Genomic DNA, 241,555 nt, shown 5'->3' with positions numbered 1-241,555 from the left:
TATTCTCTTTTATCTCTGCAGTGTGAAAGTTCACTTTGAGCACGCAGCATGTGCTCCTGGAAGACATGTGTTATATTTTGTTCCTCTCTGGGAAGTGTCAGAAATGCCGTTTATGAACATGGTTAAAAATAGTCCAGTCAAAAGAATATAATGCTCTTTTAAACATTAGCAACAGGGGCGAACCACATGTAACTGCAACATCCCTTTAAGAGGATACATTTATTGGTGGAAAAAAAATACATACCGCCAGAGTGTATCAAAGTTCATATTCCAGTCATGCTTTTTTCATTGTTTGGACCATCTTCTCAGCAACATTTCCGAAATCAAGAAGGCTCAAGTCAAACATTTTTTTCACCAAACTGCAACCTGTCAAAGCACAGGCCCAGGCCCACACCCTACACACCCTACACACACACATTTTCTGAACCGCTTGTCCCATTCGGGGTCGCAGAGAACCAGAGCCTAACCTGGCAACATGGGGTGTAAGGCTGGAGGGGGAGGGGACACACCCAGGACAGGATGCCAGTCCATTGCAAGGCACCCCAAGCAGGACTTGAACCCCAGACCCACCAGAGAGCAGGACCCAACCAAACCCGGTGCGCCACTGCACCCCCACACCACACCATATTTTGTGAAATATAAAAAAAAAATGCAGAAATGTGTTTTATTTGGTGCAGAGTACTGATTCAAATAGCAAGTCTCATAGCGTGAGCAATACTTGGCGCAGTCGGTTTGTAACTTTCCTAATTAAATATTTAGGAAATAAATAAATGAAATACCTGACAGTGAATAAACACATCTTCAGCTCCTAAGCGCCCGATCTACCCGTCGAACTACAGAACCACAATATAATTAATGTAATATTAAATGATGGCGAAGGAATCTCGCCTTTTGCGGGAACGACACTGAACATCTGCATGTGCGACTATACAGATGTTTCTTTCACACGTGATCATATCAGGTGCGTCCGTCCGGCAGGAGGCGCTAAAGAGGACGGTTTGTCTCGGGATTGTCTTCACAGCTGGATTTTTCGGGTCGATGTCCATTCATTCATTCCTCATTCATTCATCATGTGGCTTCTACCTATTGTTTAAAAACACGCTGAACGTCACGAGCACAAATACGCAACGAAAACCTATAAATACACGTTTGTACTGCATAAAAACACAATTTTTTTTGCATCCAGTTTCTTTCATTCAAATTTTGACACGAGTTTCAAGCCAATTAAGTATTAATTTCTTGAGAAGCGGATTAAACAGATAAATATTTAAAATTTCCCCTCATACAACCTGTTCAAAATCTATAAATACGTGGGGATGACAAATCTTCCGTGGACGTTTGTTTGTGCGTGTCGAGTGAAATCAAACTGATTTTAAAGCAACTTTAAACTCATTTCATGTGGCTTTTACATAATTCTGAACAACTTCGAGTCCATAAAGACAAGAGCCGAATAGATACGAGCAGTACATTTATGTGCTTATTCTGCTGAAAGGTTTAGTGGAATACTGTGATTTTGTGTCAAAGTGAAAGCCCCCATGAGCTGTGTGTGACAGCGTGGGGACAATGAGTCGCTTCTCCTTCTGTTATGCTGGTGCTGTCTTCTCCATTTTACCACAATCTAACCACACCACGGCAGGTAAAAGAGAGGAAACACTGAAATTCGTTTGCTGAAGATGGACTCAAGAGTTTTGGAGGGAAGGGGCGCCTCCGCGCCGCACCTTCGGGATCACAGCAAAATATTGTCCTCATACTGTATATCAAACAATATAGCAACTCGAGTTGCTGCTGGGGAAGCGCTACAGCTGCTGTTGAATTCCCGCCTTTATTGGGAGCCAGAAACTTTCTGCTTTGGTGTCGATTGTCCGCTTCATGTCACGTAGAAATTGCGCAAATTGTGAGACAAGGAGATTTTTCCAAACGAACGGAACACGACACTCACACTGCATACGTGAATAACTGAGCCAAATTGATGATAATAATAAGAATAATATAATTATTACTGCTACTATCCCGAGAAAAATACCACAAAAAACTGGTCTATTCATAATCTGGCATTCTTATAGAATTTCTTTGTATTCGGCAGTTGCCGCCGCTGCTTTAATGCTCTTTGCGCTCATTCTCAATCACAGTTTTGCACTACTGAGTAATTCGGTGAGCTGTGCACCGAGTGCATCTTTTTGCTGTTGCAAAACATACATTCCCGGTTTCGGAAAAGAAAACGAAGGGCAAAAGGATCGATCATATAACAGTGTGTGTGTGGAGGTGCGGGAGCCGGAAAGTCTGCAAGAACTATAACAATGGAAGAGTCATTGCAGGTGGGATAGGACACGGGGGGGGGGGACCCTTCAAACCTGAGCTGCGCTGTGTGCGCGTGTTCACTTGGCCTGAAGCTGGAGCACGATCCGCAGCGCGCGCACACACACACACACACAGAGAGAGCAGTCAGCGCTTCGCGTGTGTTGCGCTGAACCGGCAGAGCGCAGTGTGAACAAACAGTTCCTCCATTTACACCGTTTTACCAAGACACGCGACACACACACGCGTGAACCTGCCAAGTCACTTTTTTTTATTGCGGAAAAAGGCCCCCGACCCCCAACCTCCGTTTCTGTAGCGGTTCACTACACCTCGGACCGCACAAAGTATTACAGGCATTAATTAAAAGTTTGTACGCGACCAAAATATGATCGTAAATGCGACACGGTATACTCAGCAGAAAGTTTAACATTTATATGAAAAATAGATGTAAAACGTCTGGAAAAAAAATCTATTACACTAAAAGCACACATTTAATTTATGCGTAATTGCCGTTTAAAGTATGTAACAATGTATAGCATTCACTGATTTAAAAAAAAAAAAAAGCAGCAGTTTAAACGCAAACGTTTTGAACGAAACAACCCAGCACCGAACATGGGATTTCTGTAAAAAGAAGCATTAGAAACAGGAGAAATTGCTGCACTAAAGGCCTCTCCATCAATACCTCTCCGGTGAACTTTTTCATCCCCTTAGAATAATCCAGGGACGGATTTGCAGCGAGTCGTTATCCGTGATCCACCTAATACATGGGATAATGCAACAGGATTTTTTAAAAAAATTTACACTACCTTTACTCATATTTGTATACTTTAAATTGGTACAAAACGCTTTTTTTTAAAGCCAATTTAAGGCTTTTTCTCTACTTGACAAACTTGTTTTGGTTTTAAGGTCCCGAAACCCAACGACACAAAGTTGTTTAAGAGCGTTTGGGAAATGTAGGAACACAAAGAGAAAGCACAGCCAGGCCATTTGATTGTTTTAACTTTATTTCGATAACAGGAAAACCGAAATAACATTTTAAACGGCAGTTTTTATTATTCTTTTTAAGTGCACTAAATTAAGCAGGAAAAAACACCAACCTTAGTCGTTAATCTAACTGTGTTAGGATCAGTAAGAAAAATCATATGCAAAATAATCTATACACACTAGAAAATTGTAAGGTTTTAATGGAAATTAATAATTAGATATATAAAATGAAGAATTTCAGTACATATAAACAAGAGCTTATGAACAGCAGGTAATACATACATGGATTGAGGAAAAGTACCAGAAAAGGTCAGTTTTAATATGAGCCTCAACAGTGAGATGAAAAAGCTTGAAAGCCAGAGAGTTCATGGATATGTACCTCTCATCGGGACTCAACCTCAAAAGCTGAAACATCAAATCCCAAGAAAACATCTCCACCTTGTTCGTCACGTAAAGCAAGTCGGTTTGATTTAGGAACCAGGGATATTTCTATAACGAGGACATGGAGGGCTGGGCCTCTAAACCTCCCACCAATATATATTTGTTAAGAGATTTCAGGTTATTGAAACTGTGCCAGTCATTAAAATGATGGCAGAAGTGCTGTTAGATTGCTAAGGACTGGTGAAAATTTGGCCTCAGTACCACATGTCGATGGGCCACAATATTATTCAGATCCCAAAATCAATAAAAATATTTTTTGCGAAAATTCTTCTCATTTTCAGAATTATGACAATCAGAATGTAAGCGTGAAACTTTACGACACTTCTGACCATCATAAAAACACATGAAATGTGTACTTCTGTTACTTAAATACTTTCTCATCCCCCCTAATACTTTTCACAAACAGAAGTGGCTCTAAGTTTAAATCAATACAAAATTCCTTTGGTTTTTCAAATGGCCGTCAGCTGCGTCTTTCCAAGAAAAATTCAATGAAGATATATGCAAATGTCACCAAAGCTTATTTATAAGCCCAACCTCTTGGAAGTCAAGCAAAAAAAAAAAAACATATTTCCATAGTTCATTAACTTTGTCTTTGCGCACGCTTACAATTTTGCAAACAGCTAAAATAGTAAGGTACATGCGATCCTAAAACCATTATTTGCACGGTATTTAGTCTGTGGATGAATATTTAATTTGGTCATTTTATGAAACACACACCCTACACGTACACATTTCAGTTCACTTAAATTTCACATAAAATTTCTGTACAGATTTAACAAAATTCGCTTCAAGTGTCAAATGTTTGCGCTATTTTCTAAATAAATATGATGGTAAGTTCTTACAAATGAAGAGGAGAAATGGGGGTGGGGGGAGAAAAAAAAACAACAAAAAAAAAAACAAAAAATCATCCTTTATCTTTAAAGAATCCTTTGTCTGTGCTGCTTTCTCTAATGGTCACAGTTAAAAAGTTAGTGGTCACATCTGTCACCACAACCTTCTCCACCTTGTTCGGACAAGGACTCCACGAGTCTTCCGGGCTCTCTCCGGAGTCCCCGGACATCGGCTCGCTGCCAACAAGAGACGGCGGTTCCCGTTGCGGAGGGCCATTCGCCTGATGCAAGTTATTTCGGGAGGAGTGCTTTAGTCTAGGGTGTTGACCGGAGATGTTACATGATAATTCCTTAGTCCTGCAGCTCTGCATTTCAAAGCCAGCTCTGTGGTAACAGGTGTCTGAGCCGTACTTGAGCACGCCTGCGCTGGACTGAGCCCGGAGCTGCGTCTGGGCGTAAGAGGGGTCTCCTTTGTGTTTCCGGGCCAACTGAATGACGCCCAGGTCCTGCTTCTCATCCTCGGCCAGACCGTGCTTTCCCATTTTGGCCGGGTGATACGTCATTTGCTCCTCCGGTCTGCTCCTCTTGGTGGGCACCAGGGGAGAGCTGCTGTTCGGACCGTCGATAAAACGCAACTTGGGCTTGCGTCCTCTTTTCTTCGGGCCGCTCACAAACCCCTCGGCCACAAGCGGTCTCAGAGGTCCAGAACTGTGGTGGCCCCGTTCCGGTTCCGGAGGCCTGATTCGCACGCTCTCCCCTCGATTGACGGTGCTGGGAGGGAAAAGCGTAGGCACCACGGTCCGTAATCCCTCGCGAGCTCGCGGGGTGACGACGGGTTCCGGAACAGGGAACGAGACCCGAATGCCTCGCGTCATATCGCTCCTGAACTCGTACGTTTTGGCCTTAGCTTTGGCCTGAGCCTACGAGAGATTACCAACAGAACCAAGAGTTTTATGCCCGTTAATTAAACCCTCCTTCACACTAGTTTACCATGCAAAGCAAGAACAGGGACACATTTCATGAGCTGCTGGTAAAACCCCTCTGCGCACTCATAGCCCGCGACCGACTGTGATGATAGGACAGTGACGCAGCACAGGTGACAGAAGCCATCAGAAGCCATCAGAAGCCATCCTTTCTTTCCCCTCTACCCATTCGCGACTGAACTTGAAGTACGCGAACACACGTGGTGAGAAAACAGCAGCGATCGCGAGCCACAGCTCCTCCCGGGCAGCACACGTGAGGACAGCTGTGACGCCCAGCGCGCGGGCTCGGACCCCCCTGCCCTGCCCTGCCCTGACCTGTCAGGCGGCTCACCTTCAGGAGGAACGTCTCCGGTTTCGGTCCCCTCTTCTTGGGTCCGAAGAGCTCCCTCTCGCGCTCCCTGCACATACACACACGAGCGTGGATCGTGACGCGCGCGAGGCGAATTAAATGCACACGCGTGTAGAGGCGTGGGTCGTCGAGCAGGCAGCGTGCACTCCCCCCCCCCCAGCCCCAGCCCCAGCCCCAGCCCCAGCCCCAGCCCCCCCTCCCCACCGAGGCCTGCTGCTGCCGCTGCGACGATCGTCACCGCGCTCATGATCCGCTCACCTCTCCTCGAAGGCTGCGAAGAGACGCGCGTCCAGGATGTTCTCCTCGGGCTCCCATGTGCTGTACCTGCACACAAAAGAGATGGCGAGGAGGAGAAAGAGGAAGGGGACACGCTCCGCTGAGCTCATTTACGATCATTTTATGATCCGTGGCGCCCTGCGTCATCATCGCACATGTTGTAATGTAACACAGCAGCAGCAGCAGCAGCAGCAGGTTCCTGCCTCCTGCCCGCCTGTGCTGCTGCTGCTGTGCTACTGCTGTGCTGCTGCTGCTGGCTACTACTACTAGTCTAGCGGTTACGTTCGCGACGCCGCGTAGCTACGCTGCTAAGCTCGCTAGCTAGTAGTTACTAGCGCTGCACTGGCGCAAAACGCTCGCTCGGCTCGCGCAGGCATGATCGCCGCGCACACGCCTCAGTCTCCGCACATGACACACCACGCAGGCAGGGACACGAAGGAAGAAGACGCGGCGTCGCTCTTACTCACTTCTGAGACCAGCCTTTCCATTTCACCAGGTATTCCATTCGCCCCTGCGATGAGGAAAGAAGCAAGACACTTTGAGAAGGAGCCCAGCTGCAAATAATGTCACGGAATCGAATCGGCGCGCAAACGAACGGCCCGCACACCCACTAAGGTGGGATTAAAGAATTCGCGGCACACGTACTCTCCTTATCCGTCGTTTGATGATGGATTCGGCCGCAAAAACCCGTTCCCCAACGGCCGACAGCTCCATGTTTACTTCAGCCTCCGCGATATTTTCTCTCCGCACGTTCAGACCTTAATTCCACACATCCCATAATACCCACAGCAGAGGAAACGTCATGACGTTTTTTTCGTGCGTTGCTGGGGAACCGCCGTCGGTGGAACGATTTCGAAGAAGCTCATTGGCTGCAGCGTCCGGGGTTTGTACGTGAGGGGAGGAGTTAAACTCGGGCGGCTTTTAGTCTTTGGCGAATGACGCCTTCGCTGAAAATATGCGATGGACGCAAGTAATAATAGACGGTAATTTGCGTGTTTAATTGTGGCTACGATCGCGATTCATGCGTTTTATTGCGCCTTTTCTTGAATGGAAAATTTGTGTATCGGAAAAAAAAAAGTTCTGTTGTAAGTTCACAGCTACATGGATTAAATTACTCTAAATCTGGACTAAGAACCTTACATAAATATAATGTAGTACAGTGAGTCACGGTGAAATGCTGCTGAACAATCGTCGATTCATCAATATCGGCCATGGTAAATAATGAATAAAAACCAAAGGAAACGTAAGAATTTAGCATAATATTTATTCAGACTTATGGAAGCCACGAAGTAAGTGTTTCATGGCCGAAAAGTGGTCCGAAATAGAAGAAGTTTGTTGTATAACAGCGGGCGCCTATTTTTGTCCGTCCGGCGGCACGTGTCTGTGGAGCGGAGATAAGAGCTTTTCTCGCGTTACATTCAGGCCTACTTGTGCTGGAGCTCCGCCAGCCTCTTCACTTTCTCCATCCATGTGGTGGTGGCGAACAAAATTCCAGATATCCAAGTAGAGCAAACGTGCCTGTTTTTCCAGTGTTTCGCGCAGCAGACATTTCCGACGTGGAAGCACAATATTTATCTTTTAAAACTTACTACAAACACGCATCCCAATTTGACTCGTGACGAATTGAGTGTTTATTCTGACACCGAAAGGGCTTAGGTTCTTCCGAATGAAAGAATCAATAAACCAGAATATAGCACTCACATCCACCATAGACAGTCTGATTTGTGATTCAAAAAAGTTACAAGAAATCGACAGACCATGGATAATTCACACACGTGTATTTCTGTTTGTACTCAAAGAGGAGACCAACCGATAAAGAGAGTCAATGAGTCGAGTACTTGCAAGAAGAAATATTTAAAATATAACTGCGGATCTTCAGCAGTGTCAAACCTTCTGCTGTATTTTATAATAAGTGAAATGCTGACATTATAGTAAATATATTCTACAGACACAAGAAGCGCCTTAAAAGCCTAGTTCTGGTTCTTAATTCTTAATTTCAGGTCATTTGAGGCTTATTAAAATATTTAAAAGGTGTACAACTTATGTAATTCATAGTATTCAGTTTAACAGCCGTTACTTTTTTCCTTAACCCTGTCTAACATGTATATTTAAGCATTACTTTTCCTTTATTACTTGTGCTGGACTGCACAATAATTGTTCATTTTAAAATGTTTTCAAATAATATTTGTAAGCACAAAAGGCGACCTTGCGTTAACCGATTCGTCATAACACGTGATTTATTGTTAAAGGTTATATTAAAAAGTAACTGAAGTACCACATACTGATTATGCATTCCTTGGGGAAGAAGACCCAGAAACAACATAAATTAGCACACGATTAATGTGACCATATTGTAACGAGATGTGGTTGTGCTTTTGAATTACAAATGTAATATTAAAATAATATAAATTAATACACATTAATTGGAAGAATACAGTAGTTGTTTTCTCGGTCTTCTACAGAGTGAATCGAATGAACCGACATATTTTAAATTCCTTATGCAAATCTTTATTTTTGTTTTCTGGCACCTGACAATGTGCAGTAGTGCATTCTCACTCAGCTCGGGTTTCATTTAGATTATTTCTGTACAATTCGGGTAAAAGAAGGCACCTAAGGCATATGACATTGAAAAAAACCGGGAGTGACACGATCAATGTAAAATAAAAGCGGAAAAATTATAAACAATAAGATAAATGAGAAGGCACCGATTTTTGTGCCTTAATTTAATTTCCACTCTAAGAGTACAGTTGTTTGTTTCTAAATTTCACCGCGGATTTCCTTTTAAAAGCCACAATTTTACCCAACACAGTTCGACATGCGCTCAGTTATTTATCTACTCACACTGAATTGTATTCAAAACACTAAGGCAGTTATTAGTGATCCATATAAGCGATGGATATACGCCCAAATGTATGGTTTTGCAAATAATGCCTGCGTGTGTGTGTGGTGTATTATTATCTACATTTAAATTTATTTATTTAGCAGACGCTTTTGTCCAGAGCGACTTCCAATGAACTCTATGTAGTGTTACTAGCCCACACACCTTATTCACCGCGGTGACTTACACTGCTAGATACACTACTTACACTTGGTCACTCATCCATACATCAGTGAAACACACTCGCTCTCTGTCACTCACACACTAGTATATTTATATATTATATACTTATCTGCTGTGATTAGTTTCTCACAGATTGTCGTACATAATGTTCTACTGTATAGGTATCATTAGAAAGCATTATACTTCCAGGGGTGCATAGCTGAGATAAAATAGATACATTTTAAATGAATGAAAAAAACCTACAATGTGCACAGTGCCCCAAAAATGCAGGACACACTCTTCAGTGGATTTCTGAGGGCACGGGCATGAATGGAAAGTTCTGAGTCAATCCGCGGGGGTTGGTGGTGAGCTTTTGTAGCTGTGATTAATTTTAATTATTGGTGAATGCATAACATTGGGCAAGCGATTTCCTCTCAACATCCCCCCCATTAGAAGTACTCAATATCACAGTTCAAAATAGACGATTAGACTTCCCACTTAAAACTGCTGAAAGAGTAGTGCGACCACAAGGCTTACATGTGTCACTAACACTTCATTGTGAGGGTTCCGCCCTGAAACAGACAGAATGTGACCAAATCTAAACGCCTGTATTTGACCGTGAACTGGAGGATATTGAGAGAGAGGAACAAATTAAGGATCGTTATGATTACGTAGCCAAGCGGAATATGATCCTGCGATATTGCGACATCAAAGATGGGCCGCTTGGCTAGACTTTTAGGCTAATAAAGTTGGATAAACGTGTGAGGAGTCGGCGGAAAATAAGCAGCGGTAAAGAAATAAAACGGTCATGAGACCTTATGAAGATGGACCCATATTACAGGGCACGATGCAGCAACACCATCACACAGGGGCATACATGCTGTCCGGCAACTTAATACGCGGCAAATTGGGGGGAGAAAGAAAAAAAAAAAAATCCAACCTTATAGTGCATTCTGAAAGAAAACCAAAAGCCACGACATGTCAGCCGAAAAGAGTTTTTTTTTTCCTTGTTATCTGAAGCGCAATAAGTGCACTCAGGGCTGCGAAAGTAGGCTGCGGGGCTCCTGTGCGGGCGCCCGCCGCGCTGCCCTCCTGTAACAGCCCTATATGGATATATAGCACAGTACCGTCGACTTGTTATTATATTATTGCTTCTCTCGTATCTGGGCAACAGCGTTTCCTTGCCAGCCCGAAAACTCTTCCTTTGACCGTGTCAAAAGGAAACGATACAAGACCATAGTGACAGCACTGCGTGAGGATGATGTGCAGGCTGTCAGGCGTATTTTTAAATGAAATTCCTTTTAATACTCAGTACTTCTCAATGCTTTAATCCGCGTGAACTCTTGAGGTGGGCGTCACTCTGCACCGAAATCTCGAAATGAGAACTACACAGTCTTCGAATTAGTGGACCGGGAGACTGTTATCTCACCGCAGGGCGTAGCACATGTGTCCTGCTGGGGGTTCGAGATCCTGCAACAGACCTCTTAAGAGTTTCAGACGATTCATTGCCGCTGCGGGTTAATCAAGGGTGCTCGTTTGCTCCGCAAATTGACACCTACGTTTGATCAAGCCCTTAAATGACATAATTATTAATTATTAGTTTCGGGATCAGGCAACAGTATCCTGGTCTAAAATTATTATTACCAATTACATCGTCAAGCAGACAAGACAGTCTAGTTTACTGGTAAATATTTATTAAAGATGACGTGAGTTATTTCAGGAAACAGTCCCAACTTTTACAAGATTTGCTATTATTTTCTGCGCAATTTGGGTGAAACCTGTTTTGCATGTTGCGCTTCCATGCAGAGTTACTAAAAACAGAAGGGATGTGGACTTTCAGAAAAGCCGTTCACACCGGGCTGTATTGACTCGTTCCGAACTTGTCATCGCTCAAAGTCTTCTTTGTAATTTTATAATCCTATTAAATTGTAACTGTTGCTTTGAATACCCAATTTAAGACCACAATTATTCATTTTACACTACACTTTAAAAAAGTTCGAAGTGAAATAAGAAAAATGACAGCAAGTTCTCTCAGAGAGATGCAAAAAAACCCCACAGGACTGCTGAAATAGACCACATGCGCTACTAATATCGTGAAATAACTTCGCACACATATTTGTAACATTAAAACTATGCGGTAGAGGCTATTCACAGCCCAAAAAACAGAATTCCCAAGTTGGCGGTGCGACTTATGTATTTAAAAAAAATGCAAGGTAAACTCTGGGGTCTGCTTCACCAGGTGTAGGAGCCCTCGACTTCCCCCGTTGGCGATAACTTCGCATAACGCTGGAAATAACATGACAGAAATCATACTACTGACGCAGTCACGCGGCAACGTATTTTAGATCGAATTTTAAAACTCCGTGATCTGTGAGAGTACTTTAAATACAGTCGTTTTCTTTTTTTTTTTGCACTTTCCGTTCCTGATACGGTCGGTACGGTTTCACCGCCGCGCCTGTTTCAACGCGTCAGTTCTTTCACTTCACAAATATCACGACGTGTGGGCCGTTCATTTTAATTTCACGAAATAACTGAAGTAGGAAAATGTGGCGAATATATATATTGGCGTGTTTTCCCAGTTCGGGTCCACACTTCACTTGGGCTCGTTTCCCGACCCACGGTGCCGCGACACGGCTCTCTCCCCACGAAGGCTCTGCCGCCCCTGGAGCCGCGCGGCCGGGGAGGGCCGCTGCCGAACGGCGCGGAGCTCAGATCGCACGCGGCCGCCGCGCCGCGCCGCGCTGCTCTGCAAGGGACAGCCATTTTCTCTCGTCGCGCACAAAACGCACTGAAAGCGGTTGTTTTCTAGGGGCTCCGCGGTGAAGGAAATGGTCGCTACGAAAAAAAAGCTGCGGTTGGGCAAGGTGTGATGAAAGTGTGCAGCTGTGTCACGCCGAAGAGGTCTGCAGGAGCGCCGTTCACTACGAGAGCGAATCGGTGGCATGACTGTTATACAGTAAAATCCGCCATTTTAGTTGACGATATTGTATTCGTGGAAGGCGGCTGCCATAAATTTGATTTAATCTCATTTCGGAAGCTGAGGAAATTGTTGTTACAGCACAACTGGAGACTGAACTACGCGATTCTGAAAGTTTACTGCCTATAAAAGACAATATTTTGCACCACATTCCGTACTCCCAGTAACACATTAACACAAAGAATTGGCATATTTTGAATGTGGTTTCATTATGATCCAGAATCAATTAATATGCTGTTTTAAATAAATGCAAAGAATACGTAGAAAGAATTTTTTTTTTCTGAACAGAAAAGCATCGCTTGCTTGTTAGGAGTCTGTGTTGAGCTATGGAGACTAGCAGAAGACTTGAGCAAATTGTGGAGATGCGTCAGTACGCGAGCAAACCGAGTTAATTTGCGTTCATTTGCAAACAAGAGATGTCAAACGATGTGGGGAAAAAAAGTCTTAGACTAATGGGATAGCGAATTACGAAATGTGAATCGATTTCCAGTTCCCTTCTCCAGGAAAACTCTGATCTGAAATTTGACAGAGCAATACCTATTTACCCAGTTTCTTGTGTGTGTGTGTGTGTGTATACATACATGACATATGTATATATAATCTTGAACCTCACACTAGCTTTTATCGTAAACGTATTTACTTGGACACATTTCTGAGTTGTCAGCACAAAAGCGATTCATGGGTTTATTCAATCGCCTCATTAAAGAACTGTTAATCCATTTACTCCGTTTGTTCAACAGGGCAATAATGGAGCAAGGTGTAAGGTCAAGTGTTTTTTTTTTTTTTTGTTTTTCTTGTTTTCGGTGAAAGTTCAACGGGAGGACAACTGTGCATTTTAAACTGTAGACTCGTGAGCCCAATTCACCTGCCGATGAGCATGTAGCGGAAACGCGACCGGTAGCTGCTGCGGGCACGTGAAGATGCCCGTGTCACACGTGCGGCCCGTGTGTGTGTGAGAGAGAGAGAGAGAGAGAGAGAGAGAGAGAGAGAGAGAGAGAGAGCGAGCGGGATCCCTGGACGGGCTAAAATTCAGTAAACCGAACAGAAGTGACCGGGAACCTGCCCATATCATCTTCTCCATTAATCCCGCCGCTGAGTGGACGTACGACACGCGCAACGTCGAATACGAGCCAAAAGCACGTGACACTTCGAGCGATCAGACCGACATGCTAGTGTACGTGGCCTCGGACCCGTAACACACGGAATACCTAAGATCTAAAAACACACGGGCTGTCAGGTCTGCAAAAAACAAAGAGAAAGGCGGTAGAAGAAAATATTAGGCCCAAAAATGTGTGTGACATTTGCAGAGACTCCTTCAGCTGGGCGGAGGCACAGTAACACCGCTTGAGCACTTTCTAATATTTCCCTGTTTTGTTTAAACAGTTTTTTCTCCTACGTAAAGTCTCACTTCATTTGAAGGACAGGGCCACACAAGAACTTCGGTTTCTTTCCTTTTTATTATAATTATTCTGTATTGCAAAACATGGTAGCGAACCCAGTCTCTGTAATGAATTTTTCACCTTTTATGAAGTTACATTGTTATACAGAAAGGTAAGAAAATGTTGTAACCATTTTGAACAACATGAAAAACAATTATTTTCTACATGATGTTAGTCTCGGGCCCGTAAGCAAAGGCAAAGAAGGAGGGATAACATAACCTCCCCATTGGTGTGACTCTGAAACAGAACATCCAGTTTAAAGACAAAATCCCCGCTTTGCAGAGGACCCACACATATGTAGAAATGGCAAAAAAAAAAAGGTCAGTGTCATCTAAAGTGTTTGAAGTTTACAAACAGCCTAAAGTAATATTTCTGTATTCTAAAGCAGCACTAACGGGACTTAAAAGTGCCTTTCCAGCTTTTCAAATAATATATTTTACAAAAAAATTTAAACAAAATCTTCGGTAATAAAGACTGTTCAGTCGGTATTTATACGGATAGACAACAGTTAGTGGTTAACGGACTGGACTTGCAACCATACTCAAGTCCTACAAGTCCTGCCTTTGTAACTCAGTTAAAAAATTAGCAAAGAACACTGTTTCATTCTTTCTGACTAAAACCACCTCCTAAGCATCTAAATATGATGAAGTAGAAAATTAATAATTTTATAATTTTTGCCAGAGCCTGGTAAACAAGATTTACTAGGAAGAACTATTCTCTTTTCAGAACAGCAGAGGAACAGTGACAATTATTACCCCATAACAAACCTTGTAAGAAAAATTTTTATAGAACAGTTCTTTATAAATAGTAACACTCCATTCTAACTCCATCCCTGCTTTCCTCCCCTAGGCAACAAAATCAATGAGTGCATCTCATTTAACAAAACATTACCAGACCGAGAGGCCCAATGATACCTTGAAATGAAGTATCCCCAGAGTGATTCTCCTCAACTGCCCCAAATGCCCCAGTGAATGAGGGCTACCCCCCTCTTATGTCAATCTTCTCCTCATTTTCATCATGTTATATAGCCCAGGACAGTACATTGTGGGTTAGAAAGCAACCATGGTCAGAGACCAATAAAAAGAAAATATGTCTACAGAAATTATATATGTACATGCTTTTTTAATCACGTCTAATACGCCCATCGGCCTTGTGCCATCATGCCTTGTACTAAGCCCTATCTAGCTATTGTAAAACAGTGTATTCTTCCACTTTATGAAGTACACTAAGATACGTGTACTCTACTGAACTCAAAACCACAAAAGCATTTATGTATCTAAAAACACTATAAACATCAGCAACTTTTTTGTGATAAATATTTTTTCTGTGTACAAATATTCATTTTCATATATACTATACAGTTTCACATTTTGTCTTTATACTTTTGATGCTCTGGCACAAATGGTTTTTACACAGAAATGTATTCCTTAAAGGTCACAGTCAGACAGTTTGTGGTCACATCTGTGATGATGATGTTTCCCAAGAAAGGCTTAAAGCTAAACACAGACTCCTTCGTCCATGTCGAGTCCTCTGCCGCAGGGGTCTTGGCCCTAGCAAACGAGTCTGACCCAGGCTTGGACCTCACACAGCTCAGGTCGATGGGCTCCTCTAGGCCCGAGTCCAGGAAGTCAGAATGGTAGCTAGTGAGCTGTGGATCTGTGGACATCTGCCAGCTTGGAGCCGGAGTGCTGATGCTCCTGGAGCCGACAAACACTTTGGATCTATCCCGGGTCTCCTCTGTCTCAGAGAGGCGCCGCTTGAGGATTCGGGCTGCCATCGGGACAGACTGCTCCCCATCCCGATCTGGCAAGAAGGAGATGGGCGCCTGGGGCTCATCTGGCTTGATGCTCACTTGTGAAGGCTGCTTCTCTGGGACTTTGCCCTGAGGCACAGCCAAACCCTTTTCATGCTGCTCTGGTCCACTGAGTTTGTCTTCAAGGGCATCTGCCCATTCCAAGGAAGACTGGTTCTTAGACTCTTTAGATATTTTGGGAGACATTACATCCCCATCATCTTTTGTGATACTAGGTTCCAGGACATGACACCCAGTCTTTGCAGTCCCATCTGTGAGTGGGTCCAGATTTCCGACTTCACACCCAATTTTGTGTAGTGGCTCGTCTACCCCAGACGAATCCCCGTTTTTGATTTTTGCATCCTGTGTACCGTTCTCCATGTACTTGCTCATGACAATGACAATGCGGCCATTCTTGTTTTTGTTCTTGATGATTTTCATCTTGCTGCTGATACTGCGAGGGAAAGTTGCCTCCCTACTGTCCCTAGCATCACCCCCTTTTACTTCCAGGGAGAGCTCTTTCATTTTACTCAGGCATCCTGAGGTTTTGTCACAGGCTAATTTCTTTTGAAGCTTCCACTCATGATTCATGAGCTCCTGATCTTTGAGCTCCTTGGACCTCTGATACTGCACATCGTACATTTTAGGGTCTGGCTGGTAATGGTGATGCTTTTTGCTGTTAAGCTGATAGAAATATTTCTTCTTTCCATTAACTTGTTGCTCTGTCTGACTTTCCTTGCCATTGGGCTGATATTGATGGTGTTTTCTACTGTTAAGCTGATACTGTTGTGGCTGGGAGTGGATCTTGACTGGGTCCAGCTGGGAATGGTGGTCCTCATGCAAGGATGACTCCTGAAACTCAGAGAAGAGACTCGATCTCCTGGCAAAGGAGGGAAGCTAAAATGAGAAGAACAAAATGGAGCACAAGTATCGTTATTTCTGTCATGGGAAAAACTACATGATTAGACAAAACATTAAATATTTAAAATTGCAGTAGCCAAGTAAAAAAGGCTTTACTTTGACCAAACAAAATTTTTAACAAACTTGGATCTAACAAACTCTCATTTTACTTCAATAGCTAGATAATGGGTTTAGCAATGTCTGATTTCTTTATATTTTTTAATCATTTTTATCATAAAATCCATGTTAAACTGGGACAGACCATTTTGTACCACTATACTGTCATCTTATTACACCTTTTGCTCTTTGTGTTGGTCACTGTGACCTAGCCTCACAGGAACATCCAGAAATGCCTCATACCTAGCACACACCTGACAGACAATCGCACACCCGTTCCTGAGATTCTGAACTGGCAGTTCAGGGCTTTAACTAGAACTACCAAGCAATTCCTGATATGCTTCCTTGACATAAATCTGATATTAACGACACCTCAATGTGGCTACCTTCGAAGTGCAAGTTGCTGGCAGGTCCCATGAGAACCCAGAAAATGGCGATGACTACAGTTCCTCATAAGATTTAAAAAAATGCACTCCAATATACAAAGGTACAACACACACTATGTGAACTCAGCACGACATGCATGCAAATGTACCCAAAACATCGGCTATAGATACAATATCGCATACTGTAGGGATATCTAGATTTTTATTCTTTCACGTTAAACAAATGGGATGACAATTACCTGCACAAAAAGATTTTTTGGTTTGGGTCCCCGTTTGCGATACCCCATCAACTGCTCCTGCTTCTCCCTGTTAAATTTGAAAAAAAAGCATTAACAGGCAATTCATTACACTTAAAGCGAATCTAATATGAAACTATTTACTCATCTGCTCCACCTTCTCTTAAAATTGTCCACCCTGGAAAAGTCATTTAACCTTTAAATGCATTCTTCCAGCTTTAGCTGAAGTTTCACAAATATGATATGTAAACACCACTCCGAATCCTTGCTGGGAAACACCCTTGGAAATGCCACTGGGAAACGTCACCATGGAATCAGCAAGGCATCTCTGGTAATCCAGCACCCTCCCTCATCCTCTCCAGAGAGTTACATATATTATACAAGGCTGAGATATAAATGTTAATTCTAGTGCACCTTATATACCTGATGACCAAACTCCTTCTACACTATAGCAATATAGTACTGTACCCTGGGAGGACAACCCCTCCCAGCAGGGAAAACAATCTGCAATATTGTATGCAGGGTGTGTCTCGGAGCAGGCATGAATCTTTTCACTGCCTACTACTGCAACAAGTGGACCCACTTGAAGTCCCAAATACACAGGCTTGCCATTTTAAAACCTGCTCATCAGGATTGCAGTAGAGCCTGTCCCCTGTGCTAATGCAACAGTCAAAAACACAAGAGGACGACAATACTACAGCATCCACGAGCACAGGAACTTGGTTATGGAAATCCGTCTCTCTGTAGGTCCACTCTTAATTTTTTTTGTCAGTAGAAGAATTGTAATAAGTATTAGATTTTTCCTCCCTTTTCTCTTATTTTGCTTCACAGTTTGGATTAATCAGTACATGTTTTTGCAGAACCTCAAGAGTCACATGCATAAATTTAGTCGCCAAAACATCTGTCAAATGCAGGGCAAAAACAACCACTCCTTTTATATCAATGTGTTTTCATTTTGCAGTAACTTTGATTTCTAACATTGGACTTAAGGCAGAATGCTTGTATTTTACATCATCCCAACACAGACAGCTTGTTAAATTCACAAAAAAGAGAATGGATGAATTAAACATTTGCCCAACACTGTCTTTTCCAAGAATTACTTATGTCACAGAGCAGGGGGAGCTTCTACTAGGATTAACACTTCAAAATGATAGGCAAGCAGACACTGAATGCAAGTAAAATACTGAAACCAGAGTAAGAGTCAGCGCAGACTGGGTGTTGACTTGTTTTGTCAGTACCAGCCTTTCACATTTTCAAAAAACCTGAAAGGTGGTGCATGCAGAATATTTACACCAAATGTGTGCTACAGAATTGTGTTCTTGATGGTATGCACCAAAACACTATAATTATAAGTATGTCGCCTCTGACTCTCCATTTCTAGCCACAGTTAAGACCTGAATTACAGTACAAGACTATATATTTCCCTCTGAAGAATGGCTTATACTTTATTCTATTACAGCAACATACAAGTAATAAAATAAACACACAAATATAAAGCAGCACTTTCAGGTTTACATTTAAATGTGCACATTGTCCACTAATTTTATTCAAAAGAAACTCAGCTCATAAAGAAAAAAAAACCTACATTGAGGCCCAATGTTATGACTATGAAATAACATTGCTTTTAGCTGTGTGATCAGTGGAAGCGCATTGTTTTGTTCAACAGTCACATTTATTCTCTGTATTGGGTGTAGGGTGGAAATAGTAAAAAGTCTAAAATCTCCCTCATCCCAGCAGATGGGTGGACTCCTCTGACTCACCTTCTGCAACAGGTTTTCCTTCAGTATTTGAGCACGTGCCATATACTTTAGCAATTAAGTCACTTCAACAGAACAAATTTGAGAAATGAACACAAATTACCCCCCCTTTTTTTTTTTTTAAATACCTCATCACGAAAGAGTAGTACAGTGTGAGAGGCACGCTGTGATTGTACTTAGAAAAAAAAAAACACTGGCAGTACTGTAGTAAGCGCTGATGTGTTAAATACACGTGAGTCACAGAGAACACGAGTGGGAGGAACGCGGTGCCGCGTATCCTTGGGGAAGCGAGGCCGAGGCCGAGGCCGCGGGGAATCGGAGCCCCGCCCCCCGCCCCGCGTTCCCCTCCCCCATTGGCTGTGAAGGGTCAGCGCGTGGAGTCAAGGCTGACAGCCGCCTCACCTGTTCTGGAAAGCAACGAGAAGCCGAGGGTCCAGGATGTTTTCTTCTGGTTCCCAAGTGTTGTACCTAGAAACGAAACGGTTAAAAGAGCGGGAAACAGATTAGTCTACTGAGCCCTCCTCCCAAACACTCACTGTTACCCGCGCATTCTCTGTAAAGGCTTTGAGGCAGATTACAGTAAAACTGTTACAACACATTGGCTGCTTCGGATTCTGTGATAACGTCATGTGCGCGCGTTAAACACTGATAGAAAAAAAAAAAAAACAAACATATTTCGCTAAATGCGGCCATGATGACGCGTATAATCCAATATCCAACATTTATGTGAGAAAACGCTTCAAAAAGTAACAGGTTAGGCATAAAAGGGGTGGATTCGTTTCCCCGGCTTCGCAATGAGAGCAGAAGAAGAGAAGAGTGACACGGCGCGCGACCTGCAAACCGCGCGCGCACACCCGTGACCGTGGACAACTTTTATTGACCTTTAGTAGAACAGAAACAGCGTGTGTGCGCGCCCGTTCATTTCGCAGATACTTTTTGTCCATTACACGCAGGTGGTGCATAAAATTAATTAAAGTAGAATTACACGGCCACGCATTCTCCCCTCCCCCGCATAAATTAGTGATGGCATCCGTGGCTGCAATAAGCCACATAACGCGCGGGCAGCCACATTCCAGATTTTACAGGGAAGAAAAAAAAGAAAAAAAAAAAAAGCTGCTGCCAACGAAAAATCCACAAGGAGGAAGAAACCGTGCGAGAAATGCACACTTACTTGGAGGACCACCCCCTCCACTTGACCAGATATTCTGTCCTTCCCTGTAAAACAAGATAATAAGTGGAGATATAATGACAGTGAGTGGAGGACGAGGCGATTTCAGGATTTGCACCAACATTCCGGGAGCAGCTGTTCGCCTCCAGCGACTGCACACGCTGCCGCTGCTGCTGCTGCGCGCCTTTACCTTCTTTAATCGCTTCTTTTCGATGCTCTCCACCGCGAAGACGTGCTCCCCCGCCGCAGGTAGATCCATCCTTTCGTCTCGGTCGTGAAGGAAACGTCAGCAGCGCGCGCACGCGGCCGCGCGACGCCTGTTCACGCTGGTAATTTTCCTCTGGTCTGAAGAGAAATTACGGTCTCGCTTCGCTCCCGCTTTCTCTCTCACTCTCTCTCTCTCTTTCTCCCTCGCGCTCTCTCGCGCTCAGTGCCAGCAGGCAGCAATGTGCACTGTTTAGAAGACAGCTCGTGCAATAACCAGGGCCATGACGTCAGAAGGAAGAGGCGGGGTGCCTGAGGTTAAAAAGGCTCTTACAAACTTGGATGGTTGAACCCAACGCCGGCGGTAACCGCAAAATCATATTTATTTAATTTGTCCGTATATATACAACGTGTGTACCACATAAGTATGTAAAATCATAATTATGGTTTACAGACGTAGCACACTTCTTGTAACTCACTAACTAACGCTGGAGGTACACAGATTGCATCTTCGTGAATCCTGTATAATAATGTAAATCTAGATCGAAATAAAGTTCTTAACAGTCGAGTCATTGCTATGAAATCAGTGCTTCTGGCATATTATTTATTTTTCTGCGACAAACTGGATGGGGCAGTTATTATAAGCGTGTTGAACCTCAGCCATGCCATGTTCCGGTCCAGTCCTGGGCAAAACCGAACGGAGCTCCATCGGTGTGTGAAGGGCATCCATCTCCACGAACGACTTACACTTCATGCGCGCAGTGCAGAAGGCGCAAGTTATGGCGCAAGCGAAACAATATTCACATTCATTCAGGTGGTCGCAGTAATTAAATCACCTTGATGGTATGAGATTAGGCGGGAATCACATCCACGCTCAAACATCGTATCTCAACCTGGTTTTCTCAAGCAGAAATGCGAACGGGCCAAACTGATGACGCAACACATTCCATGTATGAAATGTGAAAAAGCTACAACTTATATTTACTGTTAACGAAACAACGATGCTATTCAGAATGATCTATCAGCAATACTGCAGATACCTGGAAAAAATGGCAAATAACATAGCAGAATTTCCTACTAAAAGGACAATTTTAAGGAAGACCTGTCTGCTTTTCTGAAGATGAAACGTTACAGTTGATAAGTAAAACAGCTAAAAATTTATATATCAGTTAACGCCCCAGGACAGATCGGTCTTCTAAGGTTAACGAATTGACGAGGGTATTAATAATACATCATATTGATAAGCCCTTTTACTACTGCCTAGGGTACATTCCATTCCATATAAAAACGATGCGATTTCCTGATAACTGAAAAACTGAGCAATGCGAAGTGCGAACTCGATATTCATTCGTGCCTCGGTGCAGCTCATTCCAGAGTTAATTAAGATATGAGCGCGAGGATGAGAGGAATTTAATCATCTCTAATTGGTGATTTTGTAGTTGGGGGGGGACGACGACGACGACTGGGCTTTCCAGTGCGTGATGTGGATAAATCACATCACCGTGGGCGGATAGCCACTGACTGAACAGGAGATATGTAGGTCAGCAGCGATGGTCCGAGAACCCAGCGGCGGTTCCACCACCAGCCCCGTTATTAATGGCATGTGAACCCGGACATACACCACCAGTCCACTCCTTTAACACTTTACTACACTTCCTCTTCAGCAGCACACATGGTACACGTACATTTATGTAGAAACTATCGGATCCTGCTGATGTGAGAAAATACAAAAAAAAAAAAAAAAAAATCTCGACCACCCACACGTATGTGAGACGCACGTGCGACTGAACGCTTCATCATGTCTCAGTGGCTCAAGTGAAATAATAAGATTCCCTCCCTGTGAACAATGTCTTACATTTAGCTCACAGGGCACAGTTTTCTGCAGCAAATGTACACATCGCTTCTCCGAGGGACGCTCAAAATAATGTGATCGGCACGAGGGAGCCATGAATTTACCATGGCTTCGCTAAGAGAAATTCAGCAGCAGAAGGGTTAAGTGCAGCACTCTGAATCGGCGCTAACCGGGAGCCTATTGCACACTAGCACGATGCACAGCTCGCCTTCCATAAAAGGCAACGAGTAGTCAGGGCACATGAAATATCAAACGATTCATTCATTAATACCCGCGTGTGACCGTGAAACGCACAGTCCGTTGTGCTCGGACTGCCCCTCGGGCGCGTAATTAGCGCGAGAGGAATATAATTATAATTATGAGTGGCGCGAGGGTCACGTTTTACACACCGGCGGTGGAGAGAAACACGACGTACCCTCGTAGTATATTAGAATTTACTCAGTTTATTTCCCCTAAGAACATCATCACGCGTGAAAAGCGATGGGAAAATCGCGTTTTTATTTCACACTGCCAGAGAAAAAGGGCGTGTTTTTCAACAATTGTTCTACCTGCCCCTGGAATCCACCCGTAAACATATGACAAATGTCAAGACCACGGAACGCAATGGAAATTAATTAAGGACCAGAAATGGCTCTTCTCATACGCACGCAGCCACTCAGCGTGCATGACATCATGATTATTACATTCATTCATAACGGACACGTATCACGCGAGTAGACTGGCGGAGGAGCGGAAACGGCCCGGGCACGCAGCGCGGGCACACCATACCATAACCGTACCACGATCGTACCACGCCCCACTCCACCGTGGCCTTGGCCCGCGCACGATGACACTAATCCCACGAGCGCGCCGGGCGGCGTGGAATGCCGAGCACGTGCGCCCCTTATCGCGCCACAGTCAAATAAACGCGGCGCTCCCCTTGAATCGGCCACGCTGATTAACAACATGTACCAAGCGTATGGACCTTCAAAAACCGAGTCCTCGGTGCCGAAACGATGCAGCCTTGACGTACTAGACGTGAACGTTAGCGAAAACAACACCATTTGCATTATGATTCACGACGTGTCGACGAAAACGGGATCATACAAGAGCGTGAAATGCGGACACAAAGTGTCCCTTCCGCCGACGACGGGAACTGCGACCGGACCGGCATCGAAATATTATTAACACTGCGCGGTAACAATAATAATAAAACGTCCATCCTGGGAACGGATAGGGACGATGATCTCTTTCGAGTCACAGGCAGACGGTGACCCAACAACACGCTTTTATTTTCTTGCGTAGTGTTGATGTCCGCGGTCCTTACAATTACACTGAATTACATGGATGGACACGATAAAGTTTATAACTCGGTTACCTGACAGCTCCGTAAGTGTACGAGATAATAGCGTAAAGTCGCTGAAATAAATTCCATCTCAATAAATGTTTCTCCTTGGAATATATATATATATATATAGATTTTTTTAGGTTTATAAGAATTCTGCGTAACAATCAGTGACTGCTGCTTTATTCATTTAAAATGATGTACATCATCTTCGTGAAGCAGCTGCACAGCACTGATCACCTTTGCTTTGTGCGGATCCGCATCTCTCTGTTTACAGCAATTTGCTCCAGAAACATGTCTGTGGAATGAGGTCATGAAGTGAAAAGACGGGGAAAAAATGTTCCGCTTTGTGAGTAATGACGAAAACATTACTCCAATCACATCATGATTCATACTTACTTAATGCACAATTTCCTTAGAATAGTATTAGAGGAAGAGTGACCTCCATCTACCCTTTGCACAGAAACAGCTCCATGCAGTGCAACTGTCTGAGGAACATCATGGACTAGTAACATCATGAGCGCTCAGTTCAAGTGTAAGAGCAGCTGCTTCAGAGCAGCTTTGGACACAGCTGGACCAACTCTGACATTTCAAGTTAGTCTGACTGTCAAATTTTGGTCAGAATCTGTCCTGAGCTCAAGAGCAGCTTGGGCCATCTGTCCAAAGCGAGTCCAACTGACAATGTGTCGCAAAATGTGTCGTGTCTCTTGTTCGTCACGCTGTATCGCAAGCACCGTTAAAAATAGTGTTGGTTCAGATTAGAAACCCACAACATGAATACAAAAGAACATAAAGGGGAAAAAAAACAGGTACTAGAAGCTTTGAATCCACCTGATATCCCCCGACGACTCGTCTCAGGTATACGGACGTAAACGTTTGCTGCGCTGCCTCAGTCACGCAACCTAGTTTTCAACCTAGGTCCTCAGGTACAGTGAAAACTAGGTTGCATGACAAATTGTGCATCGAACAGGTAAATTCGAACAGTCAGGAAAGATTCAAAGATCCACTAAGGTGAGGAGTCCAAAAAAAAAAAATCTTATTTCCTTAATTCATACATTCTCCTCTTTTACAGTGACGCACACATTCTTGGCACAACAAATTAACCCCCGTCATTACTGATGTCAGAACTCAGATGTGGTTCAAGCCAATTGTCTGTCATTGATACAGTGCCCTGTGGTTACAATGCATCTTTCACAGATCAGAAATATATTGTGAAATACCAGCGATTAATGTTTGCCCATAGAAATATCAGCTATTGATACCTATCAAGGGGGGGCGCAGTTGCGCAGTGGGTTGGACCGGGTCCTGCTCTCCGGTGGGTCTGGGGTTCGAGTCCCGCTTGGGGTACCTTGCGACGGACTGGCCACCCGTCCTGGGTGTGTCCCCTCCCCTTCCAGCCTTACACCCTGTGTTGCTGTGTAGGCTCCGGTTCCCCGCGACCCCGTATGGGACAAGCGGTAAAATAGTTATAATTTATTAAATCATTGTTGTACTGTACGAGGGTAAAGAAATTCTCCCTTTTGAACAGTAACATCAGCCTAATTTAAACAGGTGGTTACAAGCGCCTGTCCAGATGATCTGTGTGGACTTCGAGTTCCACTCTAAGAAATCAGAAATCACTTTCATTTGATCAAGTAGAAGACTGTCGTGTTCCAAATTAAACATTTCAGAGGTGCGTTAATGCAGAGAACATGTCATCACGCTGCTAAAGTTCAAGGTCGACTCATTTTTTCCATAAGTTGCGGAAATGTGCGCTAGTACCTTGCGAAGGTAAGGGGAGGAAAAGCGTCAGTCTCCAGGTGCAGAAGTGGTGACCACAGTTTCAGATATTATCCACCATCAAACCCTTCCTCTAACTAAGGCCCAGGTCTACTGTCTGAGACAGGTGATGCAGCAAAAAGGGGCAGGAATCAGACAGACGTGGCTTACTTCACCGCTGAGGGGCACCACGTTGAGGAGACACTCCAAATGCTGAGAGGGTGACCTTTAACCAACTGGTTCCCATGGTATCGTTCATGACGGTGGACACATAACATTTTAAGTCCATTGTTGGGAGGAAAAAGTGAGTAACTAATCACTAGTAACATAAAGGCAACTTGCTAAGGCATCTGATATCCAATTCCCAAGAGGAACTGGGGGGGCTAAGCAGTTCTTGTACAAATGTTAAGAAAGGCCTGCAGCTATCCCAGCAGAGCTCTGCAGTGGCGATTAAGCTGTTCTGTCCACCAAGTCAACAGGGTTCAGCATCACATTGGTGGCGATAATTTGCAAACTTGGCGATCAGGGAAATTAGGCAGTTAAAGCAACAGCTAGGCTCAAAATGTGACGTGGAGGGTTTATTTTAAATGACTGCACTACCATTTATATGGATCAAACAAACAATTTCATGCTAAAATGCTCTCAGTACAATTCTCCTCTTCCTAATATTTATTGCAAAAAAGGGGATATAAACAGAAGAGGATAAATGTAATTTAGACCAGTTTCATTCTCATGAATATGTTGTCAGAGGGTACAATGTGGGATGGAGATGGTGGTGAGAAGGTACCAAAGGCCATCATTCATTTAGAGTGAAACAACAATTGACTCTTATACCATCTTGGCAATTAAGCAATTAAAATCATAACTGGACTTGTTAATGAGTGTTAACTTTGCCACACAAAGATGGGTAGTTCTGGCACTTTTCTCACTGAAAACAAAGCTATGAACAACTGCAAATTCTAAATATCCCAAATTAACATTCACGTGTGAAAACTCCATTAGTTTCAGCGACACTGTCAGGAATAAGTAAAAATATCACGTAAAAATTACACACGAAAGATAAAGATGAACGGCGGAGGGTGCGGTGGCGCTGCAGGTTTGGCCTATGCCAGCTCTCTGGTGGGTCCGGGGTTCGAGTCCCGCTTGGGGTGCCTTGCGACGAACTGGCGTCCTGTCTTGGGTGTGTCCCATCCCCCTCCAGCCCTACACCCTGTGCTGCCGGGTTAGGCTCCAGTGCACCGTGACCCCATTCGAGACAAGTGGTTTCAGACTGTGTGTGTATGTGTGTAAATGTTGGTATGTAATGAATCGATACTGCAAGGAATGGGGGTGGAAACGTTTCAAATGAAAGCAAATTGGAAGAAAGGTTATTGTGCCACATGTAAAGACAGTCAGGCTGAATGTTCCAGCCTATCTATATGGAAATGAAACACTGGGGGGAATCAGGCCTGATTTCCTTTAATACCTGAGCTTGTAATTGGCTGCAGAGGCACAACAGGAAGGACAATAGGTCTGAAAGAGCTGTGTGGCGAGAGGAAGAAAACAAAAAGCTCCAGAATAAGGTTTATGAGTAGTCTGCCTGAAAAAGAGGAAGCTGAAATGAACGCTTCAAGACTGGAAGATCATTTACATGAATCAACTTGCTTTTAAAAAGAGGGCAGCGTGCTACACCTTATCTGCTGTCACATACATACAGGAGAGAGAAAGAGCAAGGCAAACGGAGGAGAAAGGTTCAAACTGCTAGCTTATCATCATCATCATCATCATCATCATCATTTGTCCAGAATTTTTTTTTTTTTACAGAAATTTCCATTTGGTCGTTGATCCTGTGGAACAGATCTGTTTTAGCAGTGCAGCTGTTGCTGTAATTAATACTGTGCAACTCAAGGTCTCCAGAGGAGCACATAAAATGAAAGTCACTGACAGTAATGTGACTTTTGATAGACAATGATTAATAAATCAGCTCCAGGTATTTGAAGCTACCTCAGTTCCAGTATAGGTTCATAATCAGATTCTTGGAAGACCCAAGTAAATCAAGGTGTCTAGTAGTCTTGAAAAGACAGGCCATTATTCGCGTGATGTGTTCACTTGCGGGATGTAAGCTGTACAGTAAAGATGCTGGATGGAGATGAAGCAATAAGCAGATCATTGCTCTGAAATTATGTGGAGGAAACAAGGCTGCTGAATGAGCATGATATGCGAGGTATGATGCAACCCAACAGCAACACAGCCATTGTTCCTGTCCCTGCCTGCCAAGGCACCTGCCAGTAAAAGACCCCAAGATGCCCCATCCTCCTAACCCCCCCAAAAGACGTCAGATTTCCTGACGATGTCTGCGCGCCTCCTCTCATGATGAAAGCATGAGAATTAAATTGCCTTGGAGAAGACGTGTGTCCCTGTAAGCGCATCAAAGTAGTTGCGACTCTACCTTGGCCATTTGTAAGACCGCTTGCCGAATCAGAATCGGAATCCGACTGATTTGGCCAAACACGCACACACATACAAGGAATTTGTTTTCGGTTCCCAATGGCTCAGTGTAGAGTAAACAACAAGAAAAAAAAAAAAGAAAACACAACATACATACACATACACACGCACACATACATACAGGGATTCATTCTGGAGGGGATGGAATAAATTAGTGAAGGATCCAATAAATAATGAGGGAAGGAATAAGTAAGAGGGAGAAAGTATTGCACAGACTAACAACAATCGGCTGTTCGTAGACATAACAGCGTGGGGCAAGAAACTGTTTTCGTATCTGGTTGTTTTGGCGCACAGTGATCTGTAGCGCCTGCCGGATGGGAGAAGTTCAAAAAAGGTGCGGTCCAGGTGAGAGGGGTCTGTCACGATATTCCCCGCCCGCCTCCTGATTCTGGAGGAGTACAGGTCTTGGAGGCAGGGCAGTCTGGAACCAATGACCTTTTCTGCAGACCTGACTATATGGTGCAGCCCATTAATTTCTCGTTTGGTTGCTGATCCAAACCAGACTGCGATGGAGGAGCTGAGCACAGACTCGATGACTGCTGTGTAGAACTGGACCAGCAGCTCCTGTGGCAGGATGAGCTTCCTCAGCTGGTACAGCAAATGAGGAGCAAAGCAAAGAACTTGGTTTGTTAGTACTGTCACCCGGAACCACAGTTGACGGGGCTCCCATGGAGAGCCTGCGATGGGCTGCAACAACCTCACCAGCGAGCTGCACAGAAAATGCCCCCCGAAGAGCAAGAGTTCATATTTGTCTCTCTCCTGCTATCTCAGGCACATCTGACAGGCACACGCTGGCCCTATTATTTTTTGTTTGCTTGACAGAACTGCTTTTTATTGCTTCTCCCTGCCATTCCCGTGCCAGTTTATTTGTGTCTATTTTCTCGGCTTCAGCTGAGCTCTCTGCAACAACCAGCGCCACAGGCGGAGTGCCACGTTCAAGGGTACAACAAAAAGTGGTCTCCCGGGAGCTGAGCGTTCAACCTTCACATTTCACGTACAGTTCCTTTGCCACTATGTCACCGCCTTTCTGGTTGGCTGAATTGCCTTGCATCGCCTTGCCATTTGGCTGGAACCTCAGGCTCCAGCAGTGCTGGAGGCTCCAAAAATTGCCCCGGTCTCTGCTGCCCAGCTCTCTTCCACTTGTCACCGATATTTGTCTGCCATGGGGTCTGCAAGGGGCGATGGCAGCGCGACCCAGCACGGCTCAGCTCCTGGAGTCTACCTCGCTCACCCGTCTGGGCACGTCTTACTCCTGATCATCTGCGCAGCACGCTCTCCCGTCAAAAAGACACCACACCATCAAGGGGCCTTCGAGCGGAGCTTGCACCCTGGTCCACACGCCGCTATATAAAACACACGCAAACGTGTGCTGCAAGCACAAGGACAGAGACTTAAAGTGCCTCCGATTGGTTTTTTTCATCAACCTGCTTTTGAGCGCGATGAGGTATCCGCGCACCCGTTTTCGGAAATGCAAAAACCATCAAAGAGCACAGCCTTTACCTGTCCCAATATTCTGCTCATATAGTTAGAGAAGGATTAAGACTGGAACCTGTGAGACTGGAGTTGATCATTTTCTTCTTCCCACACGGTTCTAGGAGGACCCAACTAAGCTTTCGCCGCGACCCCCCCCCCCCCCCCCCCCCCCCCCCCCCTCACCGTTTCTCTGTGATTGTGTGGTTACTCCAGCCGTTCAATACAGCCAGCTCTGAGCCCGTCTCCTTTCTCCGGTCATTAATATTCATTGATGTTCCTCTGTCTGCCGGTCACCAAGGATCGTTATCATGTAGGCACAAACTCTCAGTGGAACGGCTCTCCACTGCTCCGTTAGCACTGTACGCCCACGCAGAGGTGGCTGTTTTACCTTGAGAGATCAGCTGGAGAAGCCGGGAAGGCTCTTATTTCAGCACCACAAAACGCAGAGAGATCACCGACGTGGATACTTAGATCCGTCCTACACAACGACCACACCGTTTCTTCCCACCCCTCATGTTTCCCGCGTCCCTTTGTGCCTTCGCTCCAAAAGTCATTTCCATTCCGCTCAACAGCAAAATATTTTCCTGTTTTCGCTCCTCCTCCTCCTCATACTGTCTCTCCTTGCGTACCATCCCCCCTCTCCCGCCGCCGTGAGGCAGCCGGGGCTGTTCATTAAACCTGGGAGCTGGGGGAGGCGAGGGCCAGCTGCTGCGGCCTGCATATGCAAACCCGACTTGGTGCCTCGCAGATGCGGCCCGCTTTGCACGGACCCTGCCTGCATGCTATCGGTGCCTCCTCCCAGTCCAAAGAATTCCTAAAATTCAGCAACACGGTGTGCTGACAGAGGGATCTGGCAGCACGTAGCCCTGTGAACACCTCATGGCCATCTCTAAGTGGAGCGTTTTGAGAAGTTCGGTAAGATTTGCAAGCGCAGCAGCGAGAAGCAGCGTGAAAGCGGATTGCACTTAAAGGACTGCTGTCACTGACTCCGGAAAAAGCAGGTGTTTACCTGTCATCCCCCATCTATTAAACATTAAGAGCATCAGGCAGTTAATCACTGTACTTCCATCAATGGTAATGTGTGCCAAGTGCCACCCCCACCCTGCAAAGAAGGCAACCAACAGGAGAAAACCAGACCCTGTTTTCACATGCAAATCATACTTTAATCTCGCCATCCTAATAGACCACCATGGCAACCCAGGCACATTGGTAATGAGGCAGAGGCTCTGGTTAGCAGGAGAGAAGGTCAGCAAGGCCTGCTCATTGACTCACCATTCCACACACACACACGTATACACGCAAACAAGCTACCGAGCTTGCATGATACCTCTGCACGAAAAGAAATCACGCAGGAACACTGGCGTATCAGCCCACGTCAGACGTCTCCACGACCGGCGGCGCGCGATCCAAAGGGTTCTGCCCGCGCGCCGTTTTCTGGCGACGCTTCTCCGACGGCACCGCCTCACCAGATATCGTTCAGAACGGTTACATCACGCCGAGAGAGATGGCGGGGTTTGTTTATTGTCGCCTTTGTTTTTAATAACCCGGCATTCCAAGACGCCCCCCTCCCAGAGCACAGCGCTCCACACAGCTTGGAAGCAACAGTATCTACCGCATCAATAATAATCGATAGTGCGATTCAGAGCTAATTTTTGCACAGACTTCCTGGCCTGATAAAATTAAACAAGAGGAAAAGAGCGCAGGCATCACGGGATGGATGCAGAGGAAATTTAAGGGCACCGAATGGGTTGGGGCGATTTGGTAGCAGGGGGTAGACTGCAGAAGCGGACAGTTAAGGATGACGGTGAAAAATGACAAAGCTGTTTAACTGTGATGGAGGAGAAATCGGCCACAGGAGTCATGGTCATCGTGCGACTCTCGCCTCCAAGATCGGTGCATCTGCCAGTTGTTTGAGTTCAGCTCGTCCGTCTTGAGCCGCGTCGTTAAACTTGACCTTTGACATCAAGTATCACATTCACCATTAACGCCTTCTGCGCATGTTTGTTTGTCACACAGCAGAGCACATGTCTGCTATCACTTGTACTAGCTGAAGAGATGCAGTTACCTCCACAGCACTGGCTGACCTTCGTGAGATGGGAGACCCCGGTGTGCCCCTGGTTCCTCGTGAACAGTTCTGAGGGAAAAGCTTCTGCTGATGGCTGTGATCATCTGCGAGGAAAGAGAAAGATAAGGCCACAAGCTGGAAGCGGCGATGGAGCAGCACCACGACGACTCCTTGTTAAATCACACATAAAGATCACTCCTTTCAGTATGTGGAACTCTCCTTCCGGTGTCACCACCAGTTATTAACATCCCACAAAGAAGATAACTGTTGCTTCCATTTAATGTGCCAACGCACATTACTGGACTGATTAAATCATCCCATCTGCTCAAGCAAGACAGGGTTTCAAAAGTCCTTACACGAACAACCTCTAACACACAAAAGAATCATTAAGCCTTTGCTCAGATTATAGGACTGAACAACCGCTTGCTACCCATACAAAGAAAATGTCAGCTCCTGGTCTGGTAACACTGACCATTTAGCCATTGCCGAGGACGTATTGATTAATTGACGCACTAAATGCTTTTAATCCAAGGGTAGTTCCACGTGGCCACGCGCCCTCGGTGCGTCCTCCTCACGTACGGTCGGCTCCTTCTCCCCAGGCGTATCTCACGGCTACAGGGCCGACTTCCAATGAACTCTATGCATTGTTAACGGCCCACGCACCTCATTCACCGCGGTGACTTACACTGCTAGATATCCTACTTACACTGGGTCACTCATCCATACATCAGTGGAACACATACACACTCTCTCTCACTCACGCACTATGGGGGAACCTGAACAGCATTTGTTTGGACTGTGGGAGGAAACCAGAGCGCCCAGAGGAAACCCACGCAAACAGGGGGAGAATATGCAAATATGCCAACTCCACACAGACTGGACGGGGATGGAACCCACGTCCCCTCACACCACCCAGGCGCTGCGTCACCGTGCCGCCCCAACCTCCGGGCAGAGCAGTTCTCCGGGTTGCGCCTCGTACATCCCGGCAGCGACGTTTTCCGAGGCGGCGCGGAGGCTGTTCTGACCCTCCGCCAAGCCAGGCGAGCGAAGACGCAGGCCTCACGCGCACCTTGCTGACCACCACCAACAGGCAGAGGCAGGAGCTCCGGCTCCGCTCGCACACCTCATATTCTCATTGTCATTCTGTTGTGCTGACGCACAGGAGGGATTTGCCTGGAGCAGCAGGTGACAGTCAGTCAGTCAGTCAGTTGTGTGAACAACTCAGTCTGTCTGTCTGTGTGTGTGCAGTGAGATAATAACAGTTATAACAGCAGTAAAACAAGAGAACTTTCTTCCCCACTTCGCATAAGCGGGTTAAGCGAAGCGCTTTTACCCACCTTGTACACAACGCAAGGCGAGCGACGGCGCCTGAGGCGAGGCGGTCAGCCGCGCGCGCGTTTTGTTTACCTCTGTGCGCGCGCTGCGGCCCCCGTGCTTGCGTCACGCCGTAATCCCCGGCGGCGCGCGCGGCTCCCGAGGGCGCGCGGCGTGCCGTCCCTTGGACGCAGCGCGGGCGGCTCCGTTTCAAAACAATTGCATCATCCGCCGCGTCTCCGCGCCCTTATTGCTGAGTAGCGCGTGGAGGAGACGCCAAGTGGGACGTTTTGGCGGAAAAAAGACACACGCGAGCGATTAGCTCCGGTATTAGCCGCGTGTTATCAAAAATGACCTGTTGGACGTCGCAAGTTTAATGTAATAATCAGGAGTTAATTCCGGTTCCCACTGTCGGCCTTAATCCCCGGACTTCAGCTTAGATTCCTCTGCAAATGGCACTAGCGCGATAGTCCGTTCATTTTGAAGGTGTTAAATAGTTTAAAGTTGTGCGATTTTTTTTTTCTTCCCCGCAGACCATTTCTCGTTTATTTTAAATAAGTTGTCTTATTTTCCATAGAGGCCTCTCATGCGATAAGTAAACGGCCTCTCTTAGAAATATGACAACACATCGAGTAAATAAATGGAATAAAAAATGTATGATCAATGCATGTTGGCATGATATTAAAGGTGTGTGAGCGCAGAATGAACAACTGGAGGCTTTCATTTCCAGCCCTGAAAAAAGACACCTGTTCCCAAAACCAGCGAAACACACCTGATCGCAACAACACACCAACAATTCATAGAAACAAAAGGGAAAATCGGACACAAATGTTGGCGTTTACACACAAAGGAGCCCTTGAACGGAAGTGTCTAAATGCTGACTCTGTGTGTGTGTGTTACTCCTGCGCAGAACAACCGGTTGATGAGGATGTTAGAAATGTACATACGTACAAACAAGGACGCTGAGTTTTCTCGTTTTGCGTAAACACACACGTAACGCCTCTGTACGGACGAAACAGCTGGCTTTTGGAATGCAACTTTTTTTCCCCTCCTTGGCACATCTACAAGGTCTCAACTTGAGCTTTTCACCCCTGTTTGTGATACGGCCCCTACAGTTAGACCACAGATGTTATCGGTGGGGATGGGGGTGGGGGCTATAATAACAGCTCTGAGATCATCCCTTCCCACCCACCACCCCCGAGCAGCGGTCCGCACATCGTGAGCCGCGAAGAGCACTTAGTGGAGCAACGACTGAGGAGCTGCCAGCCACCTTCCCTGTTTGTTTACTGTGCATTTTTGGACGAAAGGGATGAGCATCTGGAAAGCCGCATGCAAGCATCTGTCGGCTACCTGCAGAACCCCCCCCTCCCCAGCCCCGTACTCCTCCATCCCAGTGAAAAACAGCCCATTTGCCAGGGAAACAGAAAAACGAGGACTCGTTTGTTCTCGGACGAAACCCCTCCCTGATAAAAAGCAAACGTTTCCTAGTAGAAAAAAGGCTGTCGAGCTTTGCCTGGTTGCCGTGATTTCTTCCTCCTGTGGCCATTTAGTCGTCATTCTGGCCCCGACAAGAGACGGCTCTGAGGTGGGGAAATCAATCTGCCGCTAACAGGGGGTAATCGGAGTCACACAGGGGGCTGAAATTGTTGTTTCCCGAATAAAGACGACCTGCACGGCGCGAAACGGATCAAGGTTGTGTTTGTACAGAGCCTGAGGTGTCTCTGATGTCCAGCCTCTCACGACTGGCTTCACCCGGGTTCGATTTACGGGAAAGTGGCCTTGTTATGCATGAACACCCATCTGCCAGGGCCTGATACCATCACCGCCACTCTGCTGGGGGGGGGGAAACAGTTGGTTACACCAACAAGACGAGCAGTCTGCTGTGAAGAGCCCCCTCCATGGAAAAAGCTGAGGAAACAAACCCCTCGCAGCTTTTTTGAAGAAACTGTCTAATTGGTATGATTCCAACCATATTGCCAGGCGCATGCAGGCAGAACAGAAAACACCTGCATCGGCCCACGCAATCCGAAAGACTTCAGCGAGTGACACGCGCACCCCCCGCACCACACACACACACACACACAGAGAGAGAGAGCCTGCGATTTGACCAGCCTACAGTGATCATATGCTCAAAAGCATCCCATAGCTCCACTGAGCATCTGCCTAGAAGGTGTATTGGAAAAAAGAGCAACCTTTTACGAGCTGAAACTTCCCACAGTTTGTCGCTAGGTTCAAAATGCGTTTGAAGTCGTAAATGCGATCTTTCTCCTTATTCTAGACTGGTCACATACGAAAACAAAGGGGAAAAGTGACCCGCACATGTTCTCCATCTGCCTGATCACTGACCTCTCCCAGAAATGAACAAACGACTGTTATTTCAACTGCTCTGGAACCATAAGGTGTATCAGGTCATAGTCTCTGACTCATGGTCCAGATAAACCTTCATCTGGGTGATGTCACACCTCAGGGAAGAGCAAATGACCCGAAAACACACCACATCGGCCACTTACTTCTTCATCTCCAGCTTTGAGAGCAGAAAGCTGCAGATTGCCATCTCCCGCTGATGACTGACACATAGTCCCACGTGGATTATTGTTTCCAGTTGGTTTTCCAATAATACGTACACGCGCTGTAAAAACGCCGAACTACACGAATCCTCAGGGGCTCATGCAAATGTTGGAGAAACACATTGCTCTGCTGAAAAGCATCTGTACAATCACACATTTCTCCAGTAAGATCGCACTTCCATGAGGTTCAACAAACTGCAAAGATTACTTGATGCATTTCCCACCTGTCATTCTCGGTACGTAAAAATATCCTGAAGCAAAAGTGCATTCATACAAATATTGAATAACTTCACTGGAAGAGAAACACACACACATTTTCAGAACCGCTTGTCCCATACGGGGTCACGGGGAACCGGAGCCTACCCGGTAACACAGGGCGTAAGGCCGGAGGGGAAGGGGACACACCCAGGACGGGACGCCAGTCCATCGCAAGGCACCCCAAGCGGGACTCGAACCCCAGACCCACGGGAGAGCAGGACTGCGGCCCAACCCACTGCGCCACCGCACCCCGCTGGAAGAGAAACAATAATAGTTAATTAATAGGTATATATATGAAATGTTTCTCAGGTAACTTCTTGGTGGGGCTTTTGTTACCTTCACTGCCTCTGATCTCCAAGGTGTGCAGTTTACATCAATAGTATTTATTTTGGAAATCGGTTAGTTTGTTTCCTAAGGCGTGACAAGAATAACAGTGACTCCCAGGCTGATGGTCAGAAGACTGACCCTTACAATGGATCCCACCACCTACCAGTCTTTCTTCCCCCCAAAATAGAATGAGTGTCCATTTATGTTTGACGGATAAATAAATATTATATTAACATAATTAAAAATAAATATTCGATTGATGATGACAAAAATGGAGGGGGCACAGTGAGTAGCGCTGCTGTCTCACAGCGTCTGGGTGGTGCGAGAGGACGTGGGTTCGATCCCCACTCAGTCTGTGTAGAGTTTGCATCTCCTGCGTGCATTTCCTCTGGGTGCTCTGGTTTCCTCCCACAGTCCAAAGACATGCTCTTCAGGTTCACCCATAGTGTGTGAGTGACAGGGAGAGTGTGTTCCACTGATGTATGAGAGACCCTGTGTAAGTAGTGTATCTAGCAGTGTAAGTCACCTCGGTGAATAAGGTGTGTGGGCTCATAACATCACATTGGGTTCACTGGAAGTTCTTTTGGAGAAAAGCGTCTGCTAAATAAATGTAAGACCACAAGAGAGTCAGATAAACACAGGCATGTTCGGTAAGCAAGCTTTCCAAAGTCAATAAAGGAGGAGGACTGTGTTTACCTGGAGGAATGAGCTCTGCTTGTTTTCCAGAGGGCCTTGGGGAAAAAGGTCCTACCTGATGCAATTCAGTGCAACGGTTTAGTGTCTGTTAGTCCCATTGCCAGGGCTTGGCTGGTCCCCGGGGCTTCGGGGAACGGCTGCTGAACAGTTTCGCAGCCCATCACCCAAAAATAAAAACAATAAATATCCAGGGTCCGCTACTTATCCTCTATTGAAAGAAAAATTTTTGTACCCTCAAGTAAAGCAATCAATTAGAATCTAAAATAAATGGTATGAATTGTAGGTATGGAACAGACTGGTTATTATTAATGGCTTAGAAGCATGAGCTTGGGAGGACAGCATTTTCTGGGCATTCTGTAGGAGCACATATGCCCGCTTTTGGGAGCACAGAGAGGGAAAAATCAGTGAAATGATGCAATTCGCCTCTGCCGCACAAAGACATCAGAAAGAGGACAACGAGAGGCACCGCAGTACCCAGCTCGGAACTAGTCCTCCTTTCTGACCCTTTCTGTGGCCTTAAGATACTCGTGAGTCACTCTGCGATCCAGTCCGCACACCACTGCCACATGAACACTCCTTGTTGACACATGGCATGCAGCGACAATCATGAACGAAATCATGTTATTCAGGCAGCGGAGCATCATTTTAAGGACTCTCATTTGAAGTCGTGATTACAAATGTCATTTCCTTGTGCTCACTTTACTTTCACTGAATCCTGGACAGGGATGGGACATAGGAACAAGATTACAGGCACATATTTGCATGTGTGCACAGGCACGCGCACACACGGTTGATATGATGTGTTATTGTTTTTGTTTCCCAAAGGACTTATCATCACAGTCCAGCAGTTGGTCCCTGCACTATAGATATATAAAGAAGCAAAACCAGGCCTATAAGTAACAAATTACTACCATGAGCCATTAACAGCAAAAATGCATGAATAATGTGTAAAAATACATTTCTAAGAACCACTGTATTTCATTTTCTTGCATGCTTAAAAAAAAAACCTTTGCAGGTGTTTGTAAAAGAATAAAAGGCTCAGTAGTGAGCTCCACTGTATTTCTATTTGAACATTTGACATCAGACAGAATGTATCTGTGACCACGCTGAATCTGAAACTGTGCAGTAAAGCAGTGTTGGGACAGCAGCCGTCCTGTCTGGGCTGATCGTAGCTCAGGTCATATGGAGAGCTGCATGATGAAAGTGCAGGAAGGAACCCCAGTACCCCTGATCCCCACTGGACTTGTTATCGGCTCGGGAGCACGGAGAGCCAGTGCTGACCTGCACAATTACACCCCTGCAGCCATCCATCACAGTTATTCGATTGTTCACCGCGTGGCCTTTTATCTAAGGGATGTTCACTACAAATAATTCAGCTCACTGGAACGGCTGAATATGTTACTGATGGAAATTAGCGTAAGGACCACCTCAAGCGTACAGCAGCAGGACCTCTTCTGAACGCTAACTTCAGATTCCTAAGCTGTAAACATCTTTGTAGCCTGTGGAACAGTGGATATAGTTTCTCAATTTTTTTTTCACTTGTAGTGGAAGTTGGTCATGTGTCTTTTTTATGTCCCCTGTACCCATAACAATAAAAAAGATATGAATGAATGAATAAAAGAAAATAGACGCCCTTGATAAAGCCAAACAAGAATAAGAAGTATAAGGTAAATAACTCAGCAAAACAGCTATCATCAACAAAAAAAATCAAGAACACCTCAGGCTGCTTTTACTGCTATACACTTCTGTGAAAAATATTCATACATGAGCAGTACAGTGTTTACAGAATTATTGAATCCCTGTGTTATTTGACCCAGAAAATAAAATGAAATGTGCCATGGAATTCAGACTGTACAACTAGGAACCCTTTCTTAGACTTTGTTTCAATACGGTAAAAGAGAGGGTAACACCTAAGAAAACGTTTTGTTTTCATGGTGGATGGGAAAGAACTGACATTTGAAAAGACAGAAGTGACGGCTGACATTCACAAATCAGGTCATGGATTTCCAAAAAAAAAAACCCCAGAAAATTTTAAGATACCACTTAGCACAATTAGGGTAATTCTTAGGGAGTACAGAAGTACAAACCACAAAAACTGCGTGGTGAGAAAGACAAAAACCCCAAGTATTACAGTTGGAGAACTGCAGTGCCTTGTATAATCTAGGACTGACTACGTCTCCAAGTCAAGCACCAGAAGGTACCGTCATGCTAACAGGGTCTGGAAGGGTTGCCAGAACAAAGTGATTCCTGAAAACAAGGTACAAACCGAAGCAGCTGGAATTTCCCAAAAGCCATAAGAACTTTGAGTGAAATATTTTGGTCGGTCACACCACCAGTATGTTTTGTGTCAGGACGGGAACGGACACAAAGAAAGACACAGTATACCTACTGTAGAAATCAGAGGTGGATCATCAATATTGGGAGGCTCTTTTGCTGCCAGTGGCCCTGGGGCTCTTGCTAAGATCAATGGCCTGATGACCTCCACCAAGAATCAGCACACACTGGCTGAAAACCGGGTTGCCTGGAGTACCGGGGAGCTGCAAAACACTCGCAAGGTGCAGGTGAACCTTTCAGAACAAGAATGACCCCAAAAACAAAACAGGATCAGCAAAGAAATGTTTAGCTGAAAACAAAGGCGAGGTTTTAACGGCCATCACGGTCAGCACATTTAAACCCCATAGACACCTGTACTGCGAATTGAGGAGAGCACCCATAAGTTTACAACTACGGACATTGTGGATCTGGAAAAATCCTGCATGGAAAACTGGTCCAGATCACACCCAAAGTGCTCTCCAACATTATTAAGGCTTTGTGCTGCTATCTGTTCTGGAAGAGGCTCCACTCCGTCGTAGAGACGGGGAATCCAACAGCTGTTGCTCATGAATCAACATACATTTTGAAAGAAGTGTATTTCAATAAAAGCTTGAGGTTGTCCTAATTAATCTGGTGATGACAGACAGTTATATATATCATTTTACACTGCTTTTTTGTTCATCTTTAATCAAAGGTGTCAATTCTGGGAAGCCCCTGTACATAAAACAAGATTCAACAAAAGACAAAGTAGGATAACTGTTCACTGTATCCTCTTGTCGAGCAGCCAGGCAGGGAAGAGAAAATGCACAAGCAGCGATTGCCATGGCAACACGCAGTTTGTGCAGTGTCATATGTTTGGATAAATTGCTGCACAATTCCACCCCCACCCCCACCCCCATGCTCTTTCCCCACTTGTTCCCTCCACTTTGAGCTCCTCTCTGGCTCCTCCTTGTGGCCAAATGCAGACATGACCTTCTGACCATTGGAGCAGATGGTCCAAATGGCCACCTCCACCTGAAAGGGTCACAGGTCTGCAGGGAACAGAGGGGCTCCTATTTTATCAACTCAAGTGATGACAAAACATCACCTATTAATCACAGAGCTGGACTTAATTCGAATAAGACTCAACAAAACTAAAATGCCATATTTGGACAGCAGCTTTAGACTCAAGGCTTAAACTCTTAAATTCTTGATTTTTCTGTGCCACCGTCTCTTTGCAGCAGACTCACCAGCTTCCAGGAGGTATGTATCCAGCCACTCCACTTCTCCATGCTGTGGGGAGCAGAGGCGCTGCTGTGGCCCTCGCTGCAGCTCAAAACTACCACTGATGCTCAACCATGGACTTGCTGGTGACTCCAAGAAAGAACCACCCCAAACTCTACCTTTGTGCAGAGCAGTAGATAAGGACACCGACTTGTAACCTGAAGAATCTTAGTCGCAGCTCAAGTATGGACCTACTACAATGCAAGTGACTTATGTATCTAACTCTATGTGTGTGTGTGTATAGCTGTTAATATGGGTCAGTCACTTTGGATGTCTGTGTCCGCTATGCACCTAGGAAATGGAAAGGATGTATATATAAAAAGTAAGCATTTACACAGTCAGTGATCACACTTTATGAAAATATAAAAATATATTTCAATAAATATTACAAATTATCACATTTGAAATGTTTGTCCGGAGGCATATACAAAATTATTTCAGAATTTAACAGCTGCAGTCATATTTAATTGTAAGGAAACAGAAGTATCGTACTTTTTTCTTTTTTGTGAATATGAAGAGCAGATCAGAAAATATCGGGGAGGAATGAGACGAGCAGAACACGGAAATGTGGCGTGGCGTACGCTGAGCAGAAAAGTGAAAACGGAGTTTTAGTTACAATCCTGCCCAAAGTGGACATAATCCTTGCGATGAGTCCTGTCTCTCCTCTCCTCTCCATTCTCCTTCCATCTCCCTCCAGCGGAAACTAGGCCCAACTGGGACATCATGCTGAACTTTGATCTGTTGCAGAAACGATGCAGTGCCAGGATTCATCTGGGTCGTTTCAGAGGATCCACTGGATGATGAAAGGCTCTGCCATAGGAAGGTGCAGACCGGACACGGTCAGCATCTGCACAGACGAGAAATTGCACTGCGTTACAGTTCTTCTGAGTTCCATAAAAATACATACATCTGCCAACTGACTGATATGGTTACCTCTTCTGATTTGAACCCTGGGCCTTCATAGCCACAAGTTCAGTTCCTTTACCTTCAAGCTACCTGATTCTGCTGGTTTCTTACCCTTGGATGTGATGCTGGAAGCTACACGGAACAACATTTTCCTGCTGAAATTCAAGTTATGCTTTTTTGCTCAAGCCTGCTACAGTAGTTTTGTTCCTTAGACATTGCTTGGAAAGTTCTGATCCCAAAAGAATCTAGTTCCTCAAGCAAAACACCCTCTTCTGTACGGGTATACGACTACAGAGACCACACTCAGGGTACGCCAGACATGAAGACAAGACCCTGTAAGTGAGCTTACCTTGGTGTCAGAGTGGTACACGATGTCTTTCACCTGCTCCCCATTTGCCTGCACCTCCTGAGGTGCTGACAGCACCCCAAAAATGCGAACCCTTCCCAGCAGCAATCCATCCAGGGCTCTGTTCACCATGAGGGGCTCACTCACCACCTTATCCTAGGGAAGGAGGAGGGGTCAAAATCTCACACTGACCACATGAAGTCCTTATGTGATCCAATCCTACTGACACGAATATTCTGCCCCCCAGGACTCACCTGTCCTGCACTGAAGACTATAAAGGAGAAATCTTTCTTTTCATAAGTATCCAGACTGTCACCATCATCCCAGAACAGCTCACCCCACGCCCCGCCCTCAGCAGACAGAGCCACAGTCAAGAGAAAGGGGTTTGTACGCGAGGCACCGGTTGTCAGCGCCGGCTCCTGAACATACGAAGGTGGACGGCATGCTAATAATACAGGTAAAATGCAAGCCGCCATTATATTTGTACTAATGGCATTCATTCGGCAGATGTGTTAACCTATTATTTGCAGAGACTTAAAGGGAAACCATAAAAGGAATAATAGACCTGTTGCGGAATGATGTGACCAGCTCTTAGATGGACGTTGATGGTGTCCAGCGGTGCCGGGAGAAGAAGATACTGACCCTTGCTGTAGTACGGTTGTCCCTGGAGAACAGAGCAAGTTAAGACGTTTTTGGTTACAACTTCTGCAAAGCACGGCCTGGGCACAGAAGGGTGAACCGGCTCTTAGAGGAACGGGAAGTGTTCCTTACATTGTGCAGACTGTACCAGATCCCAGGGGGCAGGTAGGCCGCCAGTTCCGTCATTCCTTGCTCGAGGACCGGGCTTATCAGTAGTGAATCCCCCCACAGGAACTGCCTGTCAATTGTCTGGCAGTTAGGATCAGAGGGGAACCTGGTCAATTAACAGAGATGGAAACAAAGTATCTCATTTCCACCCTCATGTTGTGGCATTGTAACAATTACATTTATTCATCTCGCTGACGCTTTTCTCCAAAGCAACTTGCAATGTTAAGGTTACAATTATTTACCTATTTATATAGCTGGGTAATTTTATTGGAGCAATTTAGGGGAAGTATGCTGCTTAAGGGTACTACAGCTGAAGGGGGGATTGAACCTGGGACCTTTGGATCCAAAGGCAGCAGCTCTAAGCATTACACTACCCGCTATCCATAATTACATTTCAAAAGGATGTACTCTTACTACTAACATTGCTGCACTCAAAAACAATCTATGATGCTTACAAAGAATACAGCACAGCAGGTTAAGCACTTTGCTCAAAGTACAAGGACACCCCTGTGTCACTTAAATTTACCACATTTCAGTTAGTAGTTTCGCTGATCTCTGGCCAGTGAAACAACTTGCAGCATTAGATGGCCTTGAATTAGTCTGGGAAGTTGTGTGTCTACAGAACCAGTCAAAAGTTTGAGCACACTTGTTTGAAACTTGTCTTGTCCATGAGGACATTGGGTTAACAAGCGTGTTCAGGAGATCAGCCACCATGTCCTCCCAGCTCTTCAACAGCAACCCCCAGAGATATAGGACACTTCTGGGCTTTTTACTTTTTATCTAGTTGGTCCTCAAGTATTGTCCAGGTTGCCCATATCTACACAAACTGTTGACAGCTATCATAAGTTTTGATGTGGAAAAAAAAAAAAAAACACATCTTCAGGTAATTACAAGTAGGTGAAGCAGGGATTGACATGGTTTGGAGGTGCAACTTTACTCAAGGAAGAGAGGCCTGGCTACAGTGCTGGCGGAGACGTGAGCATGGTGGAACAGAGTGTAGAGCAGCGGAAGGAGGGAGTAGCGCAGCAAGATGGCTCTCCTCATGGCGTCCTGGGCCTGTGGACTGAACACAAAGGGCTCCTGGGACTGGACATGGTGGGAGAGGAAGCGAAAGCAGAGGCAATATGAGCACTTGCTGACCACTAACCAACACAAAAGTATGAATCCCACTGCTGTCGCCACTTAACAAACACACAATGAGATGAACAAAGATGCACAGAATCGCCACACATACACTGACAACAGCAGAAGTGTCTCACCGCGTTAGGCTTGTCATTGTGGTTTCTCATGAAGGGATAGAAAGCACCCAGCTGGGTCCAGCGCACACACAGCTCCTCGGTCGTGTCGCCCCCAAAACCGCATACATCTGCCCCCACCAGTGGGATCCCGTACAGGCCAAACAGCAACACCGCTAGGGGAGGAAACTTACAGTTCACATCTCACGCTTAAACATCTGCCGTGTCGGGGTGAGACACTTTTTTTCTCGGTTGTGAGAATGTTAATACGTTTAATTAGTTCTGCTGTCAGTTGATCCATTGTAATGAATTCTGATGAGTTTACAACTAGGAGACAGTGTGCACTTAACTAAAAGTTATGTACTTGTGCTCAAGATTAATGAGCAGGTGAAAAGTATCTTTGTATAGGATTTCACTCTAATTTACCAGGGACAGAGTAGCGTAGCTGGTCCCAGTCACTCTGCACGTCTCCTGTCCAGTGGCCCGAGAAGCGACCAAGACCCGGGTAGGAGGAACGGGACAGAACGAAGGGTCGTGACCTTCGAACCTTCACCAAGGCACTGTATAGAGAAAAGGCTTATTTCCATTTCCATTTATAAATCAGCTGATGATCATTGAGAAATAAATGACAAGTAACAGCTGCAGTCATGTGAAAAGGTCTTTGCATCATCAGGCCAGACCTGTGTGTGGCGCTGGCTTCCGTCAGCCCGTAGAGGTTGTGCACGTTGTAATGAGAGGAGAGATTCTGCTGAGCAGACATACACAGAGTCCCAGAATTCAGATGCCTGCCAATGATCCCTGTTTTGATGTAAAGAGAGAGAGAGAGAGAGAGAGAGAGAGAGAGAGAGAGAGAGAGAGACTCTGCTCACCTTTGTAATTTACACTTCCATTTATTCCTTTAAAATACACTTTTCTCCAAAGGCACTAAGAAATTAAAGCAAAGCACATTTCACAGCAGGTGATGAGCAAGACAAAGCCCTGAAAACTGTACTGTACAAAAACACCATGATGGCATTCTTGCTAAATGTGAAAAAGTATAGCAAGGCATACTAGGACATAACAGTGATAAAGACTATAATGCAGGGCGAGCGCGGGAGCCCTGCTGTAACTCGCTCACCCGGTACAAACGGGGGGTTCTCCAGGTCGGTGTCTGGACAGCCCTCGACGGAACCACTCACAAAACTCGCAGGCTCATTCATGTCCTGGGCATCCGCCAGAAAGATTTACGCAAATAAACAGAAAGCCATGATGAGACTTTATACTGACATTAAATAGCCCTAAGAGGCAGCTCATACAGTACAAAGCACAGCACTTTAAAAATAAACCGTCTTCGTCATAATATTGTTTTCCCTTTGGCATGCTCAGGGTTTGAGAATCCACAGAACAGAGCCATGAGGAAAACATGGTCATTTGTACACACTCGGCAACTCCAAACAGAGACTAAGAGCCCTGGTATTTACATTTACATTTGTTCATGTAGCTGACGTTTTTCTCCAAAGCGGCTTACAGTGTTAACGTTACAATTATTTAACCATTTCTACAGCTGGGTAAGAAGGAGCAACAGTCCCAACCCTAACCAGCACATGGCGCTATGTTTAATAAACCCACACATTGTCTGAAACCACTTGTCCCGAGCGGGGTCCCGGCGAACCAGAGCCTAACCCGGCAACACAGGGCGCAAGGCCAGAGGGGACACACCCAGGATGGGACGTCAGTCCATCGCAAGGCACCCCAAGCAGGACTCTGGTATGAAATAACTATTATTTACAATAACTACAACGTAAGAAAGCCATGGCGCACGTACAATCCACAGGCCGTCGAAGGGGACTCGGTCATGGAAGGCACGGATATTGTCCTCCCACCAGCTCCTGGTCTCCGGGTTCGTGAAATCAGGGAAAGCTGTCAGACCTGGCCACACCTGAGACAGAGATTTTAGAAACACAAGCTTACATTCAATACATTTTCACTGCCTCATTACTAGAAGGGGTGAAACACCAAGTTGCTGTGTTATTAAAATGTGGAATCCATACCTTCCCTATGAGTAGCTGCCCAGTCGAGTTTCTGATAAATACTCCTCTCTGCAGCCCTTCATCAAACGGGGGGTAGGATCCAGGTGGAGCTGTGCTGCTTATCCCTGGGTCCTGAAACATGGACAAGGAACACAGATTTAAGGCACTCCTGGTGCCTTACTTTACGCTAATTATACAATAACAGGGTACTCATTTACATTTATTCATTTAGCTGACATTTTTCTCCAAAGCAACTTATAACGCTGAGCTACTTAGAATCATTTACCCATTTAAACAGTTGGGTAATTTCAAGGGAGCAATTTAGGGTACGTACCTTGCTCAAGGGTACTATAGCAGTAAAACACATTTAAAGCAGCAACTGTCAGATCCAAAGGTAGCAGCTCTAACCACTACATTTTCAGCTATCCCAGTCTCCTTTACAATAATTTATCTATTTATTATATGGTAGTAACATGAGAAGTGTAGCATCTTGTGAATGAAGTCTGAGGTAGCCTATTGAGACGCTCACCAGTATGAGGACATATTTCAGGCCTTCTCGGTGGAACTCATTCACCATGGCAGGGAGGTCAGCAAAACGCTGAGGATCAAAGGTGAACACTTTCCGACCGTCTGCGTAGTCAATGTCATTCCACTGTGCGTCCTTAGGACGGAAGCAACAAGCAACACATATTATAGATCAGATGAGGAGCTCAGGCCAGCCAACACAGTAGCGTCCAGGTGCAGTGTTTGCCACCTCAGTACCAGGGGGAAGCCGGCACTGCGCATGCGATGAACCACATCTCGAGTGGCATTGGTGGTGGTGTAACCCCAGCGACAGAGGTGGAAGCCCAGAGCCCAGTAGGGTGGCATCATGGGAAACCCTAAAGATAGACCGGTAAAGAAATTGTGAAATGTGTCATGGGACACCCTCTGGCAAAATGACTGAGGCTGGGTGACTAATCTACTTCAAAGTCAATCCAATGAGACAAAGCCAAGGACTTACCAATCACCTCATGGTACTGTCGGACCACATCCTGTGGATCAGGACCCAGGAAAACATATAGATCCAGGACCCCCCCAGTGGAGATCCACGTGAGAGCTGGGGTGGGCTGCAACACTACCTCTACGCGCAGAGAGAGCAAAGCAAAGCTTAAACCTTTTTCTCTGGCCTTATATTTCAGTGCTCAGTTTTAACCACAGTAAGATTTAAGGCCAAGTGAAACAGTGTCTACCTTCACTTTTCCAGTTAATGACAAAAGCATAATGCGAAAAGCAGTTGCTCAGAGTTTGCATAGACAGTTTATATTGTTGTCCAATCTGCCTCACCCATGGCATTGCTGTTGAGCAAGAAGACCCCATGGGCCTTGCCATCATCTTCCTGCACCAGATAGAATGGGTGGGATCCATACAGGTTCAAATCACTCTGCAAGAGACAGTGAGGACACAGCAGACCTTTAGCCAAGGGAAATAAGTGAACGTAAGCTGCGCCTGCTAAAGCTGAGTGTGAAAATGAGCAACGAATAACCGCAACGAATAACTGTCAATGCACTCACGTGAGGTGCCACGTCATGGTTCCACAGAGTGATGGAGGTCCAGTTGAGGTCCAGACTGATAGGGGTGTAGTGCTCCCCCAGGCCTGAGATCAGGCCTGAGGGCAGTGAGGTGGACAGTTGCAGGTACTGGTCAGCAAAAAGCAGGGGCGCCACCGTGGTGTTCAAACTGGGACATTTATGAATACACACACAAACACACACACGAATATATACATATCTTACATGCACATACCTGTTAGTGGCACACTTCTCTATCAAAATCTAAATCAAGAGAAAGAATATCAAATATCGACCGCTGTGGAAGACAACAGACTCACAGAACACGACCGCTGGATCTGCGCTGTACTGTGAATCCAAAAGGGGAAGGGAGGAACTGTAAAATGTACAAGGGTTCCTGGCCCTCACTGCTGCTCCCAGGATGTGTTTCTGACAGCGGGACCTCATAGCGTGGAGAAGTAGGATCCTTCAGCTAAATGTGTGAGGAGACATAGTCCGTGAACATGCTCACACTGCTCTTACAGCAAAGTCTGCAGATGGAAGGTCGCTCCATCCAATACTTACGGTCAGATGCAGCCGGTTCTCCGTCTCCAACATGACTTCCAGTCGGAGTGTGGAGACTTCCCGGGGGAGGTATGAGGGCACAGAGCGTGTCAGTGTTGCTGCCTGTCCCCGGGAAGTGGGAGAGAGCGGTCCCATGCTGTACCCGGGGTAAGAAGGGGGGTAAAAGCACCAGGGTGGCCCACTGGAGATACTCTGGGTCAGGGGAGCATAGCAACACCCACGTTCTTCGCACTCCTCCCGGCTCAAGGCTCGGTCCCGTGCACAATCGAAGCGGCTTTCTGACGGGAGCGCACACTCATCACCCTTTGGTGGTCCACCGAGGCGAGACCCAGCGCTCCGCTGGAGGTCTACAGGGCTTCTTGAAAACTTCTGCACGCGTGGCACTTGATCCCATGCATTCAGCGCTCTGATGCCCATTTCGTGCGAGGCTGCCACCGCTGACTGTTTATACACACAGCGCATACACACACAGGCGGTGAACGAGAGCACCGCGAGGCCCAGCGAAAGGGACAGAAGGATGGATCGAGTGGGATTCGAACACACCGCCCACTGGTTCTTCTGGAAGGTCATCGTGACTCACAGCCAAACTAAACCATTGCTAGTACTTTATGTGAGTCCATAACGCTCATGAGTGGAGATAGTAGCAGTCCTGAGTCCAAACCCAGGCTGAAAGGGTTAAGGGTAAATCACACTTGTGAGAGATGGTCAACACCCTGTCAGTGTACACCAGCCTACTAACTACACGTCACTAACCCTGTCTGCAAAGTACGCGCCAAATCAGCCTGTTTCTACACACACAGTATCCCGAAATACCCATTCTCTCTCTCTGCTGGAGAAGTGTATATCGTGCTTTTTAACTCAAATGATGCATGATGATGATGATTTTCCCAACAGTTACAGTAATTCTAACTCTAAGTTAGCTTAAGTTAAGGACGCTAGCTGCAGCTACAGGTGGTCTCGCGAATCAAGTGAACCTCGGAGAGGACAACGTGTACGGAAAGATGAAAGACGGCGGAACACAAGATTACATTTAAATGTACAGAAGAAATACAGTTCGCTTTATGCCGTGTAAATATCCGTCACGAAACAGCAATAAAGGAGCTGACGTAAACTGAAAACGAAAAACAATGGGCGTAACACTGAGACCGCCACAAAGCAGAATGTACGGGGTCTCACCGCGGACACACAGGGCGGCGTGAAATTCTGTTCGAGTATCTATGTATCTATGTATGTATGTATGTATGTATGTATCTATCTATCTATCTATGAAGACTTGAGTCGAAAAAAGTGATGAAACACCACTTTACGGAGGGGTCCGACACATGCTTTTAGTTTCCATTGCAAATAGGGTTCCCTCGCGTAATGAGTGTTATTCATTCTTAAGTAATTCATTCTCATAACGCTTTAATATCATTTATTTAAATGAAAGAAAAGGTACTTAGTCAGAAAGAATTTACTATTTTTGCACTGAAATAAAAATTCCTGCTTTATCTTTGAAACACTGATAAAATATCACATAAAACAAGTCCAGAATATCAGAACTGTTCTGCACACCTCCCACCCCCCTTCAAAATCATCTTCAAAGTATTTACATGTCATTTTCATCCTCTTCTCCTCCTTTCCCTAATCATTCATCTTGCATTTTACAGTTATAAAAATGGATAGATTCTGACATTTTTTGTAAATTGTTTTAGCAGTGTAAGCCATGTCTCTTTCTTTATTGAAAAGTATTTTGAAAATCTGCTTTCACACATGCTATATAAAATATATATGATTATAACAATATCTAAAGACTAAGGTATTTTTATAGCAATAATGTCTAATCATTCATATAGCCTATGCCTAATAAAATCTCTCTTTTGAGTTATTTGTGAAGAATAATTTATGACAAAAGAAGAGTAAATAAAATCACAATTATTTGTAATAATATAGCCTTTCAAGGAATTCTATGTATCACTTGACATTTAGTTTTTTTTCTTTTTGTTGTTGTTTCTGCAATTATTTTTACATATCATAAATAGTCACAAGATTTCTCAGCTGGTTCCATGATCTGGCGCACAGATATAGTGCAACAGAGATACACGGGAGAAGCTTGCTTGATACAGCTTCCTTCAGGTGTTTGGTGTATTCATATTATTATGATAACTGAAAATCAATTCAGAAAATAAATGTGCAAAGAGAAAAAAAAATGTATGAAGAAATGAAAAGGTGGTACAAAAGATGCAATTGCATAATCAGAAATCAAATATCATGATTTAAATTTTATTTAGAAAATACGATCAATAGAACAATTAGTCAAAAAACAAAAGTGCTTACATTACACAAAAAATTAAATTGTAATTATTAAAATTTAGAATGGGTCAGAATACAAAACAAATACAAAATACATAAAATGTACATATCAATCTGGAAATTAAAAAACTGTAGTTCTGAATGCAACTTTCCCTGTGTGCCTTATAAAAATTGAGTTCAGTACATAAAATGCAAAGCTCATCTCACACCAGTGGTAATTTCTAATTAATGCATATTGTGCCATGGATATGCTTCAGACCAGTATCAGTAATTTCTGCGCTAAATATCAGACTTGACTATCAGAGTTCCATTTTTTTCCACTGTATTTTCTCAGAACTATCAGAATAAGTGCTTCTCCAGACTAAGACGAGTTCGCTCCTGGTGACTTTGAGTATTTTACTCACTACACTTGCAGCTGTCTGCCTCTCTTTTTTCTATTGCTTTACAGTGATGTTGTAGGCAACAGGCCCTCGAAACGTAAAGCCCAAGTAGAACGTGACATTTTCGTTGCCATAAGGTATGGAGGCTGAATTCAAAGCTGGGATCATAAACTTCTTTTTCTGAGGACCATCAAGGTAAACTGTGCCGTCTTCCGTCCAGCCCTGAACGGTCCTAAATTGTTTCGCAATCTCTGGCATCTTCCACACTTCCCCACGGAGCCACTTCATCCTCTTCTCTGACACAGAAAGCAGCTTTGTGATTGTTTCCACTTTGCTCTTATGGATAATCTTGTTCCATCCCCTGCCATTACCCAGGAAGAAATGAGTGAAAATCCTCCGTTTCCTCCTTGGAATGTCTTTCATTTTGTTTAAGTAACTTCCTTTAAGGTATTCAACAGCTGACATAACAATTCCATACTTGTTTTCTCTATCTTGCACGTTGTCTTCTTCTTCTGGCCAGAAAAGCAATGTTACAAGGAACAGAGCGCTGGACAGACATTTTGTTCTCTCACTTGGGAATTGCTGGCACAGATGCCTAAGGTCATGAAGAGATGCAAGCTTTGGAGACTGTGTCGAGAGGCAGCCTAAGGCAATCTGAGTTGCAATATAGTTCACAAGGTCAGTTTGGTTTAGCTTTGCCATCAGTGGGTTACTGGGATACAAAGATATGATATTCTCCAGCACTTTTATTTGGCCTTTATCTTTCTGGTCTGCCAGGAGGGCAAAGATTGTTGTTATATTTCCACCTCCAAGGTGGTAAATAGCCATGCGTTTCATGAACGGGGTTAAATTTCCTTGGTTCAAGTCCATCTGTGTAGCACTGCTCAGAGAAGTATTGGTAAAATATTTCCCATATACAGAGGACTTGTTGACCAGCCAGTTCTTTGGATTATTTATCTTCATTTCAGTGCTCTCAACTGTTTCCTCCTCCTCAACGTCAGTCTGAAAGTAACTCAGATCTTCAGAAATCCATTCCAGGGCTTCATGCATAGTCAACTGAAGACTCTTTAGTTGGTTGTGGAAGCGTTCCCAAGGCTTTTTCACTTCTTCGGGGATATATTCTGTGAGCAGATACTTCTGACACTCGGTTTTACTTGAAAAGACTCGCAGTGAGAAAATGAGTTTCAACAAGTTGCATCCAACTTCTACAGCCGCAAAAAATCCAGAATTGTTCATAGTTTCAAGATCCGATACTGCAGCTTTCTCACACATTTTGAAGCACTCCATGGCTTTGAGAGCAGTTTCAATTGCACCCGCTGTGTTTTCTGGAGTCTTGGTAACTTTTTCAAGAGTTTTGCATTTGGCCATAAACCATCGTCTATACACCTGACCTTTGGTGTCCAGGATGTAAGAGTTTTGGGGCATCTTTCTGACAGCTACCTCAGCCCATTGTTCTGCCTCTTCAAATTTTTCACAGGAGTAACTCAGCCTAGCAAGCTGCTGCGCAAAAAAGGCATCCTTGTTGAAACGTGAATATGCTGCTTCCAAGAGCTCGAGTGCTTTCTCAGGGCTCTCCTGGTCTTTCACATGCTCAATTAAAGGAGAGAAAAAACTGTCCGATTCATCACCTTTACTTATTCTGTAGCGCCTCATGAACAACGCTCGGAGAAACTTCACATATTCCTCTTTTCCAAACCTGTGCTCATAAAGTACATCTTCCTTAAGAAAATCCATGGCAATGCTACTTTGCTGCTTATCATTACCTAGAAGCTGCTGGAGAATTTCTTTCGCAACCAACGGATGAATTATTCTGATTGACTGAATGTATGTCTTTTCATCTCTGAGATGTATGAACACAAGTTTAGCCTGCTCATTTAATGATCTCTCAAAGGTGTGCTGCCGAAATCTGTCCATGTGTATGGTTAGCGACAGCAGGGCTTCGCAGTGGGACTGTGAGATGAATGAGTTCTGTACGTAGGAGTTCAGCAGAGCTACATACAGAATGAGTCGAGTAACAATAGATGTGTGATCAATGTCTTGCAGCAAATGTTCTACAAAATCTGTCACGTACTTCTGGTCAAATTCTTCAGTCATCAAGACAAATGTTAAGATGAACTCTGGCTGGTAGTGCTTTTCAAGCATCTTCCGTTTCCCTGAAAACTCTCTTTTCTCTTCAGCAGACAGCTTGTGAGTCACAGCAACATTTCGTAAAGGGGACTCCTTGCTCATTTTCTCTGGGTTGTGTGATCGTTTGCAGCTCAGCAAGATGAAACACAGTGTTCCTTGTGTAACCCTCTTGGTGTTGATGGCAACGTCCAGCTCATTCCTCAAATCATCCAGGAATTCATTATCACAGTCTTCTACCAGCAGAAGTACAGGAAGACATTTCTGTGGGTCTTTTTCTTCATACTCTCGTAACTGAACAGCATGCTCACTGACAACACTAGTTGAGTACGATGGTTTCACTACAGCACACCTCAGTTCTTTTCTGTTGTTCCAAAGCACCTGTCGAGCAACTGTACTCCCACCACTGCCTGGGTGATGGTATATATTGATTCTGCTTATAAATGTGCTTTCTACATTCCATCTAGGAATATCACACAGAAGCTTGGAAACCTCTCTGTAGGCATCTCTTTGAATAACCTCCCCAACATATTTCTTCTCTGCAAGCCAAAAGTTCAACCAGCTTACTTTTCCTCCCTGGTAAAAATAACTTTCAATTCTTTCTTTTTCTTCTTCAATGAATTCTTCAGTGGTCCCATCACACTGGTCAACACCAAGGATCTCCAGAGAATACATCCTCTCCTCTTCACGAGTTTCAAGCAGGCACTCTCCTTTAGTGAAGACAGCCAAATGCTTTGTTGTGCGGGTAGTAAGAGGCTGAATGCGCTGCAGCGTTGCATTCACATGGCTCATTTTCATTCCCACAACGCTGGAACTTCTTAAGGCATTTGTGTCGCAAGATGCCTCAGAAAAGCTTTCCCATTTTTGGTAGTTCTCTTCTGATTCTGATATGCAAATGATGTCCTCATGACCTTCCATCTCAGTGAAAAACTCATAGAAAGTGTGCAGAATTGGTTTTTCCACCGGAGATGTCAGGAGAAAAATCACTAAGAAAGAACCCTTAGGCAAAATCTGCTTACAGATCAAAGACACGGACTCCCTCAATAGTGTAATTTTTGTTTTTATCCACATCATTTCGTCACAGGGCACTTCATTTCCTCTGAAATCGCTACGTCCATTGCAGAATATCCAACTGGTTTGTTCAAATAAGTGCAGGTGACTTTCGAAATCCCTGATACTCATTCCACTTGGAATCTTGTAGTTCTGTAAGAAATGCAAGTTAGCAGCATGGTGCTCAAGATATTTGCTGCAGAATCCAGATCGTTTTGAATCAGTGTCAAAGTCAAATACACAGAAAATCTTCATGTTCAGCAAGAAGTCAATGTTACTCAGATCACTGTTTTGAAATTTGTTGGTGACCAGAATGTACCATTTCTCTTTTTCTATTACTTTTTTTCCACTGGTCACCAGGACTGTCAGTTTTCTCCCAAGGTCTTCAGAGATGTCTGGAGCAGTGAGAAAATTTGCCTGCTCAGCTTCCTCTCTCTGAACATCTCTGTCTTTTACACGCTGGTAAAATTCATTCTGATCACTGACTGGTTCAGTTTTAGAGCCAACTCTTCGATATATTGTGTCCTTTTCAAACTCAACTTTGTTAGACTTCTCTCTGAAGTTTGGTAGACGAACAGAGTAAACACGGTTCCTCACTATGCTTACTGCAGGAACAATGTCGACCTCCACAATGTAGCGTTTTTCGGTGCTATTAATGTCAACAACAGTGCTATTAATGTCAACAACTTCTATGAACACTGGTGGCCGTATACACCATCGCACATGCTCACTGTCAGAACTGGAGAAGCACCTTTCAGTGTAATCCAATGCATCAACATAGATATCTTTGTCTTTAACTTCCAAACCAATTATCTCACCATGCACAAAACCAGCATCCTCTCTACTGTCCATTACACCAAAGTGAATGGTGCCATTTGATCTGATATTCATGCAGCCAGTACCAAATTTAAGGACTTCTCTGGCAAACTTAGCTTGCAACCTTTGGCGATCTAATGTGGCAGCTGTAGAGAATGATTTATATTCATGACATGGTGAGATGAGGTCAATAATACCAGACTCAGGAAACAAAACATTGTGTTTTACATATGTGAAGTCAACGCCATTGTTTCCAAAAGGCCGTGGTTTGCAGTCTGTTTTGGCAGATGTGCCACCTAATGACTTTCTCTGCGAAGTCTTTGTCTTTGGTTCAGGAAGTGTTTGCGCCGCCCCAGCATCAGTGTCTAGGTGGCTCACTTCCTCTTTCACATCGTTACCTTCAGATTCTCTGGTAGGGCCACTCTGTTGCTTTTTCTGTACCTTTGGAGGTTTTTGCTCTTGCTGAGAATTGATAAGCTCATTCCTCTTCCTGATTATCAGGAGCGCTGGGCCTGATTTCATTCCAGTTTCTTTTCTCAGGTAGTCTTCAGTTAGCTCCAGAAGGATTTGCCCATTTACTTCTTCTTCATGTAGTTTCTGAATGTAATGCTCTTTCACTCCTATGGACTTCAGCCAGGAGCTGACATGAGATTCCGTCCATTTCTCAACCGGCAGATTTTCGTGTTCTTCAGTTATGCGGATGGGAAGGAAAATATGTAAGAAATATGGCAAGCACACAGACAATTATAGAGTCTTAAAAATGTTTAGGCGAAAAAGCATTAACAAAATTGCGCCGTGCACTGTGCTTCTGTTACGCACACTGTGTTTTACAGTAGCCACAAAGCACTACATTCATTATGAGTTCATGGCACCTGAACACGCATGTACCCTGTCTATGAAAACATGGGTTCATATTTTTTCATTTGCTGGTTTGAAATATGAAAAATGTAAAAGTTGTACTTTGAAACTGACTGGCTGGAGGCGGAGGAGGTCGTTTAGTGGGAACGTCAGAACTGCTTGTCCCACATGGGGTCACGGGGAACCGGAGCCAACCCGGTAACACAGGGCGTACGGCCGGAGGGGACAAACCCAGGACGGGACGCCAGTCCGCCGCAAGGCACCCCAAGCGGGACTTGAACCCCAGACCCACCGGAGAGCAGGACTGTGGTCCAACCCACTGCGCCACCGCACCCCCCGATATATATTGCATTCTTGAATATTTTTCTAAATGTGGTGTTCATTTTCTCTAGTTGTATACTGGTACCTTCTGTCAGTACGTTGTTGTATTTTTGTGCGAAAGCAAAAAGGATTTTTCACTTCTGACGACCCAAGGAATCTTTCACTTTCCGTACATCACCAAAGTAAATGTTACTCATACCGGCTCGTCTGCTTACCTGACGGATAGACGCAGGCCAGACAACTAGATGTTAAACACATTTTAAGTCATACTAATATATATGTATCAGAGTAGTTTGTCTGCGGTCGTCGCACCAGTAGTACAGATCGAGTTACTTACTGTACCGTATCTGGAGCTGAGGTAAAATTTAGCCCCGCCGCTTCGGTGTCACTTTTCCCTGTTGCGAACGGGTGCGGGGAGTATAGGGCAACGTAAAAAAGTGCATAAAAGTCTGAACAAAAGTTACTTACCTTGCTGGTCAAACATTGGGATGCGTTTTGCGCCGCCGACGCGCGGGATCCTGTTGCGATTCCCTCTCTCCCGCTCCCTCTCCCTCTCCCTCTCCCTCTCCCTCCCCCTCCCTCTCTCTCTCTCTCTCTGGCTCAGTTTCGATTTCAGGAAACCGAAACTTAAACAAGTATTAGTCAGTAGTGCATTTGAAGAAATGTGCAACTGTTTCATATTTATCATAACAGGTTTTGTTTTTATCCAGGTAAGAAGCACACAAAGACTTTAATATTTTAACAATCATGTATTGGAAAGTTTTATTCTTGGTACAAACTGGCAATGAAAAGGGGATGAAATCATGAATACATATACATGCAGTCTGAAGCGAGTAATTTTATTTCTGTCAACATTATTGTTGGTTGAATTTCAGACTCGTGGAGTTTGTTATCTTCACTCTCTGCGAAACGCATCAAATTGAATTCCTGCTCCTCTAGCGCCACCAGGTGATCGCTATAAAACTACATTTAACATAACTACCCCACGTTGTTTCAACGAATTCACTCACTGTAGTCTAATCAAAATTCTTTTTGTATAAAAACATCAATACGTTTGCATTTTTCTTTAAAAATCATTTGGATGACAGAGATATATGCCGAATAAAACACTTTGCGTAATTTCTCCAACGTACATTAAGCAATTAGCAAAGCTTGCGATAGACACTAAACTTAATTGGAAACGTGCATTAGATGCACTGCAATAAAAATAGGAGCGAGAACACATATAGTTAGTTTAAGATTTATTTAAAAATGTTAAATTAAAAGGTTCTGCAACAAAAACGTAGAAAGAACATACAGGAAATAGGTGACATGATCCGGAAGTTGCGTATTGCTGACGGAAGCGCCATAGGGAATAAATAGGGGAGCAGCGCGTTATCAAGTATTTATGCAAGGGAAGCGGAAGGACGTGTTGGAAGTCTCGGTGGTTGTTCAAAATTAGATTAGTTAACTATAATGATTTTGGAAGTATGACTTCTTTTAATAGTGTCTGTGTTTCTATGCATAGGGCTGTTAGCCGACTTGATTTAGGATTTGAAAAGAGTTGAGGGGAACCTAGCCACGTGTATGCAGTAATGAGGTGAGACTTGCTTTGTTTTGATGATAATAGTGTATTATCAATATATGATCTCCTTGTAAATGACTGAAATTCTTTACTCGTGTTCGGATTCTTTCAGGTGACTGTTTTCCACCGCTGCGCGTGCTGACTAATGGCGCGCGCGCGGCACGTGGCTGGAAGGGGCGCGTGGTGCAGCGTGGCGCGGTAAGACTCCTTAATTACTTATAATGCCTCCACCACACTGATCGTTGTGAATGATGTTCATCACGCGTTAGACTTCTGAATGAAATAATGAAGTCAATTTTTTTTACTGACATAACATCGTAGGAGTTCTCTCCTTTTGTGTGTTTTAAAGAACTCTCCAGCTGACATTTTTGCACATCTTTTGTCTTTTTTTTAAAGAACTGAGTCAGTGAGGACTCTCCTGCAAGGAGAAGAACCAGAGAATCTCCATGACAGTGGCACAAGATTGGACTCCAATCCTTTTCAGTGAAAATAAACTTGAGTACCACAATGACTGAGTGGTCTTTGACTGGACACCAGTTATCTGTGCACCTCCTTTGAACCCGTGGAGTCTGCCTGTGACCCCCGGGCAAGCTGTGGTGCGAGAGCAACAGCGGCTTGTTATAACTGGGGCTCCTTGGTAGTCTGCCCAAGCTGCCCTTTTAAAAACAAGTCACACCATACCACCTTACAGTAAAACATAACTTGGGTATATAACCATGAGATTAAGTTTTATGTTTTTAACATGAGTATGTTATAGCTGCATACGTTCACTCCCCCCTTAACAGCTTAGTTTCAGTTAAAGCTTTACTAGAAGTGAGGAGGGAAGAAACTACACTGATGCTGCAGCTGAGATTCCCCTTCCTTCTCAGAACATGTCAAAAAGTAACATGGAGAAATTACCTTACTGGCATAAATAGTTTTAAAGACACAAATAATTCTACAGAGTTTATACAATTGGCTGTGGTGAACAATGGCAAGACAGAAGTAGTAGTGGACAAACAAGGTGGCATCACCTGAAAAAGAGCCCCTCGTAAAACGGCTAGGGTTTGCAATAGGGGCTGCGTTCCACTTTTGGTAAAACTGAGAAGCCTCTGTGAAAAGTGCTTGATACAAATGATGCTCCTGCTCAAAGAAGACCTACTCATACTGGCTGTTATTTACTCTTTCCTGTCCTTCACTTAACCCTCATCTGCTTTTTATAAAAGTAAGCATGTGCATTAACTAACCTCTGTGATGCCTTCAAAGAGCCAACCATTAATGAGCATCTGCTGAAATACAGTATTCTGTGTGCAAAATGGTTTCATCAGACATCATATGGAAAAAAGCAAAAACAAGGCAAATTACAGTCCTCTTTAAATACATTCACTAGTGGTGCAATCTTTAATCTAGCATGATTAAATTATGGCAAAAACAAACTACCATTTTAGAACAACTTACTGATCTCTGACTGTTCCACAAAGGAACATTTACAAGTTGAAGGCATATCTGCCACCAACACAAAAAGAAATGTGGCAAAAAGAACAAAAAAAAAAAAATGCTTGTGAAATTTAAGTGCAACACATAACTAAAAAATATGCACATTGGTTTCAGATAAACAAATTTGTAATATGCAACACTGACAACCTTGAGATCTTCCAGAGAAATATTCCACACGGAAAGGACAGAACAAGTAGAGCATAGAAGTACGAGTTACATTTTCTGAGCACCGAGACAATGAGGCAGAGCTAGTGGAAATGCGCCTGGGAAAAGCATCCGCAGCCTTGCAAGCGGAAACCTCAGTCGTCTCCAAAGGTCGGAACGGCACATCCTGGCACTGGGGGACGGGGATATAGCAGCACTGTGCTGCAGCCCCTAGATTCTTGTAAAGTATTGTTTTCTAGAAAATGTTTGTCATTTTAAGAGTTGACAATATCACAGTTTGAAGATGTGTGTAAAAAGGTTAACATCTAATTAGGACATTTCACACCTCAGGAGGAGGATATTGCGGCAGTAGTGCATTGGAACAGGCTTTGTTGTATTACTGTAGCTGATTGCCATGTAAACATGGCAACAAAAACAACAGAAAAGTCAATCGCAACTCATCAGTATTAATGGTTCCTGCTAACAACAGATGTCTATATTGACTACTGCATTCACAAAAAAAAAAAAAAAAAAAAAAGTCAAATTGGCTTTGGAATAATTTTTACATTCATCTTTCTGCAGAGTAATGTAGTGCATCTTTACTTAAATATTACAAAGCATTGTTATACTTCAAGTCACACAACCTATATTTGTACAGGGTTAGGGGTAGGTACACATATAAAAGCTGATGGCCTCACTGGTGTGTAGTTCAGGTGTGTGGGGTTTTGGCTGGTTCAGCTGATAGACACAGTCACTTTCATCACATCTGCCTAGCGAGACGGCTCAGGTGGCCCTACGGTAACTGGGGTCAGGGCAATTTCACAGCGACCATATTCCTGATTCCTATACAAATTTTTATGCTAAAGTCTGTGTCGGTCACCCAGGGGCCCTCACATACCTAAGCAAATGTAAACTGTTTTTAGGAATGGCACAAAACCCACCTTTAATTATGGCAAATAATGCTTTTAAACTATTTCAGAATTTTAAGGACATGCAAAAAAGTAAATATAGTATCTACTCTTGCAGCTTCATTGGTAGGATGAAGGTACATTTGTGTGAACTTATTTTTGTTGCATTTCGGTACAATGCAGCTGGTTGTACCGGGGGTACGCGAGTCAAGCCTTGGTCGTCTCCTCCACTAATGGCATACGCATCGAAATAGCAATGCTGTCTTTCTGAGAGGGCAGAAAGAGCCCGAGGAGCCTTGTGTGCAGAGTGACCTGTTACCGTCCAGCGCTGTTAGGCGACAGGTGAATCGCATAATGAGATGCGTGGCCGATGCGTTTTCTTAACCGCCTCACCTCCACTTCGATTCTTTGTAGCGTTGTTTGGCCTTCACAGCCACATACATCTATATCCACACACTGATGCTTTTTAACGCTGTAAGCAAGGTAACAGTGCAGAGCGCTAAGCTATTCTGGTGACACCTCTTTCAGCCTCCTGCAAATGTGGCCCAAGTGGTTCAGGGAGACGTCCTATCTTGACGTTTCCCAGGGTACGACCTGTCCGTCACGTGTTGCTGGAGAACAGCTAATCGTCACACGATGTTGGTACCTCGACCTCCATAGAATCTGACTCTTTAGCGGCCTCCAGTGTCATGCTGAGCAAGCTGACATCAGAACGTGTGTCCATGGCAGAATGCATGATGGGAAGCCAAATGTCATCCATATTTGGCATCACAAATATTTTCTGTGGTGGAAAACGAAAAAAAAAAAAAAAGATTGGAACAGTTAAATGAATTTGTAGTTTAACACTTGGCTGGGACAAAGGTAAAAATATAAAAACAGCATATATTGCTATTACACACATTGTATTTCCTATGAGATGTACATCGCTCTGGAGAAAAGCATCTGCTAAATGAATAAAATTACTATATATATAAGTTTATATCCAATATAACCAACACTTATCAAAACACCTTTACTCACTGACCCTTGTCTTAGATAAAGCTGTGATACTTTTTCCTCAAATGGTCTACAGCAGTCAAGCCCCAGAACCATAATCTATAGTCTGCTAACGGCAGGGGCCCAACTCGCCCGACTCACATTGATGTGCCACTGTACCTGAAACTCCTGGTCTAACTTCTTCTCGATCCAGTCCGTGACGTGAACTAGAGTGACCTCCCTCTCCCCCAGTTTGGGACGTGCTTTCAGGGACAGGTGGGGTGGACTCCGAAAACCGTACCTATAGGTCAGACATCAGAGTCAGCGACTACACCTGGGGTGTGAAAGCTCTCTACCCAGGAGATCACGTTTACTTGAACACTCCAACTTACTGCTTCAATTGCCTTATTAGTGCCTTCATTCTGAATTACTGAAAGCATCCACACATTTTCTATTTTTACCTCTTCACTTCCTAGTTTAGCCATAGCCAATGACCCTAATTCTTAAGCTTACTCTTTTAAACCTAACTGATGCCCACACCAAGGCAGGAGGGCAGGACCGGCACACTCACTTTTTTCCACTAGGAGTTGCAGGTTTGAATGAAGCGTCTATTTCTGCAGGTACTCAGGTAACCAAAGGTGTCTCTGTGAATTTGGATCTTAGCCCGTCTACCCAAGGAAACATGAGCCAATTACTCTTCCCTGAGCCTCCATGCCACCAGTATCTAGTGTTGGTACAGTAGGAATTTAAACCCAATGCAAGCTATAGGGTACATGGCACTTCACTAAAACCGTACTCATATATATATATATATATATATATATACACACACACACACACACACACACTGTATGTGTGTATGTATGCGTATATATTTTACACTCAACTAAATATAGCAGAATGTACCCAACCTGTCAGTGACAAGATCTCTTAAGAGGGGAGGGGGGGAAAAAAAAAAAAAAAATTATGAATGAGCGTTAAGTAGTCTGCTGTTTGAACAAAACTTCTCAGTTTAAGATCCTAGATTCCTGAAATGTAAAAATCTTGTCCCGCTGCTGTTTATCACTGTGATTTGTGTGAGCAGAAACAGTACTGAAGAAACCGTGCAGTAGGACATACCATATCCTGTCAGTGGGGGGTGGGGGGATGTTAACAGCCAACGTTCCTCGGAGCTCCTGAACCTCAACAGTCAACAGCAGGGGAGTATTGGACACCTCCTCCATCTTCTTCTTGATAAACTCTGTTTCCGTGGCCTTCTGGAAGTACTTGGACTTGGCAATCTTGTCCACGAAACGCATTATTTTGCTTGGCCGGTGTCCTCCAACGTACCTGGGGGGGGTAATAATCCTGTGATTTTGGGGGACGTAGCGGCTTCAGAGAAGTGTCCAAAAATAATGCCTTTATCCCCTGTTCAGCCATATCGGCTTCAGCAAAGCATTTCACTGAACTACTGCTTGAACACAACCGTTATGCAGTTCATATGACTGGGATTATCCCGAAGGACAATGAATGCTGATAGAGATTAGGGTTCCAGGCCCTAAAGACATAAGCATGGCTTGGGCCAGCTCACCCTTCGGCCCCAGGCTGCAGGTTCTTGTCGGCAAGGATCTCCGCTGGATCCTCCTCATCAGACGACCCTGCGCTCGAGGACTCCTCATCGCTGTCAGCAAGGCAGTACGTTCTTGGCCTGGACCTGACACACAGACACACACACACACACACACATAGTCAGTCTGCTAAACAAACAACAATGTAGCGTTTAATATCCGTCACATATGACAATGGGAACAACACACTTCCATCCATTGCAGTGCTGATAACGGATTTCTGGGATCCCCCACAAGATCCTGCAACATTTTGCAATAGTTCTGCGTCTACATTTGCAAATGACCAGGAGGCAGTCTGTGCCATCCCTGGCCAGGCTGTTGCTATCTTTACACACTGGAGGGTCACACTGTGCCAACTGCAAGAGAGATACTGGAGAAACTGGTCATCTCTCAATGCTGGCTATGGCAGGACACCTGCAGTCACTATGCCTGACAGCCCTGTAGCTCATGTGTATAAAGTGGCAACCTGTGATACCTGTGTCACTGTACACCCTTCCTCCTGCATCATAAGCATGAAAACTATAAATATGTGGAAGGGTCCCAGCGGTTATGAGCTGTGCTATTCCGACTCACCAGTGACGGACAAAATCCACAGGTGCACGTACCCACAGAAAGAGGCAGAGAGAAAAGCACAAATTAACAGGGAACACGGGGCCCAGCGCAAGACCACACGTTCACTAGCATGCACAGGAGAAAAGCTGCCCTTCATGATCTTCAACAAACTCAGCTGAGCTTCTCCTTCCACCTCTGATCTGACATTGTCTCCTCCAAAAATAATATTTTAATTCAACAGTCTTGTGTCCAACTGAAGTAAGAAATTCAATTCTTTAACCTGGGTACATCTGGAAAAGAACATTATTATCCATAGAACCCCACTTGTGTTTTTAATGGAAAAATTCTTTGCAAAACTGCAACTTTTCCCACAACAGTGCAAATTTCCATATAACTTCACCTGTGTATCCTGTTTTAGCAACGCTGAGCAAGGCACTAACCCTGCACTCTCCTGTACAATATCACCAGTATAAATGGGCAAAATTAAGCTGCTGCTAATAGAAGTGTCAGCTAATACTACTAAATAATACATTTTGCATGGAACACAAGACCGTGAGTTCATTGGCTTTCGTACCCATCTTTGCCGGGCTCGCCCAGTCTCAGCCCCTCCCCTTCCTTCCCCAGTCGGGCCAGGTTCATCTTGGTCTCTAGGGTCATCAGGAAGGAGCCGTTGTAGGAGATCTCCAGATCAAACCACAGCCCTGCAGCAAAAGCACAGTTATCTTTTGTTTCCAAAACATTACCCGGTACTGCTTTATACAAGGGTAAGTAAAAAAAAAAAAAAAAACACACACAACACTATTGTAGATATGTAGTGCAAACTCCATTGAGGTTGGTTTCTCCAGATCCTTTGGAAATGTGTGTGTGTAAATAAAATCTCACTTTCATCAGATTTCTCCAGTGAAGCTTCTGATGCTAGAAATAAGTGGATTCCAGACAGTAAGATGATTGGAGGCCTACTGTGGTCAGTAGCACAGCAACCACACAAGCCATCTGAGATCAGACTCCAGCTGTGTCCCAGACCTACACCAGATGGAGGCCTAACCGCAGTCATCATACATCAACACGAAGGAGAGTGGTGCTGGAGACTGGCAAAGTATGCAGCGGACCACAAAAGCAACGATGACGTCAATGAGCAGGGCTTCCCCTTCCACTGGCTAAGAGCATCAATTAAATAATAAGTTTTTGGAAAATCACCACACATCTGTTTTTTTTCCTCAGTTATAACTATATTTCTTTCAGAAACCTGAAAATGTTGAAAGATGATTATTTGAGGGGGGAAAAAAAAAAAAGTCTGCCGCCTACCACAAAAAAATCCTGTAGTTTAGTACATCATATGTGCATCACCTCTGAATGACACAAGACTACAAAGTTCTTTTCTCACAACTTACCACAATACAACAAAACTTTGAGAAACCTTGCTAAAGTATAACTCTGAGTGATACATTTCATTCTTTGTTGCCTCTACTCATACTTTCACCAGCAAATTGTACTAAAGTCAAACATCATTGAGAAGTTTCCCTCAACTCAAAGTGTCCACCGTACAGTTAATCACCTTGATGGTCCACAGTGAGCTTCGATGCCTGTAAGATCTTTGGAATGGCGACGCCCATGTCCAACTCTGTCAGGGTCAGCTCATTCATGAAATATGGCAGCTGAAAAACAGACACAGTAAACATCCTTCAGGACACCATCTCCAACAATACAGGAGCACCGTTTGACCTGGTCATGGCTATATGCATCCTCCACACACTCAGCTTGTCCTTGCTAAAACAACAGGGAGGATTACTGCATGATTCCTGGTGAAACCATCTGGCAGCATGATTTGACAATGCATTTCGCAACCACCACCTGGCAGGTCTACTGGTCTATGTCAAGCTGTGGCTATATAATCAGGTACACCGATAGCTCAGGACTTCCCCGTAAATTAACCTGTCTTGGATATTGAACACAAGTACATATGTCAATTTTTAAGCTTTGAGTAATGCACAACCACTGCAAACCTGTGACTGAGCTTGAAAAGAAGAGATCTCACCCTGATTTTACTGAGCTTCATCTGGATCTTCTTTGACACCATGTCAGCCCAGTATTTCTCACCCAGGAAGTCCCAGAAGATGCGACCCAACAAGGCGTTGACCCAGGCCTCTGGTTCTACCTCTTCCTCTGGACTTCTTGGGAGCTGGCAAAGATAGTGATTCCCATGTGACGAGGAAGTGCACAGAGACAGCTACACTAATCAAACTATAAGAAGTACCAAAAAATAAAGCCATTTTTACAGTGCCTTTATGGAAAAAGCGTCTGGACGTGGGGGGGGAACCACTGATAATTGTTGCCAAAAGCAGTCAAACCTCACAACTAACACCCTTTTACAGGACATTTCATGAAACCTTCAACTGGAATTGATCTGCACATCTGAAATCTACTAATTCAGTAAGTATGAGGCCTCCATGATCTGGAGTTTGCATAACAATGTACTGCTTAGATTCATACTATATCTGTATTTATTCATATAGCAGACATTTTTCTCCAAAGCACATAAAAACGCAGCACAGTTCAAGTGCCTAACATAAGAGAAGAGTTTCACATACCCACACAGAAGTGTGAAGCCCAGTGAGTCTGATACAATCGTTTTTGCTCGTGCATTTTACAGTACCAGCTGCCTATAGAATTGAGTCAGACAGGAAATACAAAAATGACTGTGACATGAGGTGATAGCTTTTCAGAGATCATGAGAGAAGTGGGGCTGGAAGAGATGTGTTTTGAGGCTCTTCTTGTGTGCCGGAGGGATTCAGTAGGATGGAGGGAGAAGGAGCTCATTCCACCACATGAGAGCGAAAAGATCTACCTGATATGCAAGACTCAAAACAATATCCACAATACCAAGCTGTTCAAAAGAAGAAGGTAGGACCTGACGTTCAGCAATGTCAAATGCTGTAGAGAGGTCAAGGAAAATGGGTTTGAGCAGGTGGTGGCTCAGGTGTGAGAACAAAAGGTTAGGGATTCCACTTTCAGAAAGGGAATAAAATGCAGGGAATGAGCCTTTGTTCATTTCACTCCACAGATCCTTCAACACTCGAAGACCAGATTCACATCACTCAAACCAAATACACTATAAGGACGTAGCCACATACTGTTTGTCGCTGGAAAAGCACTTTGGTGCGGTTCTGCCAGCCATACCTTCCTACTGACTCCAGGGCTACCCTCGGGGCTCTGGGTGGGACTCTGGCTGGAACTCTCTTGCTGGGTACGAACATATTGGGCCATGTAGGTCGTGTAGTCAAGTAGTGCCTTTTGCCGCAAACCACCTGCGAGCTCCTTTTGACGGGGCTGAGAAGCCAGGATCTCATCCAAGCTGCCTCTGCTACTGCTCCGGCTGTGTGTCAGACCTCCCGACTGGCTGTTAGTGCAGCTTTGGGCAGGTAGAAAGGCTGAAGGGGCGGAGCACAGAGCAGATACGCCTGTCAAGAACTTTGGAATTTTTGTCAAAAAGCACTTGCTCCAGTATCATGAACCCAGGCTTTATAGCACACACTCACCTTGTCTCCATCAGAGAAGACACATCGTTTTAGTTAATATTATTTAGTATGATGAGCAAATAATTGTTAGCCAAATGACATTTACTTGCTCATTTATACAGCTGGGTCATTTTTAATGGAACAACTGAGTATAAGTACCTTGCTTAAGGGTATGACAGCAGGAGGTAGACTGTGAACCTGCATCCTTCAAGTGCAAGGCTAACCACTATGCTCCCTGCCATGTACTTTATACAATATTTTTTTGCTGAATTTTAGAAAATGTGAACTTCAAGTATCAATCCAGACTAGGGCAAAACACTGGAAAATGAGTAAATAGTTGCAAACAGCACCCAGAATCCACCTCCGAGGGTCAGGATGAAACGGTCACGTGACGGGGTCAAAAGTACACTCACATGCTGGAAGGCCTGAAAGCTTCTTGGACTCTGCTTTGAAACGGGATGCCACAGACATCCTCCGAAACCACTCTTCCTTCTCCCTGCCCGTCCTCCCAAAGAGGTACAGGGTCTTGTGATCCTTGGCATCCAGTGCACAGCCAGGTTCCTGGGATCCAAATGATGGACCCAGTGCCTCCTCGCCCCCACATGCATCCTTCACCCCGACACCTCCAGCCTCGCTCTGATCGGCTTGGGCCGTGGACATGAAATGCTCCTGCTTGGCCAGCTCCACACAGATAGGGTACTTCTTGTTCCACAGCCGCTTCCGGGCCAGGTTCTGCGGCATCAGGTACACCTGAAGGAGCAGAGTAATGACAGCACTATGTTACCTAACAAAATGATCTTTTGCGGCAGAAACGCAACAAACGTCCGTGACAGCGAACGTGGTCCATTCATCAAGCACCGCATCGAGCGGTTTCAGCAATCTTGACCTAGAAACAATAACAAGGGGAAGGGAGCAGGGCCTTTAAACACAATCTATGTCACGTGGTGTTGGACACACCTTGCTATCAGTCAAGTCATAAATCTTCTGGCTGACAAAAGTAACCTCAGGTTTGGGCTCGTTGAAGGTGGCTCTCCGGGCGATGCTGCGGCTGGGCTTGGAGAGGCGCAGCACGGACCCCTCCAGACGCACAAAGACGGAGTGGGTCAGGGTGGCGTGGTACATCTCCGGGTCATAGCTGTAGATCTCGTTCATCCAGCCCTGGAAAACAAGACAAGGAAGAGCAGGTCAGCATGACGCTGAAGTGCAGGAGGAGTCCAAGAGGCAGAGCGGCAGCTACCAAGGGGCATTCGTGACCACAGGTTAGCAGGTTGGTCCCTAGAGGTGCCCCTGCTATTACCCTCTGCGGTACTACTGGATTTACGATTTTAAGGTATGTTCATCATTTTGGATTAAAGCTGCCGGAGCCCCTGAAATCCATCCTGCACAGCGAATGAGGTTAAGAAACATCAGTGTCTGTATTCAAAGAGGTATGAGCAACAAAGCAGCGGAGAAAAACCTCTGAGATGAACCATCCTGTGACTCATAGGCGAATTTGCACCACATAGCATTTTGCTTTTATCGGTGTCATGGAAACCCAGCGCATAAAGATTATCCTTCCCTGTTCTGCTCTGCATGACAACAAACAGCACTGCCCAAAGAGTGAGGGCACGCGGGCACACAGCAACACTCAAACATAGGCACAGAGTGCAGAAGAAACGTACAGCCCCAAAATCATCTCCCCAGGCAAAGCCGTCTCTGCAGGGGAAGCACGGCTCCGCCTTCTGGCACCGTGGTTACGATCCATTCAATTGCATAAGCTGCCTGCTCTCCCTACTCAGTTCTTCAGGAAATATTTGCAGACAAAAACATCGAACTGACTGCCCTGCGTTCTCGATCAATTTCTCTCATGTATTCCGGCAAAACTCCTCAGACATCTAGCAACGTGAGGAGGGAAGACCATTCAATTAAACAGATCCGCCTTTCGCAGTTGGCTGTCCACGCTGGCAGGGATGATCTCTGAAGAAAACACCTATTTCACCATTTAAAGCACAATGGAAATTACTGCGTTGGCACTGTGTTGGTGAAGCCAGCATCACCCACCTTGAAGATGCCAGGTTCCTGGACAGCCAGATGGGAGACACTCCACAACTCAGCCCTGAACCTGCAGCAGCGGGGGCGCCTGGGTGCTGCGAGCCACAACATAAATGTGGCCAGCAGGAAGCCAGCAGCCACGCCCAACAACACGCCCCCGAGGTAAGCAGGCAAGGGCAGGACCAGGTAGCTGTAGACGAGAGCAGCCAAAGCGAGCAGGGACTTGTGGGGGATGCCAGGCACCATTTCACCTCTCCCCACTTCTTGTTCTGCCTCCTCCTCCTCCTCCTCCTCATCCTCTTCCTCCTCATCTTCCTGCTCACCATGACCAGGTTCACGGCTCCCACTGTCCACATCCTGAGCTTTTTCCTTGAGCAGCTCCGTGCAGGAGACCAACCCTCGGCGCTCGCTGTAGAGCTCGTAGAACTCCTCGTCCTGCTGCCGGACCAGCGCTGACATGGAGCAGCGGTCCAGCACCAGTGTGCGGGCCTCTCCGGCCCAGCTCGTCTCCTCCTCCTGGATGCTGTTGCTATTGCTGATGCTCTCCAAGTGGCCGTTCATACTGTCCAGACTGGTGAGATCCGACGTGCTGGAGGAAAGCGCTTTTGGCCTGCAGGGTGCGGCACCGCTGCTCCCACTGCTCTCGTCACCCATGATCTTGCTAAGCAGCTGCAAGGGCTCAGACATGGCCTCCGACAGGCGCCGGCGAGTGTCCTCGATGCGCGCTTCCACCTCCGGCACCTTGAAGAAAGGTCGCTCGTCTGGTGAGGACAGCGGCGATGAGGGTGCGGTCTTTGAATCTCCTGCAATCACGGGCTCGGACGGCCCAAAGGGTTTGAACAGGTGAAGGCTGAGGCGGCTGTCGGGGGGCCGATGGGCCGCGGGCTCCGCTTCGGGACGGGACGCGTCCGTGGACAGGGACTTCACCAGAGACTTCACCAGGTGGCAGTGGAGCTTGGGAGAGGGTGGCGCCGGCACCTCGCGGCCCTCTGCCTCCACAGAGAGGGACTTTACCAGGCTCAGGAAGGGTTTGGGGGTAGGGGCCACAGGCTTTGGGGGGGATGAGCCGACTAAAGTGGGTGCAGTGCCAGTGCTCTTCTGTCCTGACTGCCAGGACAAGTTGGACGTTGGAGGCATCACCGCACCAGAAGGCAGGGCTCTGGAAACAGCAGCGTCCTCCTCAGACAGAAGCTCCTCACTCGCCTCGACGGCCATTGCCACCTTGTAGCCCTCGCATTCCAGGCGCGGCAGGGGGGAGTCGGGCGGCGAGGTCGGCCCGTACAGCTCCTGTTCCTCCAGCTCGTCCTCCACGCCGAGGGCTGAGAAGTGGATGGTGATGGTCTCCCGCGAGCGTGAGCGCTGCACCTGCAGCATGGGAGCGCTGGGAGTGCGCGTGGGCGCCGCATGCCGACCTCCCGCTCTCTCCACGCGGCTGCCGCTCTGGCTTCGGCTGCTCATGGCAGAACCCCAAACCTGAGCTGAGATGAGCCTGCGGGTGGAAGGGAAAGAGACCAGCAGACAGTCAGTCAGGGTCGGTCAGCGTGACCACGCGGCCCTGTAAAGCTGCACCAGCTGCTGGCTCACCTGATCTTATCGATATCGGGACCGAGGCGTCAACCGCTGTAACCAGTCACCTTTGGGTCGTGACTCCAGCTCTGCGAGCACAGTAGTACCCGCTGCCCAGAATTGGACGCCTCATTGCAGACGCCCAGGCCAGCAGGAAACGACAGGCTCATCCAATCCAATTAGCCCCACCATCGGGCCAATTTCATCAGCGAAGCCCTGGGGGGTTAACAAAGAACTCTGAGACCCACACAGCAGGGAGCTGGACCTCCGCAAGGAGAGAGGAAGGCACACACACAGATACAGCACATGGAGGCAGGCACTAATACACATGCAAAGACATGCAAATGAAATGGCTGGCACACCCATATGCACTTTTTCACTATAATTTTCAAAAACACATGTATGTACTCTGGTAGGCAATACCCATCAATCTGGCAATGAAGTATTTAATGTGTAAATGAGGTAAAAGGGTCCCAGTGGCATTAAGGCTGCCACTTTTCAGAATCAAAAGGACTACATTTCCACAGCTCGGTTGGCCTCACATTTCCTTGAAGAAGACACACACCGGCCTCTGTATCCGCACACGTCGCGATACAAACATTTTCAACATCAGACAGACAATCTCCAGCACCGGTAAAGCAGAGTGATGTGAAACATCCTACTGCAGTTAGAGGACCCATGAGGCCAGCTGGTTGAGACACAGCAAGCGACAGCGTGTGGGAAGAGCACTTTGGATGGTCGCGTCAAGCCAGTTGTGCTCACTTCCTCTCTTGTCTGAGGATGACCCAAATGCATCAGGCTTTCACACCTTCTCAGGATACAGACATGCAGTTGCTATGCCAACAACAGACTTTCATCTCCCCCCCGAAACCCACACACACCCCGTTCCTGCCCAACGCGAACCTGCCAGTCACCATGGCAATAACGTTTGACGACGACTACTTCAGCGAGCAGGGAGCACAGGTGACCACGTCCCGTTGGAAAACGTCACCGTAGACAAGAGCGAGGTCTTCATCTGCTCCGTGCGGGGCGTCCCACGATCGACAGGAGAACCCAACAGAATGCCTCTTATTCCTCAAGGGGGTGAATTACTGCCCAAGTACCATAATCTACCATGTGCTGCTTGTCATAAGGTCACAAGTACAGCTGTGCACCACCTCGGCAGTTTAATACAGAGGTGAACAAGGCCAGGACAGCTCGGCCCATACTCTTTCTCAAAAAGTCAAATATGCGGGGTTCAAAACTCCAAAACTGGATGAGCGATCAAACAGTTCTGCAACAGAAACGCTGGTAATGCAAAGCAGAAATACGACATCTTAGAATCCTACGCAAAACGGTTTTCTAACAGCGAAAAGCAAACGCAATACATGAAATTTAAAAGCTATATTTCTATACAGAATGCACTACGTTTTAATAACGCTGCAAATAAAATGCAGGAAAGAGCTCCGCAGGTGTGACGCTGTAAACCGGACAAAAAGAAACGCAAACAAATGCGGCAAACGCAACGCAGGAGCGCCATAAATACGCTGAAAACAAACCACTGCCTGAAACAGAGACCATGCAGGACCGCACGGGACCGCGCAGGATGCTCCGTTACGGTGCCCTGCAAATCACAATGTCCTCGATTCTCCGCATCCTTCACCACGCTGCCTCGACGGCAGCCCAAAAATCGCAAGAACAAAAGGGCGATGAAAACAAATTACATTAATGGTCACCGTGCCAGGTGTGTGTTCGAAATAAACACGTCTGGGCCACAGCGCTCCAGACGGCAGGCGAAACGGTGCAGTGTGCAGGGATTAGCGTCCTGGGCCAAGGAGGGAGGAAGGAATGTTAGTAGTCAGCGGTGTGGGGCTTAGCGACCGCGCTGCCTTCGAGAGAGTCTGCGACCCGGCACCGCGGTAAAGGAGGCGGGAAGGCGAGAGCCCGGAGCGCAACGGGGGGGGTCGTCGGGCCGGGTTCGTGGCCCATTAACGACGCCCTCACGCACAGGAAGGGAGGAGGAAGAAAGCAGCGAAACGCGGTGAATGTCAACAGCGAGCCGAGAAAAACAACTTGCGGCACTTTTCTCAGCTTCCCCAGGGAGGGGCAGGAAAACACAGAGCGGAAAATTCATTTGGAGGCCGTCCAAGATGTGCCGCACCTTTCCAGCGCGTCGCTACGGCGGGATTTCGGCCCGTGAGCGGCCGTGGGTTCGAACCTGGCTCCGCCCGTGTGGAGATACCACGTGCTCTCTGCGTTCGCGTGGCTATTTTCCTGCGGTCCAAAGACACGTTTCAGCCGGACTGGTGACCAAAGAGCCTGTCGCGAGAGCACGTCGACAAGTGCGTGCGTCCCTTCCTCAGTCCCTCCGCTTCCAGGACAGGCTGTAGACCACCGGAACCACGGGCACGACAAGTGGTGGTGGTTGATGACGAATGGATGGGCGGATGGACGGACGAAGGCTGCCGAAATAATACGGGTTCACCACATTACTCGGGACCACAGCACCATGAGCCAATTTGCAAGGCCACCCACCTTGGCCCATCCTGGCCCTACCTCTACCCGTAACCCTAAGGCCCCTTAGGAAATAAAACACCAGGCATGGAATCTTACTGGTAACTTTCACAAGCGGATGCATCTATAAATCAGATGAAGACTGAAGACCTACTTAAACACCGCAGTCCTACAAAATTTGAAAGAGGGCAGCAGGTTCCACAGTAGTTAGTGCTACTGCCTGCGGACTCAGGTTTGTTACACGTTTGAATCCCACCTGCTGCTGTAGTTGTCTTGATAGAGTAGAAATTCCCCAGTGCCTGAGATGCGCGTTCTGGCTCGGGATGTGTGGAGCCCACACGTTTCCCCCGTGTTTGAAATCCGGACGAGGGCAACGGAAAACCACTCCTGTGGCCTCTCCTGCCATGGAAACAATGCAAGTGGTGGCCAGGGGCCAAGTTTGGCTGAACAGGACTTTTCTTACCCTATATTCACACACCCATGTTTGCACTTCTCTACTGAAATCTGCTGCAGAGACCAGAAACGTCTTTGCTGCAGAAAGGAAAAAGAAAAAAGAAAAAAGAAAAAAAAAAAGGTTTTATTTTTCTGTCTGCTCAGACATAAAAGGTGTCACTATGCATTTCTCTTTTTAGAGTAGGGACATTCAGGGACGTGCTGACTGGGGACTAAGGGCTACGTGCAGAACACTTTAATTGTACATGTTAAGGCGAGGGGCTATTTGGCGAACACGTCTTGACTGGGGCTAAACTCGGGATTATGGTTTCTCTCATGTGGCCTCCAGAAGATTATCAAAAGGTCCGTCGGTCCGCGTGGGGAGTGCAGGGGCGGTCGTTCTGTCGCAACCCCCTCCCTCGCGACACCGCGATGCTCTTCTTGAAGAGCAAATGAGTGATGGGAGATGAGAGTTCATTAATCCAATCTCCTCGTGCCCATGTAACGCCCATATAAACTTTAATGACTCAGAGACATGGCGGAAGATTATTATTGGAACAAACTGCATTATTATGCATTCTATCCGTAGTTTGCAGAGACGTGTTCCAGCAGTTGCTTGCAAAGCGTTGCTGTGGAACACTTAATCCTGCTCAAGTGCTCGGAAGAGTCTTCTCTTTTGCTGTTTATTTCACGTCACACCAGGCCGCTACCGTCCTCCCCGTTTTGGAGAACTGCTGCGTCACTGATCTCGCCGTCGCCGCAGCACCTCGTAGGGAAAAGCTTTGGCGAATGTTGTGCTTAGTAACTTTTTCCACGTTATCGTGGCTTTCGGTGAAGACGCTGGTCAAGCTAGAGGCGATGCTAATGAGCTGTTGACTCAGGATCCGAGATGTGAAAGGAGAGCCCCGGCAATGCAAGCGGGCGCAGCGCAGCTGTTTGTCAGGGTCGGGACGTCCAGCAGGCGAAGTTCAGTCGCAGTCGGCGAAACCGCGATCCCGAGATGCTCCGTAGACGCAAACCAGACCCCAAGCCCGGTCAGCGTGGAAGAACAATTTCGTGGGAGTTCACACACCTGGTTAATGTTTTGTCTACACTTTAAAAGAAAAATAACTTTTTACACTTTTAGCCATTTTTTAAATTAATTTAAATTTACATTTGCTGGCCAAATGGGACATGGCGCTAAAACGTCTTGTCCAGAATCATCAACCCGCTCACTTGGGCAGATCTCTGAGGTTTACCTTCTGCGTTGTACACTTTCCTGCAGCCGAGTCGTTTCGCACAACACATAATCCGACATTAAGAGGAGAAGTTCTGAGAAGCTGGGTCTGGGGTTCGAGTCCCGCTTGAGGTGCCTTGTGACAGACTGGCGTCCCGTCCTGGGTGTGTCCCCTTCCCCCTCCGGCCTTACGCCCTGTGTTGCCGGGTAGGCTCCGGTTCCCCGTGACCCCGTATGGGACAAGCGGTTCTGAAAATGTGTGTGTGTGTGTTCTGAGAAGCCCATCTGGACACGTTTCAACCTGGACGCCGCCGCACTTCCCCACGCACATTAGCTCCGGGCCTCTGGCAGCCGCCACATTCCCCCCTCAAACCTCACAGTCACTTTTCTAATTAACCAGACCCTTTTTTTTTTTTTTTTCCCCAGAAAATCCTGGCAGCATCGAAAGACTGAAAAGCCACACAAGATGCAGATTTACACTCATCTGGCCCAGACCCCGAATTTATTCCTCCTCTCGAGCCGCTTCGGTGCGGTAAGCGTCTCCCGAAGCAGAGCAGCAAGTTCCCAAAGCGTTCAAAGAGGCTTCAACCACACGCCCGGGCGAGAGGAGCCCGGCGGTAGCGCCTCCTGCAGGCCGGTGCCGCCCAGGGAGCGTCGACGCTGCACGGAGAGGCGGGGAAACTAAGGTCCGAGGCCTGGATGGAGAGCGGCTCAGAGTCCCGGCAACAAGGCTTACCTGGCGACGCGAGCGGCCTTCAGTCTCCCACGGCAACAGCATCAGCATCATCGTCTCGCTAGAGCACAGCATCACCCGACATGGTCCTCGCCGGCCTGCAAGTAACGAGGAGGGATGCGAGTGGGACCGAAGGAAGGCGAACGTGCGTGGGGGGAGGGGGACACATCAACATGCAGTCGAGTCGCTCCAGGACCCTTGACCGCACTTTGGCACTTTGACTTTAGCGCAGCCTTTAAGAGACAACGCGCCGCCCTCGGTCTCCAAGGCAACAAAACATACACGGCAACGTCACGTGTGTGTGTGTGTCGCCGGGTTCCAAGGGAGACGTGTGTTTGAAGTGCCTTACCGCGTTGCTTTGTGCGAAGGAGGGAAAATAAGTGGCGTTAACTTACTAAGCAAACATGGACAACTTCCAGCAGGAGGAGGCAGTCAGACTGGTTTGAGAGGGTCCGCTGCGACACACACACACACACACACACACACACACACACACACACACACCTTTCTCCGTGCAGCGTCGTCTCGTACTACAACGACGTGCTGCGCTTCAGCGCCGGAACGCCGAAAACAAGGCGACCTCCTCCTCAGCTCCTGGGCTCAACACACTTGCTGCGTTGCCGGTTGCGTCGACAACACGGACACCACCGCGAGTGTGTCCGTCTCGTCTGGCGTCTCTCTGTGTCCAGGTCCAGTCCAGCCTGGGGGTCACACTGGGCAGCGCGCTACCCTCAGTCAGGGTCCCTCTTACTCTCTCACACACACGGTCTGCTCCCTGAGCACAAGCGAAGCGCTGCCTCAGCCTGCGGCAGCGGACTGCTTAAACGATGAACGGCTCGCTCGCTCGCTCGCTCGCGCCCGTCGGCGGCTGACAATTAGTCTCGCGGTCTCTGCGCGATCGGTCTCAAGCGGCAGCGCTTCCTGATTGAATATGAGCGGCGAGCCCGCCCCCTCGAGCCCAGAGCAATAGATCCCCGATCGGCCGATTCAGCAATACATTGGAGACTGGGATCCGGGAGTGGTGATCGATTAATACACTGGCGAGCGGGACTCTTATTTATTGTCCCGTATTAAAAGCGTTCAAAGGAAACTTTAGTGAGTGCTGCTTTTTGTGGATTACCGATGAGCTGATTGTTACGACAGGGTACAAAATAAGCGACAACCTTCAAATTACAAGATTTAAGCCATTAACTAAGATACCTGGTGCGCTTCGCTGTACAACCATCCGTTACCAGCAATAACATAGAAACTGGGGTAACAATGATGGCGTGAAACACAAAATATTACTGAAATGCGCAGTTTGAAATAAAAGGCAGCATTTTTTAAACTAACGAACTAAGTGTACCTAAGAGTCACACATAATGCACAAACTATATTTTCTATGATGTACGTCGCTTTGCAGTAAAATGATCGTCTGCTAACTATGAATGAATAAATATAGTTATGCCAATTAAGAGACCTAGAATTTTAAAAAGGTCTTTTCATCAGTCACGGTGGCTGCCGACATTGTTCATATCACTACAACCGAATCGCTGTAGATGAAACTGGATCCTGTAACTTTTAATGCAGACGAGTACGCGACGCCCATTCGGACTCGTTGAAACGACCCGTTACCACTGCATGGCAATACTGTGGGAAAATGTCGTGCCACCTAGTGGCGACTCCTGGCCATTGCAGCTCAGTAAAATATCTGCACTGGTTGTGTTGACCGATAAAACCACTAGATGGCAGCAAAGTGAGCAGAATACATTTTATACCCTATTAGTGCTTGTGACACAACACGTGGCTACATCCCTTTTGAACAGCGGTGCGAAAAGTGGCCAATAATGGGCTTCGGCACAAAAGATCATTTAAAAACTGTAAGTATTTAATAAAACAGCTATATGAAAAATTGTCATCATCCAGAATTGACAGCATTTTTTAATTTGTTTCGTTAGTACATAGGTATGTAGATACATGTGTGTTGTGTGTGTGTGTGTGTGTTGTACATTGTATGTTGCTGCAACCAAAGTAAATTACCTTCTGGGATTAATAGAGTTTCATGATATTAAAGTCTCATTAACTGATTCATGCAGTCATTCATTCAAACACTCTGGGTCAAGGTAAAATGTCCCGTCTGTAAGAGGGAGAAAAAAATAGAAAGGAAAAATATGTCGATAATTTTCGTCGCCCGGGTCATAGTGCTGGTTCCGGAAGCCCCCGCTGTCTCAGCGAGACATTCAGCAGCAATCAGAGCAAGAGAAGGTGTAAATGTCAACCTCAAGGGTTAGACCAGCGATCCATACTTCCTACTATATTAATACCCTCTTTATGAAGTGAATGTAGCTCAGGCCGCATTCACGTGTTATGTTGACCCCCCCACAACACACACACGCACAGCCCTCACAGAGCAAGTCAATGAAACGATGACTACAGGTTATTGAGCAGCGTGGCGGAGGTGGTGCGAAGGGCCTCGTGGAGTTTGATGGGATGACGGCGGCATAGGGGCGGGGGGGGTGGCGTCCTCGGTCCCTTTTCATTCTCTCCTCTCCGTGATGCTGCTTCGCTCCCCGACGCTTTGTAACGAATGTGAGCGGCAATAACAAAGCGCCATTTACATATCATGATCCAAATCTGGGCTTTGTGCTCAGGTGCTGCAGCAGAATTGTTCCTCTTTTCCTTCTTCTCCTTCTTCTCCTTCTTCTCGCTCCCCACTCGGAGGAGGCGTTTGAAGCGCACGGCCGGAGCGCGAATGAAAGAAAGCGCGCCGGCGCTACACAAATTCTGATGTGCCGAAAGACAGAGGCCGAGCGCCGGCGCCCATCAGACAGGCGCTCCGCCGTCGCGAAACACGCGAAGAACGTCGCTGACGGCATCCCGTCCGGGTGTTTCGTCGCTCGCTCCTCGCAAACGCACACCTTCTCCATCCTGGCACCCCGGCGACAGGGCGCCGCTCGAACCTTGCGGACGTTTCGAAAGGGCGCGCGAGGAGCAATAAGAGGCGAGCGGAAGCCGAGTCGCGACCCAATGTCCTCCTGGATCCGTGGAGACAGAAACCGAGAGGATGGGACAACGGCGAGTGGCTCATCCGCTCGTGTGTCACGTGCGGTTTGGACATGGTGTCCTCACACGGTGTCCTTCCCTACCGACTCCGTTCGCACAGCGGACACAGTTCCGTCAGCGGGGACAACGCGGTCGTTTTACCCTGTTTGACCAGGATGTTCCCCTAGAGAGGGGAGGGGGTCTCTCCCAACGGGCTGGAGAAATCCAGTGCGACTCCTCACCTCCACACCGCCTTCGCTGTGCTTCCAAAGGGCCGTGGAGGTGAAGGTGCGGTTCGGGGATGGCGGTAACTGAGAGACACCTGGAGACGCGGTGGTCAAAGCCGCCGCCGCCGCCTTTGGGCTCCGAGGACCCGGGTTTTACCGGTGTCAATCACAGCTCCGCTCTTAACTTCCGGAGAGGGAGGAAACGCGAAGAGCGGCGCCGCCATTGCGTCGTGACGCCGCGACCCGCGGACGTCTCTCGGCGAAGAAGTTGTCACCCTACTTAGGCTGGAGAAAAAAAAAGTGCCCGAGATCTCGTCTCGCCGTGGAAGCCGCTCTTGTCGCGCACTTGCTGCCGCCGTTGCCTGAGCGACGGCTGACAGGTTATTGTCGTTTCCCTCTTGTTTTTTTTTTTTTTTTTTTGGTGGGGGGGCGTAAATATACAGAGACGCCAAGCGCTCTGCGAGATCCAAGAGACGCTCCTCGCACATTCGCCGAGCACTGAAAATGGATTAGGTGCACGTTAGGGCCCTTTCATGTGCCTCACGCTGCGTTCTTGCTTCACACACATGCGCCTCATTTTCAGCACGGCAGACACACACACACACACACAGACACACACACACACGCTCAGCAGCACCTGGTTGGGATTATAGCTGCTCCCCTTTAAGCAGGGGCCAGTAGGGGCCCCTCCGCCACCTCTCTCTTTCCCTCCTGCTCAGGGGCTCAGTGTGGTTCGAACCACCTGGTATCTGCATCCGAGTGTGTGTGTGTGTGTGTGTGTGTGCGCTCCCATGTGCAAGCACAGCAGAGGTAAAAAGAAGCTTTCGCACTGTTTGCAGCCACAGCATCATAATAACTTTTCGCCCCCCCCGCATCCCCGCAGCTCGCAGCTTTCATGGAGCAGCGCCGCGAATTCCGACCGACAGGTGATCAAAGCTGAGCAGCGGCCTTATTGCCGGCGACACCGGGGGTCCGCGTTCGCGTTCCCTGACGCGTTCCCTGACACGCCCCCGCCCCGCTCGCGCACGAGATGCACGCGCACCGCCAGGAGCGGTAGAGACGCGGGGCCGAGTGACAGGCGGGAAGCCAACGGCGCGGACGGCTGGGGTGGAGAGAGTCTCGAACGTCATCGGAACATTCAGGCGAAGGCAGACGAACGTCGCGACGCACAGATCAAACGCTGGAACTGGGTTTCGTTTAGCGTTACCGTGGTACCGCACCGTGGTAAGCATTAAAAGGCCCTTCACCTCCCTGGGACGGCGAACGAGGGGCCTGGAATGAGGAACTGCCCTCCTGTGTGAAACACACACCCTGAGGGGCTTGCTGTGAAATCGCTGGGCATTCTGGGTGTTCCCTGCCCCTGGCCCCGGGTTCTGCGCCGTTCCTCTATGCAAAGGAGGAGGGCAGACGGTCCGGCGCAAGGCGACCGCGTTCCAACGCGCGTCTCTCTCTCGGCGCATCTCTCGCCGGATCCTCATCCAGGACTTTAAACTCTGCTCGTTTCGCTCAGGTGTCCGGAGGCCGCCCTTTCCGTACGGGGCTCCGCCGGCGCACGCACGCCTGGTTCGTCCCCAGGAACGCGCCCTCGTTCCCGATGCGGACACGGGCGGGCAGCCCCCCGGAACCCCTGTCGAAAGCGGTGCTCTGCCCTCGAACCTCTTGGAGGAGCTGCCGTGCAGCGATGGGCTCCGCTTTCCGACAAAACGCTTCCATCTGTCACTCTCTGGGTTTCATTTTAAGCGTGATTAAAAAGTACGCAACGCGGACTCTGTCGGGATGAGTAATTGGCGGCGGGCAGCTCCGTCCTGCCTCTTGTTGTTTTTGTTTTCATTTTTGTTTTCGCTGTGCAGGAGGCGCAGGGGGTGCGGTGGCGCGGTGGGTTGGTCCGGGTCCTGCTCTCTAGTGGGTCTGGGGTTCGAGTCCCGCTTGGGGTGCCTTGCGACGGACTGGCGTCCCGTCCCGGGTGTGTCCTCTCCTCCGGCCCTACGCCCTGTGTTGCCGGGTAGGCTCCGGTTCCCCGCGACCCCGTGTGGGACAAGCGGTTCAGAAAATGTGCGTGTTTGGGACACGCAAAATGCCCAGATAATAAAACGTCCGCTTGCGGGAAAGAACTCAGTGGGCTTTAAAACATCCCCTTGCTCTTTAAGCGCTTTCTTGTCCCATGACTGGCAAAGACCACAATAGCAGTGGAAGCGCACGCTCACAAAGCACTGTAGACGGCCTTGCTTGGTGCACAAACGGGCGAAAGCCGTACTGCTTTTCCGACACACTCCGCATTTCCTCATCATTAATTCATCATTGACTCTCTGTGCCGTTTGTCCCGGTCTTTGTTTTGATCGCTGCCTCCCGAACGTGTGTGTGAGCGGTGGACGAACCCTGTGGAGGCGCAGCTACGAAAGGTCACGCAGCCGGTGGAGCGCGGTGACGATGGCGGAGGGGGACCGATCGGCCGGCCCCCCTACACGCGTACAGATAAAGGACGGCGGCTGGTGGCCGGCGCCCCCTGCTGAAGCTCTCCACTCCTCGAAGTGCGATGGGCCACATTTGCACTGCTAGCGAGGGGCTCTCTAGCGCCCCCTTGTGGCCTCGTGCTCCTTCCCTCCCCGCCACGGACGGCTGTCCCATCGACACCTGAGCATTTCTGCCAAATCAAACCGCTGCGCCATCCCTCTGCGTCCCTTTCCGTTGGCGAGCAGGTGGGCTCCGCTGCCGCAGAGCCCTCAGCGACGGCCCGATGACAATCCACACGCGGAGCGCTAAACGCACCCTGCGCCTGAGGGTGGAGAGCGGTTAAAGCACACAAAGAGGAGGACTCAAAGCGCTTGTCAGGTCCGGAGGCGCGGAGGAGGTCCGGTTTTGGCGAGACAGGTCGATCTGCCGAAGAACCCGTTCTCCTTGGAGGCCTTGGGAGCCGGACCGCTCTTGATCGTTTTTTTTCTCAAAGTGCATAATGGAAGAAGAACAAGCCTGGCCGACAGATTCGAACAACGTGGCCCATCGGAGCGGGCGCCTCGTTCCGGGGAAGCGGCTCCGCGGACGGAGTCGGCGTCGGACCTCGACTGTCGCGCGCGAGGTCTGCGAGGAGCACGCCCGCTGCGGCCCACGTGACGGGACGCCGCCAGATGAGCGCGAGGGACACAAACGCAACCGATGAGTAAACAAGGGAAAAATTAGCTCATCAAATAGGGAGACAGCATGTCGTTCCTGAAGGAATGACAGAATAAGATGCGTTCAAGAAGTGCTCGGAGGAGCGTGAGCCCGGATTCTTCCGCCTTTGAAGTGGCAGAGGCTGGAAAATTAAACTCTTACCAAAGTGCTTATAACGACAAAGACGCACTCCACGGAACTGGGGTTCGTAAATCCGCATCAACGGCCGTCCAACGATATTAGAACGGCATTAGCAGGAGGTTCCAGAATGCACCGGTGCCTTTGAACGGCTCCATGCCCCATTTGAGCGTACCACGGTACAAAGTACCGGGTTGCACTCACAGCACCCTTAAGGGTGAGCAGCGGTACGGAATTTACTGTGGTGTATCCTGCAGTGTAAGTCACCATGTGCCACCGTTAGGGGACGCCATCGATCACACCGCCTCGCATTGCTCTTCATCCAACTCTGCGTTCCCCTGGGTTTCCGTGTTCATGGTTAAGGGCGCCGTGAAGCACCGCATCGCTCTCCAGCTTTATACGTCAGAAGGAAGTCCGTTGATTGTCTATAGAGAAACGGCTCCAAATCCCGTCAAACGCTGGGGACCCACCGATAGACCAAGTGATGAAGTTCAGCCAGCGGTACGCGGATGTGCAGGTGACCAAACACCTTCTCGCGACCGGGTTCGGTCACTCGACGCGACGTTCCCTGCCGCCATCCGCTCCGGCAGCAGAGCCAAGCCGAATTTTCCGGTGTTTGTGGCGAATGTTTCACGGTTCGCGAGATCAAAGGCTTGCGTGTGCTCCCAGTTTGTTGACAGCAGCCTACGCCCAAGTCACGGAGAACCTGTGCTCGTTTTCCTTCTGTTTTTGTTTCCATGTTCCATGAGGCTCTCAGTCCTCTTCCCGTTTTTCACATGTTCTCCTGCTCTCCCGCTTCTTGGCTTACTGGTACCCGACTTCAGGAGAACGTTTGCGCATCGAAAGCCCGGCAGCCAAGAGCTGCTGAAGCGCTGGGCTTGCCGGGGAACTGGGCCGACCGCGGCGAGGAGTGGGCCGGAAGACGATTCCATCATCTCGAGATGAAGAGAAGGAGAACGAGGAGCTCACAAGGACAGACCTCTCACAAAACCAGCTGTCAAGTTCCACGAAAGGCAAGAACTGGTCCGGAAAAGACTACAGACAAGTAATAAAGAGCACGTTAACCTTTGTGCCACGTGGTGTCGGTCCACCTGACCTTGAGCGTTGGGTTCTTGGGCAAGAACCCAACGCTCAACAAAAAAGCCATCTACAGAGGAGTAAGTAAGGTGTAAGTAAACGTTGAGAATTTTCAAACCCAGGTTAAGGACCGGTCTCTTTCGGTAAGGTGATGCTCCCTTTCCTTTCTCGTTTCCTGCTGAAATTCCCCTCAAACGCTGGAGAGAACAGCCCCCCCAGCCCACCCCAAACAAGAACCACATGTTGGCCTTTATTACCCCCACCCCCCTTTCCTTTCCATGGGAAACATGGAAATCCAAGGACCCAGGAACACATGTGGTTAGTCATAAAACTTCTCTCCTCCCCCTCGCTCCGGTTCCCTGACCCCCTACCAAAGAAACATCCCCGCAAGAACCAAAGAGGGAAAAAACACAAATGAAAAGGCAAACGAAAACAATGATGTGGGAAATAAGAGCATCGGGTAACATTCTAAAGTGGCTGCATGTGAACGCAGTGTAGGAGACTGGCGACACTGGGTTTCGTTTAATTCCCGGTTCAGAGACTCCACAGTCTCCTCATGATGGATGTGTGGTTGTGGTCCTTGTGCCCCCACAGTGTGGCCCCTGGCGTAGAGGCAGCATGAAACTAACACGAGGGATGATGCTTCGCTGGATTTCTGGTACTAAAACACCTTCGCACTGACATCAGCCTTCGATTTTGTTCCAGGTGTAGTAAAACACAAGCTGTACTTTAACTGTACTGCACAGTGGTGCAGCAGGTCACTCTAGATACTCACAGCAGGACTATGGGTTTGGCCCTAGGGCTGAATTTTGCTCAGTCTCTGTGGAGTTTGCACGTTCCCCCGATATATACGCGCTTTTTGTTTTTAGGGTGCTCTGGTTTCCTCCCACAGTCCAAGGACAAGTGTTTCAGGTGAACTGGTGACTAAACTGCCATCAGTGTGAGTGTGTGGGTTACACTGCTGCAAAAAAGGGTGAATGACAGGGTAGTTTACTGGAGTGCATCTAGCATACTTTGTACAAAGGAATGTGCTAAATATGATATTAATATTAACCTCCACTGGGTATATTGGGGGGGCTTTGATTGGTACATTTTCACTTCAGTTTTACTAAGTTAGTTTTAAATGTAGCAATGTATTTTACACACCCCACTCTCTACCTCATTCTCGCTGCATCAGCAAAGAGAGTTGGGTCACATGGCAGGACACTTGGCCACGACTCCACGGCAGCGGCACTAGCGCTCCCCTCTTTGGGGGATCGTCTACACGGGCCTCAGCGACATCTTTTTGAGCGGTACCATGTCATAAGAACGGTGGAAGGCTCAGAATTATGAGGCGAGGCTCCTGTGTTTGCACCAGACAAAAGGTATGAGGCACACGTTCAGCAGGCACCGTAATCGCTCATCTCACAGGCTACGTTCTGGAAGGACGGACAGGTTATGTTCACGCTGGTTATGTTCTCCAGTGGGACACGCTGCCTTTCCCCACCACACACCCCTAATTTTGTGACAGTGGAGCAGGAAGTAACCATGGCCACGATAAGCTCTCCCTCACACTCACAAACAGCCACAGTGGGCTGGCGGAAACGTTGCCTGGGCTTAATGGCTTGAATTATGGTCTTGCTGGGGGCCTGCTTACAAAATTCCAACACATCGAGTTCTGTTCACACCCCGCTTCCTGTCTCAGATGGCCAGACACCCCATTGCACACACGCACTCGTTTCTCTCTCTCTCTCTCTCACACGAGCAAGAGCTTTCATTTGAAAAATATACATTTTAATAAAATGCTACATCTTTTAATAATAACAATAATTAAAGTAGCAAGTAATCTTTAAATGGAACAATATATAATTCATAATTAACAGTGTAGAACAGAAGCTTGGCCAAAAAATAAAAAATAGAAATCATAAAACCATTAACAAAAGTCATCAACATGAACATGATGATCACAAGATTTCGAATTCAAAAATCTCTTTGAAACATACGAGCCCTCTGAAAAGCAAGGGAATATCGCACCCTGAATCAGGGCAACACATGGCGGTCCACGTAGGCGTGAGCTCTGCCCTCTGAGCTCCGTCCTACACCAGCAGTGAACTCTTTGCTGCGCATCTCCAGAGCAAAAACCACAGCGTGTACAGGAGCAGTTGTCGTTTTTCCAGGCAACATTGTGAGAAACGCACCAAATGAGGCGTGAACGCGAACGGGATGGGGCTGGCAACACTTCCACTGGCGTGTGGTTTTAAGACCACGGAGCAAAGGGCAAGAAGCCTGCGGAGTCTGCCAGGATTCGGTTAACAAGCAGCCTCACCTGGTGTTCCAGGTGTTAACAGCCTCGCGATCCCAGCCCGGCCCGAGGCCGCAGGGGAACTGGACGCCCACCCCAGTCGTCTACATTCACCTCTTTAGGGAGGACTTTGCGTTGCTATAGATTGTTTTGGCGTGCTCGCCGTTGCCAATTCGTGTAAACACATTCTTCTCGTCTGTTGCACCATGTTGGCGGTCGCGGTTCGCCTGCCCCGTTCGAACTCCCACCACGCAGCGCCGAAATCTGCGCCCTGCGCAAAAAAGGCACTTGTCACAACAAGAACCACAGTGCAGCAACTGGCAGATACACCCATGGAAACAGATACAGAACGCACGTGCAGAGCAAGCAGCACTGGTCACTGGTTATGCTGGGGTGGTTTGGAGCGCAGAGGAACACCGGTCTGCGGTTCACCTCCACAGAGACCCCTGGCACAGCCTGACATGTCAAAGGGGCCTGAGTCTCTGTCCTTGCATTTTTAAAAACAGCGGAAGGATGTCGAGCATCCTCTCCCAAATATCAAAGCAGCTTGTCCATCTTGTGGACATTGGGTAAGAGACAGCAGTTTAATAAATATTCACTAAAAACTTCAGTTGCATCAGTATCTTCGCTGTACAGGAATATATACACCGGTGACACACACCTCTTGTGTGTGAGCACATGGAGAAAGGCCAGCAGAACAAGTCAAAAGCTGGGCTTGGTGTCAGTTCTCTGCGGGTCACCAGGCATCCATTTGCATGTGCACGGCAGACATTTCCATGACAACAGTTGCCTGTGTCTTTGAAAAGTGGTCTTAATCCTAGTGGTGATCCCATCGTTCAGTCCAGCTGCTCCTCATTCTCCATCCTTCTTGCCTTTCTAAGGCTACTTGGTTTTATAAAGGTTCTGAAAATGATCTTCACACTTGGAACGCTTCGTCCTTCCATGCCGTCTTGTGCATATCGTTTCCTGGATATTTAAAGTCTCTGTAGCTTAACACACAGAAAGACCGAGCTGCACTCCTCAGACAGCAAGTCTCTCGGGAGGCGGCCGTTGCTCCTAGTATTCGGGGCGAGGGTTTCAGTCCATCCTCTCCACTTTGCCCAAGATCTTGCCCTCGTACATGGGCAGCACAGCGCTGTCGTCCCACACCTCCTCGAAGACCGCCCCGCACTCGAACTCGTCGCTGGCCTTCTTGAAGTAGTACCTGCAATGCACAAAGAACAAACCACCTCAAACAAGTGCCGCCTACTGATTGACAGGTAGCTGCCCGCTCCGCTGCCATTCGTCCCCGTCGTCACACATCAACACTCAAACACAGTTAAAGTAAAGAACTCTTTAGCTTTTTTTTGTCCTCTAACGTCACCTACGGTAATTTACTCAAGTCAGCGCGGCGCCTTCTAAATGCACCGCAATCAAGAGCCAAAACAAAGCGGCACTGCTACCATTCAGTGGGGATCGAGGTCAATTGCAAACCTTCCCTTCCACCTTTTTATTTGGTGGAAAAAGCCTGTATGATCCTCCATGCATACATACAAAAAGAATACTAATTAAAATAACCGCCCCCACAAACCGCCTCTTTGTCCAGACTTCTGAGGAAGCATTCTGTCCAAAAAGGAGTCCTTCCAAATGAAAGGGGCTCCTGCTGCCCCCTCCCGCCACCGTGCGCCTCTGTCTGCCGGCTTCTAATTAGGCTGCTGTCAGATGAAGGGCTTCCCTTCACAAAGGCTCACTTTTAGGGTGCCGGAGAGTCTGTGCTCGTCCCTCCGTCCATGCGACGTGGGTACCGTCGGCGTTCTCCGTGTGACTTTCCGATTATTGGCGGAGTTTTGAAACGAGACTGGCTTTCTCTGCAGGAACGCCGTCATCACCGCCTCTTTCTGGCCCGGCCCCAGGCCTCGGGAGGCTGCAGCAATTCAAACTGTAGGGTTCGCAAGGTGGCCAGGTCAGGTAACTAAGGCCACATTTAGGTATAACCATGACTCTGCTGCTCTCCATTCTTTCTTCAAAGCAGGAGAAAGAAACCGTTTCTTTTCAGGCCGTCTCCGCTATTCCTCGGAATCCACATTTTTAAAAAGTCCGACGAGGGAAATCCAATCCGTACAACGCGTCACAATTAGCTCGGAAACCCTGCGTGTAACGAAAGGGCCGCTTAAACGGTATCAGTACATCTGAACAAAGAGTCACTTTCACTCACGACGCCATTGGTAATCACAGACTAGGTAAGCAGTACTTTTATTAAGACAAAATAAAAAACCCCGCAAACGCATCGCGTAACTATGACCTTATTGCTCGGGGGAAAGAAAAAGGAAATGGCAACCTTATTTGCTCAAAAAAGGCTTTCCACTGAAACATGTTTTGTGTGGCAAAACTCTCTCCGTGAAACATCTGGCACCAATAGAGTCTGGCAGCTCTGGCGGTACTCTTTTCTGAATTACTGCCATGCTGAAATTACTCAACTCCACCTACTTTGTGCTATTAAAGCCATCAGTTTCAAATCCATTTTTCTACCCAAGAACAGACAGCATGAGTACATAACTTCAGGTAATGAAGTACACACACACACAGGCACATGCAGACAACTGCATCCTCACGCTTTATTAGAGCCTTCTGAAGAGAACATGGTCGTGTTAAGTGAGACTAGCAGCGTTTCTCAACAATACAGAGTGAAAAATGGCTTATGTAAAATCGTATCTTCCGTGGAGTTTGACATCTGAAATGAAAACCTCTCCTTCCCGCAGAACGAGGCACAAAGGTCTACGTACGCTTACACGCTTTCGGATTTTCTTTAAAATTTGGCGACGCGATCGCCAAAGAGCCAGAGAGCCTAGCATTTGCCCGAGCCTTTCTGCGCAGAACGAAAGTCGAGCACTTCAAAGGCGTGCTTATTAAGTATGCCTCATGATAGAAATCAATACCAGATGTGGCCAAAGGTTAGCTAGACATGCTTTCTCTTTCTTCAGCAAAGATGCCTACCCCCTTTCTTGGCGTTCCAACAATAGGGTGAGATTCACTCTTGAAGTGCCCACACTTAGCTCGGAAGTGTCCAGAAAAGGCTTCCTTAAATTACACCTTAGGACTTTAATAAAACCTGGAGCTGGACGAGCACAAAAGAAAATATTCCATCTTCCCATAGTGTCTGTTGCTAGCCTCGAGATTGCAACAGAGAAATTATTTAGTTTCTTAACAGACTGCTTTACCTCAACTCAGCAGGACATACACACACACACACACACACACACAACCCCATAATTTATACAGTATGCTGTATATATAACCCATTTTTGGTCAACTACATATTTCAATGGTTCAATGGCAGGAGCCAATCTGCAAGCATTTTGGCCCAAGATCAACAATGATACTGTTAGACAGTTGCTGTCAAACCTGTACTCAAACCCAGTTCTGCAAAATGCTGCGTGACTGCAAGAGGCGGGGACAGCCGATTTACCTGTAGCTGCCCTTTTTGCGGAGCTGCTCTTTGAAATGCCCCAAAGTCAAGCTATGAGTCTTCATCATCCTCCGGTAAGGGATCTCCTCCCCACAGAAAAAGTAGGTGACAATGAGCTCTGAGCTCGGGTAGCCCTGGGGAGCTGCGGTCTTCCTTGGCTCTCTGGACCTGTGAATGTTCACCCAGTTAAGAGGGGTCAATACCAACATGTGACAAGCCCGGTCCAGAAGAATTACACAGCTTCTAAGTGACCGTATATCCAAAACATGGGGTGGCATGGTGGCACAGCGAGTAGCGCTGCTGTCTCACAACACCTGCGTGGTGCGAGAGGATGTGGGTCGACCCCCACTCAGTCTGTGTGGGGTTTGCATGTTCTCCCCGTGTCTGCGTGGGTGTGCTTCAGTTTCCTCCCGCAGTCCAAAGACATGCTGCTGAAGGTTCACCCAGAGTGTGTGTGTGTGTTCCACTGATGTGTGGATGAGTGACCCATCGTAAGTAGTGTATCTAGCAGTGTAAGTTACCTTGGTGAATAAGGTGTGTGGGCTGATAACACTACATAGGGTTCACTGGAAGTCGCTTTGGGTAAAAGTGTCGAAATAAGTAAATGTAAAAATTTCTTTGCTCAAACACATGCTAAATTAAAGGTTTCTGTCAGATACCCCTGTTGTCCCACATACACAGCTCAATTTGCTTTTGGAAATTTAAAAAAAAAAAAAACAAAAAAAAAAACAAAAAAGGAAATTGGATAAAGCCTTGCTTACTCTTCAGCTGCAGGCTGAGAACTGGACAGAGAAGTGCCATTCTGGATAGATGCAGGCTGACTCCGCTCTCGCGGGAAACCTGGTGTGGAATACCTGCAGGAAGCGGACAGTGTCAAGTTAGCAAAACAAAGCAGTATCGTGTCATCACTCTCACAAGCATTTTCCTACCAGTGACCTGGACAGTAACTTAAAACAACTCTTGGTGGCGTGCACGAAAACCTACCTTGTTTTAGGCAATTTAGACACCTCTTCGAGGCGCCGGCAAGCCTCTTCCAACTGGGCCAGCGTGTTTGGTGGGGGCAAAGGGGGCATGGCAGGGTCCTGGACAAAGGGCTGTGATGGCTGGACTGTGCGTGGGTGCCCACCACCCCCTCCCCAGCTGTGGGTGCGGAGGTGCAATGATTCCCCTGCATGTGGCTTCCTAGTTCCCTGAGTACTGGTGATTAAAAAAAAGTGTCAGCACATAATGGGGAAGAAGTGCCATCAGTACACAAGACATTGACTTAGTCAGCTAGCAACTGTCTGTGGTCGTTCACCTGAAGATTTTAAAATTTAGATGAACACTCCAAAGCAACTAAACAGAACCTACAATCCTTAACGCCCCCAGCCCATCACCAATATGGCACCCATACCCTCCATGCCATTGAACACGGCAACCTACAGACATACCCAGTGGGTTTAGGAAGAGTGCTCACCTTTGTGACCGATGCCTTGCCTGCTTCTCGCTTTCAAGAATCCATTGCAGCACACTCTGGGAGCGGTCCGCACCCTCGGTGGGAGGCTGCAGCGGTGCACCGCCTGCGCATCCTTCCCCTTCAATGTTTGCCTGGGTCAACCCTTCATCAGTCTTGTGTGGTCTTTTGGGTAGGGTGCTGTAACGCCTACACAATGCCATTTAAAATTACAGCAAGTTTGTATTAGTACGTTTTAACCTAAGTAAACGATACGCAAATCAAAAACACGCCTGAATGTTCAATAACTACAACGAATCATCACCACTCACAATGACAACAGTTATTGAAAAACACAAGTCTACCCACCCTCGTTGGCCTTCTGCAGGACTGCCAAGGCCACTGCCTCTGGGACAAGAACAGAGACCCAGCATGTGCCGGGCTGTCTCAGCCCCCTCTGCTGCCTGGTCCCTGGCCCTCAGCACATCCTGTTGCTGGGCGTGACGGTGTGGATGATGGTGGGCATGCCGTGGAGACTTGCCCATGGCGAAGCCTTGGCCACGGGAGCCCCACGGGTCTGGTGAGTGATGACGTACTGCGCCCGGGGACTGGCAACCAGGGGTCTTCAGCACCCGGGAGAGGTGCTCATCCAGGATGGCTTGTGGGTCCTCTTCACAGGCACTGGGGGGCAGTATGGAGTGAGAGCTACTTCCAGAAACCTCGCTCTCATCCCTCTCTTCCTCCTGGACATTTAAAAGACAGATTAAGTATGAGAACCTTGCGGTGCTTCTGGATATTCAGAATATACTTGGCACCCTCAGTGCCACCTGCCAGCAGACAGAACCTCACCTCCTGGATCTGTTGTAGGCGCTCCTCAAGCGAGCTGCGAGCCTCTTGCTCCCTCTGCAGGCTCTCCAGCCGCGCAATGAGCTCTGCGGCAAAGACTGCTGGCTCCACGGGTGCCACATCCCTGGGTGGTCGATGAGTCCTCTGATGGGTGGAAGAGATGGGAGGCAAATGTGAGCCAAAGGAGAGACCTAGCAACCTGCGGCACTCTGGAGCATTCCCTTGGACATGGTGTCATGAGCTAGTGCCATCAATAACCATTAACAATGCTAGTCAGTGTTGGCTTTGGCTCTTGATGCTACCCCCACCCATCTGCACTACCCCCACCCCCAGTTCCCCCTGGCCTGTTCACGTGGCAGGGCAAGCGAGTCATTGGCACAGACTGTGAAGTCAGGCACCTTCAGAAGCCCCTTCCCTTACACATCAAATGCAGCCGGGGCCAGCAAAGGCAAGGCCTCTACATACCCACAGAAGAAACGCAAGAGAAAATTAAAAAGAGCGAAAAAATAAGATTGAGAGATGTGCGCAGGCAAGAAGGAGGGGCCTGGGCCAAACAGTGCGAGATCAGAGAAGTAGCAGCAATTTATTTCCTGACTGCATGCTGGGCACCTTTGAGGTACAGTAGCAACTTCATCTTTTTCCTTCTGTGCGTGGGGTTTTTCTTATTATTTTGTGCTCCTGCTATCTTGATTTCTCTCTTTTTACTGTTCCTCTCATGTCTTTGTAGAAACGATGAAGGGAGAGAAGAAAGAACAGGGCCACTGGCAAATCCCACCAAGCTCCCGGTTCATCATGGGAGAAGAAGCCATCCCACAATTGGGGATGGGGGAAAACTAAAAACCAGAGGTAAAGACCAAACACAGGAGTTGGGAATGACTTGAGGAATAGAGTCTCTTTCCATCTAGCCTTCCATACAACAGAGAAGTTAAGATTTGCGAGAGGAGCAGATCGTGTTGGTTTTTTAGGGACTTCAACCACTAATTAAAACACCCTGACAACAACCTTATTCCAAGAGTGCTGTTCGACATGCTAAATTGTAAGCATTAAGCCTCACAAATGTCCAGTGTACATTTATTTGACCAGTTCAGGTATTTTTTTCCCTTAAGGCCTTGCTTTAGTGCAGAACAGGGCACTGTAAAGGTGTATATCCACTTTCAAGACACTCACAGGAAAATGAGGTAGAGACACTTGGCCGTTTATCTTCATGTTTCGATGCATCTCCCTCTGCAGTAGCTTCCTGGCACCCAGCTTGTAAGATGGGATGCCATCGCTATGGTAGACACACAAGGAGCAGAGTCAAAGCCGGCTCATCAGAACATAATGAACAAATATTTTGAAGACCTCTTGATCAAAAATCAAAGATTAACCATAAACTGCTAGAAATCAATTTTTTGACACCACAGTGACAAAGCAAATGCTGCTTTTCCTGAGTGAAGACTCTTGCTTGACCAGCATGAAATTAATTTCAGTCAAAGACAGCGTGTCACAAACAATACACAGATGATGTGAAATGGTGTTATTTGAAAGTTTCGAAATGGAAAGCAAAGCTGACAATGTAAGGGTGACGCGAAGGTGAAAAGGCACTCGATACATCAGCTTTAAGGGATCCATCAACGTAAGTTGCCTGCACCTATCATGCAGGGCTGCCTTTCGCAGCCACTTTAATACCCTGCTTCACAAGGTCATTTGTGGCACAAACTGCCTCACCTCACCTGCTCCAGTGCGGACTGTAGGGCAGACCCCAGTGACCGAGAGCAAAACTCAAGAGCGAGACAGAGCAGATCAATGCAGCTAAAATCATCACTACTCAATTCCAACGAGTTTGATGTAAGCATTAGTCGGGGAGGGGAGGCTACTTGAATGGCAGTTAGCTCATCTCCCATGCGTTTGCTTTCTTAAAATGCGCTCATTTTTGAATTTGAGAACGAACATCTAGTGAAAAGAAGAAATCGTCTTCCTTGAATCTTTCAACATCTACCAAGAAAACAAGAGCGGGGGGGAACATATTGCTGTTACACAATTGACATCTGAGCTCTAAATACTTGTAGAATGCTCCTGGATATTAAAGGCTGGTGCAGAGAATAGTTTAATTATAATACATAAGAAAGGTCGTTTTACTCTCAGTTCCATTACCCCCAACAAGTCGGCTGACGTTTAATCCGAGCCAATTTTCGCAGCCCCCATTTTTTTGAAACTTTGAAATGTGTGACCTAGCCCAAATGCAGTTTTTAACTGTGGCTTTGAAAGCGCGTGCTGGCGAGCACAAGCGCTCAGCCCAATCTTCGCCTGGCAGCTGCTCTGCATGCTGCCTCTGATCTCAGCCACATCAAACGGCTGCTTGGTAAGATAAGGTGACGTTTGAAGCTTGCGCAGCGATTCCCCCGTGTCCAAGTAAACCCAGAAATAAGACATTAAAAAAATTAAGAACAAAAATGTGGGTGTGTGAGAGACACTGTGTGGTTGGGGTGCATCTACAAATTACATTTATTATTGCAATAATGCTCTTAAGTCACTCACTGATAAAGGCTTGGTGAAGAGCTCCGTTACATAACACTGTACCAATAGATTTGGGTGTTCTTGTATTGACAGAAACAAACCAGTCTGACCAACTATCAAATGTACTCCACGAACAGGGGTCCCTCTCGTGTTTTCTTGTACACGCAGGATTCGCCCCTCTTCTCACTTCTGCTCCTAAGCAACAAGAGACCCTCCATCACTTCTATCTGTAAACATTTCTCCCCCCCCATCAGACACACCCTTTCTCCCCCGAAAACACACATGCCAACGAAGACCACCATTGCTGCGGCCCTAGACCGCAGGAGGAGCCCGAGTCCAACCCTGGTGGCTTCATCAGGCCAGCTAAGACAACCGTCATGGTGCACCAAGAAGGCAGGCTGCTGCCTCTTTGTAGCAGCTCCTTTGTTGACCCTACTTTTCACTGGGATCTCCCTAGTCACTACTGGAAATGCATTTCAAAGTGGCCAACCAACCCTTCTCACTCCCCCCGCAAACCCCCCATGATGGAACAATGGCCTGAAAGCGATTCAGTTAAGCCTTTCATCTAACCCCCAACCCAATCCATGCACTGGGCTATGCATCCATGGGGAGGGGGGGACCTTATCCCAACACTCAGCTGCAGGTGACTTCTTTCGGGAGCCCCAAAAATGAATAAAAATGGTGCAGAATCAAAGATGGTGTGACACTGAGTCAACGTAAGCAGCTATCTAGTTATCATTAGCTGCATTCTGCATGGTCCTGTACGGTGAAATTTGGCAAGTATAAGTTATCCCCAGTCAAGAAAGAAACAAGAATGATGAAGCAGTCACAGCTGAACTGCCGAGTTCCTTGTGAGAATCTGGTAGAGAACTGAGACGACCCAGCAAAATTAAAATTAAAATCAAGTGCAATTTAATTTAAGTTAAACATAACGTGCGTGTATCTAAATCAGTTAAATGCATAGTAAGGGTGAGGCTGATACTGGACAAACCCCAATCCACCTTTTGGCGACAGGCTAGAAAAGTTAGTTTGTTTGTAATTTACTATTTTAATTTTTTGATTTTAAAAAGGTCATTTGAAAAGATTCACTACCTTCATAACATTTCTAAAATAGAAGCCTATGTTTAGATGCCTACATGACAGGATGTCACTTCCTGTCACTCATGCTGCCTGTGTAAGTGCTGGTCAAAAACGAAGTGTAAATTTAACATTTCACACAGACGCAGGCTGAACAAACAATATTTCAGTCTATAATCTCGATCTCACTCCAATTTCAACTCAGACCCTGTAATATTTATGACTGATGGAATCCTCTCTCGTACATGTAACCGAACATGTGTCCTCCTCCCTTTGTCATTACTAGTTTGCTGTTACTCCACCAAGAAAACTTTTATTCAGTAACTACTGCATATATCAGCTTTATGCAGCAACATGGTCTCACATGTTTTAGAATGGGGAAAAATTATTTCAGTATATACCGAAACAACATTCAAAGTTAACTTTGTTCTCCCACAGCACACCTACTGTTCCAGAACTGAAAGGTGTGTGGTGGTTAGAGTAACATGAGTGAGAAACAAAGACAGAACGTTTGGTTGTCCTGATGACTATGAGTATGACTGCAGGGATGAAGGAACCAACAGAAGAAACACTCACACGCTGCCATCTGTCACAGACATAGAGTCGTCCGTCAAGGCATCGCTGGAGACCTCGCTGTCGTTAGCGCTGGATGCCGGGGCAAAGACGTGGCCTGTGTTGATGTGACATGACTTCATCTGGTCACCGCTGTGTCTGTACAACCTGAAAAGCCAACAAGAACGTCTTGAGAATTTAACTAGGAACCTCTGATTTAGATACATTACGCATACCCGCTCTCGACGTGTATCTGGAACAAGCGTCTTCATGTCTATACACATGCTCTTTCAAGCTTCAAAACGAGGATCTCTGGAATGCCACAAGCATTCCATAGCACTGAGGGGGTGTCCTGGGGGTTGGTGGAGTTAGAAGAGGCTTAGCTGTCCTCCCAGCAAGGTACCCTGAACAAGGTTGATGGGGGGAAAAATCTAGAAAGGTGTGCATCTGCGTGTGCACCACGCAACAAGTGCCACGTGACCCTCAGTTCCATCACGTAAGTCTTACCTTAATCCTATACTGACATTTATTCATTTAGCCGACACTTTCCCCGAAACTGACTTGCGATGTTCAGCTACCAAAGGGGTGCGGTGGCGCAGCGGGTCGGACCAGGTCCTGCTCTCAAGGGGGTCTGGGGTTCAAGTCCCGCTTGGTGTGCCTTGCGACGTACTGGCGTCCCATCCCGGGTGCGTCGCCTCCCCATCCAGCCTTACGCCCCGAGTTGCCGGGTTAGGCTCCGGTCCCCCGCGACCCCGTATGGGACAAGCGGTTCAGAAAGTGTGTGTGTGTGTGTGTGTGCGTTCAGCTACCTCTAATTATTTTCCCATTTACACACAAGGATCTTAATCGTAAACACGCTGGGTCCCCCCTTTCCTCCACCTTGCTCTTGTTGCCATACAGACCCTTATATGTGGAGTACAAGGGTGGGAAGTAACTTCTGAAGAAGACTGGGAGGTGGGGGCACGCATAGCATATCGAAAGCCTTAGGCCCCCTTTCAGGCACAGACTGTATCTTCCGAATGTGAGGCTGCCATTTACCGCGGTTCACCCCATGTTTTTCTCTGTCCGACCATCTCCGTCCCGCTTACCCTGTACTTCACGGAACCGCATCCCTCTCTGTTCATAAGAGACAAAAAGCCGAATTTCAAACAGTAAATAAAAACAAGAGCGCGGAGAGGATTACTGGAGATCCGGACGGGACCGGCAGCGCGTTCTCCGAGGGGGGCTCATTTCTCCATAAAAAGGGGGGATAAATGAGTTCCACATGTCTTGGATGGAAAGGGCTCTTCCACACAAGGGATGAGGGAGCCCATGTGGCCCAGTGCAGCAGTGCTACCCCAGTGGAAGGACACACACACACACACACACACACGTGCGTTTCAGGGCCTGAACTTAATCGGCCCCCAGGAGTCCTTTACATTCCCGAAGGAAGCAACACAGGACTGTTGACACACACGGTACCGTCCATACAAGACAAAAAAAGGGGAAGAAAAAAAAACTTTTTTTCCTCAAAGCTGGGAATTTAGTTTAAAAGTAAACCATTTACATGCGCGTTTCTCCACTGGAAAGTGGGAGCTGATCAGGAACCGCAAAAGACACAAGTCAAGAATAATTTTCAACCGTCGCGTCGGGCGCGAAATGTCAAATGAGGACGGAACACAACTGAACTTAAACTAGGCTGCAAAAACCGTCCATATCGCAACCAAATAGCTGAAAAATAATAAGTGATGCGAAATCATCAGAAGTCGCACCTTTCCTGACGAGGGCCTTTGGCCCAAACTAAGCGATTGCGAGCCGTTCAGCTCGCGGTCGTACCTACCTGCGCGCGCCGTCCTGCGCGTCCGCGGCTCTCGGCGCTCTCGCGGACAGCGCGGGAACTGAGGGCGCGAGCGCCTTGGCTTTGAAGTCGCCGCCGCCGCCGCCGCCGCTCCACTCCTCCTCCTCCATGAGCGTGGGCAGGTATCCGCACACAAGCCGGAGCCCCGCGAAGTCGGCGGGAGCTGCCGCGTGCACGGGGCTCTCGCAGCCCGCGCGCGCGTACTCCACGTATATGTCCGAGGCGAGGAAGGTGTGGTACGCGCTCTCCTCCATGGCCGCCTGCACCTCGGTCTGCGCCTGGTCGAACATGGACGAGTCGAGGTGCTGCCGTTTGATGCTGTCCCGAATGTAGGCTTTGGTGGCGGGCTTGAGCCGCTGCGCCACCACGCCGCTGCCCTCCACGTAGCGCTTGTAAATGGCTTTGGCGACCCGCGCCGTCTTCGCCTCCTTCAGGCTCATCTGCCTGAAGCCGTTGCAGGCGAACCAGAAGTCCACGGTGTCCACGCACTTCTCGCGCTCCAGGAAGGTGCGGAAGAGGTGCGCGCCGTCCTGGTCGCCCAGCAGGGACAGGAGCGACTTGGTCCAGCGGGCGAGCGGGGAGTCCGGGGAGGCGCTGCCTTCGGGCTCCCCGAGTCCGTCCTCGTTCCTGCGCGCCGCGGAACCCGGGGCGCCCGGCGTCGCCGCCACCGTCGTCGCCGCCGCCGCCGCCGCCGCCTTGTGGGGCGCACTCCGCGCTCTCGTCGTGGCCTCCGCCGGCTTGCCGGGGCTGCTGCGCGGCGTGTCCCCCTCCTCCCCCGGGACCGGCGGCCGAGGGGCATCTTCTCTGAAGCTGCTCACGAAATGGTCCGAAAGCGCGCGCTTCATGGCGGAGACGTCGACTCGGGCTGCTCGACGGCCACCACCACCGGGGGCTCCGCTGCGACGACTTCGCCTGTCAGCTCAGCGGGGGGCGTCCATCGGTGCGCCTTCTCCCTGCAACGGGACCGGAGCGATCAGCAGCGAAGCCGGTACCGACCCGAGCGAGGCCAACTAACTAATCAAAACGGACCCACGTTTCAGACTCTGTGCACTTTCACACACGTTCACAGACACACACCGTTCCGCGTTAGGACGGCGAGTAGCGCTTTTATTATAATATAATAGCGCCGAAGGACGTGTTGAGCACCGCAGGCCCGGACACGCCGCCGCTACTGAAAGTAAAACACGTACAAGCATTTTAATGAACATAACGCCAGTTCGCTGAACTGTGACCAGTCCGCCGAGGGACAAGGACGAAAACGCGACTTGCCGCTGAACTTCGCGGATTGCTATCGCGGGGGGGGGGGAGACACACACACACACAAGGGGAGAAGCTCGCGCCGGCACTCATGCGCAGAAGGAGCGCACTTAGCGGCCACGTTCCGGCGACCTGTCCTGACTCTAGAAGGACCAGGTCCGTCAGCGAGTACGCGCAAACAAGAGTTTGCTCCTGTGAGCCCCGACAGCGGGATAAAACATAAAGAGACTGCATAAAAGCAGCCTAATTATGGACTTCACCCAGCGAAAGTAAAAAAAAAGCGTGGAAAAACTACAATTATTAAATTAAAATGCGGCTTGCATACAGGTAAGTACACTGAGTCACTGGACAAACAACAGTTGCCATGGAATTCCGAAGGTTTTCTCACATGTGACATTCATATAGTAAGTAATTCGCACAGATTATAACAATTATATGAATGAGACAAAATCTTACGAAGAAGTCGCAGCATCTCCAGCGTTAACCAAACTTGGAACAAAATTATGAAATCGTAGCCATAAATACCCGCGCGGAAAGCGGTCTACTTCTTAAGACAATCTCCTTTTATTTGTTTGCAGGCTTCTCCGCCGGCACGAGCTGTACAGCGGCTCCAAAGCAGAGGTGATTCTCGATGCATGTGATACAGAGGTGTCCAGTCAGTGCAGAGGAGGTGGTCTGTCCCATGCCACAAGTGACCCCCTACACACACACACTTTTCCACTTCCCCCACTTTCCACAACTGTATCCTCCCAGTCCACCGAGGCTATCATAAGTTAAAATGAGGGGAAAGGAATGCGAGATTTTTATCTAGCTAATTAAACATCACGTTTTTACTTCGATGCGAGTCAAGGCGACAGTGAGTAAAGCACCAACTGGCTCCGATCACACACACATTCCATTAACTCACCATCGATCCGTGACGTTTTCGTGTTTTCCTTAAAAAAAAACAAACCCTCAGTTCCTTCCACAGAATAATAATAGTAACAGTAATAATAATAAAGTAATCCAGAACTTCCAGTCAGCGGCCGTTTTCCAGAGATCCGCTCAGGTCTGTATTCTTTGCCGTAAGCGGAATGAAAAGGACGGTTTTGCCCCAGAAAGATCAGTGTTTTCCCTCCCCTCTCTCTCTCTTTCTCGCTCTCTCTCTCTCTGTGTGTGTGTGTGTGTGTGTGAGAGTTGTTTCGAAGGCAGCTGGGCAGGGAGGCAGATCTCCTCCAGGCTATTCCACCACGAAATGGGCTCGGGGTTTAACTGCACACATCAAAGTAAGGACCCGACAGCCCGGTCCCGGAAGATACTTAAAAACAATAATTCCCTGTTCGCTCCTCGCTCGCGAAATGCGACGTTCCGAATCGCCACCTAATCCAGGTACGCGGCGGGGCGTCGAACGTCGAGTTCAGACTCACACATCCGCCGAGGCACGCGAAGGTGTTTTTTTATTATTCGATTTTGGGAAGGCGAAGTTGTTACCGAGTTGCGAGGACCTTATCAAAGGCGAGCGATCTCGAGCCAACTCCCCGAGGCTTCGGAACGTCAGAAGTAAATGATCCGCCGCCCCAGTAGAATTATCCTCGCAATCCTTCTGTTGCTACATAAACTTAAAAGACACAGGGCCTATTTTTTTTTTCTTTTTTCTTTTAAGGCTCAAATATTTTTGCGCGTTAACCCCTTCGTCGCTGCAGCGCACGCGGGATAACAGCTCTTTAGGGGTGAGCTCGTTGCGCGGCGTACATCGCCGAGAAGCGCGCTTTAAAAAGTGCATTTTCTTTAAGCGTGCTGTGGGACAAAGGCGGCACAAGACATAAGCGATAGCGCCCTGCCAAGAACTCAAAGAGCAACATTTCACACATGCAAGATTTTCAACAGGCATCACTTCATATGTTGCACATAAGATAAATGCATTGCATGAGGGCACGGAACTAAATAAACTCATCTTTGTGTAAACATAACACAATCTAGTTTACACTTAGAAGAGAAAGGAAGAGGGGAGTGTGTATGGGGGGGTGGGGGGTAGACCTTTTTGCGTTTTTCATGTGCGATAGCGCCTAATTGCGGAGATCTGAGAGGGGAGACGAGACGCCGGTCTCACCACATGACACATCAAAAGCACACTGCGCTTTGATGTTCAACAGTAACTTTGGGGCTCGAGACACAATGGAGTAAATGAACTCACGTGACAGGGACAGTTCAATGCCGCCAAAAAGCAAAAAGGGATGTTACATTGTTTTCAGAATAACCCAAAACAGCACGACCCCCTACCCCCCCCAGAACGGTCCGACTGGTTCTCCAGCTATAAATTAGCTTCTTTGGGTCACGCTCTCCTTTCTGTTCAAAATCACTCCTATAAAATCAGCATCAGATTATACCCAGACACTTAGTTTAAAACTATAGTGACACAACACAGTTTCTTGTAACACACACTCAGAGCAGAGCGCCTTCAGTGTTGTAGATACAACATGACAAACATAGCAGAGTCACGTTTTTAGGTATAAAACAAAATCTTAATTTGAGCATGGGTTCATCTAGTGCTAAAGCCTTCGAATCCAACTGATCGGTTGAACTAGCGGATAATTATGATGGCTAATTCCTTTTGGATCGTGTGTCACAGATGAATCTACGCAACAGTTTATGTCCACTAATGATAAGGCCTTTAGCTGGAAGTCTGTCTTTTGTGGAAGTCCTTACATAGCAGCTCTGATTGCATCTGTGCCCATTTTCTACTTTGATGGCTTCAGCTAATGGGTCCAGAAATCCGTAGCATCATAGTTTTTATTGACAGGGCTTGGGGAAAAAATCTTATTGCTTATGCACACTGCATAATGAGATAATAGTTTTTGAACAAGAGTCAGATTTCATTGCCACCCCTTTACTCAGCTGGCAAGAATATTTTTTTTTAAATGTCTAGATCACTAGCAAACTGTCCACAAAATACATCAAAGCAGTTCAAGGGCGAAAAAAATCAATTGCAGGATTAGTGGCAGTTGGCACTATTTCACATTAGGATGCAACGGTTGCCCCCAAAGGTCACTGACGAAACTGTGGCAGCAGCTGATCTTGTAGAAGGTGGGACTTGGGCCAACAGATGGTGTTTAAGGAACCAGGATAGTGAGTCCTCCAGAAGTTTCCACCCTCCAGTGATGTCTTTCTTGGTTTTCTCCACATCTGAAGTCTTATTTTTTGATTCTAGGTTATGTGACGACGTACTCGGATCTACCTGTAGACCAGTGTTGTTGAGGTGCAGAGTCATCGTCCACGTGTAACCTCATCCTGACCTCTTTGTGCCATTCAGATCAATTCACAAGCAGGCTTGAGACGTTAAAAAGTGCCAAACAGGATGGAAGTTATGGAGTGCTGGACTGGACAACCGCAGGTGTCTGTCTGTGATGATGCCATAAAAAGGGGTTAATGGTAGGCTAGCGGGGGTGGTGTCACTGTGGCAATGAGATTTCACCCCAAACTTTTGCCCTAACTGATGGTAAATTTCACTTTGCATTTGCAGGACTAATGCTGGGCCATGAAATTCTAAACAGCAACTGATGGTGGAAAGGTGGTCATTGGCTTGCGAAGGACATGGCAATACGGGGCAGCTTGTCCGCTTGTGCACCAACTTCTCCCCATTCCTCCCGTTCGTTACGGTTTATTGAGGACCCAAAGGCATAAATCACCTGAAGAGTGAAGAGCCCCAGTGTGTTCCACTTGCCGTGTTGGCTGCAGGATCGCCATAAACATCAATAAACAGTAAGCTCATGTGTAAGTGTGCCCGCACTTGTCTCTGAACGGGCCCTGTGATCAGTTACTGCCCTCAATTACCGCATTGTCCCCCTGGGTTTGCGGCTCAGGGCCGGCCTCTCAGCGGCCCCCTTTGAAGTCATTATCCCTTTATCTCAATCCAGACCAAAGAGCTCGCTGAGGACAATGGAGCATGAGATGGGGGAGTGGAAGGCGGGGCTTATGACAATTATCAATGAGGTCCTATGCGGAGAGCGAGCGCGAATGTCCATTTCAGGGCCAGAGAGAAATGGCGAGAGACGGAGCGCGCACCAAGGAACCCCTAATGCTGGAGCCGGTAGTGCAAAGAGGGGCCCGGCCACAGCCGTCGATGGACGGAGCTCCAGCTGTAATGAGGGGAGGGGGAGGGAGGCACGCGGAAGACGCTGGAGACGGGAAGCGTGCTTGTCGGAGGAGTCGGCCGGCGCGTGGGGAGAGAGGCGAGCGCACAACTGCAGCACAGAGCGAAGACGCGCTTTGAAGTCGGACATGCTCGATAACACCCTTAATGTTAGGGAAAGCTACACTTCATTAGCCTGTTACGGGCTGCGGAAGGGATTTAGGGTAAATTTGAGTAAATCTGAGTTTTTCGCTAAGTATATAGGAAGGGGAAAAAAATCATCCAGAATTTCTCAGGATGTATGGGAGTGGGCATAACACAGAGATGTTGATAATACAGTAAGCTGTAACGTCACAGTGTTATTTTTCCACACGCACAGGAAGAGATCCAGCATCTTTGAGGGACAAGGTCTGTCTTTTTCATCCTGTTATAACTTGTAGAGTTCAGTGTTTAACTATAGCTATGTACATATAATTATCTTTTTAAAAGCATAAAACCAGGCCCAAATTTGTGTTTTTCAGTAAAATAACCGTAAATGGGACTTCCAAGAAAGGGACCTGACAAGGTGTCTTTGATACCCTGGAAACCAGAGGTGCCGCTCAGAAGTTTTTCTTTCCCGCTCTCCTCGTTCCTTCACGAATTCTGCAAGTCCAAAGCTGAGAAAGAAAACTGAACCGACTCTTCACGTAGCACGGATTACACCCAGTTCCAGTTTTGGAATATTTTACATTATTTATTCACTTTGCGAAGTCTTTCAGTGAAAAGGACTCACTTGTCAAACCTGTACGCTTACACAGCTGTCCACTTTTGCAGCTGTTCAGCGGAAGCGAGTGAAACGGGACAGCACATACCATCTTGGGACCTCAGTAAGGTAAATTTAGTTTCTCGACCACTCCACTAAGACAAGGAAGGTCTGAAACGCATTATCACGCGCTTCAGGTACGTAGCTTGGAACACGCAGTACGCCCGTTGATGGGTAGAAACAGAGTCCAACGGGTAAAAGTGGTATAGCGGTAACAGGTCAAAGAGGGCAGAGTGGGACGCAGCCTGGGTGGGCTGCATGGTGGGAAAGCGCACAGCACGATGCTTGATATTCATCGATGAACACGCTCTGTGGTCTGTTTGGACAGAATTCCAGGGGATTTGGTTGAGGGTGGGCTACAAGGCAGTCCAGCGGAGGAACGCCAGCTTCCTTGCAATTTATCTTACAGGGATTCGGCTTTGGCCGCTGCAGCGGTGCAGGACCTCACCTTTGAAATTATTTAAAATTACAGTGGAACGAGAGGAACAAAAACGTGTGCATGTAGAAGGGGAAAAAAAAAAAACAACACAACAAAGGAGAAAACAATAGCCTGGAGATCTGCTTAATTCCATCTATGGAGCAGGCGCAGTGTGGAGGTTAGTATAACTCTAAAAGCCAGGATGTGTTTGTGATGTTACCCTTAACGATTGCCGCTGTTAACATGTTCTTCATTTCCAGAAGGAAATCCAGATGAATGGACACAGGAGATCTGAGATGCAGTGCTGAAACTGGGGTCAACAGGGTTGTAGGGCCCTCACTCTTTCACCCTGTCAGTGTGCAGCCATGTGGCTTGCAGGTCTGAGTCTGATGAGATGGAGAAGGAGGAAGCAGACCTTTGACCCTGACAGGGTCCCGCTAACTTCCACAGGGACACATAACCAAGCCACAAATATAAACATGAGCAAGCAGCCCCCCGCCACACCCCGCCGTAAGCCAGCCGCAGTTTTAAAATGTATATGAGCTGATGGCTCAGCAGCGATTACCCTCTGCAACCAACATGAAAGAGGAGGAAAGGATGGTGGGTAATTTCCTCCTCTGACCTCTCACCTGCTGCTTGTGTCTCATGCAAACAGAGATTTATGCACCTAGTGGCTTGCTGTTGCTGATGTAAGGAAGGGGGAGAGTTTCCTTTAAGGAATACGTCTCTGAGGAAACGGCGAAGCACTGGCGAAGCCTGGGTAACACTGCGCCATAACAGACACCCCTGAATATTAAAGGCTATTTCAAATAACTGTAGTAAATGAGCTGCTGTCTCTCCTGTGTGGAGTTTACATGTTCTCACTCTGTTTCCCTCTGGGTGCTCTGGTTTCCTCCCCTACTCCAGGTGAACTGGTGTCTAAATTGTCTCTAGCGTGTGTGTGGGTGAGCGAGAGTGTGTGGCTTGTCTGATGGACTGGCATCCTGTCCAGGGTATTGCCCCCCTTAGCCTTGCGCCCAATGCTTCCAGGCTAGGAGCAGGGAGCCATTAGGCACAAGACTAAGGGGGGGGCAGTACCCTGGAGGAAGTTATTTTATTTCCCAAGGAATAAGTTATTTTTCTTGTCTGTTCCTAAAGTAAATGGTGGGGTGGAATAGAATATGCAATGTGTATAGTAAACGGTGCAATTCCAAGTGAATCTGACTTTCATATGAAGATATCCAGACATCTTTTCCTATAATAAACTCAGGTCTGTTTGAGAGGAATTCACTAGATTTCCAAGATCGTATATTTAGCCCGTTTTCCTGTAAATTTGCAGCGTTAAGCTACTTACAACTGTTTATCCATTGATACAGCTGGGTAAATTTTTACAGAGGCAATTCAAGGTAAGTATCTTGCTCAAGGATACTACAGCCAGACGTGACATTAAAACCTGGGTCCTTCAAGTGAAAGGAGGCAGCTCCAACCACTGTGTTACCTGCTGCCCCTGCTTATTTTCTTTTTTATTTTTACTTGCGGGCTAATGTGCAATGAATATCCACAAGAATCCTCCTTTTCACCCTGCAGCCCGAAAAAAAATCATCCACAGGAAGAGGACCGTGCCACTACTGGGCGTACGACCTAAAGTGCACCTCCATGTACCCATGCAGATGTATCCCAGATACGTTCATTAGACTCAGCAGGGTAAAATAATCAGTGATTTAATTTGGTGATACACTACTTTCCTGCGTGTGTTTTTTTTTTTTTTTTACAACAGGCTTGAATGATTACTGACTGCATTGTTTGCTTCACATTGTTACATACAGAGAAAATAAAGTGTATGTATGTCTCAATATGAATGTGGTGGACAGTTAATTTATTTTACATCATGTTTAGATTTTAACTGGTTAAAAAAAAAAAAAAAAAAAGTGCAACAATTTAATAAGTGTTAGCGCATCCAGAACACTCGATTTCACAATTTTTTTAAAAATATTGCATGATAAAGTAGAATCAGTGAGCAAAGCCAAACATGGGCACAGTGAAATTAAGAAAAATTTTTATATAAAACATACAAAAATGTTCCGTATACGAATAAATATATAGAAAAGCAACACATTAAAATGGCAATAAAATCAGTGGCACAGTGTTGGGATGGACCAATGGACACTGCATTGACCCCTGTGACATGGATGATGAGTGAAGGTTGTGTACCCCGTAATCTTCACGTAGGTCCCAGGTGATCTGAATTAAGCCCATGGACTCGACAAGGTCACCTGAGAGCGAAGGAAAACAGACAGACATGGAATGAACTATAAAAATTTGCGACAACTGCAATAAAATAATTTGAAAGTAGAATCTAGCTCTGAATGGCACAGTGCTCTTGAGAAGGACGCCGAGCCCGAAATGCTGGAGTAAAAATCCCTGCTGTATAAATGGCTCAGAGCGAAAGCTATGTAAACCGCTCTGCAGGAAAACTGCGAAGCAGAACAAATAAATAGATACCAATTAGCGGTATGTGGTACATTTATTTTGTCTGCGGGCACAGGCTCACGGGACCGAGGGCTCAGCTGTGGCTCGTGTTGATACAAATGTTTTGTCAGTCTGCTGATAAAGTTGGTGTCAGGGACGGTAGGGAACACTTATGGGCGAGATCATTGTCTCCTTGGTTTGAACCCACACCTAAACTGGGGTGTAACAAGAGCCCTCAACAACAACACAGGAAAAAGTCAAGGTGCTGGGGATCCTTCAGTCATCTCCTCCCGATCCATCCCCTTCAGAGCTCAAAAACATTCAGATACTAAGCAAAAGAAACAAAAAAGGAAAGGAAGAATGGCGATTACAGAAAAAGGACGACGAGCGTATCAATCGAAAGCTGCTGAAACAAAGCGACCGTTTTCCTCCTGGGAAGCGTTCCCCCCCAAATAAAGTAGGTCCGACTCACACCAGGTGGGACTTCAACGGCCCACGGAAAGTAGTTGCGAAGAGCGAGGGTTGGATGGCACACAGTTTCCTGTGTGATGGAAGACCCCCACAAAACACCTCAAGTCCATGTGGGGTCTCCTTGAGTATGTGGATATATTGGAACCGAGTGAGTGCATCAGCGGTAGGAGAGGGTATTCCCTCTGAAGGTGTGTGTGTGTGCCAACAGATGCTCACCTCCGGCTGCGGTAGCTGTCCAGTTCCTCTTGCAGGACTGCCGCTCTCTTCTGAAGGAAGCCCACCTGCCGCCCACAAAGAGAGGTAACTATGCATCACTGCTGACAGACAGACAGACAGGCAGACAGACAGACACGAGTACAGGATAAGCAATGATCAGAGAGCTGGGCTGCCTTAGTAACGAACAGCAAGCTGTACGGAAGGGGAACCTATTTGACATGAAGCCATGCAAGGCTCTCCAGTGAACCCACTGAAGGGCGGGCGACTGTTCAGGTTCCCTGCAGCAGCCAGATGTGTACATTCTCCACAGCTGCATATTCGCATCCCCTGACTACACGCACAGAAGTACTACCGCGTTTTCGGATAATCTGCGATTCTGCCGCCCTCGTACCCCATGACGACTCCTTAGCTCTCCTAGGCTTGCACAGCCGCTCCGCTAACCGTAGGGAGGTGATCTGCAACCCGCTGCTTGGCGACATGGTTTGGTTTGCGACCGCAGAAAAATCCTCGACGTTTTGAGATCAGACAGGTTATAGTTTCCCGCAATCTTCCACTGAGCTGCAGTTTAACAAAACCGTTAAGTTTAACAACACATGATTCAGTGTGGTGTAAATACTGGTGAACGTAACAGTGTCAAGTGCGATGGAATGGTGTACTTGGTACCACTTACACAGCTGGCTAAGTTCTACTGGAGCAATTGAGGGTGAGTTCCTTGCTCAAGGGTACTACGGTGGACATAGGGATTCAAACCTGTACCTTGGGAATCTTGGGCGGGAGCTCTGGGCTCCGCAGTTCCACCTGTGTGTGTCCCAGTGTGACCAGTTCTTTCAGACAACCCACAAAGTGTCTATGAAAGCAACACCAAGACCCGCACCCTTGTTGGGGGTCATTTCCAACCGTGGGCCATTATTCACATTACATGACCTGTGTGAACGTCTGCAAAGTCTTCCAGCTTGTTTACAGTAGACACACCGTAGACACCCCTCTCAGCAGTCGGTGTTAGACGGCTGTATGATATAAACTGGTTTTACGAAAGGAGCACTTTTTCTCCCCCCCATGTGGAAGGAATGTTCATTGTTTTGACACTATTGTGCTGGAGTTGACAGATATTCTTCAGGAAACCTCAGCAAAGGTCTACAGTTTCAGTTACTGGGAACCTAAGTACTACTTTGGGGGAACATGCAAAACTGAACTGCGGCTGAACGTCTGAAATAACTGCTGGCTCGGTTTAAAAAAAGGAAAAAAAAAGATCCCGATACGTAAACCTCAGACTTGCTGTGTAAAACGCGACGCTGCCATGTTTACGAATCGCAGCGGATGAACGGCTCGGGCGGCAGCATGGGGGATTACTTGCAGACACCCCACTTCTGGCTACATAAAGACCTGCACTGGGCCTTTGAGAAGTGCTCCTGAAATATTTTTCACAAGGCCAACGACACCGGGCAGCACAGAACATTCATTGTTTAGGTTTTAAATGCACAACATGGATTCCCCCAGCAGGAAAAGGAATGCTGTAAGTCTGGGAAGCCTGTATTAATGTGGTTTTTGGGTACGACGGTCTGTAAAGGGATAACGTGTCCTTGGACTTCAAAGCGTTATGGCCAAATGAAATCCATGCACTCAACAGAGCGCTCGCACTGCTTACTGACAAATGAAGAACACAACAACTGGGACCGCTATAAATATACACCGGTTCATACATTCGTCTCAGTTCACCCGAGTTTCAGAAATGCCCTTTTTAACGGTAGCTTTGCAGTGAAAAATGTTTTGTGTGTAGTGTGTGTGTGAGATCTTACAGAATCACAAGGTGACTTCAATGAGTCTTAACTGGAGTCAGACAGCCTACACTCTAACGTATATATTTACATATTACGTATTGGTGCAGCCCTTTGAGTGCCCCGTCCAGCTGAACCACGCTTAACCATGCTGAACCGTGGTGAACCACACTGAGCCATGCTGTGGCTGAACCATGAGGCCTCGTTTCGCAGCAAAGCGCAGCTTGGTCTCCGGGCACTCGGCTCACCTGCGACCTGAGGGAGGCGATGGTGTCCTCCAGCTCCCGTCGCAACGATGCCGGCATCAGCCCCTTGATCTTCATCTCGCACTCCTGTCGAACGCGTGTGATCTGAAAGAGGGGACAAAACATAAAATGTGGATTTCGCAAGGGATTACATGATTTCTTTCTCTACACAGCATAAAAAAAACAAACAACCCAAATAAAAGATTTTTTTAGTTAATTTAAAAAGCTATCAGCTCGTTCCCTGAGCCCCGAGACTTCTTTCAGGAACACAACGTGCTATATTATATATTCTATAGGGAAGGAAGACTGTCGGATGGCTAATGATGCAGTGGAAAGGCCTGGTTAGAACCCGCAGCATTACAAATATTTGGGTAAAAAAAAAAAAAAAAAAAACCTCCTCGGACACACGCCCGCAGGCACGCACAGTTTTGACGCAAACGCCGGAGGATGGAGGAGTGGACCCCACCTAGCCACACCATGCCAGCGCCGCTCTTTGCCGCAGACCCGCTCTTTCACAAGGTCCTGTTACAGAAATAACAGCAGCTTCCCACTGCCAGTTATTTTAAACACCTCCCAAGACTATATACACACACACACACACACACACACACACACACACAGGCTTCCGCGACGTCTCTCGCGGCTGTCCCCTGCTGACCTGCGCCGTCGGGCCTTTCCGAGGGCCGCGATGGCTCGCGAGCCGTGAAAAGAGTCTCGACGCTTCGACGTCCACAGCACCACTCCCGTTTCAGGTCCTCGCGTTCTCAAACATTTCTGTTCCGCGTTCGACATTTTATTTGCTCAAATTGCATCAATCGAGGCCGAGAGTCCGTTCTTCGGGGCCCGTTGTTTCACATTGTTCTGCTCTTACGGTAATGTACTGGGAAGCACATCAAAGTGTGAACACAGCAAACATTTGTTACCTGCGCTCAGCATGCGGTAGATCACCCTTCTGACACTTGCTCCCCCCACCCCCCTTTCTCCTTACCCCCAGTTTGAAGTATAATGCCAAGAGTACACAACTTTCCCGGCTGAAGATAAAATACACACACACACACAAACTAAAACAAAGCCGTAGCTCTTCCCATGCACATTTCAGGTGAAATGACAGGGAAACACACCTGTGCAGAAACTGCCAGCTACAAGAGCAAATTCGCAAATTCACGCGAATGCTCCTGTGGAAGTTTGCTTCACAAATCCATAGAGGAAAGGATCCCCAGGAGTGACCAATTACCATTTCAGTCCCGGAGGTGGGCCTCTTCAAGAGATGAGCGCCGAGGGCAAGGTGCCCTACCTGGCCGCATCCTCAATTAGGGCCACTACATTAAATCACCATGCCTAGGCGATGCATCAAACTGCTCTTCGCAGCTGCCATGTTAAAACAGCTGCAGGTGGGCGATCTACGCCTCTGTGCCTCCTTTCCAATGTCCCCTCTACGTCTTCGTGGGAGACACATGCCCTTTTCATCATGCAGCAAAAAATAAGCATGCTTTTGATATGCAAGCGAGGGAACCTTCTGCCGCTGTGATTTCCACAGACAGGCAAGCCGTGTCGCAGCTCCACCTGCGTTCCAATTCTGCCTGCAACAGATAAAAAAGGTGATGAAAGATCTTTCCTCCCTTGGCAGATCACACCTTCACCATGGTGACCCGCACGAAAACGAGAGCGGCCCCTGGATCCCCCGGCGCCGCCTGGGCGGATGCAGCCGAGGAGTCGCGTTTCACGCTCGGCGAATCGCAGAGTGCTGCTTGTCAATCGCCGAACCTGCCTCGTCCATCTGGCCACGTATGTTCTCGTGGCTGCAACTCGAGGCTTCGGCTAACCGTAGAGTCAGCGTTCAGACGTTTACGTTGTCGTGATTATTTACCGTACTGCCATTTCAAGCAGGACGGTGCGACTAGCTCAACAGGGTGTCCCAACCATGGCTCCAACAGTTACCCTGGTACGCCCCAGTCGCCGCATGCGCCACATACCAAGGAAGCCCACCGTTTATTACATGTATGTTGGGGATACTCACTCCATGTCAAGGGGCTGTTTACTCGCCCTACCTTCCTCAGAACATCTCCATTAAACAAAGCTTGTTGTTCTCGACGTGACGCAACTGCATGTAAACTCAAGGAGAGGTGGCACCAAAAATGCAACCGGGCTCTTCAGATTTGAAACGGGGCTTACTAGAGAAACGAGACTAGGGGTGTTAAATGAAAATTTCACGGCTTAAGCAAACATCATTTAAATCTTACGTTTTTTTTTTTTTTTTAAATTTTTTATTTTCCCCTTCAGATAAACCACTTCACAGCAAGAAAGAGATTGTTTCTTCTTCTCAAAGTGACATTTCAGCTATATATAGCCTATAAATGGTGCTTCGATGTACCTTCCTCCTGCTTCGCGCGCCTCGCGTTGACATTTTTGACAGCTGCCAGCTGGAAGAAGCGGGGGTCCCGGCGCTTTGATAATTCAAACAGAGTTTGTCACATTGCGGAGGGCTTGATGTGCGCTAATGTAGGGATCGGAGGGTGTGCGGGAGCCTTTCAGGATGGGAACGTGACAGGAGCCTGATGGGTACAATGAGGAGATCGAAACCTCGACAGGTACATCACTGCCTCAAACCACACACGACACAAACAGGTGAGAAACGGTTTGAATTCCAAACGGTAAACCCTGAGAAGAAGAAAGGAAAAAAAACACAAAGTGATATAATCCAACGCCTTACTGCTGGTTTATAAAGTAAGGAGGTGTTCAGTGGTGGTGGTGGTGGTGGTGGTGGTGGTGGGGGGGGGGTGGTGGGCTCTATCAGTGATATTAAATTCCCTCAACACTAACGGGCAAAGCTTCAGATAATGTCACAAGCCATGAACACTGTACTGAGCAGCTTCGTGTACAGGTGAGACAAAACAGGTACCAAACAAATTTTCCTCCAAAAGCACCATCTGGGAAATGCAATAACAGAATACCCTTGGTGTGAGTCTCATTCAAACTGTTTCATACTTGGTCGCTTACAAACTGCAGTCAACAGCCACGTGGATCCTGGGATCCAGCATCGGCAGTCAGCCACGTGGCTACTGCTTCTAAAGGTAGGAGTCACCGGGTGGCTCTACAGGAGGTCTTTTGAGGGCAATAAGAAAAGGTTTCATGTACCTGTTCCTGGTTCTCCAACTCCTTGTTCATCAGCTTCTTCTCTGCAGCATGAAACTGCCTCTGTAGGTTCTCTACCTTCTCATTCAAAGCCTGAAGAAGAGAGAGTGCAAGTGTGGGTCAACTAGGTCAACAAGACAACAGTCCAATCGTTGATTTCCACTAATATTGGATATTGATCACCTGAAGGCTTTGAGTGCAACGCCTGAAGGACTAGTACAGCCACTAAATCGGAGATTGATCAGAATGAAATGGTTCACCAGTAATACCATCAGATATTACTGTGGAAGACAACGCAATGCCTACGCCTAATGGAGATACTGCTGAGAAATGTAGTGAGCTCAAGGAGGCAACACAGCTGCATTTCCAAGAGCTCAAGAGCAGACAAAGTCAAGAGGAATTTAGCCATTCTGCTGGTGGGCTTTGGTACAGTCCCGATATCAACCAATTCAGCGGACCAGAGGTGGAGCCCTGCTGAACGTCAGCCCCTACAGCTGTAATTCAGCATGGTCAATCTACCAGGGTTTTAAGGATCTAGGTTTTAGGGAACGGGGATTTTGAGGATCCAGGTTTGAGGAAAACAGGAGGTCTTGTCCAGGTGTCTCCCCCACATGCTTCTCTTGCCACAGCGATTTCAACTAATCCAACCTCCCTGAGTGAATCAAAACAGGACAAATCGAAACAGGCTCCAGATGGTGGGAGGCGATGGTCTTTATCTCCCGTCCGCAGTGGGTTCAATCGCAACAGGCAAGAAATGAATCACTGGATTATTATAAAAATAACAGTGACAAACACATACACACACGGCCACACCCACGCTCCGCATACACACCTTCAAAAGATGAAAGCCACAACTAATCTTCACACAGAGACCACCCAGGAAATACGGCAAATAACTACCTGAGCCTCAGGTAAGTAAAAGCAATTTTTTTTTTTCTGAAGGGGGAGGCTGTTTTTCTAATTTGTACCTTTTGTCTGGGCAGCAGCAGCAGCAGCAGCAGCAGCATCTTGATGTGAATTTCTATTTACACTGTACAGCAAGAACTTTTACAGACATTAGATTTAAGCGATCCTTTAACGGCTACCGGTCAGGAGCAGGACGAGTTCGATGCACGTAGCTGCTCTGCCCTGTCTGTGCAGGATCGCATCTCCAACACCATCTCACAGCGCAAACACTCAAAGAAGCCCCACACTATTCCACCCTCAGAACGGTAAAGGGGCTGAGGTAGCAATGAAAATGCAGACACTTTTCCCCACTTTGAACCCAATCCTTCAATTATTCCTGTTGACGTCCTGATGACTGGAGAGATTCCTTGAGGAGTGATTTACTGCCACATTGCAGATCTTACAGGCAGCCTTCCCTGCTGTTCTGTTTTATCAGCCCACATTGGGAAAAGTATTAATTAGCCCATTTAGCTTGGTTTGTTTTCTAATTGCTCCCTTGTTATGATCTTAAATTCAGTTGCACCCACTACACATCAAATCAGACATCATTATTAAGCCAAATCAGACTACGGGGAGATACTCGATTTATATTTATTCATTTAACTGTCACTTGTTCAGAGAAACATTATTTTGCTCAGCACACACTTTTATTTGAAGTAGCTGTCACAGTTTACTGTGTGTGAATTGCTGGAGCTGAATATTAAAAATAGTAATTCACAATTCAATACGTACGCTGGGTACAGTTGTAATTGTAACCGACTAAGCCGTTTGATAGTCAGGTGCACTACTGGCACAACGATGGTTTGCAGGCTACTACGAAAACGACGTCATACAGCCGCGCGGCCGCTGGGTTGCCCCGATGGCGGGACGATGCCCCGATGGCAGCCAACTTTCGCTGGCCCTTTCTGGTGCGAGGTGGACAATCTGAGAAAGAACCATATGGACAAGTGTACAATGGCTGATACAAACCACAAAAATGCGAAAATCTGGAGAAGGTAGTGTGGAGTGATGGGGAACTGATTTGCACCAATTCACAATACATGGTACAAAACGCCAGGCTATTTCAAAGCTAATGATGTACATATGACCCCTCCGAAGTCATGGTCAAGCTGAAACACGGAAGTCATGTTACCCTTCCATAGTGCCTTGTACCAGGAGCGCGTGGCGGCCCTGCTACTTGCAGCATTAGACCGCCCTCAGCTCAGGGTGGGAACTTGGTCACATGACCCCGAACTGTCAGAATCCCTGAGCCAACCTTGTCCTGGAGTGGTGAGAAATCCTCCGATAGGCTAAGCACCCCCCTTCCTTCCCTCACAGCTGCGCTGTTTACATCACCCATCCGTTGAAAAAAGCTAGAGACACCCGTTTGATTTCGAAAAACAGGAAGGTTATCCGAAAGGGCGGCAATCAGCCCCTTAAAAAAACAAACACTGAGGAAGGACTCTTAACGGTGTGGGGGAGTAGGGATGTATTGCAACAACTCCCCGATAAACAGATAAGGGGGTCTGCCACATTATACCAAGCTCACTGTAACCCAGCTCGTTGTTGGCTCTGCGGAACCGAGCAGAAGGATGGGGTACAGGTCATGGGAAGTGTGTGAGCACAGCAGGACATTCACACGCGCTGATGGAGAGAATGACCCGGATCAAAGCGCAATCACTGAGCGAGCGCACACAGCCCCCTGTGGGGGTGGGATGCTGTTTGTTTTTCCAACAGGCATCCTGCTAATTGAAAGCCGCAACAAAACGGCTATTTGGCAGCGCTATCGCTATGGAAATTTGTGTTAGAGGCTGGGCGGTGGGGACGAACGATTGCAGGAATGCGCAGCGAGACTTTGAAGTCGCGAGCTGAAAGAATGCGGCCGTGTGCGCGAGATCCGGGTACAATATCGTCCCAGCCAAAACAGCCTTCGTTGCGGAGCCCGTTGCGAGGCGGCAGGGTGGGGGGAGAGGTCCATGCGAACAGCTGAGCTGGAGGAGCGCTGCCAGCAGGAGCAGAGCGGGGCTCGCTCTCAACCACGCTTTTCCCACGCATGGCGAACAGGCCCAGGACACTTTTGAAGGAGGAGCAGCTCTGGAATTAAGCTCCCTGTGAAACACTCGCAGTTAGAAAGGCCAAGGAGAGCGGTGTTAAAGCAGATCTGTATTTTTGCCGGGGATTTAAGAGAGTGAAAAAAGAAGTTAAAAGGAAAGTCAAAGAATCACGGTTTAATGTTAACTAGAAGAAGGAGAGGGCCATCAGACATGCGACACCACAATGAGGACAACTGCGCTAGAATTATTCTTTTTAAATGTGCAGTACTTTGATGTTTTCCCATCTTCCTTTCATAATCCCCTTTGAAGTGAGCAGAGCAGCAGCATCAGCATCGTTCGCATGCGGCAAGGTTAGTCCTCCGGACCAAAGACGACCTCCATCTGCGTCCTTCATCGGACGCCGCATCTTCCCTCTCTGCACATGGACTAATATTGACAACTGAGGCACTAAATGACGTTCACAGGCCAATCACAGCCCATGAGTTTAAGGACAGCCCAGCCCAGCACCAGACACTTTTATTACTATTACTCCTATTAAGTTATTGCTTAGCTGACAATTTAGTTTATAAACAACTTTCAACTGGATCCATTTGCTGTAAATGGCTCCATATTTTGTTGGAGCAATAAAGATTGCGCACTTTGTCCGCATTTCTTACAGCAAGTTCCCTCCCGGAACTGGATGGGTTAGGGTTACAAGTCCATGCCTTTTACCAGAACGTCGTCTGCAGCCACTGTCCCTCAAGTGTCTAAAATGTACACTGGAAGAGGCAGCTGCACGGCTATTCACATGTAAGACTTTCACCAAATCGCACAAAATGACACTTAGGCTTGTTTCTTTAGAACTGGCAACTGGATTCATCACAATTTCAGCACCTCATGTCAGCTGTCCAGTGTAAAATCACAGCACTACAAACAATTTTTATGACTTGATGTGGTTCATGATGATCCACGACCACATTTAACTCCAATCAACATACCGGAGCAGCTGAACAGTAAAAGGTGGAGTGATGTAGGAGAGTGCAATAAAACAGTAAAGCCAGGGTTCATTCACCTTGGTGGTGACATCTGCCTCGCCGGTCAGTCTCCGCCTTTCTGCCTCCCACCGAGACTCCGCCTCCAGCAGCTGATGCTGTGCTCCCTGCTGCAACCGCCGTCCCTCCTCCCTGACTGCAGCGATGCTGGACTGCAGGTCTGCGATAATCTGTGTGGACACACACACGCCAACATCACCTCTGACATGGGGCGGAGCGGTTGTGGTACTTATACTGTGCAGTTTGTACAAAACTCAGAACACCTTTATAGCATAAGGCTTTTTTTTTTTTTTTTTTAACAATGGTTGTGGAATAAGTAGTAGAAATATTTCTTAATTTCCAAGACAAAAAAGAAGTTTGCTGCTGCTCAGCTGAGCAATGAAACTAAGTGAGCCAGTCGGTCGAGGGACAAACTGCTCGAGCTTCGGAATCAAAAGTTAAAGTGAAAAAACACAAAAGATCAGTCGACCTAAGATCAGGCTTTGAGTTCTAGATCGTCATTACCAGAGTGGAAGGGGAGCTCAGCAACTGGTGTGCAGCACAGCTCCTTCTGTCTATTTATATATGTGCACATATGTACATATAAGTGCTTTGTTCCGTGAAAAACCTGTAATTCCGCACTGTCTCATATTTACATTTGTTTGGCTAATGCTTTTCTCCAAAGCAACTTACAATGTTAATCTACCTGCAATTATTTACCCATTTATACAGTCGGGTAATTTCTGCTCGAGTAATTTAGGGTAAGTACCTTGCTCAAGGGTACTACAGCTGGAAGTGAGATCTGAACACCCAACCTTTGGGTTGCTCTAACGACTACACTACATCCACATAATATCTGATGGAGTGGCCCCTGAGAGATGTTCATTGTGTGGGAGTCAAGAGTGTACAGTACGAATAGCCCCTGGAGGAGAGAGAGGACAAGATACCCAAGCACGTAAACAATGTCCCATTATTGCAGCGCCAGGGTCCCCAGGAATAATTATAACTGTACACCTTTTAACTCCAGCTCATTACCACTTGAAAACCAAGTGGTTAGACCCATCTCCTTGCAATTAAAAGTTGCAGGTTCTAATCCGCACTCCTGCTGCGATACCATCGAGCAAGGTACTTACCCGAAATGATACAACAAAATGCTCAACTGTGTAAATGGAAAAATCATTGTAAGTTGCTTATCATACAGACCTAACACTGCCAGTTGCCTTGGACAAAGACATTAGATAAACAATGACGAGTAATAATTTACCCCTCCAATGAGGAGGCAAAGATGCGGAGGTCGTCGTGTGTCTACTTCTCCTCGATGTACTATTCTGCTGAAGACACTGTTTGTCTTTGGAAAACACAAATTCTGAGAGAAGGCAGAATCAAAGTTATGGAATAAGATAATAACTGGACTGCATCCAAGAAATGATGCATTTTGATTCCTAAAAATGCCCAAAACGGATCAGAGTTCAAATTTTTGACTTGTACTTATTGGAGTGCCAGAATTTAGAATGTCTATCTTCTTGCGTATTTGACACCTTCAGTCATAGAGCGCACAAACTGCTCAACGAACTGGGCATCCATGCTGAACGTCATGGAAATGCGCATCTCGGCTGCCAGGATGCGTTTTCCTCGTGCGGTCGGCTGTTTTCACTGTTGCTGGCCTTTATTCATACTGTACCACCCAAGAAGCAATATTTAACACATCACAACTGTCTTCATCTCATGCACACAATCGTAGTTGCAGAGAAGGAGAAAGATGTGTTTTGCTACACAGGACTGTGCTTTTTAATGAAAACCCCATTTATTTACCCAAGCATCAGAATAAAATCTCCTGTATGCCGTGTCTTGTTAATACTAACAAATAAACACAGTTTAAGTCTATCTGTGCACTGAAAGTCCAGAAATATGAGGCAAGAGTTTTTTTTTTTTTTTTTTAAAACATTTGCTCCGCCTGAAGAGATGGGTTACCTGGGAGGACTTCTCCAGCTTTTGGCTGTAGTCCTTCTCAATCTGCTTCAGTCTGCTGTTGGCCTACACAGAGAAAGAGAGCGAGGAGGACAGATGGAGATGGATGGATGGTAGGGAGGGGTGAAAACAGCTCTGATGCTCTTGCAAACGCCTTGCCGTCGACCTCCGACCCCGTCGCCGGGGGCCCCTGGGCGCATGCCAGCCCCACGCCCCTCGGCGACGGCTCGTGGTGGCGGAGCGCCCCGCCTCTGAACTGCTGCCAGCTATTCATCTAGCACCGAAAAAAAGCAGCTGCCGCAGCCAATTATTTAAGCAAGAAGTGTTCTGTAAAGGTAAGAAACACATTTACAGAAAAGTAAGAGAATAAACGATAAGCCGAAGCATTATCTGAAGGACTTCAGGCAAAACAGTCTGCGAACTGAGCCGAGTTGACAAACACGACGGTGGCAAAGGTATCTGCACATGGCCAGCCCACCTCCTCAACATGCGACAAGCATTTTGGGAGTCCAGTTGCACGGTGATATATTGCAATGTCTTTGGAGAACAGTTACCGGCAACGCCAGTGTGCGTAGGACCCTGGTAAGCCTCGAGTGACGGGTGGCCCAACTTGAGCTCATCCGAAGGTTGCGCTCCCTTCCCTACGTATAGATATGATGAACCCTAACATCTGAAGCGTGTCTTTCTACTGGGTGCTATTGATAAACACCTCATGACATCTAGTTGAGGCACTTAAGCATGGTAACAAGTGAACCTCGGTTAGCAAACAATCAGCGATAGATGTTCAGCTGTCTCCACGGCCTCCAGTAAACCCTAATCCCGTTAAATCTCCACACTGAATGAATGCACAACACCTCATGTCATCTTGTTTCTTAACACCACACAGGCCGGCTTTCAGTTCAGTGACTTCTAATACCGGTTTTTTCCCCTGTGGCGCAGTGCATGGCGACATCTTTCACAGCATCTTTAAATTACATCCTTAATGGCTGATAATGTGAGAGGTTTAGCAATGATCCCTATAGATGAAGACTCGCTGGTCAAATTAAAAAGTTGGCCGCTGAACAGGGAGAGTGTCTTGCTCTCTTCGTATCTTTAGAAGCCTTAAAACCCTCAGAAGAAGGAAAACATAAAGCCCAGCTCGCCTCTCCCCTCCAGTGCTGTTGGCTTCTGCACATGCTGTGCGCAACATCAAGTGGAAAAACAAGAAAAAGAACTGTGCTTCAGTGCTAAATATGGGTTAAAACTGAAATCTGACATTTATATATATAAAAAAGAAAAGAAAAAAAAAAAAAACTAGCTTCTACTTTTTTTTGCTTGGGCTAGCAAGCAGCCTCTGCAGTGCAGTTTGCTTTTTAGTGCAAATGCATTTTGTGAACCACATTAAGCCTAGACAGAAACACCCTACAGAAGTGCGCTACATTACAGGTACCATCTGCGTGCTTCACAGCTCAAGCATTATTAATGCTGAAGCTACTCTGAAGGCCAGTCGAGTGCAACGGTAACTCAATATTCGATCAAGACCAGAATACTGCCGCCTTAAAGTATTTAGATCATTTGGACTGTTCTGATCATTTTAAGAGTCGTTACGAAAACAGAAGTACTTGAAACGCACAACCCTGAGAATTCACACGTGGACGTGTGCCAAACGCAGCGCAAAACACAACGAAAAATATGAAAACAAGACATGAAACAAGTTGGCACCATCCAACTGCAAAAACAAGGCCAGGTGCTGGGATGAGGTATAAGAAGGGAGAACGACGAGGACGCAAGTTCAGAGACAGTGCCATTGCAACAAACAAAATGACCCATTCATAATAAAGACAACAATAACAATCTTGATGCAGAGGTAAACAGAAATTACTGCGCACAATTATGAGGCCCAACTTTTTTTCTTTTTTTGAAAACAAGCAGAGCCTCTTGTTCTGCCACTTGGAGGTGACAGGGAAACTGCTTTGATCTCACTTCCACCCCAAACATATTGCTCCAAGTAATCCGTAACGGAACAATAATGTGATTTAGTATATCTCCAAATGGCAGAAACCAGTTGACAGAAACTAATAATTGGTACAAGGATGGGGGGATAAACAAGAGCCTCCAAACAGCAAAATAAAGAAAGTGTTACTAAGCTTTACTACACATTAGTATCCGACATCCACCGAAGGAACGCTTCGGATTCTGCCTCGAGCCGAACCCCTGTCTTTCAAGCCGCGTCACTTTTCACGTTGGCCGTTTACGTTGGCCGTTTACGTTTCCCCTCTGGTCTTTTTACGCTGACCCCGAAGGCTTCTCTGCTGCAGAGACAAAAATATTGCACATGTAGAGGCTCCAGCAGGAGTCCCTGTGTGTTTACATACATATACATGCCTTGGCAGCAGACATTGTGTGTTGACTTACACACGCAGGCCACATTGGGTGACAACAACAAGGTGTGTTCACCTAAATGCAGAAACGTTACTTGGACATGCACACGCTGTCAGGTGGGGTTGTAGCGGGGCATTGTCGTCTTCTTGACATCTGTCTTGTTGCCATACGGGAGGACCCCAGGACCGCAGTGGCTAAGCACTTGTATCTGTTCACGTTTATGTTACTTCATTTACTCACCAGTTACTCAAAAGGTTTCATGGTCAAGTATCAGAAGTGGTGTACCTTCAAGGAGTTAAGCAAACCTCAACTGCTCTGAAAACACTAAACATGCTAGGAGTTAAAGGAGAACTAACGCAGACATTTAGGGTAAACCTCTGAGATAAACAAAACTAATAACCACAGTATTAATAAGACCAACAGCTGCGTGGAGGACTGGACCAGCACCTCCTGGTACACTGCTGGTCAAGTTCACAAAGTGTCTTATTCTCCCCTTGCAAAGGGGCCCCAGTGCAGATGGAGGAAACACACACATCTGCTCACACTTAACAAAGCTCTGCACCCTCCCCCCGCCTGCTCCTGTTTCGTTCCTCTGTCTTCTCTCCATCCCTTTGTTATCCATGCCGTTTCTACTGCTTTGAAACTTAAAAAAACACACATCAATAGTGTGTGGCACAAACAGTTACCATGGTGATGTCCATGCTCTGGAGGAGGAGAGCATCTGCATGGATCTGCACAGATCTGCACGAGGTAATGTGAAACAAGAAAGACATCTTGACTCGAGTCTCAAATTCTTCAGCTGGAAATGTATTGTTCCACCCAGGTGAGCGAGACCCTGAGAAATGGTGAGACCTCCAGGTTTTGCTCTAAGGGTCTGCAGACCTTCAGCTCAACTAGGATCACTGGTTGCTGGTTTGAAGGAGAACAAAGTGTGGAGGGTGTGGCGAACTGGCCCTTCATCCAAAGGTGGTCCTCAAGACCCTCAGCTCAATGGCAAAGGAAGGGCAGCAAACAGCAGCCACTGATCACACAGTATTGTACCCATTTACTGCACATTTCCACAACCGCACACTATGGCTGGACTGACCTTTTGTGTGAGTGCTGGAGAGACTTTTGACCTCCGTTTGCCCACCGAAAGAGCAAAGCAGTCCATCACTGTAGAACCTGGTGTTACACAACAATTCATCCTTTCAACTACATACGGACATTAAGAAATGTGTTCAGGATGATAATAAACCATGAAAACACTGACCTTGTAGCAATACAAGGTAAAACATTTATTTTTGTTATTAAAGAAAGTCAAAGTTCTGTTTTTGAATTACAGTAGGTTTAGGAATAAGCTATTTTAGCAAATTGAGGGTCATTGTGAACTCAATGAATCAGAGGGACTCATGGTTGAATAAACCACCGAAAATATTTGCACGCTGCTGCTGACCGTTCTGCTCCTATGCTGAACACGCAAAACACAAGCACTCAACAAAATGACCCATGGTACCTCATCTCTGGAACACTGTGCACACCACAGTGAGATGGCTATCAAACCAAATGTCTACCAGCAACTCACATCATCATCATCATCATTAGTACAGCCCCAGTTCTTAAGTTATTCCTTTTCATCCTTAATCATGTCTTAAGCAAACGACAGAAACGTACAATTTTGCCATGTGAAGCTAAGGCAATGTGCTGTGAACCCTTCTTGTTCCCAGGCATAAACCTCTAACAGCACCTATCAATGGGCAAGATCTCCTTTTTCTAGTCATTTCCTCATCGTTCTCTCCTCTGCCCTCAGTCTCCGGAAGAACTCACATATGGGAACTATAATCGGCGTGATCTTATCTCTTCCAAAATAGCATTTCTGCTCCGCGTTCCCTTCCCACATACCTCCATAACCAAAACCAGTGGTGGATTAGCAGGATCTCTTCCCTGCTTTAAGACCGGCAGTTTTTTTAAACTTGATTCCAGAAGAAAGGACTTTCAATTAGTGATCGAAGTACTGAAAACAGAACAACATCTACGCAAATCAATAAATAACATCAGTAAAGTCCTCCAACAGGAAAACTGACACGGCAAAAGCACTGCAAAAACTTAGTATAGCCCCCAAAAAGTGGTGTAAAGACAAAACAATGTTTTTAATCCTTGTATAAAGAATGAGTATTAAACCTGTGGAAAAGGCATTAAAACCCGCAACAAAAATAAATTCAGAGCAATTAACGGCAAACTTGTATTTGTATTAAATTAGTAGAATTAAAAGTAAGAAGACTAGAACAAAACTAAACACTAAATCCAGATGCAGAGAGCCCTGAACCCAAACCCTGCTGTAAACAGACATTGACAAGATCTCAGCATCTACCGGCCCCATCCATGCTGGAAGCCTCATTCTTTGCATTTCTGTATCAGAAGCTGAAATCTCATCTCTTACAGACCATTCCCCGCAGAGCTTATTTCTTTTTTTCCCTCTCCTACCATTATTTCCTTGCTCTCCTTTGGTTGCTTTGCGTGCGTCTTTAAAACGGCTCACATCTCCACCGCTGTTTGAAAAATGAATTAAAAAAAAAAAAGCCTGTTTAGACCCAAACTTGGTCCAGAATTACAAGACAGTTTCTCTTTTCCCCTTCTGTCAAAAGCTCTGGGATGTGCAGCCAACATCCAGTTATCCGTATTCCTTTCCTAGAATGATCTTGATGGTTAACAGTCTGGACGCTTGTTGGTCCTGCGCACAGAAGGTCTGACCTCAAAAACTGAAAGGGTCTCGGTTCTGGCTCCAACGTGCTGGAATGAGCTCCCTCTCTCATTCAGAACTGCTGAAACCTTCTCAGCATTATACAAGAGGGGTCTCAAAACACATCTTTCTGACCCCTTTTGCTCCTGATGTCCTGTCCGCTCCATAAACTTGTTACAAAACATACACTATCAATTCTATACACAGCTACTTGTTTAATGGATGCTTTCGAAAACGGTGGTATTGAACTAGGTGATGCTATATCAAGTCACGTAGGCTTCCGCGGCCATCGTCATTAGACTGGAACGGTGATGGTACTCTGAGAATCGTGTGTCTGCATCATCATCTCTGTTGACTGATGAAACGTGCTTTTTTTTTTCCCCTTTTTTACAGAGCTGTACGTTGCATTAGAGAAAAGCATGTGCCAAATGAATAAACGTGCATAAATGTTCATGTACTAAACCTTATAGTCTATTACAGAGAACAAAAGACAAACTAGCTGTGCAACAGATGCATTAAACAGTTGGCAGTGCCTTAAACCCAAAACTCTAGTGCTGAGAAAGCACTGAGAATGCCTGTCTCACCTTCTCGGCAGCCAGCTCCCTCTCAGCTGCGTGGGTTCGCTCCAGGTCCAGTCGGGCCCGGTCCATCTCGGCCCGCAGGCGGCCCAGCGCAGCTTCCTGGTCCCTGGCAGCACGCTGCCGCTCCTCCTCGCGCAGGAGGCCCAGCTCCATCAGCTGCTGCTTGCGTTGCGTGTGCGCCTGCCGCAGCTCCTCCCGCAGGGCCTGCACCTGGGCCTCCATTGTCGCCAAGTTCTGCAGTGACAAAACAATGCTGCTGTGGGACAGCTATAGGGTGGAAACCGAAGCTCTGACATCAGGAGGGCTGGGGGACGAGGTCCAGCGCAGTTTGTGCCCGTTTCAGTGCGCTGACAGGAAACCTGCAGTTGCACCGTTAGGCATAATACTTAAGTAAAGGGGTGTTGGCAAAACATCAGTCTTTCTTTGGGTGAAAATAAAACCGCAAAGTTCTATCTATTTATTCAGCCGTATCTTAAGCAGAGTCCACGTCTGTATAAAATCTTGCCGGAACATCTTACCTGGAGAACGCAAATCGCACGGATTCATTTATGTTGACGTTACTTCATTTAGGAGATGCTTTTCTCCAAAGTGACTTCCAATGAACTCTATGTAGTGTTATCAGCACACACACCTTATTCACCAAGGTGATTTACACTGCTAGATATACTACTTACAATGGAACACACTCTCTCTGTCACTCACACCCTATGGGTGAACAGCATGTCTTTGGACTATGGGAGGAAACCAGAGCACCTGGAGGAAACCCAGGCAGATACAGGGAGAACATGCAAACTCAATACAAACTGAGGGGCGATCGAACCCACATCCTCTCACCCCACCCAGGTGCTGCGAGACTGCAGCGTTACTGGCCGTGCCACCGTGCTGCCCATTTCTACACATTGAATAGGTACCGGCAAAAGCAAACGAAAAATCTCCGCACACACAGCACTGCGTAACAAAGTCTTGTTTAATGCGCGTCTGTTTTTGTTACGTTTCTGCCACGAGCAAATCACCCCTCCCTACACCCTCACAAGTGACGTGTAATTGTGAGAACCCACATGAGGTCAAGGAGCAGCGGATACGGTATGTCATATTCCTCTCGCACATCCGTGCTGCAGGTTCCAGGCCTGCGATGGAAAACTGATTAAAAGTACTTCCGTGCCACTCCTGCGCCTGAAAGGGCAGCTGGTGGCCATGTGTAGAGAGGAAGAAAACAACAATGCCGGCTGCGAGTCGACGCGTTCACTTGAGCGCGAGTCATTCGCCAGCGCTTCCGACCCGCGGCGCGTCTCCCGCAGGGAGCCGTGTGACTCTGCGCCGCATTGCATGGACTCATCTGGGGCAGACGCCACTCCAGTCAGAGCAGGACGCCTTTAAAGTACCGGCTGGCGTCAGTTCATTTATTGCCAACCGCAATGTCCCGGCGTCCCCCCAAACACCGACACACACAAAAGCAAAGGACACACACGCCGCAGCCTTTCGAGTGAACAACGTCCTCAAAACGAACGAGTCCATCAACAAAAAAATTCCATCAGTAACATTAAACACAAGCGATGTTACATTTTTCAAACATGGCAGCAAGATGGGAGATTAAAAACGGAGCGGAAATCAATGTCTGGTCCAAATGCGAAATGCCAAAAAGTCATTTATGTCATACTGCTCATCTCTGACAAACCGTGACAGCAGACATCACAACACATCACGTCGTTAATCAATACGTTTCCTTTCTTTTCGCTACAGCCGTGGTTCTCTATCCTGGCCGCTTGCAGATGACCTCATTTTAAACTGGAACGTTTTTGGATCGAGGAGGCCGATATTCTAGCAAAAGCCACTGGTTTTGGGGGAGAGGAGGAACGGGGGGGAAAAAAAAACAGACAGGCTGTTATTGTCTGCTGTCTCGTCATGAGAGTTCTTTAAAAGAAAAATGTGGGAAGAGCCACCACCTCCTCGTGCCACAAAGCCAGACATTCTCCTCTTAATTATTTGCTTGCGGTTGGAGATCTCTCACATCTCAACATGGCAACATCCTGCCAACCATAACGAAGGAACACATGACGTTTCCAATGTCCACTTTACACGTATGTCTCGTTCAAAGTATTTCAGGCTCTTGTGGGGAGGGAGCACCGCTCTACACGTCGCCAGAAACACTTAGAATGGGCTGACTCTGGTCATGGTTTAAAGCGTACTTGGTCCACACGACCTTTTCGAAGTCTGTATTCTGTATTCTAATTCCGTAGACTCAACAAACTTTTGACCAACGCATCCTGGAAAGAGCCTCAGGCACCAGAAAATATAGCCAACATTTAGCTTTTTTTTTTTTTTTTAATACAAAATGAAAAAAGGGGTCTCTACTTATAGACCACTATGGACCATTTAAGGTTTCATGCAATATGTAAAGTAGTGTTTTCTTTCCCTTTACAACTACTGTTTCGGGGGGGCGAGGGGTGCTTCCAAAAAAAAAAGGAGAATTTTAATTCTACATCTGTAACAAGTGCAACGTGACAAATGCCAATTGTTGCTCTCCCAATTCTGGTTTTTTAAGACTATGGGCCACAACAACTGGCATTGTGGGCCTTGTTCTCCAGCACAATACCAGTGTGCACTTATGAGTAATCCGAACTCGCTCGTATCAAAGAGAATATTAATACCAGTCTGTTACATGACAAAGTTCTCCTTGCAGTTGCGATATGCCTGCGAGATCTCGCAAACACAGACGGTTGAAAACAGACATAATAAATGTTTCGCGTTCAAAAGCAGAACACTCGGTGCTCCAGGTTAACACAGCTGCAACGGTACGGTATTTGTTTTCTCGGCATTTCAACAATTACCAGCAATACTATTCAATACAGAGCGCGCGCTTCATTTTAACAGGGGGTTCGAGAAACACAACTTTCGTATTCTGAAGATTTTGAAAGAAAAGTTACGTACACGGTAAAGCTGACCATTTACCCTTTGTGGAACCAAAAGCCGAGTACAAACACCGGACAGGATGCGGTAATGCCCGTTTAAGGGCAGGTGTTACGTGGGAAATCCAAAGGGGGTGTCATGTGCTCTGGAATACCTCTAGATCCATGCTTATCTATGCCACAAGCGGTCTCACATATGGATTAAATGGATTTCTGGACTCAGATGCGAGACATGCTCTTAACTGGACACGATGAAAAATGCTGGACGTGTCCTGCTTGGGTAAAACCGGGCCACGATGCGAGTCCACAACACCGCGACTCCACATCGTCACGCAGGACCACAGGGACAAAGTGACAGGATCTGTGTACTTTTGCAGGGGTTTGTGGGAGAAAACGATAAAAAAGATTTTATAGATAAGAAAGAATTTAAAATGTAAAGTTCTTTTGGTGGATTCAACGGCACAGAAAAGATGTTAATATGTGAGGGGCTTATGAAAGCTTCTCATCTAGATATGAAGCCTGAATGATTGATGGAGAGATGCAAGTCTTTTTTTTTTTTTTTTTTTTTGCGCAAGTGTGTGAAGATTCCAGCGCTATGCCATTATCCATTCTGCATTAACAACCATCTTTGCTTTGACTGCCCAACACAAACCCTCTATTTCTGTCTCTTGCTTTCTTTCATCTGAAAAGAAAGGGGTAAGAGCATAGAGCCTCTCCGCTGTGCCGATGACGATTTTGCCAGCTCCAAGCTCCCGATTACAGATCGAGCTTGACGGCAGGCCGAGCAAGCATTGGTCGGTTTCCAGGAAGTAACTCTGACAGACCAATCAGACGGCACCTACAACAGAACACAACTCCAGCACCGGGAAATATTCCTTACAAAGCCAAAGACACCCAATAAGAAGTTGATGGAGCTGCAGCGGGGAGTTAACGGACACAAAGACAAATGCAAAGGTTTATTTCTGAGAAACCTCAGAAGAGAAACCACCTTCAGGAGGCAACTTGTGACATAAAGAGCAGAGTACTTCTCAACTACATGAAGATGTTGTCATCCAATTCCAGGCCCTTCTCCACACAGCAAAACACTCTCATACGAACATGAGCTGTGATTAACTTAAGGTACGCAGATCACCTGCCAGTCCTCAACGCGGTGCTTTTCACAGCAGTACGAAGGGCCCGCTGTCGATAAGATCTGCAAGAGCCCAAACCTGCAATAATTCAGAAGCCTTTAAATATTTTCTGTTCACTTCAAAGTGCCCTTGGAGGCAGAAGTGTTTAAAAAAAAAAAAAAAAAAAAAAAATCCAACAAAATAATTTAAGGCACAGTAATACGGATATAAAAAACAATTTTGTTTTTAATTCTTTGTCCCGAAACTCTTTCTTTGCTCTACCGTTTCTTAGTCAAAGTGTAGTACTTTATGTACCGCATAGCCGGTAAATGGTGAAGGGAGACAATCACATCAACACCTGGTCTAAATGTAATTATCAAACATTCCCACGCACCACACTGGTACGACTGTTGCTTCTGAAAGTCATCTGTGACTTGTCGCTTCACAGATTTCATACAATAATATGTTTCATTGAATAATCTTCAGTCTCTCAGTCGTGCCTCCCTCCCTCTTGCTCTTCCCGATACCAACACCATCATCTCGAAATGGTGCCTAAGGGAACCCGCAGCGAGATATCAGTTACAGACGCTCAAGCAGCTGTCCCAGGAGAGCCGGCAGGTGCAGCAGCAAGAACTACCACTTGCGATCTGAAGCGGGAAAGCAAGCCCACCAAGTCAGGAAATGTAAATGGAGAGATAACTGAGAAGATACTTAGACATCTTCAAGCACAAGAACAACCTGATGCAGTAGTTGGAAGCTTTTGCTTTCAACTGTACCCAGAGACCTTTGTATAAGGTGGGGCTGGCAGGTAGCATCACTGTTGGAGCTGTTGTCTTGCACTGGAAGGACCCAGGTTCAAATCCCGCACCTTATCTACTACCCTTGAGCAAGGTACTTACCCTAAATTGACTCAGTAAAGATCACCTAGCTGTAGAAATGGATAAATAATAGCGGTGTAAGTAAATCATTGTAAGAAGTTTAGTATACAAACCAAATACTCTAAGTGTCTTAGGGGGGGAAGTGTTAGCTAGATGAATAAATATTTTTCAAAATGCTTCATCATCAGAATTACTAAGCATTATTTATGTTACGCCTTAGTGCAAATAGACTTACAATTGAAGCTGTAGTAAGCAACTCACAACAACTGATTTATACATTTGTAGGTGCCGTGTTACACTGTGTTGGAAGTCTGTGAAAGGTCAAAGTATTCACCTGCTTGTCGATCCATCCAATCACACACAGACTCACACAAAGGACAGCTTTACATTGCACAAGACACCTGAGCAGCACACCTTTGGACTACAGGAGGAAAGGCATGCAAACATGGGGAGGACATGCTAACTCCACACGTAGAAAGCCAGATTCAAACCCACGTCTAAACCGACACCACCAACCGGTTCCACCAACCATGCCATTGCACACCATCCTACGGAAAAACTCGATGAAGGTAGGTCAATTTAAAACTTAAAAACACAGGTACTTGTGCTTTGCGCTAGAATTCAGATTTTATTCTTCGAAATTAGACTGCAGACACCTTGTAAGTATGGAATGCAAAACAAACAACCATCCTTATGGGTTTACTTAGCCATTAACAAGGTATGTCATCAACAACAGCACTTAATGCCGATGTTGGGTTTTGACAGTCACATTTGCAAAAAACGAGACTATTCTCATTATTTCAGAGATGGCTTTTACAATAGCTTCAGAACGCAAAGGGCCAAACTTCAAAAGCCTTTGAAAAGCCTCTTTTCCAACAGGACGGCTGTGGGGGTGGCTCAACACTCTCTCTCTCCATAATGGTATCATCATCATACCAGGCTTTACAAACAGATCAGGCAAACCACAGTGTACTGAAGTCGATGCCAGCGAATAACTCAGCTTTTGCTCCAGGCACAAATACTTGGCTTCTGTTTCTTGCTTTCAGATTTCTACTTTTCTATTAATAACATTTCTCATTTTTAGTCCAAACCAATGATCAGGTTTTTATGACCAACTCAAAACCAAACCTTAACATTTTTAATAAATGTGCCAACTTCCTCATTCACATTTTCTACAGACATATACAGAATAATTCATAGCTGAATTACGTTCTTATCTATAGAGTCTAGTATGAAACATCTTATAGCACAAAAGTCTTCAGCAGCCACCAAAAGAAAAGCATATTGACAACATATATACAGATTGATGAAATATTATTACTATTTCTGCTCATTTCCTCTTCAATCAAGCATAATGTACTTAAGAAAAGACATCAGACCAGTTTAGAGTATTCCACAGTGTCTAACTTTAAAGCAGATTTGTTTGGTGTTTAGGTCCATTGTTGTCCAGCCACCACTCTGATGGTTTCCAGCTAAGGGCCAACAAAGATGAGTTTCCATGCCAACCGCAGTTCATCCCAAAGCCAGAAGAGTCCAATGCCCCCCACTGGTCTAGAACGACAGCAAATCTTAAGAGGAAAGAGGTGGAGGAGTCTGGGTGAGGCCATATTGGACCTCTGGATGGAAACATGATTGAAAGCACAATCAAAACCTACACAAGAATCAATACGTGTATATATGGCAATGCAGAAACACTGGTTCAGGATCACGACGATGGCACGCAGAACTGTAACAATTCATCGTGGAGATAAACAAAAGACCGATCGTGTCAGACACCAGGCACAAAATTTGGTGGCAACACACACATATGTTCCATTTAGATTTAAGAACAGAACTGAATAGACAGGCTTGACCCTTGTACGGCACTGTATGCTCATGAAATGTTGAGATTCAGGATTGTTATGTACCTAGTTCATATAAACCACAAAAACATTTTGTCTGAAGACTGGTAGAAGCCATGTGGCTCATGTGCAAGCTTGCTAGCTTCCCTGGGCTACCGCGGTGCGTCCAGGAAGACAGCGTTGAGGCGGCTGTGGCGGCTACCTGCGGTGCAGACAGAAAGACAACAGGGCGACATCGCGTACGATGGAGGACGCCTAAGCTTGCGCACCGCGGGTACTGATCCGGCCCAGGCGTGAAAGAAAGGAGGAAAGCATCCCAGGGTTCTCAATAAAAGACCCAAAACAACAACGCGCAGGGGGCTCTTTCACTTGGAAACCCGGGACTTCTACAGTTTCTTTTTTAAACTTATGATATAAAATCCCGCTGTGAAATAAACAAATGAGGTATTCAGTTAAGTTGTCATTAAAATTTTCTTCCCCTATTTTTTCTTTTTTGTTCCTTTATTGTCTCCCACAATAAACGTACTGGGATTTTTTTTTTTTTTTTTTAAATATTACAACATATACATTGATTTACACATTTTCTCCACTGTCAAATTTTAACCTGAGCCAGCGCTCATTCGACACACAAGACCACCTGAAATGGCACTGCACGCAGCAGTGTCGGAAACAGGAGTGCTCCATGCGAGAAGGACCCGGGACCGACCGACGCCCCCCTACCTGGCTGTCCCGCTCCCTCCACTCCTGGGTCTGCTCTTGGTGCTGCAGCATGGCGGCCCTCGACTGGCGCTCCAAATTGTCGATTTCCCGCTGGTGGTCCCGGACCAGGCTGTCCTTCTCGGTACTGTGCTGCTGGAAGAGGTGCGTCCTCTCCTGTTCGTGCTGCAGTTTCAGCTCCACAATCTGATTGGCCAACATGGTAGAGCAAGACTTCATCAGCGCAACACCCCCGTCGTCATGACAACTCACCCGTAGGGCCCCCCTCCCCGAAAAAGTTCTCATTGTACCCCAAAATTGAATATGATGAGAGAGGGGTTCCACTGCAACATTTCATTTTTGATATGTCACATAGCTGGGCTTTAAAAACAATATTTACGCAAGCCTACCTTCCCAATACCTTTGCATGACCCTACAGTGCTTCGAATGGGGCCATCGCTTGCCTCGTTTCGTACCTCAGCCACCGGTGAGGAAAGGGCTCGGTAACGTGGAAACAGTGGATGGAATTATTACTTACTGGCCTATTCTTGAGGTGCGAAGCTAAGGATGACTAGCAAAACTTATCCAAGGAATCTCCTCCTATAGCGGAGGAATAAATCGGAATGGTGAAATCCACAGGTTTCAACGCTTCAATAGCGACTTCTTTTTAGGGCCTTTAAAACGTTCCGTCGGATCCGCGTCTTTACATCTTTCTTGCCATTACTCGCACTCAAGATGTACCCGTGCTATTCCAGTTTCTAAAGCTCTCTGCTTCTAAAAGGGAATGAGAACAAAGAACGGGAAAGCACGAAGAGACGAAAACAAGAACAATGAAAGCAAACTGTAGCACCATGTGGGCAGATGCCAATGCGACAGGCAGGCAGACAGGCGGACGCCCGCTGAGGCTCCAGTCTGAGCCCTTCCCAGGACTTGCTGTGCACACTCCTTGCAGGGGGCCTGGGTCCTGGTCCCCCCACTAGAGCTGAAAAGCGGCCCGCAGCGCAGGGCACGGTCCACCCCCTCCTTTTGATGCTAATCCCCCGCCATTGTTGATCATGGCACCCTACCTGGTACATGCTGGGAAGTGCAGAGAGCCTCTAAAGGGCCAGCTGCGCTATGCTTTGGTCAGGGTGGATTCCTACCCCATGCCCCAACCCCCCACTGAAAAATATGTGGATTTTTCAAATTAAGAATAACATGACTTGTCTAAGGGAGGGGGGAAATCTATACACCTACTCAGTTCGAAACAAAATCAAAGTGCAATAAACAGCTACAACACAAGTTAATAAATTAACGTGCACTATAGTATTGATCTCCAACAGAGTAAAAGGCATCGGACAAGGAGAAGAACCCCTTCTTCACGTAAGGGAGACGTCGACTGCTCACGGAGAAAGCCAAACTTGGCCCTTGCTCTCTTCTTGGCTACACATAACTGTTGTCTCTCGCTGCCGATCTTTTTATTTTGTACTCTGGTTTAACTGGTTATTAATTCACAACAATTTCACAAGAGGGACTGAAGATCAAGCCGTGCCTGCATGCTTGACGTCGCTCTGACTGTCGAAGGCCACCACAAAGTTAAGGCTAATGAGGCCCCAGAAAGCCCAGGGCACCGATACAGGGCAGGTGGCTCCGTTTGGGACTGAGGTCACCACAGACGGGAGGAACGTGGGGGAAGTACACCAAGGAGAGCTGTAACCGCCAAAATCTGTTACAAACCTGTGCTTCCAGGGTCTGTTTGGAACTTCTCGTCTCGTTCCAGTGATAACGGATACGCTCACGACTCATTTAAAATCCCATCTCCATTAAGAGGAAAGTCTGGAATGCCTCAAAAGGCATGACACATTCTTCTTTTCACGAACAATTAGCAGCATGACAATTACAATTACCACAGAGAACCAGGCTTCTAGGTTGTCAATTGATATGGCGAAGCCTGTCGGCAAAATGTTTCCTTTTGCGTTATCTGCCAAACGGAGCAATCCGAAAGCAATCTCGCAATTTCAAGCGAATGTCAGCCATTATCTTTTCACCGATACAGATGGAGAAAACGAAAAACAAAACCAGCACCTTGGAGATAATTAGCAGTGGATGGCTGAAATTTACTTGACTATGGGGGTAAAAAAATCTATTATGCTTGATAATTCTATCGTTAAATCTACACTGAGAAAATCAGAAAATTTCATACTCATAAAATGTTTGCCTTTCTGGCCCTCCACGAAGCCATCACATTGCACGTTTGCACATTCAAAGCATACGCTGCACACACCGGAAAGCTGACGATGGACAGCCAGTAACACAATGGACACACCACTCACACGGCACCTCGCAGACTGCAAGACCCACCTGCTCCTCATATCGCTGCTTAAGCTCCTCTAGCTGCTTAGAGAACTCCTTGGCTTGTTGCTCACGCAGCGCTTTGGACCGGTCCAGGTCTGCCTCCACCTTCTCCATCTGCAACACAAGAGAAACACAACTGTATAGTTCCTATGCTGTTGTCTTCTGACGGTGACTTACTGTGCCAGAGGGGAGGAGTGTAGAAGGTTCTGGTTGAAGGCATACAGAGAACTCTAACCCTAAAACTAACCGTAAACCCGACCTCAATTAACGTAGTGACTAAAACCAAAAAAACCACTCTTTCTCACCTCATAGTCATTAAAGGTGAGCTATAAGGCCTTCTGGCCCCCCAGCCAGCAGCTCTGCGGTTGATCAGCTCTGCGGTTCAGTGTCTCATCCCGGCTGCTCTCTACATGCCTTTCTTTAACCTTTCCAAGTACAGTGAAAATGTACAAGGGTAACAGAGGCTGTGTGAGGAAGGGCTGTGAACAAGACCACCCACCTGCTGCTTCGTGTCTGCGTAGGCCTTCTCCGCGCTGAGCTCAGCTTGCCTCCGGAGCTGCTCCAGGGCATCTTCTGCCTGCAGGGCTTGCTGCTTCTGCCTCCCCCACAGCTGTGCCAGCTGCTCATCTTTCTCCCTGCAACGTACCGTTTGGTAGGCTCAAACCCATCCATCCATCGCCGACAACTACTTGTCCGGATCGGGGTCGCGGCGAGCCGGAGGCTTACCTGGCAGCACAGGGCGCAAGACTGAAGGGGGAGGGGACACACCCAGGACGGGACGTCAGTCCACTGCAAGGCGTCCCAAGCAGGGCTTGAACCCCAAACCCGCCACGCTGCCACACATGGCATCGGCTGAAACCGCCATGCTGCCATCCCCCCCCCGACTAAAATCCTAACCGGGGAAACCTTGCAGCACCTCTGCCACCCCCACCAAAGGCATGGCGCTCATCTTCATTGCCTTCAATTCACTGTTAAACAGTAGACGACCGTAACAATACCAAGAAACCGAGCCAAATTAAAGAAACTGGGAAAAACACGTGGGGCCGCTTCTCTTTCCATCTTTTTTTCGGTCTCTCTTTTGTAATTGTGATGTCTCTCATGTTCGGCATCAAAGATCCAGAGAGCGTTTTTCTCAATTCTGTGCACTTTGTAATTATGAGACTGCCTGCAATGGCGCTCGCCCCGGGGGCTGAGGCAGACGTGGAGGGGGGTGCGCTCCGGGACCTGCCATGTGGAAGAACACGCGCAGTAAAGAAAGACGCGGCGGCGAGAGAACAACCACACAACAGAAATAGACATGCCGGGCCTTGCTGGCAATAGCTTTCAAACTTTGGGGGGGGGGGGGGGGGGGGGAGAACACTTGAAGTGTTGCAAAATTAAAAGAAAAGGAATCTGTCTGCAGGGAATGAAGGCATATGCTATCCTAAAAAAGCTAGTATTGGAGTGTTTTTGTTTGTTACTCAGGGCTTTAATCAGACTGGGCGCGATTCGGGCCACGGTGGGTCCGCTCTGCGATTCTGACTTGCCCCAGCGTTTGGAGACAGAGATAAAACCCAACAAGTTTTGTGAGCCCGCTGGATCGTACGGCCGGGCTCTGAAAAGCCAGAGAGAGCCATTTGTTCTTAGTGTCGAGGCCTGCCGAAGGCGGCTTCGTCCTCAGTTCTCGCACCCGAGAGTCCTCGGCGGCAATACTCGTCTCCACGCCGATCGCACTTTGAATAGCTGGGGAGTCATGGAGAAACGATGGTGGAACGAAATGGCTGAGCAGGGAAGGAAGCTTTTGAAAGAGGTCCTTCCAGTCTCCTGCCTGAGCTCACGACCTGAATACAGAATACACCTCTGTGTGTGTGCGTGTGTGGAGATTCTCCTTCCTCAGTTCAAAGAAAACACAGGAAACGGTCTGTTGCGCAATGCTCAGTTCGGATATACCAGAGCTCTGCCTTCCAGCCCGTTGGCTTTCACTGGCTCTCTCTGAATCACTTCATCCACCGTGTTCCAAGCAGGGCACAATCACACATCTCGTACGGATTATGAAATCCTGTGAGTCATTTCCCAACATCACGGTAGTGGGCAGACGCAAAAGGCGCCAAGACGCGCAGGCTGCAGAGGCGTTACGATGAGCCTCCATGTTCCGCCATCCGCGGACCCCATGCCGTTAGCGCCCGCACACATGTAACCGCTGGGAAAGGGAATGCGTGAGCTCATTCACAGCCACCAGGAGAGCACAGAGTGAAGACACTGGTGACTTTGACATGACTGCGACAGCTCTGAGTGAGGCGCATTGCAAATGTGCACTTTCCCAAGTATTTTGACAATAAAGGGGGGAGGAAAGGCTTTTAAGGTCATTTTTTAATTTCTGTGATAGACCTGCTCTACCCATTCAAGGTGTAACACATTGAATGATGATCAAAACAAGAGTGAGGAGGGAAAGAGGAACAGTATCACTTCTACAGCCAGCATTCCCAACAAAGAGGAAATGGCAATGCCCTGAATTCTCCTTCTGAGCAGAGGAGGGTAATTTATTAATCAAAACGGTGACCACAGACCCAACTTCCTCCCCCTCTCGGCTTTATCATGCTTTATACATGCTTTTATAGTCTTCAAACTTGTTTCGTTGCCATAGTAACATTAAGGAGGAAGTCAAATCCCTGTGTCACAAGTGTAAAGGGAGGACCAAAGTCCAAGCTGCTGGAGGTGGTGGTGGGGGGTGGGCTCTTTGTGCAGGAAGGAAGTCAAGGGAGCAGAGGTTAAAACTTGGTACATCCTCCTCCTCCCTCCTATCCACTCTCTAACCGCTCTCATAAGTGCTGAGGGTGAGCTCACCTGAGGGCGTCCTCCAGCCTGGTCATCTTCTTCTTGGCCTCGGTGCGATCCGCCTCCAGCTCATTCTGCAACAATCGAACCTGCGAAAGAGACAATCCTGGCTACAGCGAGCGAGAGTGCAGCCGTACTCAAGGCCCGTGACACTGACGGGCCACAAGAGCTCGGGGAGGGCACGTGCTTTCCACACCTACAGCCTGCTCTTTCGGCTTTAACGGTACACGACACTTTACCGCTTTAAAATGTACACAAATCGCACATTCTAGCCCCCCCGTTCTGAAGCGAAGCTGCCTTAGCCGAAGGCTTTACCATCTGCATTTCTGCACATGAAGGATGTGTCAGCTGCGGTCAGGTGTAAGAGGAAAGGGAAGGGCTTGGCTGCCCTAGGGGGCACTCAATTTCCTGTGTGTGTGTGCAGATGACAGCCTTGCACCCATCACCCTACAGGCCCAGGTCTTTTTAAGAGTTAATTGGAGCAGTGCAAGTGACCTGCTGGTTAAAAACCAGATGTGGGCCTGCCTCTTAAACACAGCTTCTGCATACCTTCACCTGATCCTGAGGATTAGCGCCAATTCATTAGGCTGTTACTTCCCTTTCTTTAGGACACGTACAGGCTGAGGACTGCCCGTCTCCCCGCCGTTTGATCCTAACAAGGGGGTGTTCAAAGCACCACCACACCAGCCCATTAAGGGTCAGGTGCCTTCTGAAGCAGGACGCTAAACCCCCCCCCCCCCCCCCCCCAAACCCCGTGTCCACTTCCCCTTTGGCTGGATGGTGAGCTGCAACTGATGGGGGCACCTGCTGGCCAGGACCTCATAAGTCCGGTGTTTCACAGGCACAGGATTCAACACTTTCCTTCTCAACGCTGTTTTAACTGAAGCTTTACAGAGGACAAAGTTGAGGACTTATTACCTTAAACAACTTCACACTGAGAGCAAAATGACTTAAGGACTGGAACTCAAAGGTGTTTAGTGAAAAAGCCCATACTTTGCAGCCTAATGTCATTTTCTCCTTCAAGCCAGGATTTAGCAATGGGGGAGGGTAGAAGGCAGCCAGAGGTTACACGTGAAAATTAATGTGAGTTTAAGCCCTACCTTTTTGTCACTGGCGTGTTGAAGGTCCAATTTCTCCTGCTGAAACTGACTTTCTCGATCCTAGCAAACACACAACAGTTGGCTGACTGTCGCTGTCTTTGGTGCGACGGATGACAACAAATACAATTCCGTGATGAAACTATTAGAATCGGCCCGTCACTTTATGCGTTCCCTTGAACTTTTCCTCGCCGCGCACAGCAAAATTTTTCAACAAACCCTACGAGGGCTGCGTTTCCAAATGCAGGAACTGAAGAGATGGAGTAGCTGCGACGAGGGGACATCTGACCGACTGCGTGTTAGCTGGGGGCGAAAAAGGATCGACGGTGGCAGTCTCACCCTGAGCTGCTTCTGCCGCTTGTGCTCGCTGTCCTGCAGCTGCTGTCTGAGCTGTGACACCAAATGCTCCATTTCCTTCATCACCTCCGATGCCTGGAAGCAGCACTCGGTCAACTTGCACTTTTTCAATTTAGAAATTTCCACCATACAGGAACTAGGAGAATCTACCAGGTCTCCTTTAATTCAAACATAATTGCTCTGCACCGCAAATAAAACTGCTTCGACTGAAAATGCAGAAGCTGTCGAAATATCAACCTGAACACATTAATAGCTAAACTGAAATTAAACGGAAAGCATTAACTAAAGATTATATGATGTACCGATAAAGGGACCAGCTATTTTGGGCGAACGTTCACAAATAAAAGGGTGTCACAAAAATCTCTTAAATTCTGCTGGTGTGACACACTCTCATCATTCACTGAGGACATAACAGCACCAGGGATGCTTCGCATACAATGTTTTTATGCTGTGCTTTGTGTCGTGACACCAGTGAGGATGTTTTTTCCATTCCGAAGAATGTCAGACAGACAGAAGGTGTAGCACTTCGAAACGAGGCCACGCCCATTACCTTAGCGGCAGAGAGCATGTGCTCCTGTTGGTAGTGGCTCATATCAGCATCGTGCTTCGCCTGCATCTTCTGCAGCGTCTGGTCATGCTGCTCGATGAGCTGCTCCTTCTCCCGCGTGAGAGACACACACCTGCAGGGAATGAGCATGACCGCCGTCACTTATCAATGCACCCCTAACAGAGCAGCGCAACAATAGTTTTATGTGCATCGATAGGTCTGCTGTTTCTGTTCCGTTTTACTGCCTCGGAAAACACGTCAGCAGCCTATAGTGTTTCGGAAACCGATTTGTGCTCGGGACACACTTAAGCCCGTTCCTGCACAGAACCTGAGGACGGCAGGGAGGAACTCGGGACAGACAGCGAAGGTCCAGTTAAACGGCGAACCGGTGCAGGGGGATCTCACCTACGGTTGGCCTCCTGCAGCTCAGAGCTGATGGATGCGATCTGGACCTCCAGCTCGGTCTTCTCTTGGCTCACCTTCAGCCGCAGGGTGTTGCCGTGCTCGACCTCCACGGAGAGCTGCTTCACCCGCGTTTCCAGCTCCTTCACCATTTTCTCCTGGTGGGGTCAGTGCAGTTGGACACAGTCAGTCACATCGTGGCACTTTACAGTCTCCCACCTCTGTCCAGGGAGCCTTTGACGTGTCGAGCTCCCAGCGGTATTTGCGGATTTGGGCCTTCATCAAGAACACACTGGACAGGTCCGGTTCCTTAATCACTACGACGTCGAGCAATAACACCTAGACTAAATGACCAGCGAGGACGTTTTCGGAATCCTGACCTCCCCACACTGCATTGCGCTTAGAGGCCTCTTTGGTTGCACGGTGGTACAAACGTGGCAGATAGGAGAATGAAGAGAAGAACCCAAGACTGGGCAAACCGGACAAGGGACACCGCGCACGCAAATACTTGTGAAATATTCTTGCACTGCTTAAGGTAGCCAGATCTTTCAAATCGAACACAACAACACTATAAAAAGCTCAAAGATCGAAAATTTCAGAAGCTTTCTTGTATAAATATTTTACGCTATTGTCATCTCCATAAAACCAACCGCACGAGGACTTCAAAAGAGAACCCCTTTTAATTTAAGATCTGACAAGCCCCAGATCCATAAAAGGCTTCCGACTTTCCCAATTTTGAGAAGAGAAAGGAAGGGGGGGGGAGAGGAGGTTTGTGCACAGCTAGAAGGTGTCGGGCTGCTCGGCAAGCCTCGCTCCGCATACATCTCCCGTCCAATTGCAGTCCCAAGCAGCGCTCAGAGCCTGACTTTGTAGACCTTTAAAGATCTCATCTGATGTTCTCTTCTGAAAAACCGTCTTTGATGTCGATGCACGCCGTTTGTCCTACGAAAAAAATATGAATTCTGAAGTGAATTTCTACCCAGAAAAAGACGGCAGCGATGCTGGAAATAACCTTCAAACGCTGTTTAGTTGTCAGGCCTGAACTGTTCTTTTTGTTTACTGCATCTTTCATTGCCTCTTCTTCAGATGTTCATGCAAATGGCACGAGATGCCACCGACACGGAGTTCGTTCGGAATTAGAGCGACGGGGTGTTCCGGAACGACTTGCGGGACGTTCGTGGCAAGCTCCGGCGAACAGAGCAGGGGCTGCTTTCGGACAGCGGGACGCAAGGCGGGACAGCGGCCATTCGTGACGCTTTAGTCAGACGCAGGGCCTCGCTGCAGCGAGACAGACGCAGGGAACTGAAGTGTCACCGTACAAAAGCAAATGGAAATGGCTGGTGGCAGCCGGCAGCCCACACAGCGCCCGCGTTTCGCTTCCGATGACAGCCTTGTGATTAACGATACGACACAGAGTCCGCCGAGATGGGGGAAGCAGACGGCGCTGACACAAGCGCGCATTTTGGATGGGCTCGCAACATTAGAGATAAACCTTGAAAGCTGTAAAAGTCCTTTGTTTCAATGGAAAGCAGAAAACCACCTTTAGGAAAAACAACCGCCTTCCGCCGCTACGCGCGCAGAAATGTCTCCGGCGTCTGATAACAGTGAGCGCTTCTCAGTGCCATGTGCCCTCCGCCGCACCTGTGGGAAGTTGGACACACACACACACAAATTCCCCACAAATGTCACAGCAAAGTACTTGAAGTGACGGCGACAAACGGCAAAATAAACATCACTTCAGCCCAACACCGCGGCAGGGACTCTGCAGGTCCGGCCGCGCCTGGAACATCCGAAACCGTAAACAAGTAACGCGGGCGGCTGCATTTGTGATTCTCCCTTCAACTAATTTGTGTTGACAAAGCTATTAGCATGAGCGTTACGCGGAGGCCCGCGGCGGACGGCTTTCGGCACGCAGGTGAAACGGTGCTCGGCCGTGCCACCGCGGCAGAGCTGGGCTGCCACGCACTTATCATCAAAGCGCTGCGGTACCGAGATGAAAGGCAGCCCCCCGCCGCCGCGATCTCCCGCGGTCTCGAGTGCAGCGTGCCGCCTGCACACGTACGCATTCCAGCCCAGGGAGCTGACACACGTGCACTCTCACGAACCCGGGGCACCGCTCCCAAGCCTGCCTGCGTGCACGCATGCATACCCATGCACACAAGCATACTGAAGGGATGCACAGAAGATAGCGTTCATGCTGCCGACATGCCTCGCGTACGTAGCACTCCATGACCGATAGCAGGTACGCGTTATCGAAGAGGCCGTCACACGTGACAAGTGCCCCCGGACCTCCAAGTCTGCTAATGTTGATGGCGCTCAGCTGAAATGTTAACTAGGGCACATGGCCCTTTTGTTATGCTCAGTCGCAAGAGTGGAAATGCGTGACTTCGCCAGCTGAACGCAGCGTTAAAGGCTGCATCTTCGAATCACCTTCAAATCAAACCGGCGACGAGAGAATACAAAAGACAGCGGAAAGGAAACACACAAGGGACTTATTTAAGACGAGGGAGGGGGGAAAAAAGAAAAACTACAAGAGCCCTTGCCCCCCCCCCAAAAAAACAACAACAAAAAAAAAGCTACTTTCAAAATATATATATTATATACAGGGGGGTGCGGTGGCGCAGTGGGTTGGACCGCAGTCCTGCTCTTCGGTGGGTCTGGGGTTCAAGTCCCGCTTGGGGTGCCTTGCGGCAGACTGGCGTCCCGTCCTGGGTGTGTCCCCTTCCCCCTCCGGCCTTACGCCCTGTGTTGCCGGGTAGGCTCCGGTTCCCCGTGACCCCGTAAGGGACAAGCGGTTCTGAAAATGTGTGTGTGTGTGTATATTATATACACACACACACACACACACACACACACACACACACAGTATACTTTCAGTGCAAACTTAACTGAGTGACAAAACAACGGTACCACTACGAAACGCTTAGAAGGTGAAAGGGAAAATGAAGAAAGGGAAACAGTGCAAAAAAGCCTCAGAATTAATGTCCTCAACGTCTCAACAGCCGTTTTTCAAATCGGTAGCACCAAGTGGAATACGAGGGAACTCGGCATCGATAACTTCAGCCCAAGAAGCCGTCAGCAGCTGCCGCAGTCGCAAAAATGTCTGCCGGGTGAAAAGGAAGGCCGAGGATGTCGCTACATTTCCACCAAAAACTTTTCCCTGTTTCCCCGGACAAGTTTACTCAATGAAATTTGTTATTTCATACACTGCTTGTCCATATCAGCTTTGACACAACCTTTAATTTATATACCTCATTGGAACGAAAACGATGTGGGAGATTTTGGCTTCCGAGATCAGAAACCACATCTTCAGGTCAGCGTTAGGGCTGATAAAATGTTTGCTCCTGCAGACTTGCCCCTGTTTCTATAGCGACGCGATGCGTACCTGTGAGCAGACTGTGCAGCTTGTGTCAGAACTACTGCTACTGTAAGTACGCAACACATCGGTGTACACGCTTTGAAAACAGCCTTTAAAATGCTTCAGATGGCAAAGTGAAAATGCGAACGCATCGTAACGCACATGTAATATTTCGCTGCGTGCTGTTCCACTGCTTATAACACAGCAGCACGCTCAAAAACTGATCGTGATAATAGGAGTCACAAAATCAACACATTCGCTTCTGGTTGCTCCTTTCTAAGCTTATTTAGTACAGACACGTTTAGGAAAAGTGAAACAGTGAAGGCAGCAAGTCACGATGTCACTGCCTGGATCCTGAAAAACAAACTGTTCATTTAAAACGTTTTAATCACGAAACCTCTTGTTTTTAAATCAACTCAGACTTGGGCATCAATGCAGCCAGGGACTCGTAACTTGGTGCCCGGTGACTTGGGCTGTTCGAAAACAAGGGACGCGGATTCTAAACACAGTTGTCAGTTATTACCAACTGTTATGACCCCCTTTTTTTTACCTCTGTAATACCGTGCCTGTTCTACAGACCGCAGGCTCCAAAGATTAGTGTCCTGTTAGTTAAGTGTGGAATAAAGAGAGGGCGAGGAGGTGACGTTCCTAATGAAGACACCTCGACTCGCAAGCGCTCCCATTCCGTCCAACAGAAGCAATCCCACAATGCCCTGCGTGGCAGCACACTCACGGTGGCCTGCATCTGTGCCGCGTACTCTGACTCCATTTTGGCCAGGCGCTGGTTGGTGTCTTCTAGCAGCTCCTGGATGCTTTCTGTGTGCTTCTTCTGCAGCTCAAACTTCTCTTGTTCCGTCTTCGCCACGGCTGCATGGAGCTGAGGGAAGGGGGTCCGTAACACACAGCTCAGCCTTCCGCCCAGGGGACCCCGACACACATTTACATCGATTCCTTTCCCTGACGCGCTTCTCTAAAGCGACTTACAGCCTTAATCTACCTACAGCTACTCACCCATTTGTACAGCTAGGTGAAGTTACTGGAGCAATTTAGGGCAAGTACCTTGTTCAAAGGGACTACAGCCGGAGGCAAGATTCGAACCTCTGACCTTTGGACCCAAAGGCAGCAGCTCTAAGCTACGCTACCAGCTGTCCCCACACCACACTTTACATGATGACATGTCATTTGTCCCCGGGAAGCGCCATTTATGTGTTACATACTGAGGAGCACTGCCTCCCTACAGAGGTACTGGGTACCTCAGCGCTTCCCTTTCACGGGAACTCAAAACCAAAGAATGAAGCACTGCCCTGAGGTCCCACTGCTGGCGCTGCGCCGTCACTACCTTCTTCTCCCAGTCGCTCCTCAGCGAGTCGGCACTCTGCTCAGACATCTTCTTCAGCTCGTCAATCTGCTTCTCCTTGCTCTGGCGGACCACCTGCGACTCCCGAACCAGGCCCTGCGCTGTGGAGGAGAAGCCGGCGTCACACCGGGAGTTACGCTGCACGAACGAGCTGCTCTTTCGAGTCCGAAGCCTCGGTCCCCTTAATTTCTGCCATTTTCAGGCTCTGACCTCAGCAACCAGAACTCGCGCAGCTAGCAGAACACCAGCCTTCCGCAGACGCACCCTGCAGGCTGCCACGCCTGCGCTCACCTTTCTTCTCGAGCCGGCGAATGGTTTCCTCCGAGTCCTTCTGCTTCTTCCTGTACATGGTCTTCAGCTCCTCGATCTCACTGTTCTTTCTGTCCAAGATCTAACACGGGACAGAGAGGCACAAACGATGCACACGTGTGCACGTCGACACGCGCAGAAACAGGCAAACACCGCACGCGCACACCTACAGACAGACAGGGCCGGACGCACAGCTTGATGCTTTCGTGCGGTGGTAGATGGACGAAACTCTTCAGACTAGTCGGTGACTCACAGAGGCACACAGATCACACGAGGGTCTTGCTGCAGCGAGGTAGCTATGCGCACTTTGCCGGGCCTTCCCCTCCACGAGAGCGTGACGGAGGGGTGGCACAAGGGCCGAGCGCAGCACGGCCGCGCGAGTTTGAACCGACTTCTGGACACGGGAAAAGTATCGCTGCTCCTTTACGAAGTCAAGAAACACAGCAGAGGGAACTTTTCTCTGCTTGATCAGAGGCGAACTCTGTACTCAGCCCATCATGCAGTGAAGCTGAGGGGTGAGATGAAAGGCACTGAAAGGGGGTAAAAGCTCCTTCATTTGCTGAGGGGAAGGAAAGGGAAAAAAAAAAAAAAACAGAGGAGAGACAATTTGGCCATCATACATTTTGGTCATGCTTGGCATAGTGTGCGCGGCGAATCAAAGCTAGGGTCCAGGATGGGAGTGCACTGCGGGGAGAGGAACCCGCTTTTAGGAGCGCCATCTCAACCTTTTAGGGACCGCTTCAGCAAACAAGTTTCAGAGCTGCCCGCGGGAGCGCCGGCGCCTTCGGCATATTCCCCCAATTTTCCTCCCCAATTCATATGTTTTTAATCCTGTCTCTGTCCACAAGCCCCCCCCCCGCCACGTCTCATGGAACCGTGGACGCCACACAGGCATTGTGTGCACTCAGCCCGTTGCTCAGAGAAGCGATAACTATCTTTACACAACGCACGTGCTGCACATACAAGTGAACGTTTACTCGTCTCTTTTCAGATTTATTATACAAACTTATTTATAATTTACACTCCGCGCATCCAGTGTCAACAGCCCTTGTCCAGGTCACAGTTTGTCATGGCAGTCCGGAGTTTCCCCGGAGGAACGGGACACAAGACACCGAGGGCAGGACGCATACATTTCTTCAGCCTCACATCAACACCGAGAGCCATTTGTTCACCTGGCCACGTGTAACACACTTTTGGATTGTGAGAGGCCACCTATGCAAACAAGGGGAGAACTAACAAACAAACGCATAAACCGATCCGGATTTTACTTTATATCTCAATCCAGGGTTAGCGGTGAGGCACCAGTGCTACCTGCTGCACCGCTGCGCTTGCCTTATAATTTACCTTGCAGAATAATTTCTTTCCTCTTGCCTGGGGTCAGAGCATCAAGGACACCTCGAGCTCAGAGAGAAGAGAGCAGCGTTTCTGTCACGCTGCCCACTCCAGGAAGGTGCTCCAAACTGTCGGTGGGTGAACCGAGCATACCGCCGGCACCAGGAGGCCTCACCTTCTGCACAGCCGAGTCATGCTTCTGCTGCATCTTCAGCTTCTCTTCCTGGTGTCGGGCCTCCAGCACCTTGACCTTCATCTCAGCCTGTGGAGGAGGAACACAGGCAGCAGTAGCTGAAGCGCTGGCTGGAAGCCCGCAGCGTTTCAGTACAGAAGCCAGAATAGCAGCGAAAAGAGTGAAATAATGAAAGGAAACTCAATGTACAGTTCAAACACCACAACTTACAGCTGTTACACTGAGTCCTCATGGGGGAAAGGAGCACATCAGGAACAACTTGTGCGCATCCTTGCTTGCTGACGTCCAAAGGACAGCATAAGAGTCGATCTTACGACGATTCCGCAGAACCCCGACAAATGCCAAGCCACAAGAGAGTAACCAAGAGAACGCAAGACAGACGTGCCAACGACTGACGTAATGATCTGGGTAAGCGGGGCTCCGACGGCCAACAAGGGGAAACTTTAGGTGTCGACACGTCATCAACACGACTTTGCTACTGGGGAGGGGGGGTTCAGTGACAGGCGGCTGTCACGGTGCCAATACCCCCCTCCCACCCCACCCGTAACCCCCTCGTAACTCTCCCAACACCATTAAAAAACAATCTTGTGAGGCTTACTGAGGACTCTTTCATGTGCCGCTCTCTCGCAGCACTAATCCGTGACTGTTAACAACTACTTAAGTTGAATGGAATAATACAAATCATGTGGCCGACTCTTCCACTGGGCATAAGTGAATTCCGGGAATGCTGAGCAGCTCCGATTGTTTGGTCTTAATGGGTCGGGGCACTTCTTTGATGGAAGTTTATCTAATTGAGCACAGCCCATCCCCGAAGGAAGAGAGCGGCAATGGTAATTAGGCCCAGTCATGGCCCATGTTATATTTAACTGTCGCAGCCAAGAGGGGAAAATTACATCAAAGACAAATGTCGACGGCGGGACTCGCTGCCGAAACCGAGAGCAAATAAAAAAAACCATCAGAGTGCCACCGTTTGTCCTCACATTAACGGAATGTTGGAACACCGTCCGAGCAGCGATGCTCCTAATTTCACGTCATTTAAAACATCGAGTGCTGATGTTTAATTTCTTATAGCTGCTTAAACCTTCGGCTGCTGCTGTTATAAATTCTTGATTATGATCCTCAACATCAGCGTAACTCAGCAGACCACATCAGGCTCTGTGAACCTTGCCACACAGTGACACCAAAACCGAGTATTTCCTATTGTTCAGCTGAAAGGTTTTATTCCCTGAGCTGGATGCTGCAGTGTGAATTATCTTAATAGTTGTAAGACCTGCCACATTTTTTGCTTCCTTCTCATTTCACAATAATAACCATAATAAACCACCGTAGGCATTCCTAGGGCCTTGCAGCTCCAAGGCCGTGGAGTCAGACATGGTTTTGAACCTGGCTCAGCCTGTGTGAACTCTGCATGTTCTCACTGTGTCCGTCTGTCAGCGTGTGTTTCCTCTGGGTGCTCTGGTTTCTTCCCATGGTCGCAACACACGTTTTTCAGATGAACTGATGCCTGTGAATTATCACATACTGTGTGTCTATGTAATCGTCCTGCAATGGACTGGCTTCCCATGCTAGATGTACCCTGCTTCTTTTCCTACACTTGGCATAGGCTCAAGACCATGGTGACCCTGCGTCAGATAGGTGGTTACTGATGATGGATAGGTGGTAATAAACTATTAAAACTAATATCTTTTGACACGAGTCACTATGTGGACTCCTCTTACCCAGAGTACATTCCTGGGTCATACCGGGAGGTCACCAGTCATTCTCTGAAGCCTACCTCCTTCTCATGTGTGCGGCCTGAGGGCTGCTCTTCATAGATGCTGTTATTTCTTCCAAGGCTGGATTTGAGGTAAATCTGAGGAAAAGAGAAAATGCGATAAAGCTTCCAAAGTTAACCAAACCAATTCCGTGTCCTCTCAACGCAGACGACCAGCGTCAGTCGATCTTACCGGAGAGAGGGGGATGGGCGTCTCCCTCAAGTACCTGGGCTTCTCAATCTGAAAAAGTGAAACATAAACAAAAGGGCTCATTCTCATCGGCTCCTGCCGGTGGCGGCGGCAGTATGGAGCGGACGCCACCCGCCGTCGGCACAGTCGGAAGCAGGAGAACACGCCACCCCCCCTTTAACATGCACCGTTCACAGAAAAGAGCACATCGCATTATAACACGCCTCCGAGCGCTGCTCGGACATTGTGGGCCTTTTGTCCTCGACTCCCTGGGAGCGAAAACGCGGGAGCGCCGTGCACCCAGGTGCCTACCGCTTCACAAACGCACTCCAGTTCATTATCCCAGCAAAGCGCCCTCAAGTCTTCAGGGAAAAACACAGGTGGGCAAAGTCATTTCATCCTTTTCTGCCAGGGGAGCTACAACCCTCTTATTTTGATAAGCCGCCCATATTCTCTTATTCCAGGGCTGAAAGACACTGGTTGGCTTAACAGCTTAGATACACATGCACAATCAAAGCATTAAAACAGTAAAGACCTCGAGTGTGCAGCTAAAGTGACGGCAAGCGGGACAATGGAGAATTGTCGAGAGTTGTTGCGCAGACACGGTCCCTTCCAGCTGTGTTTTCAAACAGAGCCCATATGACGCACACACCTGTGCGGTTTAATCCCGGCCCAAGTCTCCGACATTCAGCGTGTCTTGGTGGTCCGCAAAAATAAACAACCGTGTTTTCGTTCCTAGCGTGCGTATGTGCGCACATGCGCACGTCCATGCTTTCTGTAAGCCTGACTTGCCACCAGGCCAATTTTACACAAGTCAATCAAGTCAGCTGCTTTGGCTGAGCCCAGGGTTGGTTCTTGAACCACAGGAAGTGTTCAAAGTTCATCACAAACACACACACACATCCACACACCATTTCTGACGGGCTTCAGCCCAAACGGTTCTGGTGACAACAGTCACTGCCAACAATACCCTACCATGTTTACTGTACACCCTCTTTACTTTTACCCCACCTGACACAAATGAGCTTTTCTGGAAATCAAACCATCCACTATGTCTGAATACAAAACAGAGGTTCAAACAGATGATGTCCAATTCTTCCCCTCTATTTGCTGGCACATCTCCAACTCTGCGCCAGCATGAACTGCACCGTCGCACCGTGTTTATCACCGACACGTTTCGCTCTGTTGCCGCAACAAAAGGTACGTGTCTGGAGGCTGTTTACCGGAACGGACACAGTTTTTATCCCAGTCAACAGCTTTGCATTACACTTAGTGGGAAATCAGTTTATTACACAAAGCATTCAGCGAACAAGTCTGAGCAGGAAACATGCCGACATCTTCCCAGCTCTCCTGCACCACTTCCCTGAGATGTGGGGCCCTTGTTGTCTGCTGCTGCTGCTGCTTTGCTTTCACTCCCCTGTCCAGTTCCTCCATACCTTTGCAGCCCAATTTGACCACATGTACTCACATTTCTCTCTGGTACCTCGACGTTCCCTCACAATGGATGCTCTTTTGACCGTGGCCTATACCTGACAGCAACAAGAGGAAGCGCGTGTTCAGCGTGCGTGCTTGACCCACGGCAGATGTGTTCAGCGAAAAGTCATTCGGAACTAGGAGACGAGGTCACAAGCGAAGTGAAATATTGCTCACCAGGCATTGTTCAGCGACAAAGACGCCTCACCCAGCGCACTGGCGATGCTCCAGGACATACACACCAATCTGACCTGACAGTTCCCAGCACGGCCATGCACAAAGCGTATGCCAAGCCACGCTTCAGTCAGGCTGCGCTCTCTTTTAAACACATTCCAACTTGGTTTCGACAATACAATTTGTATCGTTGCACTTCCACGGCGGAGGGGTAGAACCGGTGACCATCAGCTCCTCTGACGTGTGGGGCAGGTGGAAGAGGGGCCTAGGGTGTGAGCCGCAGGCATGAGTACAAAACATAATAAATCAAGGCAAGAACGAGGACACTCCAAAGCGAATAAAGTAAGAGCTCGGTCAAAAAAAAAAAAAAGACAAATGCAGCGTCATTACACTGACACAACCTCTTCCCTTAGGGCCTCAGATGTTATCAGGCATTTCTCCATCAGATGTTCCTTTGACTCACAAAGAAGCCGACATCAGCCCGGCGCACGCCGCTGCGAGTGCGAGCGCTGCGCTGGATTGAGAACCCCGGGGAAACCAGGTGCAACAGGGGTGTCCAGAAAACACCTGACCCCCGGATCACTGCGGAATGTAGAAACACTCATCTGTACTGAGCGTGCGGATATTTGTCACTATTTTGAAGAATTGCTTTTCAGGCAGCGATTGCGAGACCCACAAACCGGGCCTCCTCAATGTACGGCACATTTTTCATTCAGAAATTACTGCAGAAACAGCACAGTGCAATTCGCAGCTGGAACGTCTGTGGAAAAGTGTAGACACAGCCTGAAACAAATACTTATGTGAACTAATAAGGAGCTACTTGAAACAATTGTGCTCGGATAAATTAGCTGGTAGTGTAGCGGTTAGAGCTGCTGCCTTTGGACACAAAGGTGTCCTTTCCACCTGGAGCGGACATTTCCGCGCGCATCGCTGCCAGCCTGTCGAACATTTCTGGATGTCTGATCAACACCTACAACTCAATCTCTCCAAAACAGAGATCCTACACTTTCCAGCTGGCCTGTCTTCCTGTCATGATCTCTCGATCAAACTGGACAACTCACTCATTTTGCCTACCTCCTCAGCTAAGAGTCTGGAAGTGATGATTGAAGCCACAACCAGGACCTGCAGATAAATCCTGCATAACATCCGTAGGATCCGTCCTTACCTCATAACTGACTCTGGCCAACTACTTGTCCAGGCCATGGTGACATCCCATCTGGACTACTCCAACTCTCTTGTGTGGCTTTCCCGCTACTGCCATCAAACCTGTACAGCCGATACAGAATGCAGAACGACCTCCCCCTCTCGCTCAGAACTGCTGAATCTTTGTCCACGTTTAAAAGGGTCTTAAAGCTCACCTCTTCCGAACTCACTTCGCTCATGAGCTCTTAAGACCACGTAAGGTATAAATGTTCACGATCAAGCTCGGATCAGTCCATTACAGAGCCATTCCTGCAATTTAATGTAAATGTTTATATGTATCAAAAAAAAAAAAAAATACTACGAAGGTGATTAGGAATCAGTGAGATTCTGGCAAAGTTTTATGCAACTACTTGTGTGATCAGTGCCAGTGCATATGGTGAAGGAAGCAAACTATACTTAAGAGTCACATCTGCAACTGTCTCTTTCTCCTAATGTAACGCACAAACTGTATTTTCTATGAGGTCTACATTGCTTTGAAGAAAAGCATCAGCTAAATAGAAGATGTAAACTTACTATTTATTTTAATATAATTGTAAATATCTGCAGGGGGTGTGGTGGCGCAGTGGGTTGGACCGCTGTCCTGCTATCTGGTGGGTCTGGGGTTCGAGTCCCGCTTGGGGTGCCTTGTGACGGACTGGCGTCCCGTCCTGGGTGTGTCCCCTCCCCCTCCGGCCTTATGCCCTGTGTTACCGGGTGGGCTCCGGTTCCCCGTGACCCTGTATGGGACAAGCGGTTCTGAAAATGTGTGCGTGTGTGTGTAAATATCTGTTTCATGGAATAGTCTATCTTTACATATATATACACATATATGTACACATACCAGCTGTATCTACAACAGTATGTATACACACACGCTGTTGTATATTACACACTATTCGTTTATAGCATATATACACACACGATATATACATAAGTAGTATATACTATGTATAAACAGGTATACGTTGTACATATATGTGCATAGCAAATATGTACTACGCACAGACAGCTGATGTAGTGGTTAGATCTGCTGCTTTTGGGCACAAAAGTTGCAGGTTTGATCACCACCTCCAGCTGTAGTACCCTTGAGCAAGGTACTTACCCTAAAATTAGCCCAGTAAAATTACCCAACTGCATATATGGATAAATAACTATGTAGTTTTAACACTGTAAGTTGCTTTCGAGAAAAGTAACAGCGCAAAGAATAAATGTAAATTAGATGGAGGATAAACACCCCAGCAGGAAATCATACTGCTATTTGAAAGGAAACCAATGTAACTGTCCATACAAAAAAGGAGCAATAAAGCAGAGCAGTATAGTATCCACAGTCCTTCACCATGCATGATTACTCATGTAAAGTGGGTAAAATTCAAACCTACCCCCAGGTTCCAACTGTTGAGAAGCGCATCACCGTCGCTGCTGCTGGATGCCGCCGCAAGCGCTTTGTGCCGACCGCTCTGGAATAAATTCAAAAAGTGGAGCAAGCACCGGGTCATCAGTGTAGCTCCTTCAACACGGCGCCCCTTGCTGGGGTGAGCCACAACAGAGACAGAAAACGAAGATACGCCAAGGTGTCAGACTGTAAGCAGAGTGTTGCTGAGCGTTACGGGAAATGTCTTTCTTACTGTGCGAGTGTAGACGCTGGAGCCTAAGCAGGAAAAGCTAATGTTGATTAGCAAGAGCGCTCAAGATCACAGAGCTCCAAGGGGCCTCATCTCCCTCGACACGACAGCAGGGCCGTTAAACTGCCATCCGGGAGGGAGAAGCAAAGGAAGTTTTCACTGCTTTCTAGTAGTGAAGAACTGTGCTGGACGCAGTCACTCAACTGCTTTTCTTCAGGCAGCTGGTAGCGTAGTGCTTACAGCTGCTGTCTTTGGACCCACAGGTCGCAGGTTCGAATCCCACCTCTTCGAGCATGGCACTTACCCTAAAACTGCTGTAGTAAAAGTTACTCCGCTGTATAAATGGGTAAATAACTGTAGGCAGGTTAACACTGTAAATGACTTTGGCGAAAAGCACCAGAAAAACGTAAAAATCTGCGTGGGCTTTGCAGGACTGTGATTGAGGAGCCCTGAACGGTACCATCACCTGCTCTCATCTACACAGCTGTTCTTTTTCAACGACAAACACGAAAAGACGAGGCCGGGATGCAGATGAAGAAGAACATAAGAACATGTGCGACCCGAAAGATGCGCGAGTGCGAGTGCAAGGTGCTCACGTCGTGATTCTCAGCGTGGCAGGAGCGCGTCGGAGTTGCGGGCGCCCCTTCCGGCGACGGCAGCTCATCTTCGTACGTGTGCCTTCTCCTGTAGGCAGAGCACAAAAGAATGAGAGGAATGCTATTTAAGCTGAGCATGAAATAGGGGCGTTGATAGAAATCTTGTTTTCCCCAGCAGCTTTAGAGTGAGTTGAATCAGTGACTTGTTATAAAGTCGTTAAAAAAGAGCACAAGAAACACAGGAATCTGAGCTCTCTCATAAAGGTGGCTTTATGACTCAGTGAAGACAAAAATCTTGATCAGGCTGGGCGGTCCAATTCCTTGAGGGCCAGCAGCCTGTCACTAAGAGAGTACTTAGAGCTGGCGCAGCAGGTGAAGTACTGGCGATCTCCTGCTGGGACCCAGCAAAAAAAAAAAAAGGGTCTTGGGTGTATTTCTGTGATTTCTCTGAAGATGCAAAAAGCCCCTGCCCTCAAACATATGATATTTAAAAGTATAAAGTGTCCTCTAGAGAGCACATTTTGAGTCGTTGTAGCTTTTGTACAATTTACATCTAGGAAGATGGACTGAAAAATGTGCCCTCTAGAGTGGACAAAAATAAATACCTGGCTCTTTGGATGATACAGTTTTTTCATCCCTTCATTCATTATCAACAACTGCTTGTCAAGTGGAGGGTTGCGGTGCTCCAGAGCCTATCCTGGGAACATAGGGTACGAGGCAGGTCGCACCCTGGACAGGACGCCAAGCTGTCGCACGGCAGTCACACACACTCGAAACATCTTTGGACTGTTGCGTGGGAAGCGGGACACCCACAGGAGCCCCACGTCAATACGGGGAGAACGTGCCAACTCCACCCAGCCCGAGCGGGACTTGAACCCATGTCCGAACCCACGGCCCAGGAGCCGTGAGGCACCCACTCCGTTAACTGCTGTGCTCTTAGCATAAGAACAGGCATTAAGAATCAAGGCTGAATTACGACCAGGCGACCCTGCAGTGGCCCAGTTCAAACGCAAGTGTGTGGCCAACACAATTCCTTCTTCGGCGTGTTCCCCACAAACTCTCGCTGAGAGCTCAGGACACACATGACCGCTCTCAACCACTGCAGCTGCAACACATACCGGTGCCCTGGAACTTTTACACTTGACAGAACTATTGGGTCCAGCCACCCTGGTGTACATTCCGGACTACAGCATGGGCTTGTTATCACCCCAACCTTTTACCTGGATCAATACACCCAGCTGTACACGAGCTGCTACTCTAGCAAATTTCACACTAGATTTAATGTGAAGTAGCATACTTCATCTAAGATTGCCACCAAGTGATCTGAACTTTGTGCTTTCAAAAGCAGTAATGTAATGTACCAAACCTGATATTCCTGGTCACCTTCATTGTGTCAGTCACTTGGAGACCCTATGATTAAAGAAAACAACAACATGCCCAGGAATAGCCACGACAGCGACCCGAGAGCGGGCCCATGTGGCTCCGATTGCAAAGAGCCAGAGAGTCTGAAAGTTTACACTTGCCAGGGCTTTATAAGCAACAAGGAATGGAGATGGGTGTGGGAGTTTTGTGTTGACAGTTCTCATCAGTTCAAACCGCTAAAGCCACAAATAGGTGAAAAATGGGGTTTGGGTGGACGGGAGGGGGGATTGGGAACGTTAAATTATGGCAATTATCCAAACCGCAGATTTCAGCTCCGAGCTCTTCTTCGGAGGGTGGGGTGGGGGGCGTTAAAATCCCCTATTCTTCTCCAGTGAACTCAACAGATGGTGCGGTAACACTGAAGGCCCTCGTGCGACTTTTTGTTCCTTTTACCTGCAACAGCAGAGCGCGCAGCGCAAACAATGTGTCAGCACAGAGCGGAGCATATTTACGCCTGGCTCGTAAGCGTGGTGCGAATGCTCCCATTCCACACGCAGCCTTCACACACTGATCCTTTGAACCAGGGGTGCAAGGACTGTGTAGTTTGGGGGGGGCATTTGGAAAAAACAAAAAACCCATCAAAAGCGCTCACTGAAATGGGACACAAATGCTAGAGAAGAACACGTCAGGGTGCAAGGATGCTCCTGCATGCAGAAAGTGCCATGCCGAGGAGAGCAGGCCATCTGGTGGACATCTCTGCGAATCACCACCAGTAGGACCCAACTGGAGCTCAGTCTGCAAGGACTGGTGCCAAAAGCTGGCATGTACCACATGGCCAGGGGAAAAAAATCTTTAATTTAAAAAAAATTTAAAAAAAAAAAAAAAACATTTTTCACCACTTCCATATTTATTTTTTAATCCATACATCCATGCAGATTCTGTAACTCACAAAATATCGACTTTATTCACTTCAATACTGTTGGTCCCCAGCCTAAAAACCTGTTTGGGACCGAGAGCTGGTTTGTACCTCCAGACGTTTGTTAGTCGAGTGCGACGTGAAGCAGGAAACGGACTCGAACTTATCAGTTCTGCATGTAGCCGCTCGTGTTATATGCACTGGCAGAAATAGCTGCACTAGACAAACTGGCTCTGCTACACCAATCATGCATCTACAGTTATAACTCAGCCTCCTAGAGAAATGCACTTTGTTTGCTCGGATTTGTAACTTGCTTGGGAGAAAAGGGTCTGCAAAATTAATAAATTTAAATGTTAAAAGGCCGGGAAGCTTCGTCTTTGAGATAGGAAAGTAAAAGAGTAAATCATGAACACTTTTCAAAAAAGTTTCGAATGGCGAAATGGTTGCTACCCGAAAGTTTGCATGTCTAACTGGGGGGCAGGCAAAAGCGGTTTAGCCAAAACGCAAGACGTGCGGCACAGATGTGTGGAACGTTCAGCGTTTCCACATAGGCGGGAGGAGGCAATGAGCTCGGCGAGCACCTGGGGACGTATGGGGACGAGGTGGGGGGCGTCGCTCCCTCCCTCGCCCGGGGCGTCCAGTCCGCGTCGGTGCCATCCAGCTCCCCGGACACCCAGGAGGGCAGGTCCGCGGCGCCCGTATCTGGAGACCTCCCACGTAAGGGCTCATCAAAGTAGATGGACTGCGGAAGGAGGAGAGGCCCAAAAAGCCGAATCAGACATCCGGCCACCAGTGGATAGAAGCGGGACAAAGAAGCACGTTGAGAAACAACCTTGCAAGAATCAAATAAGATTAACATCATTGCTTGCAAAAATTACAAAAGAAAAACATCATTACAAAAAAAATGACTCTAAATCAGGTGCAGGGAGGAGGAGGAGGAGGACTGAGCCGAAGGCCCACTGACCATGTAGGTGGGCAGGGGTTTGAGGCCGCCGGGCTCGGGTTTGTGAGCGAAGGGCCCCTCGAGAACGCCTCTTCTGAGCATGCGCAGGAGCAGCCGCGAGTGCACGTTCCTGTTCTTGCGCGCGGCGAGGCTCGCGCCCACAGCCGCGGGGTCGCACAGCTTCTTGATCCACAGCGCGCAGCGCTGGCGCTCTTTTTTGGGACGAAATGAACACAGTGACAGCGCTCACGACCACCACGCTGACAGTGAATGGTTGAGAGCTTAAAACGTGTGCATGATTTTATGATGATGATGATCTGGACTCTGAAGTGAAGGAGGGTTGGAAAGAGGCAGTTGTGATGATGCCAGAGTGCACTGACTGACGTGACTGACGGGCCGAACCGGGGTCTATGGTTATGCACGTTTCTTAACTTCTTCACAAAGTGACCTTTAGCTCATTCATCCTCATTGGAACGCATCTCCTCCCACTTTATGAAGCTTTTCCCCGTACTCAGTACAGTACGGTACTGTACACACACACACACCTACCTGATTTGTGCGGCAGCTTGAGCACGAAGGGCTTCATGTCGACGAGGTGATGGTCGAACTCCGCGTCCAGTTTCTCCCACGACGACGTCTCTTCGCCCGCTTTGCTCATCCTCGTTTCCTCCGGCTCCCGCAGTCTCCGGGTCGTCGTCGCATAAAACCCAGCAGGAGGAAGAGGAGGAAGGAGGGACGGAACCGTTCCGAGAGCGGCCGAGTGCAGTCTCGGTGATTAAAGTAGAACTTCGCTTGACAGGTCGAGCAGCTCGACATTCCTGTGGACAGAAATACACAGTGACACAAGAAGACAAGTCGTGAGTGACACCTTCCCCTCAAATTCAACTCCTTCTTTAGCACCAGTACTTGAGAAGCAGCGATTCCATGGCATGTGTGCTGTTTCGGTAACAACGGCCATAAAAATGCATGCTAGTAACGAAAAAAATACATAAAGAAATTTACAGCTCCTCGTTATTTCTTCCAGAGATTCGCCAATTCAACCTGTTGTCAAGTCTAAACGGTTCAAACTTCGGTGGCGAGCGAAAAATATACGTCACGTCCGCTTCCGGTAGGCGAAAGCATCAGAGGTGTCCATAGCAACTGTTGCGGAGCAAAGCCTGTGGAGCGGCTTCGCTCCTTATGCAGAGAATAGAGGAAGTATTAAGTAGTGTCACGCTGCAGTGCTCCAGGAACCCCTGTGTTTATTATGCCACACACTTTCTTCTAACGACCCGTACACGATTGTTCGTCCCATTGCACAGCTCATAATCTGTGCAACGTGTTTAAAGGTTTTTACCTTAGGTTTAACAAATCATGGGGACATGTCCCCAGTGTCTGAGTAAACCTGACGTGCCCCCATGGTGTCTGTATGTAATTATATTGGTACAACTGATCATTTTTGGCCCCAGTAATTAGTAAATAAATATAATTTGCTATCCCTCTGGAACTTTAGTATTTCACTATTTCATGCCATTTTAAAACATCTATTTATCTATCTATTGCAGATGTATAATTTAAAGCAAGCTGTTATTAGTGACATTGGATTGTCATTCATTTAAAATAATGATATCCATGGTATTCCATTTTCCTGTTCATATACGCAGGTTGAATACAAATTTCAGCTGTGATTACTAAAGTGCAGCCTATATCAGTGTCAGAAAGAGTCAGGTTTTCATATGATGGTGCATTGTGGGAGTGTGATTCTGGAAAGGAGTTGGAGTTTTCCTGCAGTATTCTCCCCAGGCTCTGACTCTTCAGACATTAATGCGATTTGTCTCTGTTATTGTCACATTGATATAAATACTCTATTCTCCTGCAATAACATGTATACAGTATTACATATGGGACATCCAGTAACGTAGCGGTTACAGTTTCTACCTTTGGATCCAAAGGTCGCAGGTTCAGTCCCCACCTCCAGTTGTAGTACCCTTGAGCAAGATACTTACCTTCCGTTGCTCCAGTAAAATTACCCAGCTGTATAAATGGATAAATAATTGTAACCTTAACACTGTAATTCACTTTGGAGAAAAGCATCAGCTAAATGAATAAATGTAATATGCTAACTATGCAAATAACATACTGTGATCTTCACTTGAACCTTGTTAGTGTATCAGGGTTGGTGGCCCCTTGTGCTTGATGTGACAGATCTCGCTTTGCATGCACAAGGCATCATAATACAAACCCATGTACGGTTTCTTTATGGCATGTGGACCCGAAGCATCGGGTCAGCATTCAAATAACGGCTTGAATAAAGCCAGCAGCCGTCTAGGAAGAGCAGAAAGCATTGTTCATTATACTTGAACTTATCTCTGCTCCATCTGAGGTTCGTGTCCAACTTCACTACATAAACTTAAAAAAGCTTCTCAGAAAAAAAGAAACCTGTTTCAGCAGTGAATTTTATCCAAAATGTCTTTAAGCGGCTCACAAGGAAGGAAATGACTATTGCCGGAAAAATTGGCCTGTAAATGCAGATGTCGAGACAGGTGGTAAAGGGTCACAACCACTGTTAATTTTTTCTGATTAATTAGTTATTAATCGAAATGTCTTACAGTACCGGAGCCATTTTTCACTGTGGGTGTTTTAATCCAGTTATTCAGAGTAAATGTTTGGCATTGAACCAACATCCTCCAGAAGACACGATGATGTCCTTCCCCGGTACCTGACCTGCGGCCCAGGCCTCTACGGTACACTGCGGTTGGAACACAGCGCTGTTATACACTTGTTCCAACGTGTGTTGCAGCACTGTTACGGTCCCTACGCTGGCCGCTTTTAGTCCCTGTGACACTGGTGCTGAAAATGCATCGCTATACTCATATTTTATCTTGAAAGTCATACACAGTCGCTTCTGTGTACATGCAGCACCTGAAACACATACAGTAACTATTGCGATTGCTCCTTATTATTAATTTGGCATAATAACTGCAAATAAGGGTGAAAAATGACAAAATGCACTAATGGTTAGATAGGAAAGGTAAGATGAGATGGAAATTTGGTCGATGATGCATTTCTATTTCGCCATCCCACGTTGTCCTCCTCCACGGAGCGGCAGTTCGCTCTTTGACACCAGTGTCATATTTTGTGTGTTTTTGCGCACCGGTTGGGAAATTACAGTGAAACAAACTTTATATTTCATCCATTTATTCACCCTGAGTGTCTTAAACATTTGGTCTAAAAAATGCGTGGCACCGTCAGGGAAAACGTGGCAAACTGAGTCGTTTATGTTGTTTACGTCACGTCAGTCCACAATAGCAGCGTTTTCCGTTATTTCTAATGGGATAAATAGAGGTTCTGTTATGTGCTGTAGGACAGCTTTGGGGTGTGTGTGTGTGTGTGTGTGTGTGTGTGTGTGTGTGTGTGTGTGGGGGGGGGGGGGGGGGGGGGTCCTCGTGCAGCAGTCTACTGTGTACCCTGTCTGTACAGTGGCCATACCCCATTTGTACAGTACTGTAGGGTCTGTCTGTCAGTATAGTACTACAGTATATATACCCCGTTTGTACACTATTATACTGTCAGTATAGTACCATATACCCCATTTGTACAGTACTATGTGCTTTATCAGTATAGTACTATGCAGTATACCCTGTTTGTACAGTACTATATGCTCTGTCTGTCAGTGTAGTACTACAGTATATATACCCCGTTTGTACAGTATTATACTGTCAGTATAGTACCATTTGTACAGTACTATGCTTTGTCAGTAGTACTACAGTGTATACCCGTTTGTTCAGTACTACTGTCTGTGAATATAGTACCATAGACCTAATTTGTACAGTACTATATATGCTTTGTCGGTGTAGTACTATACAGTATACCCCGTTTGTACGGCACTGCGTACCCTGTCTGTACCGTCGTGGATACCATGTCGCTACTGCAGCCGTTTTCGCGCGATGCAGCGCAACGCCACAAAGCGGCGCACGTCACCGGCGCTCCTGCGCGAGGAGGGCCTGGGGTGCGGTGACGTCACGCCGCGCGGATGAGAGTGGAGCGCGAAGTGCTCAGTTGTACCTCGAACCGCGGCGACAGCAGGAGGAGCAGCGGCAGCCGCAGCCCGAGGAGCGGAGCGGAGCGGAGCCGAGGCGAGGCACGGCACGGAAAGCGAAGCGGGCACGGCGACATGGCCGATGTGATACACCTCCACGAGTCGTCCTCCGGGGGGGTCGCCGCGAACCGCTTCGCGCGCAAAGGGGCGCTCCGGCAGAAGAACGTGCACGAGGTGAAGAACCACAAATTCACAGCGAGGTTCTTCAAGCAGCCCACCTTCTGCAGCCACTGCACAGACTTCATCTGGTGAGTCAGCGAGACCCATTCGACTTCTTTTGCCTTCACTTAGTTTGTTTCCCCACTTGTAACCGCTGCCCAACCAAGGTGTGACCTTTCGGGCAGCGGAACCAAGAACAAGTACTTAATTCTTTCTTCTTGCGCCAAGAAGTTGGCGCGGCGCGGCGCGCGGTCGACGAGAGGGCGGTCGCGCGGCTCTCCAGGGTCCTGCTTCGCTTCGCCGAAGCGCTTTTTTCTGAGGCAGACGGAGCGGGAGACGCGCTAGGCTATGGGACGGCTAATGAACAAATTTAGTGAATGAAAGTGGCAGCTAATGAGCAAATGAGTAATTAGTAGCGTTATCGTTGTTATTACAGCACGAATAATAACATCCTGTGTGTGTGTGTGTGGTGTTTCCGCAACGCTCCCACAGCTCAACTTGTCCCGACACGAAACGAAGCCGAAGGTGAGAGCGGAGCGCAGTCAAGTCACTCGGAGTCGGTGGGAGAAAAGAAAACATGATGAGAAAATTATAAAATGAGCGAAGGACGAAATGTTGTCGAGCTTTTTTTTTTTTTCCACCCAGGAATAGTTCAGTTCGCCTCTGTGTAGCTGTTTTGTATAATTACATTTGTTCCAGTGCAAATAACTCAATATTTACCTTTCTGTCTGTGCTTAAAAATGTTAACATCCCAAAATAGTAAACAGTGGCGGCCTTTACTTTGTCTGTTGTTGTACCTTTACATGATTACACTGTATCTGTGGTCAGAACATGCGAGCAGTGCTGTGAGGATCTTGTCTTTAACCACAGTACTGGATCCTGATGTTAGCTGGACCATTCAGCAGTCAAGTTAGATCATTTGCACGCGCTGGGTTTCGAACCCACACCTTCCCGGTGTCGCTCCTCCTGGGCACCAGCGGTGGGCGTGCCCGACCTGGAAGCACCCTCACATCTCGTCTGCGAGTCGGTTACACAATACAGCATTCCTGCTTTCCCGGGAGTGTTTCACGTCTCAGTTTTGGCACTCTTTACACAGGACCATCTGTTGAAACGCACACACGGTTTTCTGTGTCATTCCTTAATAATTTAAAAAAAAAAAGAAAGAGTCGTCCGCAACCACGCTTTTAAAGGCCATTATATGTGCATTGTATTATAATTACGTTGTGTTATTCTGCTACAACCTGTGAAACTGTTGCACGTGGACAGTGATAATCGGCGAGGTGTGCGATCCCGTCGACAGCGCTGTAATTGTATACGCGATCTAAACATGGTTTTACAGTGGTAGCATGTGGTTGAAGGCCGGCCTGTAATAACTTGTCAGGTGTTGAGGGGACCAATATATTATCAACATTGCTCACTGGAGGTGTAAACCAATACAGGGGGCACATTGGGCTTGCTTGATGGTTGTGGGGACACGTCCACCCCTCGTTGTGCCTGTGGTTGATGAGCAGTGAGAGCAGTCGCACGACAGTACGAAGACGTCTGTGTGGACAGGTATGAAAACAATGCGTAATCACTGATATTTACACTGTTTTTTTCCCCTCTTTTGTTTTCACAGGGGATTTGGGAAACAAGGGTTCCAGTGCCAAGGTAAACACAGTGTGATCATGACATCACCATTTACCATATCTCTTCCCTTCACTATGTCTGTCTCCTTGGGTTTAATTTATCCATAACATTGTATACTGTGTCTGCCGTGTGTTACGGTGACCTGCGAAATCCACCAGCATGTAAACCTTGGCAGTATATTTATACTAACAAATCCCTGCAGAAAATTAGCAGTTCAGCAGAGAACCGGTTTACGTTTACTTTTATGCATTTGACCGACATATTTCTCCAAAGTGATGTACAACTTGGTGTCAACAATAAGTGGATCCCACAAAAGACAGAGGGCATAGATACCCACATACGATGATTTACGAATAGCCGGTTTGTCCGATACCACCATCGTCGTCTTAATGCATGTATTCCAGCAGCGACCTGCCAAAGTAACACACTAATTGGCAAATGGGGAGATAAAAAGTAGCAGTTGGCGAGGGACTATCTTAAGGATGTTTCAGGAGCTCGGGAGGGAAAGAGGTCTGAAACAAATTAGTTCTGAGAGCCTGCTTGAATGCTGGAAGGAATTTAGCAGTTCTGAGGGACACGGGGAGTTCATTCCACCGCACTGGAGACGAGGCTGAGAACCAGTTGAAGTAATTGTTTAGTTGCTCTCCTTGTGGTGGTTCCAAATATTTCACAGGCCTATTTCCTTGTTGTTGCGAGGACTTTGGATCTAAAGTGTGGTTTCTTGCTGGGAAATTTGGGGTACACGCAAAGGGTGTGTGGTAATACTCCTTCCTCAGCAATAGGCACTGTGGTTTGCAGTGAATGGTAACAGAGTACCGTGTCAAGCGCAGTAATGTACGGTGCTCTCGCTCAAGTGCAGCAGCGGTGTTCTCGTGTGCCTCGAGCATTTGTGCACACACCTGCCGGAGTCTTCAGTCTAACTGCGTGTCTGAATCTTAAAAGCTGTCAGCAATGCGTGCCTGCGAGTGTTTCGTGTTCCTGTCACACTTGGAACATGTCCCTGCATCAGGGCGCGCGGTCGCGGAGGATGTGGTTGACAGTGAAACCAAAGACAGACAATGAGCCTTGCTCCTCCACCTGAAATCAATACCTCACACAGTGTTTTTCTCCAGAGTGGCTCACTCACTATTCTTTTGTGTTTTCCCTGTCTGTACAACTACATAATTTACCACATTAACTCAGATTAAGTACCCTTACTCAGTGGCACACCACACATGTCTTACAGGGACTTGAACTGGAAACCTTTTCATTACAAGCCCGGGTCCCCAACCGCTACACTGCCTTCTGCCCGAGGAAAACGCTGAGGTTCAGATTCAGTATGTCAGCCCAGTGTGGGCACTTTGTCCTGCCGTCCGTCTCCTCGGCCCGCAAGCCGACATCCGCACATCGGAGCCATGGCCCCGTGCCTGTGCTCCCGGACCCTTAATGAAGTCCTCGTCACCGCGTGTTCCTGCCGCATCTGCGCACAGCCGCAAGCTGCTTGTCGGGCGATTAGCAGGACGCGTATTGTGAGAGGACGTTTTGTAGTTTTTTTCTAATAAAATCCCATTTTAGCAACTGGACTCCGTCTGGGATTAGATCCAGAGCCGGGTCCATGTGCGTCCACTTGCTTCTGTGTCCGGGTAAAAGCCTGTGTGATAAGAGCCATGACTTAAATAGGGGTAGAACTTGGAACCGTGAACACGTGTTTGCGAAAAGCTGTGCGAAAACTCTTGTGTTGATGCAAGCTGCCGTGTTTCCTGCTGATGACCTTTCTCAGCAGCAGAGCTCCTCCCTCTGCTTCCCCTCGAAACAAAGTAGTTCTTTGCATTTGATAAATGTCTGATTTGCATTTTAATTTTGCCCTCAGATATGTCGTCGCCCTGTGCCCGCCACACAGATATGAGACATATCTCAGGTAGGAGTGATGTCTGCAAGGCTGATCTCAGGTATAACGGCGCATACTTGCCCTGTCCACCTGTAACCGGTGCGAAGGCTGAGATGACAGTCTTCAGGGAGCAAGGGCAGCTTCTGTAGCTGACGGGGCAGCGTGGGAGGTTTCGTTTGCAGCTCCGTTCCAGTTGTGGTTACTCATCCAGACCTCGAGGTCGCGGTCCGGCATCTTTGGACGTGACCCCTGGATTGTGCCCTCAGCGTGCTGGTTGATGCCCTGCAGGATGCACTCGCTCTCCGGGCTCCGTGGAGACGGTGCAGAACGGTGGAGGCGGCTTGTTTCCTCACAGGGTATGGAACCCATCTTCGGTGTTTCAGAAACCTGTCGTGCCCCATTTTCTTGTCCTAACTTCTTGCTGCAGCAGGCCCAAATATCGAGAAACTGGATAACAAAATTACTTTTTCCATTATTTCTTTGTGGGGGGGAATAATAAGTTATTTTATAACATTACGTATAAAATGTATTTTAGAAAGGGGGTGCGGTGGCGCAGTGAGTTGGACCACAGTCCTGCTCTTCGGTGGGTCTGCGGTTCGAGTCCGGCTTGGGGTGCCTTATGACGGACTGGCGTCCCGTCCTGGGTGTGTCTCCTCCTCCTCCGGCCTTACGCCCTGTGTTGCCGGGTTAGGCTCCGGTTCCCCGTGACCCCGTATGGGACAAGTGGTTCTGAAAGTGTGTGTGTATTTTAAAAAAATCATAATTTTTGTCGTGGTGTGCATAGGCCGGGTGGAGGAAGACGAAAGCTATATGTCACGTTTCAGTGAATGAATAATTCGGACACCGTCACAAATACAAACGTGAGTACAGTGACAGACTGGTGCTGAGAACGGGGGTACCTGTTTCCCACAATGCACTGTATCTCATGGTCCCTCTCAGGAAGCCACTTTGTGCAATTTTAAAATGCCGTCTCAATTTATCACACCAGACCAAATGTTACAGGCCTTGATGGAATGTCACGCGCCGGAAAAGTGAAAATCTCGACCAGTGGTGATATTAATAATTTTGGGGAACCGAAAAACTGGATGCGGGGAGTGTGCTGTGAAATAGCAGCGCGCCTTTGAACCCTTGTGCGGCGCTGATGCCGATGTGCTAAGGACTGAGTTCCATTGACATTTCAGTCTCCCTTCCAGCCTGCAGTCCTCTCGTCAACAATGCAGGCTGTTGTCAGCGGTTCATCGATGTTTTCTGTCAGCCCGTCTTGGCAGAAGGGTGCTCTGAAGCATCGCTGGGCCTCTGTCACCTCCCCATCAATGCCGAGCTGCTGGAGGATGGGAGAGGAAAGTGGTCCCCAGCATGTGAGACTTTGACCGAGGCTTTCAGTTTCTTTCTTTGCTTACGTGGTCGGTATGTACGCATCTGATCTGATGGTCTGCGAGAACTTCAAACGGGAGCCCTTATGCTGTCGAGTCCCGTGGCGCACGTGTCCAGTGATCGTCATACGGGGAACAGCTTCTCTCTTCACTGTAAGTCCAGTCACATGAAGCATCTGTAATACAGCTGACCTTTTACTTCGGCTTGTCTTTCCTTTTCTTCTGTTCCAACTTCTTTCTGTCCACAAGGCGGACTGAAAGCAAGCGGATCACTTTGGAAAGGTTAATTGCATGAGTGCTCAGTGGCAACAGTTTACTCTAGCCTGCGGTTCTTTAAACAGAGGCCAACCAGGTGCCAGCGGTTCCCTTACATTTACTCAGTATGTGCTTATGTGTATTTGTGTGTGTGCTGCTTCAGGAGTCCACACTGTCCAGGTGTCTCTGCATTTGTGACACGTGTGTCAGGAGAGAGGCTCCGACCTTGGTGCCGACATCTGGAGAGACGCAGAGCCCTTGGCACATACACGTGCCCACCTCCTGCGTCCGTGTACCTGCTCATCCGCGACTCTGGGCTGCTGCCGTCTTGGACGTACGCTGTCGCTGCCCCAACTGCCGCCTCGAACTCTCGAACAGGGGCCCCCTCTCTGAGGACCAGTTTACAAAATCCAGTGCTACCCTCCAGAAGGTTGGAGATGTTCACCTTGTTCCATCTTGCTTTTAAAGTGGTGTGCCAGTGCTTCCGACGCTCTTTCCGGACTTCTTGGCACAAAGGTGCACCTGCCCAACATCATCCCGAGGGGCTCTTAACGCACTCCTCCGCGCTGGCGTTTGCGCGCCCCTGACAGCTGCTGCGTAAACAGGCCAAGATCCATAGTGGAAAAGCCGCGTCTGCGGTGGAAACGATCATTGCACCGTGTTTTCGCTCTTTTTCCTTGGAAGTGTGCCTCATGTAGGTGTCCCTTTGTCAGCCTGGGCGCTCCTGATGGGCGGACGGTTGTGAATCTGTGATTGTTTGTGTCTGTCTGCCAGGAAGAGGAGCGCAGAGCAAGTGGCCCGGAGCCTCGGCTCGGTCGCACGAAAGAGCTTCGCGTTAACAGAGCTGCGGACTGATCGTAGAGCACGACTCCAAATGTATTGCGCTGGCAGCATTCGTTGAGGGCCGGCTAACTAAGTAATTTAGATTAATCACTTCTTTATTTAGGTTCAAAACTAATTTATTCTGTTTCAAGCTTCCCGAATGATCAGACAAAAGGAACATATTTTTTTTTAGCGCAAATGCGCCTGCAACAGTTCTGTAATGTCCTCGCTATAGCAAGTATTAGAGGGGAAAAAAAATCAATTAAACTCTATTAAAACTTAATGAGTCGCCGACTAATGGGATCTGTTTGAACTGTGCAGTTTGTTCATTAAATGGCTCCATAGCAACAGCGCAGTTCACGGTTTCACGGGAATGAATACAACACAGGGCACCGACAGGACATGCACCAAGAAATAGCCCTGTAAGCAGTTTTGTTTTGCAACATGTTTACTGTCTGTACTTGACAGTAACAGTAAATGATGTGGTTTAAGCAATTACAAAGCGAACGCATTCTATTACTTCATTTACAGTGACCTTGGTCAGGTTTGTAATAATTCAGTGGTAACAGACACTTTCTTTTTTTTTTTGCTTATGTAATCACTTAACAGAGAAACTGGACACAGTCCTTGGATCCTCTCCGCCACATTGTTCTCCTTCCCCGCTGCGTACCTGCTGTCGTGCCACCTAACTGGAGCCAGAATGGTGTACCTCGCAAAGCCAAGGGGTTCAACAGCTTTCACGAGCCAGAGTGGTGGAAGATCAAATAGGAAAAAGGCGTCGGCCGATGACAAGAACGCCGTCCTGCCTCGCGTTGCCAGGCAGTCCTGAGCAGCTGTGCAAAGACTGAATTGATAGAGTAGGTGTGCAGCCAGGTGACACTGGCGCCGCTGGGGTCAAGTGACCTGTCACCACATCTCCGAGTTTCCACGAGGGCCTGCAGTGAGCACATGGACCCCGGGTCCTGCCGTAGGACCTCTGATCAGAAAACGTACCTCGAATGGCTCCAGAAAATATTCAACAGCTGTGTACATGGGTAAATAATAGTAAGGGAGTAACTGTAAGCGTAAGCTGCAGTTGTATATCTCTGAGATGTACGTCGGTTTAGAGAAAAGTGTCTGCTGAATGAATAAATATAAATGTAAGTACTTTGTAAGTCGCTATGGAGAGAAGAGTCAGCTAGGTAAATGAAAGTACCGCGGTTCAGAGAAGAGGGTGGCTGTTGATGAGCAAGTTGCAAGTACAGGACACCGAGCGAGGTCTCCACCCCATTATTACCGATGAGTCACCACCAAGCGATCAGCACACAGGCATCTCCCTGAACGTGCACCTCACCCCTGCCTCCCTCCTGCTCCTTGCTCCCCACACTGCGCCGGATTTGGTCCCGTGCGCTCGACAGCAGTCCCCATGGTCTGCCCAGTGCCTCACAGCCTTCTGTATCATGGTGCTGCTTTCAGTGAAATGTTCTGCCAGCACCATTGTTCCTCTCCTTGGCGTGCTTTTATCACCGTGCCTGAACATGCACGAAGATGGCTACTGTGTGGAAACGCTCTGGGAAACCTCCCCGTGTCCTGTGTGTGTGTGTGCGTGCGTGTATGATGAGATACAGTACCTTGTGCTGGCGGTTTGATCCAGGAGATTTTTCTTTCGCTGGCTTTCCGGTGAAGCTGTACGTCTGATGGGGAGACAATACCGGAACCACTGCAGGGTCTGTGGTGTTTAGTTTCTCTCGTTTTTATGTTACGTTTGAGAGCTCGTACCCCTTCCCTGTGGCGGCTGCCCGTTAAGACGTGGATTAACGGCCCCTTTTCTGCCGAGGACTGTAAAGGAGTCGTGATAAGAGAGGGGCCGTGCAGCGGGGGGGCAATCCAGCCCACCTTCCCTCCCTCAACAGCTGCTTGAAGAGGGCCTGGGATTTTAGTATAAAACAGGTTCATTGTCATATTTCCGTTGGAAAGCTAATGCATCACGGAGACCCGCCCCCAATGCCCACTTTTCTTTCCCTCTCAACAATCTTGTGCATTAGACAAACATCTATCTTGGAGCCCACATGCTTTTCACCGGGTTGCAAAATGTTTTGTGTTAATTGTGTTGTGATTTCCATTAAGGGAAAGAGTAGTGAGGAGTGCAGAATATGTGCAGATGGTCGTGGGGGTCGAGATGGGGGTGGGGTGGGGTGGGGTGGGAGGCTGAGTCATTATCCACTTCTAACAAGCCTGTTTTTCTACTGTACTGTCTAATTTGTTTCTGAACCATTGCCGGAATTTGCAGGGCTTGAAATATTAGCCGTTTAATATTTTCACTAATATCACTTTGGGGATTTATTGTTTTATTTCATGCGCATGCCACTGTGCAGCTCGCTGTGCATTAAGGAGAAGCGCCACAAATTGCTTCCCGTTCCCGTCGGAGCGGCACGCACGGCTGAGACGAAGCCGATACCTGGCCGGCCATACGTTGCTCACTCAGAGCTTCCCACGGACACAGGCCCCATCGCCAAAACGTAGGTGCTAATCTTAGGCAAGCTCCCGGCGAGCGCGGTAATTACTGGTACCCCCTACGAGAAGCTCTCGACCTGTCCTCCCCTTCAGTGTTGCTGCTCTGGCAGTCAGTGGCCCCGCAGCGCTCTAATCCCCTATTTATCGGTTATTCCGAGCGCACCGGCAAGGCTCGCCCCAGGTTGTACAGTTGGCTCGGGGTCTTTCCGCAACACTGGGAGCTCTCATGGACCCTTGGCATTTTGGGCCTGGTCTGGAGACACACGAGAGTGTGGCATCAGCGTGGGCCTCGCTCTCTCGTCCGTCTCGTGCTTCGGCTGGAGAGTGGGTGGTCACAGCGCTCTTTGGATTTCGAAGGCTGCGCTTCTGTCAGTAAACTCAGTAAATCAGCAGGGGAAACATTTGCCGTGACGCATAACGTCAAGGGCGTTATACGTGCATAGCTCAGTCATCGAGTGTGCATGCTGGTGATTTCAGGCACGCGAGGGACCTTGGGCAGATCGCTCCCGACGTACCTGTGTACGACGAGCTGCTGCAACTCATCTCCATCGCACTGTGTTAGCGGCTTGCCGATTCACGCTTTCAAACATCTCGGAATGCCTTCTTTATAGGCTCACGCACCATGAGAAGATGCAGATGGTGTAGCGGGTTAAGGATTCATGCTCTGGATGCGGGATGTTAAGACACTGCTGTTGTACATGCTATTAAATATAAAATACTTCCCAAAATTACTTCTGGAAATATGTTGTGTTATTGTACGTTACGTTACTTAATTTAGCCAAAGCGTTTCTCCAAAGCAGCTGACAACATTAAGGTACTCAGAATTATTTACCCTTTTGTACAAATGAGTAATTTTTACTGGAGTAGTTTTTTCAGGTCAGTACCTTACTCAAGGGTACTACAGCTGGAGGGGGGAATTGAACTTGCTATCTTTGGTTTCAGAGGCAGCAGCTCTAACCACTACGCTACCAGGTATTCTAAATAGAGCTATAACTGTAAACTATATCTTGTTTGGATTAAGGTGGTAGGTAAGTGGATTATTAATAAGGGTGATAATGAGAAAAAAGTGTCTTTCTGGAAAAAGGCTTATGGAGTGCAGGAGCCCTTTTGGATGCCAACCAGTTGGAGCAGCTTGTCCTCTTCTCTTTCTCGTCCTCCACCAGCGCAGGGACCCTTAGCATCATGGCTGAAAGCGTTTTCATGTATGCTTTTCAAAAGTGCAAATATGTTATGCTGTATTGTATTTACATTTGTAAGTATTTGTTGGTTTCAAAGTCCTTATCTTCTCTCATTAATCTTGAGCTTATAGCCGTGTGCAAATGTATAACTTGCTGTTTTCTCCAAAGCTAATGAACGGTCAATGGAGCACATATTGTAGCGAGTCCAGAGCACACGGGCACCATCATTTCTTAACGGAAACATGCAGGTTGACTGCAGTTGCGTTGGGCATGAGTGAAAATTGAAGGTAGGTTTATGGGTAAAAGACAAACAAGCAAACGGGCACTTGTGAGGCATTTTGTTGAGCCGAGATCAGAGTAATGTGGTTTTCCAGTTGCTAAATCATTGTCTCATTCAAAAATACAATTGAATAAACACCTTTTGCATTTGTTCTTGTTCCATCCACACATGTTTTTCAGTTCTTTGTCCTGGATCAGGTCACCTTTTCGGTACACTTGGAATGTTCTCTACCAACAAATAATGTCGTTTAACCAAAACAGCCTCTTTTGTGGTCCCTTTTGTTTTATAGTCATGGTATTGCTGAGCATGGGGCCTGTCCAGTTCCAGCGTGTGTGTGTGTGTGTGTGTGTGTGTGTGTGTGTGTGAGCAAGCGAGCGAGCGAGCCGGGAAACATCAGAGATTAATGGAACGAGGGTAATTTCACAGTCCGCTTGACTGAAAAAGAATCTGGCTTAACGTAATTAACATCTCGCAAGTTGCTTGAGAGGGTTTTGTGTATCTTTCCCCACAATTACAAATTGGCAGTATGAGTAGAAGCCGTGTTCACACTGTTGCGCTGTTTCCTTGAAAATAAGCAAACCGAATTTAAGAAAAAAAAAAAAAAACAAACACCGTTAGGGTTGCACGTGGACTTCAGGATGGCGGCGTGCTCCCTGAGGAGACGGACATCACGTCCTTTCTGCTCATGGAGCCCACAGCCTGCCTGCTGGCCGTTTCAAACAAAGCACGGTGGGGCTTCCACTGAGCATAGACCCCCGTGAAGTCATTGTGCTTCTTAGGCTCCAGAAGGACACGTTTGGCCCGATAAGGATCAGCGGCCCGGAGCGTCTCGTCTCGCTCTCTGAAATGTAGCCTAATGGGGTCAGAGCTCCTATTAAACTGGCTGTTTTGCAAAGGCGGCACTTTCTGCAATTTATAGGCCTGCGCCAAGTCCTCTGGCTGCTCAGTTTTTTTTAATGCAGATTGAGTGCAGGTGGAGGTGTCTTCACATTCACTTTTTGGTCTCAAGATCAGGGTGCTGTCAATAATGAACTGCAGTCCAGGGTTTTGATCCAGTGCTGCTCCAGGTTTTTAAGGCCATCGGGGACAGTAGAGGCAAGCAATATTTGGGGGGGTTGGAGATGAGGGTAAAGAGTCTCTAATGGAGATAACTGACAGATTGCTACTAGTCCTCTTACATTTATTCACTTAGCTGACACTTTCCTTCAAAGCAATTTACCATCTTAACATACTTAGTTATTTACCCATTTATACAGCTGAGTAATGTTACTGGAGCAATTTTTGGGTAAGTACCTTTCTCAAGGGTACTATAGCCAGAGGTGAGATTCAAACCTGCAAGCTTTAGGTCCCAAGGGAGCAGCTCTAACCACTACCATCTGGTTACTGTCTTCTTCTCTGAAATCACATCTCTCACCCGTGCCAGTGTTACAGACTTTATGTAACGGAGTATGAGGTCAGCTTTAATCACACTGTCATTCGTATGATTAGGTACCACGGTACGAATGATTTCTCTCTGCCCGGGTAGCGGGTTGCTTGGTGTCACAGCTTGAAAGTCATATATTAGTTTTTGCCGTTGTTCATCATTGTGTCAGTATCGTGGTAGTGTGCCTCTCGGGGATCATCACCTAATGAAGTAATAGAATCGCTGCGTGCATCTCGCTGCCCGAAGAAGAGTGCCATCACCTGGTGGACACCTTGTTGTTTGTTTCGCATGTGAGGCGCCTTGTCACCCAAGCGCTGAAAGGCTGACGTCAGCAGGCCCTGTCTCTACGCATCACGTCACACTCAATGCAAAAAAAAAACCTCGTACTTTGGAACTCTCGAGGACAGCAGGTGGCACAGTGGTTAGAGCTGCTGCCATGCACTTGAAAGTTGCAGGTTTGAATCCCCGTTCCTCCTGCAGTGGCCTTCAGAATCCCCCAGCTCTATAAATGGGTAAATCACTGTAAGTAACCTCACACTAAATGAATAAACATACACTTTGTCTATTGAGAGTCGTTTCGCAGCAAAACCAATAAGGCTGCAAGGTTCCGCTGCCACCAGTCTGTGTGCAAAGGTGAAAAGGGTGGAAACGATGACTGGAACCGCTCGTACAGTCTATTTTCATGTAAATCAGAGGTGAGCATCTTACTTTCTGGCAAGAGGCGACATTGTGAGGAAACAGAGAAGGTGTGGGAGATGCCGATTCTGCAGCCTCACTGTGTGTGTGTGTGCGATGGTGTGTGAGGAAGTGCACCGCACTGTAGGTAGAGAAACAGGTCTAGTAGGAAGGGCAGGAAAAGGCCAGTCGGCAGGGTGTGGTTTTGCCATTTTGTAGGAGTGTCTCTATGGCACTGTGGTGATTTTACACTAACCAGTGAACATAGTATTTGTCTTTATCCCAATGCCACAGCTGGACACTTCCACCTGTTGAAGTCATTCAGGTTATGTTTGCTTCCCAGGCTTTGGGTGCCCCGTTCTTTGGCTGCAACACCCCATTTCTAAACTGGAGTGTCCCCTGCTTCCCGGGGACCTGTTGCTCAACTGTCTCGCTTCGACATGGCTGAAATCTTTGGTCGGGATTCATTGCCCTTTCACTGGGTCCCGCAGCCACCTAGCATGTCTTAAGCTCTGTGTCTCATTTTTTTGCAACGCATGCAGCGTTTACCATGTTCCTGCATGCGTGCTGCTTGTGCTTGGAAATGGCCCCGAGCACGTGAGCAAAAGTGTCCCCCTTGCCTCACTTTGGAGGGAAACACAGCACCCCCTCCACCTCGTTCTTCCTGGAGGTCGCTCAGGGAGCCACTTCACAAAGTGACAGGTGTCAGGATGCTCGGAGGACTAAGCCTCCTGGCCTCAGAAGTAGTGCAGTGTGTGTGTGTGTGTGTGTGTGTGTGTGTGTGTGTGTGTGTGTGTGTGTGTGTACTTGTACTGTGCTTTTGTTACCTCTGAGTTGCTTTGGAGAAATGAATAAATATATGAATAAATGTAAAACATACTACAGAAATGCACTCCCTGACCAGCACTGCTGGATTCTTTGTGATCAGTCGAATGGATAACGGGTGAGGGAACAACGGAGCCGGAGCTCATGACACAGCTGAGCGCAGTAAACACAGTACCCTGTTTGTAGTGGACAATATAAAGAGAAGAAAAGACCCCGGATCGGTTTGCTGGCAGGACGCTCAGGGGAGCCAGGCCAGAATTGTTAGGAAAGCCTACCATTAGTGGCTGGGGTCAAGTGTCTTGGCTGCTGGGGGATTTGGGGTGTGTAGCCGGAGTTCTTTCGGTATCGAGGGCTGAGGCCAGGGCGGGAAAGGCGGAGTTTTAATCGATTTCCGCTCAGAAATGCCCCGTACAATACCTGGCCCAGGAAAGGGTTTTTGCCCCTATTTGTTCCTGTCTCCCTTCATCCCTTTGACCAGGGCCTGATGTCATGGTTCTCTCACTCTTTCATTGAGGCTTTGAATTGCCCGCTGCTCTCTGCTCTGAGAAGAAAAAAAAAAAAAAAACCCCAAATTATGGTGTTTGATCTGCGGGGGGTTTTGCCCCCGAGCCTGTTCTCTGCTCTAATACACACCCTCTAAAAGTGGTGGGTGGTTGTGGGGGGAGGGGGGAAGTGAGGGCGATGGGGTTGTCGCTCTGTGATCTGCTCTATATGTAATTAATGCTGCGCCCGTCATAATGAGCAGGTGCCGAGTCTGCTGACGTTTGTTCTGCAAGCGGTGCATGTGGAGGAGTGCGACACGGCGGGTGTACGCTGGATGGGCCGCTTACAGCCACCGTCCATTTTTGTCACACATCTTGCGATGCACTTGGACATCGTCGGTCATCAGTGATGTAACCTGGGGCCACTGGACATCCAGGTAGAGACACCTTGAACTCACAGCTTCTGACCCGAGGAGCGTCCTTCCTGGGCTCATCATGGTGTTTACTCCCTTATGTGCTTTCATTTACCTGCCCTTAATTCTGAGACATGGATGTGAACACTGGCATTAATCAACATCCACAATGTCATGCCTGGAGGGAAGGAAGATGATGGTGAGATGAGCCTGCGCTTGCGGTGTCGCTCGAGCGGAAATGCCAGCGACCCTACGAGTAAAAATGAAACCTCTAATATTTCCAATGTCTCTCTCCGTGCTCTTCCCATGCAGTGCCGCATGTCGGCTCTGTGACAAACCGCACTTCATGCCCCGATATTGCAATCCAACAATTCTTTTTTTGTTTAATTATGTTTTTTTGCTTTATTTCTAAAGGTGAGAGTGGCAGACTATAAGGAGTAGTGTAGTTCTCGCTATGTGTAGGAGAATAGAGTAGAGTGCTGCTTGGAAGTGTTCACACCCTATAGGGAGGGTGAGTACTTTTGTATGAAATCTTCAAATTTAGTTCTAAATTGAATAAGCAATTATGATTTACACACCTGACTCTACTTACCTACTTGGTCTAACCAATGTAACTTTGATTTCACTTATTTCTCTACTACATACGATTTCCTCTAGTGCAGCATATGGAATTGGTCATTACTGTCATATTTCCATCTCGAAAGTGGGTCATTAGACCCAAGTGCAGCGCAGAGGTTCACAAAGTGATGGGAGGATCCGCAGGTCATCGTCTGGAAACAAGCGAGGGTCACCAAGCAGCAGACGTTGTTACGAGGAGAATCCAAAAACCGTGAATCGAAGATCAGGCAATGGGTAAGGGGGTAAGGCTGAACATGGTTCCGCAGGTGTTCCTTGTTGCCGAGGTGGAAGGCGTGACAATTACACACCTGCTATGTCACGAGAAAGACTGCTTCTCATTAAAAAACCGTTTCGTGGTACAACTAAGGGACACAAGGGGGTTTGCACACTTTCAGGCAGCACTGTACGTACGCCTTCTTTGTATTGCCGGTCTTTTGTGGGTCTGTGCTGGGCTTCTTGTGTCTTTCCTCCTTTCGCGTTCCTGTTGTGAAAGTCACCGAGCTTCCTCGAAGAGGCGGCATCCCAGTCAGACATAATTACAGGAACTCTCTGCTGGGACTAAAATAGGCCAGTCCTCGCCGCACTTGGCACCATCACTAGGTGACTGGGCCTGGGGCGCTCGCTGACGGTCAAGGTGAGAATGACCCGAGGTCGACATGTGACCCTGGAACCCCTGGGGTGTCGAGTCGCTTCTCTGTCATTCCCATTTGAATACTCCCCTGTGTCGAGAAGGCCGATCCGTTCAGCGTGAAGAGGGCAGCAGATAAAAATGAGCATCATAGGCAGTGGGGGATCGCTTTTGTGCCCTTGTTGAAGGACGCGCTTGACTGGTACGTCTTTAGTAACGATGAACACGCAAACGTGTGTAATTGTAAGTTGCGTGAAGGGCTTTGCATAACACAGCTTGAAAGGCAAGTAACGATAATTATAACGCTGCAATAACAGCGGCTCTGGGCCGAGGCAGGGCGAGCTGTCGGAGGATAGCTGCGGTGGGCCCGGGTGTGTGTTCATTCTGTGCCCTGGTCCCGCTGTGGTGGCATATGGCCCCGCAGGTCGCTGGCTGGCTGTAGAGAACGTCAGTGGTCGCGTGCGCCTCCCACGCCGCCCCTTTCCTGCTAGAGTCTTGCCCAAATTCGCTTCAGATTTGATGTGTGTGTCCGCTTGCGGCGTGTGTGAGAGAGCCTACGTATGCGCATCCTTGTAGAGGTGGGTGGGTAACTTGCCATCTTCCCTCCAACCGTCTGGGATTTGGCGCTTGCAGCTTCTTACGTCAGTGTTTTCATCTCAGGCAACCATCTCGCGCACAGACCCCACTCCCCCCAACAGCCCTCCTTCCTCTTTCACATGCCTGCCCTCCCCCCCCGCAGGACAGTGGTCACGATTCTTCCCTGCGACCGTTTCTCCTGAACCGAACCCCATGCTGCCTTCGCATCATTGGTCGCCCGGGATCGGTCTGCGTGGAGCCAGGGAGACTTCTGGGAAAAGCGAGGTCCCAGGAGAGAGAACGCATCGTCTGTTTCAGTGGAAGTGAAGGGATCGAGTCCTTTGGCAGAAATGGGAAGGAATATCGCCCCACCCCCCTTGCTGCCACCAGAGCCCAGGGGCCAGCGTGTGTGAGCGAGGCTCTCGAGGGATCGATTTCACGCAACAGACAGCAGTTCAGCGCCGGAGTTGAGGCTCGGCCATCGAGAGAGTGTGTCACTGCCGTCTCATCCCCACGTGTGCAGCGGGACGGAGGGAACCCGCGCTTGTGTGTCACGGTGCTGCTGCCGTCCCCTTGTGCCCTTCCCAGGACCGCGGTGAAACGTGGGGGTGGGAGGCGGTTTGCATTACAGCCCCCATTACACTTTCATGAGCAGAGGCCAGGAGAAAGCCTGTTCGCAACGCCGCCGCCTTCTTTTGTTACATTCCCGACCTCATGGATGGGAGAAGCCTCAGTTTGTCTTGATGCTCTTTTAAAAATTTCCAGCATCGCCTTTTGTAAGAACACGCCATGCCGTTTTGCACCGCGCTTCCAAACACAGAACAACACATCGGCCCACATAGCACAGCGTTTACCCTGTTCTGCTTAGTGGGTTTCCTCCATTATACCCAGGAGCCTGGGCCGGTGCTGAAGGTGGCACAAAGAGGGCTATGTTTTGCTAAGAATTAGCTACTTCCTACCAGGGTTTAAGCTGAGGCCACGCACCAGCATCACTCTGCTTGCATGTTCAGCCACATGGCGCTGTGTGTGTGTGTGTGTGTGTGTGTGTGTGTGTGTGTGTGTGTGTGTGTGTGTGTGTGTGTGTGTGTGTCTCCTGTGATTTTAACCGGGAGCCTTTCCCTCCCAGCGCTGCTGCTTGACACAGAGCGCAGCCCACAGACCTGTCACCGCTACGCTCACAGGTCGTACGAGCCGCAGCCGAAAGATGATCTCGGGTGCTTTCGGAGTAATGAAGTGGCCCCGACACGCTTAATGAATTATTTGCGTCGGGAGAAATGTCCAGCCTCGCTTAGACATCTGCCGAGGGCACACGGAGCTCACGGAGGCAGGTCATGGGGCAGCTGTCGGACCGAGCGACATCTCATCTGGAGGACTCGTGCGGTCTGTACGGAAGCATCGTGCCAGCGCCGGACCGTCGTAGGGGTTGCCTTCAGTAAAGGAAGCTTTTCAACTTCTGAAGGGTCCAGGAATGCAGGATGCAGGAAAGACCCAAGTGTTCGTTTTATAAACACCTTTCTGAAGAGTACAATAGCAAAACGCAACATGTTACCCATTAGCAGTTGGCAGGACAGAGGTGTGCTCTCTTTGCTGGAGCGAGTCCCTGCTGTTGAAGCGGCCACTCCGGACCCCTGCAGTGCTCCGACACCTCCTGTCCAGCTGCGCGGCCTGCTTCGCTGCAGAAGAGAAGCGCAAGCTAATAATGGATGTGAAAATTGCATTTCTTTTGTGCTCCACTTCTAAAGGTGCCTGTTGCCGTTTGGCTCAGAGATGCGGTGCCCTTCCGTTTTGTGTGTGTGTGTGCGTGTGTGCGTGTGCGCGCGTTCGTAACAGTCATCTCCTCCAAGAGCTCCATTCTGTAGGTTCCTTCCTGCTTCGAAAGGAGTCACCAGCCCCTGGACCGCCTGCAGTCACCCCCCAGTCACCCATCCACCTCTTCCATTTACCTGCATGCCCTTGGGCCAGGTGGCCACGTGGGGGTCGACCCACAAGAGGGTACAGCTGCAGTGAGGCTTTTTAAACGAGCACAAAGGTGTGAAGCAGTACCTGCACAGAACAAACTCTTACAGATTGGGGACGCGTGTACTGGCCTGACCAGCACACCACTTACTAGGGTATGGCGACTGCCACCGCAGCGCTGTGGTTTCTCCGGCAGTCGGGAATCCGAGCAGCGCGGCACCGCCACCGTCTCGGTGGAAGCATTGACAGAGCAATGAAATGGCCGACTCGGCAGGGAGACGCGACCCCGGTGCCGAAAGGAGGCCGCGCGATGGAGGAGTCGGGGCTCAACGGTCCAGTGGGTTTGCGGTTGAGCGCACGTGTCCCTTCCTGTCTGACGCACATCACTTTTTTAACTCCCCCGCATTGGAAAAACATCTTTGATGTTTGGACTGCGGCCTTTCATGTCTTTGGCGTGAGGAAGACGGAGCTACTTTGTGCTACTTGAGTGCATTTGCATGCTGGTGTGAAAAAAGCCCTGCTCGGCGGGTGCCGTGCCGTATCGCGGTACGCAGCTGCGTTCCCCACATCGGCCACCGTCTTCTCGTCTCGCCTCTGTACCGCGGCACGCCGTCCCACGCATAGCAGGACAGAGACATCTTACTGTGAAGTTGACTCTCACTCAGAAGTATGTTTTTATGAAAATATGAAATTTCGGTGAGCTGCGGTTTTCTTGGTACTGATTCGCGTGACACTTAAGTGTCAGGAATGTTTCCATCGATTGTGTGTGTGTGAAAGAGTGTGATATTTTGTTGAAATGGTTTGTAAAAATTGGGAAAATGCGAATAGATGAAACATTAATTTTTTTTCCCCATTTCTACTCAGCATGAAGATGTACCATGTCTTTTATTAGTAGTACACTAGTAACATATTGAACGACAAAATAACTGAATGCACCAGAAACGTTTGTATATTCAGCCGTGTATTTCACAGTAGCGCCCAATCTGTTTTGCATACTTCCATATTCAAATGTATTATTCATTAAAGTGCAGTATTTTTTGAATATATGACTATAATTTTCATTCATGCAGGACCCACTGCTTTGAGTAGATAACAGCTTTGAAGGGTTACGGTTACGAGAGGAGACTCTGAGCTGTTTCATGCGATGCCCTGGACTCCAGTGCTCACTGAGGGAAACACACACAGATAAGTGGATGTGTACAGCTGGTCAGAAGCTGGTGTGCAATGCCTCCCTCGGGGTTCAAATCTGCATTTTTCTTGCCAGACATGTGGTGCTTTCACTGCAGAAGTCCAGCTGTTCTGCATACACACCGAATAGGAGTGTGTCTTGATAATCCCCATGTAGGAGGATTGGCAGGCTAGACGTGTCCTACAGTCCATGAGTCTCACCACGTTTAAACGAAAAAAATAAAGAAACGATATGCAAAGTATTCGCTGGAGTATGGCCACGGTGAACTGGACTGACTCGCACTCCACTGCTCTTCCACCGTGTCAGCGCTGGGGACACGGAACGGGATGGTTCGTAATCCCGGCGATTGTGTCACTGGAGCTCTCCAGGCACATTACAGGGAGCTGGCTAAACCCTTTTCCCAAGCGAGTGCTCCGGCGCCTCGCGAGATAAGATCAGCCTGCTGTGAAAACGCAAGCGTTAATATATCGGTTTCCTCCTCTTTGAGACACGGCGCTGCGGCTTTGCTTGGCCACACTCTAGTGGTTTGTGCGTTTACCGTTGACCAGCATGAGAGAGGCATCCTGAAAGGTTTGGAGACCTTCCACTGGAGAAGGAAACCCATTGTTGGGCAGACAGCATCCCAGAGCTGACTGCTAAGCAAGGACAGCCACATCAGTGGTATTGCTTTCAATTAAAGCTTTATGAATATGGAAAAATGGCTCTTTTTTTTTTTTTTTTTTTTAAATTTAAATATACAGACCAGTAATCTCAGTGAGAATGAGAAGCCAGGTTGTGTCTCCATGGGTAATGGAAGAGACGGCTGTGTCATCGCCTGTTGGAGTACCCGAAGGGGTGACTCTGGGCAGCAGGTGATGTCGTGGTTAGAGCTGCCACCTTTGGACTCAAAGGATCCGGGTTCGGATCCCGCATCCTGATTTTTTTTACCCCTGATTAGGCACTCAACAGTAAAAATGGCCCTGCTGTGTAAATGGATAAATTATCATAAATTCCTTCAGGGGAGAGTGTCAGTTAAATGAATACATGTGAATGACAGGGGGGGGGGTCAGTGCTGGTGTGAGACACTGAATCCAGGACTGTGGCAGCTTCTCCGTGGGACTTACGACTGCGGCAGTATTTCTGTGCATCCCAGAACTACTCTCCAAATCAGGATTTTTGCGTGAACTGGCCAGCGCTTTGGATCAGGCTTTTTTGATCCTGGGTTCTACTGGAAGTAGACGGCAGTATCCTTAATATTTCTGAATAATCATCTGAGTAACTTACCTTTGTAATGCGCGTGTGAAGTGTGCCGGAGAGGTGTTTTGGTCTGTGCACTGCGCTCTGCACTTGTACCTAATGCTTTTTAAATCACTGCGCCAAGTGCTGAATTCATATTAATGAAGCGGGTGTGGATTACATTAAAGTGCACACACTCGCCATGAAAACACTCGGCCCTGTTGCATCAAATCCTCAAGAGTGACAGGGCTCCACCACGAAAAATTACAGCGAATTACATAACTGGATTACAGGGAATTATGCACCTTATTATACAGTCCGTAGTACTGTAAATCTATAGCGTACGATGTTGTGTGTAAGCTGTGGAACTCGTGGAAAATACACTATATGAGCCTGAGCTTGTAAGTAATAGGTTTAAAAAATAAATGTGGTCCCAGCAGGGTTACCAGTGTGGTAGAAGTAAATACACACAGTCTGAAACCACTTGTACCAAGCGGGGTTGTGGGAAACCAGAGCCTAACCCGGCAACACAGGGCGCAAGGCCGGAGGGGGAGGGGACACACCCAGGATGGGACACCAGTCCATCACAGGGCACCCCAAGCGGGACTCGAACCCCAGACCCACGAGAGAGCAGGACTCTGTCAAACCTGCTGCACCACTGCACCCCCTCTAGAAGTGTGTAAAAAAGAAGAAAAAGACAAGTAACTGCTCTGTGTGTGTGTAAGAGTTAGGGCAGCATGTGAACTCGTCTTCTTTTCCCCGTCCTTGTCAGCTTCAGGGCTGCCTGCCGACTGTATCCAGGCGCGAGGCTCAATACTGCGGTAAAAAGCGCGTTTGGAAGCCACAGCCAAATGGAGGACTGTTTGAGACGCCGTTGCCATCAGGCTGACACACTCCGCGAAGGGGTGCTAGCGCGACGCGGGGCGCGCCCGGGAGAAACCTCACTGTTTGTTTTCGTCTGTCTTATTACCCCATTTTAAAAAAGACACATGTAGGTGGCGATTATGTGTGACTAAGTGTGAGAAGACATGAATCACACACAGACTGTTCACCGCGCTCATGATATCAACAGTGCTGCGTTATCGCGGCCGCAGTGCGTGTGTGAGGAAGCTCTGAATCGTATGATGGAGAGCGGGGTTTTACTGGAATGCCCCTCTGTGTCGTGCCTCTAATGAAAGGGAACAGATATCATCGAGAAAGTCCAGGCGATATGAATATTAATTTCCATTATTTGTGCTTTCGTTCACTTCATGGAAGGTTTCCAAGGGACGCGCGCTCACACTGTCTGTAAGTGTGGTTTGCAGTGCCGAACGCACTTTGTGTTCGCATAATGAGAGGCTCTCCATGTCCGGCACACTCTGAACCGCGTGGCTTTTCCTGAAGTTTGCCGTGTCTTGTTGTTTTCAGCAGAAGGTGACGCTGGCTGTGCTTTTCTTGCGGTAGCCGCACTTTGGGAACGGAGTGATTTGGGTTCATTTGTAATGGGACCTCCCTCACTGGAACCGGTACGCCGAGCGCACGTGTCTGCGTGGGCTTCCTCCAGGTGCTCTGGTTTCCTCCTGCAGTCCAAAGACTTGCTGCTCAGGTGAACTGGTGATGCTAAATTGTCCCTGTGTATGCCCCTGGGTTGCTATCCGGCAGTGGTCTCATATCCCGTTTAGGGTGCACTCCTCTCAGTGGTTCCAGGATGGTCGAACCGGAAATAAGAAGTACCAGCTGTCGGGGAAAGTAAAACCCCAGTCTGGTGGCCAAAATAGGCTCAGCGCCATTCTGTGGTCCAGTCCACCAAACCTTTCCTGCGTGGCCGCCTGCCTGGTCTGGGAGGGCGTGGCTAATATGGTGAATCTGAACAGGTAGGCGTGGCGCTTCTCGGCTGCCAGCATGCAGACGTGACGTCGCTCCAGAGCTGGGATGAGCTTCATTGTGTCGGTGTGGCTTGAGAGGCACGAGGTACTCCCTGCGCCTCACCAGAGGGATCTGGGGATTTAAGGAGGATTTGAAAATCTATGTTACGCTATGTCCTTTCGCTCCCACCATGATTTATTCCTCCACGAAGATGCAAAAACAATCATCCGAGGTCACGTGGAGGCAGGGAGAGTGGGAGGGGTCTTGGTGATCTTCTTAACGCAGCTGTGAGTCCACTGACAGGTTGGCAGTGAACATGTGCTCCCCGCTGAGATTTCTGCTCATTTCTCCTGCTTGTGCAGCAGTAGTTACTATTCCTCATAAATGAAGATGTACATGTCACTTTACCAAGTTCATTTGACCCAAAAAGTGTATAAAGACCAGTAATCCAATTGCCGGGTATGTCAACACTTGGACGAATGGAAAGGCAAAAGAAATTTTGCTCCGCTTGGTGTGCGGCGGGTTATCAACCACCGGAAATCCAGTCTCTGCCTCATGGATCACAAGCAGAGGTGTGTTGCAGTTGTTTGGTGTGAGTTGAACGAGCCGATGGGTGTCTTACTCCTTTTCTGCCACAAGTCTATCCCTGAAAAAATAGATTTTGGCGATAAATATGTCCAAACCAAACCCACTGGCGGAAGGGTGGACCTGTTGGAGAGAGCTCATCTGATGGGCACAGACCCCCTCATCCTGTCCTGCCCTGTTCCACAGTGCTTGGGGCGCTTGGAGCAGAAATTTCTCCGCCTGACTGTTGGAGATTGGAGGAAGGCTTGGACAGCAGAACGGAGCCGATGATTGCTCCAAAATTTCTCAGACAGGAAACGGATGTAGGTAGGTCGGTTCGGGAGCCGAGAGGTGTGTGAACATAGCTCTTTTCTTAAACTCTCTGACCCGCTACCAGGCAGTGTCGAAGGCATGCCAAACCCTCCTAATTGTTCCCAGTGGCCCAGTTACTGTTTATTCTATGGGGGCAAAAATGGCTTCCTTTTAAAAGCGCTTTCCCAGGGGACCATCATACTTTACAGGTGGTGGAACAGCCTCCTTTGCCCAAGCTTTTAAGAAAAAGAGAAACTGGGATGATGATGATGATGATAAACTGAATCTCAGATAGTTGGGACCATGACGAACCCTTAATGTCATCTGCGAACACAGCAATACGCTTCCCGGGCTCGTCGTCCATGAGAAGGGAATGGCAATATAAGCTTGGAACACGTCATCGCAGGGGAATATGGGGATGGGATCGTTACACAGTTAGACGGCAGTGCTGTGTGTTTTGTGTCCCCACGCAGTTTTAGTCATTCTCACAGAATCTGACAGGCTTTCGATAAGCGTGAGCTTCGACGCGAGGGCCCTTCCGACCAAAAGGCTTCTTCCTGGTGCCGTCAGCCAGTGCACAATTCACCCCATGCGATAAGCAACCGCGGCTTGAGCGTTAAATTTCAGAACTTGATCACCGATGTCTCGCGGCAGAATTGTGTCCTGGAGTGTTCCAGTGTGGTGTGGCTTCGCTCTGCCCTTAATTCGCTTTCGTTTTGTTGCAAAAACACATGTATTTTTGAGCGCCGTCTAACGGAGGCGTTGTCTTTTGGCCGCGGCCTGATGAAGTGTGCCTCGGAGGAAATGAATGGACAAGGTCGAGCGCGGTTGGGATTTCTCGGCCGTTATTTGCAGCTCAGAGGGTGTCGGTGTGCATGGTAGCACCGGTCACACACTTGGCAGCGCTGACGCGCGCACCGAGCCGAAGAGATTTATGTCCCGCCAGGCGTCACACAAGGCGTTTTCCTCCTTCTCGCCATCCTGCTGAGACTTTTTGTGTGGCTCCTCAGGGTTGGGTCATTTCCCCAAACTGCATTTGTTACCTCCGGTTGTCCAGGGCTGTCGTGACTCATCTGCAGTTTGTGCAGCGTGCAACGTGTGGTGTAGTAGTTAAGGCACCATGCCTTTGACTAAAAAGCTGCAGGTTTTGAGTTCCTGAGAGCTCGTTGTGCTCTTGGGATCCTGAATTGGTTCAGGGAAAATTTCAAGCTTTGTCATGAGTGAGTGAATGAGACCTGCGGAGTGAACAGTACCACCCTGAGACGGAATGATGCACTGAGATGTGACTTCCCTGTTTAACTGAGTTTTTTTTCCTCTTGCAGTTTGCTGCTTCGTGGTCCACAAAAGGTGCCATGAGTTTGTCACTTTCTCCTGTCCTGGAGCAGACAAGGGTCCAGACACAGATGTGAGTACCCTCTCCCCATTCTCCCAGAATCCTGCTGCACTCAGATCTGCCATGTCAGGTGATGCCAGTGTCCTACTGTCATAGTCACAGCTAAGCATAACTGATATTTCCTTGTGCTGTCACAGTGGAAGGTGCCAGAAATGCGTTGTATGACTTCACAGCTCCAGTGTGCCTACTGAGGCAGCGATGAAGGTATTAAAACTATGTAAGAACAGCAGTGCTCGCCCAGAATTTGGACCTGCAGCCTTCTGTGGTCGAGCTCTGCATCGGGGAGAAATCGGTCTGGGTTTCCCACTGTCGTGAGGCACCACGGCCGCTGCGTTGTTCATCGTTTCATTCTCCCGTTGGGTCCAGAAGGAGAGACGTCTCTCGGTTTCAAAGAGGACAGAGACACGGCAATCGGCACTGATTTAATGTCTTCGCCCCTTTGTCCTGAATTGTTGCGTCCGTCTGCTCCCCCTGGCCGGCCTGCGCTGGCACACAGTGGGGACTGGAGCCAGATGGTACTGCCTCCCCACCCGGGCCTCCCGTCTGCTGTCATGACTCACACGCTGCAGGCCACGTGGCTCTTAGTCAACGCCGAGTCACGACCACTTCTGTCACAGAGCCACTAGCATGGTGGGAGCCTCCGGACCCTCGTCTCTGCATCAACGTCACGTGAATGCATCGCTGCAGCAGGGTACCGTGGACACGTACCGTTAACGGAGTGTCGGCAGTGCGGTGCCCTGTGCGGCCCAACCCATTCTGGCCTTTGATCAGTGCCCGGAAAGGTGTTTTTCGCTTATCCCCCCAAAGAGCTTGCTGTCTTTTACCGGAGGCAGGCGTTTGTGATGTTAAAAGCAAACGTCTCCGCGGTGACTCTTTCTGGAATGTGTTCCGCCCCCTACTTGTGCTGGTAGTCCACTCCCGTTACTTGAGACTGGCCCCAAGGGGAGCTCCGATTTGTCTTTTCACTGCGCGGCACCGTCGGCCTCCTCGGCGAGTTTAACACTTCGGTCCCCAGTGGTTCTGAGCCATATTTTAGTAACATTCTGAAAAAGGCCCGCTATTTTCACACTTGGAAATTTCTCCTAAAGCAAACCTATTTGTAAAAGATGCCAAGAAAGGGTTGGGATCATGTAACTTGCTTCTCCTTTCATTTTCATACATCAGTATTTCGTAGAATCTTGCAACGCTCTCCTTTTTATTCACCGTAGTCATAACGAGAGCAGATTTTTACTGACCCTCTTCTCCAGTGTTGGGCTGCGTACCCATTTCTACAGCTGGTCATTTTTACTGTATTAATTCCGTAAGTACCTTGATCACCCACACAGCAGCAGGAGGTGGGATTTGAACCTGGGTCCTTCAAGTGAAGGGCGACAGCCCATTTACATTTATTCATTTAGCTGACACTTTTCTCCAAAACACCTTACAGTTTCATTGTAGTTACTATTTTTTACCCATTTATATAGCTGGGTAATTTTTACTGGAGCAATTTAGGGTAAGTACCTTGCTCAAGGGTGCTTCAGCCGGAGGTGGAGATCGAAGCTGTAACTTTTGGATCCAAAGGCTGTAACCACTACACTACCAGCCGCCCCCGTTGAATGCGTTTGTTCTTTTCTCAGCGTACTCTGTGTCTGTGGTAAGAGTGAGAGCTGAAGCAACACCTCTTGGTCTTGCAGTCACCTTTTGTCTTCCACCACGCTGTCTTCGCATCATCACAGACAACAGTTTTACAGTATATATACTATATATACACGGATATAAGATATACCCTGTCTCCATCTTCCAAACACAAATGGGGACAGGAAACCTGTTTGGAACTCCATTTGTTCACAAAACCAAAGTCACTTCTACCACTGAGTCATAATCATAAAGGCTTCACAATGCAGAGACCCCTTGGATTTATTTGCTGGCTGGACTCTGCAGAAACCTCAGGTACCTCGAGCAGAAGTTAAAAAAAAAAAAAAAAGAATAAAAAATATAGCATGTGCGAAGGCAGTGGATTCAGTAACTCATTGCATCGCAGTGCATCCGTCATGACAGATTGGTTGTGCACGGAGAGATGAGGGATTAGGACACGTGGAAACAAGCTTGATTGTAATAAGCGTTTTCTCTGAGAGTCTCGGGGAAATTAGGAGGAGTAACTGAAAAAAAAAATCCTTCCTTCAGACGAATCAGGAACGTTTTAAAGTTTCAACACAGTACACTTTAATTGTGCCCACACATCTTTTAGGCAAGATTTATTTTCTGCTCCTAATGTGTAAATATGGATTTGGAACCTAATTAGTTGGAAAGGTCAGTCTCCCTCTAATTAAATGCAGGAAATTATTCAGAGGTATTAATATTGGATGTTTGATATTTGAGGTTGCATGAAGAGTTTTAATTCAATAAAGAAACAGCAGCAGCAGGAGAGACAGAAAGACTCGCTGCAAGAGTTGGTTTTCATCATTACAATTTTTTTTTCCCCTGTGAAAGAAAAAAGAAAATAAATGAATCACGGTTTTAAATGAGCGAGTACATGGATGCTGCTGTTTGTTCAAACCATCTGGCCAAAAACAGGGGCCTTAAAAAAGACCGCAGTGGTTAGTGTTTAAGGAACAGTTGGTTTTAATCGACAACCTGTTCGAAGGGCCACCAAGAGAGTCAATGAACCGCGTGTCTCGTCTACCGTCGATTAGCCTCAAAGAAAGACATAATTGATGCAAATGTTTACCGATGGAAGGATATGGTCTTCGCTAACGCAGATGTATTAGGGCTTCACGAACGCATCCAGGCGCTCGGCGACTCGCACGTTCCCCGGGTTCTTTTCCAGGTTTCCGCGAACACCGTCTGTAGTGTCCTTGCGCTCAGATCGCTCTGAATTGTCCTGCTTTTGTAAACGTGCCCGCGTTTCTTCGTGTACTACGCCATCGATTGTGTCGCGCAGCAGGCCTCTATGCTTACAGCTCCTCTGTTCGCTTTGCGCTACGCACTTGTGCCAGATCACATGGATGCACAGTCATCATCGCCTTCTGTCATGGCCAGTCTCTTCTCGCAGTGCCGGTGGATGTCTGTGTGTCTGCGGTCACTCCGCTCGTCTCCTCATCTCGTTCTCCGCTTCTCCATCTGCTCCTAAGATCTCCTGTTTCCCACCGTCCTCCATTAATAACACATGAAAGGCGTCAAGGATTTCTTCAGAGTTCTGTTCCCTTCACAGTGCTGACGGCCATTCGTACCTGAGCTGCAAATTACTTCAAAACACTGTAACGCTGTAGTATTATTCACAGCGGTGTAACAGCTTGTCCGGTTTCAGGGACTTCAAAATACTACACCTGTTAAATGGATGATTTTTCATAATGATTTAATGAACAATGTGAAACAATAGTGCTGATTATTCTTTTGTACCCTTGTGTGTATTTTCATCATTGCATGAGTGATCGGTGGCTTGTTACTTGACAAGGCCGTGGGGCGGGGTGGGGTGGGAGGGAGTGTCCTTCCTTTCAGTTTTCTGAGACGCCAAGGGGCAAGCGGTGGGTGGCGAAAAGGTCACCAGGGACGCAGTGGTGTTTCTCAAGAGCCACAATCTCCCTTGCGCCATGTGACCGAGCGTTAACAAGACGTCTCCGTGGCGAGAGTGCTTTGTCTGCCCAAGAGGTAGAGGCTCCCACTCGGCAGCTCCACCTTCCATCCAACCAGCAGGTGGCACGGCGGTGGAGGAACCAAGGTGAAAAAACAAACACGGGTTGTACGACAGCCTCAGGTGTGATGGATCAGCTTGTATTTGCGCATAAGAAACAAACGTGAACTAAACCAAATCCTTCCTACATCTGTGCACGTAGGAAATGGCAGTCATGTGGATGATCGCACAATCAAATTTTATTCGACAGAGAGCGTCTGAAACCATCACACTGTGTGTGGACATTGAAAAAAACAGGCTCTTTTGGGGCTGAGACGTTTGGCTCCGTGTGGGCAGAACGAAGGGTGATGGGAGGGGAGTGAAGGAACATCTTGTCACAGCCTTAGGGTCTGCTCTGTTCACTTCTGCTTCTGTCTTCCCGATAACCGCTGTCCCGTGTCCCCGCAAGCCCTACTGGCCGTCCCGCAAGCCCCTGTCACAGCTCTCCTTGGTAACCTTGTTGTCTCCGCTGACACGGAAGCCCCAGTTGCCACGTCGGCCTCGGCGCTGCCCTCTCCCATGCAGTGTTATGTTGGAAAGGAAGGGAGCTGCCATTTCGCCCTGGTGGGCCTGGCTGTGCTGGCGGCTGTTTATCTACTGTTTGGCAGCGGCGGCTATGAATGCTCTGCACTGGGGTCACATCTCGGCGTGTTCTTCCTCCAAGCAAATGTTGCACAACAGTGGTTGAGCCCCGTCAAGAGAGATCAGTGACGCCCTCGAACCACGAGCGCTATCCGTACGTGCTGAAGGCTGAAGGCGGGGTCTCTACTGCACAAAGCGTTTAAGAGTCTCGTGTTTTCTTTCTCTTGCTTTAATTCCACCTTTCCGGCCTTCAGGAAGTCGCCTCCACAGTCACCTGGACCCCACAACTATCAGGCCACCAGTGCGCTCCTTTTGTGCTGCCAGGAGGATGTACCATCCATGCGTAGTGACTGCATCTCGGATGTTGCTCCTGTTGTCCTGGGTCAAACACAATTTTGGAGGCGTGGAGCAGAAGGGGATTTGGTAAGGGTTTGTTCACAGGCCTGGAAAGGGGCTCAGCGCTGAGGCCTTCAGATACATCTCCAGCTCTGGCTGCTAATTGAGAAACCGGCTCAAGGCAAAGCACGATGAAACCAGGGACACGTTTCTAGGAGTAAAGCAGAGGTATTAGTCAGAGCGCTCTCCTTTCCAGGCGAATCCTGATGTTTTATTGATCGTTTGTGACGTGGAGAATTCCTTCAGCCGAGGTCTCTGGGTCTCCATCATGTGAGAGTGCTGCAAAAGAGGTCTGCAGCCGCAAAGGCGTTAGCATGCGTTTGTGTCACTAGGAAACATTTGGTCCAGTCCTCGCTGACGCAGCACTCCCGCCGTTGTGCGGTCTGGATGTTTTTTTTTTAAATATATATTTTTTTCGGTCTTCCATCAGAGGGAGGGTGAGCGAGCGGCAGATGGGGCGCGTTGGCGATCCTGCGCCTGTCCTCAAACACCTCCGAATGGTCTCTTTGAAGAGTCCATTTGTAAAACAGATATTGAACTGCTGCCAGGTTGTAATTTCACTACAGTCCTGGACATTTACCTCCTTTTGTTTTTCATTTCCTCGTATGTAAAATAAAGGATGAGAAGCGTTCTGTTGATTTAGCCTGTGGCCACACAGGGAAATAGTGGACTCAGCAAACCCAAATGTCAGACCAAAGTCTGCTTTTTGCTCTCGGCTCACTGGGTGCCCCTGGGACCATCGTGGCATCTTTATTTTCCTCTTGTGTCCCGAAGGTCTGCCTCACCCGATCCTTTCTCTGTAGCGCCACCAAAATGGCCTCTGTGAAAGAGCTGCCGTCACTTGATCCTCACCTCCTGGAGTGCGTCGTGAACTTGTTCTTGACCAGCTCCGGACAGGGCCCAGGGGACGAGTCGGATGAGGTGTGTTTGGCTGTGCAGTAAAAGCTGGACTGTCCACAAGACGTAGCCTCCGGGGGTGGAGGGATGCATGTCTGCGCTTTGTTGTTCCGGATGTTGTTTGAAGTAGGCTCAGGTTCAGGTGTATCCCAGTCACCATCAATAATAAAAAGCTTGTTATTTTTCTTTTCACCTTGCTGTGTGTGTGTGTGTGTGTGTGTGTGTGTATGTCGGTGTTGTCTTGGCACCTGGTACCTTTTCACATAAACAGCCAGCTTCCTCGCTAATGTGCTTCTGTACCATATGTCCAGAAATGTTGCTGTGGTACAGGTGTGTGCAGCTGTCAGTACTATTCCGACAGTATACCTGTGGTGGATCCTGGTGGATCCCTGGGTCTCTGCGTAAGGCCATTACCTTGCAGCCTGAAGGTCTTCAGTGGAATCTCACGCCTCCGATCAAGGTACTTCCACCGAACTGGTGTGGTAAGATTACCCTGCTGTACAAGTGGGTACGTCACTGTGAAGTTGCATGTCTAACACTGTAAGCCACCTTGGACATGGGGGTAGAACCCTTTTAGTGCACTGGTTGCTGGGTCCAGTTCCAGGAGGTGGTTGGTTGTTGTGCCTGTGGGCGGGGCTTAATCTTGAGCCTCTCCTCTAATTGACCCAGCTTTGCATGATGGTAAAATGGAAATGCCGTCAGCTGCAGAGCAATTCAATAATGTAATAATGCCATTACGGGCGCCCGCCTCAGGATCCTCACGGGGTCCCTTCCACCCGCTCTGGCACCAAACGGGGTGTTCCTGCAGGAGTCCGCTTCCGTGGGAAGCGCCTTTTCCGAGCTCCAGCCGGGAGCGATATGGGGCGAGGAGACGAGGCTTGCTGCTTTAACGCCCTCGCTGCGCACTTTCAACAGCGTGTTGCCTGCTGGGAGCTGCGATGCCCAGGACACTGGCTTGCGAACGTTTCTCGAGGGGGCGGAGGCTTGGGTCACCATCGCTCGAGCAGCCGGGGCTTCCGAGCGCAAATATTCCACGATCCCCTGGGAGAGTGCGTGACGGCGTCGGCTGTGTGTGCTGCGAGCGCGTAATTAACGTCTCCGCTCCAAGGTCCCCCAGAAAGAGCCCGGAGCACTGAGCCAAGAGCGACGAAGGACGAGTTGCTCAGTGTTTTCTGAGAACGGTTCATGCGGTTACGAAACAAAGATCGGAGGGTTTTCTTCATGCGAGCCCAGAGTTTATGTATTTGCACGTTTCTGCACCGAAACGTCAGCTTGTCAACTTATCATTTCTTCCATTGCTTTGACAGAAGAGCACGTTCGTGATGCACTTTCAGGGTGAGATCTGCTCTCGTATCGGCCCCGTTCGCCCGTCTTGCAGCCTTTAAGTGTGACGCGCGTAAGAGAGGAATTGGCTCATGGCTGCACGCTAGAAGGTTACCTTCAACCGCTTCTTCCTAGGCCACGTGCTCCATCGGGTGGAAAAAGAAAGAGGCGCCCCTTGACAGTGCTGTCGTGTGATTATATTTGGCAAAAGCTCTCTGTTGACTGTCTGCTTTCCTGGGCTTCTGAGAATGCCCTGCTCCCCAGCGCTTTGCCTCACACACAGCAACCCCACCCCCCCAACCCTCGCCTGAGCCCCTGGGAAAAGCGGGTAAAGCGTAACTCGGGCTCTACTCCACGCTCCCCGAATTGCTTTTGACAGGAGCGATGGCCGATCGAACGAGAAACATGACGCAGTTCTGTGCCGGCGGCCGGGCCCGGCGGGTCCCAGGGGATGGGGGGCACCCCCCCCCCCCACGTTCACACATAGCGATGCCACTCTTACTGCACAGAGCCAGATGTAAGCGAATCACATAGCGCTGAGAGTCATTCGCAAATTCTCCTGGGAGAGCTTGTCCAACCCCCCTTCACACCACACCAAAATCCTGCGCTGCTGATTTGAAGCGAACATAGTGAGAGGAAGAGAGAAGCATTAACGCGATTAACCTTCTCCCAGCTGCTTGGCCTCGGCATCCAGGATGATTAAGTGATCCCAGACTGGGGCAAATCTGCGGGTGCGATGAGCAAATTACTTATTAGTTTCATATTTGGGCAGCGTAAATGAACACGTGACATATGGCTTATTGCCTTCTGTGTATTGGACCTCGTGCTGTGCCTGTGTGTGTGCGCGCGTACCTGTGTGTTTCAGACAACTCTTGGAAGGGCCCGCGACAATCGAACAAGCAATCTCGGGCCGAATACATTTAGAGTGAGCGCACGCCGTTTGACAGGGGTGCGAAAACAAGAAGTGTCTGCAATTCGGTTGCTGTGCAGCGGCGCCTTTGGGCGAGAGCAGCTGTGCGGGTTGCGTAACGGCAGCGGGGTCGAACGCAGGCCCCGCGGTAATCATCCTGCTGCTGGAGCTGCTGGCGCTAAGGCACCGACCGCCCGCTGGCACCAATATTGGGCCTCGGCACATCTGACACAGCAACGAACACTTGGCACATTAGATAACCTTCTTATTTCTAATCGTGGAACCCTTTGCTCATCAGCCGCAAGCCAAGCGCGAGAAGCCAGGAGTTCATGGAAAAAAGTGTGTTTTTCACTCGACACCCTAACCCTAAGGTCATTAATGTAGAAGCAGGCGATGGCACTCCCAGATATAACATCATTTTCAGGTGGCGAGCGGTTAGAGCTGGTGCCTTTGGATGGAAAAGGTTGCGGGTTCGAGCCTCACTTCCAGCTTTAGGACCCTCGAGCAAGGTATTTAATGTGAATTAGCTTTATAAATGGGTAAATAATTGTAAGTAGCTTAACCCTGTCAGTCGCTTTGGAGAAAAGCGCCATGTAAATGTAAACTACATGGTAACATACCTTTGTCTGGAAATGGGTTCCATGGGCAGGTGCTCTCGTTCCTGTCAAACTGCACTTCCTGTACCCCTTTCTTGCACCTACACTGTGTTTTCCCCCTTCAACATTTACATATTTATTCATTCAGCAGCCACACCAGCAGAAGGAGACATTTGCGCTTAGATGCGTGATTCCTTGACCGAAACATCTACACAGCTAGCGTGAGCAGGTTTGTGAAGCTTAATTCTGAAAATTAAAAAATGTTTTACCCTGCTAGCTGTCAAGAGCTGGAAAACTGGAGGCTGCATCTCTATGCAGTGTAATTAATAAATAAATAAAAGTCTTTCACATGCAGCGTAGGCCAGCGAGAGAAGGACACGCGTTAGTCAGCCTTCCGACAGCACGCGTTCAGGCTTCGCCGCTGCGTGTCGCGAATCGCACTGTGTGGCCTTACTTCGTGAATCTCCTCTGAGCTGTGCTGGCGGGAGACATCGGCTTACCTTCTGGAGGTGGTTGCTTTTTTGCTCGTACGCAGAGAATTCACACCCGCCGTGTTAATGGCATGTTTCCCATAGTGCCCTTTTGCTGAGCCGTCTCATAGATGGTGTGAGCCTGATCGCCCAGGCCTTGTAGCCAAAGCACCGCTATCTTTAGTCGCTTGGCTCTTTGTCCGGGCACTGAGGATGTTGTGTGTGTGTGTGCGCACGCCTCTTTACCTCAGCTACGGAAAAGCACAAGTAATCTGTAAAGTTTGGACTGCACCAGGACACACACGTTTCTGCTCCTGAGGAGCAGGTAATCCACGGGGCTCCGTCAGTCGTTCCGCTGTGCCTGTGCACCCTTCCCTCGTGTAGCGGGATCCCGTGCGGTTAGAACGGTGAGAGTGACAGAGGGAGTGTGTTCTACTGTTGCATGGATGAGTGACCCTTTGGAAGTAGTGTATCTAGCAGTGTAAATCACCTTGGTGAATAAGGTGTGTGGGCTGATAATACTACATAGAGTTCATTGGAAGTTGCTTTGGAGAAAAGTGTCTGCTAAATAAATAAATGTAAATGTAAACCGCTCTCAGCAGCACATGGAAAATATTTCCTGCTTTTCATACAGTGCACTTTCTCGCAGCACAACGAGACACTTTCCTCTGTAACCTGGTAATTTTACGTATGCGGCAGGTATTTAATTTGCAACCCACTGCGTGTTGCGCTCTGCAAATGGCCAGAGTTTGGCTTCTGCTGAGCTGGATGCACCAGACGGGGACAAACCACCGATCTTATGGGTGAACTGCTCTCAGGGTCTCAGCATTTGCAAGCTGACCTATGACCTCATTGTGGCCCAAGTGAGCCAAGGCCGTCGCAGTCCAGCGGCTCCTAGTTCCACAAGGAGCGCGTCGCCCCTCTCTACCGGCACACGGGTGCCTCAGTCGGTAAGTGATGCGCCTGCGTTTTGCTCAGCATTAATCATGCAGAGCCGTAGAATTGGTCTTCCAATTAGCCTTTCCCGATTTGGCCAGGACAAGAGATGCTGCACAGCTCCACCAGCATCGGGAAGTGTTTGATTTGCTAATGGTCGGTCGCCGCCTTTTGATGTTTTATTCAGCACGCGGGACTTTAAAGGCCTCTAAATGCAACGAGAGGGCCCTGGCCCAGGTAAATCGGCCCGGGACTCACTGCCGTCCCCACGGTCTGCCCTCCTCGCTTGGCATAAGTGCCGGTTGAATGTGTGGCAAGAGATCTGCGCTGTGCACCTGACGTATCGAAGAACAAGGAATTGAGCTTTTTTGCTTCCGCAGCACTGCTTTCGGTGCCTTCAGTTGGGGAAACTGATTCTGATATTCAGCCCAAATTGTCCTTGTTTGTTTTCTAAGGAGGTGTTTTTCACAGGAATGTCGAGAGCGCTAATTTTATTTATAAGATTTCGAACGCGGCCATGTTTAAATAGCGTTCTAAGTAATCGTGTGCTTGACAGAAGGGACACGAGAATTACTCTGACATGACAGTGTGGGACGAATTTGCAGTTCATTTTCCGAAGGCATGATTTTATGTGCCGCGGAGCGCCAGAACAGTCGGATCCGGGCTGGGTGCCTCCACTCTGGGGATTTGAGCCAACTGCCTTGCGGTCAGAACTCCTGCTGTTGAACCATCGGGCTGCCCGCTATCCCAGCTCCGTCCCTCCTGATCTAGGAGAGGCAGCAGTGCAGGGCAGTCGGCAGTCGCCGAGGAGACAGCTTCTCCTCGTCTTTACTGGGGTAAAACTCGCGAGCACCTAGGAGGAGGACAACACCAGGCGTCTAATCCTAGCGGATCAGCTGCGCGTGGGCGGATGCGGCTGGCTGTGGTCGCTTGCGCCCCCCACCCCTCCCCCGCCCCCACCCCCACCGTCTGGTGCACACGGATACCAGCGTCCTGCTAGCGGGTACGGTGTGCAACATCATTGAAACACACACTCACACACAGAGAGAGAGAGAGACAGAGAACTGCATGGCACTGGGCGCACAAGACCCTGCTGCTGCCTGTTTAAATTCACCCTTTGAAAGGGACTTGTTGAATGCGGCGGCGTTTTGCTGGTGCGCAGTGAAAAAGTGGGATTGTTAGCATGTTTTCCTTTGTAATCCAGAAGGCAGCTCGTGGCTGTGTGTTCATTCTAAAAGACCCGCTTCTGTGTCTGTTGACAGGTGAGAAGAATTTTGATTTCTTTTTTTTCTTTTCTGAAGGCTGTACGGCAGTTAAGACGCATTTCGACCCTTTTGTTTTTTTTTTGTTTTTTTTTACAGTCCATCTTGGAAGTCACCATCTCTTGCACAAGCCTCAAGCCTTCAACCGATTGGTTTAAACTCCCATCACCATGACAACATGACTGAGCTCGCAGAGAACATCAGATTATCATAGGATTACATGTACCTTTGCATGTACCTTAAATTACAATTTTATGACGAGTGTAACATTTCATAGTGGCAATAGGCATGCAGCGAGGGTTCCAGCACTGATGTGTAATGTGTTCCTAAATGTTAAGACAGATTTGAAGTGGAATGTAATGTGCTTCGGTCCATAAGGTGAGCTGAAGAGGTTTGGCTTTCACATGAGGCAGTGCCAAGGAGCATCACGCACACACCCGGTTGTGGACGGTGTGTGAGACATGATAGAACACCTGTGTGAGTGACAAACAATAGAGCCAAGAGGGACAGCTGGCAACACAAGGGTTAGAGCTGCAACCTTTGGGTTGAAAGGTCGCAGGTTTGATCCCCACCTCTGGCTGCAGTACCCTGGCCGAAGGTACTTAGCCTAAATTGCTCCAGTAAAATTGCTCATCTGTATAAATAGGTAAATAATTGTAAGCACCTTAAGATTGTAAGTTGCTTTGGAGAAAAAAAGTCACCTAAATGAATAAATCTAAATGGAAAGATGAGCAGTTCCATTTGTCTGTCTTGTGACAGATCTCGCAGATCCACCGTTTTTTTCTGGAGTTTATTCATTGGAGTAGCATGAGGGTTTCAGAGCTTTACCGTGGAACACGTTGTCGGTGTGCAAAAGAGCAAAGGGTAGGACAACCACATCTAGCGGGCGAGCTCATAAGAAATACCTGTTATTGTACTCCGTATGTGTGCCGCAGAGGTGATGGGACAGTGACAAGTAGTTGAGGAACATGTGATTTTGGGGTTTCCGCCACCATTTCTGTTACTGTCTGTGTGAAAGACAGACCGAGCTGTGGACACTTTGCTCGTTTATTGATCAAACATGCTCTTTCGTGGTGCTGCTTATTGCTGTTTCTCCACACCATACCTTCGGGTCAGGCTGTGCACGGCATCTCTCGAAAGCCCCTTCATCTATGCTCCTTAGTGGCAGCTTGTGTTCTTTCAATGAGACTCGCTGAAAGGCGGGCAGTCTCCTCTGCTTCCTCGCCCATCCCCGGGATCTTGTACCCCCCTTACAGTTGGGTTTCACAGTCTTCTGGTAGGTCCTGAACTCAGCATGAAGGCTGTTACGCTTCCTGACTACTTATTTATTATTATTAGGCAGACAGTTTTACTGGAAGAGCCCGAATAATGACATAAAAGTTTGGTGTAAATCTCCATATAATAATTGAAGTAATAGTAATAAATGTGAGTGTACTTTTGCTCTGATATTTGATACTGCTTGATGGTTATTGCAGTGTTGCAGCTCTGAGTAATTTACGAAAGCTTTGAGACTTTACATGAACTTTAGATGTACCCTACACACACTTCTTTAAAGTGAAATTCTGTATGAAGGCGATGCGCGCACACACGCAATGGAAGAAAGTGTGATTGTGGGATTATGGGTTAAAGGGAGTTGTGGAGAAGCTGAGTATGAAGGCAATACAGTCACACTGAGTAAAACTAGAGTAGATGTAGCCTCGTTTAGTGTGAAAATGAAATTCATACACACACGTTTTGAGTAGAAATTAGATAAAACACACTCAATGGGCAAAGTTTGTGTCATTTAGCATGTAAATGACTGAGTCTGATAAGAAAGAAGGGCTTCGAACAAAGGAGCAAACATGCCTTGGTGAAACCAGAGCTTCTGGACATGCAGGTCATGCAGCTGCTCCTCCGTATCCCTGACCCCTCTGGGTTCGCTGTGAGCCAGAGATCAATAGCCAGGGGCTGGGGCTCACCTGTGTCTATAGATCAGGCACAGAAGGCGCAGCCCATCGCTCAACAGACTGTCTTGAGTGAGAAAGGAGCAGGTGCTGGATCCCACATACATGCGCTTTGCCCGTGTCTGAAGCACAGCTGCAGGTTGGTGAAACGGGGATCTCCTGGATCTGGAGAGGCATCTGTCCGCAAGCCACGAGGCCTGTGCTTGGTCCCATTTGCGTTTTGATGCAAATGAGCAGCACCAAGCTGATTCCGGTTGTTTCCTCTCTTGCTGGGGACAGTGTTGGAGAAACATGATCTCGAGTGGAGCATTGTGACACTCCCGTGCGCGTCGTCTGCCGGCAATCCAGCACTCATATCACTCATACCTATAATACCGTTCATATCACTAATACCAGTTACACCGCCCATCCGGCCTGTTTGCTGGATTCAGTACAGTCCTGCTCAGTATCCCGGATGCACTTACGCGTCCTGGACTGGAGCAGGTGGCATGCTGGCTGAGCACATGAGCTTGAAACCTGAACGCTACCAGCTCCCCAGGGGGCCCTTGGCTAATGTTATTGTGCTTAATAGCTCCAGCTGTATGGATGGGTAAAACTGTCAGTTGTTATTGCATAATGTAGTCCTGTAGTAACAGTAACACCATTGATAATAGACCCAAGTGATCAAGTTGCCTTGTTTCTCCGAGGAGAACGCCGTAGGACCATGAGCCACTTGTCGCCTCGCCTGGGCTGAGCCGCAGAGGGACCCTGCTGTTTCGTGACTTGATGCCTGTTGGCTTCTGTAGCACTTGCCACTGCTCACTGAAGTGAGAACTTTGCTGTGACTTTAAACAAATAAATATCTCCTTGCTGCTTGCGGGACTGTGGCTGAACGTGGCACTTCCGGTAACCTGTGGGTGAGCCTTTCTCCTCGAGTTCGCACACCGTTATGCGTCACTTTGGTTGCCCTGACCTCTTGTCCCACCACTTCAATGGACTCCCCAACATCCACCCTGTGTAAGGAAGTGCGCATTAGCCCATGTAACCTTTTTAGTGTTAGTGTTGTTAGTGAGTACGCTTTCTTTTTCGGCTCCTGTCAGCTCCTGTGGTCCATTAATTAGGACACAGCCTGCACCTCGTCCCCACGATTCTCACTGTGTGAAAAGCGACTGAAAGTTGTGGAAAGAGACTTTCTCTGCCAACCCACTTATTCCGTCTTCATTGCACTGCGTTTATTTATAACCCTTGTGTTTCCCTCTCCACTTAGATGGATAAGCCTTCCATGTGAGAAAATGCTTTCTCAGCCGTTCCGATTGGACTCTCCGGCAGCCCTGCGGGGATTGGGGTTCGCTCCACACGCAGCGCCATAGATCACTCCAGACGCGCTGTTCTTGATGGGAAGCCGCGGGAACTTTGCTGACTGGAGCATCTGCGTGAAAAGGGAACGGCGTGTTTCCGAGAGCTTTGCATGGGCGTGCGGCCGACACGCCGCGTTAGCTGGCTAACCAGGCATCACTTCGCGCCTCTGTGCGTGTCCGCTTAGGGGCTGGGCTCGGAGGAGCCGACGCACTGCTCCTCTGGGGTTTGCGCGCACTCCATGAATTTCACGTCCTCTGTGTTCTCGCTAAGTCAGCCATCAACAGTGAAACACGGTGGGGCTGATCTGGGAACAGGGGACTATCACAGGAATGGAGGGGAAGGCCTGAAGGCTGAGGGCTTATTGATCTGGTGGGCGTGCCGTGTGTGGGGTGGTGGAAGGAAGAGGATTCAAGTTGCAAGCAAATGGTTGCGTTTTCCAGTCCCAGCTGGTGACATGTGGTTTGGCCACAAGCACATTGGTTGGTATAATACATTTCACCTTGATTTCTCTCACTACTGGATATACGGAGTGAATGGCATGATTTCAACTTCTAAGGCCATTCTGGGCAGTGTCATAAGGGGTGTTCAGTCCCTTCCTTCCTTCCGTGTTGTTGCAGGACCCCCGGAGCAAGCACAAGTTTAAGATCCACACCTATGGCAGCCCTACGTTCTGTGACCATTGCGGGTCTCTGCTCTATGGACTCATCCACCAGGGCATGAAATGCGAACGTAAGTCCCTCGTACGCGGAAACTGGTCTCACCACAGAACTCACTCACTGGGGGGGTGAGGGGGAATGAGACTCTTTGTCATATGACACTTTCCCAGCACTCTAACTTTGTTGAAGAGCCTCCCTCTGGACAGAGATGAGAAGTGAACGTTGGAACGGAATCCTTGCGTTCAACTTTTGAGATTTTACTTTGACGTCTCAGTTCTTTTCCCACACTTTCTGTCCGTTGTTTACTGTTGTCTGGAATATTAGAAATATAAAGGTGTATAAGGATATGCTGTTAGTACCATAAATTAAATAACTGTCTAACATGAGCGTTTGACATTGTACCTGTAAGAGTTTTAGGTGGGTTTCAAAGAAGGGACATAAGCTGGACATAGAACCAAAGTCCATCTAAGTTCCTCTGTTTTCTTCTCAGCATGTTTTGCCATTTGGGACCTCGAACTAAATGTACGGCTTAACTCTTGGTGCCGCTGTCCTCCATGAATAATGCGTGCTAATTTTAAGTCAACGTTTTTGCACCATCACGCACACCCATATTATGCAAGCACATTAGATAATGACCAAGCGGTCAGAGTCTTCCAAGTTTTATGTTCCGACGCAGACTTTGAAACTCTTGGCATAACAGGCTCTGGCCATGCACACTTCATAACTAATCCTTTATGCAGAACTTGAGTTGCATGTCACACATAGGTGCAAACGCTGACATGGCTGTTCTACAAGTAGTCTGTGAGTTAGCTGTCATTTCTCAACATCGGTAGGAGCAGACCCTGTCTGTCACTAACATTGCAGTGTGAAATGTTGGTCCACTTGGCCCACGGCAACTTACTAGTGTGCAGGTTTTGCAGGTGTTGCCTCTTGGATCGCAGGCTGCTCCACTCTCATTCAGATAACATTTTTGATGATCAGTAAAGAGCCAAATTGAATGTAACAGAACAACCCAGTGCCCATGAGGGCTGGAGTTCCCCTTGCCGGCCCAAATATTAATGATCTCGCTTGCCGTGACACACCCGCATGCAGACCCAATGCCCAGTCCAAGCCCAGCCACACAGCTGCATCAGCAAAGCTCTTACATAATTTTTTACCTCCATGGCGTGAACTATTCCTGTTTTGAAGATGAACAATCATTAGTCTGTCTTGATCCCTGCAGGAGCTCACTGTCCACAAGTTCTGAAGAAGCAGCATATTAAATATTGAGCTTGCATTTCGCAGCAAAGTTCTTGGTGCCCTCAACAGGACTTCATGTTTTATGGTGTTCAGCAGGAGTAGCTCTGTGCTTATCTCCTGCTTAGGCCATACATACTGTGTGTAAAAATCACCTTCGTCCCCTTGACTGGCTGCTGCCCACGTGTCAAGACCTGGAACCTGGCAGATGGAGGACCGTGTGACACGTTCTTGTCTACCCAGGCGGACAAATTTCTTGCCCTCTCCTTTTCACCAATCTTTTAATGGGAGGAAGAGTCCAGGTTAGGGTTAGGGGTTAGGGTTAGGGTCCTCTCTTAGACGCATTTGCAGAAACTGTTTGATGTACATCACTGTGACCTGCAGCTTGGTCTCTGCCCTGTCTCTGCTTGAAGATGGGCAACAGTGGGTATTGCGCTTCCCTCCAGTACTGGATGTATGCAGTGAAGGCGCTGGATGTTTCTGCAGACTTCCTAGCATACTCTTTGGCAAGCTTTTGGGAACATGACTTTGGAGCCAGTGGGGGTGTACAGCATGTGCTCAGCTTTACGGCAAAGGCGAAATGCAGAGTTATGCTCTTCTTGGGAGGGCAAGGCAGTGCATGCGTTTCTCTGAACCCAGGTACTGTTTCAAACCCCACCAGACTCCTTAGTTGGGAGGAAGGGTGTTTTCAGGTGTGTGGTGCAGCTCATCCTCTGAATTAAAACTAAATCAGTGGACCTTTTCCTGGAATATTATAATTAAAAAACATCATATATGGAAAACAGGAATGCAAATTACAGCTTGTCCTCACTCATATCCAGTAAAGGCCCAATTCTGCTGAAGGGTGTCAAGGAATCTGTGAATCTAGAAGCCACACGTAATTTTCCACTTATCACAACAGAACATTAATGTCTGTGCTGCTTACAAGGCCAATTTGTTCAAAGAAGTAGAAGGGATAGGAAGAAGTATGGTATCAGCCAGTGGAAATGGGTTCGAAGCCTTGATGACTAACTTGTTCTTGTCTGTCGGTCTCTCTCTATTCCATCCGCGCAGCCTGTGACATGAACGTGCACAAGCAGTGTGTGAATAACGTGCCCAGCCTGTGTGGGACAGACCACACCGAGCGCCGGGGGCGGCTCTACCTCAGGGCAGAAGTCGGCGGCGACAAGCTCCACGTCACAGGTGGGTGCGGCATGCGGGTGTCATTGAAGGAGGCCGTGATTCTGAGAACGCGATCCCGCTTTGAGCTCATGCAGGGCGTGGAAAAGGAGCACACGCTGCTTGCAGAGGTGCCTTGGCGCTGACCGGAAGCTGTTCCATAGATGTCTTGGGGTGGTGCCTTTCACCGCTGCAGTCCAGATATGTCGTTTGACTGGTATGGGAGTGGTTTCGTCTGTGGGACGGCCGTGGGTCTGAGGGCCACAAGGGTTAATAAAGAGTGGCCCTCAGACCCACGTTAAGCATCATACTGCATTACACCTGAGATGGGTCGAGCAGTCAAAAACAATACACAGGAACAAGTACCGTTACTTGACTAAAAGCACTCATCCAGTAATCATCGAAAAATCTACTGGAGTAAAAGTAAAAAAGTGTCAATAAACTACGCAAACGTGAGGTCACTTTGGTTCAAATCAGCACTTTTTCACGTTATGAATCACCAGCAATCTTAACAGTTATAGAACTAATGTGAGTTTTTATTCGTGGGGGAATAAAATATGCATCCACACACACACACACACACACACACACACACACACACACACTGTGATGGTCTGGTGTCCCATCCCCAGAGTATCCTCCCCAGCCTTGTGCCCAGTGCTTCCGGGATAGGCTCCTGCTTATAAATATGAAATCCAGAGAAATCAACATAGAAAGTCAGCTGAAAGTAAAGAATATTTTCAGGGTTTGAAATTACTTGGTTAAGGAACAAAAATTAAAGCATTAAATAGAAAAAAAATCAAAAGCAGCCAGAAGGGCATGACAGAAATGTAATGTGATAAAATAATTTTTTTTCCCAAGTATGTCCCAAATATGACAAAAAAGTACCGTTTGTGCAGAAATTGACTTCGCTAAAGGAGTAAATGAGAGTCGGTCGGACTCAGCTCTGCACTAAACCCCTTCAGAAAGGCGACTGTGACTTGTTTGGGCTGAGCGGGAAGGATTTGGGCTCCTAATCCATTGGCTGCTTCACTGTACCCCGGTACTTGGTGTCTGGAGGAAAGTGCTTCACCTCAGTTGTTCAACTGAAATATGGTCGTGTGTGTGAGTGTCTGTGTGTAGAATTATTAAATTGCTTTCTATGAAAGTCTCAGCTAAGCAAAATAATAAATAATCCCAGTTTGGCTAAAAATATTAATCAAGAGCCTAGATTGTCCAAAAATAATTTAGAATCATTAAAAGCTCTTTGTCTTTCAGCAGAAGTGACATTTTTGACAGCACCTTCTTTCCTTTCCCCTCTTGTTCTACAAATCAAAGCTTTAGTGAAGCTGTACGTGGGTTGAAGGTAACATGATGCTGTGGAGCAGGTGAATAAAGCAGGGCTCTCACTAGGTTTTTTAAAATTAGCAGAAATATCCTTTTTGCCTATTGATAGATAGATAGATAGTCGGTCTAACAAGGGACCATTCGGTTTCTGGTTCATTTTCAGATTGCAGCCCGTTGGCGAACTTTTCAGATGCATAAGTAATTCAGGCATGAATAGGACAGGCGTGTTGATCCTGTCACGTTTTGGGCAATTGTTATGGAGAACAATAACTAGTGAAAGGATCTTTGTGTACTAATGGATCACTGTACACTAATGGCTCCTGCTGCACGATTGCACTATTTACCTTCGAAAGCAGTTTTTGGGTTCGCACTTGATATTCATTATGTCCGTTGTGGTTTTGCTGCTCTCCGCGCAAATCTAATCAAGCAGGCCTCCGTGTTCCCTGTGGTGAATCATTCAAACAAATGATTGCAGCTTCAATGCAAATGTCAACAGCACAGAAGGAATGAGATGACCTCCGTGTGACAACGGGGAAATATTTGTCACGTCGAGTGGCTCCGTTCGGCCTCGTCACCCCGAGCCGAAGCGGCGTCTCGCTCACGGTCTGTGCTCCGCGTGCCTCTTTCCGCTGGGCCAACACTGGTGTTCTGTAGTCGTGTTTATTCAGGCAGCCAGACCTGTTTATTCAGGCAAATTTACCAGGGTAAAATCACCGCTGTGACAGCGCTGTTTACGCACAGCAGTTGGGAGAAGCGAAAAGCGAGCGTCGTCCGTTACCGTGGCCCAGTGGCGGAGCCCATCGGACTCAAGAACCCAAAGTGCCGCCCACCTGGCGAGCGAATGGCTGTGGTCAATGGCGGTGGGCTGACTCACCGATGATAATTGGCAGCTTCCATCTGGGGACTCGGTGAGTAATTGGCAGCCAGGGATGCAGCACGTAAATCGCAAAACGAGCCGTGTGCCCCCAGCCTCTGCCCCCTCCGCACAGCACCGAGATTCGCTGAAAAGCGGGTGTCGTCCACATGCGCCACAGAGTAACTTCACTGCCAAACGCTATTTGGAAACATTTGGAGGTTTGCAGCAGACAGACAGAGCAGCAATCGTCTGGTCTTTTTGCACCGTTAGGCTCTCACATGCATCGGTCCATACTCGACAGAGCACAGCATCATGGTTAAGAACATGTGGCGCAGCGGCAAACATGTTGCTCTGCTGCCTCGCAGCCCCTGGGCTCTGCCTTGGGTTTGAGTCTGGCTCACTGCCTTTGGCTGTGGGTTTGAGTCTGGCTCGCTCTCTGCGGAATTTGCACGCTCTCCTTGCGTTGTGTGGATTTCCTCCAGCTGCTCCTGTTTCCTCCCACAGCTGCGTGTTGTAGGAGGCGCTGGTGGCTCCGAATAGAACGTAGCATGTCAATACGTGACCAAATGTCTGTGTGGGGCTACCCTGTGATGGACTGTACACTGCCTAGCCTAGTGCCCCAAGCTTCTGGGATGTGCTCCGGACCTCCGGGACCCTGACTTGATCAGACGGTTATCGCTGATGGAAGGATGTGTTAAAGACTGACTGTCACTCTTCATACCAAGTGTGTGAATCCATAAAACTGAAGGATGCCTTGGACAAACGTGATGGCTGGGTAACATGATAAAAATAGTGTACTTACTACTGGGACAGCTGCCAAGGAGGGCTGCGGCTGTATTAGAAGTGCTCTAAAGGGAGTGAACTACATCGCACATGGCGTCAACCTTTTGTATCGTCCAGGTTTCTGAGTCAGCAAAACGTAGGGAGTTTCTCTGAGCGGGGCCCACATCAATTTGGCAGTTTAGTCATAGCTGATGTTGTGTGTGTGTGTGTGTGTGTGTGTGTGTGTGTGTGTGTGTGTGTGTGTGTTTTTTTTTTTCCCCTCTTTTACTTGGAGCAAAGGCTGGGGAAATGTACTGTAGGGAGAGACTTGCTTAGATGTTGTATCCAAGCAACAGAAATGGGGAGAAATTCCTTATTCCTGTTTTCCACAGTGTGCTCGTGGGTGATGGGCACAGTTTCGGGGGGCTCGTCGTTTGCCGGCACAGCGTCGATTGTGAGGACGCAGAGCCCCCGTTCCCCATCGGGTTCTTCCTCGCGGAGATGCGCCGCAAGTTTGGGATATGGATGGGGAGGGGACGCGTTTGTCCGGCCGTTCAAGGATGCTCGTGGTAACACCGGGTGCTTGTTGTGGTCCAGCAGGTGCTTAACACAATGTCCTGGGTGCGTGGAGAACAATGCGGCCGTGCATCTGCCTTGCTGGAAAGGAGCTCCGCTGAGATTGACAAACAGAAAGGCATTGGAGGGGCTAGACTGCCCTCTGTTGGTCACAGCTAATATTGCACATGTTGAAGACTGGAAATTTCTGTCCTCCTTGTCTTGAGCTGTGGGAATTTGCAGCCCCACTTGGGACAAGCGGTTGTTGACGACGGATGGGTGTACCCATTTGTCTGTCCTTATGGGTCTGTCCTTCATATGAATGTGATGCCATCACAAATGCCTTCTTTCGGCACAGTGAAGGCTACTGAAAGGTGTCCTGCTTGTCGCGCTAGCTTGTGCGCGTCCTCCTGAAACCCCGACCCGGCCCTTGACATTGGCAGCCTTTTTCTGACAGCTGCTGCTGCGCTGCACATCTCGGCACATTCCTGTCCCGAGAGGAGGCCTGCCGTTGTGTATTTTGTTCAGTCCGCTTCGAGCCTTTTCACCTGTAATGTGAGCGAACAAGTTTGTTGCATTTTGAAATTCACCACGTTGAAAACGGGTGTTGAGCTCTGATGGTGTTTCTGCTCTTCTCCTTCCTCCCTGAAGTGGTGGAGGCTAGAAACCTGATCCCCATGGACCCCAATGGGCTCTCAGACCCCTACGTCAAGCTGAAGCTCATCCCGGACCCCAAGAATGAGACCAAGCAGAAGACGAGGACCATCCGCTCTTCCCTCAATCCCACCTGGAACGAGTCATTCACCTTGTGAGTGGGCTGGTACCGGACATGGTTCGGGTCCCTGAATGCCTGGCTGGTTGGTTTTACCATATTCACAGAGTGCTTTTTCCGAGTTATTCTCTGTGTTCTTTCTTGGCCTGTTTTACCCACGGGGAGTGCTTCACGTTCTGTGCTGTGTGTGCGTGTCCACAGCAAGCTGAAGGCTTCGGACAAGGACCGGCGGCTGTCGGTGGAGGTGTGGGACTGGGACCGGACCACGAGGAACGACTTCATGGGCTCCATGTCCTTTGGAGTGTCGGAGCTGATAAAATCCCCCGTGTGTGGCTGGTGAGACCTGCGATGTATCACGGATGCTGCAGGGATGTCATTCATGACGCCCTTCACAACACCCTCCGTGACGTCATCACTCGTGTGGGCAGCAGATGCCTTGCCTGAGTGGCTCGCGCTTTTCAACTTTCACACATCTCTCTCTGTAATATTTTATTAATGAATTTGTTTGAGTTCGCCGCTCCTACAGCAGCAGTCCTCCCTTAAGGGTTCAGAACCAGAAGCGCTCTCACGTAAGAACTACGCACAGCCGCGTCACCTGTGCGGGAGGCGTCGCTCGACTCGGTCGGCTGGGTGACTCGGCGGTGACTTTTACGTCCGTTACAAGAAAATAGTTTCCAGTGCGGCGAACCAGGCTTTAACATCATCTGTCAACATGTGATGGTCGTTTCAATATGACCGTCTCGATGTTTCAACTCGACCGTTTGTCGCCTCTTCTGGTTGTTGTGACCAAGCTGGCGTTCATTCACCGTTTAAAGGTGCGGCAGCCACTGCTTGTTGTCAACAGTAAGCAACACAGTGAGCTAAACAAATCTGAGCCAGAGAGCTTCCTTCAGCAGTGGTGTGGTGTCACCATGAAACGATCAAGCGACGCTAGACTGGCTGCCTTGCTTCAGGGTTCCGACTGATAATACTGCGCCTTGTTTTCCTGATTTGTAACTATAACGCCACAGGTTCGAGTCCCCACAGGAGAACAGCTCTTGTATCCTTAAGCAGGACCTAACCTCTGTCACTTGATTAAAATGTATCCAGCTCTACAAGTGGCTCATGTAAATACATGAATATGCATTTTATGAATCTGCTGAGCAGGCTAATGAGAGGATGTGATGAATAATTCCTGGCTGCCTGCATCTCAGGTACAAGATGCTGAACCAGGAGGAGGGCGAGTACTACAACGTGCCCATTCCCGACGTGAACGACGGCAATTTGGAGCTGAGGCAGAAGTTTGAGGTGAGAACCTCGGCCGCTCACCGCGAACATGACCTGTCGTAATAACGGATGACGTCCTGTGATGCAAAAACGTGAGCGATTCTCGGCCTCTGATTCGTTGAGCTCTGAATTCTGAGGGAGACCCGCCAAAGTGTCCTAGACGCCGAGCGCTTGACTAGACACAGTCCCGGTGTGTCTTTGACTCTTTCCTCTGTGCACTTGTGCCCTCCACTTGTTAGCAGTGTGCTGAAGGGCCGTCGCCACCTCCACGTGGAAACCTTTGTAAAGGTTTTAATGGGAGGAAACCGGAGTGCCCAGAGGAAACTGACACAGAAACTGGGAGAACCTGCAAACTCAACACAGGCTGACCAGGGATCCTCCTCCGGTGCTGTCCAGGAGCTGGGAGACTACAGCACTACTTGCTGTATCGCCGTTTTGCCGTACCAGTTTTAGTCCCATTATTGTTGTGGCCTCACTGAAACGTTGTCAAAGTCCTCGCAGCGGACCAGCATTGTCACACGTGGGCCACCTTTCACCGTGGGTCTTATTCCACTTCAGGAAAAGAGGAGCGCATCTCCTCATCTACATGCTTTTGTCACACACACAACGTATTACTGATATTTCACCCCTCCCCCAATCCTTTCTGAGGACCCTTGTTGTCCTTGAGCTGTTGAGGTGGTGCGCCTTTCAGGATACTACCCCGTGGTGACCATGGAAACCAGGCCAGACACATAAAGCAATGTGAAGACATCGGGTGCCATCTTGTGCTAAATTTCTCGCTGACTGCAGGAACACGGCGTCTTTGTGAGAGTTGCTTCTGGATGGTCCATGGTATTGCTGGTGAAGCCTTTCAGAACCAACTGGTAGAGGGTGTCAGACAAAACATGGTATATTCCAGTATTCCTGTGAGCGTACGCATCCCTCAAACTCATTTTCCTCTTTTGTTTCGAACCCAGTAAATGACATATAATGTACATTTTGCATTTCGCTGAGCTGAAGCCCTCAAAGCAGGTGCTGAGGTGTAGAACGCTGTGTCTATCAGTTTGACGTTGTGTGTCAGCATGGTCCTGGGACTCTGTGATGTCACAAACGTCTCTCTCTCTGTCTCTCTCTCTCTCTGTTCCCTGATTTCTGGGCTTGTGGACCCCTCTCTTATGGTCTGTCCTCCTATCCCCCATCCCCTCCTCTCTCCTGTCTCTTCTAGGCCTGCCAAAACACTCTGCAGTTCCTCAAGGTAGCTCTGCCTGTTCCCTGACACCCCCTCTGTGGCCCTCCTCTCTTGTCTCGCCTCTTTCTTTGTCCCTCATTCATGCACAAGGCTACAGCTCTGAATACGCGGTTGAAGCTCTAAAGAGAAACAGTTATTTGCACGTCGAACGCTGGCATGTGTGCTTAATGCAACGTACGAATAAAACCAAGAACCTGAGAATATCCGCTTCAAAATAAGGGAAGCGATGGAGATGGAAACACATGCGATAGGTGTTTTCGTACCATCATTTATCGTACCCCTCCCTCGCTCCCCTTACCCTCTCCCTTTCTCGTCTCTATTCCTTTCCCCTCTTTTTCTCCATCTTTCTCCTGCTCTCCTCGCCTGCCCTCTCAAGTCCCCGTTTTGTCCTCGACCGCTGTTTGCGTGTAATTAATTCTTGGCGGTGACGACATGGCCCCGTGTGTCAGCAGACGAGATGACTGTGTTTCTCATGTTCTTATGTTCGTCATGCATGCGGGCACACGCACGAGCGCACAAGCGCATAAACGCGCGCAGCCTCGTGTGTCCACCCCACCACGCCCCCATGTTTGGGAGTCCCACCACTTCTCCTACTTCTACTGGTCCGCTGCAAGCCCGGGCTGTAGAAGTCCATGTGTTCCGCCCCAGAACGCCTGTGTCGAGAGCCTGGTGAAGGGGCACCGGTTTCCCCGCCCGGTGGCTCAAGTGCAATTCGCGTAGTTCTCCGCTCTCAGTCCAGGTGACCGTGTGTGCGTCGCTTTTCTTTAAACTCTCCTTGTAATTGTTGATCCCTGACTGAGCTGCTTGTTGAGTGGAGGGTGCCGTTCGGAGCACATTGACCTCAACGAGATGCTCAAGTCCAACTTGCTTTAAGTTCAACTTGTTTTAGTCAAGAAAACAATTGAAGTGCTGCAGACCAGTTTGCCCATTTTTTCATGAATTGGTGCCAAAGTGACGTGTAGGAGTGACTCGTGTGGATTTTTCAGCTGTTCGAAGCCCAGGAAGATGGAATGCCGTGCGTGCGCACACACACGCGCGCTATCTGAACCGCTTGTCCCATATGGGGTCGCGGGGAGCCGGAGCCTAACCCGGCAACACAGGGCACAAGGCTGGAGGGGGAGGGGACACACCCAAGACGGGACGCCAGTCCATCGCAAGGCACCCCAAGTGGGACTCGAACCCCAGACCCACCGGAGAGCAGGACCCGGTCCAACCCACTGCTCCACTGCTCCACTGCACCACCGCACCACGGCCGTGTGTGCAGTGAAAAGGAAATACGCATATTGCCGCTGGGGTCTGTCCTTGAACAACTCAAACAACAAACAGCTCAACGAAAGCTAATTAATTACAAGTTCACTTGAAACAAATGATGGACCTTTTGTTTCCATGAGCTCAGTCGCTCGCTGGCCGTTAGTGAGTGCTGGTGGTGGCGCCATCTCACGTGTCCAGCAGGTGGCAGCACTGGGCTCGAGACGGTGCTCCAGGTGGCCTGCGAGCTCTTCTCCACACACACTCTGTCCAGAGTAATAAGCCGGAGGAGACCCACTAAAGGGCGCTCTCCTTTAATAATGCCTGAGAGCAGCTGTGCCTGCTGAAGGTGGAACACCTGTCGTCTCGAGGAGGGGAGCAAAAAGACGACATGAGACTCGTGCGTTTAGCCCCAGGCTCCCTGGCATTCGGAGTGTGCAGCGTGGGGGTGGGGGAGAGATCCCGTGGAGGTCTGGGGGGGACGAAAAAGGCGTTTAAGATCATGTGCGTCTTTCTGTCTGTCAGCACAGATTAGCTGGAGCGCAGGCTTCACTTTAGCTTCCTCTCGGGACCCCTCCTGTCCAGCCCAGGGACGAGTCCTTCCTCTTCCTTCAGGACGTACAAAACCACGTTATTTTCACTAACTAGCGTACAGCCGATGCCGTCACCCAAGCCAGCGTACAACAGGTCACCGGTGAGAACAAGGGGGTGAGGAAGAGTGACAAGGGCACAGCGGAAGTGTCTCTACAGGGTACCAGATGCAGGCTGTCGACGGAAGCCCTCGTGAACAGCAGGGGGCGGCGGTGCAAAGCAGTTAATTAAAGCTAATTTAGTCATTCCTGATTGGCCGGCCTCCAGCTCCGCCTCCACACACAGCAAAGGGCTGCAGCTGAGTTACTGCACCTCCTGGTTCTGGAACACATGCCACACTGCCTTGAAACTTTATTTGGTTTTCACACCCTCCTTTTTTCATTTGTTTCGCTTCCACCGCTCTGTTGTGACCCTGTGCTTCTGGATGTGTGCGGATGCAAAAAAAAAAAAAGACACTGTATTCCCCCAGCAGTGTGGTCTGATTTGTGCTTCACACCACGCTGTCGCAGAAAGCCAGGCTCGGCCCTGGCAAGAAGGTGATCACGCCCTCGGACGACCGGAGGTTCAGCCTGCCCTTCAACAACATGGATCGCGTCCACCTCTCCGACTTCAACTTCCTGGCACTGCTGGGCAAGGGCAGTTTCGGCAAGGTGAGCGGCGCCGAGCGAGGAGGTCCCGGACCTTCTCCCATCCCTGTCCACCTCAGACCTGTGTTTCCTGTCACGTGCAGCCTAAACCTAGCAGACCCCATTTCCCCGAGTCGCTTTCAACATTGTTTTTACACCTCGGCCGCTGATCGGGCTGTATGGGATTTCGGACAGTTCAGGCCGATCGAGTTACGTGTGCAGCTCAAGGATGTGAAGGCAGGACTCTGAGCACCTGTCCAGCTCTTTAACCGCTGTGCTGCCTCATGTCCATGCTGATGTCACCCCTGAACCTCCTCCACAGGTGATGCTGGCAGAGATGAAATCCACAGAGGAGCTGTACGCCATCAAGATCCTGAAGAAGGATGTGGTGATCCAGGACGATGACGTCGAGTGCACCATGGTAGAGAAGAGGGTGCTGGCGCTGCGAGACAAGCCACCTTTCCTCACCCAGTTGCATTCCTGCTTCCAGACTGTGGTGAGTGCGCGTGTGTGTGTGTGTGTGTGTGTGTGTGTGTGTGTGTGTGCGTGTGCGTGTGCGCGCGCGTGCATATGCTCTGGTCTGGAAAGGGCTGCCTCTGCTGTTGTCCTTCTCGAGGAAGCCTGGCAGGCACTGCTCAGATGTGCAGGGAAGTTGTGAGAACTTGGGAGAGGAGGACCTCTGATGGTGTCGGGGGAGCTGGTACCGTACTTATTAGAGCTGCCTCCTTTGGACGCAAAGGTCGCAGGTTTGAGTCCCACTTTCAGCTGTAGTACCCTTGAGCAAGGTACTTACCCTAAATTGCTCCAGTAAAGAATTACCTAGCCGTAGTAATGGGTAAATAATTCTAAGTAGCTGAAGTTTGGAGAAAAGCGTCAGATAAATGTGTATAAATGTGTCCCAAGGTACAGTGTTCAGGCTTTGTCGCAGTTCCCAAATTTTCGGTACTCTTCTCTCAGGATGAGGTTGGAGACTATTTCGTCAAAGCGAGCATGAATGTGGAATTCACGCAGCGCAGTGACAGGCAGTAGAACGTGCGCTAACCCCTCCTCTGTATCGCAGGACCGCCTCTATTTCGTCATGGAGTACATCAACGGCGGTGACCTCATGTACCACATCCAGCAAGTGGGCAAATTCAAAGAGCCACAGGCAGTGTAAGAAAGTGCCTTTTACCAGAAAGCCCCACCTATAACGCAGTTCCAGCCTGGAGTTAGTGAATCTTCTCCAGGTGAAGCGTGCTGACAAAGTGTTTGTCGCCAACGTTGCGGACAGTGTCATTCACGCGTTCCCCATCCCTCCCCGCCCTACTTGTCACCGCAGGTTCTACGCGGCAGAGGTCGCCATCGGCCTCTTTTTCCTGCACAGGAGGGGCATCATTTACAGGTGAGAGGGCGAACCTGGGCGCTGAAGCGGCCCGCTGCTTCTCATGGAAGACTGTCCTTTTCTGGCAGCTTCCTTAGTTTGTATGAAAAAGTAACGTGCGGCAAAAGTAAGATACAGTTGTGCGTACCATGCGGCACGGGTGTCCCCCCGCTGCCGAGCTTGTGCCTGACTACCGTCCCTACGTCATCCCGACAGAGACCTGAAGCTGGACAACGTAATGCTGGACTCGGAGGGCCACATCAAGATCGCCGACTTTGGCATGTGCAAGGAGAGCATCTACGAGGGTGTGACGACGCGCACCTTCTGCGGGACACCGGATTATATCGCTCCCGAGGTAAGTGTCCCGGGGACTGTTCTCTATGCGGGCGGTGGCTCCGCTGGTGGCCGTCAGCCTGCATCTTTGCCATACTGAGACGTGAGGACACACTCCTCACATCACATGAATTGAATGTGCCCATTGCGCCATCTCGTGGCCGCAAATGACACTGCGCCAGTCCCAGATCATCTTTTCCGAGCGATGGCACCCTCAGGTCATACATCCTGCTCAGTGGCGCTCCTAGCCAGTTTTCTGTTGGAGCCATGTCCCCAACAACTATTAGTCTGTGTAATATTAATGTAATATTACTAATAAAGCAGCTTATGACTCAGACCAGTCAAACACATCGGCTGAGGAAAACCAGTCATGTACTGGATGGCAGGTGACTACTGACGTAAAGCAGACGGTGACTCTTATGTTTGTTTATACGTTTAGCTTAATCATTAATCATGCGTGTGTCCCAGTACAAATGAGGACATTTGTCAAGAAAACTATTATGTCTCTGCTGCGGAAATTAATACTTTTGGACAAAAAATTATGTAGGTGAATAAGGCGATCGAGGCAAGGAAAAATTAGTGACGTGGGCGCTGTCAGCTGCGCCTTTGCTGAAAACCAGTGCCCCGAAGAGTTAACCAGAGAAATGCGCACACTTCTGTGTGTCAGTGTGAGAAATCCTCAGCCTCCCTGCTCCCTGCCTACTTGTGTCAGGCGCAGATGGCACGCGCCCATCGCCCGACCATCCTTACCTCCATCGCTTGGCTGTAGTGGGGAAGACCAGTAGCGCTCCAGCACAACCGCATGCACAGTCGTGTGAAGCACCAGGCCTTTACATTCACAGAGAAATGCACCAGTCTTTTCTGGAAATTTCTGTCTGCTCATTGTGGACTCATGGCTTCTCTCTGTAGCCAAGACAGGTGTCTTTAACATAATGTTGTACAGGATCACTACAAGGGTTTCTGGGAGTTCTGGAACCCTCCTTGCTGCTGATGTCCCTATGTAGCTGTCCACACTGTGTCACCTGCAGCATCTCTCTGATTCTGCCATGTTATTAACGGTATTGCTCTTCATTTAGCTGACACCTTTATCGAAGGCAACTTGAAGGAACAGTAAGGTACGGTAGAAAGAAGGTAATTGTGGTACATCTTTTGAAAAATCCGAATTAGCCAGTTTTGCCTGATTGATTTTTACTAAAGACTTGAAACTGCAGCCTTTGGGCCAGGACTCCACCTCCTCAACCGCTGCACCACCTGCTGAGCCAAGTCCTCAGTGTGTGCCGTGGCACAGTCTAGTTGGAACCCGGGGCCCCGGTGCTTTTAACGCAGCGTTGTGACGGTGATCAGTCAGTGCCATGGTGAAGCAGTTAAATGAAACATGTGGGGACACACAGAGTCCTCCCTTCACCCCGTCACAGCGCTGCTGTTCACCCCCGCTCGCGTAAACGGCACCTGCCCTGTTCTGCCTGCAGCTGCTTCGCCGCAGCGTTCCGGCTTCGCTCCGGTCCACCGCTCACCCTCGCACCCGGGCCCCGCAGGGGTGTTTGCTCTTCCAGCCTCTCGGAAGATCGCTCCAGCAGTGTTTGGCTCAGCTGTTCACCGAAGGGCTTTTGAAACAGGGTTTGCATGAAACAGATAAATAAGTAGGGCCAGGCAAGCAAACAAAAGGCATTTTGTGTTAGTTGTTACTTTGCTCAGTTTTGTGTGTGTGTGTGTGTGTGTGTGTGTGTGTGTGTGTGAGAGAGAGAGAGAGAGAGAGAGAGAAACATGTCCCCTGACAGTAAACCCAAAAAAAAATTGGCATCGCTATGAGGTAAAACAGAATAAACGGAGAGTCCCCAGATGTTTGGCAGCATGGTGGTACAGCGAGTAGCGCTGCTGTCTCAGAGCACCTGGGAGGTGCAAAAGGATGTGGGTTCGATCCCCGCTCAGTCTGTATGGAGTTTGCGTGTTCTCCCTGTGTCTGTGTGGGTTTCCTCTGGGTGCTCTGGTTTTCCCTGCACTCCAACGACGTACTGTTCAGGTTCACCCATACTGTGTGAGAGACAGAGTGTGTTCCACCGATGTACAGATGAGTGACCCAGCGTAAGTAGTGTATGTAGCAGTGTAAGTCACCTTGGTGAATAAGGTGTGTGGGCTGATAACACTACATAGAGTTCATTGGGAGTCACTTTGGAGAAAAGCATCTGCTAAATAAATAAATGTAAATATTTCATATGTTATCAACTTTCTGATGTTTTTCTGACCTTCGCTCCGTGGGTCAAGAATAATTCCTTTCACCGCACTTTTTTTCCGCAGCGGTGAGCAGTAAGTAAACAGACGTGTTTGAAATAGTCCCTGGCAGAACAGTGAGGGGATCTCCTGGACGGCCTGTAAGGGTTTCACCAGCTTATAGGTCCATCTCTTAACCGCGATGCTACCTTCTGCTGCACTGGATACATGACTTACCGCGGGTCCTGAGTTGTTTGCACTCCATCTCTCTCTTTGTACAAGAAACACTAACTCCATTTTTCCATAATTAATAAGCGTTCCTCTGGGAAGTGAGGCAGAAAATAAATGTAAGTTGCTAAGTGGAACAGATTGCCAAACGTCTGCAAGTCTCAGTGGGATGTTTGTGAGCGTCCTGAAGGAACCTCCTCGACTGAGTGTGTGATGGCCTCGCACTGTATTATTTCCGATTAGGGGCCATGTGTGAGAGTGCGTGTGAGCAAGTGAGAGAGAGAGAGAAGATGTGTATGTCCGCTGCGTGGACAGTGGTGTCTGATCCTCACGCCCCCACCTGTGTCCCCGGGCAGATCATCGCGTACCAACCTTACGGGCGCTCCGTGGACTGGTGGGCCTACGGTGTGCTGCTCTATGAGATGCTGGCAGGACAGGTAGGCGTAGCCCTTCATACTTCACGCACGGCTTTGTGGGACTCATGCTATCAGGTTTTGTCCCAGCTGTCCACGCAGTTGGGGCCGTTTTTGCAAAGTGGCTCTTCTCGTGTAACGGTTTCCTTTGCTCCGCCTCTCGTCACCCAAAGCCCCCCTTTGACGGCGAAGACGAGGACGAGCTCTTCCAGTCCATCATGGAGCACAACGTGTCTTATCCCAAATCCATGTCCAAGGAGGCCGTGTCCATCTGCAAGGGCGTGAGTGATTTCAATGGTGCCGTTGAGTGAGGCGGCGACTCGTCCTCGGTCCAGTCTGGCGAATTGCGGGTTGCGCTGTCACACATCTGAGGCCTTCAGGAGCCGAACCGAGAAGCATTGCTTTAGTCCATCACGCTCCCACCGCCGCTGCCTTTCATACTGACACGAAATGATGTCCTCAGTGCTTTCCCGGGGGGAAGACCGGTCCTTGTGTGCCCGTCTCGCGCATTAATTCACGTTTAACATTTTCCTTCGGAACATCTCGATCTTTCACCATCACACTGAATTCTGGGAAACAAAGCAGCAAAGTGCTTCCAGACACATGTAATTGGGCTGCTTCTCAATCTCCTTTCGTGGAAACATGTTTTTCAAGGGATAAATACCGAGCACGAACAGGACAAAAGCGTTTTTCCGTTTGTTGTCGTAATTGCATCTGCACACTCTATGTGCTTTTATGTTCTAAATTTGGAAGGAACATTTTTAGCAAAGTGGCACCCATGAAGTACATCTCTTAGCGACAGACTTGCCTTTGGTGCAGTAATAGAAATGATTGTGCAGGGACAGAATTATTTCATTTGGCAAAAATAGTTTTGAGATGTTAGCCATTATGGGTTTGCGCAGTTAAAACATTTTTAAGTTCTATTTTATTTTTGTAGTTTCAGGCACCATGTCATGCAGTTAAGGACACTAGTAACACAGATGAATTCCATGACCTCGGACTGTTCGTAGTGTCATGACTAATGACATGTGCTCGTGTCTCCTGCACCTCCCGTTTGTGCTGCCGAATTCCGCTGGCCGTCTGACCTTCGCAGCTCATGACTAAACACCCGTCGAAGCGCCTCGGCTGTGGCCCCGAGGGCGAACGGGACATCCGAGACCACGCCTTCTTCCGCCGCATCGACTGGGAGCGGCTCCAGAACCGTGAGATCCAGCCGCCCTTCAAGCCGAAAGTGGTGAGTGCCTTGGCCGCCCTGCGCGAGACGAGAGCTGGGGCCCCCGGAGTCAGCAGGTGTGAAAAGCGGGATGACTGTGAGCTGGTTGCGCTGGGTGCTCGCTGTGGGACGCATGTTGTTGATGGGTGTTGTGTCCCATCCCCGGCCGCTCACAGCGTTATAGCAGGAAGAGAGGGCCAGAACCCTGGGATTCTGTGGCCTTGGCTTGCGTCATTGCCGCATCGTGTTGTGGTGCAGCGGTTAGCACACGTGTGTCCCGGCTCATGGAGCGTGGGTCCGAACCCAACTCAGTCTCTGCGAGCTTTTCACGCTCTCCTCATGTTTCTCTGGGTGCTCCTGTTTTCTCCCATTGTCTGAAGACATATGCTTACGGTGAATGAGTGACTCTAAATTGCCCATAGTGTCTGTGTGTGTGTGTGTGTGTGTGTGTGTGTGTGTGTGTGTGTGTGTGTGTGTGTGTGTGTGGGACGGAGGGACTGGGTTCCTGTCCAGGGTGGATACAAGTTGTCAGTGATAACAGATTGAGGCGCATGAATGCACTCACGTTCTGGCACGGTCCCACGTGTGTCACCCTCTACTTCTCTCTCTTCTCTCCGCAGTGTGGCAAAGGGGCAGAAAACTTTGACCGGTTCTTCACGCGCACCCAGCCCGTGCTCACACCGCCCGACCAGCTGGTCATCACCAACATCGACCAGAGCGAGTTCGCCGGCTTCTCCTACGTCAACCCCCAGTTTTTGCACCCTTCCCAGCAGAGCGTGGTATGAGCCCCGGAGAACACCGCAGCGTCCATCCGTCCAGATGGCGGAGAAGTGGCCTGTATCTCTAATAATAGCCTACGTGCGTTGTGGCCAAATCTGGCTTCTGACCGCTCATTTGTGAGTCAAGCAACAAAATCCATAGGAGAAAATAAATGTACCTGCAGTTTTACCTTGTGCCCGAGACACTAGATTAACAAGCAGCAGACAAGATGGCCGGGCCGTAGCACGCGGTCGGTCTCGGCCTGGTTGAAGGAAGCCCTGGACAAGAAGAGAGTGCCACCACCTGTCTGCTTTGTGTGCCTCTACAGCAGAGGGAATTACAGAGAATCGGAGAGGATCGAAGGGGATCACTGGTTCGAGAAGAGACTCCCTGGTGCCGGAGAGGCCACCACATACTTACTGCGCCACCAACATCCAAGACCTTGGAATTACAGGGTTCTCACTGTTTTCTAATTAAAAATGAGATATTCACCTGTATTTATGGTTATGTTTTGTACCTGTCACCATGTCAAATAATGGGATGAAACGCCTTTGGATACACGTTTAAAACCCAGAATCTCCGAATGCAGCCTAATGAAAGGACACTTTATTTTGCTGGTTCTGTAAACCCTCTGATTCTAAGGTCTCAATTCCAGTTACTTTGTCTGAAGTTTTTCCACTTACTTTAAGAAATGTGTGTGGAATCGTGTCGTTCTCAGTCTGCTATCGCATTGAATAATTTTATATACTGGATAAAGATGTACCATTTACAGCAAATTGGGCAAAAGGCTTATTTTATCGTAAATAAAATTCATTTATATACAATATGAAAAATATATCTGAATATATATATATAGAATAAAATTAAGAAATATTTGTAAGGAGTACCGAAGAAGGAAGAACATTGTTCTCCGTTTGGAAAGTAAGGTTTTATTATGTCCTTTTTCTCGCGAAAGCGTGCTGCTTTGTTGAAGATGAATGTTCATTATGAAGACAGTTTGTCCACCATGCAATTTTCTGTTGCATGCTTGCATTCTGAGTTAATGCGCATTTCCTCCTGGCATGAAATATAATGTTACTGTAAACATTCAAGGTCGGCTATGATATTGTTTCATTCAGTATTGTGTCCTCTTTATGAACTCTTTCTAACATCAATGTTAAACGATAACGATTGTTGTGATTTATTATTTCCGGACAGATTTTTTTTTACATCTTTCATTTTGATGTTATAGCAAACCTTACCCCACATTAACAATCAGCGAACGCTGTTATTTAGTACAATATGTTGAATATATTGTACGTATCAAAAGTTGTCTCAGAAAATATAGCAATTTGTAGTTTTATATCAAGGACTGAACTTGCTTTTATTATACTGCGTGGTAAAACATGTCCATTAAAGGCAAGAGCACAGGAAGGGCCCACGAGGGTGTTAGTGGTCAGCGGGCGTCTGCTTGTGCTGTTTGGTTTTTTTGGACATGTTTTGCTCTGACTGCATCCTATGAGCTAAAAATGGACCTTAATCTTACCTGTGACTCAGTACACTTTTGCTGTCTTTATTTGCATGCTGCGGGTTCTTATTGTTCACATTTACTCCAGGTTTAGCACTGGCACAGCCGTGCTTCATTCATTGTGTTCAGGGCTTATCTGTACTGATAGCAGACTGTCAAAAGCGCAGATAAACAGACTCGCACCCAATAAAGTTTGGCAGATGTCATTCCAGTACGGGAACTGCTGTTGTACCTTTCAGCATGTATAGCAGTGTGTGTTCCACGAGAAAACATCGCCTGTGCTGTACGGAGTGTACGCTACCTGTCTTCGCTGCCGGATCTTCGAGGTCCTGGAAAACACGTGTGCCACGTATCCATCGCTCTTCCCGTCCTCATGTCCCTCCGTAAAACGTGTAGGTTTTGGAAGTATGCTTTTCTAGATGCTACGTCACACATAGTGAATTACCGGTTGTCCCTTCAGCTGTACGCTGTACTGCTGTACATGGATGTAGGTTTTATTACTGTTTGACTGAACACACTCTGGGCAGTGCTGCACGTTGCTTTCTTGTCTGGTCTCCACCTGCGTCAATCGTGTTTTCTGTATGGAACCCAATTCTCATCGCTGCGTTACACTACACTTCACCAGTGTACTGCGGCGGTAATCCTCAGAAGGAAACCCGATCACCCGGGGGGGGCGGGGCGGGCGGGAACAAATGAGATTTAAGGAGACGCATTAAAATTGTTTTATAACAGGGTAATGGGAAGTCCTTATCTTCGTCTAATAATTACACAGTTATGCAGCAGGTGGAGTAATTATTGCTCGCAGTATCTTCTTTCCAGTGGGCAATTTCTCTCCGGGAGTTCTAATGAATGCCTCTTTCTCCTGAAGCTGGCCGCCGGTTATTCTCAGGCCACTAACCAAGATGAAGAGAGCGCTCCGAGCCCTGGACCAGCTTTTCGTTCTGTAGGACGGAAGCTGAGATGTCTACTGCTGGAGTTAAGTGGTCTGTGGAGAGCTTGTCTCAGAGTCCATCCAGTTTCCAAGGTAACCACGGTTAGCGGGCCCTAGTTGGGTACCAACCCCAGAATTGTTTAAATGTGATGATTTTCAGTCCCTCGCCCAAAAACGGCTGTGCTTCCAGGGGGTACATTAACTGATGGCACATGCAAGCTTGTGGTTCTCTGCGGGACACGGAGCATCCATCTGAGAGCTTTGTCTGCTCAGTGGGTTTGCTTCATGTCAGATCCTGGTCGCAAGACCAGACCTTGCCAAAGCCACGACTAGGGATGGACTCACTGGTAAGCGATGCACTTCAATGCAGCTTTCTCTGCCGACGGCTCCTAAAGCGGCTGGCTGGACTCCATGACTGCTGACCCCGTTTCGCTCCTTTGGTATCGCACTTTGCTCAAGGCCCCTCGCTCTCCTCGTCCTCTGCTGGGCCCCCCCTTATGTGTCTTTTGAACAGCACGGTGCACAGTTAGAGGTACCATATTTTCAAGCAGTGTCCAGCTTGCTGTGAACATTAACAGAATCGCGGCAGATCTTGTCATTCTCCTATCGAAAGGTGGGGACGCCACTGCCGAGCGGGATTTTCAGCAAGACGGGTTCCATGACCACCGACTCTAGGTAGGGTTACTCCGCATCTCAGGGCAAAAGTGCGGACGGTTATTCCCCAGCTTACACACAGGTAACAGAAAAGATGGCCTTACACTCCCCTGATGGGCCTCGGTCTCTCTGCTCGATCATCTGAGCCCATTCTCAGTAATAATGCGAAAAGCGTTTCCAACTTTCTGCGGCGGCTCCGCTGGCAAATACAAGAACGACGGAATAATAACAGCTATATAAGGGAGAAGAAGAGGTGGAAAAAACGAACGTGATAAAAACCTTCACGGGGCATCAGTCCCTGCGTTTCAGCTGTGATCTCAAAGCGCTTTAAAGAAGCGTCACCGAACGCAGCGCCGAGAGTCAGCGTCCAGGGAACTGATCTTATTCACGACGTAAACCTGCTAAATACGTATTAACTATGATGAAGGTTAGAAATCTCCTTGTGATTAAAGCGGTGGAATCCCTGCAGGTCAGTTTTAATAGAATGATATGTGATGTCCATTTTCCGTACCGATGGCCTCGTGCTCATCGGCCAGGGAGTGCGTGAGTTCCGTCAGGAGCTCTTCCGCACCCTTTCCCTCACGAGCGTGTACTCGCCTCTCGTGGAGACTGTTGACGTGACGCTTTAACGTACATCGTGATGTCCGGCTAAACTGGAAATCCACCCTGTGAAAGGCATTTGGCACAGTAGTGATTTTTTTAAATTTTTGACTGGACGAATATCTCCAGTGCGACTGCTTGTGTTTTTTTTTTTTTACATTTCATTTTTTGGCTGCCTTATATTAATCTTTGAGTTGCGGTGCGATATTCCTGCCCTTTTGATGTTGATACTCATCTTATTTTTCCTTATTTTTCTGCGTCAGATGCTTCAAGGGTTTTGTTTGAAGAGGGTCACAACAGGCCCACGCAGCAGGGTTCGCTTTTCTGTACGTCGTCCATGAGCTCGGTGGCGCCCCCCACTGGTGGGAGGACTGCATTCACAGGACGCGAATGCAGGCTGTATGGGATGAGTGACCCAGTGTAAGTAGTGTATCTAGCAGTGTAAGTCACCGCGGTGAATAAGGTGTGTGGGCTCATAACACTACACAGTATCCATTGTAAGTCGCTTTAGAGAAAAGCATCCGCTAAATAAATAAATGGAAATGTAAATGAGAGCCCGGTGCCGCGGCCCTCGGCACAGTCTCGTGGGTCCCCCTAAGGAAGGACACGGCCCTGTCCCTCGGCGATCGGATGTGAAGGGCGATGGCGGAGTGGCCTTTCCAAGCCTCTTTAAAAGAGCGGGGAAAAAACAAGGAAACGTTGGAGGGATCGGTACAGTCTGATCGCAGAGAGCAGCTGTGCTTCGACAAGCGCCTGTCTGCACCTAAGGCTGGGAAATACCCTCGTGTTTACTGAACTGCGCTTCGCTTTGGAGAAAACATTCTGCTAAAGTGTAAGTGTAAAGTGAAGTAACTAGAATGTTCCGTGTTTCAGAATTAGGGAGCGACCGTTGCACCCCGGGCCTCTCCGCTCGGGCAGAGGGTGCAAGGGAGAGGTGCCCCCGGTGGTGCGCGGTGTAGCCACGCGTGTCCCCGTGGTCTTCTCGGAGCCCGCCAAGCGAGCGGTGCCACCGCCGCCGCGCCACTCCCCATTGGTGCTGAAGTAGCCCCGCCTCCGCGCAGGAAGCCGCTCCCACCGACGTTTTTCTTTCCGCTGCATCTGCGCTCGGCAGCAGCTCTGACTAAGCAATATTTTTGGAAGTATTTCTGAAAATGGGGGCCGAGTAAGAAAGAGAAGCAGTCCCACGCGTTCGCGTGCCGGCGCCCTCCTGTGGTCAGGCGGTGCAGGTGCGGGTGTCCGACAACGCGCAACGGCATGAGCGAGACGGCAAGGGAAGGCGTACATCGCACACGTACTCCGGTAGCTGCGGTGCGAAAAGCCACAGGGCGTCACTTCTCGTTTCCAGCTTGACATCCTGTCCCGGATGAGCATTTTCCCGTACGAACCGCTCGCAGGGCACATTCGACCTTGAGAAGAGCTCTAGCGCTAGACACGCAGCTGAGCCTTAGCGCCTCTCCCAGAGGAGCTTCCGCACACCCGTCGCCTTCTGGCCGCGGGTTCCGGCGCTTCAGTTGTCTGTTACACAACGCAGGCGAAGGAGCGAAGCCTTATTCTTGCTCCGGACGGCGCCGCCAGGGGAGGAGGGAGAGCCAGATGTGGCCCCTCCGCGATCCTCGTTCTCTTCCAGCCTGTCTCTGCACGCGTCCACTGAGCCGTGACTCGCCCTCCCGACGCGTCCCCAAACTTTCCCCGCCGTCTCTCCCACCCCTGGGGATCACGGGCCCGTGGCGGAGGGCCGCGTTTACGTTAAAACCCGGTCCTGACGGGGGACCCTGAGCTCCGGCTCGTCCTGGCGGCCCCCGTTTTCCCGCTCCGGTACGGCGCCGAGGAGGCGGTTCAGCGGCACTCGCGCCCGGCTCCCCTGGGCCTTCCCGCCGTGCCGAACGTTCGCTGTGCGGAACGAGAGAGTGGGCCGAGACGCACGCCTTCTGCGGAGAGCGAAGGGAGCGCTTGGGTCAAAGGTCACACTCTGATGTTTGCCATCTCCCTCATCACTTTTCCACGATTCCGCCTCCCCCCCCCCCCATTTTTTTTTGCTTTTCACGTCCTGCTCCTTTACTCCTACGCCCAGCGGCTGCCAGGCAACCGTTCACATTACTGCCGTCACAGTTGCCTCTGACTGCCACCCAGTCTTACATGATGCTTAAATCCTACAAACTACCGATGCGACGATGCTACGAGGGCTCGTTTTTCGGAACCCCCCCCCCGGTCCCACCGTCCAGATGCTCCAACCACTCCCTTCTGCCGCTCCGGATCTTCTCCTGCTCCACTGGCTTCACAAACTGAGCTCTACTTTGTTATCTTTGCATCATTTTCCAGTCTCATTGTTGTGCTTGAGCTGGTCCATACAGAGATGTTTTCTGAGGGCAGTGCGGTTGTGAAAGCTGCTGCATCGCGAGGTTCGAATTCCACCTCCTGCTGTAGTACCCTTGAGCAAGGTATTCACTCTGAATTGATCCAGTAAAGATCACCCAGCTCTGTGAACGGGTCAGTTACAGCGGTTTGGAGAAAAGCAAGATAAATAAATGTAAATGCGGGGCAGGTTAAGCAGCTGTTCCTTCCCGGTGGGGGGTAACAACCCCCCAGTCCCTGTTCCGGTCACTTCCTGCTTCTGCTCCCCCGCAGCTCAGGCCTCGTACTGCCGGTTCGCCCGTTTCTCCACACCGCTGTGGGGACAAGACTCCGAGTGGGACCGGAGGCCCCCGACACAGCCGACCCGTTGCCTTTCGTCTCCTTCTGACCCACAGAGGTCATTCCCTTCTCCGTCGTCCCGGTTACTGCTCTGACTTCTCGACGACGATCTCGCCCCGAGTCCGAACCCGCAGCCGTAAGACATCGTTTCTGATTTTTCTCCGTGCTTCGGTACGGTATAGAGCCGAGCACCCGGATCCGAGGTACGGGACACAGCAGGGCACAAGATGACCCTCGTCTTGCCACAAATCCTTCGCGTCTTCCTGTTGTTGGGAAAATGCATAAAGAAATATATATATGATGAAAAATGTATGGATAAAGGAAGAGTAGGTAATAAACGTAATGAAACGTGCGGCGACAGCAGTCGCACACTGTGTTCGGGAAGAAAGGTCCAAATACGGACCTTCAGGGCCGTAGGCTGCAGTAAATCACGGGCACCGGAAGGACGCCCTTAAGCCAGCGCGGTGATTTCTAAGCCGGTTCTCGTGCTCTTACACGGGTTTTAGTTCTGTGGCGAATTAGTTTGTTTGCTCGATGTTTCCCCACGCTTAGCCGCGTATTATCCACCCATTCTCAGTCTGCGCACGATTCGCGCTTCATTCCCCTTCATTTTCTGTCTATTTCGCCACGGCTTATTTATTTTAGCAACTCCGCTAAGACACGCTGCTGCTGTGAGTTTTTCTTCCGAACGTCGGACGCTTTGCGCGCTCGAAGTTGCGCCCGCTTCCATTTTGCCGCATTAGTGCGAAATCCCAGGAGCAGCGTAACGAATACCGATAGCGGCTTATGCGTAAAGGCTGCGAGCCGGGGGCCGCCGGCCGGGACGGGCCGGGACGGACTTCGCGGACCCGCCGTGGCCCCGGCCGGTGCAGCCTAAGGAAGGCCAGCTGCCCGTGAAGGAAAGGATAATCAAGCCAGAACATCCTAAGCAGCTGGACAGAAGACGAAGAGAGACGCGGGGAGGGGAGAGCTGCTCGACGTCCCAGCGATCGCGGGCATTTCTGTTGCCGATTCTGCGCCCCGATTGCTTCTCCGCTGCTTTGCCTCTAGGTTTGGCCTCGACGGGGCCTCGTCTCCTGGGGCGCTTCGCCTCCGGCCCACCCGTGTGGCCACACGACGTTCCGCTGACCGACTCGCACACCTTGAGCTTTCATACATGTGTCACAAACGGCTTTAAAATTTGCTTCTGCTGGAAGCCCGAGTCTCTCCGCACTTGCCGGGGTACCTGGCAACAGCTTCCTTTCCATTTGCTGCTCACCTCCGTGTTCTAATACAGATATTTAAAAATCAGGTTACAAAAAAAACGAATGAATAAGTGCATTTAATCAGTCAAGGCAGGCACTTGTCAGATGTGTTCTTTTCACACGAGGCATGTTGATGGAATCGGAGCTGTGGCTGTGTGGGCAGCGCGGCTCTCGCCGGGCGCCATTAGGTGGCGCCGTTGCTCCCGCGCAGGCCTCCTCCGCCACGGCGTCTGCGAAAGGGCCGCCGGTTACCCGCTGAACTTGTGCGGAGCCGCCTGTTCCGAACCCCCGGCGAATTCTCGCGAACGAGGCAACTTTGTGAGGCAAGGCGGCGACGGAATGTCCGAGCGGCCGACGGATGAGCCTCCGCGGCGGGAACGTGGCGGCGCGGCGGTGCCGCAGACGTGCGCCCACGTCTCGAGAACCTTTGACACGCGCCTCGGTGACCCCGTGGCCCGAGGAGCGGCGCAACGGTAGGCGCGCTTTCAAAAGGAAGAGGGGCGAGCGGCTCGGCGCTGCGTCGCACGCAAACGGCAGAATGTGGCACCATTTAGCGGAACGCTGCCTCTTGACTGAGGTGATGTGTGTGCATTTACATGTGGCTCGTAACCATGACAGCAGCAGCAGCAGCAGCATCAGCAGCAGCAGCGCCGGTCTGTGCATTCGCCGCTGTTGGTTGGAAGACACAAAAGAGCAGCCAATCATCAAATCAAGGTGTGTGATGTAACCGGTCATCCGGACGGAGAGGAGAGAAAAACACACGGCGCTTTAATTGCTGTGTTTTCACTGCTCGGTTCATTTACTCAAACAATGATGATGATGACGACCATCATCATCATCATCATCATCATCGTCGTCATTGTAGACCAAGAGCGGGCTGGTCAGACTCCGAGTGCTTTCACATGTCTGCTTGTTCACACAATTGTGTTTCGAGTGGAACCAAATGCACCAAACTGTTGTGGCCAGTTATTATGCGTCTTTTTCTTGATTCCGTCCTCCTAACCCTCACGTATTTGTCCGTAACGTCGAAGGGACGGACGGGCCCGGCTCTCGTAGGACCTCTCTCCGTTTCCCAGCCTGGGGTTCGGGTTGCGCTCCCAACCCCGCGGTGCGTTTCGGGAACGGCCCCCGAGCGCATCGTCCCCGACGACGGCGTCGCCTTCACGGCGGAACCCGGAGAGAACCCGGCGGTGGGAAGTCCCGGCTGAATTCCGCTCCGTGGGCGGTTCCGTTCCAGTTACAGGAGAAGGAGAGCGATGAGATGCCTGGCAGTCCACGCATGGTCTGTCTGGGAAGGTGGCCAAACATCACTTGTAGCTGTGGACGACACGGAAACGCGGCGTGAGCTCGCGGGGCCCTCGGTCCGGGCACCTGGGGCTGCTGGCTTCGGCCCCGGACCGCCACGAGCGATCCGACGATCGATGATCTCACGTAATGTGCGTGCGAGATCGATCAAAAAGGCTGAAGCCGCAGTCGTCAGCGGCCCAGAGCAGCTCCTGCTACCCGAGGAGAATTTCTATTTCCCCGCCCGTCGCCCTTCCGCTCCTATCAGCCGGGTCTCGGCTGCTCCTTCGCTATGATGTTCGCTGCCTCTTGTGCAGGACGCCGCGTCTAGACAGCCTTCTCCCCACTGACATCAAAGAGCGGCAGCCCAGCGCACGTATCCCTCCTCCCTGGGAAAACACCGGAGGGCAGGAACGGCGCACTCCTCGCACTCGGCCGCAGAGCTCTCCCTGCCCTCTTTGCCCTCTCGCTCGCTCGCTCTTTCTGTCCTCTCACTCATTCATCGCGCATCGCGCATCGCTCATCACTCTCTCTTTTCTGTCCTCGTCTTACTTTGCTGGAGTTCTACCCGCGTCACCGCGCCCCCTCTCTGTCGCTCTCCGCCTCGGTCCGTATCTCGCTCTCTCCCTGCTTCTCGCTCTCTCCTTGCTGTCCAAACACCTCTGAGGGTGGCCTCGCGTGCGCCGCGCTCATGGGAGCCGGTTGCAGGAGATACCTGCAAATGAGGCCTTTCTTCTCATCTTTCAGGTACAGGGTCACGCTCGCCATTCCGGGCAACGGTGACCTTCCTGACCCCCAGCGGAGCCGCATGGCTCCGCCTCCGGTCTGTGCCACTTGTACGTCCCTATGGCAACCATTTCTTCAGCTTATTAAATAGCTGCACAGATCATAGAGACCTGACGGAGGCCTCTGTGTGCATCTGTGTGTGTGTGTGTGTGTGGGGGGGGGGCCAAATTAAATCGAGCTGTTGATCGTACATTTGCAAAAGATCAGAATGCACACCGTGCCGCGGCAGGTTTATGATATTTCAAGGTGTCGGTAACGTCCACGATGTGACGCGTCTCTCCAGACGGCGCAGCAGGAACTGGGGGATGGCGGGTGTGACGCGGTGTGTGTGTGTGTGTGTGTGTGTGTGCGCGTGTGCGTGCCGTGTCCAGTCCCAGGACGGCAAGGCTCGGTGCGCAAAGCTGCCTTACGTGCCCCCACCCCTCCTCCACAGCGACTAGAGCGATGCTTCGAGGGACTCGAGTTCGACTCCAGGACGCGCCTCGCCGTCGTTCCGGGCGCGCGGCAGCCGCGTTCTCGAGTGTTCAGTCATCTCCGTCGTTAAGAAAACGCACTCAGAGATGCAAATGAAAAGCATTTAGCGCAACAAAAACGCGCGAAACGGGAAACGAAGCCCCGGCGGGGCTGCTGAATCGGGCCGTGATTCGGCCCCCGAGGAAGACGGCGTCGCGTGACGGCGCTCCGGAACGTTCCGTTTCACCGAGACGTCGCGCGCGAATCGCTCGGATCGAGGGGCCTCGCATGAAAGGGCCGGGGTTCGAAACGCAGCCTCGCACAGCATGTGTCGCCTCTCCTCGTGAAGAAGCGCACCCCCCGCCGACTCCTCTCCGCCCCTGCTTTCACAAAGAATATGGAATCCTTAACCCTAGGATCCCCGCGCCCAAGAGCTCCCTCCAACCTCCTCCTCGTCACATTCTGCATTCTGCTTGCGCCCCACACGCTTCACACTCCGTTTGCCCAAAGCTTTGTCTCTGCGTATTGAGTGTCGGTCAAAAGTTTGAGCACAAACCCCCGGGAGCTCGATTCAGCAGTTCCCACACATGCGGGACACGGTCCAGTTGGCCCCGTGCCACGTCCGCCCACCCGAACTTTCGACGGGTAGCGCGCCGCGCCGGCCACGCCGGCCACCCGAGACGAGCGAGTTTAAGCCTCTCGAACCCAGAAGCTGCTGGTTCTCGCTTCCGCGGCACCGACGGCTCCTCGCAAACCTTCCCCGCGACTAATATGAGATGCGTGAGGAACATGCGGGGGGTTAGCGAGAGCACGGATGAGATGTGCTGTGAGCGGTCGCGTCTGAATCAATATTCTGTGAAGGGAAAAATGGACGGGTGCCATGCCAGGCAGCGATGACGCTCTCATTTTGTCATTAATCTATCTTCATTAATGAGTCAGAGAAGGAAAATATTCCGATTTGCATGTCCTTCTCCCAGAGACCTGCTACAGAGACGCTTCTCGGTAGCTCTTTACCGCGGTACTTTCGTCGAGGCCCGAGTTCCCTTCCGCCGCTCCTCGCTCCTGGTTTCCCCCGCTCTTCGCCGCTCACTGGTTTTCATTCCCAGCACTCGCGTCTCCAGCCTCGTTCGCCTGCCCACAACGGTGTCGATGCAGACGGCAGCGTGAACGCGAGCGGTCGTGCGATGGGGGGATGTGGTCACCGCGTGCACTCTTTACACACACTGTACACGCGCTGCGCACACGTCACACATGACCTCAGTGTGTAAGGGAGGCCGTGGGCTCGTTCAGGGAGCAGTGAGCAGTGCCACAGCGCTCCTGGGGGGGCTTGGCGTGGAGCAGGGGGGCGGCACTACGGAGGTGTCGCTTCGGTCACAAATTGAGAAAATGAGCAGCGATGGATAGGGAGAAACTGGAGGTGCGTTCCAGCAAAAAAAAAAAAAAAAAAAAAACAAAAAAAAAAGGCTGAACGCTGGGCGCCGAGGCGCAGTGGAGTTCTCTTCGGCCAAAGCTGGAGGATCAAAAATGCGGCAAGAACCTCTCCGGTATTGCCGTGCTATTTAAGGGCGCTTTAAGCAGGGCATTTAATTTTGGCCCTTTTTTCGAGCCTCCAGGAAAATCTGTTACTTCATGTTGTGTCCCCGGTCCCCCCCGACCCCCCACCCGACCCGCTCCACCAGCCCCGGGGTACTATTTCCCGACGTGCTGAGGGGTGCGGCTTCCGTGCCTGGCAAGCCCAGGGGCTCCGCTCGCTGCCGATCGGGAGCTCGTCGCTCACCGGGGCTCCCGGTTCAGGGGAAAACACCGCGTCGGCAACCACTCGTCCTCAGTGCGCTCGTACCCTGGAGCGAAGGGTGCACGCAGGCTCTCCTCCCTCTCCTCCCGGGGGTCCCTGCGGAGCCCCACCAGCCTCATCGTTGCCCCGTCGGCTCCACGCCCCGTGACCTGTGACCCGCGCTCAGGGATCTACGCCGTCGGGTTGGCGGGAAGCGCATACACGCACTGGGAGTGTGTGTGCCGCACACAGGCCACCGAGTGTCACCGCAAACAGGCTTTGCGCTGCGGAAACAGTGTGTCGGAGGTGCCGCGCAGAACCCTGCTGTACCGTGGGCAGCAAGTAGTCCAGGCGTTCGCACTCTTCCCTTAGAGCCTAAAGGACCCGGGTTTGAATCCTTCTGCTGCTGCACAGCCTTCAGCGAGGTACTTACCCTGAATTAACCGTAAATCACTGAGCTGATTCTCTACACTGTGGACTTGAACAAAGCCCTGGTAACAGGAAAAGTGGAATTTAATATTTTGGTGGGAATACATCTATGAAGGAACTTTCACACGACACTCAGTCACTCGCTAAGCGCTTGTCCCGGTGTGGGTCGCGGTGGTCCGGACCCTATCCCGCAATCCGCCACACTACTGCAGTGATACACTCTATTTATTCGGAGCTCTTCTCCCGGCTGCGCTCGCAGGGCGGCTCTTTGACACCGTTTCCACGTGTCTTTCCCAAAAAGAGCTCCGCAACTCCGCCGCGCGCCTGTCTGTTACGCACCACTGTTTACATGTTTACCGGCCATTGGCTGCTCCTGCCGAAGGTGGAGTTTGAGTTCGACTGTGTGTGTGTGTGTGTGCGTGTGTGTGTGAGCGCTGGTGTGCGCGAGAGCGAGCGAGCGAGCGAGCGTGTGTGTGTCCTTGTGTGTGTGGCAGCGCGAGCGAGCGCGCGCGCGCCTCCGACAAGCCAGCGGAGTTGGATCGAAGCACGATCCGGCACACATGTGGGAGATGAAGACGCGCACCCGGCCGGCGCTGTGTGTGTCACCCTCACCCTGCCGCGGACAAGTCAGAGAGGCCCTAACTTGGGGGATCTAAGGGGGGATCTAAGGGGGATCGGCGGCGGCGGCGGCGGCAGGAGGAGGAGGAGGAGGAGGAAGAGGAGGAGGAGGAGGAGGAGGGCAGCGCTCGGGAACTTCCATCCATGGGGAGCGCGCAGGACGAGAAGCTCGCAGCCGAGATGTGCTCCACGCAGCAGCAGCAGCAGCAGCAACAGCAGGCGCCGTGACCCGCGATGCTCCTCCTCGCACTCTAGACGGGGCTGTGGCCATGGCGTGGCGTGACCGTGGGGTGCAGATGCTCATCACCACCGTGGGCGCCTTCACGGCGTTCAGCCTCATGACCATCGCCATCGGCACGGACTACTGGCTCTACTCGCGCGCCTACATCTGCAACGCCACCAACATCTCGGCGGACGACATCCAGACGCAGCCCAAGAAAGGCAAAGGCGACCTCACGCACTCGGGGCTCTGGAGGACCTGCTGCATCGAAGGTACAACCGGCGCAACCGGCGCGCCGGCACCTCGGGCGCGCGCACGCGAGCGGAGCGAGCTGAGTGCGCGGCGGGAGCGAGCTCGCTGTGCAGCCGCAGTACGAGCGATCCGACGGACGGACGGAGGGACGGACGCGGGCGATCAGCGAAGGAAAGGAGCGGCCGTCCGTTCCGGGAGGCGAAAAGTGTGCGCGTGTGTGTGTGCGTGCGTGTGTGTGTGCGCGCTCCCACCCAGGGCTCAGGGACGAACGCGCTCTCGCTCTTACAGGAACTTGACGACGGATGAATCCGCAGGTGGAAGCGCGTTCGCCGCGCCAACTTCGGCCGCCACAACTTTGCTTGCGCGTGTCTGCCGCTCGTGTCGTGTTCGCGCGCATCCGCGTGTCCTGCTCGGGGCTCCTCTTCTCTGGCCACCTGACTCCGGTCGCCTCCGTGAAAGTACTTCCCTCACTTGGCAGAGACAGAGTAATAATAATAATGCGGTGCGGTGCGGTGCGGTGCGGTGCGAAGGGCGAGCGGTAAATCGCGGTAAAAGGCTGTAAATGATCATGTCACACCTTCGGGGGGAAATACGCCGCGGTAAAAGGCCGCGCTGTACCTCGTGTGGGAGGAAGACCCCCTTCCCCGCGTGGGGCTCTTACAGCAGCTGCGGTATCGGCGCTGTCTCGGACCAGGGACTGTGCCGGGGGGTGGGGGTGGGGGTGGGAGTGGGAGTGGGGGTGGGGGGGGCCGCTCTGCTGTCACACGGTCCTTTCAAAAGGACCAAAGTGCACTTTGAGAACAAACTGATGCGGCGCAGAACAGAGATGCACTTCATGACTCTGCCTTCATTCAGGTCTTTTTGTATTTAATGCTGTTGCCTGGCAACCACATCTCAGAAATTGCTATGGAAACATAGACAAGATGTAAAAATAGACGATTTGGTAAGCTTTTTTGTAATTGTTCAGGGAAAAAGTGGAAAAGACAATGTTATGAATGAGCTACCAGGGAATCTGTTCCATAATAACGAGTCAATTCAGCGTTTCCCTCCCTGAGCTTCACAAGCGCTTGCGCCGAAGCGGTAGAACGGATTTCATCCGAGTTCGGGTCTCTCCTGTAGCTTCTGAAACCTGTAACTGATGAACCAAGTCTTCGTTTACTCGACAAAAAATAAACAAATGAAAATGTGAGGCCCACAACAGATTTTATTACCTACACATTTAGCATCGGTTCGGTTTTTTTTTCTAAGGCAATGTTACCCTTCGCATCCGCACAATTTGGAAAGAGCCTCGGCCGCTTATATTCAGGGTACGGCAGGGTGCCGTTTAATTTCCGCAGCTTGCGGTAACTCGTCTTTAATTTGGAGAAGGACGCGTAACGTTGAGTATTTCAACATTCTGTCCAGCAGGTCAACGTGACTTTTCAGCAGAGCACGATTATGGAGAAGATCCAGACTCTTCCTCAGTCTCCCTTCTGAAGCTGAAGGATGGGTTCGAGCAGGTGGTGGCTTTTTGTGATCGTGGTCTCGGGTGTCGAAAGCAGGCTCTTAAAACACACATTTGAGGTGTATTTTAAAGAAGAAATGAGAAGCGACATGTTGGGGTTGGCGCTGGACACGAGCTCCCCGTCCACACGAGTCGTCGTTCAGTGTCTTCATCGGTGATCCGGTAACAGGTTCAAATCCCCATCCTGCGCTCACCACCGCTCCCCCATGTTCCCCTTCACACACGATCAATAACTGTACACATGTCAACGTCCTCTTGTTAACATGATAGTTTCCCATTTACGTCCCAGTCAAAAGCTGTGCGTCGCAACACTTTTACTCTCTCAACTCCGCTAATCTGTAACACAGTGAAAATTGCGTCCCGCTGTGCGAAGCGTTTCTTTGAATTCCCTGCACAACATCTGCCCTGATATCCTGTCCGGCTCGAATGGTTTGTGTCTCGCTTGCCGGCCTCCCGGTTCGCCACGAACGGCGCAGACTTGCCCCCGGCGCTCAGGAAGGCACGACGCCGTTCATTGCCGGTACCGCGGTAATCCAGCTCGCCTCGTGCGGACGGGGCCGCCACCGTGACGTCGGCCTGGTTCTTTCACGTTCCGCTGAGCGATGTGCGCAGATACGGCCGGTCTCGCGTTTGGCGAAGATGCGAGGTCCCTCCTCGCACGGGGACGAGCCCTCGTCGCCCGGCCGTGACCTCATGTGTGCCAGTCCTAAGGCGCCGAGCGAAACGGATGCTAGGGGCCTGCGTTCCCCCTCCGTTCGCACTCCGCCTCAAGGCATTTGTTTGCTACTTGGAGTGACTTCCGGATGACCTGTGGAAGGACAGTTTGGCCCCGTTGTCATGGCGACGCAAATTAGTGGGATACAAACAGGCGGAGAAGGATGAGTGTGAATTGATGGGGGCTCGATGAAGCCCACAGCTCCTGAGACGCAGTAACGCAGCGGAGCGACTTCTTCGGCGGGAGGAAGGGGGGGGGGGCTGCGGAGCCGGGACCCCTCGATTTCGTCCAACTGCTCTTCGTGTCGATCAACGCGTGGAAGTGTGTTTTTCTCTCGCTCGCACAACATTTTCCTGACACGTTCCCGGTTACGTAACCGGTCGGTGGTTTATCCTTCATCCTTTGCCTCATCGTAATGCGGTGCTGAAACGGGCTCTGACACGTTTAAATCCCAAACTGGACTTGAGACCGAGGGCAGCGCCTTTGCGCCCTCGCGGTCTCCATGGCGATCGAGCCGAATAACTTCGGTAGAATAACCAGCCGTGTGAATCGGTTGTGCTTTGTGCAGCGCGTTGTCAGCTGTGTAAATTACTCTGGGCGAAAGCGTCTGCTGAGCAAATAAATGTTAGACATGGATGTGATTCCCATGCCGGCCCACAGGTCTGTAATGAAAGCGCAGCTGCGGAAAGCCCACGGCGCCGCCCGTCTCTGCGCGGCGCCCATAACCCGTCTCACAGGCGTGCGTTCAAGCGGTAATGGGGATCAACGAGGGAGACGTGCGGGGCCCCCGTGCGTTCGGCCGACGCGGGTTCGAGACCCGTCGCTTCGCATCGCCGCCTTGCTCACAAATATATGTTCCGGAAGGTTTCCGGCCGCATGTGGTGGTCCCTGTTTTACAAGGCGAGGGAGCGGGGGGCTTCCTGTTTATTGGCTCGTACGAGCAAACGGCTTTCCCAGCAGGCAGGCGCCGGATTGGCTTTTCAGGAGGTGGGAGCAAATTAACTTATTCACTAATCCTTTAGGAAATCAGTCAGTACCGTTAGGCTCGGCGCTATGAGAGGTATTAAAATTTAACTCTAATATTGAATTTCAATGAAAAGTTAATCATGCAGGGGGCAGTGTCAGCTGGGGAAGGAGAAGAACGGCTTTTGCCGGTGATTTCATCAACCGCGGCTAGTTCGTGGACGCCCTCTTAATTTATTCACGTGAATGCTCGGGCGCCGCTTCGGCGACGGCTCTTGTTGCACGGGAAAGCTGCGTCTTGGGAATGTTAGTTGAGGGACTTGGTGGGTTTTTTTTTTTTTTTTTTGGGGGGGTGGGTGTTGGATGAGGGTGCAGGAAGAAGTACAGTAATGAAGAACAATGAAGATGTCAGAGGCATCCGTGGAGATGCTCTGGAAATCTGATTATTGGTTCAGAGTCGGGGTTGCCATGGAGAGGAGGCCCTCCATTCTGCTCGGCGATGCAGGCCTGGGGGAGGTTCATCGCTCACAAGTGTCGCTGTGCCAGTCAACGAGCGTTAGCACTTATTTAGAGATGGGGGTCCCGCTTTAAACGCACTTCCCAATCAGTCCCGTCATGTTTCGTCTAAGACAGAGTGCGACCCGAATACGGTTATATTCCACGATCAATCACTGTCGTCTATCAGGCCTCCTGTCAACGTCATATTGAAGCGAACGCTGATATAATACGTAATGCGGCGTTTCGGGATACATTTCAAAAAGCGCTCCTTGGGCAGATGAAATGGAAAAACGAAAGCGACGTCCCGGAGAAGGATTTCTGCTGCCGAGTGAGATGTGGCCCAAGGGATTCGTGTTCGAGATGCAATTCAGGGCAGTGACACTGCGTGAGCAGACCTCCGATTCTCGAGAAGGAGGCGAACCCGAATAAAACGAGTCACCGCGGGCGTCTCGCCGATACCCGAGGCCGCCGAACCGGAGACGGAGACCTGCCCCAGGAGACTGGAGGTGCCCTCTGGAACTTTCCCTTTAGTACTCACGCTCCTCTTTTCTTGACAATGACTAGACTTGTGCCCCACTTCCCGAGACCTATTTAATTCTAATTAAAAGACCGTTCCCGATTAGATGCTAGACCCAATTAAAGCCACGCTTTGACACGGATGCGCCGTCATGCGGCAGGGAGCGAGACGGAGACCCGCGCGGGTGCGTGCGGTCTGCCGCGATGACGGCAGCGCCGCAGTTTGCTGCCCTGTCCGTACGCTCCGCTGGAGAGCTTGAAACAACAGGCCTGGAATAATAAAAAAAAATGTTGCCTACTCCATCGCTGCAGCCCAACGAGTAAAACTGAACGGGCCGACCATCTTCAGTGAGTGGCCAAGGCCCGTTTTTCTCTCATTTACTCTACGTCGTGCTCCCTGTACACTTTGACACGACCGAGGTGCGCGGTGATTCGGAAACGCGGTTCAGACGTCCTATCCGGCAATCAGAGGCGCCTTTAGCAGCGTCCCCCTGTGGCCATATCAGACGACATCCTTACCGGGTAACGCAGCGAGAGAGCGGCCTGCCGCACATAGCGTACGTCTGTGGTCCCGCCGGTGACGCGTCGAACGCGTTCACGCTGAACAAAGGGACGGGCTGCTGCGAAGCGCTTGGCTCCTGTCGCACTGACTGCAGGAGTTTTAAACGTGGCTCCGGGCAATTTGCGATTCAGTTACGCCTCGGCACGTCGAGAGCGGCAAAGTCGTCTGGCGAAATGACGGCTGTTCGCCGGAACGTGTGTTCGAGAAGCGTGTGCCCCCCGCCAGCGCCATTTATAAAGCACGCTGTTTGGGATCTGTCAGAGAGCTTTGTTCGTTTTCATCATGGGATGAGGCGTGTGCCGCGGCGACAGGCGCTAGACCTCGTTTCCGCTCCGTTCTGCTGTGACGCGTCCGTACGGGGGGAGCGTACGTTGGTCTTCGCCGAGTAGAGTGGTGGGGCGCCGGGGCTTCGCAGCTTCTGGGCGGTGGGTTTGAATGCTGCTCGGTGTGCATGGAGTTTGCGCGTTCTACCCGAGCTCCTCTGTTATTTCCTCCGAGTGCTCGGGTTTCCTCCCACAGTCCGAAGACACGCGTGTATCGGGTGGGTTTGGGACTCTGGCGTGTGCCTGTCTGAGTGCGTGTGTTTGTGTGTGTGTGTCATTACCCTGCGAAGAAGCGGCATCTTGCCTCACGCCCTTTGCTTCTGCGATAGGCTCCACGGAACCGTGACCCTACACTGGATGACCAGTTATTGGAAATGGGTGGGTGTATTTTAGATGAGCTCTGCTATCCTGTACGATCAGGAACGAGCTTTGGGTTTGTGTTCAAAGAAGCGCACGGTGCACAGCACAAGTGAAGGGACACGATTCTGGGATGGGGCCTCTCCTCTTGGATGATGCATCTCATTCTTCACTTGGGGCTCTCTGTCGATGTCTCCAAACAGGGTCGGGGCCGCAGGTGGGGGGTTGTCGTGGTGTCGAAGCGGGCACGGCGTCATCCTCAGGACGGCGCGGCGTCGTCCCGAAGCGCCGCTCTTGCTCGATTAGGGCTGCGGATGAGCGGGATCTGGGTTACCGGCGAGGTGGGGGGATGACGTGGTTCGGCTTTGAAACCACCTTGCGTTGCGTTTCCCGAGAGCTCGTTTGATCTCCTTGCCCGGTTACGAACGCTCGGGCAGCTCAGAACACGACCCAAAAGGCATTTTCACAGGTCTGCACTAAATGTTCTGCCTCTAATGCTCCCGCAATGACTTGTGTATCGCAGGTATCAATAGGGGCAGCTGTTACAGGATCAACCACTTTCCGGACGATAACGACTACGACACGGACAGCTCCGAGTACCTGCTACGTGAGTTTCTCCCCGCTTCCCCCTCTTCCCTCTCAGCTTTAACAGGACCATAAGTGTGCACGTGTGCAGCCGCCCTTTGTCTCGAGCGTTCGTCTACCGCCGAACACACACAAGAGCGCACGCTGCAATCCGGAACTCGGCGGCACGGTTACCGAGAAGGGCTCCGCGGAGCCGGTGCTACCGCCGACCCGCTCTAATGGCTGCTGACTCATGCCAATGCTCGGTAACCTGTCTGCCAACCTTCGGCAATGTTCAGGAAGCCGTGCGCTAACGTGCGATGAGCTGTGCACATGCCTGCGAGCCCACATTTGCTATCGCCTGGCTAACGGGCGCTAACGTGTGTCTTTCTGCAGGCATCGTCCGCGCCTCCAGCGTGTTCCCCATCCTCAGCACGGTCCTGCTGCTGCTCGGCGGCGTGTGCGTGGGAGTCGGCCGTATCTACGGCAACAGGAACAGCATCCTGCTCCTCGCCGGCATCCTGTTCGTGGCAGCAGGTAAAACCGCAGCGGCGGATGAGGCTCGCAGCAGAAAAAAAGTGGCAAACTGCACAAACCGACGTGAAAAATTTCGGAGGAAATAGGAGAATAGCGGTGCTCGGCTCAGCGCTCCGCGCCCTTTCGCCGCCTTCATGGCGGCAACCAGCTACATTCACGGGCGCAGCGCTGCGTTGCGTTCGCCGGATCTGTGTGATGTAACAGGTGATGCGCTGAAGCAAAGACAAAGGAGCAGGGCTGTGCTGTAAGCTGAGGGCGCTGGAAGGGGTGGAGGCTGATGTCGGAGGAGGTAGGCTTGCGTTCGGCCACAGGAGAGCAGCGCAACACGGAGGCTCGGCGGCGGCGCACGCGCCAAGCGCACGGCAGGGCGGCGCGCGAAAGCCGGTGAGCTGTGGGCCGCTGCTGATCGGCGCTCTGTGTGTTCCGCAGGTCTGAGCAACATCATCGGCATCATCGTCTACATCTCCAGCAACACGGGCGACCCGAGCATCAAGAGGGAGGGCGACAACCGGCACCAGTACAACTACGGCTGGTCCTTCTACTTCGGGGCGCTGGCCTTCATCCTGTCCGAGACGGTGGCCGTGCTGGCCGTCCATATCTACATCGACGGCAACAAGGAGCTGTACATCCGCGCGCGCCGCCATCTCCGCAAGTCGGCTTCCTCGTCCTCCTCCTCCCCGTACTCGCGCATGCCCAGCTTCCGCTACCGCCGGCGCCGCTCGCGCTCCCGCTCCCGTTCCCGCTCTCGCTCCACCTCGCGCTCGCGGTCCCGCTCCACCGAGCCGTCCCGGGAGACGTCCCCCTTGGGCCTGAAGATGCCGGGCCCTGTGCCCGGAGGCGAGCTGTCCATGTACACCCTCACCCGAGACCCCCTGAAGGCGACGTCGGCCGGCCCCTACAGCCCCGAGCACGACCCCGACTTCCTGCACATCCACAACTGCTTCCCGAAGGACGTCAACGACACCCTGAACAAGAGGACCACGCCCGTATGAGAGCGAAAACCGTTCCCCCCTCGCAGAGTTCGGGCCGCTGGCACGAGAGCGCCGGACGTGGCAACATCGGCCGACACGTCAGCTGGGAACCCCACACTGTTTCCGGAAAGAGGAGATGGAATCGCACGCGGGACGTTTCTCTTACTTGTGACAGAAGCACCGAGCCGTCGGGCTCATAGAGTCGCTCCACCATTTCTTAACGTATTCGAAGGCTTCCTATTGTTTCGGCTGAAAAAAACCCGGAGAGGTCTTTGTTCTGCTCCTTTTTAATTTATCGATCGATCAGTCAATCGCTTAATTTAATGTGCTACGCTTTAATGTGACGGTGTTCTATTTACATTTGACGGTATGCCAGAACTTTGCAAATTCCTTTCGACATTTTATTATCGCTGTTTCAATTTGCAGTAAACCCTGTGATTTGCTCTGAGTACGAAACACTCACCTTTTTTTCACCCTGCTTTTGACTTTGGAAAGTAGGATGCGCTGAAACGTAGTGAAGATGTGTCCGCCCGTCGCTCAGCTCCGTGTTCGGCGTGTATGTGACCAAGGCCCGCTAGCTTTTCGTCCTGAGTTTACAGCCGCTTTTGCTGCGCTTCCAGGCTCGGTGGCGTCCCTTCCGGTTCTTCCCTCCGGAGACTCGGAAGCCGAGCCGCAGCGCTCTCTCTCAGAGAGTCGCCTCCGTCTCCGTGGACCGCCGGGAGCAAAACTCGCATCTCTTATTGCCATCCGCACCCTTCGGCTCAGGGAGGTATCAGTTCGGACTTTGAGAAAACGAATGAATTTTTAGCGGGAAAGACGACATTTTTAAAAGAAAAAAGTCACCCGGAGACCTTTTTCCTTTAAAACAAACAGACAGACAGGTGATTTAGTGTCACGGCCCCCCACAGACCGCTTGGATCACCTTCTTCCCAGGGACGTGAGCTACCAGGATGTCTTTGCCTGGTGACAAAGGCGCAGGGTGTTGCACCACTGTAACGGGGGCACAATCAAACTTTCACATGAGACAGAAGTGGAGCGGGGACGCCGTGGGCTCGGAGCACCGTGGGGTCGTGTCATCGGACGCATGTAAAGCGTGAATTACGGAAGCTCATTTGCTCGACGCGAACGGGCGCCAGCTGTCACCTCTTCTCCGAGAAGTAACAGAGGCCCAAGGAATCTCGGGAGCCGCGAGGTGATTCGCTGGCGATTTACGTCGACCAGCTCACTGGACACGGGGACCATTTCAAAAACTCTGTCCTGTGGGGGGTGGGGGGCAGAGTCAGAGGGTGGGGGTCAGCCTGCCAGCAGCACTGTGCTCCGACGGCGAGCCGCCTCGTTACCGCCGTGCGCCCCCTGTGTCGCCGTCGCAGCGGGCGGCGGAACCACGAGGCTCGACCCGACGCGCTTGGCAACAGCAAAAGAATAATCCAGAAGCGAAAGGATGGAGGGGTGAAGAGGCGGCGATGGAAAGTCGGCGAAATGTGAGCGATCGTTCACTGGTTTCCTAGGAACGCTGAGCAGAGGTCAGTAAACATGTACTGTTGAGCCCAAGGCTCTGTGTTTATTGTTGGCGCTTTCCTTTGATCCAGACGGAAAACCTTCTTCTCGCTGCAAGGCCGTGGGAGAGCTGTCGCTCTTCAGGGAGAGCGGGGGAGATTTCGACGGTGTCTCTGCGCGCCGCTTGTCAACGCTGCGCGTCCCGCCCCACCTGAGGGGATCCAACCCTCCCGACGCCTCCGTCCGCACAATATCCGCCCTCCGTGGAAATATAAACCGTAAGGTGTTCGGCTGCAAACGGAATTTTGCCGATCGCACCCGCATCCGCTCGAAGAAACGTGGTACAGAGGCGAACCGCCCGCGGTTCAGCACTCGAACGGTTTCTTGGGACACCGTGCCGTATGTTACGCTCAACGCTGCAGGGACTTCAGAGAACGAACGTGGTAGCTTTTAAAGTCGCGTTATTAAACGTTCTGGGGCCGTAGTGGTGGGAAAATTACATGGAAATCAGTGAAGCTGGAATCCTGGGCAGTGAGAGCAACACCGACCCACAATGGATTCTTCTCTCACTGACGTCCCCTGAAAGTAAATGTCAGAAATCAAAATAGGAGCTAATGATATTTTGAAGTGGGGATCTGTGTGTTTGTGTGTTTGTGCGTCCGTCAGATTTTCAACGTGTGCTTTCTGCCATCTGGGATGTAGCCAAGGCCAATTTTGGGTTCAGGCCCCACAGAATTGATGCACAGAACAACATCCAATTACCAGTCCCCCCAAAAATGATTTTCTGGCTACATCACTTGTGTGTGTGTGTGTGTGTGCATACCGTATGTCTTTGTTTGTCTGCCTGTATTTAGACCGACTCATTACGTCAGTACATTGATTCCTGCTGGTTTCTGCACTATGTCCTTCATCACAACCACATCCTCAGACATCAGCTCCATAAGTGCAGTTTGGCAACTCGGACCTGGGGGATAGCGTCCACGCTCTTCCCTTCATCCGCATCTCCGGCTATCAGCAGCTCGAACCTGGAGCCCAACACCTTCCTTTTCCCCTCCCGCACACTTCTGGCCATCGGTGATTGGCAGCGTTTTCTCAGACCGGTGCAGGAGGGGAACGAAACTTGAGCGTGACTAATGGAGCCAGACTGCGGGAGACAGACGGACTGCGCTGTTCCCGGCTCCCTGCGGACCGCCCAAGAGGGCCGGACGCCACTTCCGTGTCTGCTCCGCGGCAACACCGGTGACCTAAAAAAAGTCTCCACCTCTGCTTGTAGAGCTGACCTTTACCTGGATCTGGGTGGAATACAGAGCTTTCAGCTTGGAGGGCCGGGCAGGTAATTGCTTTGCTCAGAACGGCTCCGGTGGCCTTTCCATCAGTGTCCAACTCTCCTTCCCCACCCCATGTGCCAGTTTGGACCCCTTGTGAATGTTTTAATTGTGCCCCCATGAACCCACCTCCCTCAGGACCAAGGCAAGGCAGGTCAGCAAATATTCGTCAAGAGAGCGAAAGATCACGGGACTCAGCAGGACCCAGGACGGGGGGACCCATCATGACCGAAAGACGGGAAATGCGATGGCGCGTGTCCGTGACTGCGTCCCCTCAACCGCTGCTGCCCGAGACGGGCATTTCGAGCCTCTGCACATGGACCGCGAAGGGTCGAAGCGTCCCAGCTGGCTTCCGGGACCCGAAACGCCTCGGTGCATCAGTCTCCTGGACGGTCCGCTGCGGCGGCACCCCCAGCCCTCCGAAACACCGCCAGAAATAAGAGCGGCGCATCAGGACGGTGTGTTGTGTGTGGGGCGGGCGGCTGGGGGGAGCAGAACTGCTGGACCCTCGAGGAAAATACAAAACCTGAACTGCTACAGTGACATATCCAGCTGTATAAATGGTTGAACTCGTGAGCTATGTAAGTCGCTTTTGATAGAAGTGTTTGCTAAGCAAATTAAAACTACAGCTTAGATAGACGGACATTCTCTTTCTCTTTTATAAACACATAGAATAAAGTATTATGTCATTTACATTTGTGTGTGTGTATATATTCAGGTGTATACTGTATATGTGTGTGTCTATACAGACACATTTTGCGCGCTTGGACTACAAATAGGGTTGATTTTAGCCTTTCAAATTCGTGTTATATCAAAGAGTTATATTACCTATTCGGAGGGAAGGGGGAGGCATTAAAGCCTAAGAGAGAAGTAAAAGTTGTGTTTCCACGCTTGCTTTCTTGCTTTCGGATGCTTTCTTTGCGAGCGACACCAAGGCCTTTGTTTCACGCTCATCCATGGGAAACCCGCAGTTGGATGATGCAGCTCTCCGTCCGTATATTATACCGCAACGGTGACATTTATTTCCAAGGACTGGATTCTTCGGCAGATGGCCGGCACATCGCCATCACCTATATGTTTGTTTATTCGTTTGGATTTTCGGTTGTTCTACTGGACTTTTATTATTGAGGGGGATGCGGAGCGGGGGGGGGGGGGGGCAGGACTATATATTAGTGTGTGTCGGCGTTGTTCAGCTGAAGTGTGTTGCCATGCTGCTGTCCACACATTTAAATTAAACCTGGACACGGTTTCCTCTCTCTGCAGTTCCGGTCTGTGTTTCTGTTGTGTCTCAGTGTGGAGTTCCATGTGTCCATATGACGCTGTGCGTGATGCTTCTCTCATTCTTACGTGAATTCCAAGTGAATGGAAGAAGAGGAAGCGGTGTTTTCTCAGCAAAAAGTCCTCTGGCGGTGTGTCAGCTCTGCTGAGTGCCTGGGGTGTTGCACCAGTTCGCGCCATTCATAGGTGTAAATATAAATATGCTCATGTAATGTCAGAAGGTGCCCAACCCCACCCCTGGAGAGTCTCAATCTAGGTTGTCTTATTACATAATCATGAATGACCTGTTTCTGGAGCAGTGATGTCACCCGCCAATCTGCCACCCGTGAATTGGGTGACCGGTGCCTCGATGGTCTATCCAAGGCCACCGAGTCCAGTCCCTGGACGAAGACCGGCCAGCACACCAGGTGACGCTGCGCAGAACTGCTGCTGGAATGTGCTGCAGCAGTCAGAAAGCACGCAGTACATGTGAAATATACAGTGTGTCTCTTCTACGTGCAGAAATCCATCGCTTGCAGTGGAGGTGTTGCCAAGAGCAAGCAACTTGCAGCGTTCTGGGACATAACGAAAGGTTGTGGTCGTGGAGGTTCGGACGTTCCCGATCGGGAGGCGGGCGGCTGGAGACGCTTTGCGCAAGACATGCTGGAGCAATGTACGTTACGCAGCGTTTGTGTGTAAAGGAGGCATGTACGATGTTCCTCAAGCGCTCCCAATGATGCAGTAGCACTGCAGGAAGACAATTATCTGTCAGGCTAAATTCGGAAAATCAGTCTGTCATTTAGTGGTAATGGTTGTTGTGCTGACAAGCAAGACCGATGGAGGTGTTTACAGCTGCCGCGTCACCCCCGTTGTCAACGAGAGCGGCCAACGTAATTTCAGGTTGTGCAATTGCTCCAAATCGCTCCTCTGCATGAAAGGTGTGTGTGTTTGGCGCGTTAGCTGGACTGGGGGTGCAAGGCCATTTCAACGTCTTTTTTTCCGTTGTCATCAACCGCTTGTCCGAGTCAGGGT

The 241,555-nt window shown here is 48.9% G+C and overlaps 9 protein-coding genes, 2 long non-coding RNA genes and 1 other non-coding gene across 20 annotated transcripts; 4 read left to right on the top strand and 8 right to left on the bottom strand.

Annotated features, from left to right (window-relative positions):
• Nucleotides 1-3,374: 3,374 nt before the first annotated feature.
• Nucleotides 3,375-6,944, bottom strand: LOC108936948 (chromobox protein homolog 8-like). The gene is made up of 5 exons (XM_018756610.2): nt 6,804-6,944; nt 6,626-6,669; nt 6,141-6,206; nt 5,865-5,931; nt 3,375-5,470 (listed from the first exon to the last, which is right to left on the bottom strand). The coding sequence occupies exons 1-5, from the start codon at nt 6,870-6,872 to the stop codon at nt 4,625-4,627; spliced, it is 1,092 nt and encodes a 363-aa protein (XP_018612126.1). The 5' UTR covers nt 6,873-6,944; the 3' UTR covers nt 3,375-4,624.
• Nucleotides 6,945-13,620: 6,676 nt separating this feature from the next.
• LOC108937346 (E3 SUMO-protein ligase CBX4-like) lies at nt 13,621-21,327 on the bottom strand. Its single transcript, XM_018757219.2, has 5 exons — nt 20,161-21,327; nt 19,974-20,017; nt 19,205-19,270; nt 17,049-17,115; nt 13,621-16,303 (listed from the first exon to the last, which is right to left on the bottom strand). The coding sequence occupies exons 1-5, from the start codon at nt 20,227-20,229 to the stop codon at nt 15,023-15,025; spliced, it is 1,527 nt and encodes a 508-aa protein (XP_018612735.1). The 5' UTR covers nt 20,230-21,327; the 3' UTR covers nt 13,621-15,022.
• A 9,194-nt stretch (nt 21,328-30,521) lies between these two features.
• Nucleotides 30,522-32,594, bottom strand: LOC108937006 (uncharacterized). The gene is made up of 3 exons (XR_001966318.2): nt 32,471-32,594; nt 31,134-31,237; nt 30,522-31,022 (listed from the first exon to the last, which is right to left on the bottom strand). It is a non-coding gene; the product is annotated as an uncharacterized LOC108937006 (long non-coding RNA).
• A 7,695-nt stretch (nt 32,595-40,289) lies between these two features.
• gaa (alpha glucosidase) lies at nt 40,290-48,488 on the bottom strand. Its single transcript, XM_018756298.2, has 19 exons — nt 47,289-48,488; nt 47,045-47,196; nt 46,728-46,893; nt 46,501-46,597; nt 46,178-46,297; nt 45,937-46,055; nt 45,704-45,835; nt 45,196-45,306; nt 44,970-45,083; nt 44,283-44,367; nt 43,846-43,963; nt 43,592-43,725; nt 43,190-43,341; nt 42,868-43,016; nt 41,895-42,036; nt 41,689-41,787; nt 41,378-41,542; nt 41,127-41,279; nt 40,290-40,718 (listed from the first exon to the last, which is right to left on the bottom strand). The coding sequence occupies exons 1-19, from the start codon at nt 47,856-47,858 to the stop codon at nt 40,653-40,655; spliced, it is 2,844 nt and encodes a 947-aa protein (XP_018611814.2). The 5' UTR covers nt 47,859-48,488; the 3' UTR covers nt 40,290-40,652.
• Nucleotides 48,489-49,835: 1,347 nt separating this feature from the next.
• On the bottom strand, nt 49,836-55,665 carry samd9l (sterile alpha motif domain containing 9 like). The gene is made up of 2 exons (XM_018756180.1): nt 55,598-55,665; nt 49,836-54,636 (listed from the first exon to the last, which is right to left on the bottom strand). The coding sequence occupies exons 1-2, from the start codon at nt 55,611-55,613 to the stop codon at nt 50,015-50,017; spliced, it is 4,638 nt and encodes a 1,545-aa protein (XP_018611696.1). The 5' UTR covers nt 55,614-55,665; the 3' UTR covers nt 49,836-50,014.
• Nucleotides 55,666-56,465: 800 nt separating this feature from the next.
• LOC108937334 (uncharacterized) lies at nt 56,466-58,754 on the top strand. Its single transcript, XR_001966338.2, has 3 exons — nt 56,466-56,708; nt 56,806-56,891; nt 57,090-58,754. It is a non-coding gene; the product is annotated as an uncharacterized LOC108937334 (long non-coding RNA).
• LOC114911114 (small nucleolar RNA SNORA50) lies at nt 57,237-57,371 on the top strand. The gene has a single exon (XR_003797894.1). It is a non-coding gene; the product is annotated as a small nucleolar RNA SNORA50 (small nucleolar RNA).
• Nucleotides 58,755-58,846: 92 nt separating the features above from the next.
• Nucleotides 58,847-75,183, bottom strand: LOC108937324 (testis-expressed protein 2-like). 2 transcript variants are annotated; one of them, XM_018757168.2, is made up of 14 exons: nt 74,846-75,183; nt 74,345-74,439; nt 69,486-69,683; nt 67,911-69,390; nt 66,828-67,028; nt 66,284-66,620; nt 65,533-65,783; nt 64,391-64,534; nt 63,911-64,010; nt 62,930-63,056; nt 61,767-61,889; nt 61,316-61,525; nt 60,377-60,497; nt 58,847-60,002 (listed from the first exon to the last, which is right to left on the bottom strand). In XM_018757168.2, the coding sequence occupies exons 4-14, from the start codon at nt 69,357-69,359 to the stop codon at nt 59,844-59,846; spliced, it is 3,222 nt and encodes a 1,073-aa protein (XP_018612684.2). In that variant the 5' UTR covers nt 69,360-69,390; nt 69,486-69,683; nt 74,345-74,439; nt 74,846-75,183; the 3' UTR covers nt 58,847-59,843. The 2 variants fall into 2 exon arrangements, with proteins under 2 accessions (XP_018612684.2, XP_018612692.2); XM_018757176.2 differs by having other exon boundaries at nt 61,767-61,883.
• Nucleotides 75,184-83,831: 8,648 nt separating this feature from the next.
• Nucleotides 83,832-98,394, bottom strand: LOC108936851 (axin-2-like). 2 transcript variants are annotated; one of them, XM_029254479.1, is made up of 11 exons: nt 98,082-98,394; nt 95,900-96,870; nt 94,105-94,248; nt 91,123-91,225; nt 89,959-90,099; nt 89,479-89,852; nt 89,134-89,319; nt 88,662-88,874; nt 88,439-88,531; nt 87,678-87,845; nt 83,832-85,436 (listed from the first exon to the last, which is right to left on the bottom strand). In XM_029254479.1, exons 2-11 carry the CDS (start codon nt 96,760-96,762, stop codon nt 85,310-85,312), a joined length of 2,412 nt encoding a protein of 803 aa, XP_029110312.1. In that variant the 5' UTR covers nt 96,763-96,870; nt 98,082-98,394; the 3' UTR covers nt 83,832-85,309. The 2 variants fall into 2 exon arrangements, with proteins under 2 accessions (XP_029110312.1, XP_029110313.1); XM_029254480.1 differs by lacking the exon at nt 98,082-98,394 and adding an exon at nt 97,700-97,889.
• A 6,051-nt stretch (nt 98,395-104,445) lies between these two features.
• On the bottom strand, nt 104,446-158,061 carry cep112 (centrosomal protein 112). 6 transcript variants are annotated; one of them, XM_018756085.2, is made up of 27 exons: nt 155,150-155,221; nt 154,697-154,965; nt 154,169-154,359; nt 153,786-153,946; nt 150,927-151,014; nt 150,088-150,165; nt 145,883-145,930; nt 145,711-145,788; nt 143,919-144,005; nt 142,394-142,493; nt 142,085-142,203; nt 141,479-141,622; nt 137,391-137,545; nt 136,989-137,118; nt 136,421-136,513; nt 136,085-136,144; nt 134,994-135,073; nt 132,670-132,805; nt 132,177-132,284; nt 129,861-130,043; nt 122,410-122,640; nt 116,749-116,811; nt 114,819-114,968; nt 110,793-110,882; nt 107,661-107,762; nt 105,638-105,702; nt 104,447-104,754 (listed from the first exon to the last, which is right to left on the bottom strand). In XM_018756085.2, the coding sequence occupies exons 2-27, from the start codon at nt 154,803-154,805 to the stop codon at nt 104,751-104,753; spliced, it is 2,853 nt and encodes a 950-aa protein (XP_018611601.2). In that variant the 5' UTR covers nt 154,806-154,965; nt 155,150-155,221; the 3' UTR covers nt 104,447-104,750. The 6 variants fall into 6 exon arrangements, 4 of the variants coding, with proteins under 4 accessions (XP_018611610.2, XP_018611601.2, XP_018611591.2 ...); XM_018756094.2 differs by lacking the exon at nt 116,749-116,811 and having other exon boundaries at nt 104,446-104,754; XM_018756075.2 differs by lacking the exons at nt 104,447-104,754; nt 155,150-155,221 and adding an exon at nt 158,022-158,061 and having other exon boundaries at nt 105,634-105,702.
• Nucleotides 158,062-158,187: 126 nt separating this feature from the next.
• LOC108937063 (protein kinase C alpha type-like) lies at nt 158,188-217,212 on the top strand. 2 transcript variants are annotated; one of them, XM_018756816.2, is made up of 18 exons: nt 158,188-158,473; nt 160,003-160,034; nt 182,325-182,407; nt 197,315-197,426; nt 199,643-199,771; nt 203,898-204,054; nt 204,220-204,354; nt 205,212-205,305; nt 206,489-206,518; nt 208,861-209,001; nt 209,300-209,473; nt 210,038-210,129; nt 210,296-210,358; nt 210,554-210,692; nt 213,463-213,543; nt 213,693-213,800; nt 214,613-214,753; nt 215,353-217,212. In XM_018756816.2, the coding sequence occupies exons 1-18, from the start codon at nt 158,301-158,303 to the stop codon at nt 215,515-215,517; spliced, it is 2,049 nt and encodes a 682-aa protein (XP_018612332.1). In that variant the 5' UTR covers nt 158,188-158,300; the 3' UTR covers nt 215,518-217,212. The 2 variants fall into 2 exon arrangements, with proteins under 2 accessions (XP_018612332.1, XP_018612340.1); XM_018756824.2 differs by lacking the exon at nt 206,489-206,518.
• An 11,417-nt stretch (nt 217,213-228,629) lies between these two features.
• On the top strand, nt 228,630-238,753 carry LOC108936727 (voltage-dependent calcium channel gamma-4 subunit-like). Its single transcript, XM_018756272.2, has 4 exons — nt 228,630-228,954; nt 234,896-234,979; nt 235,333-235,473; nt 235,903-238,753. Exons 1-4 carry the CDS (start codon nt 228,732-228,734, stop codon nt 236,463-236,465), a joined length of 1,011 nt encoding a protein of 336 aa, XP_018611788.1. The 5' UTR covers nt 228,630-228,731; the 3' UTR covers nt 236,466-238,753.
• Nucleotides 238,754-241,555: the final 2,802 nt, after the last annotated feature.

The sequence above is a fragment of the Scleropages formosus genome, chromosome 8 (assembly GCF_900964775.1).
Source record: "Scleropages formosus chromosome 8, fSclFor1.1, whole genome shotgun sequence".
In the NCBI taxonomy this organism is placed as follows: Eukaryota; Metazoa; Chordata; class Actinopteri; order Osteoglossiformes; family Osteoglossidae; genus Scleropages; species Scleropages formosus.
This window is presented reverse-complemented; position numbering and strand designations above follow the sequence as displayed.

What these genes read in the sequence shown, in the direction of transcription:
- LOC108936948 (XM_018756610.2), bottom strand. Translation starts at nt 6,872, where the DNA reads ATGGAGCTGTCGGCCGTTGGGGAACGGGTTTTTGCGGCCGAATCCATC. An exon ending in TTCGCAGCCTTCGAGGAGAG is followed by an intron (nt 5,932 to 6,140) that starts GTGAGCGGATCA and finishes GTGTATGTGCAG; the next exon opens with GGAGCGCGAGAGGGAGCTCT. An exon ending in CGGAGACGTTCCTCCTGAAG is followed by an intron (nt 5,471 to 5,864) that starts GTGAGCCGCCTG and finishes AATCTCTCGTAG; the next exon opens with GCTCAGGCCAAAGCTAAGGC.
- LOC108937346 (XM_018757219.2), bottom strand. Translation starts at nt 20,229, where the DNA reads ATGGATCTACCTGCGGCGGGGGAGCACGTCTTCGCGGTGGAGAGCATC. An exon ending in TGGAGGGGGTGGTCCTCCAA is followed by an intron (nt 19,271 to 19,973) that starts GTAAGTGTGCAT and finishes TTTCGTTTCTAG; the next exon opens with GTACAACACTTGGGAACCAG. An exon ending in CTCGTTGCTTTCCAGAACAG is followed by an intron (nt 17,116 to 19,204) that starts GTGAGGCGGCTG and finishes CAAATTTAACAG; the next exon opens with GGAGAAGCAGGAGCAGTTGA.
- gaa (XM_018756298.2), bottom strand. Translation starts at nt 47,858, where the DNA reads ATGACCTTCCAGAAGAACCAGTGGGCGGTGTGTTCGAATCCCACTCGA. An exon ending in GCTACGCTACTCTGTCCCTG is followed by an intron (nt 43,342 to 43,591) that starts GTAAATTAGAGT and finishes TTCCTCCCCTAG; the next exon opens with CGGTGTTGCTGTTTGGCCTG. An exon ending in GCCAGGCCTCTCTTCCTTGA is followed by an intron (nt 42,037 to 42,867) that starts GTAAAGTTGCAC and finishes TTAATTGACCAG; the next exon opens with GTTCCCCTCTGATCCTAACT.
- LOC108937324 (XM_018757168.2), bottom strand. Translation starts at nt 69,359, where the DNA reads ATGAGCAGCCGAAGCCAGAGCGGCAGCCGCGTGGAGAGAGCGGGAGGT. An exon ending in AGGAACCTGGCATCTTCAAG is followed by an intron (nt 67,029 to 67,910) that starts GTGGGTGATGCT and finishes CTTGTTTTCCAG; the next exon opens with GGCTGGATGAACGAGATCTA. An exon ending in TGAAGCTCAGTAAAATCAGG is followed by an intron (nt 64,011 to 64,390) that starts GTGAGATCTCTT and finishes TCTGTTTTTCAG; the next exon opens with CTGCCATATTTCATGAATGA.
- LOC108936851 (XM_029254479.1), bottom strand. Translation starts at nt 96,762, where the DNA reads ATGAAGCGCGCGCTTTCGGACCATTTCGTGAGCAGCTTCAGAGAAGAT. An exon ending in CCTGCAGAAGGCCAACGAGG is followed by an intron (nt 89,320 to 89,478) that starts GTGGGTAGACTT and finishes GGCATTGTGTAG; the next exon opens with GCGTTACAGCACCCTACCCA. An exon ending in TCTCAGCCTGCAGCTGAAGA is followed by an intron (nt 87,846 to 88,438) that starts GTAAGCAAGGCT and finishes GAACATTCACAG; the next exon opens with GTCCAGAGAGCCAAGGAAGA.
- cep112 (XM_018756075.2), bottom strand. Translation starts at nt 154,805, where the DNA reads ATGAGCAAAGCGGGCGAAGAGACGTCGTCGTGGGAGAAACTGGACGCG. An exon ending in TCGTCCCCATACGTCCCCAG is followed by an intron (nt 151,015 to 153,785) that starts GTGCTCGCCGAG and finishes CTCTGCCTACAG; the next exon opens with GAGAAGGCACACGTACGAAG. An exon ending in GCCACGCTGAGAATCACGAC is followed by an intron (nt 150,166 to 150,926) that starts GTGAGCACCTTG and finishes AATTTATTCCAG; the next exon opens with AGCGGTCGGCACAAAGCGCT.
- LOC108937063 (XM_018756816.2), top strand. Translation starts at nt 158,301, where the DNA reads ATGGCCGATGTGATACACCTCCACGAGTCGTCCTCCGGGGGGGTCGCC. An exon ending in ACAAGGGTCCAGACACAGAT is followed by an intron (nt 182,408 to 197,314) that starts GTGAGTACCCTC and finishes GTGTTGTTGCAG; the next exon opens with GACCCCCGGAGCAAGCACAA. An exon ending in ATTCCTGCTTCCAGACTGTG is followed by an intron (nt 209,474 to 210,037) that starts GTGAGTGCGCGT and finishes TCTGTATCGCAG; the next exon opens with GACCGCCTCTATTTCGTCAT.
- LOC108936727 (XM_018756272.2), top strand. Translation starts at nt 228,732, where the DNA reads ATGGCGTGGCGTGACCGTGGGGTGCAGATGCTCATCACCACCGTGGGC. An exon ending in GAGGACCTGCTGCATCGAAG is followed by an intron (nt 228,955 to 234,895) that starts GTACAACCGGCG and finishes TGTGTATCGCAG; the next exon opens with GTATCAATAGGGGCAGCTGT. An exon ending in CAGCTCCGAGTACCTGCTAC is followed by an intron (nt 234,980 to 235,332) that starts GTGAGTTTCTCC and finishes GTCTTTCTGCAG; the next exon opens with GCATCGTCCGCGCCTCCAGC.